The sequence below is a fragment of the Bufo bufo genome, chromosome 11, assembly GCF_905171765.1.
Source record: "Bufo bufo chromosome 11, aBufBuf1.1, whole genome shotgun sequence".
NCBI lineage: Eukaryota > Metazoa > Chordata > Amphibia > Anura > Bufonidae > Bufo > Bufo bufo.
The window spans coordinates 96,642,690-96,903,964 of record NC_053399.1 but is presented as its reverse complement, the minus strand read 5'-3'; the positions used below and the strand labels follow the sequence as shown (position 1 = coordinate 96,903,964).

Here is a 261,275-nt window from a genome sequence, read left to right as displayed (position 1 = left end):
AAAACAGATATAGCGGTATGTCAAGTGTTTTCAGTTTACAAATGTATCCGGGTGATATTTAGCAAAAACGAGATGTGATCAGCCTACAGTATCCGGATATCTTCTGTATACGACCGCAAAACATGTGCAGTGATATGCTTCTACATAGGAGGCAGTATTATAGTAGTTATATTCTTGTACATAGGAGGCAGTATTATAGTAGTTATATTCTTGTACATAGGAGCAGTATTATAGTAGTTATATTCTTGTACATAGGAGCAGTATTATAGTAGTTATATTCTTGTACATAGGAGGCAGTATTATAGTAGTTATATTCTTGTACATAGGAGGCAGTATTATAGTAGTTATATTCTTGTACATAGGAGGCAGTATTATAGTAGTTATATTCTTGTACATAGAAGCAGTATTATAGTAGTTATATTCTTGTACATAGGAGGCAGTATTCTAGTAGTTATATTCTTGTACATAGGAGGCAGTATTCTAGTAGTTATATTCTTGTACATAGGAGCAGTATTATAGTAGTTATATTCTTGTACATAAGAGCAGTATTATAGTAGTTATATTCTTGTACATAGCAGTATTATAGTAGTTCTATCCTTGTACATAGGAGCAGTATTATAGTAGTTATATTCTTGTACATAGGAGGCAGTATTATAGTAGTTATATTCTTGTACATAGGAGGCAGTATTATAGTAGTTATATTCTTGTACATAGGATTAGTATTATAGTAGTTATATTCTTGTACATAGGAGGCAGTATTATAGTAGTTATATTCTTGTACATAGGAGCAGTATTATAGTAGTTATATTCTTGTACATAGGAGCAGTATTATAGTAGTTATAGTCTTGTACATAGGAGCAGTATTATAGTAGTTATAGTCTTGTACATAGGAGCAGTATTATAGTAGTTATATTCTTGTACATAGAAGCAGTATTATAGTAGTTATATTCCTGTACATAGGAGCAGTATTATAGTAGTTATATTCTTGTACATAGGAGGCAGTATTATAGTAGTTATAGTCTTGTACATAGGAGCAGTATTCTAGTAGTTATATTCTTGTACATAGGAGGCAGTATTATAGTAGTTATATTCTTGTACATAGGAGGTAGTATTATAGTAGTTATATTCTTGTACATAGGAGGCAGTATTATAGTAGTTATATTCTTGTACATAGGAGCAGTATTATAGTAGTTATATTCTTGTACATAGGAGCAGTATTATAGTAGTTATAGTCTTGTACATAGGAGCAGTATTATAGTAGTTATATTCTTGTACATAGGAGCAGTATTATAGTAGTTATATTCTTGTACATAGGAGCAGTATTATAGTAGTTATATTCTTGTACATAGGAGCAGTATTATAGTAGTTATATTCTTGTACATAGAAGCAGTATTATAGTAGTTATATTCTTGTACATAGGAGGCAGTATTATAGTAGTTATAGTCTTGTACATAGGAGCAGTATTCTAGTAGTTATATTCTTGTACATAGGAGCAGTATTATAGTAGTTATATTCTTGTACATAGGAGCAGTATTATAGTAGTTATATTCTTGTACATAAGAGCAGTATTATAGTAGTTATATTCTTGTACATAGGAGCAGTATTATAGTAGTTATATCCTTGTACATAGGAGCAGTATTATAGTAGTTATATTCTTGTACATAGGAGGCAGTATTATAGTAGTTATATTCTTGTACATAGGAGCAGTATTATAGTAGTTATATTCTTGTACATAGGAGGCAGTATTATAGTAGTTATAGTCTTGTACATAGGAGCAGTATTATAGTAGTTATATTCTTGTACATAGGAGCAGTATTATAGTAGTTATATTCTTGTACATAGACTCAGTATTATAGTAGTTATATTCTTGTACATAGGAGGCAGTATTATAGTAGTTATATTCCTGTACATAAGAGCAGTATTATAGTAGTTATATTCCTGTACATAGGAGCAGTATTATAGTAGTTATATTCTTGTACATAGGAGCAGTATTATAGTAGTTATATTCTTGTACATAGGAGCAGTATTATAGTAGTTATATTCTTGTACATAAGAGCAGTATTATAGTAGTTATATTCTTGTACATAGGAGCAGTATTATAGTAGTTATATCCTTGTACATAGGAGCAGTATTATAGTAGTTATATTCTTGTACATAGGAGGCAGTATTATAGTAGTTATATTCTTGTACATAGGAGCAGTATTATAGTAGTTATATTCTTGTACATAGGAGGCAGTATTATAGTAGTTATAGTCTTGTACATAGGAGCAGTATTATAGTAGTTATATTCTTGTACATAGGAGCAGTATTATAGTAGTTATACTCTTGTATATAGGAGGCAGTATTATAGTAGTTATATTCTTGTACATAGACTCAGTATTATAGTAGTTATATTCTTGTACATAGGAGGCAGTATTATAGTAGTTATATTCCTGTACATAAGAGCAGTATTATAGTAGTTATATTCTTGTACATAGGAGGCAGTATTATAGTAGTTATATTCTTGTACATAGGAGCAGTATTATAGTAGTTATATCCTTGTACATAGGAGCAGTATTATAGTAGTTATATTCTTGTACATAGGAGGCAGTATTATAGTAGTTATATTCTTGTACATAGGAGCAGTATTATAGTAGTTATATTCTTGTACATAGGAGGCAGTATTATAGTAGTTATAGTCTTGTACATAGGAGCAGTATTATAGTAGTTATATTCTTGTACATAGGAGCAGTATTATAGTAGTTATATTCTTGTACATAGGAGCAGTATTATAGTAGTTATATTCTTGTACATAGGAGGCAGTATTATAGTAGTTATATTCCTGTACATAAGAGCAGAATTATAGTAGTTATATTCTTGTACATAGGAGCAGTATTATAGTAGTTATATTCCTGTACATAGGAGCAGTATTATAGTAGTTATATTCTGGAGGCCTCCGATTGCTGCTGGGGAGTTTTGCAGGCTGTTTGTTTGCAATACAGGTTTCTGTCTTTCCTGGCAGGAGACTCTGTATTTTTGGTGCTGAACCTTGCAGTCCCTGGAGTTTTGTGGATGCAGTCGCTGCTCTTAGGCTAGTTTCACACTAGCGGCAGTGGAGGCTGTTTCGGCAGGTGAACAGCCTGTCGGATCCGTCCTGCTGCTAGTTCACGAGTTCCGACGGCAGCCAGACTAAAAGTACTGCACCTAAAAGTCCAGCCGCCTCTCGGCATGCGCTGCCGTACTGCCACAGGAACTCTGCCCCCGCCCCCATGACAGAGCGGCAGTCCGGAGGCACATGTGAACTAGCGGCAGGACTGATCCGGCAGGCTGTTCACCCGCCCAAACAGCCTGCCGGACTCCCCTGTCGCTAGTGTGAAAGTACCCTCAGGTCATCAAAGATCCAGGACCCATAACAAAGTCCATCAACCCACGGTGGAAAAGTATTCTTATTCATAAGAAAGTGTATCGCTTCACGGACAGTTCAACTCTCATCCTAAGGAAAATGAATACCTGCCTATGCCGCATCATGAGAACCGCCAAAACTGAATAGCGGGGTCACGTGAGACGCTGAGCACGAACAAGCTGCGAGTGCGGATCTGATACATTGTCCGCATTGAGCATAGACTTGCCGAGCGGGAATATTGCCACGTGGGACGCCACGGCCGGTAAACACTGTACCACCAACAGTGAGAGTTAACTACAAAGGTCTACACTAAAGACTTATTAATGAAGGGGATGTCATTGAAGAGAGTATCTGACTTTAATATCAAACGCTCAGAGATTGAGAGACGTTCATGCTCACAGATGTGCGATATTAGTGACTAATTCAACTATACCTTATTTTTATATATGTGTAACATTAAAGGGGTTCTGCAGTTTGTTTAAACTGATGATCTATCCTCTGGATAGATCATCAGCATCTGATCGGCGGGGGTCCGACACCCGGGACCCCCGCCGATCAGCTGTTTGAGGAGGCAGTGGCGCTCCAGGAGCGCCGCGGCCTTCTCACTGTTTACCGCCGGCCCAGTGACGTCACGACTAGTATCAACTGGCCTGGGCGCGGCTAAGCTCCATTCAAGTGAACAGAGCTTAGCCCCGCCCAGACCAGTTTATACTAGTCGTGACGTCACTGGGCCGGCGGTAAACAGTGAGAAGGCCGCGGCGCTCCTGCCTTCTCAAACAGCTGATCGGCGGGGGTCCAGGGTGTTAAAAAAAAAAAAAGACTAGACAACCACAAATTTATATATGTTCAGTACTTACTTTTACGGTATATCTAAACGTATCCATGAACAGGCCAGACTCAAAGATCTCAGAAGCTGGATTTCTCAATCGTTCATTTCCCTGAAGATAACGGGGGACAGTGATGTGGTGACTACCCCCCCCCCACCCCCACAAAAAAAAAATAAAAAAAAAATAAGTAATTAAATATTAGTGCATGTTCACATAGGATCCTCAAAAATATAGCCATAACTGATGGCTGAGAACGGACCACCTCCTGATGTCTCCAGTTGTACGGTATTTATTGAGAGAAGTTTCAGAGTGGAGAAGCTAAGGAGATCAATGGCTGCTCAACGTCTGGGGGAGACTCCTCGCGGTTACATTACTCCTGGGGGTAATCGCCCACCGTGCAGCTGCTCGGATTAGGACCATTCTAGAAGAAATTTAGGGCTCGATTACATGGGCCGATACACATGACAATGATCAGGAATGAACTGTTGCTCCCGATCATTGCTCACTCAACTTACATACAGCAATCATCCCTTCTGTCTACAGATGAATGATCGCTACTGCGATTGTTTATTCCCACAGTCTGTTTACAAAGGCAGGACAATGTGCTGCCAACAAGATTTTATGTGCCGCATAAATCCATGTTACCTGTAGAAGAGGCAATTATCGGGAACGAGCGTTCAAACAAAGGTACATTCCAGATCACTGGTCCATTAAAGGGACTGTACTCGGCTATCTCTGGCAGTCCCTTAGACTATAAAAGGAGAGCAGACATATAGGACTTAGCATTCTATTTGTACGCGGGCACAGGACCCCCGTTCTCATGACTGGAGGAGGTCCAACCATCAGATACATATCTCCTCTCCTGTGGATAGGGAAGCCTTTATAACTTGGGTTAATACCTTTAAGCCCTTGGAGCCTCAGGTCAAAGATGAAGTAGAAAAATGCTGACAATGTGATTCGAAGTGACTTCTGCTCCGTCATCGCCCTCTTATATAGGGTGCAGAAAGATGCAAGGTTTCTTCACGACTAGTGGCACCACATGGTGATCTGCATTGCAGAACATTACAGCGTGGATCTCCTCCTGATACCTCCGTAGTATAACAGGAGGAATATACATGGAGTCACGCACTTCGCAGGCCTCATTCACGTAACAGACAGGTAATGTTTCCAGACCAGACGTGGTTGGATGATGTTTGTGAGTCGTGTGCGGCACCAGCTGAGCCCTCGTATTAGTAATCCCAAATCATTTCCGAGCACCAGGCTCCAGAATTCCCTGCAGATGATTTCTATGTGACTGTTTAGTCTGCTCTGACCACGTTACTGCTGAGGTGATGGTGGCTCCCCGACAGGAACATCTACAGGACCTTACCTGATGATGGTGGCAACCAAAGCCCCGGAAAGAAGTGATGTAAGAATATACGGGAGAATGTAATGCTAATATGCCGGAAGTTGCACATTTTGGTGCTAAACTTTGGCACCATTTACCAATATGTGCACCTGAAATCTACTCCTGGTTAGATTAGATGTCATTTCTGACACACCACATCTAGCAACTCACAGATCGCTCCCTTGGAACCATGATGAAGGTCCAGATGTGGCCCGAAACGTTGGCCTGTGCAATATTAAATAACTGGATGTGAAAATAAAGTAATCTGAAAATCTCAAAACCAACTTGAGGGCCGTGGTTAACTTACATATAGTTGTGGGTAAACTACCCTACCACAACACAAGTGGAGTGCCAACCATTATCTTCTCTTTAGCAGTATTATAGTAGTTATATTCTTGTACATAAGAGGCAGTATTATAGTAGTTATATTCTTGTATGTAGGAGCAGTATTATAGTAGTTATATTCTTGTACATAGGAAGCAGTATTATAGTAGTTATATTCTTGTACATAGGAGCAGTATTATAGTAGTTATATTCTTGTACATAGGATCAGTATTATAGTAGTTATATTCTTGTACATAGGGGCAGTATTATAGTAGTTATATTCTTGTACGTAGGAGCAGTATTATAGTAGTTATATTCTTGTACATAGGAGCAGTATTATAGTAGTTATATTCTTGTACATAGGAGCAGTATTATAGTAGTTATATTCCTGTACATAGGAGCAGTATTATAGTAGTTATATTCTTGTACATAGGAGCAGTATTATAGTAGTTATATTCTTGTACATAGAAGGCAGTATTATAGTAGTTATATTCTTGTACATAGGAGGCAGTATTATAGTAGTTATATTCTTGTACATAGGAGGCAGTATTATAGTAGTTATATTCTTGTACGTAGGAGCAGTATTATAGTAGTTATATTCTTGTACATAGGATCAGTATTATAGTAGTTATATTCTTGTACATAGGATCAGTATTATAGTAGTTATATTCTTGTACATAGGGGCAGTATTATAGTAGTTATATTCTTGTACGTAGGAGCAGTATTATAGTAGTTATATTCTTGTACATAGGAGCAGTATTATAGTAGTTATATTCTTGTACATAGGAGCAGTATTATAGTAGTTATATTCTTGTACATAGGAGGCAGTATTATAGTAGTTATATTCTTGTACATAGGAGGCAGTATTATAGTAGTTATAGTCTTGTACATAGGAGCAGTATTATAGTAGTTATATTCTTGTACATAGGAGCAGTATTATAGTAGTTATATTCTTGTACATAGGAGGCAGTATTATAGTAGTTATATTCTTGTACATAGGAGCAGTATTATAGTAGTTATATTCTTGTACATAGGAGCAGTATTATAGTAGTTATATTCTTGTACATAGGAGCAGTATTATAGTAGTTATATTCTTGTACATAGGAGCAGTATTATAGTAGTTATATTCTTGTACATAGGAGCAGTATTATAGTAGTTATATTCTTGTACATAGGAGCAGTATTATAGTAGTTATATTCTTGTACATAGGAGCAGTATTATAGTAGTTATATTCTTGTACATAGGAGGCAGTATTATAGTAGTTATATTCTTGTACATAGGAGCAGTATTATAGTAGTTATATTCTTGTACATAGGAGGCAGTATTATAGTAGTTATATTCTTGTACATAGGAGCAGTATTATAGTAGTTATATTCTTGTACATAGGAGCAGTATTATAGTAGTTATATTCTTGTACATAGGAGCAGTATTATAGTAGTTATATTCTTGTACATAGGAGCAGTATTATAGTAGTTCTATTCTTGTACATAGGAGCAGTATTATAGTAGTTCTATTCTTGTACATAGGAGCAGTATTATAGTAGTTATATTCTTGTACATAGGGGCAGTATTATAGTAGTTATATTCTTGTACATAGGGGCAGTATTATAGTAGTTATATTCTTGTACATAGGAGCAGTATTATAGTAGTTATATTCTTGTACATAGGAGGCAGTATTATAGTAGTTATATTCTTGTACATAGGAGGCAGTATTATAGTAGTTATATTCTTGTACATAGGAGCAGTATTATAGTAGTTATATTCTTGTATATAGGAGCAGTATTATAGTAGTTATATACTTGTACATATGAGACAGTATTATAGTAGTTATATTCCTGTACATAGGAGCAGTATTATAGTAGTTATATTCCTGTACATAGGAGCAGTATTATAGTAGTTATATTCCTGTACATATGAGACAGTATTATAGTAGTTATATACTTGTACATAGGAGACAGTATTATAGTTATATTCTTGTATTATGAAAATTACTGGTTATCCTTAGGGGTAGGAAAGTGACTCCCAGGGTACTTTTATATGAACAGATTTGGATTTGCAGCTTTTTTATAGTATTATTCTGGCTGCAGTATCATGAACATATATATATGAGAATGGCCTTCTTTACAGAGCACCCTTCCCCCCTCCGCGTTCCTCGCTGATGATAACTTGATAAGCTGTGAAGGATCTTTCAAGAAGGACCTCTAATTGTTTTACAGGACTTGATGGACTCTACAAATCATTGCGGAAAAGGATTCATGTTTGGTGAGGAAATTTCATTCCCAGACTTCTTAGGACAAACACAGGAAGTTCACAAGGCAAGACGTATGGTCAGATACAGTGTTTATAGCGCTGTTGACACTGGTTGTCCTGGCAACATGGCGTGTCCCCCGGGCAGCCCAAAATTGACTTGGTAGCTGTGTCAGGCTTGTCACTTTAGTGTTTGTCTGACACAATCACAGGCTGCCTCCTGGCACTCTGACATGACTGCTGCTGAAACGCGTGCACACGGCTAACAAAAGAAAAAGTCTGGCCTAGGGCGACGTAGAAAGAATATATACTGGCGGCATTATAGTAGGGTGGATGATCTACAAGTACGAGGGGCTCGTCTAGAGTCTAGAAAAGTTTGCACCACTCTTATCCTTGGGCGCTGTATGGCACTGCAACTTAGCCACAAAAATAGCTTCCCCATTTTTGATTTTTTTTATGGTGGACAATCTCTTTCCAGTGAAGAAGGATCTGGTGCTACTAGTTAATGGATGAGCGGAGACTTTGGCTTTACCTCTGCTATTAATGTTAAATCTGCCTCCGATTTCCTCCTGAGTCAGCTCTCGTGCTCAGCGTCTGGCCGTGTACATCTACCGCAGCGCGTCTGTATAAATGTCTGGACATCGTCACCCCTCCAGTCTAAGGACAGATCCCAATGTACAGAACATGAAAGACGAGCGCTGGCCTGGTGAGGTCATCACGAAAAATATGGAGTATTTCAGCAACGACAACAGGTTGAGAGATGACGGATACCTGACGGATAGCTGAAATCCAACTGCAGTGGAAGATCAGTGATAGAAAAACCCGATGAGGGCAAATTAATGTAACAAAAGGGGGTCCTCCACTATTAATTCCCCTATGAGCCATAGCAGACATGAAAAACATCTTTCTCATGAGAACCTGACCGCTCTGGCCATTACAATGCATTAAGTGTAATGCAGCATCTGCCCTGTGGAGGCACTGTAGGGAAACTCCACAAATAGGAGCGGATCAGTGAGTAATCCATGAATTTATTACTGGGTTAAGGGCCCTCTACAGGGGCACAGATTATCTCTAACGAGCGTTCATAGTAATTATCATTAGTGAAGATTGGGCGGTGTAAATGTACCGCTGATTACCCGATGAACGAGCGCAAAAATGATCGTTTACCGGCAGCAGTTCGTGCAGTGTAAACACGATCTCCTGCCGGCAAACAGCGAGTCTTTACGAGGAAGAACGATCGTATTGGTGATCACTTCTCCCCACACTCTGGAGGAGATCGTGGCATGTAAATGCAGCAGTCTCCTCTAGCGATCAGCAGATTGTGGGGAGGGAAGCGCTCCATCCTGACAATCTGCTGTAATATTGTCCCGGATAAAGGGACGTTTAGCCTTCTAACCATAAGAGATTGTAATGTGACCTCTTGACTGAACCGCATATAAGAAGTGACCCTCTTCACAGTGGTCCGTAATACACGTAGAATTTATGTTGTCCCAGGATCAACACTTATCGAATATCCACAGGACCCCTATTGATTCTGAAAAGTTGTAACCAGGATTTCAAGAAATCCCCAGTCACTTTGATGTCTTGGCCATGATACTGCATGAAAGCAACATCTTAGGATGTTCACAAAGCATGAGGTAATAGGACTAATTCAAGGCAAGATCAAATTAAGATTCCTTCATGGTGTTGGCCTCTAAAGGCGGCATAAATACCATTAATGGCCTTTCTTCCCAAGTGTGTGCCCTTAGCTTCCTACTGATAACAACCCCACCAACAAGAAGGGAAAGAGAGAGAGGCCTGGCTGGAATGAATAGGTCCTCCAATTCCCCAAGGATCTTTTTGGAATCCATGAGGAATTGGTACTTGGAAGATGCTGTTTGGCCCTAGGTCTCCTCTGGAACCCATGGCCTACCTTTCCATTTGTCTAAGTGCACACACGACTTAAAATCGGGCCCTGAGACTTCTTACATTTCCTGGCAGACCACTGTTCATGGTCACAAGCCATGTGTGGCCAAATATAATTCTCATGGTCTATGGCCATTTATTTATTATTGTAGGTGCTTGTCTCTCGGGTACCCTTTACCATTGGTCCATATGCTTGTGGTCATGACACCGATCTCGAATCAATGAGAAACAAGCAAGTTGTGCCTTTATCTCTTAGGTATCGGCAAGTGAGTCTCCACCGTATCTGAACATAGATCCATCACTATTGTCACAATTCAGTTTATTTGTAATCTGGAGACCCTGTTACATGTGAACACAGAGGGCAATCCTGTTCTTCGCCACGCAAGCAGCACGGAGTAGGTTATCTAAGGCGTTCTGCTCTCGAGGCCTCCTCACTGAATTCCCTGGCACATCATTTGGCTGAGCCATGCCCCCGACCACATGTGGATTAGCTGTTACATTATGTTCTACCTCATCAATGTTCATTCTCCTTCTGGAACCAGGAAGCTTCATTCTCAGTTTCTTCTGATCCACTTGGAAGATTTTCAGTGTGCAGCTAATTTCTTCTAAAACCTTGAAAAGCTTTAAGGACCAGGAAGCAGCTGCCAAATACCACAACCAGAACTTGATATCCATAATCTACGTCTTCTGTACTCAGAGATATTCTCCTCAGTAGGACAGTTGGTTGAAGTAACTAACTCAGGGCAAGGATCTAGGCTCACTTGGGTGCCTTTAGCTCCAAAGTCTAAAATCTTAGGAGTCAAATAATATTTTTGGGTCAGACTGTTGACCCTTTCAGTTAAGCATATTATTGCATTACTATTTATGACATTCCCAGGTACATGTTCATGAAGCTTTGCCCTAAAACCTTGTGGTGAGAAGTGGGCACTGAATGGTCACGATATCCCACTATATAAGCTAATAAACAAGAGGACTGTGGCATTGTGGACTGGCTGTGGAGGACACTGGAATATGTAAACCGCTATTTATCTGGACTTTGGATGGAAGCACTATCTAGGCCTTTTATGGCGGCAATGTAAGCCAATCACATGAACCTTATAACCTGATATATATATAACCTGCGTGATATATACCAGCATTCTCCATATCACTGTATACAAGAAGATGTATAACTTATACCAGCTGTACATATATAATTATATACAGGAGATACCCAGGTTATACCGGCATGCTCCATATCACTATATACAAGAAGATGTATAACTTATACCAGCTGTACATATATAATTATATACAGGAGATACCCAGGTTATACCAGCATGCTCCATATCACTATGTACAAGAAGATGTATAACTTATACCAGCTGTACATATATAATTATATACAGGAGATACCCAGGTTATACCAGCATGCTCCATATCACTATATACAAGAAGATGTATAACTTATACCTGCGCTGTACATATATAATTATATACAGGAGATACCCAGGTTATACCAGCATGGTCCATATCACTATATACAAGAAGATGTATAACTTATACCAGCTGTACATATATAATTATATACAGGAGATGCCCAGGTTATATCGGCTGTACATATATATAATTATATACAGGAGATGCCCAGGTCATATCGGCTGTACATATATAATTTTATACAGGAGATACCCAGGCTGTCACCCTCTGATATCTGCCTCGGCATGTAAGGAGGTGTCCGGATTACCAGGCAGACATGCTGGATCGGTACCAGGATGACGCCCTGGAACTTTCTCCATCTCCCTGACAGTTTCTCACACATTTAATGGCTGTCGGGATGTTCGGGCCGAGCCTTTTATAATGAAAAACAAATGGTTTTCCCGAATTTTCCAAGCCAAGGCCCTTTGGATATAATAGCAGAACCTTCATTCTTGGCTCAGTGTGAAGAAAGCCATTGGCACTCCTTAAAACTAGAAGATAACTTCCACCCCTGGAGCAGGAGAAACAATAGGGTTTTCATAAAAGCTTAAGATTTAACCGCCCGCCAAAGAGCGAGCCTGCAGCCTGTCTACGGTGCCTGGGAATACTGCCCAATATGAGGCACCAGTACAATGGGAGTACTGACTTACCTGGTCTGTACAATGACTGCTGAAGGGTGGCCTCTGCATGGAGCACAGTCTCCATCCAGTCCTGTCCCGTCATCAGTTGGGCAGAACTGGGCCCTTCAAGGAAAAAGGTGACAGGAGACTTGTAAGCAGGAGGAGCGAGTATCAACTCTACAGGTCAGGAGAAAATAATGGACATCTACGGGACAAAAACACTACACCTAGAGAAAAGATCTAAAAGAAAAAAAAACACTGACCCAGAGAACGCACCTCAACTGTCAAAAACACCTGTACAGAAAAAATGCCTGTTCGTCTCGTGTTTTGCGATTCCCATGTAACATCTGGAGCTGGCGATATTCCCACAAAAAGTGCCAACCAACCAACACCAAAAAAAAAAAAAAAAAAAGATTAAATAACTCAAAACCATGTGCACAGAAAACAGTGTGGCACCGGGCTAGGGCTCCCGTCACACATGGATTTGTTTCTAGAGGAGTTACGAGATACGGCCTCTAGCCTGGACGCAAGACGAGATACGGCCTCTAGCCTGGACGCAAGACGAGATACGGCCTCTAGCCTGGACGCAAGACGAGATACGGCCTCTAGCCTGGACGCAAGACGAGATACGGCCTCTAGCCTGGACGCAAGACGAGATACGGCCTCTAGCCTGGACGCAAGACGAGATACGGCCTCTAGCCTGGACGCAAGACGAGATACGGCCTCTAGCCTGGACGCAAGACGAGATACGGCCTCTAGCCTGGACGCAAGACGAGATACGGCCTCTAGCCTGGACGCAAGACGAGATACGGCCTCTAGCCTGGACGCAAGACGAGATACGGCCTCTAGCCATCTTTTGCGGTTCCGTATATGGACCGTATGAGGAACGCAGAAAAACGACCCATATATACGGAACGCAAAATATGTTCGTGTGAACGAGCCCTTAGGTTTCTGAAGCTGGCATCTCATATGGTCCTATAAATACTTGATTGGTGATAAAACTGCGATTTTTACCAACAAACGCAGGTGTAAAACGTTCATAGGTGAAGGAAAACTACATGTGACACTAGTATCCTAAAGGAATTGTTGAGGAATACTCTGGTGTCTGATCTGCCATCAGGTGTCGAGACATGACTACATGCTGGCCATTACACTTGCTGAGGCCACCATCAGGACATGGATCACTAGAATAGGACCGGAGTACGAGATTCACTGGGCTAGGTCATCCTTGGCTCAGCATGCATTTGCGCCTCTCCACCCACCCAATGTCAGAGCTGGCAGGAGAATATGGCTGGACAACCCACGGTTTTAAGTTTGGGTGTGGGTCTAATTTACACCAGTAAGCTTTTCCACACCAGTAGTCATTGCCAAACCAGACCATCAACCGTTGTAACACAGCTTCCTGAAGGACTGCAGAATTCATACACATTTTCTGCCATCACATTTGACCACCTCGGTTGTGGTGTAAGATGAGACAGTTGTGTTGCACAAGAACATTTGTGGAAATATTTGGTCCTGGCACCAACCTCCTGAGGTAGATGTGCAGCCCACCTGCTCAGACCTTCCTTAGGTGTCTCCTCCTGCAGCCGTGGCCTCTCCGGAGTTACTGCTCTCATGCCCCAGATACTTTGCACTGTGGTCTGGAGGTGCTGACCGCCTTTATCATCTGGACATACAGGTGTTTGCAATCAAAGCAGAGCTCAGAAGGTTTCTACTAAGTGGAGCTCCACCTTGCAGCATTAGGGCATGTCCACATTGGCTTTTTTTTACCTGCAGATTTCAGCGCATAATGTTTTCAAGGGCTATCATGTGGACTTATCTGCGGCAGCTTTATAAAATTGCACATGCGCTTTCTTGGTGTTGGTTTCCATGTGGTGTCCGCACAAGAATCAGCCTCTACTAAGGCCTCCGAGATATATGGTCCGTGAGGGGGCCATATGTCCCGGAGCGGCATTGATCGCGCGCACGGGAGCGCACAGCATCATAAATTACAATGATGCTGTGCACGTCAGGCTATTGTCCCGCACTCATAAGATCATATAAGTGCGGGACAATAGCCCCGCGGGCGGCCCGACGTGCACAGCATCATTGTAATCTATGATGCGGTGTGCTCACAATCAATGCCGCTCTGGGACATATGGCCGGCCGTATACGGTCGCGTGCAAGGGCCCTAAACCATAGCAGAAATCAGAGGGTCAGCCTCGAATTTCCGCCACGCAATTTTCTGACGTATTTTAACCGACTGAACATACCCTTAGGGCTCATGCACACAGCCATAGTTTCCGTCTGCACCCGATCCCCTTTTTTTGGCAGATTGGATACGGACCCAACGAAGTAGAGAGAACACCGGCCAAAAAAAATAAATAGACCACGTCCCTATTTTCGTCCGTTTTGCAGACAAGGATAGGACGTTTTTTTTTAAAATGGCGGCGTGAACCCTTACTTTACACTTTTATTGACACATGAATATTGCAATGCTCGCTTATACATTATAGAAAAATTGCAGCACTTTTTAATTTTTATTTCTTTTTAAAACAGGCACAGGACGACATTCCCTGGTGAGACACTAAAATATGCTTATTCCACCCTCATGTACTGCAGGACCCTGACGTGGCTTCTTGTGTCTATCAGAGACATGGCCGACACGTCCTCTCACATCTCACACTGGTGTCTGTGCTTCACAGCTAGCGGAGCGCCTTATAGACCGGCCAGTATCCTGCCTCCTGATTGGCTGTCAGTCTGACTGCAAAGCCCCGCCCAGGGTCATGTGATCCTCCGTGTTCAGGGTACTGAATTGTAACTGTAAAATGGCAGGTGATATTTTGCGCAATTTGTCCATTTTTCTTGTGTGTTTAGAATCAATTTGCTCATCTCCTCGTGGAATTTTTTACGTGGATCTGAATTGTCAGCGAGCTAATATAACCCTGTGGATGCCTCAATATTGCGCAGTAAATACCGCATCAGAAACTATGTTTTTGAAGTTTTTGATGCAGTTTTTAACTCCCATGCGCAATGGTTCTAACCATTGTTTTAGTTTATCCGTATAAAAATTCCACCCGTTTTCCACTTTAGGCATGATTTTGGTCTGGCGCTTTTTTGTACATCACATGCATTTTTTGATGTCATTTTTTTAAAGTGGTGTTTTTTTTATTTCTTATTCCTTTGTACATTTGGATTGCTTTTTTCTTAAGCATTTTCTTCCCTATAGAGGACTCAAAAAAAAAACAAAAAAAACATTAAAAACACCACTGTTCCCCGCTTTTCAAAAATCCCGTAGACTTTCAGCTAAAATCTGGAACCTGGGGTTTTACAGCGAAAAAAGCACCAAAAACCCCCCCAGAAAACCTATTCACTAGGAGTTGGCACGGATCCTGCAGGGGGCACTAACAGTCAGGGGGCACTAACACCCAGCAGGAGGCACTAACAGTCAGCAGGGGGCACTAACACCCAGCAGAGGGCACTAAAACCCAGCAGAGGGCACTAACAGTCAGCAGGGGGGACTAACACCCAGCAGGGGGCACTAACACCCAGCAGAGGGCACTAACACCCAGCAGGGGGCACTAACACCCAGCAGGGGGCACTAACAGTCAGCAGGGGGCACTAACACCCAGCAGAGGGCACTAACACCCAGCAGGGGGCACTAACACCCAGCAGGGGGCACTAACACCCAGCAGGAGGCACTAACACCCAGCAGAGGGCACTAACACCCAGCAGGGGGCACTAACAGTTAGCAGGGGGCACTAACACCCAGCAGGGGGCACTAACACTCAGCAGGGGGCACTAACACTCAGCAGGGGGCACTAACACCCAGCAGGGGGCACTAACACTCAGCAGGGGGCACTAACACCCAGCAGGGGGCACTAACACCCAGCAGGGGGCACTAACAGTTAGCAGGAGGCACTAACACCCAGCAGGGGGCACTAACACCCAGCAGGAGGCACTAACACCCAGCAGGGGGCACTAACAGTTAGCAGGGGGCACTAACACCCAGCAGGGGGCACTAACACCCAGCAGGGGGCACTAACACTCAGCAGGGGGCACTAACACTCAGCAGGGGGCACTAACACTCAGCAGGGGGCACTAACACCCAGCAGGGGGCACTAACACCCAGCAGGGGGCACTAACACCCAGCAGGGGGCACTAACACTCAGCAGGGGGCACTAACACCCAGCAGGGGCACTAACACCCAGCAGGGGGCACTAACAGTTAGCAGGGGGCACTAACACCCAGCAGGGGGCACTAACACTCAGCAGGGGGCACTAACACCCAGCAGGGGGCACTAACACTCAGCAGGGGGCACTAACACTCAGCAGGGGGCACTAACACCCAGCAGGGGGCACTAACACCCAGCAGGGGGCACTAACAGTTAGCAGGAGGCACTAACACTCAGCAGGGGGCACTAACACCCAGCAGGGGGCACTAACACCCAGCAGGGGGCACTAACACCCAGCAAGGGGCACTAACACCCAGCAGGGGGCACTAACAGTCAGCAGGGGGCACTAACAGTCAGCAGGGGGCACTAACACCCAGCAGGGGGCACTAACACTCAGCAGGGGGGACTAACAGTCAGCAGGGGGCACTAACACCCAGCAGGGGGCACTAACAGTCAGCAGGGGGCACTAACACTCAGCAGGGGGCACTAACACTCAGCAGGGGGCACTAACACCCAGCAGGGGGCACTAACACCCAGCAGGGGGCACTAACACCCAGCAGGGGGCACTAACACTCAGCAGGAGGCACTAACACCCAGCAGGGGGCACTAACACCCAGCAGGAGGCACTAACACCCAGCAGGGGGCACTAACAGTTAGCAGGGGGCACTAACACCCAGCAGGGGGCACTAACACTCAGCAGGGGGCACTAACACCCAGCAGGGGGCACTAACACTCAGCAGGGGGCACTAACACTCAGCAGGGGGCACTAACACCCAGCAGGGGGCACTAACACCCAGCAGGGGGCACTAACACCCAGCAGGGGCACTAACACTCAGCAGGGGGCACTAACACTCAGCAGGGGGCACTAACACCCAGCAGGGGGCACTAACACCCAGCAGGGGGCACTAACACCCAGCAGGGGCACTAACACTCAGCAGGGGGCACTAACACCCAGCAGGGGGCACTAACACCCAGCAGGGGCATTTCAACAGCTTTTATGCATTGTATGGATTTTTGCAACTGTAATGTGATAAATGTGCACATGCTATCCGATAATAATACCGCACTGTGTGCCGTACATGATTATCGTCTGATCATATACCATCACTAGTATCATCCTGTTAGTGGGCAGACTGCTATCTCACACACCATATCAGTGCTGTCCTCTCCTGAAATACTCTGTGCTGGAGACTCAGCTTGTATATGGGCACATAGCAGTAGCCAGAGACAGATATCGGACAAAGAACTGGGAGCGGTATTATCCCAAGCCTTGTCTTATCTCCCAGCTCCACGCATCCTCTCTTTTCCTGTTGGTGTTTTCTAGATCCGGAGGGAATAATAATGGCAGATGTGTCCTCGTCAGTGGGGGGCTGGTGATGACGAGAGCCTGCTGACCGACGCCATGTAAAGGAACCCGCAAGTCAGGGGTATTATGTCTATGCCTGGTGGAAATAGGCCTCATCTCTGACCAGGCTGGAGACGGTGGGGCAACTATTGGCCTGACAACTCGGGGGGGCCACATAAAAAATAAAGATAATAATGTAATCAGTTATAAGGGGTGCAGAGTGAGCGGTCACACCTGGACCCCCGTGCCTGAGGGGCCCATGTGTTGGGTAGGGGGTCTGGAACTGATTTTGCAGTGGAGCTTAATTTTATGCTTCTGTTCGAAACATAGAGCCATGAGGTCAGCTGTGAAGTAATACCACTCCCAGACTGCGGGGGCAGCGTAGTGGGAGTTATGTCATTATGTATTTAAAAAGACTCTTTAGTTAGAGGAACCGGGACCAGGGCAACCCAGCTCTAGTCCTGCATCTGAAATGTGATATCTAATAAGGCGGCATTATGTCATTGAATTACACGAGGTATAGTGTATCATCAGGATAGTGCGCTCTGTATACAGTCTACATATAACCAGCGGCAGCTAAAGACCTGCAAAACATTCAATTAGTCCGATATCTCCTGTTCTCCGAGTGCTGGACGGGTACATACAGAGTGTTTACTGACACCGGGGGGCCACGGGTCACACCCCGTGTGGATCCCCAACTATGGGATATATTCCTGTACATAGGAGCAGTATTATAGTAGTTATATTCTTGTACATAGGAGGCAGTATTATAGTAGTTATATTCTTGTACATAGGAGCAGTATTATAGTAGTTATATTCCTGTACATAGGAGCAGTATTATAGTAGTTATATTCTTGTACATAGGAGCAGTATTATAGTAGTTATATTCTTGTACATAGGAGCAGTATTATAGTAGTTATATTCTTGTACATAGGAGCAGTATTATAGTAGTTATAGTCTTGTACATAGGAGGCAGTATTATAGTAGTTATATTCTTGTACATAGGAGCAGTATTATAGTAGTTATATTCTTGTACATAGGAGGCAGTATTATAGTAGTTATATTCTTGTACACAGGAGCAGTATTATAGTAGCTATATTCTTGTACATAGGAGCAGTATTATAGTAGTTATATTCTTGTACATAGTAGCAGTATTATAGTAGTTATACTCTTGTACACAGGAGGCAGTATTATAGTAGTTATATTCTTGTACACAGGAGGCAGTATTATAGTAGTTATATTCTTGTACATAGGAGCAGTATTATAGTAGTTATATTCTTGTACATAGGAGCAGTATTATAGTAGTTATATTCTTGTACATAGGAGCAGTATTATAGTAGTTATATTCTTGTACATAGTAGCAGTATTATAGTAGTTATACTCTTGTACACAGGAGGCAGTATTATAGTAGTTATATTCTTGTACATAGGAGCAGTATTATAGTAGTTATATTCTTGTACATAGGTGGCAGTATTATAGTAGTTATATTCTTGTACATAGGAGCAGTATTATAGTAGTTATATTCTTGTACATAGGAGGCAGTATTATAGTAGTTATATTCTTGTACATAGGAGCAGTATTATAGTAGTTATATTCTTGTACATAGGAGGCAGTATTATAGTAGTTATATTCTTGTACATAGGAGCAATATTATAGTAGTTATATTCTTGTACATAGGAGCAGTATTATAGTAGTTATATTCTTGTACATAGGAGGCAGTATTATAGTAGTTATATTCTTGTACATAAGAGGCAGTATTATAGTAGTTATATTCTTGTACATAGGAGCAGTATTATAGTAGTTATATTCCTGTACATAGGAGCAGTATTATAGTAGTTATATTCTTGTACATAGGAGCAGTATTATAGTAGTTATATTCTTGTACATAGGAGCAATATTATAGTAGTTATATTCTTGTACATAGGAGCAGTATTATAGTAGTTATATTCTTGTACATAAGAGGCAGTATTATAGTAGTTATATTCTTGTACATAGGAGCAGCATTATAGTAGTTATATTCTTGTACATAGGAGCAGTATTATAGTAGTTATATTCCTGTACATAGGAGCAGTATTATAGTAGTTATATTCTTGTACATAGGAGCAGTATTATAGTAGTTATATTCTTGTACATAGGAGCAGTATTATAGTAGTTATATTCTTGTACATAGGAGCAGTATTATAGTAGTTATATTCTTGTACATAGGAGGCAGTATTATAGTAGTTATATTCTTGTACATAGGAGCAGTATTATAGTAGTTATATTCCTGTACATAGGAGCAGTACTATAGTAGTTATATTCTTGTACATAGGAGCAGTATTATAGTAGTTATATTCTTGTACATAGGAGCAGTATTATAGTAGTTATATTCTTGTACATAGGAGCAGTATTATAGTAGTTATATTCTTGTACATAGGAGGCATTATTATAGTAGTTATATTCTTGTACATAGGAGCAGTATTATAGTAGTTATATTCTTGTACATAGTAGCAGTATTATAGTAGTTATATTCTTGTACATAGGAGCAGTATTATAGTAGTTATATTCTTGTACATAGGAGCAGTATTATAGTAGTTATAGTCTTGTACATAGGAGCAGTATTATAGTAGTTATATTCCTGTACATAGGAGCAGTATTATAGTAGTTATACTCTTGTACATAGGAGCAGTATTATAGTAGTTATATTCTTGTACATAGGAGGCAGTATTATAGTAGTTATATTCTTGTACATAGGAGGCAGTATTATAGTAGTTATATTCTTGTACATAGGAGCAGTATTATAGTAGTTATATTCTTGTACATAGGAGCAGTATTATAGTAGTTATATTCTTGTACATAGGAGGCAGTATTATAGTAGTTATATTCTTGTACATAGGAGCAGTATTATAGTAGTTATATTCTTGTACATAGGAGCAGTATTATAGTAGTTATATTCTTGTACACAGGAGGCAGTATTATAGTAGTTATACTCTTGTACATAGGAGCAGTATTATAGTAGTTATATTCTTGTACATAGGAGCAGTATTATAGTAGTTATATTCTTGTACATAGGAGCAGTATTATAGTAGTTATATTCTTGTACATAGGAGCAGTATTATAGTAGTTATAGTTGAGCACATTTATAGGTTTATTCTTCCAGCTCCCACTCTGCTCCTTATTGTATCAGGGTGTTAAATTAGATTTTTCCCAATATTTTTCTGCATAGGGTTGGTATAGTTTATAATGTGGTTGTTATACACTGTTTAAAAAAATAAAGGGAACACTTAAACAACACAATGTAACTCCCAGTCAATCCCACTTCTGTGAAATCAAACTGTCCACTTAGGAAGCAGCACTGAGTGACAATCAATTTCACATGCTGTTGTGCAAATGGGATAGACAACAGGTGGAAATTATAGGCAATTAGCAAGACACCCCCAATAAAGGAGTGGTTCTGCAGGTGGTGATCACAGACCACTTCTCAGTTCCTATGCTTCCTGGCTGATGTTTTGGTCACTTTTGAATGCTGGCGGTGCTTTCACTCTAGTGGTAGCATGAGACGGAGTCTACAACCCACACAAGTGGCTCAGGTAGTGCAGCTTATCCAGGATGGCACATCAATGCGAGCTGTGGCAAGAAGGTTTGCTGTGTCTGTCAGCGTAGTGTCCAGAGCATGGAGGCGCTACCAGGAGACAGGCCAGTACATCAGGAGACGTGGAGGAGGCCGTAGGAGGGCAACAACCCAGCAGCAGGACCGCTACCTCCGCCTTTGTGCAAGGAGGAACAGGAGGAGCACTGCCAGAGCCCTGCAAAATGACCTCCAGCGGGCCACAAATGTGCATGTGTCTGCTCAAACGGTCAGAAACAGACTCCATGAGGGTGATACGAGGGCCCGACATCCACAGGTGGGGGTTGTGCTTACAGCCCAACACTGTGCAGGACGTTTGGCATTTGCCAGAGAACACCAAGATTGGCAAATTCCCCACTGGCGCCCTGTGCTCTTCACATGTGACAGACGTGACAGTCTGTAGACGCCGTGGAGAACGTTCTGCTGCCTGCAACATTCTCCAGCATGACCGGGTTGGCATTGGGTCAGTAATGGTGTGGGGTGGCATTTCTTTGGAGGGCCGCACAGCCCTCCATGTGCTCGCCAGAGGTAGCCTGACTGCCATTAGGTACCGAGATGAGATCCTCAGACCCCTTGTGAGACCATATGCTGGTGCGGTTGGCCCTGGGTTCCTCCTAATGCAAGACAATGCTAGACCTCATGTGGCTGGAGTGTGTCAGCAGTTCCTGCAAGACGAAGGCATTGATGCTATGGACTGGCCCGCCCGTTCCCCAGACCTGAATCCAATTGAGCACATCTGGGACATCATGTCTCGCTCTATCCACCAACGTCACGTTGCACCACAGACTGTCCAGGAGTTGGCAGATGCTTTAGTCCAGGTCTGGGAGGAGATCCCTCAGGAGACCGTCCGCCACCTCATCAGGAGCATGCACAGGCGTTGTAGGGAGGTCATACAGGCACGTGGAGGCCACACACACTACTGAGCCTCATTTTGACTTGTTTTAAGGACATTACATCAAAGTTGGATCAGCCTGTAGTGTGTTTTTCCACTTTAATTTTGAGTGTGACTCCAAATCCAGACCTCCATGGGTTGAAAAATTTGATTTCCATTTTTTTATTTTTGTGTGATTTTGTTGTCAGCACATTCAACTATGTAAAGAACAAAGTATTTCAGAAGAATATTTAATTAACTCAGATCTAGGATGTGTTATTTTTGTGTTCCCTTTATTTTTTTGAGCAGTGTATATAGTGTCAGAATCTCAGTGAGATGTCCTCTTGACGGTCGTTTTCAATCTCCTGACTGTGAACCGTATGTCAGTATTTCCATCATGTAATAGGGTCAGGAAATCTGAGTGTCTGACGCTGTGTGTATTCACGTCATGTAGTATATAAGAGTATATAGTAAATTTCCTGTGATCGGCACCTGCCCCTCTCCCTCGCCCCCTCCTGTATCATTCCCTGCACATTCCAGCTCCTTTCTTCTGACCTAATGGCTTCTGAAGTCGTGTGACGGCACAAACCTGAAAATGGCCAAATATGGGAAAAGAGGAAATGCAAGTTTTTGTGATGAGGCAAAACCAGAAGATGAGAAAAGGCTGAGAGGAGGGAGTGGAGGGGATTGAACGTCAGCTGAAGCCCCCCTCCCTCTCGCTGCTGATCCCAGACGCTTCCTATAGATTGCCTCTGAAGGAGTGACTGCAGGAGCCGAGGAAGTTGTCATTTCTTAGGTCATTGCCAAAATGTCACGGTTAATGATCCAGCTGTATCTGCCTGCTTGTCCAGGAACATACTAGATGTTTCTGTGTGTCTAGGCCGGAGTGATATTGGGGACCCTGGGTGAGGACCCCAAAGAATATAGTATAAGTCATTTCTTATGCACTGTGTTTCAAGATCACTGCTTGCTGTCGGTGTCATTATTTCCATCCAGAAGTGAATAACTCATACTCACTTCTTACTGCTGATGGTTTGTTACAGTTGTATCCAATGTAGACAATTCTCTGGGAGCTCCATATATCGTTCCGATAATTTTCTGCTATGTCTAGAGCATTTACTAGACTGAATACAAGTATTACTTATCCTTTGCTGTGAGACTTAACAGAAATGTCTCCGTTTATTGACAGTTTTTACCACCTTTAAGCTTTCCCCAATTTTTAGACTGATTTCACCAAAGGGAGAGTTAGCAGATGTGATAGTCAGTGTGGTGGGTAGAGACCTTATACATGCATCCTTATCTTGACCACTGGGTGGCGCTGTTTTCTTGCTCTGTGGCTAATTTTATATATTCCTCAATTAAGCAAGCTGATCAAAGATGGCAGCCAGCACTCACTGCAATGTAATAACAATACAGTGGTTCTTACTGGTCCGGATGTGGGGGATTTGGTTAGAATTAGGATATGTCCGCCATAAGGCACAGCAGATTTCTGGCCACGTGGTGTTTGTCTATCCTGTATTACAGCTCATTATATAACGGTTAGGATAATCAGTAGCCAGTGTCTAATTCTGCTTTGGTTCTGGATCTGAACCACCTCTGATGAAGAGGTCACAACGCCCTAATGTAGGGAAAGGTCACGGACCTAGCTGGACTTGACTAGGGCAAAGTGTTTGGTTATGTCAGCCGAATACTCCTCCATCTGACTCTCCAAACCCCCCATGTACATGCATGCTCAGCCTGGCCGAATATGCATGTGTTCTGAAAAGAGAGAGGACAGAATGCTGCTGTCAGAGACCAGAGATGTTGAAGTTTGACAGTCCGATCCTCATCTACCCTGCCATCTGGGGATAGTCGGGAGGCCTCCACACGTACCAGAAGGTCAGCCAAACAGGATGGTTCAGCCACTGTATACCTAATTTGTATGGCCAGCTTAACGAAATATCTAAAATATCTTGGTCATCAGTGGTTTTTTCCATTTCTTCACTTTCGGTGCACTTTTTGGGTCAACTTTCGTGTGACTTCAAGACTGCCACTTCTAGGTGTGGAGGACGCCCAAGACAACCCTTGTGCTGCCCATACAGCCATAAAAAAAAGACAGCAGAAAATTCTTTCTTAAATGTATTTATTTAATGATTTTTTTTATTTCATAACCACAGGAAACTTCCAAAATAGCAAAAAAATTTGTCCTATAAAAATATCTTGTATTTCTCTATACATACAATTATTTTTACAATGCCAGAAAAATTCTCATTGGTACCAGATAGATTTCAACTTCGGTTTAAAAAAAAATACAAAAAAAACAAAACCAAAACCTTTTTCTTAACATTTCCCTTTATACAGAAAATGCAATTTTTTGTATTTTTTGTAAAAAAAAAAAAAAAAAGTTTAATAATATTAGAGGAAGTCGGGAGAGTACAAAGTGTTGGCTTCCTCGTGTAAGGGTCTTTGGGTTACTCCCCGTTTACTGTACAAGTCGAGATATAGAAGAGCAAATCTGTGAAGGGATTTTTTGAATTTTTACAAGGAATGTGAACAGTACAAGGAATAGATGGAAATGACCAGTCTCACCGTAAAGTCTCGTACGTGTGGATGGTGTGTCATTCTACTAGGTAAAGAACAATTCCAGTCATCGATGAGGTCCCTCCCGTCATGCATCAGTATGGCCCGATTATTTTGGGCGTCTGTTCCTTGTGCTGCACTTTGTATAAAGGTATGTTCACACCATTCTTAGGTCGTTTGGCAAAATCCATCAGGGAACCCGTAGGAGAAATCAAAGGCTGGCCCTCACATGATTTCTTCTGTAGGTCACACTGCGGTGGTCTGCACATGGATTAGGCCCATTCAGTCAAGGTTAATTACAGACTTAAGTCACTGCGTGGTTTAGGCATCAAGAATGTTCTAGGATGCCAAGTGACAACTGGGCAGAGCATAATTCTGGATCACAAAAATGGTCAGGTCCATTAAAGGGCCCTTTACACAGGCTGAGAATCGGACAGATAATCGCATTCGTAGGATTATGTGTCAGTGTAAAGGTGCCGCCGATGAACGGGTGAAACTCTGGCAGCAGATTGTGCCGTCTAATCATGATCTGCTGCCGGCAAGCAACGATTCAGTATGGGGACGAGCAATGTCATTAGCGATGGCTCCTCCTCATACAGTGGAGGAGATCGTTGCATGTGATAGCAGCGGTCTCCCCTGGTGAAGAGCAGACGATTGCTGGGAAGGAAGCCTTCCCTCCCGACAATCGTCTGCTAAATCGTGTAAATGGGCCTTAAGTTGATGTCCTGACCAAACCAGCGTGATGTATTTACTCAACTAGCACTATCTGGTATAATACTGCCCCCTATGGACATCGGAGTAAGAATCTGAACAAGTAGGGGGACTGTCACCTCCGACTGGAATAGCTCTTTGTCTATAGAAATCTTGCCATGTTAAAGTTTCAAATAATACGTTTCGAATGCTGTAACACACATACAGTATGTATGAGAAAGAGAGGAGGCAATGGTACAGCACAAACACCGAGGTACAAAAACTGTAGAACGAAGAACCGGATAGGGCAGAAACATGGCATTGCTGCCAGTGAAGTCCCAGCACTTTACCCCATCTTGTTTTACTATCATTTTACTTTATTAATGCTGAGTAATACGAGGACCTTAACCTGAATGCAACGCAAAGAACCAAAAAGACTGGTAAAGAAGATGTTCAGAGAGTCAGTAAAAGACCTTGAAGAAACGTCCCTATGGGGAATTCTCCGAGGAGAGAACAGTCATCAGAAGAACTGTGAAAGGACCATAAGTAGGGCTGAAGATGACCGGAGAACAAACTTCTAGGAATAGAAGGGCTAGATGATTGTCCACTAGGACAGTACATAGTCATGAACTGATAGGAGCCTGGCAGTAGGATGCCTGGGAGAGAAGTATCATGAGAGGACTATGTCAGAGAAGATGAAAAGAGAAGAGCTGTTGTGAAGGAGTGAGGAGGAAGCGCTGCGAAGAAGGACAGCATATGTGAAGAAAGAAGGACTTAAGATAGTTTCACACTAGCGTTTTGAGATCCAGCAGGCCTCTCTGCATTCAGGCATTGCCAGAAGCTACCTCATCACCATCTGGCCTCATTCACTATAATTGGGACCGGTGGAGAATCGGCCGGACGAAAACCAACGCGCCGATTCTCGGCATGTTTGCCGACTTGCAACCGGATCTCTGCTGGTCCCCATTATAGTGAATGGAGTCGGCCAGTGCCGGATCCAGACAGCCTGCCAGAGATGTCTAACACTAGTGTGAAACTAGCCTTAATTTGGGGTTACACGCAAACCTAAATCTGGCCATTCACCTTCTCTAACTGCCAGGGTTCCTGGTGGCATCTCTAATCGTGGTATGTTGGAATTAAACATGACCAATCCCCTTTTTTTCCCCCGACAGAATGTCTGCCAGCAGATCCAGCCGACCTTAGTCGAATGTACATGGCCACCCTTATTGGAAGTAGATTAAGATTTCGGTGGGAGGAATGGGGAAGCTGGGAATGAAAATACTGGAATGAATTACATAACAACCATTTTGAGATCACCACCCAAAATGAGTCCTCTGTAAGAAGACGCATAGTAGAAGATGGCACCGTAGTCTGTCAAAGGAGATCTAGATAACAGGGTGGTCTGCTCAAACAGGTCCTATCCGGAGGATGGGCCATCAATATAAAATTCCTGGACAACCCCTTCAATGATGAGAGGGTCTATAAAACTAGTGCCAGATAAAAGCTACCCAGGAAGGCAGCGGTCAACAGAAAAGAGAATGCGAAGATGCCCTGAGAAACGAAGCTTACAAAAAGATGGATGAACGTTCAGGAGCAAAATGAAAGCACAAAGACAATAACAGAACATAATACTAAACATTACAACACTAACCACAAATCAAAACGGGAGAGAAAGAATAAAAGATGAAAACATACAGGAAGGAGCAGCCGTACAGTGGTGGCAGCACGAACCGTACGGCAACAGAAGGGTTTCCAGGTTTCTATCCCCGGTCACCTTCCACCCCATCCACAGAATGGTGCCTTCACAAACGCCAGATTTGGTTTCAGAAAAGCGCATGAATTTCTGCAAGTTTAATTCAAATTAAAGTAACTGATTTTCAGTCGCTGAAATTTTCTGCATCCAAATCTGCCAGATGTGAAGGCGCCCTAAAGCTGTGCTCAATGCAAAATGGTAGGTGGACGTTACTTACAGTAGCAGATTTTACATAATTTATCCTAAAATGAAGTCAACAAAAAATGTGCTCAATTTTTAGTTTAATGCCTTCATAAGCAGACCTTTTTGCCACATTTATGTCCCAGAATTGGTTAACGAAAAACATCAATGTGTATCTGATAACATCATCTGTAGATGACGCTTAATGATGATGATGTACATAATAACCACAGCCAGCTGCTCTTAATCTCGACTCCAGGTCTAGACGGCATCTGAAGCAACCTGACCCAATGGCTACAGCTTCCACGGAATCCAACTTTTACATAGAGGAGAAAATAATCATGACAGATCCATGCGGCACATGGTGAAACATTTGAGATAGGTTTTATGATTGACTCAGAGCTGTGTTTGATTCTTAAGTATACTGGGAGCACAACACCCCTTCCATCATGTCACGTCAATGACTAATGGAGTACAAAACTGATTTTGGAATAATTTTTACCAGTACCAGATCTAAGGGCGCTAGCGGTCTTCAGCTCTGGCATATATTGAGGGGTACTAATGAAGGATGTTCCCTCAATGTTCATCCACAGGCCCCAATAGGGCACCCATAAAACCCCTTCAAGTGTCTACTAAACATTTAACACCAGCTGGTCAAAAAATCTGTCCACAGACTTTGAAACCTTGGCCAATATGACCAATAATGATCATCCGTGTCAGCATCCTGGGCATCTAGCGATCAAGTGTCCTTCTCTCCTTGGGCAAAGTGACCACAACAGTCAATCACATTGCTGCTCTTTTCCTACTGATACTAGTTCTATCGGTTGCTGTGGTCCACCCTTCCATATTTCAAAAATAAGTCCAACATAGCCCCTAAGGAGTGTACACATAGTGTATGCACTGTGGCTTCAGGCAGTGAAGATGTTAAGCTGTGAGGCAAGGAGCTGAGAAGGAAAGTGATGAAAGCTTTCAGCTGCCTTCGTCTCCCCGGGGAACCCTCCCCAATCCAACAAAGATGCTTGCACCAAGGTCAGTGCTAATATTTCTTTCAATATGCATGTACAGAGATGTTCGTAAAACAAACACACCTCAACTATGTCTGAGAATGCAGTAAATGACAGCAAAAAATGAAACTAGAAACTGGGCCCCTGAGAGGCATCCAGAGGCCGTTCTGAGGGCAACTGGCTACTCTTATCCAAGATAACTCTTTAGAGGCAAGCACCTTCTCCTGACACAACTATGCATTTAGTAATGTTTTGTAAGAATTGATCCTTATCTTGTATATGGATGTGGACTGTCACCATGTGAACCATGTACGGGACAAGTTCAGGCCCTGTGACGCCACAGGCAGTGGTCTTAATGGAATAATATCTAGTTTACTTTGGCTAGATTTTAGGAATATCATAGGATTTTACAGATCTGTAGCCATTTATTTTCACTTTGTGGAACCGCAATGGGGTCATACATAATGCCGAGGTGATCAATCCCAGATCACTGCACTTCTGGTTATACTCACTGACAATAACCCTGCTGTTTATTTGGCCGGTATTGGTAAACTCAGACTAGAGATGACATACCCCTGATAATGACCTCAGTAACAGTGTCCCTTCTGGTCTTGTTGCGCATGAATGTTCCAGTCTAGGGAACAACGACGGGGGTCATAACAGTGTCGCTTGTTCAAAACACTCGTCGTAGTCTTTGTTCCTTGTGTGTATTTTCTGTGCTGCCTGTCTACGCCTCTGATATTCTAAAAACTCCTCCTTCAATGCTGCGCAACGCTCTTCTGGGCTGGACAGTGCCTGAGGGTAACGGCTGTCCAGCGCATCCACCGGTCCCGGACCAGCCGGGCATGGAGCCGCCTCTGAAGAAAGCTTTAAATCTGCAGAAGAAAAGACAATACAATGAGCTTGATTCCTCTTGAGGTCCCCCAATTTTTTGTTGTTGGAAGATGCTCAGTCAAGTAAGTTATTTCCACCGTTCATGGAGATCCATTTGTGTGTGTGTGAGGGTGCGGGGGGGGGGGGGATATTGGTTGGGAACATAAACCAATGATATAACCTTTAGAGGGTGGCACTGGGGCATACACTAACGCACTTGTGGAAAATGTATAGCATGTAATATCTGGTTGCGTTCTAGTCAAGCCTCTACTTGCACATTTCAGCTCCTACCTTCACTTTCCATGATCTTGCAGTAGAAATACAGGGTAATTCAATGGACAATTCTCACTGGGTGGAAAATTTCTAAGCCATCTACTCTTTCACAAGGGAGGCTCCTTATCCCTAAGGTGTGATTATCATAATTACACACAGAATGATGTTTTTCTTGTAAATCCTTATTAAGATGTTGTCTTGTTCTGTTTTGAGCACCAGGCCTTGTGAGAAAGCAGACATGTTTTTTTTTTCCATGAAAGAGCTAGCCTATATCCTGGGGGATCCTCAGAAAAGGCAATGTATGTCTTATTGGTCTACAATTAAGAGAAGTCATGTAGAAGAGCTCTCGCCCTAACCAAATCTTTAGACTTGGCTGAGCCTTCATGTTTATAATGATGTAGATAGTGGGGTGTTCTGTAAACAGCCACCTTTCCCGAGGTGGGAACTACGACTGTACTCAGATAGTGGTCAAACCTGACCATTGTATGTGTATGGGGGCTTCCTGACTCCGTATCATCTGCCTGGAAAGTCGGGAGAAACAAGCGTTCCAAACTCATTTTCTTTGGCATTGCCAGAGATATTGATGAATGAATGGACCTCTGTTTTCTCCAGGACCCTTTTTAAGTGATCGCAGGTGTCCCAGCGGTTGGAACCCCATTGATAAGATACTTATCAGCTGTTCTTGTCGTAGGACAACCTCTTTAAGGTCTTCATATACATTAAACTATTAGGACAAACCCACCATTTTCAGCAGGGCCAGCTGACATGCTAATGTCCACCAGGAGCTCCCGACATATGACATCGGGGAAGAACAGGTTCAGCAGCCCCTTTCTCCTCAGTGAAAACACATAAACGAGCTTTTGGCCAACAACTTTTGAAGGCACACAGGCACCTTTCAGCATTAAGATGGAGCCACTGTTTAGGCAGTCTAGGCGGCCATCGCACAAGCACACAGTCTATTAATTGGTTAAGAAGCCATGACTACTAGTTTTTGGGATGTTGGCCTATTTCTTTAATTGTGTTGGATTCCTCGTTAGGCATTGTTGACATGAAGCTAGTTGACCTCATGTGTATCTAATGTCTCCTGGTGACCTCACATTGGTTTCTGATCTTTACACTGAGCCCTCAGATGCCACCATCTCATTTGTGGGAAATCGCCAGGCCCAGATCAGGATTTCCTGGCAGTCCCCACACTCAGCTTCTGGGAATCCTTGGCGTGTGGCCCTTTATGATTCCCTTGGGAGAACCCAATGTTCTTGTTGTCCTGAGTACAGCACAGAGGAGGGGGCTGTGATCTCTGTAGATGACCAATGGTACACAGATGTCCCAGGACTCCCGGCTGGCCAGCATTCATGCCAGTTCACTTTGACTCCACTGTTAATACCATCACATAGACTGGTAACTCGTAGACTACAGCAAGGCATTTCCCAGGCCATGCTGTAATATTCTCCATTCACATCCAAAGCTATGTTCATTACACAGTGAAGGGTGCGGATCAGAGTTAAAGGGTCGGGCACTGTGGAGGTCACTGTTAAAGGGTCGGGCACTGTGGAGGTCACTGTTAAAGGGTCGGGCACTGTGGAGGTCACTATTAAAGAGGCGTTTACTGTGGATGTTACTGTTAAGGAAGCGGACATTCTGGAAGTCACTGTTAAGGGGGCAGGGGCCACTATTAAAGGGGCAACTGCCTTGGAGGTCACTGTTAAGGCAGCGGGGTACTGTGGGGTCACTAAGGCAGCGGGGTACTGTGAAATTCACTTTTAAAGGGGCGGGCTGCTGTGAAGGTCAAAGTTAAGGGGGATGGGCTGCTCTGGAGGTCCCATTTTAAAGTGGTGGGGCACTGTGTGGGGGGGGGGTTCAGAGTTAAGGGGTAGGGGACTGTGGAGTTCACTGTTAAAGGGGTGTTAACGACACACACAAACATGAAGTGAAATAGATGAAATACACCCGTGCAAAGGCGGTCCTTCTGCTAGTAAAGGAAATAAAACAACTCACTTTGTCTTTCAACCTCCCCTGCAGAGATGGTGGCGATGGTTTGGCCACTATTACCGCTACGATAAACCTGGAGAGCGTCCAGAAGATCAACTTCCAGGGTGAACTCAGAGTCCCATTCGTAGTTCTCATCCACAGATGTATTCCTCCTGTACAGAGCACGAGTGCACCTACATCATTATGCGAAACATTTTGAAAGGATTTTAAATTTTTGTATTTTACATTATGTGAATATCACACATACCAAATTATTTTAGAGATATGCATATACTGGTTATATTCTTGTACATAGGAGGCAGTATTATAGTAGTTATATTCTTGTACATAGGAGGCAGTATTATAGTAGTTATATTCTTGTATATAGGAGGCAGTATTATAGTAGTTATATTCTTGTACATAGGAGCAGTAATATAGTAGTTATATTCTTGTACATAAGAGGCAGTATTATAGTAGTTATATTCTTGTACATAGAAGCAGTATTATAGTAGTTATATTCTTGTACATAGGAGCAGTATTATAGTAGTTATATTCTTGTACATAGAAGCAGTATTATAGTAGTTATATTCTTGTACATAGAAGCAGTATTATAGTAGTTATATTCTTGTACATAGAAGCAGTATTATAGTAGTTATATTCTTGTACATAGGAGGCAGTATTATAGCAGTTATATTCTGGTACATAGGAGCAGTATTATAGTAGTTATATTCTTGTACACAGGAGGCAGTATTATAGTAGTTATATTCTTGTACATAGGAGGCAGTATTATAGTAGTTATATTCTTGTACATAGGAGCAGTATTATAGTAGTTATATTCTTGTACATAGAAGCAGTATTATAGTAGTTATATTCTTGTACATAGAAGCAGTATTATAGTAGTTATATTCTTGTACATAGAAGCAGTATTATAGTAGTTATATTCTTGTACATAGGAGGCAGTATTATAGCAGTTATATTCTGGTACATAGGAGCAGTATTATAGTAGTTATATTCTTGTACACAGGAGGCAGTATTATAGTAGTTATATTCTTGTACATAGGAGGCAGTATTATAGTAGTTATATTCTTGTACATAGGAGCAGTATTATAGTAGTTATATTCTTGTACATAGGAGGCAGTATTATAGTAGTTATATTCTTGTACATAGGAGCAGTATTATAGTAGTTATATTCTTGTACATAGGAGCAGTATTATAGTAGTTATATTCTTGTACATAGGAGCAGTATTATAGTAGTTATATTCTTGTACATAGGAGGCAGTATTATAGTAGTTATATTCTTGTACATAGGAGGCAGTATTATAGTAGTTATATTCTTGTACATAGGAGGCAGTATTATAGTAGTTATATTCTTGTACATAGGAGCAGTATTATAGTAGTTATATTCTTGTACATAGGGGCAGTATTATAGTAGATATATTCTTGTATATAGGAGCAGTATTATAGTAGTTATATTCTTGTATATAGGAGCAGTATTATAGTAGTTATATTCTTGTACATAGGAGCAGTATTATAGTAGTTATATCCTTGTACATAGGTACATAGGAGCAGTATTATAGTAGTTATATTCTTGTACATAGGAGCAGTATTATAGTAGTTATATTCTTGTACATAGGAGCAGTATTATAGTAGTTATATTCTTGTACATAGGAGCAGTATTATAGTAGTTATATTCTTGTACATAGTAGCAGCATTATAGTAGTTATATTCTTGTACATAGGAGGCAGTATTATAGTAGTTATATTACTGTACAGAGGAGCAGTATTATAGTAGTTATATTCTTGTACATAGGAGCAGTATTATAGTAGTTATATTACTGTACAGAGGAGCAGTATTATAGTAGTTATATTCTTGTACATAGGATTAGTATTATAGTAGTTATATTCTTGTACATAGGAGGCAGTATTATAGTAGTTATATTCTTGTACATAGGGGGCAGTATTATAGTAGTTATATTCCTGTACATAGGAGCAGTATTATAGTAGTTATATTCCTGTACATAGGAGCAGTATTATAGTAGTTATATTCCTGTACATAGGAGGCAGTATTATAGTAGTTATATTCTTGTACATAGGGGACAGTATTATAGTAGTTATATTCCTGTACATAGGAGCAGTATTATAGTAGTTATATTCCTGTACATAGGAGCAGTATTATAGTAGTTATATTCTTGTACATAGGAGCAGTATTATAGTAGTTATATTTTTGTACATAGGAGGCAGTATTATAGCAGTTATATTCTTGTACATAGGAGCAGTATTATAGTAGTTATATTCCTGTACATAGGAGCAGTATTATAGTAGTTATATTCTTGTACATAGGAGGCAGTATTATAGTAGTTATATTCTTGTACATAGGAGCAGTATTATAGTAGTTATATTCTTGTACATAGGAGGCAGTATTATAGTAGTTATATTCTTGTATATAGGAGCAGTATTATAGTAGTTATATTCTTGTACATAGGAGTAGTATTATAGTAGTTATATTCTTGTACATAGGAGGCAGTATTATAGTAGTTATATTCTTGTACATAGGAGCAGTATTATAGTAGTTATATTCTTGTACATAGGGGGCAGTATTATAGTAGTTATATTCCTGTACATAGGAGCAGTATTATAGCAGTTATATTCTTGTACATAGGAGCAGTATTATAGTAGTTATATTCTTGTACATAGGAGCAGTATTATAGTAGTTATATTCCTGTACATAGGAGCAGTATTATAGTAGTTATATTCTTGTACATAGGAGCAGTATTATAGTAGTTATATTCTTGTACATAGGAGGCAGTATTATAGTAGTTATATTGTTGTACATAGGAGGCAGTATTATAGTAGTTATATTCTTGTACATAGGAGCAGTATTATAGTAGTTATATTCTTGTACATAGGAGGCAGTATTATAGTAGTTATATTCTTGTACATAGGAGGCAGTATTATAGTAGTTATATTCTTGTACATAGGAGGCAGTATTATAGTAGTTATATTCTTGTACATAGGAGGCAGTATTATAGTAGTTATATTCCTGTACATAGGAGCAGTATTATAGTAGGTATATACTTGTACATAGGAGGCAGCATTATAGTAATTATATTCTTGTACATAGGAGCAGTATTATAGTAGTTATATTCTTGTACATAGGAGCCGTATTATAGTAGTTATATTCTTGTACATAGGAGACAGTATTATAGTAGTTATATTCTTGTACATAGGAGCAGTATTATAGTAGTTATATTCTTGTACATAGGAGCAGTATTATAGTAGTTATATTCTTGTACATAGGAGCAGTATTATAGTAGTTATATTCTTGTACATAGAAGGCAGTATTATAGTAGTTATATTCTTGTACATAGGAGCAGTATTATAGTAGTTATATTCTTGTACATAGGAGCAGTATTATAGTAGTTATATTCTTGTACATAGAAGGCAGTATTATAGTAGTTATATTCTTGTACATAGGAGCAGTATTATAGTAGTTATATTCTTGTACATAGTAGCAGTATTATAGTAGTTATATTCTTGTACATAGGAGCAGTATTATAGTAGTTATATTCTTGTACATAGGAGCAGTATTATAGTAGTTATAATCTTGTACATAGGAGCAGTATTATAGTAGTTATATTCTTGTACATAGGAGCAGTATTATAGTAGTTATATTCTTGTATATAGGGAGTAATTTTGGGTGAGTTTACATGGGGATTTTGTGCTTGGAAAATCTATGGCAAAACAGAGTAGCAGGCAAATGGAAATGAATGAAATTTCAGCGAAAGTCATAGACATGTTGTGGAACATTCCCTCATGGAAACTGACCTGCTGTGCAGATTTTTATCATGAGCTTCAATGGGGGAAGCAAAATTTGCAACCATATTGTGCAGGTGTAGATAATCATGTAGAATATGCACCTAACCAGTGGTCTGCTGGTCCCCTGCCAATCTCTGCGTACTGCCCCCCATGGATGACATGTTGTGATGTCCCCTGTGCAGGCAGGTAACATGTCAGTCCAGGGGCCACCTCAGTACTGGAGCTGCAGGAAGGCGGTAATGTTTCTGATTATTTTACATGATCAGCTTTAGGTATCTGCATAGGTAAAGCCACAACAGAAATCTGCAAATCAGTCCACACCCCGTGACTTGTAGATGTCTCCCTGCTTTGTACTTTCTGGTCCCTCTCGACACGTAGTAGATGGCGGCTCCGGTAATTACTGAGGCAGAGAGTAATTGAGCAGTTAATTCCTGCTTGTCGAGAGAGACCAGGGAGAACAAACCAGTGGGGCCCTGGAAGCGCCGGAATGGAAATGATAGAGGACTGGTGAGTTAAATATTTTATTTTTTTATCAAACTGGCTTTTCTACAAAGTCTATAAAAAAATTAGTATCTACTTTTTCGTTTACCTGTTGCTTACAGTAGCCAACAACGAGTCCTTTCTGTGTCTGTTGTCCTCCGCACTGGAGCCCTGGGAGCCCCCGCCGCTGTACCAACTTGAGGTTTCACCTAATGGTGAGTTGAGGTAGCTTCCCCCCACAGACAGTGCGAGAGAGGGGGGTCTAAGGAACGAAACGCTCCCTCTCCCACTGCTCTGGCTGGTCAGACTGCTCCGCATGATCTTTTCAGAGCCATGCAAAAAGAGGGATCTATCTACTGGTGGTCTTTGTTTTTCCAGAGCATGGAAGTCTGTGAACACTGAGAGTGGCTGTTCTTTTAAAGAACAGTCAAAATGGGAAGGATTATGGTGGCCAACTCTATTATCTAGGTGGGCATTTCCATGGTCCCAGTGTGCTCTTTGCCCTACCATTAAACGTTCGACGTTTTCTGGTGCTTGAGTCCACATGAGGCTACCAGGTAAGGTTGCTTTTGCAGGCCCTAAATTCGGTTCTGGTGGTTTCAGAAAGGACTTCACAGGCACAGATTGCTCTTGTTTGCAGCTCAAGTAATCAAGGGACAGCAATTGGTGGGGAGCACACGGAGAGTCTTCTTTACGAACCCCACTCGTGCCATCTACATCCATTAATGTCCTATCATCCAGATGTACATTATTGGTGGATTCTTTCTTTTCAGCCTCTGAGGAGCTTGCCTCTGAGGTTCCGGTCTGAGCCTCATCCTCCACAGGCCAGTCGCCGTCCACGCTCATCTCTTTAAAGAAGGGTAAACTCAAGTATTGGAGGATGCCACTCTGTGTGGACAAGCTGTGTCTCAGTTGGCTTGCGTGGTCACTGAGACCTAAGGGTTTTTGTAACAGTAAAGAAGGTGCTCGAATTACTGTGCTCAACGATGAGAAACAGTCAGTCTCTGATTCTCGGAGTGTAGAGATAGTCCTTTCCAATTCACCTTCCATCTGAGCAGATTCTCCACACCGTGCCTCTTCTACCTGACTGTATGGAAGCGGCACAGAAGAGGTGACAGGACTAATATCTGGAATTCGAAAGGGCTTGGCTTCTTCCAAAGGGCTACTGCTGCAACCAAAATATCGCCCTTGCCGATGGCCAGATTCTCTTGCTTCCTTACGAGTCTGGCCTGTAGCCTTCGGTCTCATCTTCACTTCATCCCTCCAGGATTCCCTAGGTCGCTCGGGCAGTTGGCAAAACTGCAAGTATGTTTTGGCCTGTGAGCACTGGCTCAGGTCCGATGAGTCCCTGGCATTGAACTCTGGATAGAGATCAGTCTCCGTCACGTACGGAAAGCCTCGAATGCTACCTCTGTTTGACCGGGTGTCTGTCTCTACCACAAAACGCCCATCAGGTCCGCGGCTTATCCTCTCCAAAGGGACGCACTCTCCAACATGACTCTCGTAAATGGTGTATTTGCCACTCGTGCTGCTTCCATGGATCACACCGAGGTTATTCACAGTCCTCTCACCCAAGTGCAGGGACTTGCGGAAGCTTTCGTATGGTGACACTTGAAGCTTGAGCCTCACGAGACTGTCGGGGCTGTTAGAACCATTAGTATTTCTGAGAAATAAAAAAAAGTACAATTTTAATATAACTTTTTTGTAAAAACAAACAAAACAAAAACAAAAAGAATAGGGTGAAAATGTCAGTAAAAAGGGAGCTTCAGCTAATGGATAATATGTTTAAAGCTAGAAATGGAGTGTAAAATTATTATAACCATCATTCTTGAGTGGAATCTTTCATCGAGGATGCAACCAATTCGGGAGAATAATGAAAGTACAAATCTTAGGGTACTTTCACACTAGCGTTTTTCTTTTCCGGCATTGAGTTCCGTCAAAAGGGCTCAATACCGGAAAAAAAAGATCAGTTTTATCCTAATGCATTCTGAATGGAGAGCATTACGTTCAGGATGCATCAGTTCAATCCCTCTTCCGTTTTTTGGCCGGAGAAAATACCGCAGCATGCGGCCAAAAATCCTGAACACTTGCCTGAATTTTCATTGAAATGTATTAATGTTGTGACAAAACGGACCTTTAAATCTGTGAAATAAATAAATACCGGATCCGTTTTTCCGGATGACACCCGAGAGACGGATCCGGTATTTCAATGCATTTGTCAGACGGATCCGCATCCGGATCTGTCTACAAATACTATCCGTTTGCGTCCGGATTGCCGGATCCGGCAGGCAGTTCCGGCGACGCAAGTGTGAAAGTACCCTTAGATAAAAACTGGCAACCGCTTGACAAAAACAAGAGTTAACCCATAGCAACCCACCAAAAATATATATATATAGTTGCTGCAGATTAAGGGTCCATTCACATGTCCGTAGAGTATTGCGGATCCGCAATACACCCGGCCGGCACCCCCATAGAAATGTCTATTCTTGTCCGCAATTGCGGGCAAGAATAGGACATGTTCTATTTTTTTTCTGGAGCCGCGGATCGGAAGATCAGCGGCGCGCTCCGCATACCGGAAGATCGGCGGTGTCCGCATCCATTCCGTCCCCATAGAGAATTAATGGGTCCGCACACAATTGCGGACCACAATTTCGGACGTGTGAATGGAGCCTAAATCACATTGTTAGAAGAGAAAGGTATCCAACAAACTCATGGGACAAATTTTGTCGAAAATGTTCTCCAAGGAAGGCTTTCACAATTTACTTTTGTTGAAGACAGATAAACCTTTTAGAAGAGGGCCTCAAAGTCATTACGCTCCGACTACAGGTCAACACTAAGGTCTGAGCAACTGTGAAGGAGATGTATGATCATGAGGACACAACACCGATAAAATTTTGACTTGTCACCACCATGCAGGAGCTACCAGTCGTAGGTTGATTGGTGGTTGGCGCAAAAAAAAAAAAAAGCACTGATCGAAGCTAGAGATGGGCAGCATGAAATGAGTGAACGGGAAGTGACGTATGAGCATGAAGACACTTACTGTGAAGGAGAAGCTTTCTTGGGTTGGGAGAAGACCATTGGTGCATCTGGAAGGTTATGAGAACACAACAGGGATCAATGAGGAGTAGAACTCAAGCCAATGTGACCTGTATGTCTACTGACCTACTTATCATCTTCATGTGGCTAAGCTGTCCAAAGAACGTAATCCCAAGAAGATGTGGATCTAACCGGTAGCCGAGACGTCTTAAAGGGGTTGTTTTTTTAATCCTCACCCCACGGTTCCTGAGTAGGCAACTTTACTTAACCTGCACTTCTGGTCCCCGTCGGTCAACGTGCCGCACGGACGAGATTCCATGTGTCGTTGCAGCCTATGACTGGCCTCGATGGTGACATGCTCAAGCAGCGTGTGACCCAGCAGCTGAGGCCAGTCATTGGCTGTAGTGACACACGTGGGGGACCGCAAGAGCAGTGAAGACAGTCTGGGACCCACGGAGTCAGAACCGAGCGGTGGGAAGCAGGTTAAGTATAGTTTCCTTCACAGATCCCATAGGATTTTAAAGAAAAAAGTAATCATGGACAACCCGTTTAAAAGCCACCACTTTGAAATCTGTACCTCACATAGACAACTCTCCTAGTTTGACATCCAGACTGGACCTTTCCTAATTCACAATTTACGGTGTCCCTCGGCAATATATAAAAAAAATCTGAATCATGCTAGTTACAGGGCACATACTTGAGCGATTGCTTTTGGAAATCTAAGACCATGCGCTGGATTTCTGGCCACCGATCCGCTGTAAAAGTGGACTGCTAATAGAAGATGTGATTGAGGTACTGAAAACGACACCCGTAGCTGCCTCGTAACCATTAGAGTACAAATGAAGATGCTTCAGTTACAGCAAATCCTGTGTATCATGGGCCTATGGTTGGGGTTATAGACATCGATAACCATAGAAGCCATCGGAAAACTACTTGACGTTGAGGTTTTAGGCCAAAGCCCCTACGTGACATGAAATACCCGTAAAAAGATCTCGAAAAATCCATGGTCCTCTCTGCTCCAGATCTATGGCTATGAATGTTCCAACATGTTTAGTATGATGGGGACATGCAGGGTGAACACAAGAGCAGGGGCCACATAATGTACACAGCAAAGGAAAGAAATATGGAGGCCACACAGGCTGGGTGCATTCACACACCAATCCAAAAAAAGAATAAGACAATGTTTAGGTGGAGCTGATGAACGGTGGACAATACATCACTGTGGTAGCACCATACTCATGCAGATCTGCAGTCATGGAGTAATGAAATGATTCCAGTGGAGCCTTTGGTCTGAAGACAGGGGTTGTATATCCGTCAGGAAAACAGTGACATACCTTACATATCTAAGGAGCTAAATATTTGGGAAATGAGCTTGAATTATGACTCTGCCTGAACGAGCAGCAGAAGCTCTACAGCCTTTAGAAGGACATGAAATATAGCTTTGTGAGGTAGATCCCACTGAACTATGAAGGAATTCCGGTCCTGTTTCTCCAACCACTGTCAGCTAGATGGACATACGTCATTTTACAGGTCAGAGGAATACACCATATTTGTTATATAAAGAATTTCCAGTCTTTGGCTGCGCCCTAGACAATCCGAGATCTTCCCATCATCGTTTACAAGCTGTTATTGGAAGGTCTCTACTGTTGTCGCATATCTAACGTCAGTCTAGGAGAGCACGTTTCTCTTTCCGTTCCAGGTTATCAGGCCTTCTGTAAGTAAAGCTGACCAGAGACAACTCTGTTTCATCTCCTTCAGCTGACACATCCACAGTTCTAACCATAGAGATGAGGGACTTCGAAAAACTTGGGGGTTTGTCGGGGACATGAAGCTATGGACTGGAATTAATCATCAACACAGGGGCAAAGATTTTCTGCCCCTCTGGCCAGTTTGACCTGGAACATATGCTTATCAGTACATGTAACAGTTTGGGCCCATCTACAACCCTGGTAGATGTATAAAGCATCTACAGATGGAGAAATATCACAGAAGGCCAATCAATGTTCTGGTCATACCCCCATCACAGCATCCATCACCATGTCTATTACCAGGTATAACTATATTAAGGAATACAGACTATACTTCTATAAGTATAGGCATCAAATGGATCAAACTAAACAGACCAGTCTTCAGAACCCAACTCTACTGTCCTTTTGGTTTCAACAGGTAGACCTATTTGTTCCTAAGCAGTGTATTCCTTTCAGATGTCTTGGAAGGATCATGGGGCATCATGTAAAGATCTTTCATCCTCATCTTGCAGGTTGCTAAATTAACTTCTAACTAGTTGAATGGTCCATCGTATTGTCTTACCTTGCTGCCTCCGTTTGCGCCTTCGTCTGGCCCGGCGCTGGTTCATCCAACAGGCCACTATGGTGCTGAGGATAACCGCCAGGGTAAGGAAACAGGCACCCCCAACTACACCCGCCATCAGGGACTTCTGCTGGACCTCCGGATGCTCTGTCTGCGAGGGGTAGACTTTCATCCCTGTAGAACAGTTTGGCACAAGAAATCAGTGGGCATGTCCAGCTCATCACATAGAGTCTCATAGGCTGAGGTCACACTGGCGGGGGATCATTTTACTGAATTCTGACCCTTAGACTTTTCAAAATCGTATTTATTGGACAGACAACCCCTTTAAAGGCAAGCATATTAGAAATATTATAGTCAAATTCAGGTTGCTGTAGCATACTATTCAATGCCGGGCGGACCTAAATATTTTAAAAAAAGTTAAAAGAAAGTTTTAAAAGTCCTTTATTATAGCAAAAAAAAAAATATGTTGCATTCTTAAGGTGAGAAGAGTTCAGCTCTGGGGATTGAACTACCTTATAAATGGCTGATTCTTGTTTGGATGCAGCGCCATCTAGTGGCTTCTTCTCCACTCACCTGCTGTAGAGATATTGACAGAGTTACTGGGATCGCTGATGTAATCCCCAGCAAACGCCACCAGGCGGAACTCGTACATGGCGTCCTGGAAAACAAACAAGCCGCATTTAGTTTAGGGCTGTATTCCTCACACGGTGGGTAAATGGAGGGGGTGCCCGTGTCGCTGCTGCACCCAGGACACAGACGTACGCCATGTAAACTAGGCACAGATACAGGTGTAGCTATGTATGTAGATCCGGCCATCAACATGTCTGTGCCTCGGAGGTCTAATGCACAGGCCATATTGTGGAGCCGCACTGTTCTAACAGAAAACATTGTGGTGCACTTCATCAGACACCCTATGACAGATAGTATTTTCTTCTAGGATGGGGGCACTTACATGGTGGAGAACAGTCCTCTGAACCCCGAAGACCGTCCTTCATAGAAGTCTCCTCCGAAACATACACCTAGTGGAACCACTGACTGGCCCCGATCTAGCATCAGGACGTTTTATGTAGCAACGGCTAGAATTAAAAGGACTAGGGAACGATGAGTATAGATTTCTATTTTATGTCTGGTCTGGGGTCTGAATTAATTTTAGGAGTCTGGTCTGGGGTGTGAATTAATTTAAGGAGTCTGGTCTGGGGTGTGAATTAATTTTAGGAGTCTGGTCTGGGGTGTGAATTAATTTTAGGAGTCTGGTCTGGGGTGTGAATTAATTTTAGGAGTCTGGTCTGGGGTGTGAATTAATTTAAGGAGTCTGGTATGGGGTGTGAATAAATTTTAGGAGTCTGGTCTGGGATGTGAATTAATTTAAGGAGTCTGGTATGGGGTGTGAATAAATTTAAGGAGTCTGGTCTGGGGTGTGAATTAATTTTAGGAGTCTGGTCTGGGGTGTGAATTAATTTTAGGAGTCTGGTCTGGGGTGTGAATTAATTTTAGGAGTCTAGTTTGGAGTCTGGGTTTATTTTTAAGTCTGGTCTGGGGTCTTTTTAATTACTGGTGTCTAGTTTAGGGTCTGAATTAATCTTAGGGGTCTGATTAGCTTTAGAGATCTGGTGTAAGGTCTGAAAGAAGTTTAAGGACCTAATGAATTTTAGGGGTCTTGATAATTCTAGGCGTCTATGTTCAACCTGGACCCTCACCTATACCATAACTACTTGAGTACCCTTTCTCTAGGGGAAAAATATATTTTCTTTTAAAGAGTGTTGTATTGGAAGCACCATATGGCGGCACACTGCATGCTTATGGAACCTCAGGGCCTACATGTGTTCCTGTAAGGCTCTGTGCACATGGCAGTAGTGTGTTCACGAATCCTTAACAGGTTTTTTCGCCACAGAAAGTGATGGTGGTCTACCCTGGTTTCTCACCTTAACCAGTCCAGGAACGAGCAGCTCGGTCTGCGTTGTGGGTATGGCATCATCAAGTAGCTCCCAGTCTCCTTCATCCTGCCGACACTCTAGGCCGTATCCACGTAGAGGATACAAGGATCGCAGAGGAGGTGCCCACGTCAGCAGCACTCCACGGGACGTCTCGTTGGCTGCCAGGAAGCGAGGAGGGGTGAGGGTATCTCTAGAGTCTGTGGTGGGTACAGGAGGAGGCAATGTGGTGGGTGGGACACCTGAGAGGCCAAAATAGTAGTGAGTATTGAAGACAGAGAAAGAGGTTAGGAGCTGTGAGACGGAAAGAGGGCAGACCACCGGCAACGAGGAAAACGAAGGCGGACAGACAGGAGTGGAGGGTTCTTGTCTCTTCCGTATACTCACTGAGAGGAGAGGCGGTCACAATCTCACTGAACGGCCCGCTGCCCAGCTTGTTCTGGGACAAAACACTGAACTGGTAGGGGCTGTCGGCCTGAAGGTTCTCCACCACCAAGGAACTGGCTCCAACCGGCGCCGAAAGGGAGATCCATTCGTGGTGCCCGTGTGACAGCCGCTTTACCCTGACAGCAGCACAAGAGACATCCAACAATGGTTAGGGGCAAATCAACTCAAGCTAGAGGCATCTGTATAAAGGGGAACTCCAGATAATGCAGGCTTATAATATATTTAATACTCTTTGTACTATCTCTGCTTGCAGTTATTGTATGTAATCCTCGTACATTTCATCCACAGCTTTCTGCGGCGGACTTTAGAAGCAAGTGTTTTTTACAATTTTTTTTCTGTGGTTCAGATTTTGAAATCCTTGGATTTACTGCAGAATTTCCCCGCCTAACAAGCCTTGCTACTGAGTGATCATCACCTGGACTGGGGGAGGCTCTCATCCTCTGGAAGTACATAAAAAGATTCCATTCAATAACAGCAAGCAGAGATCTTGAAAAGAGGGATTAACTGATATAGTACACTGCATCATCACTTTTACTATATACAATCAGGGTGGTACTACCATGTTGATGTGGTCCTGGTATCTTAAGAAAACGTTAAAGGGGTTCTCCACCTGAAGATGGTCTAACACCCCACAGTTTTCAGGTGAAAGCCGTGAGTAGCACGAGACAGACTGGTTGCTCGGGAAGCTGTCACGCAGTGTATTCCTATCAACCAGTCTGACTTGAAATTACACTGACAAGGGGTTGTCCTACCTCGCCGATTCCCTGGTGAGATAGGACTAAGCCCCGGCCCAGGCGGGCGGGCGCGCCGCTGTTCCTTTAACTCCCACTGTAGTGACGTGGGGCGATCATTTAGTCCCATTAGGCCATGGAAACAGCGAGATGCATCAACCCATTTAAGAAAATTCTTTAAAAAAAAATTCAGGAGGTGGAAACCCTTTAAGATGGCCACAGACATAAGAGGAAAGTCTGCCAGATCTCCCGAGGCCTGCGAGGATCATCAGGTTCATCCTACATTGAGGGCGGCCTACGCTGCTCTGAGGGGTTCTGGTTCTTATTAAGGAGACTGAGCTGAGGTACGGAGGCAATGCACCATGGGAAAAAGACTATGCAAATTAGCTTTCCTTCAGAAGGAGGAAAACGGCAACCTGTAGTCCCCAACATGGCCAGTCATTATGTTGGGCAATGAAATACATTGAGGGCGGCCTACGCTGCTCTGAGGGGTTCTGGTTCTCATTAAGGAGACTGAGCTGAGGTACGGAGGCAATGCACCATGGGAAGAAGACTATGCAAATTAGCTTTCCTTTAGAAGGAGGAAAATGGCAACCTGTAGTCCCCAACATGGCCAGTCATTATGTTGAGTGATGAAACGGCGGAGATAGCAGACTTTCATGTGATATCTGTGGCGGGATTTTGTAATATACAAAATTAAAGGGGTTCTCTAGGATTGGGGGGGGGGGGAATGAATTTTTCATAACTTTCCATGTTGAGCATCCCTCTTAATTTCCGATTCACAGAGAACCCCTTTAATACAAAGGGAAAATTGGGGGAACATTTTACAAAGCAGAGGTGCAGACCCTGGCGGTAATTCTCGATTTATCAAGAATTAAGGTAAGTCGGCAAAATGAAATCAACATTTTTTTTAATTTTTTTTTATTTGAAATATTGCTAATAATTTTTCTTTGAGAATTCCTTCCCTTTGGCCCCATAGCCTGACCTCTGACTGTGTAAATCACCCCCCCACGTACGCTACAGTCACCACACACTACGCCGTGTTAGAGAGATGGATCCGCTGTGCACAAAAATCTCAAAATGTCAAAAAAATAATCAAATTGGTATTTTATAATATATAAAACTTTCTTTGGTTTGTAAAAAAACACCAGGAAATTCTGCTTTTTAGGGTTTTCGGTTTTGATTCAGGCATTTTTCTTGCTGATTTTTCCGCACAGATTTCCTATATATGGAGCTGGTGTTTTTGTTTTTTTTTACCTACAAAAACCATAAAAATGCAAAAAAAAACAGCCTGGAGCAGCCAGGAGTAGACATGCAAAAACAGAACCATACATTTTTCCTGATTTTTGTAAAAGCAGAATTAATTGGAACCTTCCATCCTGGTGTAAATATAAGGGGTGATACGGAGCAGAAGGGTCACGCTCCACCCCTGGGAGATGCATCTCTGTCCTATGTTAGTAGAAAAAGACTCACAGCGGAGCATACCAAACGCTGAACCGCTGGAAGTATCCGCCATCGAAGCCTGCCTCCCAGCTGATGTTCACCGCCGATACCAGTGGCTGGGCCGAAACATTGCTGACCGCGTGCGGGCTGGTGCCTGCGGAGGGTCGGAAGAGTCACTGCACGGGTCATACATGGCTTATCATATCCAGTTATTACATAACCACTGGCCCCGCCTTCTTAACTAATTTGGGGCGTGTCCTTAAGCCATCCTGAAGACAGAGAATGAAATCAACGCTTGCTCCCAGCAGCCCCAGATTTGTGCCGTGCTTTTGTTGGCGCCATTTTCTGTCTTTAGAATTGATACATTTGTCAGAACATTTCTGGCCACGCCTCCTCTCACTTAGCCCTGCCCACTAATGAAAAGAAGGGGAATTTTCTTACAGATTTTAGCACATATATGGCTGTGCCAAAACTCTTTTTTTTTTTTACGCCAAAAAAACTGGCACAAAGCTGTAGATCTATAGATGCTTTCATGTATTGGTATTGTCCAGGCGTTAATGTTGATGACCTATCATCTGATTGGCGGGGGTCCGACACCTGGCACCCGCTGCTTCCTCTTCATTACGCGGCACGTCTTCTTGAAAGTGCTCCCCGCCGATCTGACCACCTTCTCTTCAGACAGCTGACCCAGTACCCCCGCCGATCTGACCACCTTCTCTTCAGACAGCTGACCCAGTACCCCCGCCGATCTGACCACCTTCTCTTCAGACAGCTGACCCAGTACCCCCGCCGATCTGACCACCTTCTCTTCAGACAGCTGAATTGGTACGGCTGCCGATTTGACCGCCTCCTCGTCAGACAGCTGACCCGGTGCCCCCGCCGATTTGACCGCCTCCTCGTCAGACAGCTGACCCGGTGCCCCCGCCGATTTGACCGCCTCCTCGTCAGACAGCTGACCTGGTACGGCCGCCGATTTGACCACCTCCTCGTCAGACAGATGACCCGGCACCCCCGCTGATCTGACCACCTCCTCGTCAGACAGATGACCCGGTACCTGATACCACCACTGATCTGACCACCTCCTTGTCAGACAGCTGACCCGATACCCAGTACCCCCACTGATCTGACCACCTCCTCATCAAACAGCTGACCCAGTACCCCCAGCGATCTGACCACTTCCTCATCAAACAGCTGACCCGATACCCAGTACCCCCACCGATCTGACCACCTCCTTGTTAGACAGCTGACCCGGTACACCAACCGATCTGACCACCTACTCGTCAAACAGCTGACCCGATACCCTGTACCCATGCCACTCTGACCACCTCCTCGTCAAACAGCTGACCCAATATCCGGTACCCCCACCGATCTGACCACCCTCTTGTCAGACAGCTGACCCAGTTCTCCCACCGATCTGACCACCTCCTCGTCAAACAACTGACCAGATACCCGGTCCCCCACCGCTCTGACCACCTCCTCGTCAAACAGCTGACCCCATACCTGCTACCCAGCTGATCTGATATTGATGACCTATCTTGACGATAGGTCATCGATAGTAACGGCTGGACAACCCCTTTAACATTTAGAAGGATTTTTTCATGAATATCAATGATTTCTGCATTGTATTTTGCACATATTACATGTTCTTTTTACATTTAAAATATGCAAAAAAAAATGAATAATAATAAAATGGTCATAATAAATCAAAATAGTTCTTTTGCTCCTCCCCTTTCAATGACATGATAGTAGTAGTAATATTATCTGATGATTCCTATATATTGCACACAATAATATTACTCCGCAATACTCCTACTGACGCCCTAGAAGGATGAATGTTCCTAACCGCTGTGCTATATCCTGTTTTACATTTTATTTCATTGTTATTTACTATGGTGAGTTTTAAATATTGAGAAAAGTCTACGAATATTTTTTAGAAATCCCTTGGGCCTTTACGTTTTTGTAGTTTCAGTAAGTTCTGTTTGAAATTTCACCAGTCTAAAACTTTTATTGACCACTGTGTGGAAGGAAAGATGACTTACCCAAAACAAAGATGGCGGTGCGTGCACTGATACTTGCCACATGATTGGCTGCTGTGCACTCCCATTCGCCATGTTCCTCCTTGGTGAGTGGTCGAAATAACAAACTGCCATTGACGTCCATTTGAGGAACACTTTTCCCGGGCATCCCCAACTGCAGGACAAAAAGACCGCCCTCAGAGCAATATTCACCGCTGACTGGCCAGAGGTCACAGTGGTGGTCACACTCTGCTGCAGACCTCAGGAGAAGTAGCACAGCGTACAGACACACACAATGAAATCCAAGACATCCTGAAGATCAGACATGCTGCAGACCACAGGAGGACTGCACCTCAGGAGAAGTAGTGCAGCGTACAGACACACACAATGAAATCCGGGGAATCCTGAAGATCTGACATGCTGCAGACCACAGGAGGACTGCACCTCAGGAGAAGTAGCACAGCGTACAGACACACACAATGAAATCCAGGAAATCCTGAAGATCAGACATGCTGCAGACCACAGGAGGACTGCACCTCAGGAGAAGTAGCACAGCGTACAGACACACACAATGAAATCCGGGGAATCCTGAAGATCAGACATGCTGCAGACCACAGGAGGACTGCACCTCAGGAGAAGTAGCACAGCGTACAGACACACACAATGAAATCCAGGAAATCCTGAAGATCAGACATGCTGCAGACCACAGGAGGACTACACCTCGGGAGAAGTAGCACAGCGTACAGACACACACAATGAAATCCAGGAAATCCTGAAGATCAGACAAGCTGCAGACCACAGGAGGACTGCACCTCAGGAGAAGTAGCACAGCGTACAGACACACACAATGAAATCCAGGGAATCCTGAAGATCAGACATGCTGCAGACCACAGGAGGACTACACCTCGGGAGAAGTAGCACAGCGTACAGACACACAAAATGAAATCCAAGACATCCTGAAGATCAGACATGCTGCAGACCACAGGAGGACTGCACCTCAGGAGAAGTAGCACAGCGTACAGACACACACAATGAAATCCAGGAAATCCTGAAGATCAGACATGCTGCAGACCACAGGAGGACTGCACCTCAGGAGAAGTAGCACAGCGTACAGACACACACAATGAAATCCTGAAGATCAGACATGCTGCAGACCACAGGAGGACTGCACCTCAGGAGAAGTAGCACAGCGTACAGACACACACAATGAAATCCAGGAAATCCTGAAGATCAGACATGCTGCAGACCACAGGAGGACTGCACCTCAGGAGAAGTAGCACAGCGTACAGACACACACAATGAAATCCAGGGAATCCTGAAGATCAGACATGCTGCAGACCACAGGAGGACTGCACCTCAGGAGAAGTAGCACAGCGTACAGACACACACAATGAAATCCAGGAAATCCTGAAGATCAGACATGCTGCAGACCATAGGAGGACTGCTCCTCAGGAGAAGTAGCACAGCGTACAGACACACACAATGAAATCCAAGACATCCTGAAGATCAGACATGCTGCAGACCACAGGAGGACTGCACCTCAGGAGAAGTAGTGCAGCGTACAGACACACACAATGAAATCCGGGGAATCCTGAAGATCAGACATGCTGCAGACCACAGGAGGACTGCACCTCAGGAGAAGTAGCACAGCGTACAGACACACACAATGAAATCCAGGAAATCCTGAAGATCAGACATGCTGCAGACCACAGGAGGACTGCACCTCAGGAGAAGTAGCACAGCGTACAGACACACACAATGAAATCCAAGAAATCCTGAAGATCAGACATGCTGCAGACCACAGGAGGACTGCACCTCAGGAGAAGTAGCACAGCGTACAGACACACACAATGAAATCCAGGAAATCCTGAAGATCAGACATGCTGCAGACCACAGGAGGACTGCACCTCAGGAGAAGTAGCACAGCGTATAGACACACACAATGAAATCCGGGGAATCCTGAAGATCAGACATGCTGCAGACCACAGGAGGACTGCACCTCAGGAGAAGTAGCACAGCGTATAGACACACACAATGAAATCCAGGAAATCCTGAAGATCAGACATGCTGCAGACCACAGGAGGACTGCACCTCAGGAGAAGTAGCACAGCGTACAGACACACACAATGAAATCCAGGGAATCCTGAAGATCAGACATGCTGCAGACCACAGGAGGACTGCACCTCAGGAGAAGTAGCACAGCGTACAGACACACACAATGAAATCCAGGAAATCCTGAAGATCAGACATGCTGCAGACCATAGGAGGACTGCTCCTCAGGAGAAGTAGCACAGCGTACAAACACACACAATGAAATCCAGGAAATCCTGAAGATCAGACATGCTGCAGACCACAGGAGGACTGCTCCTCAGGAGAAGTAGCACAGCGTACAGACACACACAATGAAATCCAAGACATCCTGAAGATCAGACATGCTGCAGACCACAGGAGGACTGCACCTCAGGAGAAGTAGTGCAGCGTACAGACACACACAATGAAATCCGGGGAATCCTGAAGATCAGACATGCTGCAGACCACAGGAGGACTGCACCTCAGGAGAAGTAGCACAGCGTACAGACACACACAATGAAATCCAGGAAATCCTGAAGATCAGACATGCTGCAGACCACAGGAGGACTGCACCTCAGGAGAAGTAGCACAGCGTACAGACACACACAATGAAATCCAAGAAATCCTGAAGATCAGACATGCTGCAGACCACAGGAGGACTGCACCTCAGGAGAAGTAGCACAGCGTACAGACACACACAATGAAATCCAGGAAATCCTGAAGATCAGACATGCTGCAGACCACAGGAGGACTGCACCTCAGGAGAAGTAGCACAGCGTATAGACACACACAATGAAATCCGGGGAATCCTGAAGATCAGACATGCTGCAGACCACAGGAGGACTGCACCTCAGGAGAAGTAGCACAGCGTACAGACACACACAATGAAATCCAGGAAATCCTGAAGATCAGACATGCTGCAGACCACAGGAGGACTGCACCTCAGGAGAAGTAGCACAGCGTACAGACACACACAATGAAATCCAGGAAATCCTGAAGATCAGACAAGCTGCAGACCACAGGAGGACTGCACCTCAGGAGAAGTAGCACAGCGTACAGACACACACAATGAAATCCAGGGAATCCTGAAGATCAGACATGCTGCAGACCACAGGAGGACTACACCTCGGGAGAAGTAGCACAGCGTACAGACACACAAAATGAAATCCAAGACATCCTGAAGATCAGACATGCTGCAGACCACAGGAGGACTGCACCTCAGGAGAAGTAGCACAGCGTACAGACACACACAATGAAATCCAGGAAATCCTGAAGATCAGACATGCTGCAGACCACAGGAGGACTGCACCTCAGGAGAAGTAGCACAGTGTACAGACACACACAATGAAATCCAGGGAATCCTGAAGATCAGACATGCTGCAGACCACAGGAGGACTGCACCTCAGGAGAAGTAGCACAGCGTACAGACACACACAATGAAATCCAGGAAATCCTGAAGATCAGACATGCTGCAGACCATAGGAGGACTGCTCCTCAGGAGAAGTAGCACAGCGTACAAACACACACAATGAAATCCAGGAAATCCTGAAGATCAGACATGCTGCAGACCACAGGAGGACTGCTCCTCAGGAGAAGTAGCACAGCGTACAGACACACACAATGAAATCCAGGAAATCCTGAAGATCATACATGCTGCAGACCACAGGAGGACTACACCTCGGGAGAAGTAGCACAGCGTACAGACACGCACAATGAAATCCAGGAAATCCTGAAGATCAGACATGCTGCAGACCACAGGAGGACTGCACCTCAGGAGAAGTAGCACAGCGTACAGATACACACAATGAAATCCAGGAAATCCTGAAGATCAGACATGCTGCAGACCATAGGAGGACTGCTCCTCAGGAGAAGTAGCACAGCGTACAGACACAGACAATGAAATCCAGGAAATCCTGAAGATCAGACATGCTGCAGACCACAGGAGAACTGCACCTCAGGAGAAGTAGCACAGCGTACAGACACACACAATGAAATCCGGGGAATCCTGAAGATCAGACATGCTGCAGACCACAGGAGGACTACACCTCGGGAGAAGTAGCACAGCGTACAGACACGCACAATGAAATCCAGGAAATCCTGAAGATCAGACATGCTGCAGACCACAGGAGGACTGCTCCTCAGGAGAAGTAGCACAGCGTACAGACACGCACAATGAAATCCAGGAAATCCTGAAGATCAGACATGCTGCAGACCACAGGAGGACTACACCTCGGGAGAAGTAGCACAGCGTACAGACACGCACAATGAAATCCAGGAAATCCTGAAGATCAGACATGCTGCAGACCACAGGAGAACTGCACCTCAGGAGAAGTAGCACAGCGTACAGACACACACAATGAAATCCAGGAAATCCTGAAGATCAGACATGCTGCAGACCATAGGAGGACTGCACCTCAGGAGAAGTAGTACAGCGTACAGACAGACACAATGAAATCCAGGAAATCCTGAAGATAAGACATGCTGCAGACCACAGGAGGACTGCACCTCAGGAGAAGTAGCACAGCGTACAGACACACACAATGAAATCCAGGGAATCCTGAAGATCAGACATGTTGCAGACCACAGGAGGACTGCTCCTCAGGAGAAGTAGCACAGCGTACAGACACACACAATGAAATCCAGGGAATCCTGAAGATCAGACATGCTGCAGACCACAGGAGGACTGCACCTCAGGAGAAGTAGCACAGCGTACAGACACACACAATGAAATCCTGAAGATCAGACATGCTGCAGACCACAGGAGGACTGCTCCTCAGGAGAAGTAGCACAGCGTACAGACACACACAATGAAATCCAGGGAATCCTGAAGATCAGACAGGCTGCAGACCACAGGAGGACTGCTCCTCAGGAGAAGTAGCACAGCGTACAGACACACACAATGAAATCCTGAAGATCAGACAGGCTGCAGACCACAGGAGGACTGCACCTCAGGAGAAGTAGCACAGCGTACAGACACACACAATGAAATCCTGAAGATCAGACATGCTGCAGACCACAGGAGGACTGCAACTTAGAAAGTTTGATAAGAAAAGTTGAAATTTTGCAATGTCCAGATGTGCACAATTGGCAGAGTCTATAGGTTATGTTGCTAGGCCAAGGAAGGCATTATAGGGGGTTGTCCGGTTTACCATGTTGATGACCTATCCTCAGGATCGGCCATCAGTCAGATCGGCGGGGGTCCTTTACAGGAAGAGGGCAAAATAGAAGGAAAACCTGCTGCAGGCTTCAAGAGAATGAGGGAAAAGTGCGACATCCTGGAGCACAGCAGCTCCCTCACCTTGGTCCAGCGGATGATGGGGGAAGGGTCCCCTGTTGCCGAGCAGGGGACAGTGAGCTCTCTGCCCACATCCTGGAAGTACTCGTCCTTCGGGAGATCGATGAACGATGGAGGGTCCTAGTGATGTGACAAACAGTGAGACAAACAGTAGATCTCAATACACTGACAGAGTACACTGCCTGCTGCGTTACTGTACCTTTAAGATCACCATGGTGGGCAGTGACTTGCCGGCTGTGCCATAGCTGTTGTATGGGGTACAGGTGTAAGTACCAGGAGCGTCGTCATTACCCATGGCCACCACGATAGACCCGTCCTCTTGTAGGTACCATCCAGGGAACTAGGAAAGAGGAACATGTTATGCTGGACCAACTGAGGTCTGCTCCAGTCAGGAACCCCGGCCCCGCCCCATTACTGACATCACCGACACCAGCTATTACTGCCGACAACCTGCCTGTACATCCTGTCTGAGAGGTAGTCACAGCCCCGCCCCCTGCTGATGACATCACTGATATAATGATATGTGACCCACACCTTATACTACAGGAACATCTATTACTGCTGACAACCTGCCTGTACATCCTGTCTGAGAGGTAGTCACAGCCCCGCCCCCTGCTGATGACATCACTGATATAATGATATGTGATCCACACCTTATACTACAGGAACATCTATTACTGCTGACAACCTGCCTGTATATCTGTCTGAGAGGTAGTCACAGCCCCGCCCCCTGCTGATGACATCACTGATATAATGATATGTGATCCACACCTTATACTACAGGAACATCTATTACTGCTGACAACCTGCCTGTATATCTGTCTGAGAGGTAGTCACAGCCCCGCCCCCTGCTGATGACATCACTGATATAATGATATGTGATCCACACCTTATACTACAGGAACATCTATTACTGCTGACAACCTGCCTGTACATCCTGTCTGAGAGGTAGTCACAGCCCCGCCCCCTGCTGATGACATCACTGATATAATGACATGTGATCCCCACCTTATACTACAGGAACATCTATTACTGCTGACAACCTGCCTGTATATCATGTCTGAGAGGTAGTCACAGCCCCGCCCCCTGCTGATGACATCACTGATATAATGACATGTGATCCACACCTTATACTACAGGAACATCTATTACTGCTGACAACCTGCCTGTATATCCTGTCTGAGAGGTAGTCACAGCCCCGCCCCCTGCTGATGACATCACTGATATAATGACATGTGATCCCCACCTTATACTACAGGAACATCTATTACTGCTGACAACCTGCCTGTACATCCTGTCTGAGAGGTAGTCACAGCCCCGCCCCCTGCTGATGACATCACTGATATAATGACATGTGATCCCCACGCCTTATACTACAGGAACATCTATTACTGCTGACAACCTGCCTGTACATCCTGTCTGAGAGGTTGTCACAGCCCCGCCCCCTGCTGATGACATCACTGATATAATGACATGTGACCCACACCTTATACTACAGGAACATCTATTACTGCTGACAACCTGCCTGTACATCCTGTCTGAGAGGTAGTCACAGCCCCGCCCCCTGCTGATGACATCACTGATATAATGACATGTGATCCCCACGCCTTATACTACAGGAACATCTATTACTGCTGACAACCTGCCTGTACATCCTGTCTGAGAGGTTGTCACAGCCCCGCCCCCTGCTGATGACATCACTGATATAATGACATGTGACCCACACCTTATACTACAGGAACATCTATTACTGCTGACAACCTGCCTGTATATCCTGTCTGAGAGGTAGTCACAGCCCCGCCCCCTGCTGATGACATCACTGATATAATGACATGTGATCCACACCTTATACTACAGGAACATCTATTACTGCCGACAACCTGCCTGTATATCTGTCTGAAAGGTAGTCACAGCCCCGCCCCCTGCTGATGACATCACTGATATAATGACATGTGACCCACACCTTATACTACAGGAACATCTATTACTGCTGACAACCTGCCTGTATATTATGTCTGAGAGGTAGTCACAGCCCCGCCCCCTGCTGATGACATCACTGATATAATGACATGTGACCCACACCTTATACTACAGGAACATCTATTACTGCTGACAACCTGCCTGTACATCCTGTCTGAGAGGTAGTCACAGCCCCGCCCCCTGCTGATGACATCACTGATATAATGACATGTGATCCCCACGCCTTATACTACAGGAACATCTATTACTGCTGACAACCTGCCTGTATATCTGTCTGAGAGGTAGTCACAGCCCCGCCCCCTGCTGATGACATCACTGGTATAATGACATGTGATCCACACCTTATACTACAGGAACATCTATTACTGCCGACAACCTGCCTGTATATCTGTCTGAGAGGTAGTCACGGCCCCGCCCCCTGCTGATGACATCACTGATATAATGATCCACACACTTTATACTACAGGAACATCTATTACTGCCGACAACCTGCCTGTACATCCTGTCTGAGAGGTAGTCACAGCCCCGCCCCCTGCTGATGACATCACTGGTATAATGACATGTGATCCACACCTTATACTACAGGAACATCTATTACTGCCGACAACCTGCCTGTATATCTGTCTGAGAGGTAGTCACGGCCCCGCCCCCTGCTGATGACATCACTGATATAATGATCCACACACTTTATACTACAGGAACATCTATTACTGCTGACAACCTGCCTGTACATCCTGTCTGAGAGGTAGTCACAGCTCCACCCCTGCTGATGACATCACTGGTATAATGACATGTGATCCACACCTTATACTACAGGAACATCTATTACTGCTGACAACCTGCCTGTATATCATGTCTGAGAGGTAGTCACAGCCCCGCCCCCTGCTGATGACATCACTGATATAATGACATGTGACCCACACCTTATACTACAGGAACATCTATTACTGCTGACAACCTGCCTGTACATCCTGTCTGAGAGGTAGTCACAGCCCCGCCCCCTGCTGATGACATCACTGATATAATGACATGTAATCCACACCTTATACTACAGGAACATCTATTACTGCTGACAACCTGCCTGTACATCCTGTCTGAGAGGTTGTCACAGCCCCGCCCCCATTCCTAACACCAGTACGTGGTTTATACCTTATCGAGATCCAGAGGAGCCCCATCCTTGGTCCAGTTGACAGATAACAAGGGTGGGTTGGCTCTGGCGGGGCACCGGATCACACCCCTCATTCCGACGGGCAGGAAGGTTTCTGGCGGCATGTCAGTCACGTAGGCGGGATCTAAAAGGAGGATGGCGCTATAATGAACCAGGTGTAATAGCAAGCATGAGGGTATGGCCCCCTCCAGTACACAGGGTCAGTGAGGACTCTACAGCAAACACTACATCTCCCACAAGGCAGCACAGCAGAGCCCACTGTGCGCAGGCGGCTTGTTCAGGAGCTGGTACCTACGCAGTACAGTGAGGTAGGCAGAGGCAGACGGAGACTTCCACATCCCGTTGCTGGGGATGCAAGTGTATTTCCCAGAATCCTCAGGGGCGACTTGTTGGAGCAAAAAACTCCCATCCACCATAATACGAACCCGAGACTGGAGGCGGCTGGAAGAGAAATCTATGGGTATCATACAGGCGAGGGGAGTAGTGCGCATGATGGGGAAGTAGTGCTGGGGGGACGGTATCACACAGGACGGGATGAGATACACAGCTCAGACAGTATCACACAGGACGGGATGAGATACACAGCTCAGCAGACGGTATCACACAGGACGGGATGAGATACACAGCTCAGACAGTATCACACAGGACGGGATGAGATACACAGCTCAGCAGACTGTATCACACAGGACGGGATGAGATACACGGCTCAGACAGTATCACACAGGACGGGATGAGATACACAGCTCAGCAGACTGTATCACACAGGACGGGATGAGATACACGGCTCAGACAGTATCACACAGGACGGGATGAGATACACAGCTCAGACAGTATCACACAGGACGGGATGAGATACACAGCTCAGCAGGCTGTATCACACAGGATAGGATGAGATACACAGCTCAGCAGACAGTATCACACAGGACAGGATTAGATACACAGCTCAGCAGACAGTATCACACAGGATAGGATTAGATACACAGCTCAGCAGACAGTATCACACAGGATAGGATTAGATACACAGCTCAGCAGGCAGTATCACACAGGATAGGATTAGATACACAGCTCAGCAGTCAGTATCACACAGGATAGGATTAGATACACAGCTCAGCAGTCAGTATCACACAGGATAGGATTAGATACACAGCTCATCAGACAGTATCAGACAGGATAGGATTAGATACACGGCTCAGCAGACAGTATCACACAGGATAGGATTAGATACAAAGCTCAGCAGACTGTATCACACAGGATAGGATTAGATACACAGCTCAGCAGACAGTATCACACAGGATAGGATTAGATACACAGCTCAGCAGACGGTATCACACAGGATAGGATTAGATACACAGCTCAGCAGGCAGTATCACACAGGACGGGATGAGATACACAGCTCAGACAGTATCACACAGGACGGGATGAGATACACAGCTCAGCAGACGGTATCACACAGGACGGGATGAGATACACAGCTCAGACAGTATCACACAGGACGGGATGAGATACACAGCTCAGCAGACGGTATCACACAGGACGGGATGAGATACACAGCTCAGACAGTATCACACAGGACGGGATGAGATACACGGCTCAGCAGGCAGTATCACACAGGACGGGATGAGATACACAGCTCAGCAGACAGTATCACACAGGATAGGATTAGATACACAGCTCAGCAGACAGTATCACACAGGATAGGATTAGATACACAGCTCAGCAGACAGTATCACACAGGATAGGATTAGATACACAGCTCAGCAGACGGTATCACACAGGATAGGATTAGATACACAGCTCAGCAGGCAGTATCACACAGGACGGGATGAGATACACAGCTCAGACAGTATCACACAGGACGGGATGAGATACACAGCTCAGCAGGCAGTATCACACAGGATAGGATGAGATACACAGCTCAGCAGACAGTATCACACAGGAGAGGATTAGATACACAGCTCAGCAGTCAGTATCACACAGGATAGGATTAGATACACAGCTCAGCAGTCTGTATCACACAGGAGAGGATTAGATACACAGCTCAGCAGACAGTATCACACAGGATAGGATTAGATACACAGCTCAGCAGACAGTATCACACAGGATAGGATTAGATACACAGCTCAGCAGTCAGTATCACACAGGATAGGATTAGATACACAGCTCAGCAGTCAGTATCACACAGGACGGGATGAGATACACGGCTCAGCAGGCAGTATCACACAGGAGAGGATGAGATACACAGCTCAGACTGTATCACACAGGACGGGATGAGATACACGGCTCAGACAGTATCACACAGGACGGGATGAGATACACAGCTCAGACAGTATCACACAGGACGGGATGAGATACACAGCTCAGCAGGCTGTATCACACAGGATAGGATGAGATACACAGCTCAGCAGACAGTATCACACAGGACAGGATTAGATACACAGCTCAGCAGACAGTATCACACAGGATAGGATTAGATACACAGCTCAGCAGACAGTATCACACAGGATAGGATTAGATACACAGCTCAGCAGGCAGTATCACACAGGATAGGATTAGATACACAGCTCAGCAGTCAGTATCACACAGGATAGGATTAGATACACAGCTCAGCAGTCAGTATCACACAGGATAGGATTAGATACACAGCTCATCAGACAGTATCAGACAGGATAGGATTAGATACACGGCTCAGCAGACAGTATCACACAGGATAGGATTAGATACAAAGCTCAGCAGACTGTATCACACAGGATAGGATTAGATACACAGCTCAGCAGACAGTATCACACAGGATAGGATTAGATACACAGCTCAGCAGACAGTATCACACAGGATAGGATTAGATACACAGCTCAGCAGACAGTATCACACAGGATAGGATTAGATACACAGCTCAGCAGTCAGTATCACACAGGATAGGATTAGATACACAGCTCATCAGACAGTATCAGACAGGATAGGATTAGATACACAGCTCAGCAGACAGTATCACACAGGATAGGATTAGATACACAGCTCTGCAGTCAGTATCACACAGGATAGGATTAGATACACAGCTCAGCAGACAATATCACACAGGATAGGATTAGATACACAGCTCAGCAGGCAGTATCACACAGGACGGGATGAGATACACAGCTCAGCAGGCAGTATCACACAGGATAGGATTAGATACACAGCTCAGCAGTCAGTATCACACAGGATAGGATTAGATACACAGCTCAGCAGTCAGTATCACACAGGATAGGATTAGATACACAGCTCATCAGACAGTATCAGACAGGATAGGATTAGATACACGGCTCAGCAGACAGTATCACACAGGATAGGATTAGATACAAAGCTCAGCAGACTGTATCACACAGGATAGGATTAGATACACAGCTCAGCAGACAGTATCACACAGGATAGGATTAGATACACAGCTCAGCAGGCAGTATCACACAGGACGGGATGAGATACACAGCTCAGCAGGCAGTATCACACAGGACGGGATGAGATACACGGCTCAGCAGGCAGTATCACACAGGACGGGATGAGATACACGGCTCAGCAGACAGTATCACACAGGATAGGATTAGATACAAAGCTCAGCAGACTGTATCACACAGGATAGGATTAGATACACAGCTCAGCAGACAGTATCACACAGGATAGGATTAGATACACAGCTCAGCAGACAGTATCACACAGGATAGGATTAGATACACAGCTCAGCAGACAGTATCACACAGGATAGGATTAGATACACAGCTCTGCAGTCAGTATCACACAGGATAGGATTAGATACACAGCTCAGCAGGCAGTATCACACAGGACGGGATGAGATACACAGCTCAGCAGACTGTATCACACAGGACGGGATGAGATACACAGCTCAGCAGGCAGTATCACACAGGACGGGATGAGATACACGGCTCAGCAGTCAGTATCACACAGGATAGGATTAGATACAAAGCTCAGCAGACAGTATCACACAGGAGAGGATTAGATACACAGCTCAGCAGACAGTATCACACAGGATAGGATTAGATACACAGCTCAGCAGACAGTATCACACAGGATAGGATTAGATACACAGCTCAGCAGTCAGTATCACACAGGATAGGATTAGATACACAGCTCAGCAGACAGTATCACACAGGATAGGATTAGATACACAGCTCAGCAGACAGTATCACACAGGATAGGGTTAGATACACAGCTCAGCAGACAGTATCACACAGGACAGGATGAGATACACAGCTGAGCAGACAGTATCACACAGCATAGGATTAGATACACAGCTCAGCAGGCAGTATCACACAGGACGGGATGAGATACACAGCTCAGCAGGCAGTATCACACAGGACGGGATGAGATACACAGCTCAGCAGACAGTATCACACAGGATAGGATTAGATACACAGCTCAGCAGACAGTATCACACAGGAGAGGATAGATACACAGCTCAGCAGACAGTATCACACAGGATAGGATTAGATACACAGCTCAGCAGACAGTATCACACAGGATAGGATTAGATACACAGCTCAGCAGACAGTATCACACAGGAGAGGATTAGATACAGCAGACAGTATCACACAGGATAGGATTAGATACACAGCTCAGCAGACAGTATCACACAGGACGGGATGAGATACACGGCTCAGCAGGCAGTATCACACAGGACGGGATTAGATACACAGCTCAGCAGACAGTATCACACAGGACAGGATGAGATACACGGCTCAGCAGGCAGTATCACACAGGATAGGATTAGATACACAGCTCAGCAGACAGTATCACACAGGACAGGATGAGATACACGGCTCAGCAGTCAGTATCACACAGGATAGGATTAGATACACAGCTCAGCAGACAGTATCACACAGGACGGGATGAGATACACAGCTCAGCAGACAGTATCACACAGGATAGGATTAGATACACAGCTCAGCAGACTGTATCACACAGGATAGGATTAGATACACAGCTCAGCAGACAGTATCACACAGGATAGGATTAGATACACAGCTCAGCATACAGTATCACACAGGATAGGATTAGATACACAGCTCAGTAGTCAGTATCACACAGGAGAGGATTAGATACACAGCTCAGCAGACTGTATCACACAGGATAGGATTAGATACACAGCTCAGCAGACAGTATCACACATGACAGGATTAGATACACAGCTCAGCAGACAGTATCACACAGGATAGGATTAGATACACAGCTCAGCAGACTGTATCACACAGGATAGGATTAGATACACAGCTCAGCAGACAGTATCACACAGGATAGGATTAGATACACAGCTCAGCATACAGTATCACACAGGATAGGATTAGATACACAGCTCAGTAGTCAGTATCACACAGGAGAGGATTAGATACACAGCTCAGCAGACTGTATCACACAGGACGGGATGAGATACACAGCTCAGCAGGCAGTATCACACAGGACGGGATGAGATACACGGCTCAGCAGACAGTATCACACAGGATAGGATTAGATACAAAGCTCAGCAGACAGTATCACACAGGACAGGATTAGATACACAGCTCAGCAGGCAGTATCAGACAGGATAGGATTAGATACACAGCTCAGCAGACAGTATCACACAGGATAGGATTAGATACACAGCTCAGCAGACAGTATCACACAGGATAGGATTAGATACACAGCTCAGCAGACAGTATCACACAGGATAGGATTAGATACACAGCTCAGCAGACAGTATCACACAGGATAGGATTAGATACACAGCTCAGCAGACTGTATCACACAGGATAGGATTAGATACACAGCTCAGCAGACTGTATCACACAGGACGGGATGAGATACACAGCTCAGCAGACAGTATCACACAGGATAGGATTAGATACACAGCTCATCAGACAGTATCACACAGGATAGGATTAGATACACAGCTCAGCAGGCAGTATCACACAGGATAGGATTAGATACACAGCTCAGCAGTCAGTATCACACAGGATAGGATTAGATACACAGCTCAGCAGTCAGTATCACACAGGATAGGATTAGATACAGAGCTCAGCAGACAGTATCACACAGGATAGGATTAGATACACAGCTCAGCAGACTGCATCACACATGACAGGATTAGATACACAGCTCAGCAGACAGTATCACACAGGATAGGATTAGATACACAGCTCAGCAGTCAGTATCACACAGGAGAGGATTAGATACACAGCTCAGCAGACTGTATCACACAGGATAGGATTAGATACACAGCTCAGCAGACAGTATCACACAGGATAGGATTAGATACACAGCTCAGCAGACTGTATCACACAGGATAGGATTAGATACATAGCTCAGCAGACAGTATCACACAGGACAGGATTAGATACACTGCTCAGCAGACAGTATCACACAGGATAGGATTAGATACACAGCTCAGCAGACTGTATCACACAGGATAGGATTAGATACACAGCTCAGCAGACAGTATCACACAGGATAGGATTAGATACACAGCTCAGCAGTCAGTATCACACATGATAGGATTAGATACACAACTCACAGACTGTATCACACAGGATAGGATTAGATACACAGCTCAGCAGACAGTATCACACAGGATAGGATTAGATACACAGCTCAGCAGACAGTATCACACAGGATAGGATTAGATACACAGCTCAGCAGACAGTATCACACAGGATAGGATTAGATACACAGCTCAGCAGACAGTATCACACAGGATAGGATTAGATACACAGCTCAGCAGACAGTATCACACAGGATAGGATTAGATACACAGCTCAGCAGACAGTATCACACATGTTAGGCTTAGATACACAGCTCAGCAGACAGTATCACACAGGATAGGATTAGATACACAGCTCAGCAGACAGTATCACACAGGATAGGATTAGATACACAGCTCAGCAGACAGTATCACACAGGATAGGATTAGATACACAGCTCAGCAGACAGTATCACATAGGATAGGATTAGATACACAGCTCAGCAGACAGTATCACACAGGATAGGATTAGATACACAGCTCAGCAGACAGTATCACACAGGATATGATTAGATACACAGCTCAGCAGACTGTATCACACAGGATAGGATTAGATACACAGCTCAGCAGACAGTATCACACAGGATAGGATTAGATACACAGCTCATCAGTCAGTATCACACAGGACAGGATTAGATACACAGCTCAGCAGTCAGTATCACACAGGATAGGATTAGATACACAGCTCAGCAGACAGTATCACACAGGATAGGATTAGATACACAGCTCAGCAGTCAGTATCACACAGGATAGGATTAGATACACAGCTCAGCAGACAGTATCACACAGGATATGATTAGATACACAGCTCAGCAGTCAGTATCACACAGGATAGGATTAGATACACAGCTCAGCAGACAGTATCACACAGGATAGGATTAGATACACCGTTCAGTAGACAGTATCACACAGGACAGGATTAGATACACAGCTCAGCAGACAGTATCACACATGATAGGATTAGATACACAGCTCAGTAGACAGTATCACACAGGATAGGATTAGATACACCGTTCAGTAGACAGTATCACACAGGACAGGATTAGATACACAGCTCAGCAGACAGTATCACACAGGATAGGATTAGATACACAGCTCAGCAGACAGTATCACACAGGATAGGATTAGATACACAGCTCATCAGTCAGTATCACACAGGACAGGATTAGATACACAGCTCAGCAGTCAGTATCACACAGGATAGGATTAGATACACAGCTCAGCAGACAGTATCACACAGGATAGGATTAGATACACAGCTCAGCAGTCAGTATCACACAGGATAGGATTAGATACACAGCTCAGCAGACTGTATCACACAGGATAGGATTAGATACACAGCTCAGCAGACAGTATCACACAGGATAGGATTAGATACACCGTTCAGTAGACAGTATCACACAGGACAGGATTAGATACACAGCTCAGCAGACAGTATCACACATGATAGGATTAGATACACAGCTCAGTAGACAGTATCACACAGGATAGGATTAGATACACAGCTCAGCAGACAGTATCACACAGGATAGGATTAGATACACCGTTCAGTAGACAGTATCACACAGGATAGGATTAGATACACAGCTCAGCAGACTGTATCACACAGGACAGGATTAGATACACAGCTCAGCAGACAGTATCACACATGATATGATTAGATACACAGCTCAGCAGACTGTATCACACAGGATAGGATTAGATACACAGCTCAGCAGACAGTATCACACAGGATAGGATTAGATACACAGCTCATCAGTCAGTATCACACAGGACAGGATTAGATACACAGCTCAGCAGTCAGTATCACACAGGATAGGATTAGATACACAGCTCAGCAGACAGTATCACACAGGATAGGATTAGATACACAGCTCAGCAGTCAGTATCACACAGGATAGGATTAGATACACAGCTCAGCAGACAGTATCACACAGGATATGATTAGATACACAGCTCAGCAGACAGTATCACACAGGATATGATTAGATACACAGCTCAGCAGACAGTATCACACAGGATAGGATTAGATACACCGTTCAGTAGACAGTATCACACAGGACAGGATTAGATACACAGCTCAGCAGACAGTATCACACATGATAGGATTAGATACACAGCTCAGTAGACAGTATCACACAGGATAGGATTAGATACACAGCTCAGCAGACAGTATCACACAGGATAGGATTAGATACACAGCTCAGCAGACAGTATCACACAGGATATGATTAGATACACAGCTCAGCAGTCAGTATCACACAGGATAGGATTAGATACACAGCTCAGCAGACAGTATCACACAGGATAGGATTAGATACACCGTTCAGTAGACAGTATCACACAGGACAGGATTAGATACACAGCCCTGGGCCCGTCTCACCTGAGGAGATAGACGTTGCTGCTCCCGTGGAACCAGCTGTAGGTCAGGTTGGCGGGGTAGGCCTCGGCCTGACAGGTTAGGAAGGCGTCTTGTGAAACGTTCACGGTGATGTTTTCTGGGGGGACGACAATGACGGGCGGACCTAGAGACGCAGAATACGGACGTGACCACAGTACAATGTTAGGGGCCTTCTTCTTGGCCACATTATAAGCGATCACTTCATACCTTGGACCAGGACACGGCTGGTGTGGGTCACCTCCCCCTCTTCACTAGCGGCGTGACACGTGTAGGCACCTGCATGGGCGCGCTGCACCCCGACTATTCTTAGTGACCCATTATTAACCTGCACACGAGAGGTGAAATTAAAAATTCTGAAAAAATACTCCAGAAGAAAACAAACCTATGGAGTTCCCCTTTAATTAGAGTAGACAGCGCCCCTACACTAAAGTGCTTTAGATGCTGAGGAGAAGTGCTGTCACATGGAGCGGACACCAGAGGGCGCCAGCGTCCCACAGACCGCGGCTTCCACCTTCCTCAGTATAATGAGCTCCAGTCGCCTATTGTTACGAGACAATGCGAGCTCTGAGTAAACAGGGCGATAGTGCGACGACACCGCTGACTTTCAAAAACAACAGCGGATTAGTGTCTACAGCGTCTGACCGCGAGCGCACAGCGAGACACCTGCCATCCCAGTTCCTGGACTGTGAACACAATGTATCCGCTGTATACTCAGAGGCTTTCAGTGGCCTCCGCGACCATCTCACCATTCCAGATCAGCCGTCCATACAGGAGAAAAACAAAAAATATGGGATTGGGACGGGGGACAACCCAAGGAATATTTTTTCAAAAAATTTCCAAAGTGATCTCCTTGGTCCTATGGGGGGGTGGCCTCAATCCTGCTCTGACCTATAATGTGGCGCTAAAACTCCCACGATGCTCTGCAAATCTGTGGTTAGAGTTAAGCAGGGGTGGGGCTGTGACAGAGGCTCCTCCCATGCAGAGCGCCCTGTGATGCTTCTGACTTGCCTGGATCTTGTCCCCGCTCGCTATGTTGACATTGTCCTGCTTCCAGGAGACAACCGGCCTGGGGTTCCCGTTGGCCACACAAGTCAGAGTCAAGGTGTCCCCGACACGAACCTCAATGTAAATGGGTGGAGTCTCTATGAAAGAAGGCGGGGCTGTGAAAGAAAAAATGTAAGATATTTAAAGCTTGCATTATGGAGAGGAAGATATTTTCCGGCGCACAGCAGATGTCATATAGAACATCAGTAATGGCGAATAACAGGGAACACACGTCGTCAGGCTGTTATACGGCACTTACACACCATGCAAACTGTCAGTAAAACAGACGGCGCCCCCCGTCATCCGCTATACACCCAGGTTATAGCAAATCATAACACCACAGGATCCTGCTCTGTACAAACCACTTACCCCACTGTATCCACCCTGTGCGAAAAAAGTATAACTATATATCTACAGCCGGTATAACCCGGGCATCTCCTGCATATAACTATATATCTACAGCCGGTATAACCCGGGCATCTCCCGCATATAATTATATATCTACAGCCAGTATAACACGGGCATCTCCCATATACAATTATATATCTACAGCCGGTATAACCCGGGCATCTCCTGCATATAACTATATATCTACAGCCGGTATAACCCGGGCATCTCCTGCATATAATTATATATCTACAGCCGGTATAACCCGGGCATCTCCCATATACAATTATATATCTACAGCCGGTATAACCCGGGCATCTCCCATATACAATTATATATCTACAGCCGGTATAACCCGGGCATCTCCTGCATATAATAATATATCTACAGCCGGTATAACCCGGGCATCTCCTCTATATAATTATATATCTACAGCCGGTATAACCCGGGCATCTCCTTCATATAATTATATATCTACAGCCGGTATAACCCGGGCATCTCCTCTATATAATTATATATCTACAGCCGGTATAACCCGGGAATCTCCCGCATATAATTATATATCTACAGCCGGTATAACCCGGGCATCTCCTCTATATAATTATATATCTACAGCCGGTATAACCCGGGCATCTCCCATATACAATTATATATCTACAGCCGGTATAACCCGGGCATCTCCCGCATATAATTATATATATACAGCCGGTATAACCCGGGCATCTAATATATATATAATTATATATCTACAGCCGGTATAACCCGGGCATCTCCCGCATATAATTATATATCTACAGCCGGTATAACCCGGGCATCTAATATATATATAATTATATATCTACAGCCGGTATAACCCGGGCATCTCCTCTATATAATTATATATCTACAGCCGGTATAACCCGGGCATCTCCTTCATATAATTATATATCTACAGCCGGTATAACCCGGGCATCTCCTCTATATAATTATATATCTACAGCCGGTATAACCCGGGAATCTCCCGCATATAATTATATATCTACAGCCGGTATAACCCGGGCATCTCCTCTATATAATTATATATCTACAGCCGGTATAACCCGGGCATCTCCCATATACAATTATATATCTACAGCCGGTATAACCCGGGCATCTCCCGCATATAATTATATATATACAGCCGGTATAACCCGGGCATCTAATATATATATAATTATATATCTACAGCCGGTATAACCCGGGCATCTCCCGCATATAATTATATATCTACAGCCGGTATAACCCGGGCATCTAATATATATATAATTATATATCTACAGCCGGTATAACCCGGGCATCTAATGTATATAATTATATATCTACAGCCGGTATAACCCGGGCATCTAATGTATATAATTATATATCTACAGCTGGTATAAGTTATACATCTTCTTGTATATAGCGATATGGAGCATTCTGGTATAACCTGGGTATCTCCTGTATATAATTATATATGTACAGCTGGTATAAGTTATACATCTTCTTGTATATAGTGATATGGAGCATGCTGGTATAACCTGGGCCTCTCCTGTATATAATTATACATGTACAGCTGGTATAAGTTATACATCTTCTTGTATGTAGTAATATGGAGCATGCTGGTATAACCTGGGTATCTCCTGTATATAATTATATATGTACAGCTGGTATAAGTTATACATCTTCTTGTATATAGTGATATGGAGCATGCTGGTATAACCTGGGTATCTCCTGTATATAATTATATATGTACAGCTGGTATAACCTGGGCATCTCCTGTATATAATTATATATGTACAGCTGGTATAAGTTATACATCTTCTTGTATATAGTGATATCGACCATGCTGGTATAACCTGGGCATCTCCTGTATATAATTATATATGTACAGCTGGTATAAGTTATACATCTTCTTGTATATAGTGATATGGAGCATGCTGGTATAACCTGGGTATCTCCTGTATATAATTATATATGTACAGCTGGTATCAGTTATACATCTTCTTGTATATAGTGATATGGAGCATGCTGGTATAACCTGGGTATCTCCTGTATATAATTATATATGTACAGCTGGTATAAGTTATACATCTTCTTGTATATAGTGATATGGAGCATGCTGGTATAACCTGGGTATCTCCTGTATATAATTATATATGTACAGCTGGTATAAGTTATACATCTCCTTGTATACAGTGATATGGAGCATGCTGCTATAACCTGGGTATCTCCTGTATATAGTTATATATGTACAGCTGGTATAAGCTATACATCTTCTTGTACATAGTGATATGGAGCATGCTGGTATAACCTGGGTATCTCCTGTATATAATTATATATGTACAGCTGGTATAAGTTATACATCTTCTTGTATATAGTGATATGGAGCATGCTGGTATAACCTGGGCATCTCCTGTATATAATTATATATGTACAGCAGGTATAAGTTATACATCTTGTTGTATATAGTGATATGGAGCATGCTGGTATAACCTGGGCATCTCCTGTATATAATTATATATGTACAGCTGGTATAAGTTATACATCTTCTTGTATATAGTGATATGGAGCATGCTGGTATAACCTGGGTATCTCCTGTATATAATTATATATGTACAGCTGGTATAACCTGGGCATCTCCTGTATATAATTATATATGTACAGCTGGTATAAGTTATACATCTTCTTGTATATAGTGATATGGAGCATGCTGGTATAACCTGGGTATCTCCTGTATATAATTATATATGTACAGCTGGTATAAGTTATACATCTTCTTGTATATAGTGATATGGAGCATGCTGGTATAACCTGGGTATCTCCTGTATATAATTATATATGTACAGCTGGTATAAGTTATACATCTTCTTGTATATAGTGATATGGAGCATGCTGGTATAACCTGGGCATCTCCTGTATATAATTATACATGTACAGCTGGTATAAGTTATACATCTTCTTGTATATAGTGATATGGAGCATGCTGGTATAACCTGGGTATCCCCTGTATATAATAATACATGTACAGCTGGTATAAGTTATACATCTTCTTGTATATAGTGATATGGAGCATGCTGCTATAACCTGGGTATCTCCTGTATTATATTATATATGTACAGCTGGTATAAGTTATACATCTTGTTGTATATAGTGATATGGAGCATGCTGGTATAACCTGGGCCTCTCCTGTATATAATTATACATGTACAGCTGGTATAAGTTATACATCTTCTTGTATATAGTGATATGGAGCATGCTGGTATAACCTGGGCATCTCCTGTATATAATTATATATGTACAGCTGGTATAAGTTATACATCTTCTTGTATATAGTGATATGGAGCATGCTGGTATAACCTGGGTATCTCCTGTATATAATTATATATGTACAGCTGGTATAAGTTATACATCTCCTTGTATACAGTGATATGGAGCATGCTGCTATAACCTGGGTATCTCCTGTATATAGTTATATATGTACAGCTGGTATAAGCTATACATCTTCTTGTACATAGTGATATGGAGCATGCTGGTATAACCTGGGTATCTCCTGTATATAATTATATATGTACAGCTGGTATAAGTTATACATCTTCTTGTATATAGTGATATGGAGCATGCTGGTATAACCTGGGCATCTCCTGTATATAATTATATATGTACAGCAGGTATAAGTTATACATCTTGTTGTATATAGTGATATGGAGCATGCTGGTATAACCTGGGCATCTCCTGTATATAATTATATATGTACAGCTGGTATAAGTTATACATCTTCTTGTATATAGTGATATGGAGCATGCTGGTATAACCTGGGCATCTCCTGTATATAATTATATATGTACAGCTGGTATAAGTTATACATCTTCTTGTATATAGTGATATGGAGCATGCTGGTATAACCTGGGCATCTCCTGTATATAATTATATATGTACAGCTGGTATAAGTTATACATCTTGTTGTATATAGTGATATGGAGCATGCTGGTATAACCTGGGCATCTCCTGTATATAATTATATATGTACAGCTGGTATAAGTTATACATCTTCTTGTATACAGTGATATGGACCATGCTGGTATAACCTGGGTATCTCCTGTATATAATTATATATGTACAGCTGGTATAAGTTATACATCTTGTTGTATATAGTGATATGGAGCATGCTGGTATAACCTGGGTATCTCCTGTATATAATTATATATGTACAGCTGGTATAAGTTATACATCTTCTTGTATATAGTGATATGGAGCATGCTGGTATAACCTGGGTATCTCCTGTATATAATTATATATGTACAGCTGGTATAAGTTATACATCTTCTTGTATATAGTGATATGGAGCATGCTGCTATAACCTGGGTATCTCCTGTATATAGTTATATATGTACAGCTGGTATAAGTTATACATCTTCTTGTATATAGTGATATGGAGCAGGCTGGTATAACCTGGGTATCTCCTGTATATAATTATATATGTACAGCTGGTATAAGTTATACATCTTCTTGTATATAGTGATATGGAGCAGGCTGGTATAACCTGGGTATCTCCTGTATATAATTATACATGTACAGCTGGTATAAGTTATACATCTTCTTGTATACAGTGATATGGACCATGCTGGTATAACCTGGGTATCTCCTGTATATAATTATATATGTACAGCTGGTATAAGTTATACATCTTCTTGTATATAGTGATATGGAGCATGCTGGTATAACCTGGGTATCTCCTGTATATAATTATATATGTACAGCTGGTATAAGTTATACATCTTGTTGTATATAGTGATATGGAGCATGCTGGTATAACCTGGGCCTCTCCTGTATATAATTATATATGTACAGCTGGTATAAGTTATACATCTTCTTGTATATAGTGATATGGACCATGCTGGTATAACCTGGGCATCTCCTGTATATAAGTATATATGTACAGCTGGTATAAGTTATACATCTTCTTGTATATAGTGATATGGACCATGCTGGTATAACCTGGGCATCTCCTGTATATAATTATATATGTACAGCTGGTATAAGTTATACATCTTGTCGTATATAGTGATATGGAGCATGCTGGTATAACCTGGGTATCTCCTGTATATAATTATATATGTACAGCTGGTATAAGTTATACATCTTCCTGTATATAGTGATATGGACCATGCTGGTATAACCTGGGTATCTCCTGTATATAATTATATATGTACAGCTGGTATAAGTTATACATCTTCTTGTATACAGTGATATGGACCATGCTGGTATAACCTGGGTATCCCCTGTATATAATTATATATGTACAGCTGGTATAAGTTATACATCTTCTTGTATATAGTGATATGGACCATGCTGGTATAACCTGGGCATCTCCTGTATATAATTATATATGTACAGCTGGTATAAGTTATACATCTTCTTGTATATAGTGATATGGAGCATGTTGGTATAACCTGGGCATCTCCTGTATATAATTATATATGTACAGCTGGTATAAGTTATACATCTTCTTGTATACAGTGATATGGACCATGCTGGTATAACCTGGGCATCTCCTGTATATAATGATATATGTACAGCTGGTATAACCTGGGCATCTCCTGTATATAATTATATATGTACAGCGGGTATAAGTTATACATCTTCTTGTATGTAGTGATATGGAGCATGCTGGTATAACCTGGGTATCTCCTGTATATAATTATATATGTACAGCTGGTATAACCTGGGCATCTCCTGTATATAATTATATATGTACAGCTGGTATAAGTTATACATCTTCTTGTATATAGTGATATGGAGCATGCTGGTATAACCTGGGCATCTCCTGTATATAATTATATATGTACAGCTGGTATAAGTTATACATCTTCTTGTATATAGTGATATGGAGCATGCTGGTATAACCTGGGCATCTCCTGTATATAATTATATATGTACAGCTGGTATAAGTTATACATCTTCTTGTATATAGTGATATGGAGCATGCTGGTATAACCTGGGCATCTCCTGTATATAATTATATATGTACAGCTGGTATAAGTTATACATCTTGTTGTATATAGTGATATGGAGCATGCTGGTATAACCTGGGTATCTCCTGTATATAATGATACATGTACAGCTGGTATAAGTTATACATCTTCTTGTATATAGTGATATGGAGCATGCTGGTATAACCTGGGTATCTCCTGTATATAATGATACATGTACAACTGGTATAAGTTATACATCTTCTTGTATACAGTGATATAGAGCATGCTGGTATAACCTGGGTATCTCCTGTATATAATAATACATGTACAGCTGGTATAAGTTATACATCTTCTTGTATATAGTGATATGGAGCATGCTGGTATAACCTGGGTATCTCCTGTATATAATTATATATGTACAGCTGGTATAAGTTATACATCTTCTTGTATATAGTGATATGGAGCATGCTGGTATAACCTGGGTATCTCCTGTATATAATTATATATGTACAGCTGGTATAAGTTATACATCTTCCTGTATATAGTGATATGGAGCATGCTGGTATAACCTGGGCATCTCCTGTATATAATGATACATGTACAGCTGGTATAAGTTATACATCTTCTTGTATATAGTGTAATGGACCATGCTGGTATAAGCTGGGTATCTCCTATATATAATTATATATGTACAGCTGGTATAAGTTATACATCTTCTTGTATATAGTGATATGGAGCATGCTGGTATAACCTGGGTATCTCCTGTATATAATTATATATGTACAGCTGGTATAAGTTATACATCTTCCTGTATATAGTGATATGGAGCATGCTGGTATAACCTGGGTATCTCCTGTATATAATTATATATGTACAGCTAGTATAAGTTATACATCTTCTTGTATATAGTGATATGGACCATGCTGGTATAACCTGGGTATCTCCTGTATATAATTAACCATGTACAGCTGGTAGACGTTGCTCATCTTTCTTTCCTCTGCTGGTATAACCCGGGGACTCTCCGGTATATTATCACCTACACACAGCTGCGCTGCGGACTCTGCAGTTCTTCCTGGTTATTGCTGTATTTTGTAAGCAATTTATTAGACATAACCTGCTGCCTGGGGGGGCACTCCCTGCACTGGTGGGAGAGGGAAGGGTTAATCGGTATGTGTCTAGACCAGCAGTCTCCGGAGACCATCTACACGTGTTTACACAGATGTGCTTGCGGGAAGTAATTCATGCGGCGACAACCCCACCAATGACAACTGAAATCTGCCATGTTGTATAGGGGGCGCTGTCCTCACTGATCAACACTGTCCAAGAGCAGGGCGCTCTCCCAGCAGCCAATCACAGCACAGCTTTTATGTCATATTCTGCTCTCGAAAAATGAGAGCTGCGCTGTGATTGGCTGCACAGAGTGTTCTTCTTGTCCTTATTTAAGATGGAGGGTGAAGGCCTCCACTTAGTAGTATGGGGGGATGGGAGGTTTGTGAGCAAGGCTAGAGGTCAAAGGTCATCCGAAACCTCAATTCAGACGTAATTAGCCTGGAGCTGCTTTTCTCCTGGCCTCCTCTTCTCAGAGCTTCCATGAGAGGTCAGCTTTTATCTACAGCCACAAGGACAGGCTTCCAGGAGCAGGGGGTCTCGGAGGACTTCAGAGGGCCCGATACCTGTCCACCATCCTTCTATCAAACAGGGTCATCCTACTGTACTGCCTGTGTGTCAGTCCTTACTGCTCTTCTGGTATTCTACTTAACACCACGTGATCTTGTCAGTCCTGGAAGCGAAGATATTTCCAGTACAATGGTGGCGGTGTGATTTACAGCTGGCATGTCTCTGCCCAGTATTGTGCTGGCAGGGATGCCTCCGTCTCTACACGGGGCACTGCTGCTGCCAGGCAGACGAGGCGCACAGGGTTACACAGATCCTGAGGGCGCCTACACCGGAGGGGCAGAAAACGGGACCCTGGGCGACAAGCTAAGTAGCCCACTGTTTCCTCATATACTACCGTACTAAAGAAATACTGCCATATAGGACACAAATACTATGCATTATCGAAACCAGGTCTCACATAACACTGCCATATACAGCCCGAATAATACCGCAGTATAGGACACAAGTACTATGCATTATCCAAACAAGGGATCACATAATACTGCCATATACAGCCCGAATAATACCGCAGTATAGAGCACAAGTACTATGCATTATCCAAACCAGGTCTCACATAATACTGCCATATACAGCCCGAATAATACCGCAGTATAGGACACAAGTACTATGCATTATCCAAACAAGGGATCACATAATACTGCCATATAAAGCCCAAATAATACCGCAGTATAGAGCACAAGTACTATGCATTATCCAAACCAGGTCTCACATAATACTGCCATATACAGCCCGAATAATACCGCAGTATAGGACACAAGTACTATGCATTATCCAAACCAGGTCTCACATAATACTGCCATATACAGCCCGAATAATACCTCAGTATAGGGCACAAGTACTATGCATTATCCAAACCAGGTCTCACATAATACTGCCATATACAGCCCGAATAATACCGCAGTATAGAGCACAAGTACTATGCATTATCCAAACAATAGCTCACATAATACTGCCAAATACAGCCCAAATAATACCGCAGTATAGGGCACAAATACTATGCATTATCGAAACCAGGTCTCACATAATACTGCCAAATACAGCCCAAATAATACCGCAGTATAGAGCACAAGTACTATGCATTATCCAAACAATAGCTGACATAATACTGCCAAATACAGCCCAAATAATACCGCAGTATAGGGCACAAATACTATGCATTATCGAAACCAGGTCTCACATAATACTGCCATATACAGCCCGAATAATACCACAGTATAGGGCACAAGTACTATGCATTATCCAAACCAGGTCTCACATAATACTGCCAAATACAGCCCAAATAATACCGCAGTATAGGGCACAAATACTATGCATTATCGAAACCAGGTCTCACATAACACTGCCATATACAGCCCGAATAATACCGCAGTATAGGGCACAAGTACTATGCATTATCGAAACCAGGTCTCACATAACACTGCCATATACAGCCCGAATAATACCGCAGTATAGGGCACAAATACTATGCATTATCCAAACCAGGTCTCACATAATACTGCCAAATACAGCCCAAATAATACCGCAGTATAGGGCACAAGTACTATGCATTATCCAAACAATAGCTCACATAACACTGCCATATACAGCCCAAATAATACCGCAGTATAGGGCACAAATACTATGCATTATCCAAACCAGGTCTCACATAATACTGCCATATACAGCCCGAATAATACCGCAGTATAGGGCACAAGTACTATGCATTATCCAAACCAGGTCTCACATAATACTGCCAAATACAGCCCAAATAATACTGCAGTATAGGGCACAAGTACTATGCATTATCCAAACAGGGTCTCACATAATACTGCCAAATACAGCCCAAATAATACTGCAGTATAGAGCACAAGTACTATGCATTATCGAAACCAGGTCTCACATAATACTGCCATATACAGCCCAAATAATACCGCAGTATAGGGCACAAGTACTATGCATTATCCAAACAATAGCTCACATAACACTGCCATATACAGCCCAAATAATACTGCAGTATAGAGCACAAGTACTATGCATTATCCAAACCAGGTCTCACATAATACTGCCAAATACAGCCCAAATAATACCGCAGTATAGGGCACAAGTACTATGTATTATCCAAACAAGGGCTCACATAATACTGCCATATACAGCCCAAATAATACCGCAGTATAGGGCACAAGTACTATGCATTATCCAAACAATAGCTCACATAACACTGCCATATACAGCCCAAATAATACTGCAGTATAGAGCACAAGTACTATGCATTATCCAAACCAGGTCTCACATAATACTGCCATATACAGCCCAAATAATACCTCAGTATAGGGCACAAGTACTATGCATTATCCAAACCAGGTCTCACATAATACTGCCAAATACAGCCCAAATAATACCTCAGTATAGAGCACAAGTACTATGCATTATCCAAACCAGGTCTCACATAATACTGCCATATAAAGCCCAAATAATACCGCAGTATAGGGCACAAGTACTATGCATTATCCAAACCAGGTCTCACATAATACTAGCATATAAAGCCCAAATAATACCTCAGTATAGGGCACAAGTACTATGCATTATCCAAACCAGGTCTCACATAATACTGCCATATACAGCCCAAATAATACCGCAGTATAGGGCACAAGTACTATGCATTATCCAAACAATAGCTCACATAACACTGCCATATACAGCCCAAATAATACTGCAGTATAGAGCACAAGTACTATGCATTATCCAAACCAGGTCTCACATAATACTGCCAAATACAGCCCAAATAATACCGCAGTATAGGGCACAAGTACTATGTATTATCCAAACAAGGGCTCACATAATACTGCCATATACAGCCCAAATAATACCGCAGTATAGGGCACAAGTACTATGCATTATCCAAACAATAGCTCACATAACACTGCCATATACAGCCCAAATAATACTGCAGTATAGAGCACAAGTACTATGCATTATCCAAACCAGGTCTCACATAATACTGCCATATACAGCCCAAATAATACCTCAGTATAGGGCACAAGTACTATGCATTATCCAAACCAGGTCTCACATAATACTGCCAAATACAGCCCAAATAATACCTCAGTATAGAGCACAAGTACTATGCATTATCCAAACCAGGTCTCACATAATACTGCCATATAAAGCCCAAATAATACCGCAGTATAGGGCACAAGTACTATGCATTATCCAAACCAGGTCTCACATAATACTAGCATATAAAGCCCAAATAATACCTCAGTATAGGGCACAAGTACTATGCATTATCCAAACCAGGTCTCACATAATACTGCCATATACAGCCCAAATAATACCGCAGTATAGGGCACAAGTACTATGCATTATCCAAACCAGGTCTCACATAATACTGCCAAATACAGCCCAAATAATACCGCAGTATAGGGCACAAGTACTATGCATTATCCAAACCAGGTCTCACATAATACTAGCATATAAAGCCCAAATAATACCTCAGTATAGGGCACAAGTACTATGCATTATCCAAACCAGGTCTCACATAATACTGCCATATACAGCCCAAATAATACCGCAGTATAGGGCACAAGTACTATGCATTATCCAAACCAGGTCTCACATAATACTGCCAAATACAGCCCAAATAATACCGCAGTATAGGGCACAAATACTATGCATTATCCAAACCAGGTCTCACATAATACTGCCAAATACATCCCAAATAATACCGCAGTATAGGGCACAAATACTATGCATTATCGAAACCAGGTCTCACATAATACTGCCATATACAGCCCAAATAATACCGCAGTATAGGGCACAAGTACTATGCATTATCGAAACCAGGTCTCACATAACACTGCCATATACAGCCCGAATAATACCGCAGTATAGGGCACAAATACTATGCATTATCCAAACCAGGTCTCACATAATACTGCCATATACAGCCCAAATAAAACCTCAGTATAGGGCACAAGTACTATGCAGTATCCAAACAAGGGCTCACATAATACTGCCATATACAGCCCGAATAATACCGCAGTATAGGGCACAAGTATTATGCATTATCCAAACAATAGCTCACATAATACTGCCATATACAGCCCAAATAAAACCTCAGTATAGGGCACAAGTACTATGTATTATCCAAACAAGGGCTCACATAATACTGCCATATACAGCCCAAATAAAACCTCAGTATAGGGCACAAGTACTATGCATTATTCAAACAAGAGCTCACATAATACTGCCATATACAGCCCGAATAATACCGCAGTATAGGGCACAAGTACTATGCATTATCCAAACAATAGCTCACATAATACTGCCATATACAGCCCAAATAAAACCTCAGTATAGGGCACAAGTACTATGTAGTATCCAAACAAGGGCTCACATAATACTGCTATATAAAGCCCAAATAATACCGCAGTATAGGGCCCAAGTACTATGCAGTGTCCAAACAATAGCTCACAAAATACTGCCATATACAGCCCAAAAAATACCGCAGTATAGGACACAAGTACTATGCATTATCCAAACCTGGTCTCACATAATACTGCCAAATACAGCCCAAATAATACCGCAGTATAGGGCACAAATACTATGCATTATCCAAACCTGGTCTCACATAATACTGCTATATAAAGCCCAAATAATAGCGCAGTATAGGGCCCAAGTACTATGCAGTATCCAAACAAGGGCTCACATAATACTGCCATATACAGCCCAAAAAATACCGCAGTATAGGACACAAGTACTATGCATTATCCAAACCTGGTCTCACATAATACTGCTATATAAAGCCCAAATAATACCGCAGTATAGGACACAAGAACTATGCAGTATCCAAACAAGGGCTCACATAATACTGCCATATACAGCCCAAATAATACCGCAGTATAGGGCACAAATACTATGCATTATCCAAACCAGGTCTCACATAATACTGCCATATACAGCCTGAATAATACCGCAGTATAGGGCACAAGTACTATGCATTATCCAAACCAGGTCTCACATAATACTGCCATATACAGCGCAAATAATACCGCAGTATAGGGCAAAAGTACTATGCATTATCCAAACCAGGTCTCACATAATACTGCCATATACAGCCTGAATAATACCGCAGCATAGGGCACAAGTACTATGCATTATCCAAACCAGGTCTCACATAATACTGCCATATACAGCGCAAATAATACCGCAGTATAGGGCACAAGTACTATGCATTATCCAAACAATAGCTCACATAATACTGCCATATACAGCCCGAATAATACCGCAGTATAGGACACAAGTACTATGCATTATCCAAACAATAGCCAACATAATACTGCCGTAGAGTTCCCATATAATAATACAATTCAGTTTCCACATAACACCGTCATGTGATTGGCCCTGGAGCTCCCCTCTTCAGCAGTCACTCCGGACACAGGACAGTTTCCCAGCCCTGAGAAGGAGCGACCCTATGGTTGGCTGTGACCTACACGTGAGGCAGTGATATATGGCGGCACACAAGACTTACAGTTCACAGTAAGATGGATCCAGGTCCCATTCTTGAATTCCTCGTCTGCGTGATGACGGTCCAAAAACAGCACCCTGCACTCGTACCAACCCTGGTCATCGGAGCGGAGGGAGTCGATGCTCAGAGAAGCCCCTTCCTCTATCCGCGAGCGCCCTGTGGAGAGACGGCAGCAGTGACTCCAACAGCAGAATAGGGAGTGCAGCTCTGGAGTATAATACAGGATGTAACTCAGGATCAGTACAGGATAAGTAATGTAATGTACACAGTGACTGCACCAGCAGAATAGTGAGCGGAGCTCTGGAGTATAATACAGGATGTAACTCAGGATCAGTACAGGATAAGTAATGTATGTACACAGTGACTGCACCAGCAGAATAGTGAGTGCAGCTCTGGGGTATAATGCAGGATGTAACTCAGGATCAGTACAGGATAAGTAATGTATGTACACAGTGACTGCACCAGCAGAATAGTGAGTGCAGCTCCGGAGTATAATACAGGATGTAACTCAGGATCAGTACAGGATAAGTAATGTATGTACACAGTGACTGCACCAGCAGAATAGTGAGTGCAGCTCTGGAGTATAATACAGGATGTAACTCAGGATCAGTACAGGATAAGTAATGTATGTACACAGTGACTGCACCAGCAGAATAGTGAGTGCAGCTCTGGAGTATAATACAGGATGTAACTCAGGATCAGTACAGGATAAGTAATGTATCTACACAGTGACTGCACCAGCAGAATAGTGAGTGCAGCTCTGGAGTATAATACAGGATGTAACTCAGGATCAGTACAGGATAAGTAATGTATGTACACAGTGACTGCACCAGCAGAATAGTGAGTGCAGCTCTGGAGTATAATACAGCATGTAACTCAGGATCAGTACAGGATAAGTAATGTATGTACACAGTGACTGCACCAGCAGAATAGTGAGTGCAGCTCTGGAGTATAATACAGGATGTAACTCAGGATCAGTACAGGATAAGTAATGTATGTACACAGTGACTGCACCAGCAGAATAGTGAGTGCAGCTCCGGAGTATAATACAGGATGTAACTCAGGATCAGTACAGGATAAGTAATGTATGTACACAGTGACTGCACCAGCAGAATAGTGAGTGCAGCTCTGGAGTATAATACAGGATGTAACTCAGGATCAGTACAGGATAAGTAATGTATGTACACAGTGACTGCACCAGCAGAATAGTGAGTGCAGCTCTGGAGTATAATACAGGATGTAACTCAGGATCAGTACAGGATAAGTAATGTATCTACACAGTGACTGCACCAGCAGAATAGTGAGTGCAGCTCTGGAGTATAATACAGGATGTAACTTAGGATCAGTACAGGATAAGTAATGTATGTGCACAGTGACTGCACCAGCAGAATAGTGAGTGCAGCTCTGGAGTATAATACAGGATGTAACTCAGGGTCAGTACAGGATAAGTAATGTATGTACACAGTGACTGCACCAGCAGAATAGTGAGTGCAGCTCCGGAGTATAATACAGGATGTAACTCAGGACCAGTACAGGATAAGTAATGTATATACACAGTGACTGCACCAGCAGAATAGTGAGTGCAGCTCTGGAGTATAATACAGGATGTAACTCAGGATCAGTACAGGATAAGTAATGTATGTACACAGTGACTGCACCAGCAGAATAGTGAGTGCAGCTCTGAAGTATAATACAGGATGTAACTCAGGATCAGAACAGGATAAGTAATGTATGTACACAGTGACTGCACCAGCAGAATAGTGAGTGCAGCTCTGGAGTGTAATACAGGATGTAACTCAGGATCAGTACAGGATAAGTAATGTATGTACACAGTGACTGCACCAGCAGAATAGTGAGTGCAGCTCTGGAGTATAATACAGGATGTAACTCAGGATCAGTACAGGAGAAGTAATGTATGTACAAAGTGACTGCACCAGCAGAATAGTGAGTGCAGCTCTGGAGTATAATACAGGATGTAACTCAGGATCAGTACAGGATAAGTAATGTATGTGCACAGTGACTGCACCAGCAGAATAGTGAGTGCAGCTCTGGAGTATAATACAGGATGTAACTCAGGATCAGTACAGGATAAGTAATGTAAGTACACAGTGACTGCACCAGCAGAATAGTGAGCGCAGCTCTGGAGTATAATACAGGATGTAACTCAGGATCAGTACAGGATAAGGCTGCTTTCACACTCGCGTTTTGGGCGGATCCGTCATGGATCTGCAAAAACGGATCTGTTACAATAATACAACCGCATGCCTCCACCATGAACTCCATTAAAAGTCAATGGCGTACGGATCCGTTTTCTAGTGTGCCAGATTGTGTCATAGAAAACGGATCCGTCCCCATCGAGTTACATTGTGTGTCAGGACGGATCCGTTTGCAGGCAGCGTTTTGGTGTCGGCCTCCAGAGCGGAATGGAGACTGATCGGAGGCAAACCGATGCATTCTGAGCGGATCCTTCTCCATTTAGAATGCATGATTGTAGCATCGCTGTCTCCAATGGCTTCCGTGCTATAGAGCGGCATGAGGGTGGGGGGCACAGGGGGCACACAGGCCGAGGCTACGGGTTAGTACATCCCATTGTGCTGCACCTGTTTCCCCGGCTGAGTTTTAAAGGGATGGAACATTACGCAATACAAACCTGCCCGCTGCCCCAGCTCTCTCACTACACTCTCATTTCCGTCACGGTGATTGAACGCAGACACTACTCGCCCATCAAACACCTTAATCTAACCGCCGCGGTTACGGAACTGTAAATAAGGTTATAATGAGATTAAGGGACAGGGATTCTGGGAGAACTCAACCTGTAACATGACAGGAGGGACTCTGCGGCTGGAGTGCGTCACCCATATAAAGGGCCCGCTGTCTCCTGGCTCCATGGATGGGACACTGTGCAGGGGACCACTGGGTGACAGGGGAATGTGGCGGGCGGCCATCGTCTCTGATAAGAGCGCCTTTTAAGGACACATGAAGAAAGATTTTAGGTCTGTACATTTAATAAAAAGTTCCCAAATCTCCCCTGGGAATTCCATTTACTGCGGAGGAGACAGCAGAGAATAGGATTATGGCCAGACCGCGGTGATGGAGAGGATGCCTAACAGAGGTCACCATGGCAGGGATGGGTCAATAGGTGAAGGGTCAATTACATTAAGTGCTCCTTAATGTGGTGTCATTAGCAAACAGATCACTCAGATAAAAGACAAGAAGAGAAAAGGTCCATGACTCCCAAATCACTGACTACAAATAGTAGAGCTAGGTAACTAATAATACTGCCTCCTATGTACAAGAATATAACTACTATAATACTGCTCCAATGTACAAGAATGTAACTACTATAATACTGCTCCAATGTACAAGAATATAACTACTATAATACTGCTCCAATGTACAAGAATATAACTACTATAATACTGCCTCCTGTGTACAAGAATATAACTACTATAATACTGCCTTCTATGTACAAGAATATAACTACTATAATACTGCTCCTATGTACAAGAATATAACTACTATAATACTGCTCCAATGTACAAGAATATAACTACTATAATACTGCTCCAATGTACAAGAATATAACTACTATAATACTGCCTCCTATGTACAGGAATATAACTATTATAATACTGCTTCTATGTACAAGAATATAACTACTATAATACTGCCTACTATGTACAAGAATATAACTACTATAATACTGCTCCTATGTACAAGAATATAACTACTATAATACTGCTCCTATGTACAAGAATATAACTACTATAATACTGCTCCTATGTACAAGAATATAACTACTATAATACTGCTCCTATGTACAAGAATATATCTACTATAATACTGCTCCTATGTACAAGAATATAACTACTATAATACTGCTCCAATGTACAAGAATATAACTACTATAATACTACCTCCTATGTACAAGAATATAACTACTATAATACTGCTCCTATGTACTAGAATATATCCGCTATAATACTGCCCCTATGTACAAGAATATAACTACTATAATACTGCTCCTATGTACAAGAATATAACTACTATAATACTGCCCCCTATGTATAAGAATATAACTACTATAATACTGCTCCTATGTACAAGAATATAACTACTATAATACTGCTCCTATGTACAAGAATATAACTACTATAATACTGCTCCAATGTACAAGAATATAACTACTATAATACTGCCTCCTATGTATAAGAATATAACTACTGTAATACTGCCTCCTATGTACAAGAATATAACTACTATAATACTGCTCCTATGTACAAGAATATAACTACTATAATACTGCTCCTATGTACAAGAATATAACTATTATAATACTGCTCCAATGTACAAGAATATAACTACTATAATACTGCCTCCTATGTACAAGAATATACCTACTATAATACTGCTCCTATGTACAAGAATATAACTACTATAATACTGCTCCTATGTACAAGAATATAACTACTATAATACTGCTTCTATGTACAAGAATATAACTACTATAATACTGCTCCTATGTACAAGAATATAACTACTATAATACTGCTCCTATGTACAAGAATATAACTACTATAATACTGCTCCTATGTACAAGAATATAACTACTATAATACTGCTCCTATGTACAAGAATATAACTATTATAATACTGCTCCAATGTACAAGAATATAACTACTATAATACTGCCTCCTATGTACAAGAATATACCTACTATAATACTGCTCCTATGTACAAGAATATAACTACTATAATACTGCTCCTATGTACAAGAATATAACTACTATAATACTGCTCCTATGTACAAGAATATAACTACTATAATACTGCTCCTATGTACAAGAATATAACTACTATAATACTGCTCCTATGTACAAGAATATAACTACTATAATACTGCTCCTATGTACAAGAATATAACTACTATAATACTGCTCCTATGTACAAGAATATAACTACTATATTACTGCCTCCTATGTACAAGAATATAACTACTATAATACTGCCTTCTATGTACAAGAATATAACTACTATAATACTGCCTCCTATGTACAAGAATATAACTGCTATAATACTGCCTCCTATGTACAGGAATATAACTACTATAATACTGCTCCTATGTACAAGAATATAACTACTATAATACTGCCTCCTATGTACAAGAATATAACTACTATAATACTGCTCCTATGTACAAGAATATAACTACTATAATACTGCTCCTATGTACAAGAATATAACTACTATATTACTGCCTCCTATGTACAAGAATATAACTACTATAATACTGCCTCCTATGTATAAGAATATAACTACTATAATACTGCCTTCTATGTACAAGAATATAACTACTATAATACTGCCTCCTATGTACAAGAATATAACTGCTATAATACTGCCTCCTATGTACAGGAATATAACTACTATAATACTGCCTCCTATGTACAGGAATATAACTACTATAATACTGCCTCCTATGTACAAGAATATAACTGCTATAATACTGCCTCCTATGTACAAGAATATAACTACTATAATACTGCTCCTATGTACAAGAATATAACTACTATAATACTGCCTCCTATGTACAAGAATATAACTACTATAATACTGCCTCCTATGTACAAGAATATAACTACTATAATACTGCCTCCTATGTACAAGAATATAACTACTATAATACTGCCTCCTATGTACAGGAATATAACTACTATAATACTGCCCCCTATGTACAAGAATATAACTACTATAATACTGCTCCTATGTACAAGAATATAACTACTATAATAATGCTCCTATGTACAAGAATATAACTACTATAATACTGCTCCTATGTACAAGAATATAACTACTATAATACTGCTCCTACGTACAAGAATATAACTACTATAATACTGCTCCTATGTACAAGAATATAACTACTATAATACTGCTCCTATGTACAAGAATATAACTACTATAATACTGCTCCTATGTACAAGAATATAACTACTATAATACTGCCTCCTATGTACAAGAATATAACTACTATAATACTGCTCCTATGTACAAGAATATAACTACTATATACTGCTCCTATGTACAAGAATATAACTACTATAATACTGCTCCTATGTACAAGAATATAACTACTATAATACTGCTCCTATGTACAAGAATATAACTACTATAATACTGCATCCTATGTACAAGAATATAACTACTATAATACTGCCTCCTATGTACAGGAATATAACTACTATAATACTGCTCCTATGTACAAGAATATAACTACTATAATACTGCTCCTATGTACAAGAATATAACTACTATAATACTGCTCCTATGTACAAGAATATAACTACTATAATACTGCCTCCTATATACAGGAATATAACTACTATAATACTGCTCCTATGTACAAGTATATAACTACTATAATACTGCTCCTATGTACAAGGATATAACTACTATAATACTGCTCCTATGTACAAGAATATAACTACTATAATACTGCCTCCTATGTACAAGAATATAACTACTATAATACTGCTCCTATGTACAAGAATATAACTACTATAATACTGCCCCTATGTACAAGAATATAACTACTATAATACTGCTCCTATGTACAAGAATATAACTACTATAATACTGCTCCTATGTACAGGAATATAACTACTATAATACAGCTCCTATGTACAAGAATATAACTACTATAATACTGCTCCTATGTACAAGAATATAATACTGCTCCTATGTACAAGAATATAACTACTATAATACTGCTCCTATGTACAAGAATATAACTACTATAATACTGCTCCTATGTACAAGAATATAACTACTATAATACTGCTCCTATGTACAGGAATATAACTACTATAATACTGCTCCTATGTACAGGAATATAACTACTATAATACTGCCTCCTATGTACAAGAATATAACTACTATAATACTGCTCCTATGTACAGGAATATAACTACTATAATACTGCCTCCTATGTACAAGAATATAACTACTATAATACTGCTCCTATGTACAAGAATATAACTACTATAATACTGCTCCTATGTACAAGAATATAACTACTATAATACTGCTTCTATGTACAAGAATATAACTACTATAATACTGCCTCCTATGTACAAGAATATAACTACTATAATACTGTCTCCTATGTACAAGAATATAACTACTATAATACTGCTCCTATGTACAGGAATATAACTACTATAATACTGCTCCTATGTACAAGAATATAACTACTATAATACTGCTCCTATGTACAAGAATATAACTACTATAATACTGCTCCTATGTACAAGAATATAACTACTATAGAGGCGGAGTCTGACTGCCAACCTGGACAGTCGCATGTAGGAGAGCTCCTCTCCCAGCAATCCTGCAACCTGGTTAATTTTGCACTTTAACCCAGCAAAATATGGGGAAAGTTGGCAGATTCATCCCCACAGACAAGACAGACTCCCCAAAATCTGTTCGTGGGGCTACAGACATGGAGCGTTATCTTAATAAGAAGACATCCAGCAGCACCAGCGGTGGGGCTAAAATGGCGCCGTCTGCACCGGACGACTGGTCAGTGGATTCAGAAGGGGCTTCAGGAGTGAACACTGACCTAGAAGATGGATCGTTGCAGCCAGGTACAGCCCCAATATCGAGGAAATTCCTCCAACAGGCCCTCTCCATGGCCATAGCTCCTGTACTCCATGATCTACAAGAGATCAAATCTGACTTAAAACAGATCGGCCACAGAGTGGAGACGCTGGAGGGCAACCAAGCGGCCATCTTAACACACGCACATACCCTGGGTGCGAACGCGGCAGCATGTATGGTCTCCCTGGACACTGCTTTCTCCCTAATCGAAGACCAGGAGAACCGCAGCAGGCGGAAAAATATACGTCTGCGCGGTCTCCCTGAACAAGTCACACATGAGGAGTTACCTGAAGTGGCGGCCGCCATCTTTGAAAGCCTTTTGGGGGCTGAGAACACTGGCGCCATAGAAATTGAACGCATTCACCGTTCACTCCGGCCAAAACCGAAGGAGAATGAAAATCCAAGAGACGTGGTGTGTGGCCTTCTGAAATATTCAGACACAGCGGCGATATTGAGAGCTGCAAGAGAACAGAAGGAGCTCACCTACAAGGAGGCAAAGATCCTCATGTTCCAGGATTTGGCGCCATCAACGCTGAATAAGCGGAGGGCCCTCAGACCCATCACCGATCATCTGAGGCACATTAAGACCCCTTATAAGTGGCTCTTTCCTTTCGGCCTAACGTTTGCCATAGGGGGCAGAAGATGCACCATAAGAGTACCAGGGGATCTTGCAGCTGCGTGGGAACTACTCCAGACCACACCTATGGACATCCTATCATGGCTGCCCTCGGCGGAGACAGGGGTCCCTCTACCAGAATTACCGGAGGCCCAGAGGTGGAATACAGCAGCGCCAAGGAGGAAGACGGGTTCCAGATTCAGGGACACTTGAGCGCCTTCGGTTGCCAAGTTATCAGCTTTTGAACAGGGGCACAGTTGAGTATTCATGTCGCCCTGTTATATGGAACTGCTGCATCTAAGCAATCACATTGTATGTGTTATAACATGCCGTTTTCAGCTATTTAGATAGATATCTGTAGTATGCTATCTATATATGACAGTTAATAAGCTCAGTTTGAGGTTGTCTGGTAGTACCACAGCTATATTGTCAGACATGCTGGGTTTCACCAGACTGCATTTTGTGCTGCACCAGGTCTGTCGGGGTGAGCTGGACTTACAGGATCCCTTGTGTGGTTCTTGTTTTTCCCCCCTACATGCCTCACATCAGGGGACTACCTGTGCAGCCCTGGTGCAAGCACATTTTTGGAGGGGCATACAGGCTGTTCATACTGCTTGTTAGGGGTCGGCTCAGTCGTGTTAACCCTCTCCTATGTTACTTGGTCACAGTCCCAGGTTTTAGTTGGATTGTGCACTATGTTAGTGTTTTATGTTTCACAAAATCTCTAGTGAAAAGGCTAATCAGGCTGCTCTATACTGATGCTCTTAGTTATGCAGGATGTCTAGGTTAAAGTGTACCTCTTTCAATGTTAGGGGTTTTAACACTCCTCAAAAGAGATCCCAAGTTCTACGCCTATTGAAAAAATCCCATACCGATATATGTTTCTTTCAGGAACTACATTTTAAAACTAGAAGTGTTCCTACCCTCCAAAAGAGCTACTTCAATACTTGGTTCCTCAGCACATTCGATAAGGCCAAAAGAGGAGTAGGTATCGCCATCGCCAAAAGAGTTCCCTTCAAAATGTCAGATTCACAGTTGGATTCTGAGGGCAGATATGTGTTCGTGAAGGGCTTCATTGGCACGCAGCGGATAACTTTAGCCAGTTTATATAGCCCCAACAGGGGACAAAAGTTATGGATATCCCAAACTCTACAAAAATTCACAATATTTGCAGAAGGGATATGCCTGGTTGGGGGAGATCTAAACGTGCCTCTGAACCCCTTCGTGGACACATCAGATGGTTGCACTCAGCAAACTCAGGCGACACTGGGTCACATAAATGCCCGCTTAGCAGAGGCGAGACTGACAGATGCATGGCGCCTAGTACACCCAAATGGTAGAGACTATACTTTCTTTTCTGCGGCCCACAATGTTTATAAGAGATTGGACTATCTCCTAGTCTCAAACACCTGTATAGGCATAGTAGAACAGGCAGTTATAGATCCCATCACAATTTCGGATCATGCCCCGGTATCGATGGTGGTACATTTGGCCAGTTTACCCCCTCAGAATAAACAGTGGAGACTGAATGAGACTTTGCTAGATAAAAAGGAAGCAGTTGAATCACTGTCGCGGAAGCTGTCGTGGTTTTTTGGGGAGAATTTAACGCCAGATGTCTCACTAGAGACTGTGTGGGAAACACACAAATCAGTAATGAGAGGAGAATTAATATCCTTAGGGAGTAGAGTTAAGAAAGAGAGACAAAAGTTGCTCCATTCTCTTCTTAAACAGATTGTTGATCTGGAGACTGTACATAAGAGGTCGAAAGCCTTGAAGATACAGCAAGAACTTTTTCTCCTGAGAGCAAAACTGAAAGATCACCTCAATGCATGCCACGCCAGGGCATATCAGTATGCTCAGTTTCGCTTTTTCTCTCATGGTGATAAAGGAACGAAGCTAATGTCCTCCCTCATTAAGCAGAGGAAAGACTCTATGTACATCTCCAGTATCAAGTCCTCTGATGGTAAGCAGTTACACAGGACGGCAGACATAGCCAGAGAGTTTCAAAAATTTTATCAGGATCTATACGGGCTGGATAATCGAACCTCTCACCCAGATCCAACTGTGGACTCAGTGGTAACCAACTTTCTACGCCGCCTAAAACTACCCCAGCTTAGTAGTGAAGAGGGAAGTTCTCTGACTGTACCTGTTACTGGCCCGGAGTTAATGAAGATCCTGAAATCCATGCCCCTAGGAAAGTGCCCCGGTCCAGATGGATTTCCGGTGGGCTATTACAGAAAATTCGCGGACATTTTATGCCCACATCTTACGAATTGGTGCAATGCTCTTCTTACGGGGGGGCAGCTGCATAGTCAATCCCTAGAAGCCACTGTAACTATTCTGCCTAAGCCTGGGAAGGACCCTACACTCTGCGGGAGTTACAGGCCCATATCTCTCTTAAACGTTGATATTAAGGTCTGGGCTAAGCTCTTGGCCTCTCGCCTCAGCTTGTTCCTCCCTAAGCTTATACATCCTGACCAAGCTGGTTTCGTGCCAGGAAGAGAGGGGAACCATAACTCCTGCAGAGTAGTTACGGCCATTCAATGGGCAAAAAGACAGGGTATTCCCCTGGTCTGCTTGAGCGTGGATGCGGAGAAGGCCTTCGACCGGGTAAATTGGAGCTTTATGAAGAGGACGTTACACAGTTTTGGTATTCCACCACAATTTCAGGATGCTATTATGTCCCTATATACCAACCCAAGTGCTAAAATTAGAGTTAATGGCACTCTGTCACCTTTGTTCCCTATTCATAACGGCACCCGACAGGGCTGCCCCTTATCACCAGCTCTCTATATCTTGGTAATGGAGACTCTCCTTCAAGCCATTAGAATACATCCTGATATTAGAGGGGTCAGAGCCAAAAATGACATGATTGAATACACCAATGTCGCCTATGCTGACGACCTTTTGGTGCTAATTTCCAACCCGGTTGAGGCCTTCCCGCATCTTCTCTCTCTGTTTGACTTGTATGGTAAGATCTCCAACTATAAGGTAAATTACTCTAAATCTGAAGTTATGAATATATCAGCTCCCCCAAGAAGCGTTCTCTCCCTTAAAGCCACGACACCTTTCATCTGGCAATCCTCTCATATCTCCTACTTAGGAATCAAAATTCCGTCAGATCTAAGGAATATTTTTCACCTGAACTACAAACCCCTGATTACCGAGATACAGAGCCAACTTGGTTCCCTCCGCATTCCATTTGCTTCTTGGATGGGGAGGAAAAACTTGTTAAAAGCTTTTATACTTCCTAAAGTACTGTACGTCATGCAGATGTTACCTGTTCTCCTCCCTGCCTCTTTTTTCACACAGATACGCAGACTTTTCTCTAGCTACCTGTGGGGTGGTAAGAGTGTTAGGATTTCACATAGCAGACTGATTTTACGGAGGAATCAAGGGGGTTTTGCCTTACCGGATGTTCAGCTCTATTACAGGGCAATTCATCTCAGAAGATGGATGCAGCTTCATGTAACTAGTTGCTCAACACTAGGTAATGAGTTAGAACTGTTCCAGTTATCTCAATCTCAGAGGGCTGCGCTGTGGGGTCTGAGTTCATCTTCATTACATACACAGACGCTGCTCAGGGGCACAGGTCAGGTGGTCAAACAACTCAATAGAGATTATGACTTATTACGTAACCCTTCCTCAGTTATGCCGGCAGACCTGATCCCTTACGCAGTTAGGCCAACAGCAACACATATTCCCCCGGGGTGGGGCTCTCTGAGAAATTTCTCAACAAAGGAATTCCTAGAAAATGCTTTAGGCAAATTACCTAACGAACACACTATTAAGAACACCATAAAAGCATGCAACTTCCTAGACGTTGCAGATTTTGATTCTGTGGGTAAGGCCCTAGTAGATAAAAAAGCTTATGACCTGGACCAAACTTGGTTCGAGAAGATCATATCTTCTAATTCCCCACATAAGAGATTAATCTCATTGCTCTACCTGGCACTGAACACACCAAGATCCAATGTTCGCCCACAGTTTCTGAAAACATGGGAAACTGAATTGAATAGAACCTTCTCTGAAACAGATGTCCTCAGGCTATACGCACATTCACATGGCTTTTCTAGATGCGTCAAAGTGCAAGAACACTCCTTCAAGGTACTAACACAGTGGTACATGACGCCCAAACAGATGTTTTCAAGAGGGCTTTGTTCCACTGACCGGTGTTGGAGGTGCAAATCAGAAGAGGGCAACCTCTCACACATCCTATGGTATTGTGCAGGGATAAGATCATTCTGGGATGATATCTCAAATGCTCTGAAGTCAATTTTTCATACTGATATAACACTAACACCTGATCTGGTCCTTTTGTGGCTACCTACAAAGGCGCTATCTCCATCTAGAGGCTGTCTCGCCACCCAACTAATTCAGGCAGCAAGACTGCTAATCCCTCAGAGATGGCTAAGTACTGAACCCCCTACCATTTCTCATTGGATACATAAGGTTGACCTCATCCAACGCTTAGAGGAACTAGCTAGTTGGGAATCCAGATCTCATGAGAAGCATGCTAAGATGTGGAGACCATGGTTACAATTTAGGGAATTAACATTATTAGCAGACTAATAAAGGTCCATTGACCCAGACATAGCTCATTATACTGTATACCTGATTGAATGTCACAAAATGCCTTTTCGACTTGAATAACTAGAGAGTTGTTTTGTTTATCGTTTATTGGTTTTATATGTCCTTAGGGCAGTTGCCCTCAATCCCAGAGGTCCTTGTAGACCATATACAAGTAGTACTTGCACTTTATTAAAGCTTAACCAATGTGTGGTATTACAACAAAGTATTAAGCATACCACCTGACCATCTACTAAATGCCTTAACTATGTAATATACATGTCAGATATGTGGTTATATGGTATGTGTATATTTGTATTGCAAACTTAAGAGAGGATATGGTTATCCTCAGATATGTTGTTATAAGCTCTATATCCATATACCTACGAGTATAGAATGTCAACTTTATATCTTTGATCTTGACCTTTTTCAATAAAAAGATAATTGACAAGAATATAACTACTATAATACTGCTCCTATGTACAAGAATATAACTACTATAATACTGCTACTATGTACAAGAATATAACTACTATAATACTGCTCCTATGTACAAGTATAAAACTACTATAATACTGCTCCTATGTACAAGTATATAACTACTATAATACTGCTCCTATGTACAAGAATATAACTACTATAATACTGCTCCTATGTACAAGAATATAACTACTATAATACTGCTCCTATGTACAAGAATATAACTACTATAATACTGCTCCTATGTACAGGGATATAACTACTATAATACTGCCTCCTATGGACAAGAATATAACTACTATAATACTGCCTCCTATGTACAAGAATATAACTACTATAATACTGCCCCCTATGTACAAGAATATAACTACTATAATACTGCCTCCTATGTACAAGAATATAACTACTATAATACTGCTCCTATGTACAAGAATATAACTACTATAATACTGCTCCTATATACAGGAATATAACTACTATACTACTGCCTCCTATGTACAAGAATATAACTACTATAATACTGCTCCTATGTACAAGAATATAACTACTATAATACTGCTCCTATATACAGGAATATAACTACTATACTACTGCCTCCTATGTACAAGAATATAACTACTATAATACTGCTCCTATGTACAAGAATATAACTACTATAATACTGCTCCTATGTACAAGAATATAACTACTATAATACTGCTCCTATGTACAAGAATATAACTACTATAATACAGCCTCCTATGTACCAGAATATAACTACTATAATACTGCTCCTATGTACAAGAATATAACTACTATAATACTGCTCCTATGTACAAGAATATAACTACTATAATACTGCTCCTATGTACAAGAATATAACTACTATAATACTGCCTCCTATGTACAAGGGTATAACTACTATAATACTGCTCCTATGTACAAGAATATAACTACTATAATACTGCTCCTATGTACAAGACTATAACTACTATAATACTGCTCCTATGTACAAGAATATAACTACTATAATACTGCTCCTATGTACAAGAATATAACTACTATAATACTGCTCCTATGTACAAGAATATAACTACTATAATACTGCTCCTATGTACAAGAATATAACTACTATAATACTGCCTCCTATGTACAAGGGTATAACTACTATAATACTGCCCCCTATGTACAGGGATATAACAGGTATAATAGTGTGGGGTCACAGATATTTCCCTGGTTATGTGGACGCGCTGTAGCGGTGGATGATCCGGCAGATAAGACGTGAGGAGCAGATTCAATCTCCTTAATTGCCTGCTGCTATTATCAGTCACCTGATCCGATCAGAACAACATTAGCCAAATGTGAATTAGATAAACCCGCAGACCCTCTTGGTCCTGGATAAGCTCAGGATCGTCACTGTCACACTGCAGCTTACGCAGAACGGGTCTTAGCTCTCTCTGGAACATGGAGTTTTCGCGGCCCCGCCCATGATTAACCCTTCATTGCCAGGGTGTATTGGACAGGCCCCTTTGTCGCAGGCTGCCGGTCCCCATCCCCTCAGTGGTCTCAGCAGTATGTAACGTACATCACATTACCCCTATCCTTTATATGTATAGCGCAGATATGATCAGTGCCGCCATATGGGGACCAGACAGACTTGTATTCCGCTCCTCCTCGGGGTAGGGCTTACATTCTCCCTGCCTCAGGTAACAAAGGGGGGGAGGTTAAACATGCCTTGTAAATCCTGTACCGCATGTAGCCGAGGTCACCCAGGGTTGTGAGGAAATCCCTCTAATCGGCAGAAGACAACGAACTCCTATTACTCTAAGTGGAGAGAGCTGGGGCCATAGGTCAGGATAGCCGCTGGGAGGGATTTAAAGGGGCACTCCGAATTGCGTCCCAGGAGGTGCCCATTTTGTCTACAGGCCTCAACAAATGTCTGCGTGGGAGGCACCACACCGCTCTCATCTACAGTACAGACCGGACCACAGAGCTCTCATCTACATCGAAGACCGGACCACAGAGCTCTCATCTACAGTACAGACCGGACCACAGAGCTCTCATCTACAGTACAGACTGGACCACAGAGCTCTCATCTACATCGAAGACCGGACCACAGAGCTCTCATCTACATCGAAGACCGGACCACACCGCTCTCATCTACATCGAAGACCGGACCACAGAGCTCTCATCTACAGTACAGACCGGACCACAGAGCTCTCATCTACAGTACAGACTGGACCACAGAGCTCTCATCTACATCGAAGACCGGACTACACCACTCCCATCTACACCGAAGACCGGACCACACCGCTCTCATCTACAGTACAGACTGGACCACAGAACTCTCATCTACATCGAAGACCGGACCACAGAGCTCTCATCTACAGTACAGACCGGACCACAGAGCTCTCATCTACAGTACAGATCGGACCACAGAGCTCTCATCTACAGTACAGACTGGACCACAGAGCTCTCATCTACATCGAAGACCGGACCACAGAGCTCTCATCTACATCGAAGACCGGACTACACCACTCCCATCTACACCGAAGACCGGACCACACCGCTCTCATCTACAGTACAGACTGGACCACAGAGCTCTCATCTACATCGAAGACTGGACCACAGAGCTCTCATCTACATCGAAGACCGGACCACAGAGCTCTCATCTACATCGAAGACCGGACCACAGAGCTCTCATCTACAGTACAGACCGGTCCACAGAGCTCTCATCTACATCGAAGACTGGACCACAGAGCTCTCATCTACAGTACAGACCGGACCACAGAACTCTCATCTACATCGCAGACCGGACCACAGAGCTCTCATCTACATCGAAGACTGGACCACAGAGCTCTCATCTACATCGAAGACTGGACCACAGAGCTCTCATCTACATCGAAGACCGGACCACAGAGCTCTCATCTACATCAAAGACCGGACCACAGAGCTCTCATCTACATCGAAGACCGGACCACAGAGCTCTCATCTACAGTACAGACCGGACCACAGAACTCTCATCTACATCGCAGACCGGACCACAGAGCTCTCATCTACATCGAAGACCGGACCACACCGCTCTCATCTACAGTACAGACTGGACCACAGAACTCTCATCTACATCGAAGACCGGACCACACCACTCCCATCTACATCGAAGACCGGACCACACCGCTCTCATCTACATCGAAGACCGGACCACACCGCTCTTATCTACAGTACAGACCGGACCACAGAGCTCTCATCTACATCGAAGACCGGACCACAGAGCTCTCATCTACACCGAAGACCGGACCACACCACTCCCATCTACACCGAAGACCGGACCACACCGCTCTCATCTACAGTACAGAGCGGACTACAGAGCTCTCATCTACAGTACAGACCGGACCACAGAGCTCTCATCTACATCGAAGACCGGACCAAAGAGCTCTCATCTACATCGCAGACCGGACCAGAGAGCTCTCATCTACATCGAAGACCGGACCACACCGCTCTCATCTACAGTACAGACCGGACCACAGAACTCTCATCTACATCGAAGACCGGACCACAGAGCTCTCATCTACATCGAAGACCGGACCACAGAGCTCTCATCTACAGTACAGACCGGACCACACCGCTCTCATCTACATCGAAGACCAGACCACACCGCTCTCATCTACAGTACAGACCGGACCACAGAGCTCTCATCTACATCGAAGACCGGACCACAGAGCTCTCATCTACAGTACAGACCGGACCACACCGCTCTCAATCTACAGTACAGATCGGACCACACCTCTCTCATCTACACGAAGACCGGACCACAGAGCTCTCATCTACACCGAAGACCGGACCACAGAGCTCTCATCTACATCGAAGACCGGACCACAGAGCTCTCATCTACATCGAAGACCGGACCACAGAGCTCTCATCTACAGTACAGACCGGACCACAGAGCTCTCATCTACATCGAAGACTGGACCACAGAGCTCTCATCTACATCGAAGACCGGACCACAGCGCTCTCATCTACATCGAAGACCGGACCACAGAGCTCTCATCTACATCGAAGACCGGACCACAGAGCTCTCATCTACAGTACAGACCGGACCACAGAGCTCTCATCTACATCGAAGACTGGACCACAGAGCTCTCATCTACATCGAAGACCGGACCACAGCGCTCTCATCTACATCGAAGACCGGACCACACCGCTCTCATCTACAGTACAGACCGGACCACAGAGCTCTCATCTACAGTACAGACCGGACCACAGAGCTCTCATCTACAGTACAGACCGGACCACAGAGCTCTCATCTACATCGAAGACCGGACCACAGAGCTCTCATCTACATCGAAGACCGGACCACAGAGCTCTCATCTACATCGAAGACCGGACCACAGAGCTCTCATCTACATCGAAGACCGGACCACAGAGCTCTCATCTACATCGAAGACCGGACCAAAGAGCTCTCATCTACATCGAAGACCGGACCACACCGCTCTCATCTACATCGAAGACCGGACCACAGCGCTCTCATCTACATCGAAGACCAGACCACACCGCTCTTATCTACAGTACAGACCGGACCACAGAGCTCTCATCTACATCGAAGACTGGACCACAGCGCTCTCATCTACATCGAAGACCGGACCACAGAGCTCTCATCTACATCGAAGACCGGACCACAGAGCTCTCATCTACATCGAAGACCGGACCACAGAGCTCTCATCTACATCGAAGACTGGACCACAGAGCTCTCATCTACATCGAAGACCGGACCACAGCGCTCTCATCTACATCGAAGACCGGACCACAGAGCTCTCATCTACATCGAAGACCGGACCACAGAGCTCTCATCTACATCGAAGACCGGACCACAGAGCTCTCATCTACAGTACAGACCGGACCACAGAGCTCTCATCTACAGTACAGACCGGACCACAGAGCTCTCATCTACATCGAAGACCGGACCACAGAGCTCTCATCTACAGTACAGACCGGACCACAGAGCTCTCATCTACAGTACAGACCGGACCACAGAGCTCTCATCTACATCGAAGACCGGACCACAGAGCTCTCATCTACATCGAAGACCGGACCACAGAGCTCTCAGCTACATCGAAGACCGGACCGCTCTCATCTACAGTACAGACCGCACCGCTCTCATCTACAGTACAGACCGCACCGCTCTCATCTACATCTGATTGGCTGTCTCTGGGGGTCTATATAGCTCTCACATATGCAGCCTTCGCGCCATTATGAACTTCCATTCATGAATTTTTATTCAGTTTTTTTTTCCCAATTACATTGTAGTCCTAGTAACCGGCGGTGTACTGCATAGCAACCGACATTCAAAGCACCGCCGAGAGAGGGGGAGAGGCCAGGGAAACGCTCATCTCTTTCAAATATCCCTCTAAATATATGAGTAGGAGGATTCAAGCTGTAATCCACCCCGGGGTCCTCAGGGGTCTGGGAACGCTGGGTGACGTACATCTAGTATCCCGGACCACAAGTCTCCCAGATCATATCAGGCAGGATCCTGGGAAAGCTGGGTCCTCCTCGCATAATATGTGCCCCCCAATTCCACTACTCCATCCACATGGCTGCACCTTGTAGGACAGAGGATGAGGATGGAGAAGAATGGCGGTATGTGGGGGAAGGAGGGGGAAGCTGGCGAGCCGGAGGGGGGGGGGGGGGGGGGACGGATGGAAGGTAAAAAGGCATTTTTCAAACTTTCAAAAGATGCGTACAGGAGAACCCTCTATTACCACTGTCGTCACCAGCCTCCTGGGGGGCGGGACCCGGACACAGGAGCTGACAATCTACAGGCCACCCCGCACTGAGAGTAGTCTGCACCCTGCTCTTCTCTGAGCCAGCAGCAGGCTTAGATACATAGCTCAGCAGACTGTATCACACAGGACAGGATTAGATACACGGCTCAGCAGACAGTATCACACAGGACAGGATTAGATACACAGCTCAGCAGTCAGTATCACACAGGATTAGATACACAGCTCAGCAGACAGTATCACACAGGATAGGATTAGATACACAGCTCAGCAGACAGTATCACACAGGATAGGATTAGATACACAGCTCAGCAGACAGTATCACACAGGATAGGATTAGATACACAGCTCAGCAGACAGTATCACACAGGATAGGATTAGATACACAGCTCAGCAGACAGTATCACACAGGATAGGATTAGATACACAGCTCAGCAGACAGTATCACACAGGATAGGATTAGATACACAGCTCAGCAGACAGTATCACACAGGATAGGATTAGATACACAGCTCAGCAGTCAGTATCACACAGGATTAGATACACAGCTCAGCAGTCAGTATCACACAGGATTAGATACACAGCTCAGCAGACAGTATCACACAGGATATGATTAGATACACAGCTCAGCAGACAGTATCACACAGGATAGGATTAGATACACAGCTCAGCAGACAGTATCACACAGGATAGGATTAGATACACAGCTCAGCAGACAGTATCACACAGGACAGGATTAGATACACGGCTCAGCAGACAGTATCACACAGGATAGGATTAGATACACAGCTCAGCAGTCAGTATCACACAGGATTAGATACACAGCTCAGCAGACAGTATCACACAGGATAGGATTAGATACACAGCTCAGCAGACGGTATCACACAGGATACGATTAGATACAGAGCTCAGCAGACTGTATCACACAGGATAGGATTAGATACACAGCTCAGCAGACAGTATCACACAGGATAGGATTAGATACACAGCTCAGCAGACAGTATCACACAGGATAGGATTAGATACACAGATCAGCAGACTGTATCACACATGACAGGATTAGATACACAGCTCAGCAGACAGTATCACACAGGAGAGGATTAGATACACTGCTCAGCAGACTGTATCACACAGGATAGGATTAGATACACAGCTCAGCAGACAGTATCACACAGGATAGGATTAGATACACAGCTCAGCAGACTGTATCACACAGGAGAGGATTAGATACACAGCTCAGCAGACAGTATCACACAGGATAGGATTAGATACACAGCTCAGCAGACAGTATCACACAGGATAGGATTAGATACACAGCTCAGCAGACTGTATCACACAGGAGAGGATTAGATACACAGCTCAGCAGACTGTATCACACAGGATAGGATTAGATACACTGCTCAGCAGACAGTATCACACAGGACAGGATTAGATACACAGCTCAGCAGACTGTATCACACAGGATAGGATTAGATACACAGCTCAGCAGACAGTATCACACAGGATAGGATTAGATACACAGCTCAGCAGACAGTACCACATAGGATAGGATTAGATACACAGCTCAGCAGCTGGTATCACACAGGATAGGATTAGATACACAGCTCAGCAGACAGTACCACATAGGATAGGATTAGATACACAGCTCAGCAGCTGGTATCACACAGGATAGGATTAGATACACTGCTCAGCAGACAGTATCACACAGGATAGGATTAGATACACAGCTCAGCAGACAGTATCACACAGGATAGGATTAGATACACAACTCAGCAGACAGTATCACACAGGATAGGATTAGATACACAGCTCAGCAGACAGTATCACACAGGATAGGATTAGATACACAGCTCAGCAGACAGTATCACACAGGATAGGATTAGATACACAGCTCAGCAGTCAGTATCACACAGGATAGGATTAGATACACAGCTCAGCAGACAGTATCACACAGGATAGGATTAGATACACAGCTCAGCAGACAGTATCACACAGGATAGGATTAGATACACAGCTCAGCAGACAGTATCACACAGGATAGGATTAGATACACAGCTCAGCAGTCAGTATCACACAGGATAGGATTAGATACACAGCTCAGCAGTCAGTATCACACAGGATAGGATTAGATACACAGCTCAGCAGCCGGTATCACATATGTCAGGATTAGATACACAGCTCAGCAGCCGGTATCACACATGTCAGGATTAGATACACAGCTCAGCAGCCGGTATCACACAGGATAGGATTAGATACACAGCTCAGCAGACTGTATCACACAGGAGAGGATTAGATACACAGCTCAGCAGACTGTATCACACAGGATAGGATTAGATACACTGCTCAGCAGACAGTATCACACAGGACAGGATTAGATACACAGCTCAGCAGACTGTATCACACAGGATAGGATTAGATACACAGCTCAGCAGACAGTATCACACAGGATAGGATTAGATACACAGCTCAGCAGACAGTATCACACAGGACTGGATTAGATACACAGCTCAGCAGTCAGTATCACACATGATAGGATTAGATACACAGCTCAGCAGACTGTATCACACAGGATAGGATTAGATACACAGCTCAGCAGGCAGTATCACACAGGATAGGATTAGATACACAGCTCAGCAGACAGTATCACACAGGATAGGATTAGATACACAGCTCAGCAGACAGTATCACACAGGATAGGATTAGATACACAGCTCAGCAGACAGTATCACACAGGATAGGATTAGATACACAGCTCAGCAGTCAGTATCACACAGGATAGGATTAGATACACAACTCAGCAGACAGTATCACACAGGATAGGATTAGATACACAGCTCAGCAGACAGTATCACACAGGATAGGATTAGATACACAGCTCAGCAGACAGTATCACACAGGATAGGATTAGATACACAGCTCAGCAGTCAGTATCACACAGGATAGGATTAGATACACAGCTCAGCAGTCAGTATCACACAGGATAGGATTAGATACACAGCTCAGCAGACAGTATCACACAGGATAGGATTAGATACACAGCTCAGCAGACAGTATCACACAGGACAGGATTAGATACACAGCTCAGCAGTCAGTATCACACAGGATAGGATTAGATACACAGCTCAGCAGTCAGTATCACACAGGATAGGATTAGATACACAGCTCAGCAGACAGTATCACACAGGATAGGATTAGATACACAGCTCAGCAGACAGTATCACACATGATAGGATTAGATACACAGCTCAGCAGACAGTATCACACAGGATAGGATTAGATACACAGCTCAGCAGACAGTATCACACAGGATAGGATTAGATACACAGCTCAGCAGACAGTATCACACAGGATAGGATTAGATACACAGCTCAGCAGACAGTATCACACAGGATAGGATTAGATACACAGCTCAGCAGTCAGTATCACACAGGATAGGATTAGATACACAGCTCAGCAGACAGTATCACACAGGATAGGATTAGATACACAGCTCAGCAGACAGTATCACACAGGATAGGATTAGATACACAGCTCAGCAGACAGTATCACACAGGATAGGATTAGATACACAGCTCAGCAGTCAGTATCACACAGGATAGGATTAGATACACAGCTCAGCAGCCGGTATCACACAGGATAGGATTAGATACACAGCTCAGCAGCCGGTATCACACATGTCAGGATTAGATACACAGCTCAGCAGACAGTATCACACAGGACAGGATTAGATACACAGCTCAGCAGACAGTACCACACAGGATAGGATTAGATACACAGCTCAGCAGACAGTATCACACAGGATAGGATTAGATACACAGCTCAGCAGACAGTATCACACAGGATAGAATTAGATACACAGCTCAGCAGTCAGTATCACACAGGATAGGATTAGATACACAGCTCAGCAGACAGTATCACACAGGATAGAATTAGATACACGGCTCAGCAGACAGTATCACACAGGATAGGATTAGATACACAGCTCAGCAGACAGTATCACACAGGATAGGATTAGATACACAGCTCAGCAGTCAGTATCACACAGGATAGGATTAGATACACAGCTCAGCAGTCAGTATCACACAGGATAGGATTAGATACACAGCTCAGCAGACGGTATCACACAGGATAGGATTAGATACACAGCTCAGCAGACAGTATAACACAGGAGAGGATTAGATACACAGCTCAGCAGACAGTATCACACAGGATAGGATTAGATACACAGCTCAGCAGCCGGTATCACATATGTCAGGATTAGATACACAGCTCAGCAGCCGGTATCACACATGTCAGGATTAGATACACAGCTCAGCAGACTGTATCACACATGTCAGGATTAGATACACAGCTTGTATATTACGGGGGGCGTCCCCCCTCCCCCTCTGCAGTGAGGACGCACAATGCCGTCTGTCCTGCGATCACTGATTCGAGACTTTGAAAAATGCAAGAATGAAAAAAAAACAAGCAGACCCCTCACCCCCGCCCCGGGTACCTCCACCTCCGTGCCCCTCCTCCGCCCTGGGACCCCCCCCCGCCATCCACCTGGTAACCATGGCAAAGGGAATTTAAACCTAAGCACTTGGACAATGCCAGGCGGATGGGACTGAAAATACAGAAGTGGTTGCCCGGGCAGCGGAGGGAAGCTGTGCCCCCTGCCCTCGCTGCCACCCCCCGGGTTACATCAGGCTGCGGTGGCTGGCAGTAGTCGCACCCATAGCGGCTCCATCACTAGCTGCACCAGACATCACATTTCAGGCTCCTCGCCCCGGTAACCACACAGCTGGGCTGCGTTACAATGTCACAGCGGATGTGACCCTGCACACACGAGATAGGGATTGCTGGGACTTGTTGTCCATGTGCACCGCGGGACCACAAGTATACCTAAGACCACTTTCAAATAACCCATAATGGGGGTGCATTTTAACCCCGCAATGTCCAGGACTCCTAAGGTTCGACTGAAACGGACTCAGATCACTAGAGAATAATGATGAGTCCAGTTCAGTAGAACCACGGCAGATAGTAGTAAATTGCGCCTTAGACCATATACCAAACCATAGAGTGATAAAAGGGTTAAGCCATTATTAATGTCACCCCCCTGCCATTACCGCAGAAGAGCCATATATAAAATAAAAAGCATAGAAACTCATCTAAAAACAAAAGTATATAAAACTTTAGAAAAAAGTAAAGGATATAAAATTATATAACAAAGTACATAAAACATATACAGTATTGAAAGTATATAAAAGTCAATAACATTCTATTAAAAAAAATGTAATAAAAAAAGTATATAAAAAGGTAAATAATAAATACAACTATGAAAAAGTCAATACATTATATATAAAGTAAATGATATAATAAAGTATATTTAGAAAGCATATAAAAGTATACAAAAAGTACGGTATATAAAAAGTAAATAAAATTATATAATAAAGTATATTTAGAAAGCATACAAAAGTATAGAAGAAGTAAATAAAATTGTCAAAAAAGTAAAAAAAAAATTATATAATTTTTTTTTTATAAAGTAATATCAAATAAAAATAAAGTATATAAAAAAGGTAAATTAAAATAGGGAATATACTTTTTATAAACCTTTAATTACTTTTTTATACACCGTAAACCCTATGCAGATCGAAGGCATGGCAGGCCTAGAACTATATATATATATACATATTAAAAATTATTTTTTTATTTTTACTTAATTTTTCTTTTAATTTAAAATACAATTTTCCTTTAAAAATGGTTAAAAAAAAAAACAAGACAAAAAAACTCAGCAGATAGGAGAGAATGCAGTGCAAGTATGTGAGGACTGGCTGACCTTACACATCGGACAGGAGCCTCCTATAGAGCGGCACATGTGATATATGGTTCCTCCATACAGCAGCAGAACAATACACCTGCTGTGAGGGAGCGCAGGGAGGGGATGAACTTCAGGGTCCCTGCTTTTCTACTCAGATCACATGTCATAATCTTGCAGAAAACAGCACAGAGGGGGTTAAAGGGGCTCCTCTAATCCAACCTACATTTTTCGACAAAAAAAAATAAATATTCTGTTGGGAGGAGTTTTCCTTTATTCACATATCTCCTATTGCAGGAGAGGACCCTTTAGTGACTGTCACGGAGGGGGTGGGGCTGTGACAACCTAGTACACGAGGCGAGCCGTGACAATCGTATCATCAAGTGGATCTCTAGAATGGACAAAATGTGCGTTGGCACAACCGAGAGTAGGGAGTAGACATTTTTATGGTGTTGCCCGTTACGCCTGGCAATTAGCATATCATAACAGGGTGGTACGCCATTGTGGGACACTAGTTGGGTGGCAGGACTGTGGTAGTCACTAGTGTTCTTCAGAGTGATCAATGGTTTCCTGGGTGCAGATGGGCAAAGTTGTTGGTTGAGGTCAATGTTTCTGTTACCCAATGGTTGAGGGCACATATCGTACTGTTCTATGTGGTTCTTGGGAGTAGGTGTCTTGGGCGGTGTGCCCATTTCATGGCAATAAGCCACCCGTGCTGAGCAGTGTGTACGGCTATGTCCACTTATCGATGTCTGTCGTAGATATATATAAAAATCTACTTGACCAGAGGCATCAGTCAGCAAAGCGGGAAGGATCGATTAACCATGCAGGGACCTATTTTAGTCTCTCATCTCGACTCCTAAAAAGTGACAACGGTTCTGGGCGCCACCTCTTGGCGTTGGCATTGAGGAAGGAAGAACGTGAAATTGTGGATCGTTAAGCTGCCTCATGGTTGGGGGCTCGTCCGGGTGAACAATAAGTCCTTTTTATAGCAGGTTATTATTTATATTGCCCTTTTTGTTTTCCTAAACCCGACCCATAACCACCAGCGAGTCGTGTGAATCCCCAGGAGTTCCTTTTCACACATCACTCCGTAGTGTTGGGTTGTAAATACGCCTCCCCCGCCTTCCCTCTCCTGGACATGTCCTACATTCAAACTTACTCCTAAGGACACCGAAACATTTCAAGTAGAAATATCCATGTGAGCGTCCCGTACGTTCCACACCCCAGTGCCTGAAGCTCTTTGCTTGTTCTGAAGTGACCGTTGGGACCCCTCCCCTGCAGAGAAGATAAAGGACCTTTTGTTTGGGCAGGAGACAATGCTTGTCGTCCTGAGAGAATCTGAGCTTCTCTCCTCTCTGGTGACATGACCCCGGATCATCTCATGACAAGAAATGCTGCTTCGTAGTTTCAAACCAGTTTTCCCGTGTTTGCTCACCTGGTAATTACACTCATTAATGTGTATTGGTCCCAGGCTGAGTGCCTACAATGGAGTCATTATTAAAAACTAATGTAGACCAGAATATAAGGCCACAAAAATTTGACGAAGGGCCAAGGCTGCCAGAAGATGTTGTTCTTGGTGGATCTTGCTGATTTCGGTAAGACTAATCAACAATCTACTGTCTACAGGGGCATCAGATGCTTCACCAACCTCTTCGGTTAGGGGAAACTTGGATGTGTCAACCTGGTCGCCCAATTCTACTGCTTGCCGTAGAGATAAGGAATACCTAGTAGCTGCTCCCCCCACCCCCCTACACACTTTCTATTGAAGGGCCAAAGCTGCCAGAAGATGTTGTTCTTGGTAGATCTTGCTGATTTCGGTAAGACTGATCAACAATCTATTGTCTACAAGGGCATCACATGCTTCACCAACCTTTTCGGTTGTGGGAAACCTGGATGTGTCAACCTAGACACCAATTCTGTAGAGATAAGGAATACCTAATACCTCCATGTGTCAACCTGGCCGCCCAATTCTACTGCTTGTCGTAGAGATAAGGAATACCTAGTAGCTGCTCTCCACCCCCCCCCCCCCTTCCCCACACACACTTTTAATTGAAGGACCAAAGCTGCCAGAAGACGTTGTTCTTGGTGGATCTTGTTGAGTCCGGTAAGACTGATCAACAATCTATTGTCTACAAGGGCATCACATGCTTCACCAACCTTTTTGGTTGTGGGAAACCTGGATGTGTCAACCTAGACACCAATTCTGTAGAGATAAGGAATACCTAATACCTTCATGTGTCAACCTGGCCGCCCAATTCTACTGCTTGCCGTAGAGATAAGGAATACCTAGTAGCTGCTCTCCACCCCCCCCCCCCCCCCTCACACACACACTTTTAATTGAAGGGCCAAAGCTGCCAGACGTTGTTCTTGGTGGATCTTGCTGATAAAACTGATCTACAATCTACTGTCTACAAGGGGCATCAGATGCTTCCCCAAAAACTTGGATGTGTCAACCTAGACACCATTTCTGTAGAGATGAGGAATACCTAGTAGCTGCTCTTCCCTCCACTTTCCATTGAATGTGGTCATTTGACCAAGTTGTCTGAACTTCAGCCAACGTTGGGAACTTACCATGAAGACAGACGTCTTTGAATAGTAACCCTCGAGTAATGGGGCAATATCTCCCAGTGAACACCCCCTTAAACTCTCTGTGATTGGCTCGAAAGGTATCACCTGACTCCACCATTCCTTTACTAGAAGGGTGTCCCGATGTCCTCTGCCAGGCCATTATCAGAAGTGGGTGTCTTCGAGATCCAAATTGGTACAGTGGTTGATGTGGTGGGCGTGATCTCACCACTGTATTGCTATAACCATGATGCAGGTACAGTCCACTTTGGTGCAGCTGGCATAAAGACTGAAGACCATGGAAGGCGTGCAACCTCCCCGAGTGTACTTGCTGTGCATCTCATACTTGGGAGGAGGAGGGGGGAAGTTGTCAATTTAGGTCAAATAACCTGCATGTGTCTGGGATTATTGCCTGAAATCGCCGTCTCGGGTGTAACCCTAATCTACATGAGCGCATTAATTCACGAAATGTTCCCCTCTCCGACCATCAAGTTTAAGGCCCCCCCCTTCTTCCCGCTCTATTTGTAACAAAGCGTGATTAATCCAGTCTGACACCTGAGGCAAAGCCACAAGACGTCTTACATTCCCCAAAGAGGATTAACCCCTCATCTGCTGAGAACTGGGGATCTCTGCTAAAGCCCCTTTATTACATTCTTTAGTCTATTCATCCTCGTAGTCTAGTCCCAAGAGCTGACAATCGAGAAAGTGGAACACATACATCAGGTATTGCAGATTGTAACTAATATTACTTGCCAGTCTGTCATCGGGCACCAGTGACCCATGACATGCCCGCCTGCACCGCCTTTACATAGTCACTCATGCATTCACTTCCTCATTCCCCCTAAGGGGACGCTCCACCTGCGGGCTGAGATGTTTGTATTACACAGGTGGGGACAGGAGGCCGGGTAACCCTATCCCCGACTCTGGTGACAGATACTGATGTCAGGGACTACTATCAGTGTCCACACAACCGTAACCAGGAGCGTAAACAGCACGCTGACACACCGCTGGAGGCTCCGGACCAGGACCAGAACATCCAGCCACAGGTCACAGGAGGGCCAGGAGACCTCCACCAGCTCCGACAGAAATCTGTCCACGGATAGCGCCTGCATTGGACTGAATGGAGACAAGCTGTCTACAGGGGCGGCGCACAACCATGTTCTTCTAAGGGTGCGTTCACACAACCATAATTCTGGGTCCGCATCTGTTCTGCAATTTTGAGGAACTATTCATTTCAATAGCACCAAGTGCTGCCCGCATCTGCTGCTCCGTTCCACGGCCTTGCAAAAAATATATAGAGCATGGACCAGAGGAGGCATTTCTATATAGCGCCGGCCATGTGCGGTCCGCAAAATGTAGAACGCACACAGCTGGTATCCGTGTTTTGCAGATCCGCAATTGAAGATAGATAGATAGATAGATATGAGATAGATAGATAGATAGGAGATAGATAGATATGAGATAGATGGATAGATAGATAGATAGATATAAGATAGATGGATAGATAGATAGATAGATAGATAGATAGGAGATAGATAGATAGATATGAGATAGATGGATAGATGGATAGATATGAGATAGATAGATAGATAGATAATAGATAGATAGATATGAGATAGATAGATGATAGATAGATAATAGATAGATAGATAGATAGATGATAGATAGATAATAGATAGATAGATATAAGATAGATAATAGATAGATGGATAGACAGATAGATGGATAGATAGCGGTGCAGTGAGTGATGCTGATGTCTGTACTGCGCTGTGGAATATGTCAGCGCTATAGAAGTGAGTACAATACATAAAGGATGCGATGACCTCAGGTTATGCTCTTCGCCATGTCTCGGACACTTACCTAGATACTGAGGGTCCACACGAGGGGAGAAGAGGCCAAACTTTATAAAAATCGGGAGGATGAAGCCAAAGCGCACCCACTCGATGACATAGAGGGGAGGGCGGCCGGCGTCATGGAGGAGGCTGCATGGCAGCACCGCACTCTCTCCTACACGGCCAACCACAGCCTGAGCGTCCGATCGGATGGCACCTGAGGGAAGAAGACACCGGAGTGAGGAGAACCACCATCATGTACCAGTCAGGAGGTAGAGAGGACAGAGCGATGTTCTGCAGATCTGTAGAGAGGCCAGGGGTGTAATAATCTTCAGGATATATCACTATGTATATGTCAGGAGGTAGAGAGGACAGAGCGATGTTCTGCAGATCTGTAGAGAGGCCAGGGGTGTAATAATCTGCAGGTATCACTATGTATCTGTCAGGAGGTAGAGAGGACAGAGCGATGTTCTGCAGATCTCTAGAGGTCAGAGGTGTAATAATCTGCAGGTATCACTATGTATCTCTCAGGAGGTAGAGAGGACAGAGCATAGACTGTAGTAGAAATGGCCGCTGTAGGGTATCTACTTCCAGGTGCGGCCACTTACCTTCAACGCAGCAGAATGACAGGCTGAGGCAGAAGATCCAGGGAGCCCAATGCATAGCACACACTTGCCAGCCACACATAGGCAGACGGCCACAGGAAATTCAGCTGTCCTTTCATGCAGCATCAGGAGACCCGAAGCAGTGACCTCCAGTGTGCCTGAACACCCCGCCACGCCTGGAAAGAGTCACTCAGTCCTTGGCTGGAGTCCACGATGCTGGAGAGTCACCCTGAGGCCTCAGATGGACCTCCAGTCATTAGGAAATATCCAGGGGAGTGTGCAGCCGCAGCTTGTCCTACACTGGGGTCCTGGCCGTCTTCCCCCGTGGGGTGCACGTCCCAGGCTGCAGAGCGTGGCCTCACAGACCTGCAACAGAGAAGTTCATGAGTAGTGAGCACCACAGCTCCTCACAGATCAGTCAATATTTGCTCAGTCCACACCTACTACATAGTGTCCACTAAACTCTGAACAGGGGGCAGAGCAAACACAGAGGAGCAAATTCCTGAGCTACCGGCAGAACAGAAGCCGAAATCAGGACCGACCACTTCATATAAACCTAACCTCCAGGTCTGGGTGTAGTACTGATCTCTATACTCTAGTGACCTCTCACCAGTGATATCACCGCTCTATGTCCTGGTGATCTGGGTGTAGTACTGATCACTATACTCTAGTGACCTCTCACCAGTAATATTACTGCTCTATGTCCTGGTGATCTGGGTGTAGTACTGATCACTATACTCTAGTGACCTCTTACCGATGATGTATATACAGTGATATCACCGCTCTATGTCCTGGTGATCTGGGTGTAGTACTGATCACTATACTCTAGTGACCTCTCACCAGTGATGTATATACAGTGATATCACCGCTCTATGTCCTGGTGATCTGGGTGTAGTACTGATCACTATACTCTAGTCACCTCTCACCAGTGATATCACCGCTCTATGTCTTGGTGATCTGGGTGTAGTACTGATCACTATACTCTAGTGACCTCTCACCAGTGATATTACTGCTCTATGTCCTGGTGATCTGGGTGTAGTCCTGATCACTATACTCTAGTGACCTCTCACCAGTGATGTATATACAGTGATATCACTGCTCTATGTCCTGGTGATCCTGGTGTAGTACTGATCACTATACTCTAGTGACCTCTCACCAGTGATATTACCGCTCTATGTCCTGGTGATCTGGGTGTAGTCCTGATCACTATACTCTAGTGACCTCTCACCAGTGATATTACCGCTCTATGTCCTGGTGATCTGGGTGTAGTCCTGATCACTATACTCTAGTGACCTCTCACCAGTGATATTACCGCTCTATGTCCTGGTGATCTAGGTGTAGTCCTGATCACTATACTCTAGTGACCTCTCACCAGTGATGTATATACAGTGATATCACCGCTCTGTGTCCTGGTGATCCAGGTGTAGTACTGATCACTATACTCTAGTGACCTCTCACCAGTGATATTACCGCTCTATGTCCTGGTGATCTGGGTGTAGTCCTGATCACTATACTCTAGTGACCTCTCACCAGTGATATTACCGCTCTATGTCCTGGTGATCTAGGTGTAGTCCTGATCACTATACTCTAGTGACCTCTCACCAGTGATGTATATACAGTGATATCACCGCTCTGTGTCCTGGTGATCCAGGTGTAGTACTGATCACTATACTCTAGTGACCTCTCACCAGTGATATTACCGCTCTATGTCCTGGTGATCTGGATGTAGTACTGATCACTATACTCTAGTCACCTCTCACCAGTGATGTATATACAGTGATATCACCGCTCTATGTCCTGGCGATCTGGGTGTAGTACTGATCACTATACTCTAGTCACGTCTCACCAATGATTTCACCACTCTGTGTCCTGGTGATCTGGGTGTAGTACTGATTACTATACGCTAGTCACCTCCCACAAGTGATGTATATACAGTGATATCACTGCTCTATATCCTGGTGATCTGGGTGTAGTACTGATCACTATACTCTAGTGACCTCTCACCAGTGATGTATATACAGTGATATCACCGCTCTATGTCCTGGTGATCTGGGTGTAGTACTGATCACTATACTCTAGTCACCTCTCACCAGTGATGTATATACAGTGATATCACCGCTCTATGTCCTGGTGATCTGGATGTAGTACTGATCACTATACGCTAGTCACCTCTCACCAGTGATGTATATACAGTGATATCACCGCTCTATGTCCTGGTGATCCGGTGTGTAGTACTGATCACTATACTCTAGTCACCTCTCACCAGTGATGTATATACAGTGATATCACCGCTCTATGTCCTGGTGATCCAGGTGTAGTACTGATCACTATACTCTAGTCACCTCTCACCAGTGATGTATATACAGTGATATCACCGCTCTATGTCCTGGTGATCTGGATGTAGTACTGATCACTATACTCTAGTCACCTCTCACCAGTGATGTATATACAGTGATATCACCGCTCTATGTCCTATTGATCTGGGTGTAGCACAGATCACTACACATATATACAGTGATATCACCGCTCTATGTCCTGGTGATCTGGATGTAGTACTGATCACTATACGCTAGTCACCTCTCACCAGTGATGTATATACAGTGATATCACCGCTCTATGTCCTTGTGATCTGGGTGTAGTACTGATCACTATACTCTAGTCACCTCTCACTAGTGATGTATATACAGTGATATCACCGCTCTATGTCCTATTGATCTGGGTGTAGCACAGATCACTACACATATATACAGTGATATCACCGCTCTATGTCCTGGTGATCTGGATGTAGTACTGATCACTATACGCTAGTCACCTCTCACCAGTGATGTATATACAGTGATATCACCGCTCTATGTCCTGGTGATCTGGGTGTAGTACTGATCACTATACTCTAGTCACCTCTCACCAGTGATGTATATACAGTAATATCACCGCTCTATGTCCTGGTGATCTGGGTGTAGTACTGATCACTATACTCTAGTGACCTCTCACCAGTGATGTATATACAGTGATATCACCGCTCTATGTCCTGGTGATCTGGGTGTAGTACTGATCACTATACTCTAGTGACCTCTCACCAGTGATGTATATACAGTGATATCACCGCTCTATGTCCTGGTGATCTGGGTGTAGTACTGATCACTATACTCTAGTGACCTCTCACCAGTGATGTATATACAGTGATATCACCGCTCTATGTCCTGGTGATCTGGATGTAGTACTGATCACTATACGCTAGTCACCTCTCACCAGTGATGTATAGACAGATCACCTGGTGATCTGGGTTTTGCACTTTGACAGACGGGCACTGCCCACTATACCAGTTACCACTGTCTAACCGGACTCCTAATAAAGCACAAGACAAAAACTAAATTTCACCGGCAGCTTAAAGGCCAATGGATTAAACGTATGTGTCACCGGAACCTGATCCATCAGCTTCTAACCCCGGCAATACCCCGAGAAGCTCCGGCACAGGAATGTTCTCAGGAAGAATTGATTCATGGCATTGACTATATTTTTCCAGCCAACCATTATACACCACAGAGCCGCCTGCAGCCTCCAACCTCACCGCCGCAGACACAACTTTCATTCTGCTACATTTATTTTCCTAAATCCTGGAATTGTCCACCGATACTCCCCATTCTCCATGCTCACAATGGCTTTCTCAGACTCACACTTCAGACAGGTTTATTTTTTCTTCTATTTAACTTAAGTCGATGAATCCGAAGAAAAAAAACTTTTATTTGTCTTAGAGGGAAGTTTGGAAGGAGACTGGCACTTTGAATTGGTCGGACATTTAATATCTCTATGATAATTAAAACCGTCTCGGGGAGGTTCTGGCAGAGAGCTGCCTCCGCCAATAGAAGACAGATGTCTGGAAGAAAGCTGACACGCTTCCACGTCTGCTCCACAGGAGAGTGGCTGGAGAACCGCAAGACTAAGGAGGGCAGACATTTTTGGGTTGTCTCAGGAGGATAACCACATCTATATTCCCTTTCATAGAGTAGGGTCTCTTCTCTCGGGAACAGAGAGCTTGAGCATTCATTTCAATGGCCACCATGTAATACCACATGTCCCCTGTAGTGGCCGCTGCAGTGTAAGGCAGCGATCAGCCGATCACCACCACAGCTCCCATACTCTGTGGTCAGAGATGATACAGGAGCTACATCCTTATAGCTTTTGACGATTCCGCTCATCTTAAAGCATAACTCCATCAAAACCTAGAAAACTGTCCTGCAAGGGCAGTTGACCTCAATATCCCATTCCCAAAATATCACACTGACAGAAGCCCAGGAAGCTGAGATATGGGATGCCGGTTGTAATGTAGTCTCTCTTGTGAGGGAACAAGGTGGTCACCTGACATTCTACTTGCTTAATGAGACAAGTAAATGGACAAAAAAATAACTTTATTAGCACCTGTACAGTGTGAGGGCCCTAACAACAACTCCCCATACCTCGGCTACCTGGGGTGAACAGAAGTCACTCCTGAATTTTAAGGCTCTCAGAATATGTCACTTCTGAGACACTTTGAGCCTCATGCCTCAGTGACCTTACTAGTGAGCAGACAGTCTGAATGTTATTTCTATCCACGAAACATCTTCCTCCAAGGCTGGTACAGAAGTGGACCTGGCTACAGACCTTGGGAAAGGTGCCAGACCATGGTGTCCTGAAGGACGGAGCACGAGGGAAAAGCGGATCAGACCTTAACGAGGATTGAATGGCGTCCAGCATCTTTGGGGCAGAGAAGTCACCTCTGTGGATGGGTCTGAGCGCGCTGGGTCAGGGCGAGTTAACAGGTAGACACCAGACAATGTCACCATCACGCTAATAAAATCAGGATAACGTTCCCAACTTTTAGGCTTTTATTGGCCTTTAACACTATGACATCATTATCAAAATTCATAGCCACACCCTCACCAAATCATTAGCCCTGCCCTTGGTGACATCATACTATCCTCTGAGACTTGTCATTTTATAGACACACTAACAGTGACATCAATATTTCCAAGCCTTTCCCTGTGATATCACAGGAGGAGACTGACCGCAGAGGAGCTGGAGCTTCTCCGACTCACACCAACACACCCAGACTCCGATTCACATTGCCACAGGGCTGATTTAAAAATAAAGTTATCCTGATACATACGTCTCGGTCATGTTTGTGCCAGAGGATGTCTAACGGCACACTTGAAACATCACATCATCCCCTATAACCATAGCCCTGCTCTCAGTGACATCACATCATCCAATATAACCATAGCCCTGCTCGCAGTGACATCACATCATCCAATATAACCATAGCCCTGCTCTCAGTGACATCACATCATCCAATATAACCATAGCCCTGCTCTCAGTGACATCACATCATCCAATATAACCATAGTCCTGCTCTCAGTGACATCACATCATCCAATATAACCATAGCCCTGCTCTCAGTGACATCACATCATCCAATATAACCATAGCCCTGCTCTCAGTGACATCACATCATCCAATATAACCATAGCCCTGCTCTCAGTGACATCACATCATCCAATATAACCATAGCCCTGCTCTCAGTGACATCACATCATCCAATATAACCATAGTCCTGCCCTCAGTGACATCACATCATCCAATATAACCATAGCCCTGCTCTCAGTGACATCACATCATCCAATATAACCATAGCCCTGCTCTCAGTGACATCACATCATCCAATATAACCATAGCCCTGCTCTCAGTGACATCACATCATCCAATATAACCATAGTCCTGCTCTCAGTGACATCACATCATCCAATATAACCATAGTCCTGCTCTCAGTCACATCACATCATCCAATATAACCATAGCCCTGCTCTCAGTGACATCACATCATCCAATATAACCATAGTCCTGCTCTCAGTGACATCACATCATCCAATATAACCATAGCCCTGCTCTCAGTGACATCACATCATCCAATATAACCATAGCCCTGCTCTCAGTGACATCACATCATCCAATATAACCATAGCCCTGCTCTCAGTGACATCACATCATCCAATATAACCATAGTCCTGCTCTCAGTGACATCACATCATACAATATAACCATAGCCCTGCTCTCAGTGACATCACATCATCCAATATAACCATAGCCCTGCTCTCAGTGACATCACATCATCCAATATAACCATAGTCCTGCTCTCAGTGACATCACATCATCCAATATAACCATAGCCCTGCTCTCAGTGACATCACATCATACAATATAACCATAGCCCTGCTCTCAGTGACATCACATCATCCAATATAACCATAGCCCTGCTCTCAGTGACATCACATCATCCAATATAACCATAGTCCTGCCCTCAGTGACATCACATCATCCAATATAACCATAGTCCTGCCCTCAGTGACATCACATCATCCAATATAACCATAGTCCTGCTCTCAGTGACATCACATCATCCAATATAACCATAGCCCTGCTCTCAGTGACATCACATCATCCAATATAACCATAGTCCTGCCCTCAGTGACATCACATCATCCAATATAACCATAGCCCTGCTCTCAGTGACATCACATCATCCAATATAACCATAGCCCTGCTCTCAGTGACATCACATCATCCAATATAACCATAGTCCTGCTCTCAGTGACATCACATCATACAATATAACCATAGCCCTGCTCTCAGTGACATCACATCATCCAATATAACCATAGTCCTGCTCTCAGTGACATCACATCATCCAATATAACCATAGCCCTGCTCTCAGTGACATCACATCATCCAATATAACCATAGTCCTGCTCTCAGTGACATCACATCATCCAATATAACCATAGCCCTGCTCTCAGTGACATCACATCATCCAATATAACCATAATCCTGCTCTCAGTGACATCACATCATACAATATAACCATAGCCCTGCTCTCAGTGACATCACATCATCCAATATAACCATAGTCCTGCTCTCAGTGACATCACATCATCCAATATAACCATAGCCCTGCTCTCAGTGACATCACATCATCCAATATAACCATAGTCCTGCCCTCAGTGACATCACATCATCCAATATAACCATAGTCCTGCTCTCAGTGACATCACATCATCCAATATAACCATAGCCCTGCTCTCAGTGACATCACATCATCCAATATAACCATAGTCCTGCCCTCAGTGACATCACATCATACAATATAACCATAGCCCTGCTCTCAGTGACATCACATCATACAATATAACCATAGCCCTGCTCTCAGTGACATCACATCATCCAATATAACCATAGCCCTGCTCTCAGTGACATCACATCATCCAATATAACCATAGCCCTGCTCTCAGTGACATCACATCATCCAATATAACCATAGCCCTGCTCTCAGTGACATCACATCATCCAATATAACCATAGCCCTGCTCTCAGTGACATCACATCATCCCCTATAACCATAGCCCTGCTCTCAGTGACATCACATCATCCAATATAACCATAGCCCTGCTCTCAGTGACATCACATCATCCAATATAACCATAGCCCTGCTCTCAGTGACATCACATCATCCAATATAACCATAGCCCTGCTCTCAGTGACATCACATCATCCAATATAACCATAGCCCTGCTCTCAGTGACATCACATCATCCAATATAACCATAGCCCTGCTCTCAGTGACATCACATCATCCAATATAACCATAGCCCTGCTCTCAGTGACATCACATCATCCAATATAACCATAGCCCTGCTCTCAGTGACATCACATCATCCAATATAACCATAGCCCTGCTCTCAGTGACATCACATCATCCAATATAACCATAGTCCTGCTCTCAGTGACATCACATCATCCAATATAACCATAGCCCTGCTCTCAGTGACATCACATCATCCAATATAACCATAATCCTGCTCTCAGTGACATCACATCATCCAATATAACCATAGCCCTGCTCTCAGTGACATCACATCATCCCCTATAACCATAGCCCTGCTCTCAGTGACATCACATCATCCCCTATAACCATAGCCCTGCTCTCAGTGACATCACATCATCCAATATAACCATAGTCCTGCTCTCAGTGACATCACATCATCCAATATAACCATAGCCCTGCTCTCAGTGACATCACATCATCCAATATAACCATAGCCCTGCTCTCAGTGACATCACATCATCCAATATAACCATAGCCCTGCTCTCAGTGACATCACATCATCCAATATAACCATAGCCCTGCTCTCAGTGACATCACATCATCCAATATAACCATAGCCCTGCTCTCAGTGACATCACATCATCCAATATAACCATAGCCCTGCTCTCAGTGACATCACATCATCCAATATAACCATAGCCCTGCTCTCAGTGACATCACATCATCCAATATAACCATAGTCCTGCTCTCAGTGACATCACATCATCCAATATAACCATAGCCCTGCTCTCAGTGACATCACATCATCCAATATAACCATAGCCCTGCTCTCAGTGACATCACATCATCCAATATAACCATAGCCCTGCTCTCAGTGACATCACATCATACAATATAACCATAGCCCTGCTCTCAGTGACATCACATCATACAATATAACCATAGCCCTGCTCTCAGTGACATCACATCATCCAATATAACCATAGTCCTGCTCTCAGTGACATCACATCATCCAATATAACCATAGCCCTGCTCTCAGTGACATCACATCATCCAATATAACCATAGCCCTGCTCTCAGTGACATCACATCATCCAATATAACCATAGCCCTGCTCTCAGTGACATCACATCATCCAATATAACCATAGCCCTGCTCTCAGTGACATCACATCATCCAATATAACCATAGCCCTGCTCTCAGTGACATCAATCAGGATTCCGTTTTTTATGGGCGTGGAAAGAGAAGATGGGTAGAGGGTGGGGTCAAGGTGACATACACTACATTATATGTACTCAGTTATCACAGTGTGATCTGTGGTGTTACATAGGACTGCAGGTGACATCTATTACATTATCTGTACTCAGAGATATCACTGTGTTATCGGTGGTGTTACATAGGACTGCAGGTGACATACACTACATTATCTGCACTCAGAGAGTTATCATTGTATTATTTGTGGTGTTACATAGGACTGCAGGTGGCATCTACTACATAATCTGTATTCAGAGTTATCACTGTGTTATCTGTGGTGTTACATAGGACTGCAGGTGACATCTACTGCATTATCTGTTCTCAGAGAGTTATCACAGTGTTATCTGTGGTGTTACATAGGACTGCAGGTGGCATCTACTACATTATCTGTACTCAGAGAGTTATCACAGTAGTGTTATCTATGGTGTTACATAGGACTGCAGGTGACATCTACTGCATTATCTGTTCTCAGAGAGTTATCACAGTGTTATCTGTGGTGTTACATAGGACTGCAGGTGACATCTACTGCATTATCTGTTCTCAGAGAGTTATCACAGTGTTATCTGTGGTGTTACATAGGACTGCAGGTGGCATCTACTACATTATCTGTACTCAGAGAGTTATCACAGTAGTGTTATCTATGGTGTTACATAGGACTGCGGATGACATCCACAACATTACATGTACTCAGAGAGTTATCACTGTGTTATCTGTGGTGTTACATAGGACTGCAGGTGACATCTACTACATTATCTGTACTCAGAGAGTTATCACTGTGTTATCTGTGGTGTTACATAGGACTGCAGGTGACATCTACTACATTATCTGTACTCAGAGAGCTATCACTGTGTTATCTGTGGTGTTACATAGGACTGCAGGTGACATCTACTACATTATCTGTACTCAGAGAGTTATCACTGTGTTACCTGTGGTGTTACATAGGACTGCAGGTGACATCTACTACATTATCTGTACTCAGAGAGTTATCACTGTGTTACCTGTGGTGTTACATAGGACTGCAGGTGACATCTACTACATTATCTGTACTCAGAGAGTTATCACTGTGTTATCTGTGGTGTTACATAGGACTGCAGGTGACATCTACTACATTATCTGTACTCAGAGAGCTATCACTGTGTTATCTGTGGTGTTACATAGGACTGCAGGTGACATCTACTACATTATCTGTACTCAGAGAGTTATCACTGTGTTATCTGTGGTGTTACATAGGACTGCAGGTGACATCTACTACATTATCTGTACTCAGAGAGGTATCACTGTGTTATCTGTGGTGTTACATAGGACTGCCCAAATAATGCAGGCACAAAGAGTTAAATGACAAATTCAGCTCTGCTACAAGTTCCAACAACATGACAGCATCATCATCAGCTCCTCAAGTTCTCTCTCTAATCCCATTCTGAACAATGAAGAAGTCAACAACAGCCCGGCCGCGATTTTCCACTTACAAAATATCCCAAAAAATAGAATTTCGAAGCCAAGAATGTAAAAAAAAAGAATGAATTTAAATATCAGTGAACGGAACGAAGACGTCAATGTAAGATGGCGAACCACAGACGGCAGACGACACAGAGATATGAAGGTTAAAAAAGCAAATAAAATGTAAAAAAAATAAAGAAAAAGAAAAATAATAAAAATTGATGTGATAAAAATAAAATATTAAAATACAAAAAAACTAAAGTAATAAAAAAAATTCACAAATAAAACTAAATCCATAACACAACAATAAAATGATTTAATAAACAGTACAGGTATGAATTCGGCTTCACCAGGGGGGAGGGGGCGCCATGCCCTGGTGGGTAATAGAAGTTTGGACCCCACGGCCCAGGTGGGCGAGGACGGGTCCAATACCTGTGTCACCAAGTCAACCCTCTGGCTGCCACATGGTGCCCCCCCCCCCATCTCGATAACCGGGGGTCTGCCATCATACCACAAGGCGCAGACAGGATTCACACCCATCTGACCCATTCTTCTTCTTCTTCGTTTTTCTTTATTCCGCAGCCGCTGATTTTACGAGGGGAGACGGAGCGCAGGGCGGACCCCCCACACCCCACATAAAATCCCCCTGGAGACTAAGTCAGGCCTCGGGATTCCAATTCCTCCCCTTGTGGAAGATGGGAATAAAGGCCTTCGCCACACACAATGCCCCCCATTCCAAATTGCCAAGTGCCCCCCCAGGATTACCCCGCTCCATGTCACAGGGGGGGTAACTGGCGTGTTACTGGGCCGGCCAGTCTACCAGGCCAGCCATTGTCTGTGCCGGAGATAATACGGATAACAGTCCTTTGTCCCTCCGAAGGACCCTAATCCCAGACAACACCCCGTTAGCACCCCCTCCGTCTCCATGACCTTGAGTCAGACCCCCCCCCCCTCAGGTATTAGACTGCAAGCTCTTCTGCGGACTGCCGCTTGTTCCTCATGAATGTATGGGAGATGCACATAGATCCCGATCAGGGGGAGGAGGGGGGCGTCACGGTAGTTATACAAGTGCCCGATATAAAAGTCATTGCTGGGCGAATATTCAGGCCACGGGGGCGCCCCACTACGCCCCTAGGACCGAAGACTATGAAATATACAAAGGGACTGCCATAAATCCAGCAGTGACGTGAATGTCCGGGCACACAGCAACGCCAGGGATGTCTGCTGCTTCCACAAAGCAGGTGTCGGGGGGGTAAAAATGTCCCAAAAAAATTGATGGAACCACAGATCAACAAGTGACGGGGTGGGCGCCAAGCATTAGGGGGCGGCAGGCTTACCTGGCGGAGCAGGGCCCATGGACGTCCTGGTGGGTAGGTCCTGGTGGCCGGAGCACCTAGCACACTGCCGGCTGGAGAAGCTGTCGGAGGGCATGAAGCTGGACCACCCCTCTACCTGTTGCCAGCTGCAACGCAAGGCTGTGCCACATGAGTTGCAACGCTATGATGGAGGTAGGAGGTTGGCAGGGACCTCCCGCCTCATGGGATAAGGCTGCCCATGTCTGAGGTGCCCCCCCCTCCCCCAGATCCACCAATCTCTCCAGGGACAATGGACGGTGCCCGTACCTGTCGCACAATTTGGCTGGTCCCCGGGCAGAGAAGCTTGCACTCCGCTCTCCAGGCTCCTGTGTCTTAATTCCCCCCCTTCTCTCCTCCTTTCTATTCCTGCCTGAACTCCCTGCCAGCCTGCAACTTGCAAACATAATAGTAGGTGTGCCCCTCGGTGCTCTAGCCCACCCACTCTTTCAATCAAGCGCCCATTGTTTCCACAGCAACAACCAATGGTGCTCCAGGCTGCCAGGCCAGCCCCACCGCTCTCTACCCATCACAGGCTCAGCAGCTGCAGCCAATAGGGCCAGGACCAGGGGGGGGAGCACTCTGGGAAATGTAGTTCTATGCATGGGCTGAAGACATGGCTCCCCCCGGTGGCTGCTTTGTGTACTGCGCCCCTGTTCACCACACCTTGTGGATTGAGTTTGATACTAATTATGTATAGTGGGTTGTTTTTTTACATTTTTGGAAGTTTTGTCCTTTTTTTTCATCCTAGCAGGGGGGGGTTGAAGCTACGATCCCCTATATTATGCCTGCTCCTTTAATTTTGAAGTATTTATACAGAAACCCCTCTGCAGCCCGTTGAGGGGACGGAGGCCGTCAGCTGTTCATGGGCGTTCGAGGGCAGCTCCACAATGTTTAGCTCTCTTTTCTGGCAGCCATAAGGGGTCTACCGAGACCTCTGCCCCCACCATCACCGGTACATGACCTGAAGACATTCTTCTCCAATAATCTCCGGGCTTTCCTGCTCCGTCTTCACTTGACCCCCTCTGGTTCTGTCCTTTCTGAAAAGATGGCAGCGCCCCCCTAACTAAGGCCTGGGCGACGCTTCTCTCTGAGGGCGGCCCCGGTGGGGACAAGAGGTGGAGGAAGAACATAAAGGAACGCCGGGGCCTCCAACCCTCATCACATAGCTAAATCTAAAAAGGGGCCCCTTCCTCTAACCCTTAAGCTGCCATACACATTTCATTGGCTGAACCCACCCATCTAGAATGTGGTTGATGCCCTCCTGGCCTGACACTGGATGTCGGGGTAAAGCATGATCAGGCTGGTAAACTTCAACATGCCCGATCCTTTCGTTCCCGGGTGTACAGTGGATATAAAAAGTCTACAAATAAATAAATGAGACAAAGATAAATCATTTCAGAACTTTTTCCACCTTTAATGTGACCACGCGATTGAAAAACAAACTGAAATCTTTTAGGTGGAGGGAAGAAAAAATATAAAACTAAAATAATGTGGTTGCATAAGTGTGCACACCCTCAAACTGATACTTTGTTGAAGCACCTTTTGATTTTATTCCAGCACTCAGTCTTTTTGGGTCTGAGTCTATCAGCATGGCACATTTTGGCTTCACTCTTCTTTGCAAAAACACTCCAAATCTGTCAGATTGCGAGGGCATCTCCTGGGCACGGCCCTCTTCAGATCACCCCACAGATTGCGAGGGCATCTCCTGGGCACAGCCCTCTTCAGATCACCCCACAGATTGCGAGGGCATCTCCTGGGCACGGCCCTCTTCAGATCATCCCACAGATCGGATTCAAGTCTGGGCTCTGGCTGGGCCATTCCAAAACTTTCATCTTCTTCTGGTGAAGCCATTCCTTGGTTGATTTGGATGTATGCTTTGGGTCGTTGTCATGCTGAAAGATGAAGTTCCTCCTTATGTTCAGCTTTCGAGCAGAAGCCTGAAGGTTTTGTGCCAATATTGACTGGTATTTGGAGCCGTTCATAATTCCCTCTAGCTTAACTAAGGCCCCAGTTCCAGCTGAAGAAGAGCAGCCCCTTGGCATGATGCTGCCACCACCATGCTTCACCGTGGGGATGGGGTTCTTCTGGTGATGTGCAGGGTTGTTTTTGCGCCAAATTATGGCCAAAAAGTACAACCTTGGTTCCATCAGACCATAACACCTTTTCCCACGTGCTTTTGGGAGACTTCAGATGTGTTTTTGTAAAATGCCGCCTGGCCTGGATGTTTTTCTTGGTAAGAAAAGGCTTTCGTCTGGCCCCTCTACCCCATAGCCCAGACATATGAAGAATACGGGAGATTGTTGTCACATGGACCACACAGCCAGGAGTGCCAGATATTCCTGCAGCTCCTTTAATGTTGCTGTAGGCCTCTTGGTCGCCTCCCAGACCAGTTTTCTTCTCGTCTTTTCATCAGTTTTGGAGGGACGTCCAGTTCTTGGTAATGTCACTGTTGTGCCATATTTTCTCCACTTGATGATGACGGTCTCCACTGTGTTTCATGGTAGATCTAATGCCTTGGAAATTCTTTTGTACCCTTCTCCTGACTGATACCTTCTAACAATGAGATCCCTCTGATGCTTTGGAAGCTCTCTGTGGACCATGGCTTCTGCTGTCGGATGTGACTAAGAAAACTTCAGGAAAGACCAACTAGAGCAGCTGAACTTTATTTGGGGTTAATCAGAGGCCCTTTACATGATGGCCGGTGTCTGCTGACTGCTATCTAACAGGATTGTGAATGTGATTGCTTAATTCTGAACACAGCTACATCCCCCAGTTATAAGAGGGTGTGCACACTTATGCAACCACATTGTTTTAGGTTTTTTTGTTTTCTTCCCTCCAAGATTTCAGTTTGTTTTTTAATGGAGTTGTACAGTTTGTAGGTCACATTAAAGGTGGAAAAAGTTCTGAAATGATTTATCTTTGTCTCATTTTTTTTATATCACAGAAACCTGACATTTTACCAGGGGCGTGTAGACTTTTTATATCCACTGTATATATAGAGGACACATACAGGGGCGTGTAGACTTTTTATATCCACTGTATATATAGAGGACACATACAGGGGCGTGTAGACTTTTTATATCCACTGTATATATAGAGGACACATACAGGGGCGTGTAGACTTTTTATATCCACTGTATATATAGAGGACACATACAGGGGCGTGTAGACTTTTTATATCCACTGTATATATAGAGGACACATACAGGGGCGTGTAGACTTTTTATATCCACTGTATATATAGAGGACACATACAGGGGCGTGTAGACTTTTTATATCCACTGTATATATAGAGGACACATACAGGGGCGTGTAGACTTTTTATATCCACTGTATATATAGAGGACACATACAGGGGCGTGTAGACTTTTTATATCCACTGTATATATAGAGGACACATACAGGGGCGTGTAGACTTTTTATATCCACTGTATATATAGAGGACACATACAGGGGCGTGTAGACTTTTTATATCCACTGTATATATAGAGGACACATACAGGGGTGTGTAGACTTTTTATATCCACTGTATATATAGAGGACACATACAGGGGCGTGTAGACTTTTTATATCCACTGTATATATAGAGGACACATACAGGGGTGTGTAGACTTTTTATATCCACTGTATATATAGAGGACACATACAGGGGCGTGTAGACTTTTTATATCCACTGTATATATAGAGGACACATACAGGGGCGTGTAGATTTTTTATATCCACTGTATGTTCAGCAGAGGAGCGTTGAGCTGGCAGAAAACTGGGTGGGCCTCAGCCTCTTAGTGCCCGCCCATGATTAGCCATTGTACCCGCCCCTGCGGGGCTCGAGTAGGGTAAGACATGGCCAACAGCACTGCAGGGGACACCCATTGTCCTAATACCCCAGAGCTGACCATGGTCCTCGCTGGGAGGGGGCCCAGTACTGGCTGACCACTTCCCACTGGGAGGTGAACCACGCCCCTCTCCAGTCAGGAGGGTGCGATACTGGTAAAGAAGGAGGAAACCGCCACAAAATAATGGGGCCCCCTCTCCTGTGGGTATGGCACAGCCATTTCTCCAGCTCAGAGATGGGACCTGCCACCTTCAGGGCGTCGTCGCTTTATCTTTTATCAGTGTGGGTGTAGGTGCCAGTTTTGGGCCCTTTCATAATGCCACGGTGGCCCCTCTGGTCAGGGGCCATTATAGTGGTGGCTCCTACATTCTTACTGACGCTGCCAACCCCCATTACGGGGCCACGTATCTGTAACTACAGCGGTGAGCCACCCTTACGTGGCACCCAGTCATGTGATAACTGACACGTGGCCAATAAACCCTCCTCCACCTGCGCAGACACTCGGGGCCCCACAGCTCTCTGTAGAAGGCTGCCACATACTGAGGGCCACACATATAATGAAAGCTGAATTTAATGACATGGAGTGATGAGGTGGACCCCCCCGGACGTGACGTGGTTCCTGTAGCAGGAGGACATCTCGGGGCCCCCGGGGCTCCTCACTTGATGTGGTGGTGGAACTGGACGACAGCCTGCTCCTGCTCGCTCGTCTCTATGGATCCCTGGCGGAGCTGGCGGATTTCATGAATGGCGTCCACTCCAGTGATCTTCCTCGATGTGACCAGGTAGCACGCCAACATGGTGCCCGTCCGGCCGTGCCCGTGGAGGCAGTGAACAGCGACCGCCTAGAGGAGAGAGCCCAGCGTCAGAGGTGGGGGGGGACGGGACCTGCCCCTGTATTAACCTCTCATAGGACCCCGAGTAAATGCAAGGGTGGAGGCCAAGAATTCAAACATTTTCAAGACATCTGCTTGCTGTCAGGGAATGGAAACTGAACACACCCTAAGCAAAGAAATCTGCCACGGAAAACAAGCTGTAGAATGTGTGGATTTTTGCATTTCGGAAATCCTGCGGATCTTCCGGTTTTGTGGCGGAGACGAAGACAAGTCCTAAGGGTGCGGCACACGGCACCGGATCCTAATGCATCTCACAGCTGAAGGGTTGCTGCACTTGCATCCAACCTAGACACGTTACCTGCACCGGCACACTGGAACGAACTGTCAGCGCAGGAGAGAGAGCGGCGCTGCAGGGGACGGTCTAGACTGCATACAACTGAAGCAAACACTCAGCTGTGACCAGCACTCCGTCTGCATAGACTCTGGATCCAAACTACGACGTCCACATTCACTGACAGCAAGCAGGGAGCCTCAGGAAACACACTGTATCTTAGAAAGCTGGTGAAAGGCCCTACCCAGCCATGCTGGCACCCAGCTTTTCCCTGCCACAGATACCCGGCCATGCTGACGGTCACCCACCTCGCCCTTGACACAGATACCCGGCCATGCTGACGGTCACCCACCTCCCCCTTGGCACAGATACCCAGCTATGCTGACGGTCACCCACCTCCCCCTTGGCACAGATACCCGGCCATGCTGACGGTCACCCACCTCGCCCTTGGCACAGATACCCGGCCATGCTGACGGTCACCCACCTCGCCCTTGGCACAGATACCCAGCTATGCTGACGGTCACCCACCTCGCCCTTGGCACAGATACCCGGCCATGCTGACGGTCACCCACCTCCCCCTTGGCACAGATACCCAGCTATGCTGACGGTCACCCACCTCCCCCTTGGCACAGATACCCGGCCATGCTGACGGTCACCCACCTCGCCCTTGGCACAGATACCCGGCCATGCTGATGGTCACCCACCTCCCCCTTGGCACAGATACCCGGCCATGCTGACGGTCACCCACCTCGCCCTTGGCACAGATACCTGGCCATGCTGACGGTCACCCACCTCGCCCTTGGCACAGATACCCGGCCATGCTGACGGTCACCCACCTCGCCATTGGTACAGATACCCAGCTATGCTGACGGTCACCCACGGCACAGATACCCAGCTATGCTGACGGTCACCCACCTCACCCATGGCACAGATACCCAGCTATGCTGACGGTCACCCACCTCGCCCATGGCACAGATACCCGGCCATGCTGACGGTCACCCACCTCGCCCTTGGCACAGATACCCGGCCATGCTGACGATCACCCACATCGCCCTTGGCACAGATACCCGGCCATGCTGACGGTCACCCACCTCGCCCTTGACACAGATACCCGGCCATGCTGACGGTCACCCACCTCGCCCTTGGTACAGATACCCGGCCATGCTGACGGTCACCCACCTCGCCCCTTGGCACAGATACCCGGCCATGCTGACGGTCACCCACCTCGCCCCTTGGCACAGATACCCGGCCATGCTGACGGTCACCCACCTCCCCCTTGGCACAGATACCCGGCCATGCTGACGGTCACCCACCTCGCCCTTGGCACAGATACCCGGCCATGCTGACGGTCACCCACCTCGCCCTTGGTACAGATACCCGGCCATGCTGACGGTCACCCACCTCGCCCTTGGTACAGATACCCGGCCATGCTGACGGTCACCCACCTCGCCCTTGGCAGAGATACCCGGCCATGCTGACGGTCCCCCACCTCGCCCTTGGCACAGATACCCGGCCATGCTGACGGTCACCCACCTCGCCCTTGGCACAGATACCCGGCCATGCTGACGGTCACCCATCTCGCCCTTGAAACAGATACCCGGCCATGCTGACGGTCACCCACCTCGCCCTTGGCACAGATACCCGGCCATGCTGACGGTCACCCACCTCGCCCTTGGCACAGATACCCGGCCATGCTGACGGTCACCCACCTCGCCCTTGGCACAGATACCCGGCCATGCTGACGGTCACCCACCTCGCCCTTGGCACAGATACCCGGCCATGCTGACGGTCACCCACCTCGCCCTTGGCACAGATACCCGGCCATGCTGACGGTCACCCACCTCGCCCTTGGCACAGATACCCGGCCATGCTGACGGTCACCCACCTCGCCATTGGTACAGATACCCGGCCATGCTGACGGTCACCCACCTCGCCCTTGGCTCTGGCCTCCTCCACGATTCTCAGGAAGGTCTTGATCTGCTGCAGACTGGGGGGGCAGAAGTCCCGGATGCGGATGCGGTGCAGGGTGATGCCCGGGCAGGTGTCGTGGTATGGCGGTTTACGCTCCGTCAGGATCACCAGGTGGCGGATGCCGTTCTGGTAGAGGTACTCATAGTGTGCCGGGACATGTGGCATCGCCAAGCCCGCCAGGAGGCCCGGCTCCACCCAGGAGAAGTTGTGCGGCTGGACGGGGGGCATCACCTGCGGGGGGCAGAGAAAGGGTGAGGAGGAGGGGGCACAGCACCCCACATAAAGCCTCATGATTAACCCATTACTGCCAGAGTCCGATGAGGGGGGGGCATCTGTTTCTCATGATCTCACCTTGGGAAAGCTGGGTGGCTGTGAAAATGGCCGTCACTGGTTGTCACCAGCTTTCCCAGTTATGTGACAGACTGGAACCAAGCAGACTGACCGCAAGTGGAGAAAAGCAGGGCGGGCGCATGGTGGGAGTTGTAGTTGTAGCCATTTGGGTTCCACCCAGCTTTTCCAGACTCCAAGTGTGACCACACACCTCATCCCAGACTGGTTCCCAGTACAAGGGCAGGAGACCCCAGTGCACAGCCCCCCATTACACTGACACGTGCAGCAGGGTGACACCAGGACACGGCCATTCTCCTGAGCTTCCTCCCCCAACCACACAGCACCAGCCCCACTACAACCCCCAACATCCCCCCAACACTCCGGCACTGCTGTACTGACCGACACCAGAGACCTGGGCACACTGACGTCACGTGACACGGCCCGGGGACCGGCGGACAACAGCCGCAACACAACAGGAGCAGCCGGGGAGCGGAGCAAAGAGCAGAGCCCGGGGAAAAACGTACAGCCCCGAGCTCAGACTGGAGGACCGCACAGTACCGCTCCCCCTGTGTACACCGCACAGTACCGCTCCTCCTGTGTACACCGCACAGCACCGCTCCTCCTGTGTACACCGCACAGCACCGCTCCTCCTGTGTACACCGCACAGCACCGCTCCTCCTGTGTACACCGCACAGCACCGCTCCTCCTGTGTACACCGCACAGCACCGCTCCTCCTGTGTACACCGCACAGCACCGCTCCTCCTGTGTACACCGCACAGCACCGCTCCTCCTGTGTACACCGCACAGCACCGCTCCTCCTGTGTACACCGCTCCTCCTGTGTACACCGCACAGCACCGCTCCTCCTGTGTACACCGCACAGCACCGCTCCTCCTGTGTACACCGCACAGCACCGCTCCTCCTGTGTACACCGCACAGCACCGCTCCTCCTGTGTACACCGCTCCTCCTGTGTACACCGCACAGCACCGCTCCTCCTGTGTACACCGCACAGCACCGCTCCTCCTGTGTACACCGCACAGCACCGCTCCTCCTGTGTACACCGCACAGCACCGCTCCTCCTGTGTACACCGCACAGCACCGCTCCTCCTGTGTACACCGCACAGTACCGCTCCTCCTGTGTACACCGCACAGCACCGCTCCTCCTGTGTACACCGCACAGTACCGCTCCTCCTGTCCTGTATACTGGGTGTAATCCTCAGTATATAATTATACACTGCTCAAAAAAATAAAGAGAACACAAAAATAACACATCCTAGATCTGAATTAATTAAATATTCTTCTGAAATACTTTGTTCTTTACATAGTTGAATGTGCTGACAACAAAATCACACAAAAAAAAATGTGGAAATCAAATTTTTCAACCCATGGAGGTCTGGATTTGGAGTCACCCTCAAAATTAAAGTGGAAAAACACACTACAGGCTGATCCAACTTTGATGTAATGTCCTTAAAACAAGTCAAAATGAGGCTCAGTAGTGTGTGTGGCCTCCACGTGCCTGTATGACCTCCCTACAACGCCTGTGCATGCTCCTGATGAGGTGGCGGACGGTCTCCTGAGGGATCTCCTCCCAGACCTAGACTAAAGCATCTGCCAACTCCTGGACAGTCTGTGGTGCAACTTGACGTTGGTGGATAGAGCGAGACATGATGTCCCAGATGTGCTCAATTGGATTCAGGTCTGGGGAACGGGCGGGCCAGTCCATAGCATCAATGCCTTCGTCTTGCAGGAACTGCTGACACACTCCAGCCACATGAGGTCTAGCATTGTCTTGCATTAGGAGGAACCCAGGGCCAACCGCACCAGCATTTGGTCTCACAAGGGGTCTGAGGATCTCATCTCGGTACCTAATTGCAGTCAGGCTACCTCTGGCGAGCACGTGGAGGGCTGTGCGGCCCTCCAAAGAAATGCCACCCCACACCATTACTGACCCAATGCCAAACCGGTCATGCTGGAGGATGTTGCAGGCAGCAGAACGTTCTCCACGGCGTCTCCAGACTCTGTCACGTCTGTCACATGTGCTCAGTGTGAACCTGCTTTCATCTGTGAAGAGCACAGGGCGCCAGTGGCGAATTTGCCAATCTTGGTGTTTTCTGGCAGATGCCAAACGTCCTGCACGGTGTTGGGCTGTAAGCACAACCCCCACCTGTGGACGTCGGGCCCTCATATCACCCTCATGTTTCTGACCGTTTGAGCAGACACATGCACATTTGTGGCCTGCTGGAGGTCATTTTGCAGGGCTCTGGCAGTGCTCCTCCTGTTCCTCCTTGCACAAAGGCGGAGGGAGCGGTCCTGCTGCTGGGTTGTTGCCCTCCTACGGTCTCCTGATGTACTGGCCTGTCTCCTGATGTACTGGCCTGTCTCCTGGTAGCCCCTCCATGCTCTGGACACTACGCTGACAGACACAGCAAACCTTCTTGCCACAGCTCGCATTGATGTGCCATCCTGGATAAGCTGCACTACCTGAGCCACTTGTGTGGGTTGTAGACTCCGTCTCATGCTACCACTAGAGTGAAAGCACCGCCAGCATTCAAAAGTGACCAAAACATCAGCCAGGAAGCATAGGAATGGCTACTGGTAGGTTCTATATAAGCAGACCCAGCTTTATACTGACTTTAAAACCAGCCTCCAGGACAGATTGACTGGTCAGGTGTGCAATGACTCCAAGGAGATCGCCACGCCTCCAATATATACTACAGAGAAAAAATGTGGAGGGTTCAATCAGCACAACCTGTATGTAGGTGCATATCACTATGGCGAAATACATATATACATTTGCATTTTCCGTTTGTATATGTATTTCGCCATAGTGATGTACACCAATGCCTCATCCAGCATGGAGGCAGGGCAGAATGCTGGATGCAGAGTGCTATCACATTTGCATTTTCCGTTTGTATATGTATTTCACCATAGTGATGTGCACCTACAGGCAGGTTGTGCTGATTGAACCCTCCACATTTTTTCTTTGTAGTATATATTGGAGGCGCGGCGATCTCCTTGGAGTCATTGCACACCTGACCAGTCAATCTGTCCTGGAGGCTGGTTTTAAAGTCAGTATAAAACTGAGTCTGCTTATATAGCACCTACCAGTAGCCATTTGGCTCCAGGAGAAGTATATGGTGGGCTCAGCGTGCATGTTGGTACTTGCATCCCTGGATCCGATGAAAGCTGTAATGGCACCGGACGGGGTTAAAAGCAGAGTGTGCTTGGCGTGCATGCTGACCTGCATTCCCTGGACTTTGTGTGGCTGTCATGGCCCATGAACAGGTAGGAACTAGTGTTAGGGACCACTCCATAGAGGCGACCTTGACGCGGTGAGTGGCTTATTACGCTTTGGCCAAACTGTACACCAATGTCTCATCCAGCATGGAGGCAGGGCAGAGTGCTGGATGTAGTGTGCTATTGCATTTGTATTCTATGGGAAATAGTTGAACCATAGCTCGGCTATTTTGCCACTCCAATAAAAATGAAGTGCGGCTGCGCAGTGCGCCCTCCTTTAGCTTGCGGGCTCCGTTCTAAGCATAGGGTGGGACCACTACATATCAGATATTATGGCTTGTCCCACCCTATGAGACGAACACTGGAGTGCGATGTTTTTAGCGTACGTCCATTGAACACTGAGGTCACAGTGAAGTCTGCAGTCACTACGTGGTGACTATGCTCCAGTGCAGTCTGTATAGTCGGCACCAGTTGGATTCCTGCAGTGAAGCCTTTTCAAGCCCTTCTACGTCCCATCACATGGTCGAGGCTCCCTTTGACGTCACGTAAGCAGGTATCGGGGTCGCCGTTCTTGGTTTAGAAGTCCATGTTGACGAGACGACTTCCTGACCCTTTAAACCTCTTCCATTCACACGTCCGTATGTGTTTTGCGGACGGACACCGGCAATGTACGTTCCGCATTTTGCGGACCGAGTGTTCCGTTCCGCAAAAAGATAGAACTTGCTCTATCTTTTTACAGAGCAGGCGGATCCATTAGAGTGAATGGGTCCGCGATCCGCGTGCAGCTGCCCTAAGGTCGGTGGCCGTGCGTTGCGGACCGGTAGGTGCTGCTGACTGGCATTGAGTGCTCATAGCAGGAGGGAGGACGCTGCTGAGGTTTTCAGCGGGTTGTACCAGTCCCGCCCGTATTCACTGTAACCTCCAAGACCGCCCCCCTCCCCCATCTAGGAGGTTCTTGGAGCAGCCGCAATGGCGGCCATAGTGGTTGCCCACCCTTTTCAGACACAGAAGCGACAGGAGGCCACGGCAGGGGTAGAAAGAGTTTATTGTACAGTTCACCTAGGGGATCATCAACTCTACAAAGTGCAAAAGCTGCTCACAGTGTTGGCCCTCGGGACAGCCGGGAGGGGGATGGGCAAAGAGTATGGCGGAGAGGAACGCGTTTCGGTCTTGGAGGAGAGAGCGGAGATGAAAAAGTGACCAACACTGGGGCTGAGAGATAGGGCCCCCGACTGCAATGTAGCTGGGAGACGGTCGGGGCCTCAGGTCTACGCGTCTAGTGCCGCCACTCCGTATCATACCTGGCTTTTATTTACCCATGTGATTTAAAGTGTAGCTCCGCCTCCCATATCATCTCAAGGGTTAAATCTAAATAACTTGTCTTGATCAAGTCACATCCAGAGCTGCACTCCTAAATCTGCCCGCTTGAAAACAAACCATCATCCCTTTATTACTGATAGCTTTAGACTACATTCACATCTCTATTCGGCCGGCCCGGCGTTCACCTCACCCGGCCGTGCCGATACTACCGTTCACTTGCTGACCGCACTGACTACAATGGAGTCCGGCGGTGAACTGTAGGATCTGGCGCGGCTGGATGAGGTGGGCTCCGGCAGGCTGTCCTGGCGTTCACCTCACCCGGCCGTGCCGATACTACCGTTCACCTCCTGACCCCACAGACTACAATGGAGTCCGGCGGTGAACTGTAGGATCTGGCACGGCTGGATGAGGTGGGCTCCGGCAGGCTGTCCCGGCGTTCACCTCACCCGGCCGTGCCGATACTACCCGTTCACCTCCTGACCCCACTGACTACAATGGAGTCCGGCGGTGAACTGTAGGATCTGGCGCGGCTGGATGAGGTGGGCTCCGGCAGGCTGTCCTAGCGTTCACCTCACCCGGCAGTGCCGATACTACCGTTCACCTCCTGACCCCACAGACTACAATGGAGTCCGGCGGTGAACTGTAGGATCTGGCGCGGCTGGATGAGGTGGGCTCCGGCAGGCTGTCCTAGCGTTCACCTCACCCGGCCGTGCCGATACTACCGTTCACTTGCTGACCGCACTGACTACAATGGAGTCCGGCGGTGAACTGTAGGATCTGGCGCGGCTGGATGAGGTGGGCTCCGGCAGGCTGTCCTAGCGTTCACCTCACCCGGCAGTGCCGATACTACCGTTCACCTCCTGACCCCACTGACTACAATGGAGTCCGGCGGTGAACTGTAGGATCTGGCGCGGCTGGATGAGGTGGGCTCCGGCAGGCTGTCCTGGCGTTCACCTCACCCGGCCGTGCCGATACTACCGTTCACCTCCTGACCCCACTGACTACAATGGAGTCCGGCGGTGAACTGTAGGATCTGGCGCGGCTGGATGAGGTGGGCTCCGGCAGGCTGTCCTTAGCATGGATTTTGCGCTGCACTGCACCTGGTAAAAACACCATCCATTTCAATCAGACACTGAAGCAGCAGGAAGTGATGTAGGATGTGAACTCAGAAGCAGAATTACAAAGGCAGTTCTGGGTCAGTAACTCCATCCAGTGCAGGTCCGTCTCTGCCCAGACACTGAACCAGCAGGAGGTGATGGAAAGTGGAGCTACGCATTAAATTAATGACGCGGTCTGTTCACAAGGACACTTGGGGTAAGAGGTTTATATAGCAATCGAGGATAGAAAAGATTGGTCCATAGCAGCAGGATCGGGATGGAGGGTGGGGGTGGGGCAGAAGGTGCCCGACACAAAAAAAAAAAGCAGAACTCCATCGTATTTACACGCGAGAAAATGTACAGACCAAAGCGTAAGACTACGTGAAAAGCAGAGCGTGGCGAACCGCTGGAGAGCAGAGGCGGCCATCTTGTCATGTCTGGAAGTGAGGCAATCGCTGACGGGGCTGTTCCCGAAAAAAAGGCTACAGCGAAAAAGAGACAGTACAGCTCATGAGCCAATCACGTGGTCGGATCTAACACAACCAGTAGAGGGCGACTCCTCCCAGAATAAACCCCCATCAGCAGTGATTACAGGACCTACAGGGTGAGCGTTCCCCTTTAAGGCAGGACGTAACTCCATTGTCAAAAAAAAAAGAATGGCGGATAGCTCTGTCGCTCCACCCCTCCCCCCCACTACGGACCGGTGAACACTGACCAGGTAACTGGACCTACGAGGGGCGCCGCAGCCACACTGCTATACAACATCTGGCATTACCTTTCTTCTCCTCCAGTCACATCCAGAGCTGCATTCACCCTTCGGGAGGACATGTCACTGCACCCGACTTATCTGCTTTTGCAAATAATTATAGCGTTTAGGTTTTTTTCTTCTCTGTGCTGTTCCTCTATTAGTCCTCCTGGAAATGTATGAAACAGACGGCTGAGAGTTAACCATTCCCCTAGTCCGAGGGGCGTGTCCTGTAACAGCGAAACCAGCAGTGATTGGCCAGCGTCAGACTGCGTCAGGGCCACACCCAGTTTCATCACACATTTACAGGAGGCAGAACAGAGGAACAGACAAGAAACATGCACCGTTTTTATTTTATGAGGAATGCAAGTATTTATGAAATTGGTCAGACAGACACTGAACCAGCAGGGGAAGCTGGGAGATTGGAGTGACAGGTAGTTATGAATGCAGCTCTGGGAGGGAATGGAGTATAATGTAACTTGAGCTCAGTAACGCTGCCCTGGAGTAATTACCGTATAGATACAAAAACTGGGGCGAAAAAAAAAAAGAAGAGCTGCAGAAGATTAAAAGTCGGGGGATGGGGCAGCGGGAGGAATCCCCCCCCCCCTCCGTATTGTAAGTGCCCAGACAAGACAAGGACCCGGAGACTTATACCAGCTCCACACATCTGCTGTACAGTATGGGAGGCCTGTGCTGCGCCCCCTGGTGGTTGCACCCTGGATTCCTGTGCCCGTTTTCTCTCACACGGGGGCGGGGCTATAGCAGGACACAATCCGATTCCTTTGACCGTTGTCTGCGCTCGGAGGGTGGACGTCCCGATGTCTGGGGCCGGGCCTGGAGCAAGGAAATGAAAAGCAAACAAAAAAAATAAAATGAATAACTCAAAACAGACGCTACCGTGCCTTTAAGAGCGACCGATCTGCGGATCGCACAAGATTTTTTTCCGCTATTTCCGGGCACCCATTTAATGCCCAACGTAATGGGACAGATTACTGTGCTCTAAAATAGCAGGAGGACACCCCGGCCAGCGCCTCATCTACGAGTCCTGCTGATCTCAGACTGGTACAATGTCGCCACCTACTGGCAGAGATAAGGAACTGCATGCTGGTGAGACCAGCTCTGTTCTGGCCCTCTAACCCCCTCAGAGGCCACACTCAATATCCCCCCCCCCAGTTCCCAACACCAGAAACGCTGTTATTTGGTCACCCATCCCCAAAAAACGGGCGGACACCTACCTGCTGCTGGGGGGACTGTGGAGGTGCCTGGGCCGGCGCCTGCTGCTGATACTCCTCTTTCTGCAGCTGTTGGGCCAGCTCGAGGTCACTCATGGGCAGAGCTCCTTGCTGCTGCTGCTGTAAGGACAGTGCGATCATGTAGTCCTGGAAGGGAAGAGGTCACAGGATCACCCCGCTAGTACACACCTAAAAAGTAAGGATGCAAGTGCAGGAAGCGGCGCAGTACCTGATCCACCTGCCGTTGCTGCAGCTGCTGCGGGGAGCTGAACGAGGCCTCCTTCTCCAGGTGCTGGGTGAGGTGGAAGTCCGAGTCGCAGAAGCAGCTGTCTCCTTCCACGTTGTGCAGGCTCTCCCAGATCACCTTCTCCTCCTGCAGGAAGCCCTGGTCCGTGACCAGTAGGTACAGGTGGCCCTGGAAGAGGAGGCCACATGTGGTCAATGTAGGCAATCCAACAAGGAGGCATTAAGGCCTCTGGGAAGTGGGGGGTCCTGACAAAGTGCTGAATCTTCTCCATTCATGTGATCAATGGGGGTGCCGACAAACCAGTCACTTATCGCGTGGACAGGTAAGATAAGTTTCTAAGGATTCCACAAACCGCAGGTCAATTCAGACCTGCGCTCTGCGGCTTTTCACTGTTGCGGACGGCGGTGCCAATCGGGTCCCCATGGGGCTGTAGGGGGGGATCAGATAGCATGGAAGGCATCGCGCTGCCTTCCGGTGACGAGCCTGTGAGAACCAGCCCCCTGGATCTCACAGGCCGGAAGCTGTATGAGTAATACTCACAGTATTACTCATACAGCCAATGCATTAGGTATCGCCGCGTGCTTAACGACCGGCTCTATAAACATGTCACATGACCTAACCCCTCAGGTGAACACCGTAAAAAATAAAAACTAACTTCACAAAAAGTGTAATAGCAAGCGATCAAAAAGTCATATGCACCCCAAAATAGTGCCAATAAAACCATCATCTCATCCCACAAAAAATGAGACCCTACATAAGTTAATCGCCCAAAAACGGAAAAAACTATGGCTCTCAGAATATGGACAAACTACAACATGATTTTTTGCGTAAAACAAAAAAAAAAATAAAAGTATACATATTAGGTATCGCCGCGTCCGTGACAACCTGCTCTATTAAAATTACCACATGATCTAACCTGTCAGATGAATGTTGTAAATAACAAAAAATAAAAAAAAAAGCTATTTTTTGTTACCTTGCCTCACAAAAAGTAATATAGAGCAACCAAAAATCATATGTACCCTAAACTAGTACCAACAATACTGCCAACCTATCCCGTAGTTTCTAAAATGGGGTCACTTTTTTGGAGTTTCTACTCTAGGGGTGCATCAGGGGGGCTTCAAATGGGACATGGTGTAAAAAAAAAAAACAGTCCAGCAAAATCTGCCTTCCTTTCCTTCTGCACCCTGCCGTGTGCCCGTACAGCTGTTTACGACCACATATGGGGTGTTTCTGTAAACTACAGAATCAGGGCCATAAATAAGTTTAGTTGTTAACCCTTGCTTTGTTACTGGAAAAATAGATTAAAATAGAAAATTTGCAAAAGAAATAAATAAAAAAAGATAGCTGTTTTGGGACTGTTTTATTTTTGGTTATTTACATTGTGGATCTGACAGGTTAGACCGTGTGCTACTTCTATACAGCAGGTTGTTACGGACGTGACAATACCAAAAGTAATATCAGGAAGTATTACTTTACTGAGAGAGTAGTGGATGCATGGAATAGCCTTCCTGCAGAAGTGGTAGCTGCAAATACAGTGAAGGGGTTTAAGCATGCATGGGATAGGTATAAGGCCATCCTTCATATAAGATAAGGGCCGGGGGCTATCCATAGTATTCAGTATATTGGGCAGACTAGATGGGCCAAATGGTTCTTATCTGCCGACACATTCTATGTTTCAAATAGGACTACTTTTTGGGGGGTTTTGTTTCAGTTTTACATAATAAAGCATTTTTGAAAAAAAAAAGGGTTTTTTTTGGGTCTCCACATTCTGAAAGCCATATTTTTTTTATTTATTTTTTTGGGCGACTGTCTTATGTAGGGGCTCATTTTTTGCGGGATGAGATGTCGGTTTGATTGGCACTATCTTGGGGTGCATATCACATTTTGGTCGCATTTTATTACACTTTTTGTGATGTAAGGTGACAAAAATGGCTTTTGACACCGTATTTATATATAATTATATTTTTTTGCAGTGTTCACCTGAGGGGTTAGGTCATGTGTTATTTTTATAGAGCAGGTTTTTATGGACACGGCGACACCTAATATGTCTACTTTTTTTTATTTATTAAAGTTTAACACAATAATATTTTTGAAACAAAATAAAAATATGTTTTAATGTCTCCATTGTCTGAGAGCCATATTTTTATTTTATTTTTGGGCGACTGTCTTATGTAGGGGCTCATTTTTTGCGGGATGAGATGGCGGTTTGATTGGTACTATTTTGGGAGGCATTTTTGATCGCTTGCCAATACACTTTTTGTGATGTGAGGTGACAAAAATAACTTTGGACACTTTTTATAAAAAAAAAAAAAATTTACGCCAGTTACCTGAGGGGTTAGGTCATGTGATATTTTTATAGAGCAGGTTCTTATGGACGCGGCGATACCTTATATGTATAGTTTTTTAAATTTATTTCACTATAACAGCATTTTAGTAAAAGAAAATAAAAAATCATGAGCCATATTTTTTTACTCATTTTTGCGGGATGAGGTGCCTATTTGATTGGTACAATTTTGGCATACATACGACTTTTTTAATCACTTTTATTACCTTTTTTGTGAAGTAAGGTGGGTAAAATATCAATTTCATCATAGTGGTTTTTTTTAAGGCGTTCACCGTGCGGGGAAAATAACATGACCGTTTCATAGATCAGGTCATTACGGACGTGGTGATAACAAACATGTGTAGTGCATTTTAACTTTTAAAATCGGTAATAAATGTGTTTATTTTAAAAAAATTTTTTAACCCAGACCCACTTGGTTCTTGAAGATCCAGTGGGTCTGATGTCTTTATAATACAATACAGTACACTATAAAGTGTACTGTACTGTATTTTCACTTCATCACTGATCAGACTTAGCCTTACCATGGCAAGCCAGAAGCCTGTGAAGGCGTCCGGTTGCCATGGTAACCATCACCCGCTGCCACAACAGAGCAGCGGGTGATGGGGAGGGAGGGGGGCCCCCTCACTCTGATCCAGTCAAGAATCGGGGGCTGAAACGGCACAGCAGCCCCCGATGGGAGAGGGAGCTCCCTCCCTGTTAACCTCTTCCATACAGCGGTCCCCACAGACTGCTGCATGGAAGGGGTTAAACGGCTGACATCACAGCAGAGATGTCAGCCGTTTCAAGCAAAGTGTCAGCAATGTGCTGACACGCTGCTAACAGCTCGGCCATCCTGGAAATGAGAGGGGACGGGCACAGCCTGCCAGCACATAATGAGGGCTAAGAGGGTTAAAAATTGAAAGATGTGTCATTTTGAAGTTTCTGATCACCGTGGGGATCGGAAACTTCCGAAAGCGCTGCAAACCTCAGGTCTGAATTGACCTGCAGTTTGCAGCGATCGCAGATACAGGGGGGGGGGGGGGGCGCGCTATCACAGGGCCCCCCTCGGCATTGTCACAGAGTGCCTGCTGAATGATTTCAGAAGGCACTCTGTTCCAATTACCGCCCACCGGTGATAGGAAATACACAGGGCATACAGGTACGCCTTGTGTCCTTAAGTACCGGGACATCAGGGTGTACCTGTACGCCCTGTTTCCCCAAGAGGTTAAGTGTAGGCTACATGCACACGACCGTATGTTTTGCGGGCCGCAAATTGCGGATCCGCAAAATAAATCGATGACGTTCCGTTTGGCATCTTTTTTTTTTTTGCGGATCCATTGTAATAATGCCTATCCTTGTCCACAAACTAAAAAAAAAATAGGACATGCACTATTTTTCTGCGGAGCAACGGAACGGACATACTGATGCGGACAGCACACGGTGTGCTGTCCGCGTTTTTTGCGGACCCATTGAAATGAATGGGTCTGCATCCTATCCGCAAAAAAAACAAAAAACGGAACGGACACAAACAAAATACGGTCGTGTGCATGAGGCCTTAGGTAAAGCGAGACCTGGTAAACTGGATCTCTATAGGTTTCTATGGAGGGTAAAGAGCGCCCCTAGTGGACAAGAAGTGTGAGAAAGCATGGTGGGCGGAGGAATAAGTGACAGAAGTGTACCTTGTGCTTTATCAGCGTGCTGAAGTGATTGTTCCGGAAGAAGACGCTGAGCTCACCCTCCTTCACCGCCGCCATCAGCTCACACAGCCCGTGATAGGTCAGCTGCGCTGCCGAGGACTCCAGGAACTGCTCCGCGAGGAGACCTGAGGGGACACAGCGCCACGTCTCTAACCAGCCTCACCATTTTCAAAATCTCTGCTTGCCAACAAAGAACAGGAATATTCTAGTTTATACCCAGAGGGCAGGTCAACACTCTCACCAGTCTAGACAATCCTCTTTTCTCTACTGAAGTTCGTTTCAGTGTACCAGGGCAGGCTGCTTAGCTCACCGAGGATTGTCTAGACTGGACGCCATGCAACGAACCCTCTACTGTGAAAAGAATGAGGTCTTCTCGCAGCGCCACATTCATCGGTCAATGGGCCTAGGCTGCAGTACCAAGCTCAGCCACTATAGAATAGACGGCGCTGTTCTTGGTAAGCTGTCAGCAGGCCGGGGCTGATCGGCGGGGGTCCCACTGATCAGATACTGATGATTCCACTAAGGGGGGAAACCGCAGAACAAATATGCTGTGTGCGAGTCTCCCCGCAACGGTTGGGGGTGACTAGGGCAGGATAAGTACCTTCTGTCACCAGGTTGGGGTCCGCCGAGTGCTTGCAGGTGATGATCTTCTCCACCAGCTGGTTATAACTCAGCTTGCCCACCGCCTGGACGGCCTCAGAGCTCTGGAGGAACAAAACACAGCAAATTAGGTAAAAATCCCGCCCAAATAGCAGCTTCACTACAGCCCTTCTAGGACCTTTCACACGGGGAGCTGTGAACCGGACACGGGAGATGAACCTTCCACCGACCCCAGGACAATGCCAGACATCAGAGGTACCTGAGGATCCACCAGCCAGCCGTGGTACAGGGGAATATTGAGGAGATCGAAGACGATGCACTCGGGGGTGTACTCGAAATCCGCCACTCCTGTGAAGCGGACGTTAACGTCCAGCCCTGTGGAAAGCTTGGGCAGCACCGTCATGGCGTCGTTCACATTCTGCAACAAGACGACCAGACATTTATGGAACAACGTCCTAGTGAGGAGACATAGACATGACCCGTATAGGCTGCCTGAGCGACAGCAGCAAATACCGCGTGGCCCAAGCAGAACCGGGCCGGGGCTGAGCTACTGAGCATGTGCGACCTGGACCTGAACACAATGGCTGAATGAAAAAGAGCAGCAGGGGGCACCACCGTATGTATGCAGTAGACACGGGGGGGGGGGGGGGGGATGGGGCGCCACCAACCGCGTGCGGTAGACACGGGGCGGGGGGGGCACCATCCGCATGCAGTACACGGGGGAGAGGGCTCCACCATCCGCGTGCGGTAGACACAGGGGGGGCACCATCCGCGTGCAGTAGACACGGGGGGGGGGCGCCATCATACGCATGTAGTAGACACGGGGGGGCGCCATCATACGCATGCAGTAGACACGGGGGGGGCGCCATCATACGCATGCAGTAGACACGGGGGGGGGCGCCATCATACGCATGCAGTAGACACGGGGGGGGGCGCCATCATACGCATGCAGTAGACACGGGGGGGGCGCCATCATACGCATGCAGTAGACACGGGGGGGGCACCATCCGCATGCAGTACACGGGGGAGAGGGCTCCACCATCCGCGTGCGGTAGACACAGGGGGGGGCACCATCCGCGTGCAGTAGACACGGGGGGGGGGGGGGGGCGGCATCATACGCATGTAGTAGACACGGGGGGGGCGCCATCATACGCATGTAGTAGACACGGGGGGCGCCATCCGCGTGCAGTAGACACGGGGGGGGGGGGGCGCCATCATACGCATGTAGTAGACACGGGGGGGCGCCATCATACGCATGTAGTAGACACGCAGGGCGCGCCATCATACGCATGTAGTAGACACGGGGGGCGCCATCTTACGCATGCAGTAGACACGGGGGGCGCCATCTTACGCATGTAGTAGACACGGGGGGGCGCCATCTTACGCATGTAGTAGACACGGGGGGCGCCATCTTACGCATGTAGTAGACACGCGGGGGGGCGCCATCATACGCATGTAGTAGACACGGGGGGCACGCCATCATACGCATGTAGTAGACACGGGGGGGGGGGGGCACGCCATCATACGCATGTAGTAGACACGGGGGGGCGCCATCATACGCATGCAGTAGACACGGGGGGGCGCCATCATACGCATGTAGTAGACACGGGGGGGGCACCATCCGCATGCAGTACACGGGGGAGAGGGCTCCACCATCCGCGTGCGGTAGACACAGGGGGGGCACCATCCGCGTGCAGTAGACACGGGGGGGGGGCACGCCATCATACGCATGTAGTAGACACGGGGGGCGCGCCATCATACGCATGTAGTAGACACGGGGGGCGCCATCATACGCATGTAGTAGACACGGGGGGCGCCATCATACGCATGTAGTAGACACGGGGGGCGCCATCATACGCATGTAGTAGACACGGGGGGCGCCATCATATGCATGTAGTAGACACGGGGGGCGCCATCATACGCATGTAGTAGACACGGGGGGCGCCATCATACGCATGTAGTAGACACGGGGGGCGCGCCATCATACGCATGTAGTAGACACGGGGGGCGCCATCATACGCATGTAGTAGACACGGGGGGGGCGCCATCATACGCATGTAGTAGACACGGGGGGCGCCATCATACGCATGTAGTAGACATGGGGGGCGCCATCATACGCATGTAGTAGACACGGGGGGCGCCATCATACGCATGTAGTAGACACGGGGGGGCACCATCATACGCATGTAGTAGACACGGGGGGCGCCATCATACGCATGTAGTAGACACGGGGGGCGCCATCATACGCATGTAGTAGACACGGGGGGCGCCATCATACGCATGTAGTAGACACGGGGGGCGCCATCATACGCATGTAGTAGACACGGGGGGCGCCATCATACGCATGTAGTAGACACGCAGGGCGCGCCATCATACGCATGTAGTAGACACGCAGGGCGCGCCATCATACGCATGTAGTAGACACGCAGGGCGCGCCATTATACGCATGTAGTAGACACGGGGGGGCGCCATCATACGCATGTAGTAGACACAAGGGGGCGCCATCATACGCATGTAGTAGACCCGGGGGAGCGCCATCATACGCATGTAGTAGACACGGGGGGGGGCACCATCATACGCATGTAGTAGACACGCAGGGCGCGCCATCATACGCATGTAGTAGACACGGGGGGGGGGCGCCATCATACGCATGTAGTAGACACGCAGGGCGCGCCATCATACGCATGTAGTAGACACGGGGGGGCGCCATCATACGCATGTAGTAGACACGGGGGGGGCGCCATCATACGCATGTAGTAGACACGGGGGGGGGGCGCCATCATACGCATGTAGTAGACACGGGGGGCGCGCCATCATACGCATGTAGTAGACACAAGGGGGCGCCATCATACGCATGTAGTAGACACGGGGGGCGCGCCATCATACGCATGTAGTAGACACGGGGGGCGCCATCATACGCATGTAGTAGACACGGGGGGGCGCCATCATACGCATGTAGTAGACACGGGGGGCGCCATCATACGCATGTAGTAGACACGGGGGGGCGCCATCATACGCATGTAGTAGACACGGGGGGCGCGCCATCATACGCATGTAGTAGACGCAGGGCGCGCCATCATACGCATGTAGTAGACACGCAGGGCGCGCCATCATACGCATGTAGTAGACACGGGGGGGCGCCATCATACGCATGTAGTAGACACAAGGGGGCGCCATCATACGCATGTAGTAGACCCGGGGAACGCCATCATACGCATGTAGTAGACACCGGGGGGGCGCCATCATATGCATGTAGTAGACACGCAGGGCGCGCCATCATACGCATGTAGTACACACGCAGGGCGCGCCATCATACGCATGTAGTACACACGGGGGGGGGCGCCATCATATGCATGTAGTAGACACGCAGGGCGCGCCATCATACGCATGTAGTACACACGCAGGGCGCGCCATCATACGCATGTAGTAGACACGGGGACAGGTCATCAGACAACCCCTTTAAAGGGCGTGCCCTGGTGAGGGTCAGACTCTCAGGACCCCCGATAATCTGTTTGAAGAGGCCGACAAGCGCTGCAGCATCTTCATTACTAGTCACAGCGCCATACATGCTGTAGTGGCCGTGTGTGGTACTGCGGCTCAGTCTGGGCTACATGTAGTACCACACACGGCCAGTACAGAGTGTAAGGTGCTGTTCCTGGTAATGAAGATGCACTTGGCGGAGAGCTGCGGCCCCCTTTAAACATCTCATCAGGGGAATGCTGAGTCGGACCCCACTGACGACAACCTGTTAGCGGATACCACGCCAGATGTACGGACCAACCTGCTGGAAGTTGAGCTGCAGCGCCTCGGAGTTCTCCTGCGGCTGTATGGACAGAATGCAGTCACCTGTGTACAGACGAGAGGACAGGTATGTCAGTATATGGCGGTAAGAGCAGGACACAGGGGTCTGCCGGCAGCGAAAGGGAGAGCCCCCCCCCCCCCACGTGTACGCCGGTTTGGCAGGAAGCAGAGATCCTGACGCGCTCCTATCAGGACTTCAGGAGGGCGGGCATATAAAAAAAATCCTTAAAATCACCTTGTAATACAATTCTTTACCGTTATCAAGATCTCTGCTTGCTTTCAATGAATGGATACCTCCGTCCTGACACAAATGTTTAACTCTAACGACCCTGGCATCTGTGTCACCTCAATGGGCTTCTCTCAATGTGAGCTCAATTCACTGACAGCAAACAGAGGTCCAAGAGACACCAATTATGGGAGAAGGCGGCAGAGCCACGTGCAGCGCTGTCACTTGACTTACCGAGGTGCGCCATCAGCTCCTCCGACGTGATCAGCTCCTTCTGAGGCGGGAGCTTCACCTGCAAAGACACAGACATCACCAGCTACTAAGGGGTTAAGTCCACAAGTACTACTGTGCAGGCGGTATGCTCCAGTTACATCCGGAGCTGCACTCCAGTGCGCCCTTACGTCTCCCTGCTGAAGGCTGTAGTGTATACAGTGACTACAATGTGACCTGTTATTACTGTACACACAAGGGCGAGAGACTACGGGCCCGGCACATACAGTACAGACCAAAAGTTTGGACACACCTTCTCATTCAAAGAGTTTTCTTTATTTTCATGACTATGAAGGCATCAAAACTATGAATTAACACATGTGGAATTATATACATAACAAACAAGTGTGAAACAACTGAAAATATGTCATATTCTAGGTTCTTCAAAGTAGCCACCTTTTGCTTTGATTACTGCTTTGCACACTCTTGGCATTCTCTTGATGAGCTTCAAGAGGTAGTCCCCTGAAATGGTCTTCCAACAGTCTTGAAGGAGTTCCCAGAGATGCTTAGCACTTGTTGGCCCTTTTGCCTTCACTCTGCGGTCCAGCTCACCCCAAACCATCTCGATTGGGTTCAGGTCCGGTGACTGTGGAGGCCAGGTCATCTGGCGCAGCACCCCATCACTCTCCTTCATGGTCAAATAGCCCTTACTTTCAAAGTTTTCCCAATTTTTTGGCTGACTGACTGACCTTCATTTCTTAAAGTAATGATGGCCACTCGTTTTTCTTTACTTAGCTGCTTTTTTCTTGCCATACTACAAATTCTAACAGTCTATTCAGTAGGACTATCAGCTGTGTATCCACCTGACTTCTCCTCAACGCCACTGATGGTCCCAACCCCATTTATAAGGCAAGAAATCCCACTTATTAAACCTGACAGGGCACACCTGTGAAGTGAAAACCATTTCAGGGGACTACCTCTTGAAGCTCATCAAGAGAATGCCAAGAGTGTGCAAAGCAGTAATCAAAGCAAAAGGTGGCTACTTTGAAGAACCTAGAATATGACATATTTTCAGTTGTTTCACACTTGTTTGTTATGTATATAATTCCACATGTGTTAATTCATAGTTTTGATGCCTTCATAGTCATGAAAATAAAGAAAACTCTTTGAATGAGAAGGTGTCTCCAAACTTTTGGTCTGTACTGTATGTGTACAGAGGAGCACAGCTCTGGGGTATAATACAGGATGTAACTCAGGATCAGTACAGGATAAGTAATGTATGTACACAGTGACTGCACCAGCAGAATAGTGAGTGCAGCTCTGGAGTATAATACAGGATGTAACTCAGGATCAGTGCAGGATAAGTAATGTATGTACACAGTAACTGCACCAGCAGAATAGTGAGTGCAGCTCTGGAGTATAATACAGGATGTACCTCAGGATCAGTACAGGATAAGTAATGTATGTACACAGTGACTGCACCAGCAGAATAGTGAGTGCAGCTCTGGAGTATAATACAGGATGTACCTCAGGATCAGTACAGGATAAGTAATGTATGTACACAGTGACTGCACCAGCAGAATAGTGAGTGCAGCTCTGGAGTATAATACAGGATGTAACTCAGGATCAGTACAGGAGAAGTAATGTATGTACACAGTGACTGCACCAGCAGAACAGTGAATGCAGCTCTGGAGTATAATACAGGATGTGACTCAGGATCAGTACAGGATAAGTAATGTATGTACACAGTGACTGCACCAGCAGAATAGTGAGTGCAGCTCTGCAGTATAATACAGGATGTAACTGAGGATCAGTACAGGATAAGTAATGTATGTACACAGTGACTGCACCAGCAGAATAGTGAGTGCAGCTCTGGAGTATAATACAGGATGTAACTCAGGATCAGTACAGGATAAGTAATGTATGTACACAGTGACTCCACCAGCAGAATAGTGAGTGCAGCTCTGGAGTATAATACAGGATGTAACTCAGGATAAGTACAGGATAAGTAATGTATGTACACAGTGACTGCACCAGCAGAATAGTGAGTGCAGCTCTGGAGTATAATACAGGATGTAACTCAGGATCAGTACAGGATAAGTAATGTATGTACACAGTGACTGCACCAGCAGAATAGTGAGTGCAGCTCTGGAGTATAAATACAGGATGTAACTCAGGATCAGTACAGGATAAGTAATGTATGTACACAGTGACTGCACCAGCAGAATAGTGAGTGCAGCTCTGGAGTATAAATACAGGATGTAACTCAGGATCAGTACAGGATAAGTAATGTATGTACACAGTGACTGCACCAGCAGAATAGTGAGTGCAGCTCTGGAGTGTGTGGATTACATGACTTTCTGGATGACTGGACGCTGTGAGATCCCTTCTCTTCATCCTCACCTACCTTCCAACGTAAGAAGAGAATATTCATGATGGCGATCAGGGGGCAGGGTCCGTTCTCGCTCTGGGTGATCACCGGCGTCCGTTCTCCCTTCCAGTTTATCCACTTGACAAAGTAATAGTCGGCCCCTGTGGCCCCGATCCCGGCCGGTTTAGACGCCCCGGTCTCCATGGCCTCCTCGCAGGGGCTGACGCTGACACTGGAGCTCAGCAGGTTCTGCAGAGACGGGTTCTCCATCTTCAGTTGATCTTCTGAAGACTGACAGCTCCCGGCCGGCTCGGATTCAGCTGAAGCGGACAGCTCACGGGGTTTGCCTGGCTCTGGAATGGACTGACCGTTGCCGTCCTCTTCTCCCCCTTCGGACTGGGTGTCATTGGGCTGGGTGCTGGCGCTGTAGCTGCTGCTGCCGTCACTGGACCCCGAGGCCTCGCCCTCCTCCGATACCTCTGGACTCCTCTCCGTCGTCGCCTCCGAAACAGAGTTTATCGCCCCAGCGTCGGAATCCGTTTTTATGACTTCCGCTTCCTGCGTCTTCTGGCGATTTTCCGTCTCCGGTGCCTCGGCGGCCATGGCTTTTACCTCTTCTCCCTGATTCATGCTGAACTCGCTCCCTGACGGCTCCATGAGACGACCCGCTACCAAATCCAACACGTAAGAAAAAAAAGGTACAAAAATACAAAGTTTCGCCCAACTTGGCCCAAAAACCTATAAATATAATATCAGGGGCTCCTCAAAAACGCCCCATCACTGCCCTGTACGAGGGAGGGAGGCAAATAAAAGGGCGCGTCCTCAGTGGAGGTCAGACATTGTGCTCAGAGTCCTAAAAAAGACAGAGGCGCTCTAAAAATAAGAGGAGAGCGTAGTAAGAAACCCCAAAAATACAAAAAAACGGATTAAAAAAACGCGTTCAGCCGCGGCGGCGCCGTCAGCCGTTGTCGGTGCAGAGGGTCGGCTTCTTTAGTCCCCGGGCGAGATGGCCGCTTATAGTGCTTGGAGGGCGGTCTGCGGAGAGAGGGGAAAACAGAGACAGTCAGCAGCCTTCATTCTAAGACCTCCTGCACACGACCGGTTTTTTACCCGTTTACTGGCCGTTTTTTGCGTTCCGTATACGGAACCATTCATTTCAATGGTCCCGCAAAAAAAAAACTGAATGTACTCCGTATGCATTCCGTTTAAAGATAGAACATGTCCTATTATTGCCCGCAAATCACGTTCCGTGGCTCCATTCAAGTCAATGGGTCTGCAAAAAAACGGAACACATACGGAAATGCATCCGTATGTCTTCCGTTTCGTTTTTTATCTATGTAATTACTGTATACTGTATACTGTATATGCCATACAGAAAAACGGAAACAAAAAACGGAACAACAAATCGCAAAACACTGAAAAAGCCATACGGTCGTGTGCAGGAGGCCTAATTGTACCACCAGGGGGTTGTCCACGATTGACGTCTTTCCAAAAAACAACCCCACCCCTGTCCAAGGGTTGTGTCGGGGATTGCTGGAGTCCCAGAGTCGCAATACCGCACACGACCTGCGGACAGGGGCGGCGCTGTTCCTGGGCAAACGCAGCTGCGTTTATCAAATCCTCGACAAACCCTTAATTTAACCCTCAATTTTACAGTTTTAAGATCTCTGCTTGCTGTCAGTGAATAGAAGAACGTGCAAGAGACAAGACAGAAATGTAACAAAAGAGTAAAAATAAAAAGGAGATAAGAATGTTAAAAAAAATATATAAAATAAGAAAAAAAATACAAAAATTGAATTCTGAAAAATACCAATATAAAATATTAAAGAATTATGAAAAATAAAAAATTAAAAAAAAAAATAAATTGACCAAAAATAAAAAAAAAAGATTAAAACAAGACTAACAAAAAAAACAAAAACACTAATATAAAAATAAAGATGAAAGAATTATGAAAAATACTAATGAAAAAAATAGATAAAATAATGAGAAAACGTAGAAACAACATGAAAGAGTAATAAAAAAAACCAAAAAATAAAATAAAAACCAAATAAATGTTACTTGTGAAGAATAATTAGACATAAATTAGAAGTAGAAATAACCGACCAGTGACGGACCGACCCGTCAGAGAGCGGTGACAGGTGACATTGTGCCCCGCAGGCTGTGCCCGTCTGCCCCCGTGTGGCCCCCCTCCCTGTACCTGTGCGGGGCCCCGGGCTGGGCGGCTCCTGGACTCTCGGGGGACCCTGCGACTCCTCCGGCCTCTTGTTTATATTCCGGGACAGTTCTGCACGCAGAGGAGCCGGAGCGGCGTACAGAGGAGCAGCGGCGCCCGAGACCGTGTGCAGCGACTCCTGGCGGCCGGGAGGAGGGAGCGCAGCGGGCTGTGACGTCACTGGTATCCGAGCCATCAGTGCTGAAGGGTTACACGTCAGAGGATTAGATACACAGCTCTGCAATACTGTATCACACATCAGAGGATTAGATACACAGCTCTGTAATACTGTATCACACATCAGAGGATTAGATACACAGCTCTGCAATACTGTATCACACATCAGAGGATTAGATACACAGCTCTGTAATACTGTATCACACATCAGAGGATTAGATACACAGCTCTGTAATACTGTATCACACATCAGAGGATTAGATACACAGCTCTGTAATACTGTATCACACATCAGAGGATTAGATACACAGCTCTGTAATACTGTATCACACATCAGAGGATTAGATACACAGCTCTGTAATACTGTATCACACATCAGAAGATTAGATACACAGCTCTGTAATACTGTATCACACATCAGAGGATTAGATACACAGCTCTGCAATACTGTATCACACATCAGAGGATTAGATACACAGCTCTGTAATACTGTATCACACATCCCAGGATTAGATACACAGCTCTGCAATACTGTATCACACATCCCAGGATTAGATACACAGCTCTGCAATACTGTATCACACATCCCAGGATTAGATACACAGCTCAGCAATACTGTATCACACATGCCAGGATTAGATACACAGCTCTGCAATACTGTATCACACATGCCAGGATTAGATACACAGCTCTGCAATACTGTATCACACATCCCAGGATTAGATACACAGCTCTGCAATACTGTATCACACATGCCAGGATTAGATACACAGCTCTGCAATACTGTATCACACATCAGAGGATTAGATACACAGCTCTGCAATACTGTATCACACATCCCAGGATTAGATACACAGCTCTGCAATACTGTATCACACATCAAAGGATTAGATACACAGCTCTGCAATACTGTATCACACAGGATTAGATACAGCAATCAGTATCACACTGGATTAGATGCAGCAGTCAGTATCACACAGGATTAGACACAGCAGTCAATATCACACAGGGTTAGATGCAGCAGTCAGTATCACACAGGGTTAGATGCAGCAGTCAGTATCACACAGGGTTAGATGCAGCAGTCAGTATCACACAGGGTTAGATGCAGCAGTCAGTATCACACAGGGTTAGATACAGCAGTCAGTATCACACAGGGTTAGATGCAGCAGTCAGTATCACACAGGGTTAGATGCAGCAGTCAGTATCACACAGGGTTAGCTGCAGCAGACAGTATCACACAGGGGATTAGATGCAGCAGTCAGTATCACACAGGGTTAGATACAGCAGTCAGTATCACACAGGGTTAGATGCAGCAGTCAGTATCACACGGGATTAGATGCAGCAGTCAGTATCATGCAGGGTTAGATGCAGCAGTCAGTATCACACAGGGTTAGATGCAGCAGTCAGTATCACACAGGGTTAGATGCAGCAGTCAGTATCACACGGGATTAGATGCAGCAGTCAGTATCACAGGGGATTAGATGCAGCAGTCAGTATCACACAGGGTTAGATGCAGCAGTCAGTATCACACAGGGTTAGATGCAGCAGTCAGTATCACCCAGGGTTAGATGCAGCAGTCAGTATCACACAGGGTTAGATGCAGCAGTCAGTATCATGCAGGGTTAGATGCAGCAGTCAGTATCACACAGGGTTAGATGCAGCAGTCAGTATCACACAGGGTTAGATGCAGCAGTCAGTATCACGCAGGGTTAGATGCAGCAGTCAGTATCACACGGGATTAGATGCAGCAGTCAGTATCACAGGGGATTAGATGCAGCAGTCAGTATCACACAGGGTTAGTTAGATGCAGCAGTCAGTATCACAGGGGATTAGATGCAGCAGTCAGTATCACACAGGGTTAGTTAGATGCAGCAGTCAGTATCACAGGGGATTAGATGCAGCAGTCAGTATCACACAGGGTTAGTTAGATGCAGCAGTCAGTATCACAGGGGATTAGATGCAGCAGTCAGTATCACACAGGGTTAGATACAGCAGTCAGTATCACAAAGGGCTAGATGCAGCAGTCAGTATCACACAGGGTTAGATAGATGCAGCAGTCAGTATCACAGGGGATTAGATGCAGCAGTCAGTATCACACAGGGTTAGTTAGATGCAGCAGTCAGTATCACAGGGGATTAGATGCAGCAGTCAGTATCACACAGGGTTAGATACAGCAGTCAGTATCACACAGGGTAAGATGCAGCAGTCAGTATCACACAGGGTTAGTTAGATGCAGCAGTCAGTATCACACAGGGTTAGTTAGATGCAGCAGTCAGTATCACAGGGGATTAGATGCAGCAGTCAGTATCACACAGGGTTAGATACAGCAGTCAGTATCACACAGGGTTAGATGCAGCAGTCAGTATCACACAGGGTTAGTTAGATGCAGCAGTCAGTATCACAGGGGATTAGATGCAGCAGTCAGTATCACACAGGATTAGTTAGATACAGCAGTCAGTATCACACAGGGTTAGATGCAGCAGTCAGTATCACACAGGGTTAGTTAGATGCAGCAGTCAGTATCACAGGGGATTAGATGCAGCAGTCAGTATCACACAGGGTTAGATACAGCAGTCAGTATCACACAGGGTTAGATGCAGCAGTCAGTATCACACAGGGTTAGTTAGATGCAGCAGTCAGTATCACAGGGGATTAGATGCAGCAGTCAGTATCACACAGGATTAGTTAGATACAGCAGTCAGTATCACACAGGGTTAGATGCAGCAGTCAGTATCACACAGGGTTAGTTAGATGCAGCAGTCAGTATCACAGGGGATTAGATGCAGCAGTCAGTATCACACAGGGTTAGTTAGATGCAGCAGTCAGTATCACAGGGGATTAGATGCAGCAGTCAGTATCACAGGGGATTAGATGCAGCAGTCAGTATCACACAGGATTAGTTAGATACAGCAGTCAGTATCACACAGGGTTAGATGCAGCAGTCAGTATCACACAGGGTTAGTTAGATGCAGCAGTCAGTATCACAGGGGATTAGATGCAGCAGTCAGTATCACACAGGGTTAGTTAGATGCAGCAGTCAGTATCACAGGGGATTAGATGCAGCAGTCAGTATCACACAGGGTTAGATACAGCAGTCAGTATCACACAGGGTTAGATGCAGCAGTCAGTATCACACAGGGTTAGTTAGATGCAGCAGTCAGTATCACAGGGATTAGATGCAGCAGTCAGTATCACACAGGGTTAGTTAGATGCAGCAGTCAGTATCACAGGGGATTAGATGCAGCAGTCAGTATCACACAGGGTTAGTTAGATGCAGCAGTCAGTATCACAGGGGATTAGATGCAGCAGTCAGTATCACACAGGGTTAGATACAGCAGTCAGTATCACACAGGGTTAGATGCAGCAGTCAGTATCACACAGGGTTAGTTAGATGCAGCAGTCAGTATCACACAGGGTTAGTTAGATGCAGCAGTCAGTATCACAGGGGATTAGATGCAGCAGTCAGTATCACACAGGGTTAGATACAGCAGTCAGTATCACACAGGGTTAGATGCAGCAGTCAGTATCACACAGGGTTAGTTAGATGCAGCAGTCAGTATCACAGGGGATTAGATGCAGCAGTCAGTATCACACAGGATTAGTTAGATACAGCAGTCAGTATCACACAGGGTTAGATGCAGCAGTCAGTATCACACAGGGTTAGTTAGATGCAGCAGTCAGTATCACAGGGGATTAGATGCAGCAGTCAGTATCACACAGGATTAGTTAGATACAGCAGTCAGTATCACAGGGGATTAGATGCAGCAGTAGGTATCACACAGGATTAGTTAGATACAGCAGTCAGTATCACAGGGGATTAGATGCAGCAGTCAGTATCACACAGGGTTTAGTTAGATACAGCAGTCAGTATCACGCAGGGTTAGATGCAGCAGTCAGTATCACACATGGTTAGTTAGATGCAGCAGTCAGTATCACAGGGGATTAGATGCAGCAGTCAGTATCACACAGGGTTAGTTAGATGCAGCAGTCAGTATCACAGGGGATTAGATGCAGCAGTCAGTATCACACAGGATTAGTTAGATACAGCAGTCAGTATCACAGGGGATTAGATGCAGCAGTCAGTATCACACAGGATTAGTTAGATACAGCAGTCAGTATCACACAGGGTTAGTTAGATACAGCAGTCAGTATCACACAGGGTTAGATGCAGCAGTCAGTATCACACAGGGTTAGTTAGATGCAGCAGTCAGTATCACACAGGGTTAGTTAGATACAGCAGTCAGTATCACACAGGGTTAGATGCAGCAGTCAGTATCACACAGGGTTAGATGCAGCAGTCAGTATCACACAGGGTTAGTTAGATACAGCAGTCAGTATCACACAGGGTTAGATGCAGCAGTCAGTATCACACAGGGTTAGTTAGATGCAGCAGTCAGTATCACACAGGGTTAGATGCAGCAGTCAGTATCACACAGGGTTAGTTAGATACAGCAGTCAGTATCACACAGGGTTAGATGCAGCAGTCAGTATCACACAGGGTTAGTTAGATACAGCAGTCAGTATCACACAGGGTTAGATACAGCAGTCAGTATCACACAGGGTTAGATACAGCAGTCAGTATCACACAGGGTTAGTTAGATACAGCAGTCAGTATCACACAGGGTTAGATACAGCAGTCAATATCACACAGGGTTAGATACAGCAGTCAGTATCACACAGGGTTAGTTAGATACAGCAGTCAGTATCACACAGGGTTAGATGCAGCAGTCAGTATCACACAGGGTTAGTTAGATACAGCAGTCAGTATCACACAGGGGATTAGATACAGCAGTCAGTATCACACAGGGTTAGATGCAGCAGTCAGTATCACACAGGGTTAGATGCAGCAGTCAGTATCACACAGGGTTAGATGCAGCAGTCAGTATCACACAGGGTTAGTTAGATACAGCAGTCAGTATCACACAGGGTTAGTTAGATGCAGCAGTCAGTATCACACAGGGTTAGTTAGATACAGCAGTCAGTATCACACAGGGTTAGATGCAGCAGTCAGTATCACACAGGGTTAGATGCAGCAGTCAGTATCACACAGGGTTAGTTAGATGCAGCAGTCAGTATCACACAGGGTTAGATGCAGCAGTCAGTATCACACAGGGTTAGTTAGATGCAGCAGTCAGTATCACACAGGGTTAGTTAGATGCAGCAGTCAGTATCACACAGGGTTAGATGCAGCAGTCAGTATCACACAGGGTTAGTTAGATGCAGCAGTCAGTATCACACAGGGTTAGTTAGATGCAGCAGTCAGTATCACACAGGGTTAGATGCAGCAGTCAGTATCACACAGGGTTAGTTAGATACAGCAGTCAGTATCACGCAGGGTGAGCTCGCCCCGCCCCCTCCCTCGCTCAGGACTACATCTCCCGGCATGCCGCGCTCCCGCCTGGGCTCTGACCGGCTGCCCCGGGAGGAGGGGAGCAGTCGCCCGTTCACACTGGAGCAGCATGGAGCGCTTCTTGCAGGACTGTACGGCCGCTGTGCAGGTAAGGGGGTGCGGGGCAGGCTGGGCCCAGGAGCTCGCACTCTGCTCCCGGGACAGCTGGGTGACACTGACAGCATGCAGAACCACAGCTCCCATAACGTCGTGCTCTGACAGCAGGGGCAGAACTACAACTCCCAGCATGCTCTGACAACCCTGCAGTGGTGGCAGAACTACCACTCCCAGCATGTTCACCATGTCCTTCTGCTGCAGAACTCCCAATATCCGCCTGAAGTATGACTCCCATCATTCCCCGACAGCTCTGTAGTGGTGCACTGACATGTGGTTGACGAACCACAACTCCCAGCATGCCTTGCCGGCAGAACTATCACTCCCAGCATGTCCATCCATTGCAGAACTATAACCCTCAGCATACTCGGGCAGCACTAGTGGTGCAAGAACTGCAACTCCCATGACTTTCCATGGTTTTGCAGTAGTTGGGAAACTACTACTCCCAGTATGCCCTGAGAACTACTACTCCCAGTATGCCCTGAGAACTACTACTCCCAGTATGCCCTGAGAACTACTACTCCCAGTATGCCCTGAGAACTACTACTCCCAGTATGCCCTGAGAACTACTACTCCCAGTATGCCCTGAGAACTACTACTCCCAGTATGCCCTGAGAACTACTACTCCCAGTATGCCCTGAGAACTACTACTCCCAGTATGCCCTGAGAACTACTACTCGGAGCATGCCCTAGCCGTTCTATAACATGGTGATTTAGAGCGGTGGTGGGACTACAACTCCCAACATGCTGTGAGTTTTCATTTTTCGTCACCGGAATGGAAGGTGAAAAGCGCCAGAAGTTCCCGGGGTCTGAGAGGGGTGCACTACAACTCCCATCTTCCAATTCCTCCTAATTGTGGGGCAGCTGCTGATAAAAACACCACGGCAGCCAATCGGATCGCTGCTTTCATTTTAGGACCTGAACCGAGTAGATAAAAGCTGGTTGCTATGGGTAACGGCACCGCGGCCCCTTTAAGGGCAGGTTTACAAATGGCTGTGGGGGGGCGGCGTGAGGTCATGTGATGTCGCAGAATTTTTGTCATCCCCCTCCCCCCTCCCTTCAAAAAAGAGCGTGAACCAAACCGACATCCTGACTGTTTCCTGTCAGACTGAACAAGATGGCGTCTGCTACATTCTGTGTGTATTACTGGCGCTTTTTGGGGAACTGCATGACAAGCCGTTGTATAAAGTCGCCCACGAGACCGCCGCGCGGCCAGAACCGATGAGCACAATGGGCCCCTTGTTCCTGCAGCACCGTAAATAAAACAGCGATAACTTTATTTGTCGGCCAAAAAGATGACACAATGGCTGCCATTGTTAACCGCGTCCAAGAGGCTTCTGTGGTGAAGGTGTTCACCACATGACACGGTACAGCTGCGTAACTAGGGAGGCGGCCATATTGGTTGTCACCCAGCTTTCCCAGATACAGAAGGTCGGACAGAAGAAAACGCTTCTATGGGAAAGCTTAGTGAAATCCAATATGGCCGCCATTACCGGTTGTCACCTAGACTTCTACATGGCACATCGGCCTAGTTATGATGTGTGACACGTATTAACGGTGGCGGCCATATTGGTTGTCACCCAGCTTTCCCAGATACAGAAGGTCGGACAGAAGAACACGCTTCTATGGGAAAGCTTAGTGGAATCCAATATGGCTGCCATTACCGGTTGTCACCCAGACTTCTACATGGCACATCGGCCTAGTTATGATGTGTGACACGTATTGACGGTGGCGGCCATATTGGCTGTCACCCAGGTTTCCCAGATACAGAAGGGGACGCTTCTATTGGAAAGCTTAGTGAAATCCAATATGGCTGCCAATACCGGTTGTCACAAAGACTTCTACATGGCACATCGGCCTAGTTATGATGTGTGACACGTATTGACGGTGGCGGCCATATTGGCTGTCACCCAGGTTTCCCAGATACAGAAGGGGACGCTTCTATTGGAAAGCTTAGTGAAATCCAATATGGCTGCCATTACCGGTTGTCACAAAGACTTCTACATGGCACATCGGCCTAGTTATGATGTGTGACACGTATTGACGGTGGCGGCCATATTGGCTGTCACCCAGGTTTCCCAGATACAGAAGGGGACGCTTCTATTGGAAAGCTTAGTGAAATCCAAAATGGCCACCATTACCAGTTGTCACCCAGACTTCTACATGGCACATCGGCCTAGTTATGAAGTGTGACACGTATTGACGGTGGCGGCCATATTGGTTGTCACCCAGCTTTCCCTGTCTGCAGGGATGAAGAGCACTCGGCGGTACATGAGGCTAAGATGGCGGCTGCTCTGTATCCCCGTCACCTATAGACTGTCATCCGACGCTTCAAGGTCATGTCCCGCACAGTGAGGCATTTCCCATTCTGAAACCTGATCTCTCAGAATCTCTCGCTCTGGAGACGTCCAGTCGTTATTTTTACTCCACCGCTCGGATTTCACGCCCCCCCTCCCCGGAGCACAAGCTATGGTAAAGATATAAATTCAGTCATCTGTTTCTGACCAGCCTACTACTACTGGACTCCAAATCGGCCATCTTGACTCTTGCTGTCGTGGAGGCGGGGCTTGTTAATTTTTTTTCCGCTGGCGATGTTTCCATTTCACCTCCATTAATTTATTTTTCCGTTCGGCTTTTAGGCGTCAGTCTCCAAATATTGTGTTTGCTAAATAAATGGGGCGAGCGCGGCGGCAGATGGCGTGCTGTGTGCTCTTTCTCTTAGGGACATTAGGACTTCGGGACGCGCTGTATAAAGCAATTACTGGGCCGGCCGCTGTGTACACATTACATCTCGGATCAGCAGCCGCGCCTCCGTAATCTTTACCATATCCCAGAAACGGCAGTCTCCATAGCTGGCCGTCACCTGCCGAGATGCTTGGCTTCATTCATGCAGGTGATGCTGCATATATGCAGTCTATGTTCCATAAATGAGGACTGTCCCTTTAAAAAAAAAAAATAATTAATTAAAGGGATGATTTTAGGCAAAAAAAAAAAAAGCTTGCAGCACTTAGTAAAATGTCTGGTCCTCATGTGATTCTGGTGTGTTCATTTCAAATTGTAAAGAAGTCTTCCGGTCCTCTAAAACTCCTCCCAGGAGGCATCCATTTTGTGTCCTTTCTTCCTGCAATGCTTGAAAACCATGATGTGTAGATACAGGAAAAGGGGCGTGACTTCAAATTAGGTTTTATCCGTTGTCTTTTCTCTTGTTTTGATGCGCTGGAGACCGAGCAAGGTTAAGACCAACCCCACCCTTTAAATAAGCCACGCCCCTTAGACTTCACTTCAGCCAAAATGATGTCCGGTATGACATACTGAGGGCCTGGCATCGAAAACTAGACCCTTGTAATCTATCTGACAGCTCCGTCCCTACCTTTACCAACGACCGCTACAGTCAGACTCCTAGGGGCGTTAATGAATATTGGTCCAAGAAACAAAATGGCCGCCTGAATAGTTCAGAGATGTTATGGAGCCGAGTATGGGTCAGTACGGTTCATACCCTGCTTCGGCGCACGTGACCAGCGGTGCCGGGCCCCTGGTGCCGGTTCTTGTTTTGGGATCCAGGGTTAATGGCGGCTCCTGTAATCTGCCGTGGCGGTTTTATTACAGTAACGTATAGTTAAGTGCTTGATTTGTTTGCTCTTCTGCTTATGGGAGCGATTATACGAGGCGGCCTGCTGATAACTGCGACATCAAGATACCGATGACCATGCAAGCTAATTCAGCCTTAAAGGGCCGGTATGTCGTAAATAAACAAAGTTCTGGGTTACAGCTTCTGTCCTGTTTTGGGGAAAGCTGAGGGACAATATGGCCGACGTTACAGCTGCTACAGGGGCTGTCCCCGAGCTGTGCGCCATAACTATGCATAGGTAACGTTCAGGACTCTAGGAGAGTTGGGTGGTGACGTCTCTTCATAGACTACTTTATATGTTTTTATTATTTTCTGTGCAGAGTGAAGGCCTGGACTTCCATGTGATCCTTGGCAATGAAGCGTGTGACTTGGACTCAGCGGTCTCCGCCATTACGCTGGCGTATTTCTTGGCCAAGGTGAGTGCGTGTCCCGTAGATTACATGGAGGTGGCCCTAATGAAAAGAGCCTCATTTATCAAAATGGGAAAATGGTCCTTCTTGTCCATGGCAACCAATCGGAGGCCGGTTTTGGTTAATGAAGCCCTTGGTTTCCGCTTTTTGACTCAATTTTTCAAGAGACTTTGTTGTTAGAACCCATTGGGCGTCCCTTTACCAGACATGTTCTGGGGTGTCTTTCTTCAAGGAGCTGTCTGGTCGTTTTGCCAGAGGTTTTGCCACTGGGAACCCTACCAATTGTGAGAACGATCATTCTATGTCCCGTGTTTTGAATGGAGTGATCGTCACACATGGGCGTTTCTCCACCATTCAGTCTCTATAGGATCTTCGTCCATGCCATAGACTTTGAGTAGAGCCGCAGGGTGCATGCACCACTGGTCCTCGTGTTAAACGGGAGGCATGAGACCCAAATTTGGACATCTCCTAGAGGGTCGGGACTTCCACCCTGATGAAGAGGCCATCATTCTCTCACAGTACAGTTTTTGGGAAGCGAGTTGGTGCAGATTCCATATCTGATTCAAAATGGCTGCCCCAGAGGTGCTCTATTTCTCGTTTACCAGGGGGGTAGATGAGATTTGCACACTGACTGTCTCCAATCCTCAATTTTTCTAGACCTCTCCCAGCAAGAATCTGGTGTATGTCCCGGTGCTGAACATCCCACGGGAGGACTTTCCTCTCCGGACAGAAAGCACATTTTTCTTTAAGGAAAACCGGATATCAGAGGAGCTCCTGATCTTCCGAGATGAAATCGACCTGGGCGGTCTCTACGAGGCTGGGCGCTTAGGGTTGTCGCTGGTGGATCACAACGTGCTGTCCAGGTGAATCTGCTGTCTGCTTTAGAAGTTTTCGTCCAATTTTATAAAAAAAAATTATTATTTTTTTAGTTTTTCTATTTCTTCTTTCTTCCCTTTTGGTCCTTTTTTCTGGTTCTTGTTTTTCCTATTTTTTCCCCCCATTCTTGTGTTTTTGTTTGTATTTTAGTTTTTTTTTTGGTGGTTTTGCTTTATTTTACATGGTTATACTTTTGTCTTTTAGTTGCATTTTTATGTTCTCATTTTCTATTAAATTTTAAATTTTTTTTAAATTTAAAATTACTATTTAAGCCATGAAATTATCTTTCCAGATGATTTGATATACAACTAAAATTAGGGATTTTTTTTTCAGGACTGACTCTTTCATGGAAGATGTGATAACAGAGGTCATAGACCACCGCACTCTGGAGAGGAGACTGTCTCGTAATTGCCGGGTGACGGCAGAACTGGTGGGGTCCTGCACAACCCTGGTAGCAGAGAAGATCATCCAAGAGGCCCCTCACATCCTGGACTCTCAGCTGGCGTCCATGCTGCGCGGTAATACGTCCTTAGTCACCCGCTCTGTATGTAGCGCTCTGTGGTCTCCATATTCATTGTACGCCCCGTTTCTCCCTCAGGTACGATAGTCCTGGATTGTGTGAACATGGCACCCGCTGCTGGGAAAGTCACCCCAAAAGACAGAGAATACGTGCAAATCCTGGAGGCGAAGTTCCCGGACCTGCCACCAAGAGGCACCATGTTTGATTCCCTCCAGAACGCCAAGTTTGATGTCTCTGGTAAGTGATTTCCTTCTATTCTGGACTCCGCTTATTACTTCCGTCATCTTCAATGACACTCCAGTCACATCTAATTCTGCAGGATTATACTGCGCCCCCTGCTGGTTCAGGCTCTGAACAGATCATGTGGTACTCTGCTGCTGGGCGTTGATCTCACAGCTGAATTGTGAACGCAGCTTTGAATGTGATTGGAGATGGTCCTGTTTCGCTCAGTTTTAACCCTTTCCTCCACAGGTCTGACCACAGATCAGATGCTCCGTAAGGACCTTAAGGTCTTGTTCAGCCGGGACATTAACATGGCCGTGAGTGCCGTATACATGGACATAGAGGTGAGGCCCTTTTTTGGGGGAGGGGTGACATTAGGGTATTGTTTTACAAGCGACCGTCCATTATCACACATCTGACACATTAACGGTCAGTGATGTCTCTCCCCGTGAGTTTCCGCGCTTTCACCTCTCTGTTTTATTTCATTTCAAGGATTTCCTGCGAAGGACGAACCTGGAGAAAGAACTGCAGGATTTCTGTCGGCGGCACCATTACAACGTCGTTGTCGCTATGGCGATTGCCTTCACCAGCGCCAATGAACCGAAGAGGCAGATAGCGGTGTACAGCCAGCAAGGGCCGCTGAGAGCAGCGGTAAGGACTCCTTATCCAATATGGCTGCCCTCACGCCTCCTTTGTTGAATCCAGAGGGTGGATTTGCCTGGCGGTCTCAGTAGTGGTCGCCCAGCTTTCACTCTCTACGCCACCTATGGAAGGAACGGCGGCCATCTTAGTTTTTGCCCTACTGACCTCACATTTGCATATCTGAGGCACCGGCACTGAGTGTGAGAAAGTGACAAGCTGATAAGCCTTGTGTGTTTTCTGAGGCGTGAGGCACAGGCAGGGAAGATGTACGTGACTGTTTATGTAAGGGACAGGGAGGCCATGTGGGATACCAAAGCTATAATGGCAGCGGTGTTTCTGAAAGGGGTCCTCTACCCGAGTCACAGCACAGTGGGAAGGGTTGCAGCAAAGTTTACTTTAAATGACTATACCAGTCCAAGTCTGACGGCGCCCCCTAGCGATATGGATTGTGAACGGCAGCGAGGCGCAGGCTTTACAGTACAATACATAAATCTAATATAATACTATGACAATCATGTGACTTATCATTTCCAATAGTAATGTGGCGGAGTGACCACTAGTGGGAGCCCTAAGACGGACGTGCTCGCAGCAGAGGACACTCGTGAGCGATCACTGAAGATTTTTTTTATTCTAATAGTTGAAGAAACTTGAATAAAAGAGCGTTTTTTTTTTTATCCGCCAATGTTTACCTGTTACATTTTTTTACTTCCCCAACCCCCTCCCAACTGCCGTCATACCTCCTGTAACTGGATCAATCATTAACGTGACCAAAGTTTAAACTTTCCTTGTGAAATGTGAGCGCAGGACATAAGTTGCTTACTTTCACAGGCGACCGTCCTGCGAGAGGCCGTACACCGTAGGTGAGCACCGAATATATTGGGGGGGGTTAATAGATTTTGGGGTTAGAAATGCTGCGTTACACCGTTGTACGACGAAGGGAGGCATGCTTTTTTTTGGGGTTCGTGTTTGAACCTTTGCTACTATCTGTACCACACTGCACACGTACTACAGGCACACAGAGGCGTACATTAACCGTATCAGTGCCAGCTCTGCAGATGGGATTTGTTTTCAATATGGCAGCGTGGTACATAACGTATGTCAGAGACGCAGCCATCGAGCGAATACCTAATCATAATCAGGTAAATTAAAGGGCTCAAGAACTCAGTGAAAATATGTATATATATATATATATATATATATATATATATAATGTATATCGTATTTTTCACCCTATAAGACGCACCTGCCCATAAGTCTGACCTAGGTTTTTGAGGAAGACAATAAGAAAAAAAATATTTTGAACAAAAAGGTGTGATTTTGGTGGGTTTTGAACTAATGGTGGTCTGTGGATGACGCACTGTTATGGGGGATCTGTGGATGACGCACTGTTATGGGGGATCTGTGGATGACGCACTGTTAGGGGGGATCTGTGGATGACGCACTGTTAGGGGGGATCTGTGGATGACGCACTGTTATGGGGGCATCTGTGGAGGACACATATATAGCATCTTATGCTATATATGTGTCATACACAGCTATCCCCCATAACAGTGTCCCTGTGTACAGTAAATAGTGACCCTAATACAAGTGGGGGCCAGCAACTGGTGTTAAAATCGCTGCGGGGCCCGGTGCAGTCACTGTACTCTAATACACTGGGCCCCGCACACACTAGTATTCAGATGTTAACTGTAGGCAATCCATATTTAAACTACAAGGTAGCGCAATCCGCGTACCTTAGTACTCACTATTGAACGCCCGTACTTGCAGGCAGGCTGGCCGGTCACACACTTCCTCATCGGCGCATGCTCCGCCTGCTTTATTAATAAAGTGGGTGGAGCATGCGCCGTGAGGAAGTGATTGGCCAGCCTGCCTGCAAGTACGGGCGTTCAATAGTGAGTACTAAGGTACGCGGATTGCGCTACCTTGTAGTTTAAATATGGATTGCCTACAGTTTACATCTGAATACTAGTGTGTGCGGCCGGGCCCCGCCGCTAGTTGCCTCCAGCCTCTCCTCCCTCCCCGATGTTAAATTGGCAGCATTCGCCCCATAAGACGCACTGGCATTTTTCCCTCATAAGTGCGTCCTATGGGGTAAAAAATACGGTATATATGAGAGCGAGAGAGAAAAAAAAACTTCTGTAGTATAACAAATAATCAAAAAACAACATTCTTTAAAAAAATATTTTGAAAACCTTTTTAGAATTTCTGTAATATAAAAAATATATAAATTGTGAAAACATTTTGAAAAATTTTTTGAATTTGTGTAACACCAAAATCTTACAATATAAAAAAATAAATATATACCGTATGTAAATGAAAAAACTTTTTTTAAAATGGTACTTTCTATAATAAAAGATAATAAAATTCAATAATATATATACGGTACTGTTTTTTTTTTATATTACAGAAATTGTACATTTTTAAATAAAAAAAAAAATTGGTAGATATTTTTCTCTTATAATTTTATGTCTCTGATTTATTAGGTGAGTAAAGTTCTGGAGGAGGCCACGACGCCCTGTTTGGAGCTGTCCCCCATAAGCTGCCATTACTGTAACCACGTGACGGGCTACAGCCAAGGCAACACTGCTGCTTCCCGCAAGAAAGTGCTGCCCATCTTGAAGGATTTCCTAAGGAGAAGGGACAGCGGGGAGAACGGCGGTCCACCCATGCAGTCGTTCCGGGAGGGCTATAAGGGACCTTCTGAGCTGACAGAAGGTAATGTGGAGGATTATTCTGAGGGCAGCGAGCAGCTTGGAGATCCGGAGGAGCAGCCAGATAACGTGGACATCTGTGGCGGGGACGGAACGAAGTGTAAAGGATACGGAAGTGGGTTCAGGAGACAAATGGAGGATGGATTGGACGAGGAGAACTCCTTCCCTCCCACCCCTATGAACAGTCTGGTGGAAGGTTGCCCCCTTGACCGAGGACTCCCAAAACTAACTGCGGAAGCCATTTTAGAGAGGATCAGTCGTATCACTGTGATAGATTCTGAGGTAAATTCAACGACAGGAAAACAATGACGAGGCCCGAAATCATCGTAAAACCGACGAAAAGTTATATTATGTAAAAAAAAAAAAAAAATGGAGGTACGCGGCAAACAGCAATGCAATTTATGTTTGTCAATGTGGTTTCCATTATGTGTGAATTACCTCAGGGTCTCCTAGCAATATGTCTGCCTGTGACAGAGTGCATGCTGGCAGCTCCCATCACTGCACTGAGGAGGAAAAGTCTCCTCATATCAAGTAAAAAGGGGCGTAAAAGACCGCGCGCGCCCCTTCACTAGGATACCTAATAGTACTGACACTCAGGTTTAGTCACAAGCTCTGACTGTGGAGGAAGCCATTTTGTGGAATGAGCCTCACTAGTATTCATGGGTGTCATGGCTGCCCATAGCAACCAATCACAGTTCAACTTTCATTTTGTCCTCTGATGTGTCAAAATGAAAGCTGCGCCAGGATTGGTTGCTGTTGGCAACTCAAACAGCTAACATCCATCTGCCCTATAAGTTTTTGAATTTGATTGGCTAACGGAGCAGTGTCAGCTGTTGCCGGGTAGAATAGGAAGAGAATGTTTGACTGCGGTGAGGAAGTTCTAGTATTATTTAGAATGGTAAAAACATAAAAATGATTAATATCAAAAATAATATTAATTCTAATTACCAAATGAGTGTTATAGATCTGAAGACATGAGGGCCCCGGGCCCCATTTAGGATAACATTATAAGAGACATAAACCATTCATGACACAAGGCCCATTTTTAAAGGATTACTCCATTAAAAATTTGAAAAGTGAGGCGTGACTGGTGTCCACCCCAATATCTTAATCCCGCAATGCCAGATTCACAGGAGTCCAGGAAGCTGAGATATGAGGAGCTGTTTGGTGGAGTCCTTGTACTGTAGCTGTCCTCGTGCCTGCCTGAGACATGGAGGAAACAAGGTGGTCACTGGGGATTTTCTTATCTCTCTGAGGTCAAGGAGCCCACAATTATAATTTTTTGACCCTGTAGAGAAAATTACCGGTGCCCACCATATTTCTTCCATGTCTCAGGCAGCCAGGAGGACAGCTAGAACAGTTTTACAGTATAAGGACCCCACCAAAGAGCTCCTTATAACTCCGCTTCCTGGACCCCTAAAGACTGTGACCTAGGGAAAGGTGGGAAAATTTGGTTTCTTTCTTTTCAAACATGACTTTTTCAGTTTTAAATGGAGTTGGCCTTTAATTTCATTTTATGAGAACCTCAGGTGTTGGGGGGGAACTAAAAAATCCCTTTAAGGAGAGTTCCACCCAGAATCCTGATATTTGTCTAGTGGTTTGTATCACCTGGACTCACTAGAGATAAAGTCTGGGACCAGGGTTGTGGTGATTAAATATGTATAATCCCTCGAAGGGACTGTAGGGATGTTTAGTCTACCGTTCCTATGTCATCCCATGGCTCTATATACCATTAAAAGGGCAATTCCACAATACTCCGAGAACAAGGAGCTCTTAATCCCTCCAGTCCTGGTGGAGAATCCAGTGGACGTCTACTTGTGCTTCGGTGACTTAAAAGGCAACTCCACCTAAAGGACCTAATTCCCGAAGTAACTTGTTATCTTATCCTAGATCTGTCGGTGCGGCCATTTTGATGAAGCATCCATGAGATCCATTATGTTATGCCGGGTGACTACCATGTCTCCTCACAACAACGAGATGAATGAGAAGTAGTCACGGCTCTGCCCCCTGTTAATGTCGTCACTGAATTTCAATATGATGTAAATAGTATATGTAATTAAAGGGGAACACCTCCCCCCAACTATCCTTAACTGTATATTTTAAGGTCCTTCGAAGGGATTGAAAATTTTAGCTTTTTTTTTTTTTTTTTTAATACGTTACTTGCATGTAACCGCGTATGACTGGAGTCATGTGACAATCCGTAATGGGGTAGTGTGTGACCGTGTAATTTGGCGCCATTGTCATAAGCAAGGCTTCCACCTCATTGATGCAGAGCTAATAAAGTTTTTATTTTTTATTCTTACTTTTTAAACTTTTATAAAAATTTGCCGACAACGAGTACAGCTCTTGGAGTAGGTAACACAGATACTCCAACCGTACATTCTACACGTATCGGTACGTCGGTCCTTCTGTTCTATTGCTTCTGTCTGATTTTTGGGGCTCCCGATGTGATGTTTAATAGAATTAAAACCTCTCGTTCTATTCTGTTTCGTGTGATTTTATTATTGCCTGATACAGCGTACCACATGTCGTCCCCTCACCAATCAGGAGGTAGAGAAATGAGCCGTGCTGGGATTTCCTGCTGTGAGTGAGGCAGAGAGAGCTGCTTCCGTCAGTCTTAACTCTGCTCACAGAGACAGAATCTCGTGTCGTTCCGTTATTAGCAAGGTTCCTACAAACTGAGGGTGACGAAACCATGAACACTCCTAGTCGCCGCCTCCGATCAGAACCGGTCCAGTCACTTGGACATTTTTGGTTGCAGGAACGTGTACGGCAACGAGCGGAAGAAAGACTCATCTGATTTGACAGCAACAACAAGATGCCGGCGTGAGAGGTGGCAGAACCGGTTTCTGAGAGGTGTGTATCCTCCGCATAATGAGGCCGGGCCATGAGAAAACATCACTCACGAATATTCCAAATCCACTCGTAAAGATGGACAGCGGTGCGAAGGACGGAGAGCCCGGGGCCCTGCACCAGAGGTAAGTGCTCGGCTCCAAACCGGAGGAGGGGACATGTCATAGCAGTGATGGCCACTGCCTGGATCGAGAAGGATCTATAATAATCCTATTACGTTACGACGGAGCTGTCCTATTGTTTTCGAGTGCACCCCCCCAATGGGTGGAAGTTCCTATTTCAGTCCTATGAGTCCAGGTCTCACCCCCGGAACATTATTATCGTATTATACCGTGCTAGACCAGGCTGCAGTTCCTTACTTCCCAGCCAAGAAGCAGCATGCTGACAGTTTCCCTGGACTATGAGGACTTGGAGGGGCGCCTCTTCTGTCCCTGGTCATGTCTGGTATTGCAGCTCAGTTTCTTCACTTGAACGAGGATGAGCTGTAGTAACAGCCCACAGGAAACTGCGGAGGACCCTTTTGTTTGTTTTTTTAAAACCTTGGAGGAGTGAATGAGGTAAGGGGCGGTGCTATGAAAGAAGTGGGTGTGGCTTGCTAACACTTTAAAAAAAAAAAAAAAAGTGATGGTTTATGTAGAGGGCCTCATGCTCCTCCTCAGGGGTGTGGCTAACCTTAGCTGGATCCGCCCTTTTCATGTGACACTTTTATAAGCCCGCCCCCATTTTTGTGAAATTGGCCTATAAATGACTAATAATAACTGGAGATCATGTCACAGTCTGGCAGTACATAAAACAGGACATAAAAATGTGACCTCAGTGCCACGCCTGGTCCCTACGAGCGGTAATAGTCCTGGTCACCGTCCCATTAGTCACAGTACATAGAGCTCGTCCAACTACTCAGCACTGAGTCTCCTAGAGGCGTGTGGCCTATATTGGCGCTAAAAGGACACGCCCACTTTTATAGCATCTTGTACTGTGACAGAGCGGTGGGGACTTGTCCTCATCTTTCCTGATTTTTTACTAGGGACTTGGGACAGTGACACATACACCCCCTCTTCTTCCTAGAATGCCTCCTCCTGGACTCCGACTACAAAAACATGGCTGCCTTCTTCTGGAAACAGCGCCACACTCGTCCACAGGATGTGTCTGGTATTACAGCTCAGGTCCATTGAATTAGTGAAGAGGTGCAGCACAGTGTTCGACTGCAAGCAGCCATGTTTTTTCTAGTCCTGGACAACCCCTTTAAGTCCCGCCCTCATCATCATGTCAGGAAACCACGATGATCACCATCCTGCATTGTGTTTTAATTCCTCGCCAGCTCTGCTTGCTGTCAGCAAATGAGAACCCTTACAGGCCTCATGCTTCTCAGAGCTGAGGGTTTGCTACAATTGCATCTAGTCTGTAAATCGGCAGCACAAGAGGCGACGGCATGGAAACCTGTCCATCAAGCGTAATGCTTAATTGCGCACACACACTCTGTTTTTAAGAGCCACCCCTTTAATTAGGCCACACCCTATTCACAGGCTTTTTTTTTTTAAATTTAAATTAGCCCGCACCTGCAGGATTGTGGGAAATAGAAGAGTCCACAGACGGTGTAGAGACAGGCGGTCAGCGCAGTATAAAAGTGCATACATGTCCCGGCAGGGCGGTGTGTACACTGCCGCTACCTGGGAACATGAGCTGTTTTTGGGAGTTGCCCATTATGCTGTATCCTCCCTGCCCCACAGCTACATAGGTGATGTCAGCCGCCTACTCCAGGGTCACCTACCTCTGCACACAGCCTGTAAGTATCTCTTCAGCACGGTATGGCCGTTTTATTTCTTGTATTGACAAGCACAGGGAGGGCACCTATATATAGGGGAGGGGGACACTGTGCACAAATATAGGTGCAAGCTGCATGCACAGGTAAGTGAGCGTTCCCCATATGCACCATTAAGGGGGGCGCTGTATACTAAGAAAAAGGGGGGCACTGGATGCAAGCTATATACAGACCGCACCCATAACGAGGGGACCTGCGGCTCCGTCACCTATGGCTATTAACCCCTGCTGTGCCGGCAGTCGCCCTGTTGGGGTATATTCACACAAGAAAGTTTTTTTTTATCAGGTTTTTGAAGCATAAATGGCAGATACTACCCCAAAAAAAAAAAAAAAAAAAAAAACCTGCACGTGTGAACGGAACCGCACACAGCAGCCTGTTCTAGCGAATAGGACAGATCTGAATAGAACGTAATGGCGTCATGTGTGAAATGGTAAAGGGTTGCCTCCCCCCCTGCAAGCAATCAAAACTGTGCGCCATCTTACAGGGTTCGGCCTAGGACATCCTCCATTTTGTTCTCATCGGTGTCCATACGTGAGCTCTAACTGTATGTGATGATGCGTACATATGGGGTCTAAGGGGGTGTGATGTCACAAAAGGGGCAGGGTCTACCTGGGAAAAGGGTGGAGTCTTACAACAGGCTTCCCCTTCAGGCTAACTTTTAAAGGGTTGGCAAGTGTGCTTTGTCTACTACGCAGAGTATATAAATATGGCGGACGTTTTCGGCGTCTATTAGGAGGCGCGCACGTGCTTTACTGATGAACAGTACATGGGTGGTTTTTAGGAGAAAGGTTAACGAGGTCGCAGCAGTCGACCATGTTGGATGAGGAGGTCATGTGATGTGTTTTTAAGGCCTCCTGCACACGACCGTATGGCTTTTTCAGTGTTTTGCGGTCCGTTTTTCACGGATTCGTTGTTCCGTTTTTTGTTTCCGTTGTGTTTCTGTTCCGTTTTTTTCCGTATGGCATATACAGTATACAGTAATTACATAGATAAAATTGGGCTGGGCATAACATTTTCAATAGATGTTTCTGCAAAAAACCAAACGGAAGACATACGGATGCATTTCCGTATGTGTTCCCTTTTTTTTGCGGACCCATTGACTTGAATGGAGCCACAGAACGTGATTTGCGGGCAATAATAGGACATGTTCTATCTTTAAATGGAATTCATACGGAGTACATTCAGTTTTTTTTTGCGGAACCACTGAAATGAATGGTTCCGTATACGGAACGCAAAAGACGGCCAGTAAACGGGGGGAAAAAACGGTCGTGTGCAGGAGGCCTAAAGCAGACGGCGTTTCATTAATTCGTCATTGTGTAGGCAGAACAGAGGCCTTGGAATGGTTAACAAAGCACAGGGCCTCGTGTGCCCAAACAAAGCGATGCGGCCTTTGTTGCCCATAGCAACCAATCAGAACTCTGCTTTCATTTCTTACACTGCTCTGGTGAAGTGAAAGCTGTGCTGTGATTGGCTGCTATGGACAGCTTGTGCCCCAATGTCTGCCCAGTTGGTTTTCGGCCCTGTCAGTGGTGGTAACTGGCGAGGATGCCACCCGTGTTAAACGGCTGTTACCCAAAATTCTCTTGATGCCAGGGCCACACAGGTTTTTGGGGAGAGTGACCCAGCGGTGTTTTCTTCTGAAGAATGACTATATAATTCTCGCCACAGAGCCATGGCTTTTGGGAGGAGTTTATTTAATCCACGCCCATTTTGGGGTGAAATTTATATGTTAAATACAAAACTAGAGTAAAATTTCTTCATCAGAGACGTCCTATTGGTCCGGCACCACCACAGCTGCAGGGCCTGGGCCCCCCGCAGTTAATTAGACCATCTGGAGGCCACAGGGGACGGTGTGAGTTTGGTGGCTCATTAGGGACCTCTAAGGCCTCGTTCTGTTACTGATATTTTCACTTTAAAAAAAAAATTGTACATTTCTTCATTATCCCCCGACACCAGATGTGAGAGGGGTGTGGCCTTTGAAATGTCACATGACCTTAAGCGGTACATGAAAAGCGGATGCTCATGGGCGATTGCGCTCCATTATAGTCTATGGCAGCATGCGCCATACATATCCTAGAAGTAACAGGCTCTCCAGCTGCTCCTGTCCTCATGAGCCCCTAAGAAATGGAGGCCTTAGGCCCTTACCCAGTTTGCCAGCCCCTCAAACTGACCAAGCATTCTTGGGTGGCGTACGCGCTTTTTGGGTTTGTCCACACACGTTGGATTTGACACAGATTCTGGCTTGGGGAATGGTTAACAGCTGACTGCAGTGCCACCTGTCACCACCAGAGGTCAGTGCTGAGTATCCTGTAGTAACCTATCCAGTAGTTTGTAGACTACACCTGGGCAGGATTCATGTATACAATCAATGACAAGGGACAGGAGGGAAGGACATGTCTATGAAGGATGAATTCCGCCATTATTACACGCTGTGACCTTCTCCCCCGACAGCACCATACCACGGTCAGCGGCCCCATCAGCTACCACTCGTCCGACCATTGATGACATGGAGCTGAAAGAAGAATGGCAAGATGAAGAGTTCCCAAGGTGGGTCGGCTGGGTAAAAATAAATGGCACGCTGCTGCCCCCCATTACCTGACCACTGGGCGTGGCCATTTATGGCTTATGACACCAATCTTGTTTTCAGGCCCCTTCCAGAGGAGGCTGCGGCAGAAGAAGACATGGATTCTAAAGAAGATGACCCATCGGGTAAGATGAGACAGGATAGAAACAAGTGGGACGTTCCCACAGCAGCACAGAGTATTTGAGGAGACAGGTGAGCCTTGTGACTCTGGTCTTGATGCTCGTGAGGACAAGGATGCATGTATCATGGTGAGGAGGGGGATGGAGACATGTGGGACATAAAGCAGGCCCCCACCCCCCAGCAGCGCAGAGTATTAAAGGAGACGGGTGAGCCCTGTTGTCTAGTCACCCATGTTATGATGCTGGTGAGGACAAGGCAGGGGCGCATCACCAATGAGGCCAAGTGAGGCCTCAGGCAGCACCAGGTAGGGACAAGCAGCGGAAGGGCCATGGGCAATGAGCGCTTTTATTGTGGCAAAGGGGGTTAGGTTAAGAAATTGGCATGGGGGGGGGGGGGGGGGCGCCGTTTCAGTTTTTGCCTCAGGCAGCAGAAAGGCTAGGTGCACCCCTGGGACAAGGTTGCATGGAGACATGTGGGACAGAGAGCAGGCCCTCTCCCCAGCAGCGCAGAGTATTTCAGGGGACACGCAGGCTGACTTGGTTTGACCTGTTCCGCAGTCAGTCCTCCCAGTACGCTGGAGCTGTGCGGTAACCGCCATATAAAGAAACGATTACCCGCCCCTGATATCAGCCTAAACCTGGAAAACAGCCAGGAGTCTGCCATCTCCAGCGACAACCGCGACCTGACAACTGACGAAGATTTTGATTTTGACATTGATGATCTGGAGACTCCGAACAGCAGCGAGTTACTCGACCTGAGCCATGAGTTTGAGTGGGAAGGTAACGCCCGTTCTCCAGTTCTTCGCTCCGGGTAGGGCAGGGGGCCGCGGCCATTAATGCGGTGTCCTTCTTTACTACAGATGATCTCCCCAAGCCTAAAGGGACGGAAAACGTCCAATATGTGGACAACCGCGTGACGGACATGGAAGATCAGAACGGCCGCAAGTGGAGGATATTTCTGATGGGAGAACACAAGGTGGACATGACGGCCATCGAGCCGTACAAGAAAGTCGTCTCTTCGGGAGGTAACCGAGGGGAAATGAGAGCGTATCTAATCCTATCCTGTGTGATACTGCCTGCTGAGAGGTGTATCTAATCCTATCCTGTGTGATACTGACTGCTGAGCTGTGTATCTAATCCTATCCTGTGTGATGCTCTCTGCTGAGCTGTGTATCTAATCCTATCCTGTGTGATACTGTCTGCTGAGCTGTGTATCTAATCCTATCCTGTGTGATGCTCTCTGCTGAGCTGTGTATCTAATCCTATCCTGTGTGATACTGACTGCTGAGCTGTGTATCTAATCCTATCCTGTGTGATACTGTCTGCTGAGCTGTGTATCTAATCCTATCCTGTGTGATACTGTCTGCTGAGCTGTGTATCTAATCCTATCCTGTGTGATACTGTCTGCTGAGCTGTGTATCTAATCCTATCCTGTGTGATGCTCTCTGCTGAGCTGTGTATCTAATCCTATCCTGTGTGATACTGTCTGCTGAGCTGTGTATCTAATCCTATCCTGTGTGATGCTCTCTGCTGAGCTGTGTATCTAATCCTATCCTGTGTGATACTGTCTGCTGAGCTGTGTATCTAATCCTATCCTGTGTGATACTGTCTGCTGAGCTGTGTATCTAATCCTATCCTGTGTGATACTGTCTGCTGAGCTGTGTATCTAATCCTATCCTGTGTGATACTGTCTGCTGAGCTGTGTATCTAATCCTGTCCTGTGTGATGCTCTCTGCTGAGCTGTGTATCTAATCCTATCCTGTGTGATACTGTCTGCTGAGCTGTGTATCTAATCCTATCCTGTGTGATACTGCCTGCTGAGCTGTGTATCTAATCCTATCCTGTGTGATACTGTCTGCTGAGCTGTGTATCTAATCCTGTCCTGTGTGATGCTCTCTGCTGAGCTGTGTATCTAATCCTATCCTGTGTGATACTGTCTGCTGAGCTGTGTATCTAATCCTGTCCTGTGTGATGCTCTCTGCTGAGCTGTGTATCTAATCCTATCCTGTGTGATACTGACTGCTGAGCTGTGTATCTAATCCTGTCCTGTGTGATACTGCCTGCTGAGCTGTGTATCTAATCCTGTCATTTGTGATACTGTCTGCTGAGCTGTGTATCTAATCCTGTCCTGTGTGATGCTCTCTGCTGAGCTGTGTATCTAATCCTATCCTGTGTGATACTGTCTGCTGAGCTGTGTATCTAATCCTGTCCTGTGTGATGCTCTCTGCTGAGCTGTGTATCTAATCCTATCCTGTGTGATACTGTCTGCTGAGCTGTGTATCTAATCCTATCCTGTGTGATACTGCCTGCTGAGCTGTGTATCTAATCCTATCCTGTGTGATACTGTCTGCTGAGCTGTGTATCTAATCCTATCCTGTGTGATACTGTCTGCTGAGCTGTGTATCTAATCCTATCTTGTGATACCGCCTGTCTCTTTGGGGTGTTGGCAGGGTTTCATTATATACACCCGGTTCCCGTGTTTTCCTCCAGGTCACCATGGCGATGGGTTGAACGCTATTATTACATTCGCCTCCTGTTATCTACCAGAGAGTAATATTCCGGATTACCAGTACATCATGGACAATCTCTTCAGGTATGAGCAGCGGACAGCACGGCCACTAGGGGGCAGGACGGTGACTCAGAATTAATCATTTCAATGTGTATAAGAGTATGTAAAAATAAACTAATTTAAAGGGGAACTCCATCCAAAATACAGAAATCTCTAATGGTTTTTTAAATTAAGCCTAAATGTTTATATTTTATGATTCAAGAGGAGCCTGTGAGAAACAGATTGTAAGAGACAGATCATGGCGAGCAGAATGTAAGGAAGTGCGTGTGAGGAGTAAGTCCTGAGGAGGAGCAGGTCCCGAGAAGCAGAATGTAAGGAAGTGCATGTGAGAGCAAGTCCTGAGGAGAAGCCTATAAGAGACAGGTCACGAAGAGGAGCTTATAGGGAGCATACTATAAGGAAGGGAGTGTGAGGAGCAAGTCCTGAGAAGCATATTGTGAGGAGCAAGTCCTGAGAAGCATATTGTGAGGAGCAAGTCCTGAGAAGCATATTGTGAGGAGCAAGTCCTGAGAAGCATATTGTGAGGAGGAGGACCTGAGAAGCATATTGTGAGGAGGAGGACCTGAGAAGCATATTGTGAGGAGGAGGACCTGAGAAGCATATTGTGAGGAGGAGGTCCTGAGGAGAAGCCTATAAAAGACAGGTCAGGAAGAGGAGCTTGTAGGGAGCAGATTATAAGGAAGGGAGTGTGAAGAGCAAGTTGTGAGGAGCAGGTCCTGAGGACAAGCTTGTAAAAGACAGGTCATGAGAGCTTATGAGGAGCAGGTCCGGTGGAGCAGCCTATAAGAGACAGGTCACGAAGAGGAGCTTATAGGGAGCATACTATAAGGAAAGGAGTGTGAGGAGCAGGTCCTGAGGAGCATATTGTGAGGAGCAGGTCCTGAGGAGAAGCCTATAAAAGACAGGTCAGGAAGAGGAGCTTGTAGGGAGCATACTATAAGGAAGGGAGTGTGAGGAGCAGGTCCTGAGGAGAAGCCTATAAAAGACAGGTCAGGAAGAGGAGCTTGTAGGGAGCAGATTATAAGGAAGGGAGTGTGAAGAGCAGGTTGTGAGGAACAGGTCCTGCAGACATTAAGCTTGTAAAAGACAGGTCATGAGGAGCGGATTGTGACTAAGAGCTTGTAAGGAGCAGGTCCGGAGGAGCAGCTTGTAAGGAGCGGACTGTGAGTAGGGGCTTGTAAAGTGTCAAGTCCTGATAAGGAGCTTGTGAGGACCAGATTATGAGAAGTAGGTCTTGAGTAGAAGCTTGCAAGGGGTAGGTCCCAGGGAGGAGATTGGGAGGAGGCGCTCTTGAGGAGCAAGTCAGAGGAAGATCAGGTACTGAGGAGCTTGTGAGAGGCAGGATGTAAGGAGACACATGAGAAGGACAGTTTGTGAGGAAACGTGACTGTAGGGTGACGGCTACCTTGTTTTTAGAAAAAATAAATGAAAGGTTGTCACCGCCATCTAGTAACATAATCTTGTTGTGTGTGTATAGTGAAATAAGAACTGAATTCAGAATGTTCTCCCTGATGCTAGACCTTCATAGTCCTTTCACAAGGGGCTTTATTTTTGTGGATGAAAATCCCCTAGAATAGTATTTTATTCTCTAACTACAGTTTGCGGTCTCTCCCCTCATTGTCTGGCGCTGTGCATTCAGGTATATAATAGGAACCTTAGACCTTCTGGTGGCCGAGGACTACATGATGATCTATCTGAACGGATGTACCCCACGCAATAAAATCCCCCCCATCAACTGGATCAAGCGCTGTTACCAGGCCACGGGGAGACGGTAAGGCCTGAGACATCCCAGAGATCTGGACAAACCATGGAGCGGCTGAATAGGGACAGTGTGGGTGTTTAGGGAAACTCCAAGGACAAGATTTTTTTAAATCTCCAGGTACCAGACAAAGAACTTGACAGAACTTTTTTTTTTGGACCACCATAAAAGTCTGTGAATCAATCATAGACGATTACTGCATTTTTATCAAGATTTTTTTTGTGGTATTTCCCTTTATTTCTTTAAATTTTTGTATTTATTTTAATTTAATTTAATTTTTATTTTAGGTTAAAGAAAAATCTGAAATCTGTCCTCATTGTGCACCCGACGTGGTATTTGAAAGCCTTGCTGGTCATCACAAGGCCTTTTATCAGGTTAGTGTTTTGAAAATAGTAGGTCATTATATGGGAAAACCCAGTTGGAAAAATTCCAAAAAATATTTGTGGACTAGTAACTGGGTGACAACCATGGAGTGCCTGATGGGGGTTGTCCTCTGAGATCAGCTGTAATCTATGGATAGATCTGGTAGTAAGTGTTAGATTTCTCTGCAGTGCCCCCGCAGGAGAAATTGGGTATTACAGTGTCCAGTCATATCAATGGGTTGCCTGTGTAATGTAGGACAGGACAGGTCCTCCGGAGCAAAAGATGCTCTTGATAGCCACTTCCTACTCTAATAGGACCTAAAAAATTAAAAACTGAACAAGCCCTTTAACTTTTTTTTTGTTTTTTGTTTCTTTAAGTTCCAAATTTGGAAGAAAGGTGAAATTTGTCAACAGCCTGGCGGACCTGGAGCCGCTCGTTTCGCTAGAGAAGGTTCACATACCGGACTGTATTCAAGAGTGAGTCACCCCCTGATCTTTCACCCTCTATTAACTATATACGATCAGTGAGTCCAGTTCAGCTGAATGCTCTGCTTTTCTCCGTTTCAGGTTGGACAATTCCTTAAAGCGATAGCTCCTGTGAATTCTTTTGCACTGAATTGCACTCCTAGTGGGAGATCTGCTGCAATAAACACCAGCGACAACTCATTGGACAGGCTGTAACATTGAGCCGGGGACCTCCATACTCACACAGGAAACCTCGCTAGAAGAGTTTCTCGAAGAACGCCATTCTGCACATGAAAAGAAAAGGGGATATAGTGTATTATCTGCTGTTCCAACAGAATGGCGCCACCTGGTGACCAAATTCTCAGGAAAAGTTATACCATGAACAAAAATTTGGGGGCGTTCCTTATGGTGACCCATACGGTGCGCCTTGTTAATATTTATATCAATAAAGTTTTTTGAACTACCAAGAATTCTAGATGTATTAAAAAAAAAAAAAAAAGTTCAGCGCTTTGTGTTCTCTTCAATAAACTTTATTGATCTAATCCTATACTTAACAATATGTTAATTACATATTGTTGCGGGTTTAACCTGCAGCCATCATGGAAAACTTTATAAAGGGGGACACCTTCATGACTTTTTTTTTTTTATGATTGGATTTTATTCATTTTGGGCTAAAAATAATTTATTCCAGTTGGTCTTTATTAAAAATGTTCAGCCGTTTTTGAGAAAGAGGGGTTAAAAATCAGTCTGTTTCCAGAGTATCACTTCTCAGTCCCATCAGCTGACGGCTCATGTGAGAATCTCCGGACCTCAAACACTTAGGCCCCTTTCACACGGGATTCCGCGCGGATGCGATGCGTGAGTTGAACTTATTGCACCCGCACTGAATACCGACCCATTCATTTCTATGGGGCTGTTCACACGAGCGGTGATTTTCACGCATCACTTGTGCGTTGCGTGAAAATCGCAGCATGCTCTATATTCTGCGTTTTTCACGCAACGCAGGCCCCATAGAAGTGAATGGGGCTGCGTGAAAATCGCAAGCAAGTGCGGATGCGGTGCGATTTTAACGCACGGTTGCTAGGAGATGATCGGGATGGAGACCTGATCATTATTTTTTTACCTTATAACGTGGTTATAAGGGAAAATAATAGCATTCTGAATACAGAATGCTTAGTACAATAGCGCTGGAGGGGTTAAAAAAATAATAATAATTTAACTCACCTTAGTCCACTTGATCGCGATGCCCGGCATCTCCTTCTGTCTCCTTTACTGAACAGGACCTGTGGTGACGTCACTCCGGTCATCACATGATCTTTTACCATGGTGATGGATCATGTGGTGACCGGAGTGACGTCACCACAGGTCCTTGACCTGTAATGAATGCTCACCACAGGTCCTGTTCAGTAAAGGAGACAGAAGGAGATGCCGGGCATCGCGATCAAGTGGACTAAGGTGAGTTAAATTATTATTTATTTTTTTAACCCCTCCAGCGCTATTGTACTATGCATTCTGTATTCAGAATGCTATTATTTTCCCTTGTAATCTACAGAACACCGATCCCAAGCCCGAACTTCTGTGAAGAAGTTTGGGTACCAAACATGCGCGATTTTTCTCACACGAGTGCAAAACGCATTACAATGTTTTGCACTCGCGTGGAAAAATCGCGGGTGTTCCCGTAACGCACCCGCACATTGTCCCACAACGCCCGTGTGAAAGAGGCCTTACTACTACAGCTAAACGTATCAAACTGGTAAGAATATAGCTTGAGTGTTTGAGATCAGAGATGAGGCTTCACATGAGCAGTCGGCTGATGGGTCTGAGAAGTGATACTCTGGAAATAGACTGCTTTTTAACCCCTGTACCTCAAAAACAGCTGAAAATTTTTAATAAAATGCAGTCATACAAAAATTGCCCCGAAGGTTTCTATAGCCTTTATAGGTTACACTCCGTACTCTTGGGTAGGGTCAGATAGAGCACAAGATTTTTTTTTTAAGGTGCCCCAAATAGTTAATGTATTTGTCCTATCTACAAATTAACAATTAAAGTGTTATCGTTAAAAAAAAAAAAAAACTGCCAAAAAGTTTCTGTTTACATTGTTAAAGGGACGCGCCACCTTTTATTTGTGTCTATAATCAATAAATATTGAAGTCCAGCCTGTTTATCAGATATTGTCAGGATCGGTTTATGCTGTTTGTTCAACAGGAAGTGACATGTTTTTGCCTGGAAACCACCACTAAGATGCTGCTGTTGACAGATCCTTCATCCTTACACCGCGTTCGTAGTCCTGCTGTCGATCGGCCTTTGCCTTACTGATTTAATTAAAATACGTAACTCGCATACTAGATATTTGTACATGTGAGCATCAGGTCAAGCTGCACAAGGTAGAATTAAAATAAATGGATCAAATAAAATCCGTCAAGAGCATAAAACTACTTGCTGTTGGTTTCCATGTCAAAAAAAAAGGAAAAATTTTAAAAAATTGATAACGACAGAAAAATGTAGTTTTCAAAGATGGTGGATATGACACTGCTGATTATGGAGCTATTATAATAATTTTTTTTTTAAAGAGATACTACCTATATATTGTACTTTGGTTTTTTTTCCCCCTATAAAACAGTATTGGTTTCACCAATCTGCTCGGACCGAGGGATGTTCTATATCGGGGTGTACATATGTATATACTACAGGGTTGTGTTGGATGCCTTACGTTGGACTATTTGTACTTTTCATGTTTTCTACTTGGATGTGCCGATGTTAATAAACTCCTTTTTATATGCTGATGGATGTCATTGTAGTGCGGTTTTATAAAATCCTGCCACTAGATGGTGCACAGTGACCTCTCACATCGCCACCTGGTGACGCAGAACAGACTGCGGGGTATACGCAGATTTTTTCATGGGTCTCTGTTCACTAGAAGAAGGCCTGATAAGTGTAAGCACACAGTGGCGGTAAAGAAAAACTATAGTGCGGTATACTTTTTTTTTTTTTTCTTCTTATGTCGATATATGGCAGGCCTCCGTCGCAGATAAGACTTGAGTGAATATTTCCGATGGAAGGCTGGGAGGTAATGTATACACAGGCTTAGACAGGTGAATCCCCCGATGGGCCCCTAGACCCCGGCAGGGCCCCCACGATCAGTCATCTGGTAGCTTCTCGCTGCTGCCTTTACAAGTGGGCCCCCAGAATGAATTTTACTGTGCATACAGAGCCTTAAGGGTCATGCACACGACCATATGTATTTTGCGGTCCGCAAAAAACAAACGGATGACATCCGTTTTTTTGCGGATCCATTGTAACAACGCCTGTCCTTGTCCGCAAAACAGACAAGAATAGAACATGCTCTATTTACTTGCGGACATACACACGGCACACGGAGTCATTTCCGTTTTTAAAAATAAAAAAATACGGAAGAGACACGGATCCGTGATAAGATGGTCCGTTTTTTGCTCTACGTGTTTCACTGACACTGTACAGCTCCTTCTAATGGTCCATGCACGTAAAACACAGATGACATCTCTGTTGCGTCCGTGTTTTTCACGGATCCCTAGACGATAAAGGGGTGTGATCCGTGAACGCAGACAAAATAGAGCATGCTTCCGGATGTGTGAATACAAAGATTAAAAGCAATGGTGTGTGCTGTCCGTGGATCACCGACGCGTGAATGACGCCTTAGGCTGGGGTCACAGCGCGAATCACATGTTACCGTGACCTCAAACTTGCCAAACCGACCCTGCTGTCGTGGTCGCGACCCTATGGCTGTGTGAAGATCGCCGTGTAGCCCCAGCCTTAACCTTTGACGACATGTGCCACGGTGTCGGGGAAATTTCCGCAACGCTTCCGTGGGGTTTCGTCCCATACTACCGTTAAGCAAAAAGATAGAACATGTCCTATCTTTTTACAGAACGGCCGGATTGCGGACCCATTAAAGTGAATGGGTCCGCGATCCGCTGCCCCACGGTGGGTGTTTGTGCATTGCGGCCCGCACACATTCCTGTGCAAGAGGCCTAAGGCAAATGATGAATGAGAGGGGCCCGCTTTTTCCGCCACTTCACAAAAGTGTTGTGAGGGGGGTAAAGTCACCAATTTTGTCACGACCCAAATACGGCAAAAAGTAGCATTAAACAAATAATAAATGAGCGCCAGAGTGTCTGCCCTACGACACATCCCTCTAGGCCCCGTCTATACCAATCTTCTTTTTCCCCAGTGACCACACAAAAGCGGATGTTTTTGAACAGAATTGCATTTATTGTGCACAAACAGATCTCATTTCCAGCAGCTCTCGGCACAATGACACATTGGAATTGGCTTCTCCAGATCTGATTACATAGAGCGACTCAGGATTTATCAAAGCAAAAAAAAATCAGTATCCAAGCTCCGGGAATAGTCCCGCTATTCCGGAATAATGACATATTACAGACCGGCTGCACAGTAACAGTCCATGATGATTGTATAAAAGATCCCATTTTGTTTTTTGGGGTATTTTATTGCTGCGGTGGTCGTCTAGCTGTCATTGTAGAAATACTGGAGTACACGAAGTGGCAGGCAAGACACAGAGGCTGATAGCAAACCCAAAGCGATGGAAAGCAAAATATATATATATAAAAAATTCAATAAAACCTATAAAATGGGATTTTATTTTGATATAGTATTAGGTAGGAGTGACTCCTTCAGGACAGAGGCGTATAAGAACAAGCTTTGGGTAAATTATCACATAAAACTTAAAGGGGGTGTCTGACCATTTGATACTTGCTGGTCCCTTTCGAAACCCAGGAAATGAGCTCTCGACCAATCACAGGCGGAGGCGGGTCCCCACTGCAGCCTGTGATTGGTTGAACAGTTGCTTCCTGCATGTCAGGAGGAAGCGGAGACGGACCGGGGATCTTAAGGCTTTGGAACGGGAGAGCGTTGTGCGCTGAGTGAGATTATTTCAGACCATGTGGAACCTTTTAATGGTCAGACAATCCCTTTAAATGTTTGACACGGATGGATTTCTATGGGCAAAATAAATTATATAAACTCGCCGATCGTGTGGAGACGAGCGCATTTTTCAAGAAAAATGTAACCTAGCCCTTTACCAACACAACTGAACAGTAAGGGACTGTTCACACGGCAGAATTCGCCAAAATTTCAACGTCGATGGGACTGAAGCCTTGACTGCGTCAAGTAACGGTGTCCGGAGGGATGACACTTGAAACCGCAGTGAGTGTCAGCTCATGGTTTCACTCTATTCAATGGCGCTAAGCAGACTTTAACAGCATCAAAAGCCACCAGGTGAACGTACCCTTAAAGGCTATGTACATCTTCGGAGCCAATTTTATTTTATGATTGCATGTTCTTCATTTTTGGCTAAAAATCATTTTTACAATTGCCCTTTATTAAAAGTATTGAGCCTTTCTGTCACAAAGGATTAACTGTTTTTCTAGCTGTGTGACGGGTACTTTCACTTTCACTTTGTGCCGAGTAACCCTTATCTCTAAACTACTAAGAAGTCATAAACATTTACTTAGTCCACAGTCTTATCAGTAAGCTAAGTGAGCTATAATGAGTGTTTATAATGTCAGAGAGCAGAGATAAGGAGCCCGTCAGCTCCTGTTCTGACGGAAATAACAGAAAATCCAAAGGGTGTTACTAGAGAATCTCACCTCTGTACAAAAAAAAAGGCTCCATATTTTGAATAAAGACCAATTTTAAAAATTATTTTTAGCACAAAATAAGTACAATGCAATGATAAAAAAAAATGCCCCCAAAGGTAAACATAGCCTTTAAATCAGACTGTTAATACAGATTTAATTTTTTTCCTCAGTTGTGCTGGGTTATTAAAATAAAAAAAGTGATAAAAAAATATCCAAAGCTTCTTCTTACAGCCTTGGAGCCTTCATTGGAGTCTTTCTTAAGCTACTTTTACGCATTGTTAACACAAACATTTCAAACAAAAATTCTCTGTGAAAACTAAAAAAAAGCTTTGACATTAAACTAAATTTTTAAGATTGAAAAAAAAAAGAAGAAGAAAATTAAAATAGAGTTAGTTCATACAAGGAATGTTTACTATATAGGTAAAAATGTGCGCACAGTGATAGGAGAGACCCCCGGTGACTACAGTAGTCCGTATGCAACGCGTCAGCTCTTCACGTAGCGATTTGGATGCGGAGGTAGCAGATTTTGAGACGTCTTATTACGGTTATATTTTAGCCATTTATTGCATAATTTCAAGTGCAGTTTTCTGTCATAGATTTTTATAAGGCAGTATGGACTAATCCTCTCTAGGACACGTATCAGTGACGTTATGTCATGTATGATCTGCTAGGAACACGCAAAAACATTTCTACAAATTCTATTACTACATAGATTTTTTTCTAGAAATTTTTTGCCAATTTTTTGTTACCTTAAGTAAGAAAATAAAAACACGTCATTATCTCCTAAAATGCTCATTTCTATAGAATACTATTGAGGCAGGACCCTTGAAGGTGAAAATTCATGGAATTTTTGACAGATTTGTTTTCCAGGTGTGAAATATGATGGAATGTGGAGTGAGGGAGAGGCGAGGATTGATGGGACTTATATAGCAGTCTATGAAGTGCTCTGTTTCACAATCTGGCATCGCTTCAATCATTCCGGACGTTCCAAAAAATAATAAAAGGCAGATAATCCACAGCGTAGCTCAGACAGCAGGAATCTCCATGAAAAAAAGCTATTACATATTTATAATATTCTAGAAAAATATTGCACATTCTTCAGATATTTCTGTATCAGTTCTCCAAAAAATGTTTCCAGGAAAAAATTTAAATCATTTTGTTTGGAAGATTGAATAACTTATCCAGTGATTGCAGCGCGGCGCTTTGTTCCTGCTCCTCCTTAATGTGCTCGATCCCTGAAATTGCAAAAAGATAAGTTACACGTTTTTTAAATTTTTTATTAATTTTTACTTTTGAAAATTGCTTTCACTTAAGTTCCAGATGATGGCGCTAGAGCACAAGAGATGATGGTTCTGAGCGGGTGGGGAACGTACGCCCACATACTCATCAGCCCTGGAATGTTAATCCATTTAGAAGTATTAAGAATTTGCTAATTGGAAGCTATTTAATGTAAGTCAATTATAGAAACAGACCAAATCAAATTAGTAATTCTGAGCAGAAGCAATTACTTCCAAATATTCAGAAACTGTGTGCTTTTCTAAAGGGCAGAAAGGAGGGTTGTACTGTTCTCAGCGCTGCCCCCTACTGGGAACTGTACTTTGTATAAACTAATGAAGATTACCAAAGTACTTATATCTAAGGGCCATAACTAAAATAATACTACACCTACGTACAAGAATATTACTGCTATAATAGGGTCTCCTACGTACCAGAATATAACTACTATAATACTGCTCCTATGTACAAGAATATAACTACTATAATACTGCTGCTATGTACAGGAATATAACTACTATAATACTGCTCCTATGTACAAGAATATAACTACTATAATACTGCTCCTATGTACAAGAATATAACTACTATAATACTGCTCCTATGTACAAGAATATAACTACTATAATACTACCTCCTATGTACAAGAATATAACTACTATAATACTGCTTCCTATGTACAGGAATATAACTACTATAATACTGCCTCCTATGTACAAGAATATAACTACTATAATACTGCTCCTATGTACAAGAATATAACTACTATAATACTGCTCCTATGTACAAGAATATAACTACTATAATACTGCTCCTATGTACAAGAATATAACTACTATAATACTGCTCCTATGTACAAGAATATAACTACTATAATACTGCTCCTATGTACAAGAATATAACTACTATAATACTGCTCCTATGTACAGGAATATAACTACTATAATACTGCTCCTATGTACAAGAATATAACTACTATAATACTGCTCCTATGTACAAGAATATAACTACTATAATACTGCCTCCTATATACAAGAATATAACTACTATAATACTGCTCCTATGTACAAGAATATAACTACTATAATACTGCTCCTATGTACAAGAATATAACTACTATAATACTGCTCCTATGTACAAAAATATAACTACTATAATACTGCTCCTATGTACAAGAATATAACTACTATAATACTGCTCCTATGTACAAGAATATAACTACTATAATACTGCTCCTATGTACAAGAATATAACTACTATAATACTGCCTCCTATGTACAAGAATATAACTACTATAATACTGCCTCCTGTGTACAAGAATATAACTACTATAATACTGCTCCTATGTACAAGAATATAACTACTATAATACTGCTCCTATGTACAAGAATATAACTACTATAATACTGCTCCTATGTACAGGAATATAACTACTATAATACTGCCTCCTATGTACAAGAATATATCTACTATAATACTGCTCCTATGTACAAGAATATAACTACTATAATACTGCTCCTATGTACAAGAATATAACTACTATAATACTGCTCCTATGTACAAGGATATATCTACTATAATACTACCTCCTATGTACAAGAATATAACTACTATAATACTGCTCCTATATACAAGAATATAACTACTATAATACTGCCTCCTATGTACAAGAATATAACTACTATAATACTGCCTCCTATGTACAGGAATATAACTACTATAATACTGCTCCTATGTACAAGAATATATCTACTATAATACTGCCTCCTATGTACAAGAATATAACTACTATAATACTGCTCCTATGTACAAGAATATAACTACTATAATACTGCTCCTATGTACAAGAATATAACTACTATAATACTGCTCCTATGTACAAGAATATAACTACTATAATACTGCTCCTATGTACAAGAATATAACTACTATAATACGGCCTCCTATGTACAAGAATATAACTACTATAATACTGCTCCTATGTACAAGAATATAACTACTATAATACTGCTCCTATGTACAAGAATATAACTACTATAATACTGCCCCCTATGTACAAGAATATAACTACTATAATACTGCTCCTATGTACAAGAATATAACTACTATAATACTGCTCCTATGTACAAGAATATAACTACTATAATACTGCTCCTATGTACAAGAATATAACTACTATAATACTGCTCCTATGTACAAGAATATAACTACTATAATACTGCTCTTATGTACAGGAATATAACTACTATAATACTGCTCCTATGTACAAGAATATAACTACTATATTACTGCTCCTATGTACAAGAATATAACTACTATAATACTGCTCCTATGTACAAGAATATAACTACTATAATACTGCCTCCTATGTACAAGAATATAACTACTATAATACTGCTCCTATGTACAAGAATATAACTACTATATTACTGCTCCTATGTACAAGAATATAACTACTATAATACTGCCTCCTATGTACAAGAATATATCTACTATAATACTGCTCCTATGTACAAGAATAAAACTACTATAATACTGCTCCTATGTACAAGAATATAACTACTATAATACTGCTCCTATGTACAAGAATATAACTACTATAATACTGCTCCTATGTACAAGAATATAACTACTATAATACTGCTCCTATGTACAAGAATATAACTACTATAATACTGCTCCTATGTACAAGAATATAACTACTATAATACTGCTCCTATGTACAAGAATATAACTACTATAATACTGCTCCTATGTACAGGAATATAACTACTATAATATTGCTCCTATGTACAGGAATATAACTACTATAATACTGCTCCTATGTACAATAATATAACTATTATAATACTGCCTCCTATATACAAGAATATAACTACTATAATACTGCTCCTATGTACAAGAATATAACTACTATAATACTGCTCCTATGTACAAAAATATAACTACTATAATACTGCTCCTATGTACAAGAATATAACTAGTATAATACTGCTCCTATGTACAAGAATATAACTACTATAATACTGCTCCTATGTACAAGAATATAACTACTATAATACTGCTCCTATGTACAAAAATATAACTACTATAATACTGCTCCTATGTACAAGAATATAACTACTATAATACTGCCTCCTATGTACAAGAATATAACTACTATAATACTGCTCCTATGTACAAGAATATAACTACTATAATACTGCTCCTATGTACAAGAATATAACTACTATAATACTGCCTCCTATGTACAAGAATATAACTACTATAATACTGCCTCCTATGTACAAGAATATCACTACTATAATACTGCCTCCTGTGTACAAGAATATAACTACTATAATACTGCTCCTATGTACAAGAATATAACTACTATAATACTGCTCCTATGTACAAGAATATAACTACTATAATACTGCTCCTATGTACAGGAATATAACTACTATAATACTGCCTCCTATGTACAAGAATATATCTACTATAATACTGCTCCTATGTACAAGAATATAACTACTATAATACTGCTCCTATGTACAAGAATATAACTACTATAATACTGCTCCTATGTACAAGGATATATCTACTATAATACTACCTCCTATGTACAAGAATATAACTACTATAATACTGCTCCTATATACAAGAATATAACTACTATAATACTGCCTCCTATGTACAAGAATATAACTACTATAATACTGCCTCCTATGTACAGGAATATAACTACTATAATACTGCTCCTATGTACAAGAATATATCTACTATAATACTGCCTCCTATGTACAAGAATATAACTACTATAATACTGCTCCTATGTACAAGAATATAACTACTATAATACTGCTCCTATGTACAAGAATATAACTACTATAATACGGCCTCCTATGTACAAGAATATAACTACTATAATACTGCTCCTATGTACAAGAATATAACTACTATAATACTGCTCCTATGTACAAGAATATAACTACTATAATACTGCCCCCTATGTACAAGAATATAACTACTATAATACTGCTCCTATGTACAAGAATATAACTACTATAATACTGCCTCCTATGTACAAGAATATAACTACTATAATACTGCTCCTATGTACAAGAATATAACTACTATAATACTGCCTCCTATGTACAAGAATATAACTACTATAATACTGCTCCTATGTACAAGAATATAACTACTATATTACTGCTCCTATGTACAAGAATATAACTACTATAATACTGCCTCCTATGTACAAGAATATATCTACTATAATACTGCTCCTATGTACAAGAATAAAACTACTATAATACTGCTCCTATGTACAAGAATATAACTACTATAATACTGCTCCTATGTACAAGAATATAACTACTATAATACTGCTCCTATGTACAAGAATATAACTACTATAATACTGCTCCTATGTACAAGAATATAACTACTATAATACTGCTCCTATGTACAAGGATATATCTACTATAATACTGCTCCTATGTACAAGAATATAACTACTATAATACTGCTCCTATGTACAAGAATATAACTACTATAATACTGCTCCTATGTACAAGAATATAACTACTATAATACTGCTCCTATGTACAAGAATATAACTACTATAATACTGCTCCTATGTACAAGGATATATCTACTATAATACTGCTCCTATGTACAAGAATATAACTACTATAATACTGCCTCCTATGTACAGGAATATAACTACTATAATACTGCTCCTATGTACAAGAATATAACTACTATAATACTGCTCCTATGTACAAGAATATAACTACTAGAATACTGCTCCTATGTACAAGAATATAATTACTATAATACTGCCTCCTATGTACAAGAATATAACTACTATAATACTGCTCCTATGTACAAGAATATAACTACTATAATACTGCCCCTATGTACAAGAATATAACTACTATAATACTGCCTCCTATGTACAGGAATATAACTACTATAATACTGCTCCTATGTACAAGAATATAACTACTATAATACTGCTCCTATGTACAGGAATATAACTACTAGAATACTGCTCCTATGTACAAGAATATAACTACTATAATACTGCTCCTATGTACAAGAATATAACTGCTATAATACTGCTCCTATGTACAGTAATATAACTACTATAATACTGCTCCTATGTACAAGAATATAACTACTATAATACTGCTCCTATGTACAAGAATATAACTACTATAATACTGCTCCTATGTACAAGAATATAACTACTATAATACTGCTCCTATGTACAAGAATATAACTACTATAATACTGCTCCTATGTACAAGAATATAACTGCTATAATACTGCTCCTATGTACAGTAATATAACTACTATAATACTGCTCCTATGTACAAGAATATATCTACTATAATACTGCCTCCTATGTACAAGAATATAACTACTATAATACTGCTCCTATGTACAAGAATATAACTACTATAATACTGCTCCTATGTACAAGAATATAACTACTATAATACTGCTCCTATGTACAGGAATATAACTACTATAATACTGCTCCTATGTACAATAATATAACTATTATAATACTGCCTCATATATACAAGAATATAACTACTATAATACTGCTCCTATGTACAAGAATATAACTACTATAATACTGCTCCTATGTACAAGAATATAACTACTATAATACTGCTCCTATGTACAAGAATATAACTACTATAATACTGCTCCTATGTACAAAAATATAACTACTATAATACTGCTCCTATGTACAAGAATATAACTACTATAATACTGCTCCTATGTACAAGGATATATCTACTATAATACTGCTCCTATGTACAAGAATATAACTACTATAATACTGCCTCCTATGTACAATAATATAACTACTATAATACTGCTCCTATGTACAAGAATATAACTACTATAATACTGCTCCTATGTACAATAATATACCTATTATAATACTGCCTCCTATATACAAGAATATAACTACTATAATACTGCTCCTATGTACAAGAATATAACTACTATAATACTGCTCCTATGTACAGGAATATAACTACTATAATACTGCCTCCTATGTACAAGAATATAACTGCTATAATACTGCTCCTATGTACAAGGATATATCTACTATAATACTGCTCCTATGTACAAGAATATAACTACTATAATACTGCCTCCTACGTACAAGAATATAACTACTATAATACTGCCTCCTATGTACAAGAATATAACTACTATAATACTGCTCCTATGTACAAGAATATAACTACTATAATACTGCTCCTATGTACAAGAATATAACTACTATAATACTGCCTCCTATGTACAGGGATATAACTACTAGAATACTGCTCCTATGTACAAGAATATAACTGCTATAATACTGCTCCTATGTACAAGAATATAACTACTATAATACTGCTCCTATGTACAAGAATATAACTACTATAATACTGCCTCCTATGTACAAGAATATAACTACTATAATACTGCTCCTATGTACAAGGATATATCTACTATAATACTGCTCCTATGTACAAGAATATAACTACTATAATACTGCCTCCTATGTACAGGAATATAACTACTATAATACTGCTCCTATGTACAAGAATATAACTACTATAATACTGCTCCTATGTACAAGAATATAACTACTATAATACTGCCTCCTATGTACAAGAATATAACTACTATAATACTGCTTCTATGTACAAGAATATAACTACTATAATACTGCCTCCTATGTACAAGAATATAACTACTATAATACTGCTCCTATGTACAAGAATATAACTACTATAATACTGCTCCTATGTACAAGAATATAACTACTATAATACTGCCTCCTATGTACAAGAATATAACTACTATAATACTGCTCCTATGTACAAGAATATAACTACTATAATACTGCTCCTATGTACAAGAATATAACTACTATAATACTGCCTCCTATGTACAGGGATATAACTACTAGAATACTGCTCCTATGTACAAGAATATAACTGCTATAATACTGCTCCTATGTACAAGAATATAACTACTATAATACTGCTCCTATGTACAAGAATATAACTACTATAATACTGCCTCCTATGTACAAGAATATAACTACTATAATACTGCTCCTATGTACAAGGATATATCTACTATAATACTGCTCCTATGTACAAGAATATAACTACTATAATACTGCCTCCTATGTACAGGAATATAACTACTATAATACTGCTCCTATGTACAAGAATATAACTGCTATAATACTGCTCCTATGTACAAGAATATAACTACTATAATACTGCTCCTATGTACAAGAATATAACTACTATAATACTGCCTCCTATGTACAAGAATATAACTACTATAATACTGCTTCTATGTACAAGAATATAACTGCTATAATACTGCTCCTATGTACAAGGATATATCTACTATAATACTGCTCCTATGTACAAGAATATAACTACTATAATACTGCCTCCTACGTACAAGAATATAACTACTATAATACTGCCTCCTATGTACAAGAATATAACTACTATAATACTGCTCCTATGTACAAGAATATAACTACTATAATACTGCTCCTATGTACAAGAATATAACTACTATAATACTGCCTCCTATGTACAGGGATATAACTACTAGAATACTGCTCCTATGTACAAGAATATAACTGCTATAATACTGCTCCTATGTACAAGAATATAACTACTATAATACTGCTCCTATGTACAAGAATATAACTACTATAATACTGCCTCCTATGTACAAGAATATAACTACTATAATACTGCTCCTATGTACAAGGATATATCTACTATAATACTGCTCCTATGTACAAGAATATAACTACTATAATACTGCCTCCTATGTACAGGAATATAACTACTATAATACTGCTCCTATGTACAAGAATATAACTACTATAATACTGCTCCTATGTACAAGAATATAACTACTATAATACTGCCTCCTATGTACAAGAATATAACTACTATAATACTGCTTCTATGTACAAGAATATAACTACTATAATACTGCCTCCTATGTACAAGAATATAACTACTATAATACTGCTCCTATGTACAAGAATATAACTACTATAATACTGCTCCTATGTACAAGAATATAACTACTATAATACTGCCTCCTATGTACAAGAATATAACTACTATAATACTGCTCCTATGTACAAGAATATAACTACTATAATACTGCTCCTATGTACAAGAATATAACTACTATAATACTGCCTCCTATGTACAGGGATATAACTACTAGAATACTGCTCCTATGTACAAGAATATAACTGCTATAATACTGCTCCTATGTACAAGAATATAACTACTATAATACTGCTCCTATGTACAAGAATATAACTACTATAATACTGCCTCCTATGTACAAGAATATAACTACTATAATACTGCTCCTATGTACAAGGATATATCTACTATAATACTGCTCCTATGTACAAGAATATAACTACTATAATACTGCCTCCTATGTACAGGAATATAACTACTATAATACTGCTCCTATGTACAAGAATATAACTGCTATAATACTGCTCCTATGTACAAGAATATAACTACTATAATACTGCTCCTATGTACAAGAATATAACTACTATAATACTGCCTCCTATGTACAAGAATATAACTACTATAATACTGCTTCTATGTACAAGAATATAACTACTATAATACTGCCTCCTATGTACAAGAATATAACTACTATAATACTGCTCCTATGTACAAGAATATAACTACTATAATACTGCTCCTATGTACAAGAATATAACTACTATAATACTGCTCCTATGTACAAGAATATAACTACTATAATACTGCTCCTATGTACAAGAATATACCTACTATAATACTGCTCCTATGTACAAGAATATAACTACTATAATACTGCTCCTATGTATAAGAATATAACTACTATAATACTGCCCCCTGGCAGTGTGTGCCAGCAGCGCGGTCTTACAGTGTGTATAGCTACAAGATCCTGGAGTTGCTCCATGGTCTATCGCGGTTTCCTTTCGATCTCATATGATCTTGCATCGGAGCGGCCTGTAAAAGAAGACGTCCACAGATGATACAGTGCGGTGGTCGTAGATTGTATGACTGTCTGGGTACAGTCAGCAGCTATACAGTTCTGTGCTACCCCCCACAGGACATAAGGTAAGTAGCGGACCTACCATGGAAAGTCCGTCTCCAGAGGCCATGTCTCCTGAGCCGATATGTGTCAGATGGACAAAGTTCATGGGTTCTCCTATCATGGAGCGATCAATCCTTCTCCTCTTCTTCTGCATCAGACAAAGCACATGGTGAAGCCATTGTGTATCCGACATAAACAGGTGTATCTAAGCCTATCATACGTGATACCATCTGCTGAGCTGTGTATCTAATCCTATCCTGTGTGATACTGTCTGCTGAGCTGTGTATCTAATCCTATCCTGTGTGATACTGTCTGCTGAGCTGTGTATCTAATCCTATCCTGTGTGATACTGTCTGCTGAGCAGTGTATCTAATCCTATCCTGTGTGATACTGTCTGCTGAGCTGTGTATCTAATCCTATCCTGTGTGATACTGACTGCTGAGCTGTGTATCTAATCCTATCCTGTGTGATACTGTCTGCTGAGCTGTGTATCTAATCCTACTCTGTGTGATACTGTCTCAGGTAACCACATGTAGCGTGTCAGGCAGAACATGACAGGAGTAGTGGGGGATGTTTGTGGTAGTAGTGCTCTGTGGGTTGCTATCTCTGCCTCCAGGCCCTCCCCTTAAGGTCAGTGGCAGATCAGTGAGGACACATGGGTGGCAGCTGTACTCAGGAGTACACACATGTTCCTGGCTGATAGTATAGGGGAATGTTTCCTCGCTGCCTTGATAATTTACTGAAATCCTCTGCGTGCTGTGGGGCTGTGTCGGTGCAGGGCCGGGCCTTCCTGTTTTCACCACCTCGGCAGTTTCCTGTAGACACTTACACACTGAAAACACGGCTTTCTCAAGAACCTGGTGAAGGTCATGGACACCTCTGTATTACACACAGCTGTCCTGCTCCCTGTAGATTGTCACAGCTCCGCCCCTGTGCATCCCTGAACCCCTCTCCTCTGGACTCTGCCTTAAAGTCTCCACTTCAGACAATCCCTACTTGTTAGAAAGGTCTGTGGACATCAAGCTGATCATATGGTGTCCCCCTCTATCCGTGGAGCAGCCTCTAAGTAACTGCTCACTTTCCCTGCAGCGCCTCCACAGGGGAGATCAGGTATTACAATGGACAGGTCCTCCAGAGAGAGATGTATCTCGTAGTGAAGAGGTGACGACTCTGACCAGAGGACCAACCCCCCCCCACCCGTTAACTCAGAATACCCCAAGTAGGTAAATGAAATTATGTTTCCTAAACTAGACAACCCCTTTAAAAAGTTTTAAAAAACTGGCCCTTTAAAAAGTCCTTTGCTGTTACGGTTTTGCCAAATTTATTAACGGCTGTTAATTTCTAATGAAACATAACATTCAGTGCGGCCCCCGGCAGTGAGTGGCGGAGGACACCGGGAGGTCTGGGGGAATGTAAGAAATTCCTTAAAAATCAGCCAAACAGCGCGTCAATTATTAACCCGTGCAGGGAGGGGGCGCCACTCTACAAGCTGCTCCGTCCCCTTACTGTCACACTTCACAGGAACAACGCTATTGTGGCTCCATGTTTAACTGTTTCTCTTCAGTTGTCTATGGTGGTATTACATGAGCACCGAGTGGCGGTATTATATGAGCCCTGTGTGGTGGTATAAAACTGCCATACAGTGCTCAAATAATATGAGCTCAGTGTGGCAGTATAATATGAGCTCAGTATGGCGGAATTATATGAGCAGTGTATGGTGGTATTATATAAGCCCAGTGAGGTGGTATTATCTGAGCTCAGTATGGCAGTATCATATGAGCTCAGTATGGCGGTATTATATGAGCCCTGTGTGGCAGTATTCTTTGAGCTATATATGGTGGTATTATATGAGCTCTGGTAACGTTATATAAGCTCTAGATGAATATATTATATGAGTACTGTTTGGTGCTAATATATGAGCACTGTATAGTGGTATTTTATGACTATTAGATGGTAGCATTATATAAGCTCTAGAGATGAAGATATTATATGACATCTGTAAGGCGGTGTCATATGAGCTCAGTATGGCAGTATCATATGAGCTCGGTATGGCAGTATTATATGAGCTCAGTATGGCACTATCATATGAGCTCTGTATGGCAGTATTATTATATATGCTCAGTATGGAAGCATTATATGAGCCCACTGTTGCAGTATCATATGAGCTCGGTATGGCAGTATTATATATGTTCATTATGGCAGTATTATATGAGCTTAGTATGGCAGTATTATATGAGCTGTGTATGGCAGTATTATAAATGCTCAGTATGGCAGTATTATATATGCTCAGTATGGCAGTATTATATGAGCTCAGTATGGCAGTATTATATATGTTCATTATGGCAGTATTATATGAGCTCAGTATGGCAGTATTATATATACTCAGTATGGCAGTATTATATATGCTCAGTATGGCAGTATTATATATACTCAGTATGGCAGTATTATATATGCTCAGTATGGCAGTATTATATGAGCTGTGTATGGCAGTATTATATATGCTCAGTATGGCAGTATTATATGAGCTGTGTATGGCAGTATAATATATGTTCATTATGGCAGTATTATATGAGCTGTGTATGGCAGTATTATATATGCTCAGTATGGCAGTATTATATGTACTCAGTATGGCAGTATTATATATGTACATTATGGCAGTATTATATATGCTCAGTATGGCAGTATTATATGTACTCAGTAAGGCAGTATTATATATGTTCATTATGGCAGTATTATATGTGCTCTGTCTGTAAACAAACCCAGCAGGATATTCTTGTCTCCGGTGTCTGTATACTGATGGAGGCAGTAGCCTCGGCAGTGTTAATGCTGTCATTTCACTGCTCCCGCTGCCCTGGACCACCCCTGTAGATAAACACCAGGGGGTGGGGGGGCGGTAGGTCGGGGGTCAGGGTTTTAGGGCTTTTTAAAGAGTAAAATTATCAGTAATTATTAAGAAACAAATATTTCTGTGAGGTTTAGATATTTGGCGGTGTCTCCAGCCTCTGCCAGTGTTCTGCAGCCTCCTGCTGACCACTCATTCCATGATATGAAGGCCTCTCAGAGGACGGGCCATCAGTGTTAACATCCTGGACAACCCCTTTAATTTCCATAAAAGGGGCGGGGCTGTGACAACTGTGAGAAAGTGGTTGTCTCCCTGTCATAAACATGGGATCAAATGGCGAATGGGTGAACAGGTAAAGCAAGGGTAGAGGAGGAGCAGACATAGTATAAAACCGCCATATAATCACCGACTTACCGGTTGTGGCTTTTCTACCACACAGCAGCCTAGTTTATGCCAAAAGTCGCTCATTTTTGAGACTTCCAGTTTGGTTCTAATTCTGTGTGGCCGACGCCAGAAGATCCCGAGTCGGATCAGAAGAAATCCTCGAAGGAAACGGGTCGGATCACTCCATCAGACAGCCAATCCCAGCCGATAGCCTTACCGCTAAGGGAGGATAAATCTATTTATTTTCCTGCAATAAAAAAAAAGTTATAAAATATATATATAAATATGTAAAATATAGATAATATATAAAATACCCATCATATATGTCAATATATAAAATATATATATAAAAAATAATCTGTAACCCTCTAGAGTTACTGTGGAAACACAAATTAAAAAACCCACTAAAAACAGCAAAAAACAGTAAAAAAAATAAGCAAATCCTAATTAACTAGTCACAAAAAGGTAATTTTTCATGAATTCCAGGCCTCAGGATCCCCCTTGATGCTACTGTCATACCAAGAAACACTCGAGTCTCAACCTGTCATCTACGGGGGGTCGGGCCTCACCCTACGTGCTTCATATCGTCAAATACCGCAGGTGGCATGAGAACAGGAAGTTACAGCCTATTATACAAGACTGAGCACAGGAAACCGAGCGGCACGAGGCCTTCTCCTCATCCACATCAAGTGCTGTTTTTACAGAAGAATTACAAGGTCCCTTCTGTGGTCACAAACAAAACCGCAACATGTGGCAGATCAGGACTGTCTACTGCAGGTCAGGGCGGGAACAGAATGCGAGTGACTGACTGGAGACTGATAGGATGGGTACAATACAGCTGCTCCTATTCTACAGGAGGCGGTATTATAGTTATATTCTTCTATACATAGGAGCAGTATTATAGTAGTTATACCCTTGTACATAGGAGCAGTATTATAGTAGTTATATTCTTGTACATAGGAGCAGTATTATAGTAGTTATATTCTTGTACATAGGAGCAGTATTATAGTAGTTATATTCTTGTACATAGGAGGCAGTATTATAGTAGTTATATTCTTGTACATAGGAGCAGTATTATAGTAGTTATATTCTTGTACATAGGAGCAGTATTATAGTAGTTATATTCTTGTACATAGGAGCAGTATTATAGTAGTTATATTCTTGTACATAGGAGCAGTATTATAGTAGTTATATTCTTGTACATAGGAGCAGTATTATAGTAGTTATATTCTTGTACATAGGAGCAGTATTATAGTAGTTATATTCTTGTACATAGGAGCAGTATTATAGTAGTTATATTCTTGTACATAGGAGGCAGTATTATAGTAGTTATATTCTTGTACATAGGAGCAGTATTATAGTAGTTATATTCTTGTACATAGGAGCAGTATTATAGTAGTTATATTCTTGTACATAGGAGCAGTATTATAGTAGTTATATTCTTGTACATAGGAGCAGTATTATAGTAGTTATATTCTTGTACATAGGAGCAGTATTATAGTAGTTATATTCCTGTACATAGGAGCAGTATTATAGTAGTTATATTCTTGTACATAGGAGCAGTATTATAGTAGTTATATTCTTGTACATAGGAGCAGTATTATAGTAGTTATATTCTTGTACATAGGAGCAGTATTATAGTAGTTATATTCTTGTACATAGGAGCAGTATTATAGTAGTTATATTCTTGTACATAGGAGCAGTATTATAGTAGTTATATTCTTGTACATAGGAGCAGTATTATAGTAGTTATATTCTTGTACATAGGAGCAGTATTATAGTAGTTATATTCTTGTACATAGGAGGCAGTATTATAGTAGTTATATTCTTGTACATAGGAGCAGTATTATAGTAGTTATATTCTTGTACATAGGAGGCAGTATTATAGTAGTTATATTCTTGTACATAGGAGCAGTATTATAGTAGTTATATTCTTGTACATAGGAGGCAGTATTATAGTAGTTATATTCTTGTACATAGGAGCAGTATTATAGTAGTTATATTCTTGTACATAGGAGCAGTATTATAGTAGTTATATTCTTGTACATAGGAGCAGTATTATAGTAGTTATATTCTTGTACATAGGAGCAGTATTATAGTAGTTATATTCTTGTACATAGGAGCAGTATTATAGTAGTTATATTCTTGTACATAGGAGGCAGTATTATAGTAGTTATATTCTTGTACATAGGAGCAGTATTATAGTAGTTATATTCTTGTACATAGGAGCAGTATTATAGTAGTTATATTCTTGTACATAGGAGCAGTATTATAGTAGTTATATTCTTGTACATAGGAGCAGTATTATAGTAGTTATATCCTGTACATAGGAGGCAGTATTATAGTAGTTATATTCTTGTACATAGGAGCAGTATTATAGTAGTTATATTCTTGTACATAGGAGCAGTATTATAGTAGTTATATTCTTGTACATAGGAGCAGTATTATAGTAGTTATATTCTTGTACATAGGAGGCAGTATTATAGTAGTTATATTCTTGTACATAGGAGCAGTATTATAGTAGTTATATTCTTGTACATAGGAGGCAGTATTATAGTAGTTATATTCTTGTACATAGGAGCAGTATTATAGTAGTTATATTCTTGTACATAGGAGCAGTATTATAGTAGTTATATTCTTGTACATAGGAGACAGTATTATAGTAGTTATATTCTTGTACATAGGAGGCAGTATTATAGTAGTTATATTCTTGTACATAGGAGGCAGTATTATAGTAGTTATATTCTTGTACATAGGAGGCAGTATTATAGTACAGTAGTTATATTCTTGTACATAGGAGCAGTATTATAGTAGTTATATTCTTGTACATAGGAGCAGTATTATAGTAGTTATATTCTTGTACATAGGAGCAGTATTATAGTAGTTATATTCTTGTACATAGGAGCAGTATTATAGTAGTTATATTCTTGTACATAGGAGCAGTATTATAGTAGTTATATTCTTGTACATAGGAGCAGTATTATAGTAGTTATATTCTTGTACATAGGAGCAGTATTATAGTAGTTATATTCTTGTACATAGGAGCAGTATTATAGTAGTTATATTCTTGTACATAGGAGGCAGTATTATAGTAGTTATATTCTTGTACATAGGAGGCAGTATTATAGTAGTTATATTCTTGTACATAGGAGCAGTATTATAGTAGTTATATCCTGTACATAGGAGGCAGTATTATAGTAGTTATATTCTTGTACATAGGAGCAGTATTATAGTAGTTATATTCTTGTACATAGGAGCAGTATTATAGTAGTTATATTCCTGTACATAGGAGGCAGTATTATAGTAGTTATATTCTTGTACATAGGAGCAGTATTATAGTAGTTATATTCTTGTACATAGGAGCAGTATTATAGTAGTTATATCCTTGTACATAGGAGCAGTATTATAGTAGTTATATTCTTGTACATAGGAGGCAGTATTATAGTAGTTATATTCTTGTACATAGGAGCAGTATTATAGTAGTTATACTCTTGTACACAGGAGCAGTATTATAGTAGTTATATTCTTGTACATAGGAGCAGTATTATAGTAGTTATATTCTTGTACATAGGAGGCAGTATTATAGTAGTTATATTCTTGTACATAGGAGCAGTATTATAGTAGTTATATTCTTGTACATAGGAGGCAGTATTATAGTAGTTATATTCTTGTACATAGGAGCAGTATTATAGTAGTTATATTCTTGTACATAGGAGACAGTATTATAGTAGTTATATTCTTGTACATAGGAGACAGTATTATAGTAGTTATATTATTGTACATAGGAGGCAGTATTATAGTAGTTATATTCCTGTACATAGGAGGCAGTATTATAGTAGTTATATTCTTGTACATAGGAGCAGTATTATAGTAGTAGTTATATTCTTGTACATAGGAGCAGTATTATAGTAGTTATATTCTTGTACATAGGAGCAGTATTATAGTAGTTATATTCTTGTATATAGGAGCAGTATTATAGTAGTTATATTCTTGTACATAGGAGCAGTATTATAGTAGTTATATTCTTGTACATAGGAGGCAGTATTATAGTAGTTATATTCTTGTACATAGAGCAGTATTATAGTAGTTATATTCTTGTACATAGGAGCAGTATTATAGTAGTTATATTCTTGTACATAGGAGGCAGTATTATAGTAGTTATATTCTTGTTCATAGGAGCAGTATTATAGTAGTTATATTCTTGTACATAGGAGCAGTATTATAGTAGTTATATTCCTGTACATAGGAGCAGTATTATAGTAGTTATATTCTTATACATAGGAGCAGTATTATAGTAGTTATATTCTTGTACATAGGAGGCAGTATTATAGTAGTTATATTCTTGTACATAGGAGCAGTATTATAGTAGTTATACTCTTGTACATAGGAGCAGTATTATAGTAGTTATATACTTGTACATAGGGGCAGTATTATAGTAGTTATATTCTTGTACATAGGAGGCAGTATTATAGTAGTTATATTCTTGTACATAGGAGGCAGTATTATAGTAGTTATATTCTTGTACATAGGAGCAGTATTATAGTAGTTATATTCCTGTACATAGGAGCAGTATTATAGTAGTTATATTCCTGTACATAGGAGGCAGTATTATAGTAGTTATATTCTTGTACATAGGAGGCAGTATTATAGTAGTTATATTCTTGTACATAGGAGGCAGTATTATAGTAGTTATATTCTTGTACATAGGAGCAGTATTATAGTAGTTATATTCTTGTACATAGGAGCAGTATTATAGTAGTTATATTCTTGTACATAGGAGCAGTATTATAGTAGTTATATTCTTGTACATAGGAGCAGTATTATAGTAGTTATATTCTTGTACATAGGAGCAGTATTATAGTAGTTATATTCTTGTACAAAGGAGCAGTATTATAGTAGTTATATTCTTGTACATAGGAGGCAGTATTATAGTAGTTATATTCTTGTACATAGGAGCAGTATTATAGTAGTTATATTCTTGTACATAGGAGGCAGTATTATAGTAGTTATATTCTTGTACATAGGAGGCAGTATTATAGTAGTTATATTCTTGTACATAGGAGCAGTATTATAGTAGTTATATTCTTGTACATAGGAGCAGTATTATAGTAGTTATATTCTTGTACATAGGAGCAGTATTATAGTAGTTATATTCTTGTACATAGGAGCAGTATTATAGTAGTTATATTCTTGTACATAGGAGCAGTATTATAGTAGTTATATTCTTGTACATAGGAGCAGTATTATAGTAGTTATATTCTTGTACATAGGAGGCAGTATTATAGTAGTTATATTCTTGTACATAGGAGCAGTATTATAGTAGTTATATTCTTGTACATAGGAGGCAGTATTATAGTAGTTATATTCTTGTACATAGGAGCAGTATTATAGTAGTTATATTCTTGTACATAGGAGCAGTATTATAGTAGTTATATTCTTGTACATAGGAGGCAGTATTATAGTAGTTATATTCTTGTACATAGGAGCAGTATTATAGTAGTTATATTCTTGTACATAGGAGGCAGTATTATAGTAGTTATATTCTTGTACATAGGAGCAGTATTATAGTAGTTATATTCTTGTACATACTGAGAGCAGTATTATAGTAGTTATATTCTTGTACATAGGAGCAGTATTATAGTAGTTATATTCTTGTACATAGGAGCAGTATTATAGTAGTTATATTCTTGTACATAGGAGGCAGTATTATAGTAGTTATATTCTTGTACATAGGAGCAGTATTATAGTAGTTATATTCCTGTACATAGGAGCAGTATTATAGTAGTTATATTCTTGTACATAGGAGCAGTATTATAGTAGTTATATCCCTGTACATAGGAGCAGTATTATAGTAGTTATATTCTTGTACATAGGAGCAGTATTATAGTAGTTATATTCCTGTATATAGGAGCAGTATTATAGTAGTTATATTCCTGTATATAGGAGCAGTATTATAGTAGTTATATTCTTGTACATAGGAGCAGTATTATAGTAGTTATATTCTTGTACATAGGAGGCAGTGTTATAGTAGGTATATTCTTGTACATAGGAGCAGTATTATAGTAGTTATATTCCTGTATATAGGAGCAGTATTATAGTAGTTCATCATAGTAGAAGAGATATGTTACAGAGACTGAGTTGTTGTTTATTGAGTTTAACCTTTGTATCCGCACAGCCCATGTCTGCAGGTTCAGTGATAACAAGCCGCACTCAGCACTCTGCTTTCTCACATGTTGCAGTATACAGGTGGACAATTAGTTATTACGGTGGGTTCACATCACGTTTTATGCCTCCGTGTGACATAGAAGAAAAAAGGATACGAAGACACAGCGCACCACATTCTTGTATCCTGCACAGTCCAGTAAAAAAGCCACTGTACGGCATCAGTTTGAGGCATCCATTTAACGTATACGTTTTTTGTATTCGTTAACCTAGCCTTATAGTCATTCATGTTACCTAGTCAGGAGTGTGGGAAAGCTGAGTGACGACCCCTGCAGAAAGCAGTATAGTATATGGTATACTGTATTTTGCCTCTGAAGGGTAAAAAAAAACAAAAAAACAATTTGATACTTCTGGAAAGACAATCCCCGGTGACTACCTAGTTTCCTCCAATTCACAGATATGTATAGACCAACTAAATGTGCTCTGCTAGGTGATGACGCCGTCAAACAGCTCCTAGTATCTCAGCTTCTGGACCCTGGTGAATGGGATACGGGGCGAGGCTAGCTTCAGTCAAATTTGAGTGTTTCCGAGTGGATTGCCAACAGATCTTGATCCTGTAATTGGTTTTCATAAGAGGACCATGAATAAGCGTTGATGTGACCACAAACATGACCTGATTTTCGGCTAGGAGCTCATCCTGCCTGCTTCCTCAGAAGCAGGGGAAGAGCGGGAACTGCCTGATACACACAATTGTGTCTTTTGTGCATTCATGTTTGTTGAACAGCAGCCACCATTCCCCCAACCGCTCAACAAGAAGTGACAATAGACTTGTTTTACTGCAAGGCCGAAGGGAACCTCTTCAGAGTCACATGGAAGGAGTCAGGAAATGGTGACGCTTCTCTCCATGTGCAGTCAGATGATAGCAAGTGCAACACATTGCAAAAATGACCGCTGAGCAAGGAAAGCTCATCTTCCCAAGGCCTCCATCAGAAGACCTCACTTCCACCATCAAAGGAGCCCATGTTGGTTTCATAGTCTGATGCGTAACAAGTCTACAATACAGAGCCGATTGAGAAGTAGGATACCTGGCAAGGCCGTGCTTTTATCTCAACATTAAATGACAAACTGCCCTCAGCCCTGGGCTGAGAGTAGTGACATCACTGTGCTCAACATAGGACAGCCCTGGGCTGAGAGTAGTGACATCACTGTGCTCAACATAGGACACGCCTGGGCTGAGACTGGTGACATCACTGTGCTCAACATAGGACAGGCCTGGGCTGAGAGTAGTGACATCACTGTGCTCAACATAGGACAGGCCTGGGCTGAGACTGGTGACATCACTGTGCTCAACATAGGACAGCCCTGGGCTGAGAGTAGTGACATCACTGTGCTCAACATAGGACAGCCCTGGGCTGAGAGTAGTGACATCACTGTGCTCAACATAGGACAGGCCTGGGCTGAGAGTAGTGACATCACTGTGCTCAACATAGGACACGCCTGGGCTGAGACTGGTGACATCACTGTGCTCAACATAGGACAGGCCTGGGCTGAGACTGGTGACATCACTGTGCTCAGTATAAGACAGCCCTGAGTTGAGACTGGTGACATTACTGTGCTCCGTATACAACAATCTTGGATTGAGGCTACTGATATCACTGTGCTTATTCAAAGACAGCCTTGGGTTAGAACTAGTGACTACCCTATAATTATCATGGGAAAATTCAGCATTGAGACTAATGACATCACTATTCCCATCATAGGACAACACCTAGCATGAGACATGTGTTAGAGTGCATCAGAATGAGCTGAGGTTCCACCATCAAAGGAGCCCATGTTGGTTTCATAGTCTGATGCGTAACAAGTCTACAATACAGAGCCGATTGAGAAGTAGGATACCTGGCAAGGCCGTGCTTTTATCTCAACATTAAATGACAAACTGCCCTCAGCCCTGGGCTGAGAGTAGTGACATCACTGTGCTCAACATAGGACAGCCCTGGGCTGAGAGTAGTGACATCACTGTGCTCAACATAGGACACGCCTGGGCTGAGACTGGTGACATCACTGTGCTCAACATAGGACAGGCCTGGGCTGAGAGTAGTGACATCACTGTGCTCAACATAGGACAGGCCTGGGCTGAGACTGGTGACATCACTGTGCTCAACATAGGACAGCCCTGGGCTGAGAGTAGTGACATCACTGTGCTCAACATAGGACAGGCCTGGGCTGAGACTGGTGACATCACTGTGCTCAACATAGGACAGGCCTGGGCTGAGACTGGTGACATCACTGTGCTCAACATAGGACAGGCCTGGGTAGAGAATGGTGACATCACTGTGCTCAACATAGGACAGCCCAGGGTTGAGAGTAGTGACATCACTGTGCTCAACATAGGACAGGCCTGGGCTGAGAGTAGTGACATCACTGTGCTCAACATAGGACAGCCCTGGGCTGAGAGTAGTGACATCACTGTGCTCAACATAGGACAGGCCTGGGCTGAGAGTAGTGACATCACTGTGCTCAACATAGGACACGCCTGGGCTGAGACTGGTGACATCACTGTGCTCAACATAGGACAGGCCTGGGCTGAGACTGGTGACATCACTGTGCTCAGTATAAGACAGCCCTGAGTTGAGACTGGTGACATTACTGTGCTCCGTATACAACAATCTTGGATTGAGGCTACTGATATCACTGTGCTTATTCAAAGACAGCCTTGGGTTAGAACTAGTGACTACCCTATAATTATCATGGGAAAATTCAGCATTGAGACTAATGACATCACTATTCCCATCATAGGACAACACCTAGCATGAGACATGTGTTAGAGTGCATCAGAATGAGCTGAGGTTCCACCATGGCAAAGATGGGGAACCTGAGGACCTCTCTTGTGCCAGACCTTTGGACAGACTCTTAAACACAGACTATGATAAGTGGTCCTGTCCCGCTTCTCTCCCATATTTTGGTACATAACAAATCCTCCCTTTTGTATATCGATTGCAGCAATTGTACAGAGTTGTAAGGCTCAGAGAGGTCAACAAGTTTCACTGAACATTGGTGTCAACTTCCAGGTCATAGTAATCTCTACCATAGTTAATATGTTTGCACACCACGTCAAGGACATTAATAACTACAGGCTAACTACTGAGGACTATAACATTTTATGAAGGTAGTAGTGGGACATGTCCATGAGAACATTTCAGTCATGTGAATCGTGATGAAGGGACATGCATTTCTGTCCTAGGATGATGGGCTGTGGTGGCAGGTGCTGGCACGGGGAGGGGTCTCCAAAATTATTTCTGCCGGCCTCCATGGATAACTGGTGTGTGCTCTAGCCATGTCCTTAATAAAACTCAAACTGTAATCTAGTCAGGTACAGCCCTCAATATACAAAGTCATAATTTCCTATTTTGAGAACTTTTGGCAAGTGTTTTCAGACATTAGGAAATTCCAGCTTCAGAATCTGTGCTTCCCTGAACCTGAAAACAGTCAGATGATTGGAAAAGGGAAGTGATTTAGCAAAATCCTTGGGAAAAAAGGAATAATTTTGAATAATTTCATATGGGGGTCGGGTGGAGGACTTCTGGAATGTAGATGACCAGAAAGCGTGGATTTCGATGTCGTGCTTAAAGACGAGATTTCCCGATAAAAAGCCAATCAGAGCAGCATTCTGGAGAGCCCTCACCCAGAGAGGACATCCCTTCCTAAACAAAGCTTGTCTGGAAAACTGAATACTTAAGTCATAATGGAGAATGTGCTAAAAATATGTGGACTCTATTGCTAGCTTAGACGCCCATCTTCACGTCCTGCCATAATATCCTTATACACTGCTCAAAAAAATAAAGGGAACACTTAAACAACACAATGTAACTCCAAGTCAATCACACTTCTGTGAAATCAAACTGTCCACTTAGGAAGCAACACTGAGTGACAATCAATTTCACATGCTGTTGTGCAAATGGGATAGACAACAGGTGGAAATTATAGGCAATTAGCAAGACACCCCCAATAAAGGAGTGGTTCTGCAGGTGGTGACCACAGACCACTTCTCAGTTCCTATGCTTCCTGGCTGATGTTTTGGTCACTTTTGAATGCTGGCGGTGCTTTCACTCTAGTGGTAGCATGAGACGGAGTCTACAACCCACACAAGTGGCTCAGGTAGTGCAGCTTATCCAGGATGGCACATCAATGCGAGCTATGGCAAGAAGGTTTGCTGTGTCTGTCAGCGTAGTGTCCAGAGCATGGAGGCGCTACCAGGAGACAGGCCAGTACATCAGGAGACGTGGAGGAGGCCGTAGGAGGGCAACAACCCAGCAGCAGGACCGCTACCTCCGCCTTTGTGCAAGGAGGAACAGGAGGAGCACTGCCAGAGCCCTGCAGAATGACCTCCAGCAGGCCACAAATGTGCATGTGTCTGCTCAAACGGTCAGAAACAGACTCCATGAGGGTGATATGAGGGCCCGAAGTCCACAGGTGGGGGTTGTGCTTACAGCCCAACACCGTGCAGGACGTTTGGCATTTGCCAGAGAACACCAAGATTGGCAAATTCGCCACTGGCGCCCTGTGCTCTTCACAGATGAAAGCAGGTTCACACTGAGCACATGTGACAGACGTGACAGAGTCTTGAGACGCCGTGGAGAACGTTCTGCTGCCTGCAACATCCTCCAGCATGACCGGTTTGGCATTGGGTCAGTAATGGTGTGGGGTGGCATTTCTTTGGAGGGCCGCACAGCCCTCCATGTGCTCGCCAGAGGTAGCCCGACTGCCATTAGGTACCGAGATGAGATCCTCAGACCCCTTGTGAGACCATATGCTGGTGCGGTTGGCCCTGGCTTCCTCCTAATGCAAGACAATGCAAGACAATGCTAGACCTCATGTGGCTGGAGTGTGTCAGCAGTTCCTGCAAGACGAAGGCATTGATGCTATGGACTGGCCCGCCCGTTCCCCAGACCTGAATCCAATTGAGCACATCTGGGACATCATGTCTCGTTCTATCCACCAACGCCACGTTGCACTACAGACTGTCCAGGAGTTGGCAGATGCTTTAGTCCAGGTCTGGGAGGAGATCCCTCAGGAGACCGTCCGCCACCTCATCAGGAGCATGCACAGGCGTTGTAGGGAGGTCATACAGGCACGTGGAGGCCACACACACTACTGAGCCTCATTTTGACTTGTTTTAAGGACATTACATCAAAGTTGGATCAGCCTGTAGTGTGTTTTTCCACTTTAATTTTGAGTGTGACTCCAAATCCAGACCTCCATGGGTTAAAAAATTTGATTTCCATTTTTTTATTTTTGTGTGATTTTGTTGTCAGCACATTCAACTATGTAAAGAACAAAGTATTTCAGAAAAATCAGTGTACTTTACATGAAGTGTCGCCATCAGGTCAGGAATGTTTTCAGGAGAATTCCATTTCTCATGAAGATATGTCTGAAGAACACATTGGTGGTGGTCGGTGAAGTGGCCATGGAACAATGTAAAATGCTTGAACATCTTCATCAATGGTAAGAGATTTCTGAAAGTTGGAATTTTTCGCACAATGTTTCTCAGAAATGTCCATCAATTTCATTTGCCTGGCCAAAAAACATCCTGTCTATAGGAAGCCATCAAGCACTTCTGATGATCAGATGAGGTTGTAGCCCAGTAAAGAATTGGAAAACCTCAGGAGCTTCTTCTGATCTTTCAAAGGAAGCAGAAGGATCAGAAACAGACAGAAGAAACATGGACCACAGAGGCACTGGTGAAACATCTCACCATGTAGAGGCAAGATTTATTGAACCTCAATTTCAGGAGTTAGCACAGCTTTTTCTGTCAATCACGAGAAGAGATCTTTAAAACCTGTTCTCCAACATGTTCAAAGATCGAGGATGTCTATAGGCATGGTCAATTATCCATTGTGGCCACCTAAGAAAAGATCTACTACCATTCAAAGAGAAAATAATGGAGAGAAGGAACAGAAAAATTTAAGTTTGCACAAAGGTTAGTTCTGCATTTTGACCAAAAGCCATCTTTAGATACTAGGGGAGTCCTGTAGGATGCTCTAGTTATACAGTCATCATGGATATCAGTGGCCATAACAGGACTAGTATAAGGCATTGGAGGTGCCTACGTATTCAGCAGATAGATCTACTGTCTGTCACATTAATATTCTGGGAAGAAATATAAAATATAAACAAGAAAAATATGGCGCAATAACATTATTTAACAGTCTGCATGGATTTCCAATATCTGGAGCACTGATGTGTGACTGAAATATTCAATAGGTATATGTCAGTGGAGGAACAGTCATTTACCAGTCTGACTTTAACAAGCTCACAAAACTTTGACTTCAGAATGTTAAGATGAAGGCAAAGTGTGAGGATGTGAGACGTGTCATAAGATGTGCACCAGAAATGTTAAGAGAAACAAGTCACCACTTTTGAACTCAGCCGTGACTCCAGACAGTAAAACAGCTTCAGAAATACTAATTATATCTATAAAACTATTCTAATACTGCCCCATGTACAAGAATATAACTACTATAATACTGCCTCCTATGTACAAGAATATAACTACTATAATACTGTTCCTATGTACAAGAATATAACTACTATAATACTGTTCCTATGTACAAGAATATAACTACTATAATACTGCTCCTATGTACAAGAATATAACTACTATAATACTGCTCCTATGTACAAGAATATAACTACTATAATACTGCTCCTATGTACAGGAATATAACTACTATAATACTGCTCCTATGTACAGGAATATAACTACTATAATACTGCTCCTATGTACAAGAATATAACTACTATAATACTGCTCCTATGTACAAGAATATAACTACTATAATACTGCCTCCTATGTACAAGAATATAACTACTATAATACTGCTCCTATGTACAAGAATATAACTACTATAATACTGCCTCCTATGTACAAGAATATAACTACTATAATACTGCTCCTATGTACAAGAATATAACTACTATAATACTGCCTCCTATGTACAAGAATATAACTACTATAATACTGTTCCTATGTACAGGAATATAACTACTATAATACTGCTCCTATGTACAAGAATATAACTACTATAATACTGCTCCTATGTACAAGAATATAACTACTATAATACTGCCTCCTATGTACAAGAATATAACTACTATAATACTGCTCCTATGTACAAGAATATAACTACTATAATACTGCCTCCTATGTACAAGAATATAACTACTATAATACTGCTCCTATGTACAAGAATATAACTACTATAATACTGCTCCTATGTACAAGAATATAACTACTATAATACTGCCTCCTATGTACAAGAATATAACTACTATAATACTGTTCCTATGTACAGAATATAACTACTATAATACTGCTCCTATGTACAAGAATATAACTACTATAATACTGCTCCTATGTACAAGAATATAACTATTATAATACTGCTCCTATGTACAAGAATATAACTACTATAATACTGCTCCTGTGTACAAGAATATAACTACTATAATACTGCCTCCTATGTACAAGAATATAACTACTATAATACTGCTCCTATGTACAAGAATATAACTATTATAATACTGCTCCTATGTACAAGAATATAACTACTATAATACTGCTCCTGTGTACAAGAATATAACTACTATAATACTGCCTCCTATGTACAAGAATATAACTACTATAATACTGCCTCCTATGTACAAGAATATAACTACTATAATACTGCTCCTATGTACAAGAATATAACTACTATAATACTATGTACAAGAATATAACTACTATAATACTGTTCCTATGTACAAGAATATAACTACTATAATACTGCTCCTATGTACAAGAATATAACTACTATAATACTGCTCCTATGTACAAGAATATAACTCCTATAATACTGCTCCTATGTACAAGAATATAACTACTATAATACTGCTCCTATGTACAAGAATATAACTACTATAATACTGCTCCTATGTACAAGAATATAACTACTATAATACTGCTCCTATGTACAAGAATATAATTACTATAATACTGCTCCTATGTACAAGAATATAACTACTATAATACTGCTCCTATGTACAAGAATATAACTACTATAATACTGCTCCTATGTACAAGAATATAACTACTATAATACTGCTCCTATATACAAGAATATAACTACTATAATACTGCTCCTATGTACAAGAATATAACTACTATAATACTGCTCCTATGTACAAGAATATAACTACTATAATACTGCTCCTATGTACAAGAATATAACTACTATAATACTGCCTCCTATGTACAGCGATATAACTACTATAATACTGCCTCCTATGTACAAGAATATGACTACTATAATACTGCCTCCTAGCTGAGAGGACGTGTGTAGGTGGTTCTCCTCATGTCAGGAGCTAGCCCAGGGAGGGGTCACCCTGGGCGGGGATACTCCCCAGGCAAGGCCCCTGCTCCAAGGCCTACTCTGGGAAACAATTCCCAGACATCTCAACCTGTGGATGAAAATCCCAAAGTTCTTGTGAAGAAAATGAATGTCAGCGGTAATGTCGTCAGCGGTCCAAGTCAAGGTGTCAGCAGTCTTTATGGAGGAAGAAGCCAAGAAGTAAAGAAAGTAACAGCAGAAAAGAAAGCAGCCGCAGTAAGTAAGAGTGTGATGAAGCCATCGACCAGTGTGAATGTGCAGCGTCCAGAATACCCTGAGGGAAGAGGCCAGCAGATTGTGCAGGAGGTGAAGACTCCATTGCGGCCGGAAGGTGTGCAGCCCTCACCCTCCCCATGCAGACAGAGAAGAACTTCTCTGGAGAGACAGACCATACAGCAAAATCTGCAGCAAAATGTCCTGATAACTTCTGACCGTACGAGATCTGGGAGCAGCAGCAAGAAAGATGCAAAAAGTGTGGATGAAACCAAAGAAGGTAAAGCAGGAAGGTTACCAGGTGCAGCCACTGGAGAAAACCTGGGAGCCGGTCTCCAACCTGGGGATTGTGCCCCCACCGCAGTGACCGCAACAAGTCCAAAGCCACAAGTGTCTTCACCAGCAGTGCAGAGACCTGGGCTGGACACAAGCGGGGCCACTACACCTGTGAGTCCACAGCCTGCAATACCCAGCAATGGACAGTCTGCTGGAGGGGGAGAGCGCGCACCTGAGCTGAGCCTCGCTGACAAAATCCCAGCACTGGTGCAGAGAATGGAGACTCTGAGAAGAGAGAAACTGCAGCTTCAGAAGCAGATAGACTGCATGTACAAGCTGAAGGCAGCAAACCCTGACCACCAGGAGCTGCACGACCGCAAGCTGAGCTCCCTGGCCATACAGCTCGCTGACACCGTAAGGGAGATGGACTCTGTCCTGGAACAACTAGGACCAGTTGGAGAGACTTATAAGAACCAGCAGCGCTTTGTATCAGATTTTTTCCAAGATGGCGCCCGGCAGTCCCATGGAAAACCCTTACTGCAGCCAGCAAGTTTTTCCTTTAAAGAAGGAAGTCTGTACAAAGGGGAAGCAAGCGTCCAGCAGCAGCAAGCACCTGAAGCAGTTCCTAGCATGGCACTACAAGTCCCAGCATCCACTACTCTGCAGGAGGAATGTGGCCTGTTACCTGAAGGTAACCCTGTAGTAACAGTGCAGTCACCACAAGAGTCTGGGGGCAGCACTGAGCACATGGACTGTGGACTCCTAACAGAAGGTAACAGTGCAGCAGCACATGAAACTGCTATTACTGAGCCAGGTCCTCAGGACTGTGCTGTGCAGGGCGGTACTGCTGAGGACATCCATGTACAGGACAGTACTGCTGAGCATATTCAGGTGTCTGAGGATACTGCTAAGAACATTCAAGTGTCTGATGATGTTGATGATACTGTGTGTGATAATACGCTATGTGATACTGCTCTGTCAGGGGAGGGTGCACCACAGTCTGTTTGGGATCTGGGATCCTCTGGGGAATCAGGCCAGTCTGTGGATCCCTCTGTTAATGTTGGTGACACTGATGGTGTGGAGGGGTCAGTACAATCTAATGTACAGGAGTTTCCCCCGTTAGTTACACAGACAGCACCAGAACCCCCTAGTACAGGAGGCCAGCAGCCTACACAAGGCTCACAAGGACAGCAAAATAGTGGACCTGGTCACACCTCCTCTGGGAATGCCTGGAGCCGCGGCTCACCATCATTTAGGTCAAACACCAGTTATACCGGCCAGGCTTTTAAGAGGAGGAACGTGGTCAGGTTCAAGCATAGAGGTACCAAGGAAGAGCTGCCCGATAGGAGGTATGTCATCAGAGAGCTGCTATGTAAGCAAATGGGCTTCCAGCCATCCAACATCCTGGCTGTCATAAACCTCCCGGACAGGCAGGGTTTTGACATCAGCTTTAAGCTTATGTCTGATCTCGATCTCTTCTGGGCTAGCTTCACCAGGTTCAGGGAAGAAGAAGGCTGGAATAAGTTCAGTTTTATCCCCATCTCTAAGCCAGATACTGTTAACGTCACCATCATCTTCTGGAATGAGTCGGTTCCCCACCAGGACATTGTAGTTTGGCTGAGGAGACATTGTGACCTTATGTCCGAACTCACTAAAACCAGAGATGAAGACGGTATCTGGACTGGGGGGTGGAAGGTCTTGGTGAAGCTCCATCAGCACCACAATATAACCCAACATCTGCCCAATTCTTTTTTCATTGGCAGGGAGAAGGGTGTGTGCTTCTACGCGGGTCAGCCTAGAAAGTGCTTTAAGTGTGGGAAGACCGGTCACTTAGCGAGTGCGTGCACCATGGTGAAGTGCAACCTGTGCGGTGAGATTGGTCATGTCAGTGCCAACTGCCAGGTCATTAGGTGTAATTTGTGTGGTACGATTGGTCATTCCCACAGGGACTGTCCCATCGCCTGGCACAACATAAGCAATGACTTTCCTGATGATGACTTACCGGAAGGGATAGATGACCTAGAGGAGGACACGTTGTTATCGGGGTCAGTACCAACAGGGCCAGAGCCTTAACAGGACTTACCAGACAGTGATCCAGTACAAACCCAACCCCAGTCGGATATCTTTGAGGGGAACATGGAGGTGGTCACACAGGCTGTAGACACAGAGGCTGTCTCTTCTTCTGCTCCAGTGTTCACCACTGGGGAGAATAAGCAGCCTAAAAGAAAGAAAAAAGATAAGTCCAGCCGTAAGCCTGAGGGTGAGTGGACCACTGTCCGAAAGCCAAGTAAGGTGAAAGTGGACAGTAGACCAGATGGGACAGTGACCGCCAATAGATTCAGTGTCTTGTCGGAGTCAGACGCAGAGGCAGAAATGGAAAGTGAGTTAAAACGTATGATGGCCGAGTATGATGAGGACCCAAGTGATGATCCTCCTTCTAAAAAGAGACCTTTTCAAGTTGAGGAACAGTATGATTCAGACATGGAAACTGGTGGGGGTCAGCGGGAGTGCTCAGACTCTGATATATGATGATGGGGTCCATCTCTCTGTTTCTTCCACTTTGTTTCATTTTAATGGCTGATTTTTATATTAAAGTCATTTCCAGCAACGTAAATAGCATGAAAGTGAGGAGAACAAGGCATGCTGTGTATGAACATCTGAAGTATCTGGATGCCGATGTCTTCTTCTTGCAGGAGTCCCATCTAAATACTTTGGGTCTAGTACGAGAGGCAGAGAGAGAATGGCAGTCTGGTCCTTCCTTCTGGTCGCTGGCTGTGGAACCATATGCTGGGGTCTCCATACTGTTTAACACCAGGGATGTGACCATACATAGATTAACGGAGGTTTCCATGGGAAGGTGTCTGGTCCTGGAGGTCACAATCCGAGGTAGAAGGCTCCGATTCATCAATATCTATGGTCCACAGACAGTGACTGAGAGGACTGACCTTTTTAATGAGGTAAAGCCATACCTGTTCACATCTTTTCCTGTGGTCATGGCGGGGGACTTTAATGCTGTTATAATGCCCAGTGACAGACCTACTGACAGGCCGCTTACTAGAGATTCTAAGGTCCTGAACAGGATGATTCTTCAGGCTGGTCTGTCCGATGTGTTTGCATGTGGTGGTAGAAAGCCAAAGTTCACTTATTCTTGTGCTGGCAGAAGTAGTCGGATAGACTTAGCTCTGGTGAGTCCTTCTGAAAACATCAGTGAGAGGAGAGAGAAAGTTGTCCCTTATTCTGACCACCTAGCTTTGTACTTCTGTTTGGGAGCCACCAAGCGCCCTGATCTCGGGAGAGGGTCATGGAAACTCAACTCCAGCCTCTTGGATGATCCTTACATCCAGAGTTGCATCCACTCCCTTCTTGAAGATCAGCTAGAGAGAATGGATTTTTACGAAAACGTGGCTGACTGGTGGGAGGACGTCAAGGATGAGATCAGATCCCTCTTAAAGAGACTGTCTTTAAAAAAAGGGAAGAGTAAATATAGCCAGTATCTCAAGCTGCGGAAAGAATTGGAGTCACTGTATTCGGCAGATGGGGGGGACCAACGAAGGATAAACCGACTGAAATCTGAGATGAGGCAGTATCAGTACAACAGGTACACCTCCCTGGTTCTTGAACGGGATTATGGGACCTTAGGGTCTCCTGATCCCTTTGAGAACTGCCGGGAGCGTGTGGCTAATAAATCTGTTGCAGGTCTCACTGATTCCCAGGGTGTTTTGCAGGAATCTCGGGAGGGTATCCTGGGGGTGGTGAGATCCTACTATGCTGACTTATTTCAGAAGAAGGTTTTGGATAAAGAAAAGATGGCTCAATTCTTGGAGGCAACTCCAGGCCCTGATACTAAAAATTTGGACTTTTCTTCTTTAACAGCAGAATTAACGGTGGAGGAGGTTAAAGAGGCCATTGATCAGTTACATCTGAAGAAGGCACCAGGTCCAGATGGTATTACCGCAGAATTTTATAAGAAGTTCAGAGACCACTTAGCTCCAATCCTCGTGGACGTGTTCAAAAATTGTCTAGAAAGTCACCTGATGCCTCCGTCCATGAGGGTGTCCTCCTTAATTCTGCTGTCTAAAGGGAAAGAGCCTAGTGATATCAAGAACTGGAGGCCGATTGCCCTCTTGAATGTCGACAGGAAGATTCTGGCGAAAATTTTGTTCTCTAGGTTAGTTTGTTTGTCCCAGGCACTGTTGTCAGGCTGTCAGTTCGGCACAGTAAAAGGGCGGAACATCTCTGGAGCAGTCATCTCGATAAGGGAGATGTTTGAGAGATGTAAAGCCCTGAGGTGTGGGAGATATGTTGTAGGTCTGGACCAGGCTAAAGCTTTTGACAGAGTAGACCATGAGTATCTATGGGCCACTTTGTCAAAGTACGGTATTCCGGGACAATTTATCGATTGGCTGAAGACTTTGTACAGAGAGGCAGAGAGCTTTCCTCTGATCAATGGTTGGCAGGGGGGCACGTTCAGGGTTGAGGCAGGGGTGAGACAGGGTTGCCCGCTGAGTCCACTGCTGTATGTGTTTGCCTTAGACCCGTTCCTGAGGTCACTGCAGGAGTGTGATTTTCAGGGGGTGCCGGTCCCCCACTGCCTGCCCCTGAGTGTTGTCGCCTACGCGGATGATGTTACTGTGGTGATATCTGAGCCTCATGAGGTGAAGATGTTGTCTGCAGCCATCAGAAGCTACTCGGAGGCCTCAGGGTCTCTGGTCAACCTTGAGAAGAGTCAAGCTTTCTGGACACTAAGTTCTGATCCAGACTTTGATCTGCCACAATTTACGAAAGCCTCCATCTATATTAAGATCTTAGGGGTTAAATTTGGGAGGGACGATAATGCCAGGATAAACTGGGAAGATAAATTGGAAGCCGGAAATGCAAAGGTTCAGCGATGGAAGAACTGGAGGCTGACCTATAGAGAAAGGGTCAAAATGTTAAAGACTTATCTGGTCCCTGTCTTCTTATATATATCTATCATTTTTCCTTTGCCAGAATCTTTCTCGGCTAGGCTCTTTAGCCTGTTCTTCCAGCTTCTTTGGGGGAACAGGTTGAACCTAATAAAGAGGGGTATAACATACCTGCAGAGGAGAGAGGGTGGGCTGGATATGATAAATCCAAGGGTGTTCTTTGACTCCATGTTTCTAAAAGTCAATTTTGGTGGCCTGGACTCGGAGAACAGCTCCCTGTGGGTGAATAGTGTCAGGGATTGGATATTGCCTTTTGCAGAATCTTGGGTGCGAGGCGACAGTCTCAAGAGGAGGAGAAGGACGAGTGACTACCTCCCCCAGTACCTGGACTATGCCCTGAAGTGTGTCAGGAAGTGGAGGCTAGAGAAGTCTTTCATCATGAGTAAGACCAGGAAAGAACTATACAATAAGATATGTAGGGACTTCTTTTGTTCTCCCCTTGCTCTGAGGGATTGTCCGACCACCACACTGCAGGAAAGTCTGAGGTTCCTCAATGGGAAGAGACTTCCTGCTAAACTGTATGACATTGCCTGGTTGTCACTACACGGGAGGCTCTTTGTCAGAGGTAATTTGAAGTACCTATCTCAGTCAGATAGGAAGTGTCCTCTGGGATGTCCACAAGAAGAGACCATGGAACATTTCATAATGGAGTGCTCGGGAGGAAGGAAAATATGGACAGAAGTCTCTGGCAATTTAAGAATCCCAAGGTTGCAGTCCCTAAAGTATCCTGAGATTATCTATGGTATTCCATCTACTAATGGTAACATCGACAAGGGTACGCTATATATAATAATATCCACCATTAGGTATTACCACTGGCATGCAAGAACTCGAGTGTCCCTACACAGTGAGGCCTTCCAACACACAACAACAGTCAGCCAAATACTGTCTGAACTCAGGTGGATCAGGTCATTGGAGATAAGTAAGAACCAGAACAACAAAATATTGTGGAGAAATGTACATCTGGATTAGAAATGGTTCTCTTATTGTTCGGTTGTACTATAGGATGTTTTTTAAGTTAAAAATGTTTTTGTGTTTTCTATAGTGGAGTAATCATTTACGAACACTGAATGTAATTTATGTTTTTGAACTGAAGTGAAACTTTGTTCATGTAACTGTATTTGTCTTGTTTTTTACAATAAAAATTGCCTCCTATGTACAAGAATATAACTACTATAATACTGCTCCTATGTACAAGAATATAACTACTATAATACTGCTCCTATGTACAAGAATATAACTACTATAATACTGCTCCAATGTACAAAAATATAACTACTATAATACTGCCTCCTATGTACAAGAATATAACTACTATAATACTGCTCCTATGTATAAGAATATAACTACTATAATACTGCTCCTATGTACAAGTATATAACTACTATAATACTGCTCCTATGTACATGAATATAACTACTATAATACTGCTCCTATGTACAAGACTATAACTACTATAATACTGCTCCTATGTACAGGAATATAACTACTATAATACTGCTCCTATGTACAAGAATATAACTACTATAATACTGCTCCTATGTACAAGAATATACCTACTATAATACTGCTCCTAAGTACAAGAATATAACTACTATAATACTGCTCCTATGTACAAGTATATAACTACTATAATACTGCTCCTATGTACAAGTATATAACTACTATAATACTGCTCCTATGTACATGAATATAACTACTATAATACTGCTCCTATGTACAAGACTATAACTACTATAATACTGCTCCTATGTACAGGAATATAACTACTATAATACTGCTCCTATGTACAAGAATATAACTACTATAATACTGCTCCTATGTACAAGAATATACCTACTATAATACTGCTCCTAAGTACAAGAATATAACTACTATAATACTGCTCCTATGTACAAGAATATAACTACTATAATACTGCTCCTATGTACAAGAATATAACTACTATAATACTGCTCCTATGTACATGAATATAACTACTATAATACTGCTCCTATGTACAAGTATATAACTACTATAATACTGCTCCTATGTACATGAATATAACTACTATAATACTGCTCCTATGTACAAGACTATAACTACTATAATACTGCTCCTATGTACAAGAATATAACTACTATAATACTGCCTCCTATGTACAAGAATATAACTACTATAATACTGCTCCTATGTACAAGAATATAACTACTATAATACTGCTCCTATGTACAAGAATATAACTACTATAATACTGCTCCTATGTACAAGAATATAACTACTATAATACTGCTCCTATGTACAAGAATATAACTACTATAATACTGCTCCTATGTACAAGAATATAACTACTATAATACTGCTCCTATGTACAAGAATATAACTACTATAATACTGCCTCCTATGTACAAGAATATAACTACTATAATACTGCTCCTATGTACAGGAATATAACTACTATAATACTGCTCCTATGTACAAGAATATAACTACTATAATACTGCTCCTATGTACAAGAATATAACTACTATAATACTGCTCCTATGTACAAGAATATAACTACTATAATACTGCTCCTATGTACAAGAATATAACTACTATAATACTGCTCCTATGTACAAGAATATAACTACTATAATACTGCTCCTATGTACAAGAATATAACTACTATAATACTGCTCCTATATACAAGAATATAACTACTATAATACTGCTCCTATGTACAAGAATATAACTACTATAATACTGCTCCTATATACAAGAATATAACTACTATAATACTGCTATGTACAAGAATATAACTACTATAATACTGCTCCTATGTACAAGAATATAACTACTATAATACTGCTCCTATGTACAAGAATATAACTACTATAATACTGCTCCTATGTACAAGAATATAACTACTGTAATACTGCTCCTATGTACAAGAATATAACTACTGTAATACTGCTCCTATGTACAAGAATATAACTACTATAATACTGCTCCTATGTACAAGACTATAACTACTATAATACTGCCTCCTATGTACAAGAATATACCTACTATAATACTGCTCCTATGTACAAGAATATAACTACTATAATACTGCCTCCTATGTACAAGAATATAACTACTATAATACTGCTCCTATGTACAAGAATATAACTACTATAATACTGCCTCCTATGTACAAGAATATAACTACTATAATACTGCCTCCTATGTACAAGAATATAACTACTGTAATACTGCTCCTATGTACAAGAATATAACTACTATAATACTGCTCCTATGTACAAGAATATAACTACTGTAATACTGCTCCTATGTACAAGAATATAACTACTATAATACTGCTCCTATGTACAAGAATATAACTACTATAATACTGCTCCTATGTACAAGAATATAACTACTATAATACTGCTCCTATGTACAAGAATATAACTACTATAATACTGCTCCTATGTACAAGAATATAACTACTATAATACTGCTCCTATGTACAAGAATATAACTACTATAATACTGCTCCTGTGTACAAGAATATAACTACTATAATACTGCTCCTATGTACAAGAATATAACTACTATAATACTGCCTCCTATGTACAAGAATATAACTACTATAATACTGCCTCCTATGTACAAGAATATAACTACTATAATACTGCTCCTATGTACAAGAATATAACTACTATAATACTGCCTCCTATGTACAAGAATATACCTACTATAATACTGCTCCTATGTACAAGAATATAACTACTATAATACTGACTCCTATGTACAAGAATATAACTACTATAATACTGCTTCTATGTACAAGAATATAACTACTATAATACTGCTCCTATGTACAAGAATATAACTACTATAATACTGCTCCTATGTACAAGAATATAACTACTATAATACTGCTCCTATGTACAAGAATATAACTACTATAATACTGCTCCTATGTACAAGAATATAACTACTATAATACTGCTCCTGTGTACAAGAATATAACTACTATAATACTGCTCCTATGTACAAGAATATAACTACTATAATACTGCCTCCTATGTACAAGAATATAACTACTATAATACTGCCTCCTATGTACAAGAATATAACTACTATAATACTGCTCCTATGTACAAGAATATAACTACTATAATACTGCTCCTATGTACAAGAATATAACTACTGTAATACTGCTCCTATGTACAGGAATATAACTACTATAATACTGCCTCCTATGTACAAGAATATACCTACTATAATACTGCTCCTATGTACAAGAATATAACTACTATAATACTGACTCCTATGTACAAGAATATAACTACTATAATACTGCCTCCTATGTACAAGACTATAACTGCTATAATACTGCCTCCTATGTACAGGGATATAACTACTATAATACTGCTCCTTTGTACAGGAATATAACTACTATAATACTGCTCCTATGTACAAGAATATAACTACTATAATACTGCCTCCTATGTACAAGAATATAACTACTATAATACTGCTCCTATGTACAAGAATATAACTACTATAATACTGCCTCCTATGTACAAGAATATAACTACTATAATACTGCTCCTATGTACAAGAATATAACTACTATAATACTGCTCCTATGTACAAGAATATAACTACTATAATACTGCTCCTATGTACAAGAATATAACTACTATAATACTGCCCCCTATGTACAAGAATATAACTGCTATAATACTGCTCCTATGTACAAGAATATAACTACTATAATACTGCCTCCTATGTACAAGAATATAACTACTATAATACTGCTCCTATGTACAAGAATATAACTACTATAATACTGCTCCTATGTACAAGAATATAACTACTATAATACTGCCTTGTCTGCCCATACCTTAATGGCTCTCATCACTGTGTCTTGCTTGTTTGTACAGTTCTACCGTCACTGAAACGATGGGTGTATTGCTCCACACAACCACTTCCTGTATGTCACACAGGTGCAGGCTGTCTGACTCATGAACTGCATAAAACCCACAAGTCTGGATTTTTCTTTTGTGTGTTTTTTTGTAAAATTTTTCTTGTGTTTTATCTTGTTTTGTTTTATGGTCTTGCTGGTTTTTCCATTCAGACATGGGTTCTACTGAAATGTCAGGCTCTAGAACCTCAGCACTGTACTGGCCTGAACCTGCCTCCTGGACACGGTGTAAGCCCACGCCTGCAGCCCGTGTAAAGCCCCGCTATGACATCACGAGCTGCAACGTGTTACTCATGCTTACCAAGACATGTTCATGCCTGCACCTGCTCTGCTCGCCATAACCCTCGCCCTGCAGCAGGAGAGCTGCGTGTACGGGCAGAACCCAGGAACATGGCCTTCACCTGTGTTACCAGGCTGAGAAGATGAGAACCGAGTCATGTATATAGCTGTACATTCAAATGTTTTTATTAAAAAAATGAGATTGCTAAAGCTGTGGAGACAGGAAATATCTCGGAGTGAGTCATGGAGCCATGGAGAGAGTGCCGAATCATCATAGTCTATAGTTGTTGTCAGGCAATCTCTCCCTAGCAACCAGTCTGTCTTAGATTACTTGGGTCTTCATCTTGAGTTTTAAACAAAGGGCAGAGAAGGTGTAGCAGTGCTCAGATTCAGGACTGTCTGTCCTCAACACAATGTAAAGGTGTGGTGGGTACCCTGGATGGCCTGGTGCACTCTGGCTGCATTTGGGGCACCCGGTGGGGGTAGTGGGCCAAGCACTGTGGCTGGCTCTCCTATGGGGGACCCACGGTACTTTTAGGCATTCAGAAAACTTGACAAGTATGGTATCTTACTATGTCAGGCCCCAATGGACCCTACATAATGAGCCCTACTAAAAATGACAGATTTTGGTGATATATATTAAGGCTTCAGTCTTATACAGGGGTTGTCTCAGTCATCACATTCCTAGCAACCAGTCTGTCATGCATCATACCCCTGGCAACCAGTTACTCAGGTCTCCAGTCTTTCATGGCAGTTGTAAGTTATCATATCGGTAGGAATCAGTCTGTCCAACAGGCATCATGTCCATAGAAACCATTCTACCTGTCAGACATCATGTCCATAGAAACCATTCTACCTGTCAGACATCATGTCCCTAAAAACAGTCTGTCAGAAATCATGTCCCTAAAAACCAGTCTGTCAGACATCATGTCCCTAGAAACCAGTCTGTCAAGCATCATATCCCTAGAAACCAGTCTGTCTGTCAAGCATCATGTCCCTAGAAACCAGTCTGTCAGACATCATGTCCCTAGAAACCAGTCTGTCTGTCAAGCATCATGTCCCTAGAAACCAGTCTGTCTGTCAAGCATTATGTCCCTAGAAACCAGTCTGTCTGTCAAGCATCATGTCCCTAGAAACCAGTCTGTCTGTCAAGCATCATGTCCATAGAAACCATTCTACCTGTCAGACATCATGTCCCTAGAAACCAGTCTGTCTGTCAAGCATCATATCCCTAGAAACCAGTCTGTCTGTCAAGCATCATGTCCCTAGAAACCATTCTACCTGTCAGACATCATGTCCCTAAAAAACAGTCTGTCAGAAATCATGTCCCTAGAAACCAGTCTGTCAGACATCATGTCCCTAGAAACCAGTCTGTCAAGCATCATATCCCTAGAAACCAGTCTGTCTGTCAAGCATCATGTCCCTAGAAACCAGTCTGTCAGACATCATGTCCCTAGAAACCAGTCTGTCTGTCAAGCATCATGTCCCTAGAAACCAGTTTGTCTGTCAAGCATCATGTCCCTAGAAACCAGTCTGTCTGTCAAGCATCATGTCCCTAGAAACCAGTCTGTCTGTCAAGCATCATGTCCATAGAAACCAGTCTGTCTGTCAAGCATCATGTCCCTAGAAACCAGTCTGTCAGACATCATGTACCTAGAAACCAGTCTGTCTGTCAAGCATCATGTCCCTAGAAACCAGTCTGTCTGTCAAGCATCATGTCCCTAGAAACCAGTCTGTCTGTCAAGCATCATGTCCCTAGAAACCAGTCTGTCTGTCAAGCATCATGTCCCTAGAAACCAGTCTGTCTGTCAAGCATCATATCCCTAGAAACCAGTCTGTCTGTCAAGCATCATGTCCCTAGAAACCAGTCTGTCAGACATCATGTCCCTAGAAACCAGTCTGTCTGTCAAGCATCATGTCCCTAGAAACCAGTCTGTCTGTCAAGCATCATGTCCCTAGAAACCAGTCTGTCTGTCAAGCATCATGTCCCTAGAAACCAGTCTGTCTGTCAAGCATCATGTCCCTAGAAACCAGTCTGTCTGTCAAGCATCATATCCCTAGAAACCAGTCTGTCTGTCAAGCATCATGTCCCTAGAAACCAGTCTGTCACACATCATGTCCCTAGAAACCAGTCTGTCTGTCAAGCATCATGTCCCTAGAAACCAGTCTGTCTGTCAAGCATCATGTCCCTAGAAACCAGTCTGTCTGTCAAGCATCATGTCCCTAGAAACCAGTCTGTCAGACATCATGTTCCTAGAAACCTGTCTATCTGTCAGACATCATGTTCCTAGAAACCAGTCTGTCAGGCATTATGGGGGAAATTGATTATTCCCTCTATGCTTGCTTTGTTGTAGAACCTTTCAATGCCATTGCAACTTTTTCTTTTGCAGCTCTGAGCAGTCCTCATGATAAATTACACGGTTCCTTCGACAGTGCGGCTCCTATGAAAAGGGTCGCAGTAGACACCGGTCTTGATGAATCAGGCCTGAATCCCTAGCAACCAGTTAGTCCGGCATCATATCCCATCAACCACAGTTCAGGTCATTATAAACTGGCAAATTGCAGAATGCAGGAAATGGGCAGAGAGGGAGAATGTCTGTAAAAAATTGCAGTGTAGTTGTGCCCTATGTGCCGCACGACACATGTCGTCGTGTAGCCCTAGCCTAAAGCTGACCTAGAGCAGTGAAGAAAAATGGCTGGGTTGTTATGGAAACCTGAAGCACAACTGTGTGTATTTGGAGACTAAGGGCCTGCGAGCTTCTATTGGCTGATAAGGGACATGTGACCGTGTGTATGGCAGTTGGGATATAAAGAGAAAGACTTGCAGGCTTGTATTGGCTAATGCAGGTACGTTTTTTGGGAATATCTCACGAACGGTACGTCCTAGAGAGCTCAGACCCGGTCTAAAACCTTCCTGGACATCTGATAAACCTGTGTGCCAAAGTTGGTGAAGATTGGTCCAGTCGTTTGGTCGCGCATAAAGAACAGACAGACAGAAACTCATTGTGTACCGGCATGTTACCTCCACAGTATTCTTTCCCAGATAGTAAGTGACATGTGTACTAAGTTTAGTAGAAATTGATCAATGAGTTTTTGAGTTACAACGCAATATGACCTCCACAGGATTTCTTTCCAGGTAGCATAGGATGTGTATACCAAGTTTTGTTGAAATTGATGGTGGCGTTTTTAAAAGATCGCGGAACATACATACATATACACATATATACGTCCTTCTTTATATACTGTATATAGATTTAAGAAGGGGATAGGGATGAAAGAGAGGGCTTAAAATGAAGCTGTGATATGGTGGGCAAAACAGTTTTCCAGGAATAAAACAGAAGAGAATAGAAGGGCTTTGCAGAATGCAAGTCAGGCCTATTCTGATTTTCTTTTGGATAAGGCCCAGGAAAATTGTTGGCAAGGGTGATCCGAACCCAAGAAAAGAGATAGTTAAGATCTGTTCTTCTGAGGGGATAATTATTCAGAAGCAAGAGCAAATTAAAGGGGTTCTCCGGGAATTCAGAAAATGAAAATACTTAAATATTACTTCATTATAAATATATTACCAAATACCTTTCATTAGTTATAATGGCTCGTTTTGTTCAGGGAGCAATCATTAGGAGAAATAAAATGGCCACCATCCTACTCGTCCACACAAAACCTGTCCTAATTACACAGGAGGACAAGTTAAAGAGCTGCGCCATCTTCCTCTCTGCTCTGCTTGTCAGGAATTATGATCCTGAATACAGTTTAATATGATCTTCAGATGAATCTCTGTAGGAATAGAGTTAATTAGGAGACATGAAGTACAGAGAGGATAGTGGGGGTGTAGACAATGAGCAGCAGCACATGTATGCAGTCTCCATCACCACAGTCCTGTCCATTCTCTCTGTACTTCATGTCTCCTCATGAACTCCATTCCTACAGAGATTCAGCTGAAGATCTAATCATCTGATCATAATCCCTGACAAGCAGAGCAGAGAGGAGGAGGAGGAGGCAGCTCTTTACCTCAGTGTTGTAAAGTAATTTGTCCTGCTGTGTGAATAAGGACAGGTTCTGTGTGTACTAATAGGACGGCAGCCATTTTATTTCTCCTAATGATTGCTTCCCAGACAAAATGAACCATTATAGCTAATTAAAGGTATTTTAAATATATTTATACTAAAGTAATATTTAAGTATTTTCATTTTATTAATTCCCAGAGAACCCTTTTAAAGAAGTATTCCTGAAGCACTTTTCGGAAATATATCAAACATGTGGTAATATTTTGGATGAGATGATGGATTCCTATTTGGACTTTACTGAATCATTTACTGAATCATTGGAGGATGGTAGTTTGCCGGAGTCGATGACAGAGGCTGTAATTACATTAATATAGAAAAAGGGGAAGGATCATTTAGATATGGGGTCCTATAGACCAATGTCGTTATTGAATACTGACGTGAAGCTTCTGGCAAGGATTCTGGCTACAAGGCTCTCTAGAGTTATTCCTTCGATCATACATTCAGATCAGAATGGGTTTATTCCGAACAAGGGTACTCATCACAATCTCCACCACTTGTTTGCGAATATGCAGTCTACTGGGGGCGGCGGGGTCCCGCTCCATCCTGTCCTTGGATGCTACTAAGGCCTTTGACAGGGTGGAGTGGGAATTCCTGTGGAAGGTCTGGGGAAGGATGGGATTTGGTAAGAGGTTTATAAGTATGATTAAGCTTTTGTATAAGTCTTCCATTGCAAGACTGAATCTTAATGGGAGCCTGACTTTGAGCTTCATTTTGACCAGAGGTACTCGTCAAGGCTGCCCACTTTCCCCATTATTGTTTGACTTCTATATTGAGCCCTTAGCTGTTAGTGTTAGGCAAGATACTATGTGTCAGGATCCGCGGACTTAGATTCAGGAGGGGAGCCTGCAGGGTCACACTGGACCTCCCTCTGTCAGAACTCCTTCCTGAAACTAATCAATCTTCGCTGCCACCACTCGTCATATCAGGCTGACGAGACACCTTGCATTACATAACACCTAAGTACACTACAGCTGCTAGCATTCACAGGGTTAACAACTCTTCTAAGGTCATGGAATCGTTAGAACGTATTAAAGTGAGGTTTTAATATCAAAAAAGGACAGTGCATACAAACAATGGGGTTATCATAGAAAATATAACATAAAATATCTAGACATATACATACAGTGCAAAATAACAGTTTGTAAAATAAAAGGGATAAAAACAGAACTTAATACGTTACGCAACGGTTAAGTCCGGTTGCCTGGGGAAGCAGAAATATCGGTCAGTCCATCAGCTAGAGATCCCCAAAGAAATGACAGTTTGCTTAAAAAGGGTTCTTATCGTCTCCCCCCCCCCTTCCCTGTGATGTCAGAGGAGGCCAGGGAGTATGGTTATGACCTTTCATGACAGTTTTTACGACCACTTTCTGGAAACCAAGTCTGCCTCCAAATCTTTGTATTGGAATATCTTTTTGGATATTCACTTTAGCAATTTCATATTACCTCCATCCACTCCGTCTGAATGTCCCGCACACGTGAGTACTGAACATGGCGGATAAAATGGCAGAATGGATAGAGTTATATAATTGCTCCCTGTTACTGAGCTGGGATCGATTTGACTTTGATACCGTAGAGGCATATCCCTGGAGGAAGCACGTGGCTCAAATATGGATTTGTTTCACCATCTGCCGAATGGGGATAAAAATGAACTATTGGGAACATTTCTTTGACGCAATTTGGGGATCCGATCGACATTGGGTTGTGTTCCACTTTCCTCCTGTCCCCGGAAAAACCAGAATGGACTCTGACCGCACAATTCGTTGAGTAAGAACCTTTCTGCTTTTTATCCTTTTATTTTTATACTGTTTTGTGCACGTTTATGTATGTCTCTTATTTCTTGTAACTTTTTGTAACTAAGTAATGTACCTTTTTACTACATTAAAGCACATCTTTAATGGTTTTGCCTTGTGCCCTGAACGAGCCCAGTAACCTCCATTTTTTAAGTGTACGAGTGCGGTTTGCGTTACCGTGTATTTGCTATACGTGTGGCCTGTGCTACTAGGAGCCTGCTTGCGAGTGGGGTTTTCTATGAGCCCTTAATTAATCAGTGTATTGATTTAAATATCATAGATGGTGGCAGCGTGTTGGGGTGCATGAGAGGTTGTGTCGGGGTGTGATCGAGGCTCAATCTTAGGCCTGTGTGTAGGGGTCGCGAGAGATTGAGTGCGTGAAATGGATCGACCCTTGGCACCCGGGTCACGTGACAGGGCGGTTCCCGTACGTGACATACCCCAACTTCTTTATGTCCTAAGGAATTCCCCAGTATGGATTGAGGATAAGTTCTTTAAATTAATTGAGAGAATTATTAATGACCTACATTGGGGAAGAAAGCGGGTAAAACCATTTCCCGAACTCGGGTTCGGTTCCAAGTGGTACCTTGGAACCGAACCCGAGTTCGGGAAATGTTTTTTTACAGTATAAATCAGTTTCTGTAGTTATTATGTAGAGTCTCGCGAGACTTCGCTAAGTAATAACTTTGGCTCATGGGAGCCAATACATTCTAATACTGTACGCTCCGTACAGTATTGAAACAAACTTTTATGCGAATCGACTTCAGATGTTTCATCCAAAGTTGTTTCGCTCATCCCTAGTCAGGATCTCCCAATTATATAAATTACTTATTAAGACACTTTTTAAGAAGGCCAAAGGGCTTGGGGAGCTGATTGCCCAATGATTGCCTTAAAAGAATGGGAAAATATTTTTGTAAATTTAAGATCTCACAACTTTAATCACATATTGGTACAGTTTAATATTTTACATTGAATATAAATCACAACGGTATGGTTGAATAAATGTGGTTTAAGGGAGACTTCTAATTGTCCACGGTCTGATTCACCGGGGGCCGATTATTTGCACATGTTTTGGTACTGGGGTTCAATTTATAAGTTTATCACCCAAAAGTTGAGGGTTGTGATCCCGTTTACAGCACAGTGTTGGATATTAAGCGATCTTTCCAAAGTGAAGTGCTTCAAACATAAAAAGATACTCCTAATCAGAATAATGTTTCTCGCTAGATTATTGATCACACGAGTTTGGTTTTCACGAAATACCCCAAAGCTCAATTTGTGGTTAAACTTGGTTAACAAGGTAAAAAGATATGAAAATATCCTATATAGGGAAAGAAATACTGGGGGGAAAATGGAGTAAGGTTTGGTCATGTTGGAAGTTTTAGGGATATGATTATTGTTCTTAGAGCTTAAATTTCCCCTGTCTGTATCCCCCCCACATCCCCCTTCCTTCCGTTTTGCTACAGAGAGAACTGAGACGCATCGCAAAGGGAGGGAAAATAAGAAGTAAGGGGGAGGGTTAGATAATGCGTAAAAAAAAAAAAAAAAGGTTTAACTAAGAGTTAACTAAGGAGAGTTAACTAAGGAAACCTACGACAATATGTGTGGCCTTCCTGAGGACCAGCTCTCTATTCCTGAATATGTATCAGTCCGTTTCTTTGAAGAGGTCCAACCACTGAAAACTAAAATAAGTGACCTCCAAATGAAGAATGACAAGCAGTCTGAGGAGGTGAACGGATACGAGGAGCAGCTTTAGGGTCTGCTAGACAGTTCTGAAGAGGAGAGGAGATGCCGCTCTGAACTGGATACAAGATGTCAGAGGCTGACACCAAACAGCTCATTCACCAAGGGGACTTTAAGATAGAAAATTATGACAAAGTGAAAAGTGAACGTGATATGTTTGTACGGCAATTATTAGAACTTAGGAGACATTTTGAAATCCTGGATGCTACAAATAAGACAAGGTCAAAGGAAAGAAATGACTTAGCCCTGGAGGTCAGCACATTGCGACAGTCTGTATCCCTGCTGCAAAAAGATAAAGAATTTCTGAACCGACAGAACATGGAACTGAATGTCTGCTGTGCCCATAAAGAGGACCGCTTGGAGAGACTTCAAAGGCAGCTGGAAGATGCCAAAAACGCAAGAGAAGAAATGTATGAGAAATATGTTGCTTCTAGAGACCACCATAAAACAGAATATGAAAATAAACTACATGATGAATTGGAACAAATTAGACTGAAGACAACTCAAGAAATTGAACAGTTACGTGGAGCGTCAAAGGAGATGTACGAGTGAGAAAACAGGAATTTAAGGGAAGCAAAGGACAACGCGGTTTCTGAGAAAGATCGAGCAGTTACAGCCGAAAGAGAGGCTCTGGTGAAATATGACCAGATACTAGAACAGTATAGACAGTTGCAGCTGGGGACAGAGAGAAAAATGTCTGAGCTTCTCCATAAGGCCAAGATTAAATCATTTGAGGCTGAACGTGCCCACATGGTATTGGAAGAAACCACGGACAACCTACAGAAGTGCCAACTAGAGTGTGAGAAGTATCAGAAAAAGCTAGAGGTTTTAACAAAAGAATTCTACGCTCTTCAAGCCTCCACAGAAAAGCGAGCTACAGAGTTACAGGCTCAGAATTCTGAACGAGTTAGGCTAGAGACATATGAAAAGTTGGAGCAGTAATTGGATGATGTCATAATTCAGATTGGGCAAATGGAAAATGAAGCCGAAGCCGAAAGAGTTTTGTTTTCTTATGGATATGGAGCCTGCTACAGCTAAACGGAGGCTAAAGCAAAGTGGTGCCCCTGGCCAGAAGACTTCTTCAGCTCGAGAGACAAAATTCCTCTCTGATTAAGGATTCGGAGCGCCAGAAGGAGAAAACCGGAAAATTGTCGTCACTGGAATTGGATAGAACAAACTCCCTCTTAAGTCAAGTTCACAAGCCGTACCAATACCTCATCGAGTCTGTGCGGCAACGAGATACCCAAATAGGTTCTCTTAAGGACCAGATTGCAAAGCTCGAGAAAGATGTCAGTAAGTTAAATAAAGAGAAGTCTTCTCTACTTCGTGTCAAAAACCAAATGGCGGCAGATTTGGAGAAGCTTCAAAATCGGTGAGAGGAGTTGGCTTAAATGAAGCAAGTCTTACTTGATCTTAAGAATAAGAGACCGGTGGAAGAGTTACTTCGCTCTAAGGGTCCATTCACACGTCCGCAATATCGTTCCGCATTTTGCGGAACGGAATTGCGGACCAATTCATTTCTATGGGTTAGCACGATGTGCTGCCTGGATACGGAATTGCGGACCGGCACTTTCGGGTCCGCAGTTCCCGAAAAAAATAGAACACGTCCTATTCTTGTCCGCAATTGCGGACAAGAATAGGCATATTCTACTAGTGCCGGCAATGCACGGTCCGCAAAATGCGGAATGCACATTGCTGCTGTCCGTGTTTTGCGGATCCACAGATCCGCAAAACACGTTACGGACATCTGGATGGAGCCTAAGGCCTCATGCACATGGGCATTGTTTTGGTCCGCATCCGAGCCGCAGTTTTGGCGTCTCGGATGCGGACCCATTCACTTCAATGGGGCCGCGTGCTGTCCGCATCCATTGCTCTGTTCGGTGGCCCAGCAAAAAAAATATAACATGTCCTATTCTTGTCTGCGCTTTGCGGACAAGAATAGGCAGTTATTTTAAAGGCTGTCCGTGCTGTTTTGCAAATTGTGGAACGCGCCCGGACGCCATCCGAGTTTTGCGGATTGCAAAAAACAGAACGGTCGTGTGCATGAGGCCTAAAGAACGTGTGAGGAATTGTGCAACTCAAGGGAAATCTTCATCACCAGAACCTGAACTTCAGAACGAGAGCATAGTTCTACCTCAACCAACTGTGTTTACAAAGAAAGAAGATCCTGAACGGTACAAACGATGAAGCCTTTAATGTCTATTTTATTTAAATCTTATTTTTTTACTACTTTTTATTTAAAACTGTTTTGAACGTGTCATAAAATTTTTATTTTTTTATGTTAAACTGAAAAGTTCATGATCGGCTGAAACTTCCTGTCCTGGGGAGATCATCATCTCATTATCATCACCTACGTATACATAACACAGTCTCCATCATTCGAACAGCTTACCTCCTCCCCCTCCCTGCACAGGTCATAGAGCATGCCCACAACACTCTCCCATAAAAGACGATGGGTCTTCCCCAGAATGATAGATGTCAGTAACTGGTTTGAATTTGTAAAACGATAGAAGATATAGTAATCGGATGGTGACCACCGATCCCTTGTGAGAGCAGGGCACCCGCATTACCCTCCGGTATGGAATATGAAAACTCAGATTTTCCTCATTTTATATTTAGACAGGAATGGAAAGAAAATCCTGATGAAATATGTATTTTAGCTGCGGTCAGTAAAAGATCCGTCACATAGTGTGCATGCTCCGAGGGATCACAAAGTCAGCCATAACAGCGCAGCCTTCCACAGACCCTGACGGGCAAGGGGGTTGCAAAAGTTTTGGCACCCTATATGTAAACGATCCACCACTTGGCTAATGTAATACCTACTAACGCCATGAAAGGAATGGGAAATGTGTACATTTTTATGTGTCTTTTATGTTGGTGTCAGGTGTATTCTAGTCGTTCCCATGGGGTCATGTGATCATGGTAAGTACCGCGGATAGAAAAATGACATAATGTGCAGATTTGGAGGCTGAGAAGTGTCTGTGATGTAATAATTATAGCGCTGAGTCAGCCCGGCTCTGCCCGCAGTAAACAAGCCTTCTCCACCACAGACTCCAGCTATATCCGACAGAGCGCGCTCAGTTGCCCCACCGCAAGTGGTTTTAGTTTTATTCTGTCTCCTCCAGGGCAGGCACAGAACACTGCTTGTGTGTGAGAGCAGTGCCAGGCGGGCGCCTCTGCCCACAGTGTGGGAGCCTGGCAGCCATGTTGTAGATATAAGTCTGCCCGATCACTTCTGCCACAGTCCTGTCCAGATGTCTGCTGGGAAAGAGACAAAATAAGAACTGCCGTACAATGAGGAGCTAGAGCGAAGGGATTTTATATGGAATGGAGCTAAGTTCATGCATTGGATGGCAGTATTACTTGGACATCATAAGGCCCTCTAGTTGTTGGACACTGCACGGCACGATTACTTCATCACTGTTTGGCACCATTATTTGGCCACTGTATGGCACTATTACTTGGGCACTGTATATAGCACTATCACTGGCATTATTACTTGAGCACAGTATATGGTGCTATTACTTGAGCACTGTCACTATTACTTGGGCACTTTCTGGGACTATTACTTAAGCACTGTATATGGTGCTACTACTTGAGCACTGTCTGTCACTATTACTTGGGCACTGTATATATGGCACTATTACTTGAGCACTGTATTACACTATTAGTTGGACACTGTTTGGCATCTTTACTTAAGCACTGTATCGTGCTACTACTTGAGTACTGTCACTATTACTTGGGCACTGTATAGTGCTACTACTTGGGTACTGTCACTATTACTTGGGCACTGTATCGTGCTACTACTTGGGTACTGTCACTATTACTTGGGCACTGTATAGTGCTACTACTTGGGTACTGTCACTATTGAGCACTGTATAGTGCTACTACTTGGGTACTGTCACTATTACTTGGGCACTGTATCGTGCTACTACTTGGGTACTGTCACTATTACTTGGGCACTGTATCGTGCTACTACTTGGGTACTGTCACTATTACTTGGGCACTGTATCGTGCTACTACTTGGGTACTGTCACTATTACTTGGGCACTGTATCGTGCTACTACTTGGGTACTGTCACTATTACTTGGGCACTGTATAGTGCTACTACTTGGGTACTGTTACTATTACTTGAGCAATGTATACACTGCATGCAGAATTATTAGGCAAATGAGTATTTTGACCACATCATCCTCTTTATGCATGTTGTCTTACTCCAAGCTGTATAGGCTCGAAAGCCTACTACCAATTAAGCATATTAGGTGATGTGTATTTCTGTAATGAGAAGGGGTGTGGTCTAATGACATCAACACCCTATATCAGGTGTGCATAATTATTAGGCAACTTCCTTTCCTTTGGCAAAATGGGTCAAAAGAAGGACTTGACAGGCTCAGAAAAGTCAAAAATAGTGAGATATCTTGCAGAAGGATGCAGCACTCTTAAAATTGCAAAGCTTCTGAAGCGTGATCATCGAACAATCAAGCGTTTCATTCAAAATAGTCAACAGGGTCGCAAGAAGCGTGTGGAAAAACCAAGGCGCAAAATAACTGCCCATGAACTGAGAGAAGTCAAGCGTGCAGCTGCCAAGATGCCACTTGCCACCAGTTTGGCCATATTTCAGAGCTGCAACATCACTGGAGTGCCCAAAAGCACAAGGTGTGCAATACTCAGAGACATGGCCAAGGTAAGAAAGGCTGAAAGACGACCACCACTGAACAAGACACACAAGCTGAAACGTCAAGACTGATTTTTCTAAGGTTTTATGGACTAATGAAATGAGAGTGAGTCTTGATGGGCCAGATGGATGGGCCAGTGGCTGGATTGGTAAAGGGCAGAGAGCTCCAGTCCGACTCAGACGCCAGCAAGGTGGAGGTGGAGTACTGGTTTGGGCTGGTATCATCAAAGATGAGCTTGTGGGGCCTTTTCGGGTTGAGGATGGAGTCAAGCTCAACTCCCAGTCCTACTGCCAGTTTCTGGAAGACACCTTCTTCAAGCAGTGGTACAGGAAGAAGTCTGCATCCTTCAAGAAAAACATGATTTTCATGCAGGACAATGCTCCATCACACGCGTCCAAGTACTCCACAGCGTGGCTGGCAAGAAAGGGTATAAAAGAAGATAATCTAATGACATGGCCTCCTTGTTCACCTGATCTGAACCCCATTGAGAACCTGTGGTCCATCATCAAATGTGAGATTTACAAGGAGGGAAAACAGTACACCTCTCTGAACAGTGTCTGGGAGGCTGTGGTTGCTGCTGCACGCAATGTTGATGGTGAACAGATGAAAACACTGACAGAATCCATGGATGGCAGGCTTTTGAGTGTCCTTGCAAAGAAAGGTGGCTATATTGGTCACTGATTTGTTTTTGTTTTGTTTTTGAATGTCAGAAATGTATATTTGTGAATGTTGAGATGTTATATTGGTTTCACTGGTAAAAATAAATAATTGAAATGGGTATATATTAGTTTTTTGTTAAGTTGCCTAATAATTATGCACAGTAATAGTCACCTGCACACACAGATATCCCCCTAAAATAGCTAAAACTAAAAACAAACTAAAAACTACTTCCAAGAATATTCAGCTTTGATATTAATGAGTTTTTTGGGTTCATTGAGAACATGGTTGTTGTTCAATAATAAAATTAATCCTCAAAAATACAACTTGCCTAATAATTCTGCACTCCCTGTAGTGCTACTACTTGGGTACTGTCACTATTACTTGCACACTGTATCGTGCTACTACTTGGGTACTGTCACTATTACTTGGGCACTGTATAGTGCTACTACTTGGGTACTGTCACTATTACTTGCGCACTGTATAGTGCTACTACTTGGGTACTGTCACTATTACTTGAGCACTGTATAGTGCTACTACTTGGGTACTGTCACTATTACTTGAGCACTGTATAGTGCTACTACTTGGGTACTGTCACTATTACTTGGGCACTGTATAGTGCTACTACTTGGGTACTGTCACTATTACTTGCGCACTGTATAGTGCTACTACTTGGGTACTGTCACTATTACTTGAGCACTGTATCGTGCTACTACTTGGGTACTGTCACTATTACTTGGGCACTGTATATATGGCACTATTACTTGAGGCATGTTGGATTTCATCATCACAGATCTATTTCTACTCAGGGAAATATACTGCTGCCGGAAAAGTCTGGAAGCCAAGCATGCAAGTGAATGGAGTCTGGAAGCCAAGCATGCAAGTGAATGGAGTCTGGAAGCCAAGCATGCAAGTGAATGGAGTCTGGAAGCCAAGCATGCAAGTGAATGGAGGGATCGCGACTGATACCTGTTCAGCCAACAGCTATCGTAGGTGTAAGGCCAGCCTTAAGAGCCCCTCCTCTTACACATTTGGGGGTCTGTGGCCTCACTGACAAATGTAGAGGGAGATAAGTCAGAGAGACGTCTGCCTTCTCTCCTCTCTTCAGGACACATGCATTCCCGGCCAAGCAAGCATGTGTATGCAGGATTTGGGCTGTCATGTGACCACTCCCTGGCCAGCCTATTGGCTGTGATTGCTTACTGTAGGGAGGGGCATACGTGACGAGCTACTGGAAGCTGAGATACGAGGAGATGTTTGCAGAGCTGCTTTATCCGTCAAACAGCTCCCATATCTCAGCTTCCTGTGGAATACAGGGTCAGGCCTGAGTTTAGTTCAGATTGTCCCCATATTTATGAAGCAAGGCTGGGGGTTGGGGGGGGGGGATGTCTCGTCATTGCTTCATCAGCTCGGAGGATGTCTCCGGCTGGTTACAACACAGGGCGGGTATAATACGGGAGCAGAGGGGGGGGCACAATGGGAGAGACGCTGCAAACCGCTTCCTGTTCTGTGAGAAAACATAAAGGGGCTCATAGCGAGAGGACACAATGGAGGACACGCCCCAGGGCACCAGGAGAGAAAGGCCGGGCAGCCATAATATACCCTGAGGGGAGCAGGGGCCACATACTGACAGCACAGAGGGGCGCTGTAGATACAGGACTCAGCAGGCGGTATCACACAGGAGAGGATTAGATACACAGCTCAGCAGACAGTATCACACAGGATAGGATTAGATACACAGCTCAGCAGGCAGTATCACACAGGATAGGATTAGATACACAGCTCAGCAGACTGTATCGCACAGGATAGGATTAGATACACAGCTCAGCAGTCAGTATCACACAGGATAGGATTAGATACACAGCTCAGCAGACAGTATCACACAGGATAGGATTAGATACACAGCTCAGCAGACTGTATCGCACAGGATAGGATTAGATACACAGCTCAGCAGACAGTATCACACAGGATAGGATTAGATACACAGCTCAGCAGACTGTATCGCACAGGATAGGATTAGATACACAGCTCAGCAGACAGTATCACACAGGATAGGATTAGATACACAGCTCAGCAGACAGTATCACACAGGATAGGATTAGATACACAGCTCAGCAGACAGTATCACACAGGATAGGATTAGATACACAGCTCAGCAGACAGTATCACACAGGATAGGATTAGATACACAGCTCAGCAGACAGTATCACACAGGATAGGATTAGATACACAGCTCAGCAGACAGTATCACACAGGATAGGATTAGATACACAGCTCAGCAGACAGTATCACACAGGATAGGATTAGATACACAGCTCAACAGACAGTATCACACAGGATAGGATTAGATACACAGCTCAGCAGACAGTATCACACAGGATAGGATTAGATACACAGCTCAGCAGACAGTATCACACAGGAGAGGATTAGATACACAGCTCAGCAGACAGTATCACACAGGCTAGGATTAGATACACAGCTCAGCAGTCAGTATCACACAGGATAGGATTAGATACACAGCTCAGCAGACAGTATCACAGGACAGGATTAGATACACAGCTCAGCACACAGTATCACACAGGATAGGATTAGATACACAGCTCAGCAGACAGTATCACACAGGATAGGATTAGATACACAGCTCAGCAGACAGTATCACACAGGACAGGATTAGATACACAGCTCAGCAGACAGTATCACACAGGATAGGATTAGATACACAGCTCAGCAGACAGTATCACAGGACAGGATTAGATACACAGCTCAGCACACAGTATCACACAGGATAGGATTAGATACACAGCTCAGCAGACAGTATCACACAGGATAGGATTAGATACACAGCTCAGCAGACAGTATCACACAGGACAGGATTAGATACACAGCTCAGCAGACAGTATCACACAGGATAGGATTAGATACACGGCTCAGCAGACTGTATCACACAGGACAGGATTAGATACACAGCTCAGCAGACTGTATCACACAGGATAGATGGGAGGAGATCCTGCGGTGCCTGCATGCAGATTACCCCATTATATAGGATGATATCTGTGAGTGGATCAGCCTTGGATTTCTACTGTGTTTCGTGTGACAAATAGACATCAAGGAGGTTATTTTTTATGTGATTAATACACTGCTCAAAAAAATAAAGGGAACACTTAAACAACACAATGTAACTCCAAGTCAATCGCACTTCTGTGAAATCAAACTGTCCACTTAGGAAGCAACACTGAGTGACAATCAATTTCACATGCTGTTGTGCAAATGGGATAGACAACAGGTGGAAATTATAGGCATTTAGCAAGACACCCCCAATAAAGGAGTGGTTCTGCAGGTGGTGACCACAGATCGCTTCTCAGTTCCTATGCTTCCTGGCTGATGTTTTGGTCACTTTTGAATGCTGGCGGTGCTTTCACTCTAGTGGTAGCATGAGACGGAGTCTACAACCCACACAAGTGGCTCAGGTAGTGCAGCTTATCCAGGATGGCACATCAATGCGAGCTGTGGCAAGAAGGTTTGCTGTGTCTGTCAGCGTAGTGTCCAGATCATGGAGACGTTACCAGGAGACAGGCCAGTACATCAGGAGACGTGGAGGAGGCCGTAGGAGGGCAACAACCCAGCAGCAGGACCGCTACCTCCGCCTTTTTGCAAGGAGGAACAGGAGGAGCACTGCCAGAGCCCTGCAAAATGACCTCCAGCAGGCCACAAATGTGCATGTGTCTGCTCAAACGGTCAGAAACAGACTCCATGAGGGTGATATGAGGGCCCGACGTCCACAGGTGGGGGTTGTGCTTACAGCCCAACACCGTGCAGGACGTTTGGCATTTGCCAGAGAACACCAAGATTGGCAAATTCGCCACTGGCGCCCTGTGCTCTTCACAGATGAAAGCAGGTTCACACTGAGCACATGTGACAGACGTGACAGAGTCTGGAGACGCCGTGGAGAACGTTCTGCTGCTTGCAACATCCTCCAGCATGACCGGTTTGGCATTGGGTCAGTAATAGTGTGGGGTGGCATTTCTTTGGAGGGCCGCACAGCCCTCCATGTGCTCGCCAGAGGTAGCCTGACTGCCATTAGGTACCGAGATGAGATCCTCAGACCCCTTGTGAGACCATATGCTGGTGTGGTTGGCCCTGGGTTCCTCCTAATGCAAGACAATGCTAGACCTCATGTGGCTGGAGTGTGTCAGCAGTTCCTGCAAGACAAAGGCATTGATGCTATGGACTGGCCCGCCCGTTCCCCAGACCTGAATCCAATTGAGCACATCTGGGACACCATGTCTCGCTCTATCCACCAACGTCACGTTGCACCACAGACTGTCCAGGAGTTGGCAGATGCTTTAGTCCAGGTCTGGGAGGAGATCCCTCAGGAGACCGTCCGCCACCTCATCAGGAGCATGCACAGGCGTTGTAGGGAGGTCATACAGGCACGTGGAGGCCACACACACTACTGAGCCTCATTTTGACTTGTTTTAAGGACATTACATCAAAGTTGGATCAGCCTGTAGTGTGTTTTTCCACTTTAATTTTGAGGGTGACTCCAAATCCAGACCTCCATGGGTTAAAAAATTTGATTTCCATTTTTAAATTTTTGTGTGATTCTGTTGTCAGCACATTCAACTATGTAAAGAACAAAGTATTTCAGAAGAATATTTAATTAACTCAGATCTAGGATGTGTTATTTTTGTGTTCCCTTTATTTTTTTGAGCAGTGTATGCCACTTTTTGGCGTACTTTTGTTTTGTTGCAGATTCGGTCGCAAGTTGCAGTTCTTTCCGTGATGGAGAGAAAAGGGGGCGGGAAGGCCAGCCCATCTCAGTTATCATTTTCTACGCCTGTTTTTGGTGTAGAAAATGATACGGATCGTTCCCATACACTTGTATAGGAGCAATCCGTCCCATTGAAATGAATGGGACGGCTTGGGTGTAATTACACCTGCTCACGGCTGCAGATGCAACGGCGAGAAGGTAAACAGTGAAGAGGAGGTGGCGCTGTCACGGTGCGTGTCTCCTCTTCAAACAGCTGATCGACGGGGGTGCCGGGTGTCGGACCCCAGCCGATCTGATATGGATGACCTATCCTGAGGATAGGTCATCAATAAATATAACTTGGGCAACCCCTTTAAAGGCTATGTACACCTTCAGAGATAATTTTTGTTTATGATTGCATATTACTCATATTTGGCTAAAAATCATATTTTCAATTGCCCTTTCCTAAAAATATTGAGCCATTCTGTCACAAAGGGCTAACAGTTTTTCTAGCTGTGTGACTGGTACTTTCACTATCACTTTGAGCTGGTCCTCTAATAACTCTGATCTCTAAACTACTAAGAGGTCATAAACACTTATTTAACCCACATTCTTATCAGTAAGATGAGGACTGAGCTATAATGAGTGTTTAGAATGTCAGAGAGCAGAGATAAGGAGCCCGTCAGCTCCCCAACTGACGGAAAAGAGAGAAAATCCAGAGGCTGCTACTAGAGCATCTCAGCTCTGTACACAATAAAGGCTCCAATTGAAAAAAATTATATTTAACTCAAAATGCGTACAATTGTCCCCAAAGGTGTACATGATATGAACTCCAGCAAGAAATATGGCATAGATTTGAGCAAGTCGCACAGCCAGCACCTAAGTTATGTAGAGGCCGGCGCCTTTATATAACATAGCACCAGAGAAGGGTTATGAAGACCAGCGTCTAAAATGACGGTCTCAATAAATGACCCCACAGGCTTTTCTGCCGTGTATTTCTACGTTCACAATACCTGACTATTTACTAGGTGGCAAAGGCTGCATTGTATAGTTGGACTGGTGCGATATCCAGTAGGACTGGGACCTGTGGCCGGTGGACTCTCTGTACATTACTACATGCATACTTTGCAGACGGTGTGGATTATATAAAACCCCACTTCTGCTTGTTGACAGTAGGATCACGTCAGCATCAGGTCCGTCCTTTCCCGGTCTGTCTGCAGCTCTATAGGACTCTTGTGCAGACGCAGCTGAGGCAGGGGGTGCCTGGATGTGTATACTGGGTGAGGGGCAGGAACATCAGATATCACTTTATACACTCACTACAAGAAAGGTCCTGCCAGCAATTGTATAAAAGCCTCGGAATAATCCCCAACATACAGATATAGGCAATTCTGAATATCACTCTCATCATAGTACAGGATGATGAGCATAATATTTATAATCGGTTTACTCTCACTGTTGCTCTCAGCTAAGCTATGCATCTTGTATGAAAAGCCAAGAGAAGGGAAAGAGCAAATATTCTGACAACCTGGACTCACAAAAGTGGTTGTCAGGGCAATTATCACACAAAGCACACTGCAATTCCATTCATTCTCTATGGGACTGCAGAAGATAGCTGAGGGCTGTACTTAGCTACCACCAGCAGTCTCATAGAGAATGAATGGAAGGGTAGTACAATTGTGTTATCATTCCCCATTCACCCCAGGCACTGAAAACCATTTCTGTGAGCCCAAGTTGTCGGAATGGTTGTTCCTTCCCTTCTCTTTGGTGATCAGTCTGACATGCAGTGTAGGTGAAAGATTGTTAAAGTGGAGAAACCACTTTGAGTGCAAAGTTAATATTTTTATTAAATACTATAATACTGCTACTATGTACAAGAATATAACTACTATAATACTGCTCCTATGTACAAGAATATAACTACTATAATACTGCCCCTATGTACAAGAATATAACTACTATAATACTGCCTCCTATGTACAAGAATATAACTACTATAATACTGCTCCTATGTACAAGAATATAACTACTATAATACTGCTCCTATGTATAAGAATATAACTACTATAATACTGCTCCTATGTACAAGAATATAACTACTATAATACTGCTCCTATGTATAAGAATATAACTACTATAATACTGCTCCTATGTACAAGAATATAACTGCTATAATACTGCTCCTATGTACAAGAATATAACTACTATAATACTGCATCCGATGTACAAGAATATAACTACTATAATACTGCTCCTATGTACAAGAATATAACTACTATAATACTGCTCCTATGTACAAGAATATAACTACTATAATACTGCTCCTATGTACAAGAATATAACTACTATAATACTGCCTCCTATGTACAAGAATATAACTACTATAATACTGCTCCTATGTACAAGAATATAACTACTATAATACTGCTCCTATGTACAAGAATATAACTACTATAATACTGCTCCTATGTACAAGAATATAACTACTATAATACTGCTCCTATGTACAAGAATATAACTACTATAATACTGCCCCCTATGTACAGGAATATAACTACTATAATACTGCTCCTATGTACAGGAATATAACTACTATAATACTGCCTCCTATGTACAAGAATATAACTACTATAATACTGCCTCCTATGTACAAGAATATAACTACTATAATACTGCCTCCTATGTACAAGAATATAACAGCTATAATACTGCCTCCTATGTACAAGAATATAACTACTATAATACTGCCTCCTATGTACAAGAATATAACTACTATAATACTGCTCCTATGTACAAGAATATCACTACTATAATACTGCCTCCTATGTACAAGAATATAACTACTATAATACTGCCTCCTATGTACAAGAATATAACTACTATAATACTGCTCCTATGTACAAGAATATAACTACTATAATACTGCCTCCTATGTACAGGAATATAACTACTATAATACTGCTCCTATGTACAAGAATATAACTACTATAATACTGCTCCTATGTACAAGAATATAACTACTATAATACTGCTCCTATGTACAAGAATATAACTACTATAATACTGCTCTTATGTACAAGAATATAACTACTATAATACTGCTCCTATGTACAAGAATATAACTACTATAATACTGCCTCCTATGTACAAGAATATAACTACTATAATACTGCTCCTATGTACAAGTTCACAATAAAAATTGCCTCCTATGTACAAGAATATAACTACTATAATACTGCTCCTATGTACAGGAATATAACTACTATAATACTGCTCCTATGTACAAGAATATAACTACTATAATACTGCTCCTATGTACAAGAATATAACTACTATAATACTGCTCCTATGTACAAGAATATAACTACTATAATACTGCTCCTATGTACAAGAATATAACTACTATAATACTGCTCCTATGTACAAGAATATAACTACTATAATGCTGTTTCTATGTACAAGAATATAACTACTATAATACTGCTCCTATGTACAAGAATATAACTACTATAATACTGCCTCCTATGTACAGGAATATAACTACTATAATACTGCTCCTATGTACAAGAATATAACTACTATAATACTGCCTCCTATGTACAAGAATATAACTACTATAATACTGCTCCTATGTACAAGAATATAACTACTATAATACTGCTCCTATGTACAAGAATATAACTACTATAATACTGCTCCTATGTACAAGAATATAACTACTATAATACTGCTCCTATGTACAAGAATATAACTACTATAATACTGCTCCTATGTACAAGAATATAACTACTATAATACTGCTCCAATATACAAGAATATAACTACTATAATACTGCTCCTATATACAAGAATATAACTACTATAATACTGCTCCTATGTACAAGAATATAACTACTATAATACTGCCTCCTATGTACAAGAATATAACTACTATAATACTGCTCCTATGTACAAGAATATAACTACTATAATACTGCTCCTGTGTACAAGAATATAACTACTATAATACTGCTCCTATGTACAGGGATATAACTACTATAATACTGCCTCCTATGTACAAGAATATACCTACTATAATACTGCTCCTGTGTACAATAACATAACTACTATAATACTGCCTCCTATGTACAAGAATATAACTACTATAATACTGCCTCCTATGTACAAGAATATAACAACTATAATACTGCCTCCTATGTACAAGAATATAACTACTATATGTAGGGGTAGACATGTATGGTAGTCAGGGGTCAGTGTAGATTTCAGGCGCACGTACACTGCGTGCAGAATTATTAGGCAAATGAGTATTTTGACCACATCATCCTCTTTATGCATGTTGTCTTACTCCAAGCTGTATAGGCTCGAAAGCCTACTACCAATTAAGCATATTAGGTGATGTGCATCTCTGTAATGAGAAGGGGTGTGGTCTAATGACATCAACACCCTATATCAGGTGTGCATAATTATTAGGCAACTTCCTTTCCTTTGGCAAAATGGGTCAAAAGAAGGATTTGACAGGCTCAGAAAAGTCAAAAATAGTGAGATATCTTGCAGAGGGATGCAGCACTCTTAAAATTGCAAAGCTTCTGAAGCGTGATCATCGAACAATCAAGCGTTTCATTCAAAATAGTCAACAGGGTCGCAAAAAGCGTGTGGAAAAACCAAGGCGCAAAATAACTGCCCATGAACTGAGAAAAGTCAAGCGTGCAGCTGCCAAGATGCCACTTGCCACCAGTTTGGCCATATTTCAGAGCTGCAACATCACTGGAGTGCCCAAAAGCACAAGGTGTGGAATACTCAGAGACATGGCCAAGGTAAGAAAGGCTGAAAGACGACCACCACTGAACAAGACACACAAGCTGAAACGTCAAGACTGGGCCAAGAAATATCTCAAGACTGATTTTTCGAAGGTTTTCTGGACTGATGAAATGAGAGTGAGTCTTGATGGGCCAGATGGATGGGCCCGTGGCTGGATTGGTAAAGGGCAGAGAGCTCCAGTCCGACTCAGACGCCAGCAAGGTGGAGGTGGAGTACTGGTTTGGGCTGGTATCATCAAAGATGAGCTTGTGGGGCCTTTTCGGGTTGAGGATGGAGTCAAGCTCAACTCCCAGTCCTACTGCCAGTTTCTGGAAGACACCTTCTTCAAGCAGTAGTACAGGAAGAAGTCTGCATCCTTCAAGAAAAACATGATTTTCATGCAGGACAATGCTCCATCACACGCGTCCAAGTACTCCACAGCGTGGCTGGCAAGAAAGGGTATAAAAGAAGAAAATCTTATGACATGGCCTCCTTGTTCACCTGATCTGAACCCCATTGAGAACCTGTGGTCCATCATCAAATGTGAGATTTACAAGGAGGGAAAACAGTACACCTCTCTGAACAGTGTCTGGGAGGCTGTGGTTGCTGCTGCACGCAATGTTGATGGTGAACAGATCAAAACACTGACAGAATCCATGGATGGCAGGCTTTTGAGTGTCCTTGCAAAGAAAGGTGGCTATATTGGTCACTGATTTGTTTTTGTTTTGTTTTTGAATGTCAGAAATGTATATTTGTGAATGTTGAGATGTTATATTGGTTTCACTGGTAAAAATAAATAATTGAAATGGGTATATATTTGTTTTTTGTTAAGTTGCATAATAATTATGCACAGTAATAGTCACCTGCACACAGAGATATCCCCCTAAAATAGCTAAAACTAAAAACAAACTAAAAACTACTTCCAAAAATATTCAGCTTTGATATTAATGAGTTTTTTGGGTTCATTGAGAACATGGTTGTTGTTCAATAATAAAATTAATCCTCAAAAATACAACTTGCCTAATAATTCTGCACTCCCTGTAGTGTCGGATGCAGTGCCTCATGTATTACGAGGCATACACCGTCGGGCTACGGTAAATCTTCCTCTAGGTACGGACAGTGCCTGGAACTATGTAAGTAATGAGTAGGCCGTAGCATCACCCAGGCCTTGCAGCATCCTTACGGTTTACTACTGCCCAGAGACTGTTAGCCAGAACGCCGCACTTTGTCCCATCATAAGGATACACATGAATGCTTAGCTCGGCCGAGCATGCTGGTGATCTCAGACAGCAGTGAAGAATAAACTGATTCCAGACAACAAATCAGACATGCCAAAACCCAACATGCCCAATCAGCACCTGAGGTTTGGCACCAGCCGTATAGCCTGCAATGTGTAATACGGGTTAAAAGAAAGTCACAGCATGCACTGTCAGGCTCCGCCCCCTCTAAGCCTCGTGGCTCATGAGCAAACAGAGCTTATCGTGTATGTTTGCATACATGATTGTATATAATGAACTTAAAGGGACATAGCAGATAGGGGTGAGGAAAGTAATAACGAGCATGGTGCTACCTTTATGGAGAAGCGTGGGGTGTAATTCTAGTATCTGTTGCAGCCTGTGGGGATACATGCTTGTCTATGGCCTATCCCAACTATAAAGCATCCATGCCTCTCCCCTGATGGAGGGTTGTGCCCTGGTCTCCAAGATCTTCACTCAGTGACCGTATTGTGACACCTGGAATATTAGGAATGAGGACAGCACGTGTGGCAGCCATCGTTTGCACCTGTTACTGCACCCCTTTATTTTCACCTCTAGCCCGCAGTCCTCACGGCTTGTAACCTGAGCCTCGTACCTCGGTGCAGCATGATTTCACCGTCCTGCCAGATAAAACATGTTACCTGGCTTTCACTTTTATCCTGAGTCATGAACCGACACACCTAGATCCCTCCATCGTGGCTGAATTACAGGTTACATAACATGCCCCCATACCCGGTATGTTATATCCTGAACCCCAGGACTCCCCAATATAATGAGTATCTGTAAAAAAATAACAACCCCCCACAACTAGTCGTCACCTCCTTTCCACCACTAGATGACTGCAACCATCACCTTGCTGCAAAGCATCATGGCTGTGCTTATTTCCACCCACCCCTTTCTGTGGCTTATTTTCAGCTCCAATGTTACTTGTAGTGCTAGGGCCAGAAGCAAAAATGGTCATGGGGCCCCTCTGCACACCCTGTCTATATCCATGCCTATTCTTGACTGGTGGTGGTCCCTCTTCACATGCATGTCTTTGATTGGTTAAGTAAAGCTCTCTTCACCCTGTGAGAGGTAGGGGTTGAAGTTCAGGTTGTCCCAGTTTATCATTGGGCCACACTAGAGTGGTTGATCACCATATCAATAAGAATCCTCATGTGTATGGCCCAAAGTGGTGGTCCTCAGGCCCGATACCATGTTCCGTGAAAGCTGCCTGAGGGGTTGATTCCAGATATTGAAGCAAATAATGACTACTGTCTTCATATGGTTAAACATTAAGAACATTGGAACATTTAAGGACGGTCGATAGTCATTTCCCTTGTGGGACTATAAAAATAGTCAATCATATTGATCTTCGCTTCGGCCAGAACAAGTTTATTGAAGCAAAATACACAGTATCTGATCAAGAGTGTCCTTGAAGGACACTTCACCTTGATGTACTTCATTGGAAAGGCGGTCCAACTAGTGTGGTCTACGGTGGTACAATTTCGAAGCACGAGTATAGCTGTGAATTTGATGCAACCATAGTGGTCAGGCCCAGGAACCAGCCTGGCATGATCACCACCCCCAAGAACGTCCACCATATCATCACAGTAGACAGCAGTTAGATAGCAGATAGCCCGAGCATAAAGAGTAGAGCTCTGCAACCAAGTCGAATATCCAGAAGCTGGTCCTATACTCGACACCAGCAGAATGAAACTGTGAAGGGGTTAACCTTCATTATCTGCAGCCCCCAGGAGGGGTCTCAGGAACCTATAACATTCCATAATGTATGAATCTGTTCATCTCAAAGGAAATTTCCATGCAGCCTTTGAGAAGGTTCTGTCCTCTAGTCCCTAAATGTTTTTACAAAATTTAAAAAGTTGCAGTCAATTTGTTGCTAGATTTATGGACAGAATTTGTAACGCTTGCACGTAAGGAATGTTTAGATGAAGATTTTTTAAAAAGTCTAACATGGACTAAGATTCCATATTAGACACAGAATTCTACAGAGATCTTGTTCGTGTGGGAACCTGCAGAGCCTCCTACCTGGTGTCGGTGGTCCTGACAGCACCCTAGGAACCCGGTGGCTTTTCTGGTCTTCTCGGCAGCTGGTGGAAAGTTGCTGAGAAGTTGAGCTCCCCAGTGAGGTGTGGTTCCTGTGTGAGAATAAGGAAATGCTTCTACTCTTCGCCGTGTTTGTTCAGAATCTCACAGAGCACTCACAGTGGACGAGACGGAAAGTGCAAGGCGAAGGAAGAGGAGGAGGGATTGGGGTGGTGACCATCTCCAAACTCTCTCCCAGTGCTGGGAAACTTACTTCCCCAGGGTGGAGGGAGGAGAAGAGCATCTTACGACTCACACAAGAGGCGACAATCATGCTAAACGACCTCGTTACCGGGATGACATCATGTAAAATGACAATGGACAATTTAAAGATTATAGGATCAAATGCGGATACAATATTGCTTTTACCACGCTCTTTTGTCCTGACTGCACTTCCAGCCAGGGGCGTCGTTAGGTCAAAACATTCGGGGCTTGAGGCCCGGATGTTTTGTCCAGTGCCCCGAATGTTATGCTGGTAGCATTTTTTTTTTATTTGGCTATTCCAGGGCCCTTTAATATTGATTGGACCTGGGCAACCCACCACAGATCATCCTTCCACCCCTCTTGTACTTGTTCTGCTGATCCGCTACTTGCGGACTGCGAGGACATGAGTTCAGTCACTTCGGTGCACAATCCCATCCTGAGGCGCGCGATCCCACGAGGCCCGCTGCGGGAGGTCACGGGTCTCGCGGGATCACGCGCCGCAGGACGGGATTGTGCACCGAAGTGACTGAACTCATGCCCGTGCAGCCCGCAAGTAGCAGATCAGCGTAAAAAGTACAAGGGGGTGGGGGGATGATCTGTGGGGTTGCCCAGGGTCCACTCCCATCAATATTAAAGGGCCCAAGCAAAGATTTCTGCAGTGGTGAGGAACAGATATTGGAAAGTTACCGAATGTTGTATTATATAATGACTGCAGTCTGCAGTACTGCACTTCATTTGCGTAAACCAGAACACCCCTTTAAGCATGCCTTTAATGTGCAATTTCAACACAGTGGGCTTGTGCCCCGGATGTTTTCAGACCCTAACAATGCCCCTGCCTCCAGCTCCACCCTACGTGCAAAAAAAGGACTAGCGTAGTCTACGATGCCATTCCATAACGCAAAAAACGTATACTGGCTTCTCAGAGGTCAAAAGGACGCTCTTTTGGCATTAATCAAGTTAAAAAGGCTGTACACCTATGGAAGTGGGGAGTTTGATTTGGCAAACAACCCCCCCTCCACAGTAGACCTGTGAAAGGTAGCATACTAACTCCATTAAACCACAGCCTTGGCTGCTCCGCTATGCTCCCGGGATGTAATCTTCTCCCCTTGCGTCATGACAAATGGTCACGTGACGGAAGAGAGGCAGGTCACTGCTGTGGCCAGTGATTGGTGGCAGCGGCGTCAAACAGGAAGTTTATATCTGTGGGGCCCAGTGAAGCAAGGAGTTGCTACCCAGCGCCAGAAAGCAGCTAAGTATTGTAGGTCTGCTTGGGGGGGGAGTGTGCCAAACTTCCCCCATACAGTGTAAACTGGAGCTTCATGGATACGTTTGAACAATCACTTGATGTGAGCAAACGTAAGCCTCTGAGCAACTCTGACAACTCCAAATTGTGATGGCTCAAAAACCTGGTCAGATAATCTCCAAATTGATTGATCTCGTGTGGTGTTCCCAATATTTTGTGGATATTGCTGAAAATAATCCTGGTAAGAACTGGGGACAGGGTGATGGACGCGTGGGAAAGATGAGCTATGGTATGGCCATACAGGTGTCCAAGCCAATAACAGCATGATTTTGCAGAAAAATTGTTCGCCATTGGTTGCGTCGTCTGGCTGTACTCCTATCATAGCACAAATGACTGAAAATGTTCCTGCTGGCTATGATAGAAAAGTTTCAGGACAGGCGGAGCATCGCACACAGTCTGTACGGTCACAGTGCCCATGCAGACCACTACAATGCGCATGTGAGAATCAGAAGTGGAGCAATGTTTGGCGGTGGTCTGGTCTGAAAAATCGGGTTTTACATCATAGTAACATAGTACATAAAGCCGAAAAAAGACATCTGTCCATCCAGTTCGGCCTGTCATTCTGCAAGTTGATCCAGAGGAAGGCAAAAAAAAAAAAACCCTGTGAGGTAGAAGCCAATTTTCCCCACTTTAGGGGAATAAAAAATTCCTTCCCGACTCCAATCAGGCATCAGAATAACTCCCTGGATCAGCGACCCCTCTCTAGTAGCTATATCCTGTAATATTATTACACTCCAGAAATACATCCAGGCCCCTCTTGAATTCCTGTATTGTACTCACCATCACCACCTCCTCAGGCAGAGAGCTCCATAGTCTCACTGCTCTTACCGTAAAGAATCCTCTTCTATGTTTGTGTACAAACCTTCTTTACTCCAGACGCAGAGGATGTCCCCTCGTCACAGTCACAGTCCTGGGGATAAATAGATGACGGGAGAGATCTCTGTACTGACCCCTGATATATTTATAGATAGTAATTAGATCTCCCCTCAGTCGTCTTTTTTCTAAAGTGAATAACCCTAATTTTGATAATCTTTCAGGGTACTGTAGTTGCCCCATTCCAGTTATTACTTTAGTTGCCCTCCTCTGGACCCTCTCCAGCTCTGCTATGTCTGCCTTGTTCACTGGAGCCCAGAACTGTACACAGTACTCCATGTGTGGTCTGACTAGTGATGTGTAAAGTGGTAGGACTATGTTCTCATCACCGTCATCTATGCCCCTTCTGATGCAACCCATTATCTTATTGGCCTTGGCAGCAGCTGCCTGACACTGGTTTTTGCAGCTTAGTTTGCCGTTTATTAAAATTCCTAAATCCTTTTCCATGTCAGTGTTACCGAGTGTTTTACCATTTAGTATGTTCGGGTGACTTGCATTATTCCTTCCCATGTGCATAACCTTACATTTGTCAGTGTTAAACCTCATCTGCCACTTATCTGCCCAAGCCTCCAATCTATCCAGATCCCTCTGTAGTAGTATACTGTCATCTTCAGTGTTAAAGGGTGGCATCAGGATTCATTATGAGACCCAATATTAGGAAGGTGGTTTTAATATTATGGCTGATCATTGTACTATTCCATCTCTTCAGTATGATCTCCACATGTGAAGCCCACACGCCTTTTGCCTTCTTAGGCCTGTAAAGTGCAGAGCCCGTCCTGTGTGAGTCACACCATGATTGCTACTTCATACAAGTCTCAACTCGTCAACTTCCAACACAGCAGCTCCCTCCGGTTACCTCAGGTCTGGAAAACACATTATAGATCATCGCTAGGAATCAGAGAAAAGTAAGAGGCGCAGGGTGTAATTAACAAACCATAATGACAGGACTGACTGTTATTTGGAAAGTTTATGACAAAACAAACCTTTTCCCAGTATTAGTAAAGAGACTCTGGCAAGGCTCAGGTCCTCCATGTTTTCACCTTCCGTTTTTTCTCTGCCTGATACCTTGAAATGTAGACTTGGTTTCAATTACAAGTCTAAAGGCCCCATACACATTAGTTTACTGTCAGCTGACACTCTGTATGGGGAGCTCCAGACTTCCTCTCGGGAGATGATGTCCAGGGAGAGAAGGACTGGCGAAATTAATTTTCAAACGATCCTTTTGTTCTCCTGGGAGATAAGTTGCTGCCAGCAGTGTCCTCTCTGCTCTCCACAAAGAATCCACATATATGTTGAGCTGAGAAGAACATGCTCTCCTGTTCTTTTGTTCTCCTGGGAGATAAGTCCACATATATGTTGAGCTGAGAAGAACATGTTCTCCTGTTCTTTTGTTCTCCTGGGAGATAAGTCCACATATATGTTGAGCCAAGATGAACATGTATGGGGGATCAGTGAGAGATGGCTGTTGGCCGAACAACTATTGAATGTGTATGCCCAGGTTAAGCCTAATCCCAATGTTCTTACTTGACCAGACAGTTAAGAGTCTTTTACATGGCCTGATAATTGGGAACAAACATTTGTTTGGCTACAGTTCCATGATTGGCTCTCTTGTACTTTGTTTGGGGCGTTTTTGCCATGAGGTCTTTTGGTATGTTTTTCCAGCTAGCACTCTCTATCCCTGTCCCTTTGGTGTGCTGATCTCCCGGCCTCTCCTTGGGTCCTGCTCCTCATCCGTGTGTCCCGCCTTGTGCTGCCTTTTTTATCATCATGTATGTATGTAATATTTATGTATATTTATAATAAAGCTTTTTTGGATTTTCATATACAAGAAAGTCATGTTCATTTTTTGGCGATATTTGTTTGGCTGATCATCGACCCTCTTACCCACCCCCCCCCCCCCCCCCCCCCACCGCTCGTCAGATGATTGGATCTTTTATGTGAGCATATAAATACTTGTACTAGTAAAAATCGTTCATCACCCGCACAGTTTCGATCAGCCCTCAACCTTCACATGGGCTGATCGAAACTGTTACTGCGATCACTCGTTCCCCTGCATTTTACATTATGTCGACTTGATTTATCTTCCATCGGTGCCCATTACGGTCCTTCATCAGACTGTCTAAGAGGACCCTTCATTTCATCTAATAGTATTTTTTATTTGTAATAATGCTGAACTAAAAGGCAGCTGAGCATCAAGTACTAAAAATTTTAGAGCTGAGGAAGGGACAGTCAAAAAGTGACCTTCGATATGAAAATGACTTGTAAGATCAACGCAGGTCGTGAACTGCATAAAATAATGATCAATGGATGACGAGTGCTAGCTGGGATGTAAAACTCCCCTTTAAGGACAGGTTGCCATTATGCATTTTTGCTCATACATTGGCTTTTATTTTATAAGCTGCCCGTGGTCTGTTGTTATGGATTGTATGGCTGTCTGGCTCTTTGACCTCTATTTTATTTGGGTAACAAACCTGTGATCAGTGCCAATAAGGAAAATAAGTATTTCCTTTCTAATTCTATTATCTCTATTAGCTCAAATTCTAGTTTTGACAAGAACTCCCCTTCAACTAATACACAGCACGGTGCTGCTGGTGTCCTGTGTCATGGGTTCAAGATTAAAAGGGTTGGCCATCTTTCAGGTGTTTTTTGCCAAACCCTCCTTCTGACTACACCTGCAAAAAGGGAAGCATATTTACCTGCTCCCCGACACTGGGTCTCAGCTCCTTCGGGTCCCCAGCTTTAAACATCCACTCTGAAACCGCTACATTGGTGACCTGACCTGCTAGCATCACATGACCAACTGACATGATGTAAGGGCGTCAGGTCACCATCGCAGCCAGTTATTGGGTGCAGTGACGTCAAAGCGTCAAGGAAGCCTGGACCCATAAGTAGGGAGCAGGTAGGCATGCTTCCCTTCTGCAGGTCTGGCCCATAAAGGTGGTCAACCCCTTTCAGGGATCTACTAAAACGCCTCCAACTGCTGATGAGCACATGTGTCACGGATGGTGTTGCAGAAAGCTGGAACTTATAAAAAAACATCCGACTGGCTTGATCCCAAAATAAAGAGCATATGGGTGAGCCCTATAAAACCCCTAGAGCTGTCCCTGACTGCTATGCCCATGCAAAGGTCTTTATGGTAGAGGCAGAATAAGGAAAGGTTGAGGCATATTAGAAAGTTGTAGCTCATGAATCCAGCATCTGTGCTGGCCCTTAGTAATACCAATAGGGAACCATTACACCAGTATAATACAGTGCCGCTATAGAAACTCAGTCCCCGCCCTTTCATATCGCCATCAGTCCACATTCTCGTACGGTGAAAAATGACTTGTTTGGAATAGCAGGCATGTTTCCTAAGCCCGCTCCTGACTGATTGACCCCTGATAAGTCACATTTGCCTCCACAGAACAAGAATTACACGTTGCCTCCATTCACCAGAGTGACTTCCACAGAGAGCTGGGGTGAATTCTGGGAAAGGAGCTCAGTATTTGTTATCCGAGGCTTTAAGTCGTTCCATAGGAAGGGAAAGCATTGTTCTCTGCTGGTCTATTTCTGGACTTGGAGGGAAATAAGGCATTTATTTGCTTTTCTGGGGCCTTGTTATGTCTTGTCGTAGCTGGAAAAATTCTCAGGGCTGAATAAAAATATCACCACCGTCTGCTTAAAGGGTAGCTCCACTTTTGGAGATGATTCAATTGAGATATTACATATAGCTTAAATCGTACTTCCGTCAGTCGTCCTCTTGTGAGACGCGTTGTTCAGCTGTTACTGAGCCGGCTCTGACATTTTTACAAAGTGGATGTGGGTCTGATGCGCCACTTGAACGGATTTGGCTTGGGGTCACTCCTAAGGTTGTATCTAAGTGGCCTCCCTCGTATTCACCCTTTAACCCTTATACAGGGATCTGGACCGGACTCTGCTGCAGGGGAACCACCAGGATGCTGCCTCCTGGAGTAGTCTCTGCTCAAGTGACTGCTGACAGGCTGAGGTCCGGGCAGAGTTTGTTAGATCCAGTAAACAGTCCAAGGTCAGTCAGAGATTAGGTCAAGCAGCAAAGGGTCAAAAGCAGGAAACAAGCTGAAGTTGGTATACAGGCAGACAAATCTAGAAACAGTGCACCTTTGGATGACACTAGAGAACTAGAAACTATTGATCAGGCGCCCTCCCATAGAGGAAGGTGCCTAAAGTACTCCTGGTTGATATCAATCATTGGCTGGGGAAGATTAGGGTGCACAGACTCTTTAAGAGCTGAAGAGCACTTCCAACAGGCAGCGAGGCAGGGCAAGCAAGAAGTAGGCCACAGGCTGCAAGAAAAGCCAAGAAAATAATCCAGCAGCCAGGCCTGGTGACTCTAAGCTGTCGGAAGAACACAGCAGGGGAGCAGATAAGCCGAGCATCAGCCATGCCCACCAGAGTGGAGTGGGTGAATACCACTAACGGTGGTGATTACAATGTCCATAGGGATTGCTGCTTATGAATCTGCATTGTCAACTGCAGTACTGGGTCAGTCTTCATTGCAGTTATGGAATTTAATTCATGATCAGGGTGAAAAGGGTTTTTGGTCATCCCCAGGAAAGGAGTGTTGGAAACTACACCGTGGTGCACTGAGCCGTGTACTTAGTACTTTCGTAAAAACGGGATCCAGTGCCTCATGCTTGTGCGTGCAGTGTAATATTTTCAGTTATGTTTGATGGAGTTTTTAGTCCTATGGTCCAGCCCCTAAGTATGTGCACTACTCCCATACTCTACAGGAAGCCACAATTATATCATTATTCTCCACTGAGACAATAGGTGTAGGCAATGTTCTGGAGATGACGAGAACGTGGCACAGAAAATACAGTCGTGAACATTTCTCAGATATGCAATGACACACTGGCAGACCGATGTACTGAACGTGGGCCTTAATCTCTACTCTCTAATTTGCAACTTTTTGACGGCACAAAACTGTTGCCGGTGTTTGGTAAGTTCCGCCCTCGGTGTACAGTGCAACTACACTTAAGTTCCATGGTGGTTCTACACTTGCTCTGTCGACAGGTATTTATGACCTGGGAGCTTCATGCACTTAGTTGCCTTTACTTAATGGACCATCAGAGGCCACTGACACTCATATTTGTAAAGAGGCTGACCACCAGCGGGCAGGATATAAAATGAGCCCTTGGAGAATTTGCTAGCTGTCTGGATAGTTTGCAACATGTATGGGAACAGGCAAGTGGCCTCTCAATGCAAGACTCCATACGGCAACCCGCCCTTCCAACAAGCCAGTCAATAAATTGTCCAAACCACCCCACTGGAAAGAAAAAGGGGAAGACCTTCTAGACTCTTGGAATGGTTGGCAAATCTAATGGGCGCTGCTGGACCCTCCCAGAAAGCAGCCCTGGTGCCAAGAGGCTGTTTGAGCAGACTCAGCCCCCAGTGTCCAAACTTAAATATAGGGGGCAGTACTGCATCACAAATAGAGAATGGCCCAATAAGAGTATGGGACAGATCGGCCGAGCCCATCAGCTATTCCCCCGACCCCCTCATACACATGCATGCCCTGCACATATGAGAATGCAGGTATTCTGAATGGGAAGAAAGCTGCTGTCTGATACATGTTGCAGTGGATTATCTCCAGTGAAAACAAAAAGGATCAGGCATATTGAGATCCAGCAGCTCGATCCTTCTTTCCCTCAACATCTGCAGTCAGGAGGCCACCATACACATTTGATGGTTGACCGACATTGATCTAAGGTGTATGGCCAGCTGTATGCCACCTCTGCCAAGAGCCAGGGACTTCGTCAGGCATGAGGAGGTGTATCATGTCTTGGAATGCACTACGTTTTAACCACGGAAAGAAAAGATGATGGTCATTTTGGATGAGATGATTCTGCAGGCTCCTCGCCTATCTATAGAACGGTGCTCCTCAGCATTATGTAGTAGATGCAGCACAGAGGTGGAAGAGGGTCTGTCTAAACATGGGTTGATGTCCCTCCTTGTCTTACTCTTTCCATCGAACACACTGGAAGATCCAGTCCCTGCTGGGAGTTGTCATTTGAGGTAATGAGCATGATGAGCATCCTGCAGAATCTGGCTGAGTCATTGGCCCAGAATTCTCTGCTGTGAGGAGAGAGGACCGAGGAAGGAGGAGCTGCTGCCGCTCACACAAAGCCACAGAAGATTCTCCCACAACCTCCCTGTCTTCAGGAGGAGCCCAGACAATACCCTGCCTGCGACTTACCTGCAGCATCCCCTCCGCCTGCACAGTGAGTACCAACACCCTCATCATCCTCATCCCATACACTAGACCTATCATCACTGGTCAGCCAGCAGAATGACAGGGAAAGCGGAGTATAACAAAGCGGCAGCCGGATCATTAATGGTGGAAAATTCTGTAATTATATGACAGAGGAACGAAAGGCCAAGAATGATCATTAGGATTCATATATATTATATTCATATCTACATATCTTCTATCTATCTATCTATCTATCTATCTAATATCCATCCCCCTACCTATCTCATATCTATCTATCTAATATCCATCCCCCTACCTATCTCATATCTATCTATCTAATATATATCTATATATCTAATATCCATCCCCCTATCTATTATCTATCTCATATCTATCTATCTATCTATCTATCTATCTATCTATCTATCTATCTATCTATCTATCTATCTATCTATCTATCTATCTCATATCTCTCAAACATCCATCCCCCTATTTATCTATCTCATATCTATCTTTCTATCAAACATCCATCCCCCTATTTATCTATTTATCTATCTATCTATCTCATAGCTATCTATCTATCTAATATCTATATATCCATCCATCCATGCATCTCTTGAAGCTGATCCTTAAATATATTGATAACTGAGATGGCTTCTGCTTCGACCAGAATTTTCCTATTAATAGGGTGAGGAGGTTTCTCTTCTATTCTTTTCTTTTTGGGGGTACATTAGGATCAGGGAGTCGTCTGTGGGAGGGGGTTAGAAATCCCCACCCTGTTATACTCATCACATCAGAGAATTCCCTTAATCGTCCATGTACGGTGTCAGGCATCCTGATTATTAATTTGGGATCAGAGACTGAGGCGGAAGTGCCCGTCATACAGGAGTGAGTGTCGGTGGCATGTCCAATATTAGATGTGATCCAGACCTCGGAGGTGACAGTGGTCAGTATAAATAGCGGGGTGATGGAGTGTTTGCGGTCATGGGTGTGGCGAGCAGACTGCAGTATGAGCTCTGCTATTACAGTCAATGTGAATACATGATGGAGGGAGCTGTCTGCGGGGGGAGTGAATATCTGCAGCATAAAGTCACACACTGAGGATATCAAATCCTCATCGCAGTAATGTTACGCTTGAGATTTCTTAATATCTCATCCATTTGGCTGGTGCTGTAAAATGTCACAGATTTGTTGCACCCTTATCCACAAGGTTTCAGCCCCGTGACTGTATCTCCACCCTCATTGCTTAGATAATACACCTTCAGCATCTGTCGGCCGAATGCTTGCATGTCCGAAAGCTACTCCTCCCGACCCCTCCATACACATGTTCTCTGTGCTTGGCCAAGTGTCCATGTGTTCTCAGAAAGGAGAGGAGAATAAGCAGCTGCCAGACACCTCTGGGGGTGACTAGCCTTCCATGCTGAAATCCAACTGCCTGATCCTTCTTTCCCCCAACATATTCCGTCAGGGAAAAGTCGATTCATATAGTCGGCTGCACACAGTGAAATCGGTGGGTTTGTCCAAAATTCATCTAAGGTGTGAACACCTTTCTTCGTTGGGTTCACAATCTTCCTCTCAGCCATGGAAAGGGTGGGTTCTCCATCATCTTCTAGGTAAGAACGCGCGTTGTCCATTCCACACGCTCCATCTGTAGACGTTAACATATCTTCTCCTCCATTTTTCAGGTCACAATGCTGGACACAATGAGCAGCCAATATGATTCCTTCCTGTTCTGGAAGCTTCCTATCCCAGAACTGGATCTCTCCGAACTGGAGTGCCTTGGCTTAGAGAAAACCTCCAAGATGTCCAAAGGTGGACCCAAAGAGGAAGACGTCCTGCTGGAGTACACTGCGTTCAACTACTGGCGAGAACCCATCGCCAGCATTGAAGCCTTAGACTTCGACCTGATTTAAAAAAAAAAGAAGAAAAATCTAAAGGAAGAAAACCCAAGGCCTTGCTGTGATCTACCTGCCTTTCAACCACAGATCGCTCACAAAGCTTAGATAATTTATTATTTATTAATGTATTTATTTCACGACCCTGGTGGTTTCTCTTGAATGTGTTTTACTTCTTGGTATCTGTTTAGTTTTTACATTTGAAGCACTTACTGGTAAAGTTTGAGTTTTTCCCTCACAATGTCATAATGGTTGATGAAAACCAAAACTAAAGCTGATTCCATCCCCTTAGGTCAATTTAACCGAAACAACCAAAGGCAATCGGCCTGCTCTCCATGATGTAGTTGTTGGCTCTGAGGCAGATCTGAATTGAATCCTTTATAGCCTTTAAGTTAACCGCATGGAAAATTCCAAAAACTTCTGTTGGTTTGTAGAATGCGACCACCAATAGTGGGTACAAGTATATCGGTTGTACAGACCCTGAGATTTTTGGTTGGTCGGTGAGTCATGAGAAGTTAGGGCTGAGCTCTAGCCATGACTTGGGGAAAAAAGATGAAAAATAATCTAAAGTACTTGGGCGATTTTACAAGTAGGTATAATCGACGAGCAATTGTCACATGACTTTTTAACAAAAAGAAAAAAAATTATGGTATTTTCTTATACAATGAGACATTGACTGATTTGCCAATCTTAAGGTATGTTCCAACAGAGGATTTTTGGGAGTGGGTTTCAGTGCGGATTCAGTGCCAATAACCAGTCCGAATCTATGCTGAAACCACGTCTAATTTTGTTTCCATGGCAGGGTATTTGCCACACGGTTTTTAAGACCATGCCAAGAATGGACCTGTCCGTTAACAAGTGGACTCCTTGCAAAGTGGCTGCTGAATCCTGTTGATGGTCTAGCTGCATTCAATGGAGCTAAACCTAGAGCCGGTCTGCACGAAAACCCATAGCAGAAACTGCAGTGTGTACATCCACACCTTCGGAAATTAAGATTTCGGCATACATTACAGAACAAAATAATCAACATTTTTTGTCCACAGTGTAGATAAAAATCCTCAGTCAGTCTGGTGTCTGTGCCGCCTATTCTCCTGCAAATACACAGTGGATTTGTCATACTCAAATTGTTGATGTGTGAACATATCCATAAGCATAGAGCTAAAACATCTTGAAGATTCAAATCTGAAGAAAAGACTGCATTGATCTGCCATCCTAGTTTGCGTAATCGACAGTCATCCTTATAGATAACTTTCCTGGTCGGCGTTTACGACTTGCTTCCTTAGGTAAAAGCTCATTATTTGGGAGAGACAATCTTCTTGGCGGTCTGCCCAATTGCATTAACCTATATCTCAGAATCCATGGTCTGTCCCTGGGGAGCGGCAGCCATCTTCCTCATTCAAGGGGTGGAAGTGGTGGTGGCACATATCAGTTCCCTCTCCTAGCCCTTATGTCCACCAGATCCTCACAGGAATGTGGAGATCAGGAGCTTCCATTCTGTGACTGGGGTTTTCCTTTAAATATGTCTTTTTGCATAAATTTATGACAGTTTTCAGATCTCCGACATTGACAATAACAAAAATATCACCTCACGTCTGGCTATCATAAGGACACATAGTCTTCTGATAGAGGATAAATGGAGACCACAGCGATCGGTCGGGTCACTGCTTGTCATCGGTCGCTAGGCTGCTGGTTTTTTACACCAGATATTCAGATTTTTTTCTGTATACATTAGGTATATATATTTTAATTGCTTACTTATTCTGAGGTTACAAACCTGAAGCCCCTCTACCCTGTGACCCTTAGGACAATAATTCCCGACAGAGGTTGGTCAATTTAGCAATCGAGGACCGAATATGAATCCCATCTTCACATAATTATGATGCATGTAGGCGCTGCCAAAGGAGCAACATCTTCTTTTGCCAGAAACATGCCTGTGTTGAAAGTTGCCTCTACCTTGTGTAAGATGATTCTGGCAGAAGACGATTGCTCTTATCATTTATTGTGCCTGTCCGGTCTTGAAACGCGTTGACAAAGGAATATCTTCTCCATTAACCTGCACCAGGTTATCGTTTTCTTTATGATCAAGTTTCCCACGATGACCTGCTACCACAGCGAGGCGGCAGAGAACTTGGGCTGCAGTCTGGAGCACCCGCTCACAACGAGGACCTTGAGCGCCCCGCTGATTCCACAGCTCATAAAGGTGAACTTACCATCTATCTATTACACTGTAGCCCGACGGTACGACACATGAGGCGGTGTTCTTCACATTATTACTAATCCACTTAGTCAGTACTTAGCTATGGATGGTGGTTTGGATCCTCACAATAGTTCAGTGATGTGGCTGAATGATCAGACCTCAGGCAGGAAGTGTTATCATAGGGTCACAGGAACAGGGGAGCTGAATATCTCTGAAGTAATGTGAATATCATAAGCCAGGTCCACGAAACATTTCACAGCGTTACTCATGTGACAACATATCAAGACCTGCACTCTACCAAATAAAATAATTCAGTTGTGACTTGCACTTTTTGCTGATTTAGACTTTTTTCCCCCTTTAGATTGCATGTTTGTTTAGGGCATATCTTCTCCTAAGGGTGTCATGTGAAGGACGCCGGCATAACTACAGGTAGGAAGCCTTATCGTGCTAATAATACTATAGGAACTAGTTATTAAGCACTTGCCTCATGTATTCTGGAATCTTCGAGGCTGAAAGGTACAGCGAGCTGCCCACCTGCTGGAGAAAGAAGGAACTGCGGCACAAAATGTGCATTCACACTGCACGTGAAGTGTCTAGTAAGTTGGTATGCCTTTGCCCGAGGGACTGAGAACCCTCAGGGCCCCCGGGCAAAATAAATCAAGGGCCCCCTTCCAGCCCCACCAATGTTCCGCCTCCAGCGACGCCCCCATGTTCCGCCTCCAGCCACACACTACACAAGGAACAAAAGTGCAATAATTCCTTTCTGGCAGAGGCTATCTCAGTGTCCTTTAGAGAGTGTGTTGGAAATAATCCGCTCCAGGCCCCATTAGAGACTACAATGTGGTCAGTCTAATAGGCTTGGAGAGGGGGTCTTTCTAACAGAGGCCATCTAAGTGTCCATTAGAGAGTGTGTTAGAAAGAATCCCCTCCAGGCCCCTTTAGAGACTACAATGGAGGGGACTCTTTCTAATGGGCCATTGAGGGCGGTCTTTCTGGCAGAGGACATCTCAGTGTCCTTTAGAAAGTGTGTTAAAAAGAGTCCCCTCCAGGTCATATTAGAGACTACAATTGAGTCTAATGGGTCCTGGAGGGGGGTCTCTCCAACACTATGGTTCCTATTCACAATATAACAACACAACATAGCTCTTT

The 261,275-nt window shown here is 43.9% G+C and overlaps 7 protein-coding genes, 1 long non-coding RNA gene and 1 pseudogene across 16 annotated transcripts; 5 read left to right on the top strand and 4 right to left on the bottom strand.

Annotated features, from left to right (window-relative positions):
* Positions 1–24,289: 24,289 nt before the first annotated feature.
* IGSF9 (immunoglobulin superfamily member 9) lies at positions 24,290–121,632 on the bottom strand. 5 transcript variants are annotated; one of them, XM_040411386.1, is made up of 21 exons: positions 121,503–121,632; positions 109,560–109,922; positions 108,980–109,168; positions 79,675–79,827; positions 66,097–66,248; positions 65,296–65,413; positions 65,071–65,212; positions 56,442–56,587; positions 56,128–56,270; positions 53,198–53,338; positions 53,002–53,118; positions 47,658–47,808; positions 45,649–45,772; positions 43,385–43,560; positions 42,989–43,239; positions 41,640–41,724; positions 41,067–41,240; positions 38,761–38,806; positions 35,830–37,383; positions 31,453–31,619; positions 24,290–29,186 (listed from the first exon to the last, which is right to left on the bottom strand). In XM_040411386.1, the coding sequence occupies exons 2-21, from the start codon at positions 109,636–109,638 to the stop codon at positions 28,966–28,968; spliced, it is 4,329 nt and encodes a 1,442-aa protein (XP_040267320.1). In that variant the 5' UTR covers positions 109,639–109,922; positions 121,503–121,632; the 3' UTR covers positions 24,290–28,965. The 5 variants fall into 5 exon arrangements, with proteins under 5 accessions (XP_040267320.1, XP_040267319.1, XP_040267322.1 ...); XM_040411385.1 differs by having other exon boundaries at positions 121,218–121,598; XM_040411388.1 differs by having other exon boundaries at positions 31,453–31,598; positions 121,218–121,598.
* A 3,991-nt stretch (positions 121,633–125,623) lies between these two features.
* DUSP23 (dual specificity phosphatase 23) lies at positions 125,624–129,194 on the bottom strand. 3 transcript variants are annotated; one of them, XM_040411471.1, is made up of 3 exons: positions 129,071–129,194; positions 128,161–128,433; positions 125,624–125,909 (listed from the first exon to the last, which is right to left on the bottom strand). In XM_040411471.1, the coding sequence occupies exons 2-3, from the start codon at positions 128,428–128,430 to the stop codon at positions 125,724–125,726; spliced, it is 456 nt and encodes a 151-aa protein (XP_040267405.1). In that variant the 5' UTR covers positions 128,431–128,433; positions 129,071–129,194; the 3' UTR covers positions 125,624–125,723. The 3 variants fall into 3 exon arrangements, with proteins under 3 accessions (XP_040267405.1, XP_040267406.1, XP_040267404.1); XM_040411472.1 differs by lacking the exon at positions 129,071–129,194 and adding an exon at positions 128,932–129,041; XM_040411470.1 differs by lacking the exon at positions 129,071–129,194 and adding an exon at positions 128,645–128,818.
* Positions 129,195–133,282: 4,088 nt separating this feature from the next.
* On the bottom strand, positions 133,283–149,983 carry MINDY1 (MINDY lysine 48 deubiquitinase 1). 2 transcript variants are annotated; one of them, XM_040411438.1, is made up of 10 exons: positions 149,835–149,983; positions 147,674–148,672; positions 145,291–145,348; positions 144,811–144,875; positions 141,289–141,447; positions 141,031–141,133; positions 140,412–140,554; positions 136,392–136,577; positions 136,169–136,309; positions 133,283–135,764 (listed from the first exon to the last, which is right to left on the bottom strand). In XM_040411438.1, the coding sequence occupies exons 2-10, from the start codon at positions 148,292–148,294 to the stop codon at positions 135,687–135,689; spliced, it is 1,554 nt and encodes a 517-aa protein (XP_040267372.1). In that variant the 5' UTR covers positions 148,295–148,672; positions 149,835–149,983; the 3' UTR covers positions 133,283–135,686. The 2 variants fall into 2 exon arrangements, with proteins under 2 accessions (XP_040267372.1, XP_040267373.1); XM_040411439.1 differs by having other exon boundaries at positions 133,283–135,767; positions 136,172–136,309.
* A 5,432-nt stretch (positions 149,984–155,415) lies between these two features.
* On the top strand, positions 155,416–166,997 carry PRUNE1 (prune exopolyphosphatase 1). Its single transcript, XM_040411440.1, has 8 exons — positions 155,416–155,524; positions 159,478–159,573; positions 160,225–160,430; positions 160,777–160,961; positions 161,042–161,200; positions 161,435–161,529; positions 161,678–161,836; positions 164,311–166,997. The coding sequence occupies exons 1-8, from the start codon at positions 155,486–155,488 to the stop codon at positions 164,845–164,847; spliced, it is 1,476 nt and encodes a 491-aa protein (XP_040267374.1). The 5' UTR covers positions 155,416–155,485; the 3' UTR covers positions 164,848–166,997.
* Positions 166,998–167,397: 400 nt separating this feature from the next.
* Positions 167,398–177,951, top strand: BNIPL (BCL2 interacting protein like). Of its 2 annotated transcripts, none has more exons than XM_040411447.1 (10): positions 167,398–167,516; positions 171,662–171,757; positions 171,858–171,919; positions 172,472–172,693; positions 172,774–172,938; positions 174,404–174,506; positions 176,122–176,253; positions 176,529–176,615; positions 176,982–177,080; positions 177,171–177,672. In XM_040411447.1, exons 1-10 carry the CDS (start codon positions 167,413–167,415, stop codon positions 177,193–177,195), a joined length of 1,095 nt encoding a protein of 364 aa, XP_040267381.1. In that variant the 5' UTR covers positions 167,398–167,412; the 3' UTR covers positions 177,196–177,672. The 2 variants fall into 2 exon arrangements, with proteins under 2 accessions (XP_040267381.1, XP_040267382.1); XM_040411448.1 differs by lacking the exon at positions 167,398–167,516 and adding an exon at positions 167,538–169,174 and having other exon boundaries at positions 177,171–177,951.
* A 623-nt stretch (positions 177,952–178,574) lies between these two features.
* On the top strand, positions 178,575–179,213 carry LOC120981774. Its single transcript, XR_005774749.1, has 2 exons — positions 178,575–178,609; positions 178,805–179,213. It is a non-coding gene; the product is annotated as an uncharacterized LOC120981774 (long non-coding RNA).
* Positions 179,214–183,441: 4,228 nt separating this feature from the next.
* On the bottom strand, positions 183,442–247,546 carry CDC42SE1 (CDC42 small effector 1). The gene is made up of 5 exons (XM_040411477.1): positions 247,387–247,546; positions 196,401–196,617; positions 193,185–193,292; positions 192,971–193,056; positions 183,442–183,939 (listed from the first exon to the last, which is right to left on the bottom strand). Exons 2-4 carry the CDS (start codon positions 196,452–196,454, stop codon positions 192,982–192,984), a joined length of 237 nt encoding a protein of 78 aa, XP_040267411.1. The 5' UTR covers positions 196,455–196,617; positions 247,387–247,546; the 3' UTR covers positions 183,442–183,939; positions 192,971–192,981.
* Positions 214,066–230,638, top strand: LOC120981574 (annotated as a pseudogene).
* An 8,364-nt stretch (positions 247,547–255,910) lies between the features above and the next one.
* MLLT11 (MLLT11 transcription factor 7 cofactor) lies at positions 255,911–260,453 on the top strand. The gene is made up of 2 exons (XM_040411478.1): positions 255,911–256,062; positions 257,720–260,453. Exon 2 carries the CDS (start codon positions 257,726–257,728, stop codon positions 257,945–257,947), a length of 222 nt encoding a protein of 73 aa, XP_040267412.1. The 5' UTR covers positions 255,911–256,062; positions 257,720–257,725; the 3' UTR covers positions 257,948–260,453.
* Positions 260,454–261,275: the final 822 nt, after the last annotated feature.

Coding starts and splice junctions, on each gene's coding strand:
- IGSF9 (XM_040411386.1), bottom strand. CDS start 109,638: ATGTGTGGCTGGCAAGTGTGTGCTATGCATTGGGCTCCCTGGATCTTC. Junction 56,271..56,441: donor TGCCTACCTCACTGTACTGC/GTAGGTACCAGC, acceptor TCCTCCTTTTAG/ATCCCGCCTACGTGACTGAC. Junction 43,561..45,648: donor AGCGTTTGGTATGCTCCGCT/GTGAGTCTTTTT, acceptor TGCTGCTGTCAG/GGTAAAGCGGCTGTCACACG.
- DUSP23 (XM_040411470.1), bottom strand. CDS start 128,698: ATGGCTACAACTACAACTCCCACCATGCGCCCGCCCTGCTTTTCTCCA. Junction 128,434..128,644: donor CCTGCTTTTCTCCACTTGCG/GTCAGTCTGCTT, acceptor TGCCCCCCGCAG/GTGATGCCCCCCGTCCAGCC. Junction 125,910..128,160: donor AGGCCAGAGCCAAGGGCGAG/GTGGGTGACCGT, acceptor TCTCTCCTCTAG/GCGGTCGCTGTTCACTGCCT.
- MINDY1 (XM_040411438.1), bottom strand. CDS start 148,294: ATGGAGCCGTCAGGGAGCGAGTTCAGCATGAATCAGGGAGAAGAGGTA. Junction 136,578..140,411: donor GCACGCTGATAAAGCACAAG/GTACACTTCTGT, acceptor CTCCTCTTCCAG/GGCCACCTGTACCTACTGGT. Junction 136,310..136,391: donor AGCAACGGCAGGTGGATCAG/GTACTGCGCCGC, acceptor CTTCCCTTCCAG/GACTACATGATCGCACTGTC.
- PRUNE1 (XM_040411440.1), top strand. CDS start 155,486: ATGGAGCGCTTCTTGCAGGACTGTACGGCCGCTGTGCAG. Junction 160,431..160,776: donor GATCACAACGTGCTGTCCAG/GTGAATCTGCTG, acceptor TTTTTTTTTCAG/GACTGACTCTTTCATGGAAG. Junction 161,837..164,310: donor AAGGGCCGCTGAGAGCAGCG/GTAAGGACTCCT, acceptor CTGATTTATTAG/GTGAGTAAAGTTCTGGAGGA.
- BNIPL (XM_040411447.1), top strand. CDS start 167,413: ATGAGGCCGGGCCATGAGAAAACATCACTCACGAATATTCCAAATCCA. Junction 172,939..174,403: donor GAAAGTCGTCTCTTCGGGAG/GTAACCGAGGGG, acceptor GTTTTCCTCCAG/GTCACCATGGCGATGGGTTG. Junction 176,616..176,981: donor ATCACAAGGCCTTTTATCAG/GTTAGTGTTTTG, acceptor TGTTTCTTTAAG/TTCCAAATTTGGAAGAAAGG.
- CDC42SE1 (XM_040411477.1), bottom strand. CDS start 196,454: ATGAGCGACTTTTGGCATAAACTAGGCTGCTGTGTGGTAGAAAAGCCA. Junction 193,293..196,400: donor TGGTAGAAAAGCCACAACCG/GTAAGTCGGTGA, acceptor TGTCTGATGCAG/AAGAAGAGGAGAAGGATTGA. Junction 193,057..193,184: donor CTGGAGACGGACTTTCCATG/GTAGGTCCGCTA, acceptor CTTCTTTTACAG/GCCGCTCCGATGCAAGATCA.
- MLLT11 (XM_040411478.1), top strand. CDS start 257,726: ATGCTGGACACAATGAGCAGCCAATATGATTCCTTCCTGTTCTGGAAG.